Here is a 275,757-nt window from a genome sequence, read left to right on the forward strand (position 1 = left end):
GGTATTTTGATATTAGAACTTTTCTAAAAAATATTAAAAATAATACTTCTTTTTTATTATATACTAATTTCAAATTTTTCTAAATATTTAATATTTCTTTTATCTAATATTTCTTTTATCTAATATTTCTTTTATCTAATATTTCTTTTATCTAATATTTCTTTTATCTAATATTTCTATTTACTATAAAGCTTGAAATTATTCGAATTTAATAAAAGTAAATATAATATTCTTATTAGTTTATTAAAAGATATAGAATTATTTAAATCCAGTATTAGAAATTAAAATAAAAAATAAAAAATAAAACAAGAATATTAAAAATATAAATGTTTTTTACTAATAGTTTAATAGTATTTATAAAAAGAAGAGCTAATTTATTAGTTTCTAAAATAAAGACTAATAGTTTAATAGAATTTATAAAAGAAATAGCTAGTTAATTATATTTATTAATTTTTATTAAAATAGCTAATTCATTAGTTTCTATAAATAAAGCTTTAATTAGAAAAGCTTTAAAAATAAAAGAATTAGTTTTTAGAAATTTATTAGTATTAATATTTATTAAAATAGCTTTAAATATTATTAAAAAGTATTTAAATTTAGTATTCTCTTTAGTTTATAAATAGTATATCTTTTTTTAATTATAGTATAACTATTTTCTGAATTTCTTTAAATAGTATTATTTAAACTAATTAAAGTTCTTAATTATAAAGTAATTGAAATTCTTATAAAAAAAAGAACTGTCTAAACAGCTATAGCTGTTCCATTGCACGTTATGTGACCTCGCGTCGCAGGCATGACTCGACCGGTAGACTAGACCCCTTTAGGCTTAGCAGATTTAGGGATCGCATATTAATACCACGATACTGCAATCCCTACTTCTAAATAATAATAACAACTTCACTAACCATACGCAAATAGCACTTTCATACCTATATAACAGTACCATGCGTTACTAGTAAACCGACAAGAACTAAATATTCTAGCTTGTTTTATAACTAGTATAATTATATTTTATATATTTATATAGTTTAATATTTATAGACTTTCGAATTTTAGTATTTATAGTAATTTTAAATTAATTCTATTTCTTTATTTCTTTATTTATTCTATATATTTTAATTGTTTCTATTTATACTATATTAAACTCTTTCTAATATATATATAGTTTAAAATAAAGAAGCTTAAAAATAAAAAAGCTTTAAAATAAAGAAATTTATAGAATTCGAAATATTTATAAAAAGAAGAAATAAGAAAATATATTTAATAGGTTTTTAGACATCTAAAAATAAAGAATTATTATTTCTAGAATAGTTTATAATAAGAAATTTAAAAATAAAATATTATAATTTCAATTCCGGAAGAATTTAAAGATTTTAAAGTTTAAAAGAATTAATTTAAAAGCGAAATTAAAATTAAAATACCCTAAAGATATTTTAAAAAGCAGTATTCTAAAAAGTAATATTTCAGAAAATAGAATTCTAGAGAATAGAATAGTATTTAATAGGTTTCTAAAGATATAGAATTATTAATTTAATTAAGAATTATTCTAGTAATTTATAAAGAATATAAATTTTTTTTAAATAAAACTTATTCTAATAGTTTATAAAAGTATTTAATTTTATAAAAGAATAATTTTAATAATTTTAATAAATAAAGGCTAGAAGAATTTATTATTATAGATATTATAAAGTAATTAAATTAAAATTAAAATATATAAAATAGTTTCTATTAATTAAAAATAGCTTTATTCTAGACTATTAAATACTTTATAAATATTATTATTTCTTTTAGTAAAAGCTAATATCTTTATTTAAACTATTAAATACTTTTCTAGAATTAATAATAGTTTTTTTTAATTAGAAATAGACTATTTATTTTAGGCTACTAAATACTTTTCTAATTAATTAAATCTTTTTCTAATTTATAAGTACTAACTAATTAGTATTAGTTTACTAGTAATATATAATATTATTATATAAATATAGAAATACTAGTTATATTATATTAATAAAGTTATTATTATTTAGAAATAGAAATTATAATATTATAATATTAATATATAATTTCTAAATTTATTAAGCTTAATAGAAACTAGTTTACTAATCAAGTTATATCTATAATATAAGCTTATATAACTAGTTATATAATTAGGAAATTTATAGTATAACTATTCTAATAGTATTAAATAAGTTTTCTTTATTTAATATTAGTAAACTATAACTAATTATTATTTTATTTAGTTTTAAATTAATAAATTAAAACTAATTATTATCTTTTTTTATTTTAAGTTAATAAACTATTATTAATTCTTTTAATATTAGAAAAAAGAGCTAGTTCTTTTATTCTTATTAGTATTAAGGAAATATTATTTATTTTAGTTAAGAGCTAGATTTCGAAATTAATTAGATTATAGAAAATATTATTTTTCTTTTTTTATATTAATAGAAAACTAATTATTAAAAGAAAAATATTATTTATTCTAATTAAGAATTAAACTTTAAAATTAACTAGATTATAAATAATATTATATTTTTAGTTAAGTTCTTTAATTTTTTATAATTTAAGAAAATTATTAAATATTAAAAATAATATTTTATTTTTACTTTCTAAAAATAAATATAAGTTCTTTATTAGTAATATTATATTACTTTTATAGGCCGAGTTAAATAAGCTTAATATTATATAATAATAGAATCTTATATATTAGAAAATATTAAGCTATAAAATAAAATAAGAAAAATACTTTAATTTTTAGTATTATTCTATTTAAGTAATTCCGGCTTAACTTTATTTTATATCTATTTCTAATATTTTATTTTTAATAAATTATATTTTTATATTAGTTATTATAGCTATATTAATAACTAGATCAAATTATATAACTTATAGAATTATTATTATTTTACTATTTTATATATAATTTATATAATATTTTAATTATATTTTAAAAAATACTTAAATTATAATAATATTTAGCTTATTAAATATATTAATATTAGATTTCTTTAAAGTTCTTTAATTTCAAAAAAAGCATTTATATATTATAATTTCCGAGATTACTAAAATTTAATTTATTAATAAATATATTTTTATAAATTATTAAAATTATATATAAAATTATAATAAAAATAATAATAAAAAAAATACTAAAAAAATAAGATTTTTAATAAAAAGAAAATTTAGACTATTTTTCTATATATTAAAAATTATTTATATCTTATAAAATAATTCAAAATATAATTAAATATATTATTAGTTAAAAGAATTCTTTTTAATTAATATTTAGTTTTAAATAAATATATATAAATTTTAAAATATTATTAAGTTTATTAAATTAATATTTGAAATTTTAATAAAAAAAGCTTTAAAATTAAATATATAAAGAAGAAAAAAGTATAAATCTAATAATAAATATTTCTCTAGTTTATTAGTAAATAAACTAGTTTAAAAGTCTTTTAATTGTTTTTTAAAAAGAAATATATAATTACTACAGAAATATATATTATTTATAATTATTATTAAGAATTTCTAATTTATAAAAAATTAATTAAATAAAAATTAGAATAATTTAGAGTTTTTTCTTTTAAATTATAATATATATAGAATTATATATAATTAAAAGGCATATAATAAATCTCGAATATTATAGGTATTGTCGGTTCACTAGTAACGCATGGCACCATTATATAGGCGTGGAAGTGCTATTTGTGTATGGTTAGTGAAGTTGTTCTTGTTCAGAAGTAAGGATCGCAGTATCGTGATATTAATATGCGATCCCTAAATCTGCTAAGCCTAAAGGGGTCTAGTCTACTGGTCGAGTCACTAATAGGACGCGAGGTTATATGACTATGTCCCGTATCCTATATCCCATTGCCCATGTCCTATTGCCCATGTCCCGTGTCCCGTGTCCCGTGACTACACACGTGACTCCCAAAGAAACAGCTGTATTAATAGGTATTAATTAGAAAAATTAATAATTCTTTAATATAATAATTATATTACTATTTATATTATAAGCTTTAAATTTATAAATTACTAAATATATATATATATATATTACTAGAAGCTTCTATTTAGAAAAGGCTTTTCTAAACCTTATAAAAGAAATAAAACTTAATTCTATATTAAATTTAATATTATAATTTTATAATTTACTATTTTATTTTATTATTTTATTATTTATTAATAAATATCTCATATAATTAATAATAGCTATATAAATAAAAGACTTAAAATACTATAACTAAATTATTTTATTTCTTATTTTAATATAAAACTAAAGGCTTTAATAAATGTTCTTTTTTAATAAATACTTTATATTATAAATATAATATTTAAAACTTAAAAAGTAAAATAAAAGATTTCTTATAAAGATTATTTTAAAGCTAAAAAAGAGAAAACTAGAATATAAAAAACTATAAGAAATTATATATATCTTATAATATATTTCTTTAATAAAGTAATTATATTATATATATTTAGAAAGTAATAAAATATAAATAATTATAAAGTAATAATATTAATTAATAAAATTAAAAGCTAAATTATAATACTTTTTATATATAATATATTTTATATAATTATATAATATTAGCTCTTTTTAATCTAAAAAGTACTATTATAATAAAGCTATAAAAATAGCTTTAAGAAATAATATTATATTATATAATATAGTCTTATTTTTAAATAATTTTATAGAAATTAAAGATTAGGCTTTTAAGTTCGAAAATATTATTTTTACTTTTATTTATTTAAATATATATTTATTAAATTTAAAGTATATAATTATATAAATATTTAAATATAATAATAAAATTATTAAAAATAAAAGAATAAAAAAGGCTAAATAATTGAATTTCTTACTTTTAAAGCTTTTTTTATAATTATATATACTAAAGAAATTAAAGAATACTTTTTATATTTTAAAAGATATATAAAATATAAAATATAGCTATTAATAAATGCTTTTTTATAAAAGAAATAAGAATATTTTATATAATATTTAATTAATTAAATTTTAAAATATTATAATTTATATAATATAGCTTAAAAAATATAATAAAAGAAGTTTATTAATTAAAGAAAAAAATAACTAAAAAGAGAATTAAAGAAAACATAGCCAGAATTATAATTCGAGATTAAATTATATTTAATAAAGAGAAGAATTTAATTTAGAAGTCTAGTATTAAATAAAGAAAAAGAAAAAAGAAAAATCGAAAGAAACTAAAGGCTAAAACTTTCTTCTTTTATTCTAATTTATTTAATAAAGATTTTTAGGTAATATAAAAGAAAGAATACTTTAATTATATAAAAAAAATAAGAAAGAAAAAAAGAGAAAGAAGAAAGAAAAAAAGAATATTAACTTAAGGCCTTTAATAAAGAATATAATAACTATAATAAAGGCAAAATATTAAGAAAAAAAGCTTATAAAGAATTATATAAGCTTTTTATTTAAGAAAGAAAATAAAACTAATTACTTTAATTCGAAAAGCGAAAGTAAAAAATTAAATAAATTAAAAGAGACTATAATAATAATTTCTAGATATTAATAATACTAGTAGATCCCATATAAAAGTAATGTTTCCTGATTACTAATAATTCGCACGTAATTTGGCCCAGTTACTAATATAGTCCAGTTGCTTTTATAAACTACTAGTAGAAACTAGTAGAAGATATAAACAAGTAGTAGCAAATAAATACCAGGCTTAGATACTAATGCTATTAGGGATTTAAAGATGGGCGAGCATTCTACTATTCGATTAATTTACTTCTTAATCTAGAATTATTATTATTAAGCAATTCGCAATTTAGTAATATTAGGTTATGTGTAACGCAGCTGTGGCAGCCCAGCCGCGATTTCCAAAGCTCGGTATTAAAAAAAAATGGTGTTTTAAAGCCAGTTTCGCCTACCGCTGTAGGCCTTGCTCCTCTGATCACACAGATGCCGCCTCTTTACAGTTTAACCTGAGCCCGAGCTCTCGGCATTTTCACCACTTGACCTCTCACACCGGATGTCCTCTAGTAGCGCCTTATGTCGCAGGACCTCAGAGACGCAGCTAAAGCTTTTCTCTCGCCACCCGATTGGCCGCCCTTGGCTTACCCAGAGCTTAAGCTCGGGTATAAACTATTTAAGAAGCCTGGCGCTTATTAACTTTTTCCATTTTTATCGCATAATTACCCCTTTACCTTTACCTTGCCATATTCGCCTTCGCCGTCTACCTTCTTCCTCTTCCTTCTTTCAAATAGCTCTCCTCTTGTTCTTCAAAAAGCATTTGAACACTCTTAAGACAGAAGCTTCTTCAAAATCCTTGACTGTCGTGCAATCGACTTTGAAAGATCCGAAATACTCTGATTGCCAAGCAACTCAAGCACTGGGACTGTTGCCTCAATCTCGCTGGCTATCCAGTTTCTCATCTCCTATTCAAACAATGTTAGAGATGAAGATTGTAATCAATTAGCGACATCTTTACTTACTACTGCAACCAGCGAATCTAGGCCGTAATAGCTCAATGGTCTTGAAGCATCGATGTCATCCAGTGAATGCATTAACAAATTTGAAAATTTCATCTGCAATGCCTCTAAGACTTGTGCTTCGGCATCCACGAGGGACGTGGTAGTGCGCAACAATTCGCGGACTCTTAGCGATGCTGTCGATTCTTCTTTTTGCGCGTTTCCTGAGAATGCGCCCAGAGCTAGCCTTCTGGCATGTGATGACAGGGGAGTCTGGTGGCTCGCATGGTGAATATCTCCACCAGTGAACTTGCCAAGGCCAAATCCAGTGATGAGATTGCCGCTATGTTCAGACTGGAAGGCTTGCAATATTGTTTCCTCGATGATTGCCAAACATTCATCCGCACCGATATCGTCGTGTCCTTGCGCTTTTAGTTTGCTTTCGAGTATGTTTCGGTCAGCAACATAGCCTATCCCAACAACCAAGCCTAAGTCAACTGTGATTGCAGGTAAACCTAGATGATTGCGATATGCCGAGAATGCATCTTGAAAAGACGAGGCAGCGGCGTAAGCGGACTGGGAAGCATTCCCCATAATGCCTACGATGCTGGATATGAGAACGAAGAAGTCGAGATTTTTCGGGAGGAGATTGTGAAGGTTCCATGTACCCTGCACTTTGGGAAGTAACGAATCCGTCCAGTCGTCCAATCTCATGTTCTCGAATAGTGCGCTTTGCATGACCATACCGAGATGGAACATGCCTTTGATTGGAGGCAATTGCTGCGTTATTTCCTTGACAACGGTCTCTAGATGGTCAAAATCCCCGATATCGCATTTTATTACCTCCACAACAGCTCCAGAATTCTGCAGAAGCTTGATCAGGTCCAACGCTGCTGGTGTTGTGGCGCCACTGCGAGAAAGAAAGACCAGATTTCTTGCACCCCACTCAACAAGCCTTACCGCAAGTGCTCGGCCTATCCCACCCATTCCTCCAACTAAAACGTACGTTGCATTCACTTGAAGAACGATTCGTGGAGCTTTTCGAGGCATTACCTGTATTTGAAATTCAGCAAATACTAGCTAATCGGTTATCCACAGTGCTCACCTTGGATCGCTCGCCTGCCTTTGCCATGATAACAAGCTTACCGATATGCTCTCCTCTTTGCATTATGCGGAATGCTTTCTCTATGTCACTTATCCCATAAGTCGAGATTGGCTGCGGAGCCTTGAGAATCCCCGACCGAATCAAGTCCATATATCCGTGGAATGCTTCCTGGCTATACCGCGCACTGGTTATGGTCATATGACGAAAGTCTAGCCCCACGAATGTTACGTTGTTGAGAAACTGAGCTTGTTCAAGCCGAGAGTTGACAATGAAATCGCGTCGTCCCAGCTCGATGAACCGCCCGAACGGAGCTATGCATTCCCAAGTAACCCGTTGGAGCTCAGACGAGAGTGAGTTGAAGATGACATTGACTCCTTTTCCGTCCGTTGCACGCATAATGCCCTGTTTGAAGCTGCTATCTCGACTGTAAAAAATTTGCTCTTCGGGGATTCCAAATTGTGTCATCAAGAAAGTCTTCTTTTCTGACGTACCAACTGTAGCCAGGATTCGAGCACCGACATGCTGACACATCATGATTAATGCTTGACCAAGTGCCCCCGTTGAGGCGTGAATCAGAACAGTGTCCTCTTTGACCAGCCTCGCTGCTTGGAGGGAATGGTACGCTGTGCCATACGCGACGGGAATTGAAGCAGCGGTATCGAAATCCATATCGTCCGGGATCTTGCATGCAGCGAACTCAGGTAGGCGTACATACGTGGAAAATATTCCATCTCCAGTAGCCATTACTCTGTCACCTACCGCGAGATACTGGACATCTGATCCTACCTTGGAAACGACCCCACTGCACTCATAACCTAGCTCAGTAGACTCTATCTGTCCCATAGCCTAGCACACGCTCTGTATTAGTGGATGTCCAACACAAGTCGTAAATGACATAACTTACCGTCATGACATCCCGAAAGTTCAGTGCGTTCGCCTTTGCCTCGATTTCGATGTGATCATGTGGAAGCTCATCCGCTACACGTACATCATCATCAAAGTAAAAGGTATCGAGAAGGCCAAATTGGGCAATTTGCAGCTTCAAGGAGCGTCCCGTCTGGGGTATTGTGTCGATCTCTGGTGTTGAGTTGCCAATTCTGGCAGCAATGCGGGCCCCAGTCTTATCGTCTTCCATATGGCGAGGGATTAAGATGAAACCTTCACGTTCAACAAATTCTGACTCAACGTCGTCGTTCTCAAACCTGCTCTTGTACACTTTCGCTATGGCGTTAGCTGATGTTTCGAGATCCGATCTTGGATCAAGATCCAGGTGGACTAGGGGTCGACCAGTCTCAATTCTGAGTGTTCTAAGAAGACCAGAGACGAGACTCAAATCCGGGTTGGTGGGCAGATGGGAAGCTCCTCTTGTGACCCAGAGGATCCCTTTGCTTTGACTGAATAGTTCCTTCAAAGTCTTCAATCTGGGCTCTGTCATGTCCCTCAAGATCGAACTCTCCAGCTCTAGCAAGATATAGACTCGACCATCAGGCTGAAGATTGGAGAAGTTGGCAACTTCTCCAATCTCTCTCCCTAGCTTGTGATGTTCTGAGATGTGATGTTTGATCCTGTCCGAGTTGCTGATCGTGTTTGAGTCTGTACCCACGAGGACAATGTTTTCTGAGTCTTGAGCCTGAGGCAGAACAGAGACGGACGCATTGTTGCTAAGATGATCGATGGTTGTGGTAGCTCTGGATATCATTGTCGTGCCTTGGTGAGCGATAACGTCCGTTGTATCTGGTAGACTGAAATCGAGACCGCTGAATCCTGTGTCTCTGAGGATTTTGTCCCATCTTTCCTCCGATATGAGAGGAGAGTCTCTCCGATCTTCCTCCTCGCCGAACCACCCTAGTGATGTTAGTTTCCATTCACATCTAAATCAGTGAAGCTGGGTTCAGCGGCAGCTCTCAAAGAAACTTACATCCGTCAAAAATACCAAATATATTAGTGAAGCCGGCAATTTTAGGTATCAACTCAATCAGAAGTAGCGTACCACCCGGTTTCAGAAGTCTCCGAACATTAGCCATTGTGCGACTCATGTTTTTTGTTGCATGCAGCACATTAGCAGCAATTACAAGATCATAATATTCCGCCTCAAAGCCTTGAAGGTCAATATCCCTCTCTATATCCAGCTTCCTATAGCTGACGAGGTCACCCCATGCGGTTGTTTTTTGTTGAAGCTTCTCGAAGAATCCCGTTGTGATATCAGTGACATGATAGGAGAGGAAGCGAGGCGAAGTGCTGGAGTCCATGCCCCCAAGCGCTGTTAGTATTGGGAGAGTGGCTCCTCCAGTGCCAGCCCCAACTTCTAGGGCTCTCAGGTGTGGATTTTTGTGGGCGAGGAGGTCGACCAAAATTGTAGCTTGCTCATCTATTATGCCATTAGCTCCTTTCATTGTTTCACGGTCTCCCTATAGATGGCACTTCTATGAGAAATTATGGACAACTTACTGTCTCTGATTAGCATAAATTCTTGGAACTTGGCGCAAATTGAAGAGGAGGTGGTTTTCCCACTTACCATTGACGCGTCATTCGCGTGTTGTTGGCATAATACCGACCCAACTCATCATTTCTCATTGTCAGCGCCAGGGGGTCAACTGTTCCCTCAATAATACCCTGAAACTGCTCGCCGACGACGACGGCAAAATTTCCTTCGTCGCCAGAGTTGCGGGCCTTCTCCAATATTACTTCACGCTCGGCATCGGTCTTCGTGAGCCAGCTAGAGACATCGAAAGGGACTTGACCACTAGCCACATGTTTCACAACTCGTTGTAATGAGTGATACAGCTTGACGCCTTTGGATGATAATGTAGAAATGGCAGTTTCCGGGATGTGCTTCATTGTTGAATCGGCCATGTAATAGAATGCCTCGTCGATCAACGCTGCAAGCTGAGAATCTTCACTTGTTGGTTGAAAAGGACTACAATGTGCAGAAAATTGGGATGGAGACATTAGTGATACGTCAGGGCGGAGCTTAGTCCGATAGTAGGACTTTCTCAGTTTACCGATGCTTTGGTCTCCTGCCTGGCCATTCAAAGATGTCGACTCGAGCCCATGAACCTCTAAGGAAGGGAAGTCAGGGTCAGCCTCACTATCATAGACATCCAAAGAGAATTTTGGATTTCGTGCGCTGCCTTTATTGATCGTAGCAAGTACGGAGAATTGGTGCTGTGTCTGCGGCGACAAGTTACTCGAGACGAACACACTCGAGATGAACGTTGGTACTGCGACCGTCTTGAGTTCCATCCCAGCAATTGCGACGTGGAAGAAAGCGTCTAAAGTGGCGGGGTGAATGACAAAAGGACTATGATAGTTCGCTGGCATAACCTTTTCGATGTCCGGGTGGATGACCGTCCCCGTACTTCTTAAACAAGTCAGGTTCTCGCGAGCGTCGCCCACTCGTGCATTCGTCATGTTTGCGAAACTAGGACCATATTCAAGCCCAATCTTTGCACATTGGGCATATAACTCAGATCCCGGAATCATATGAGTGCACTGTAACTCTGCTTCAAACTTCTGGTGTGCATAAGCAGATCGTGTCATCTCCATTTGCCTCTTGCCATCGATATCATTGAGCAGCGTTGATTGCCGAATGGATATCTGTCCACGGCAATGCTCGATCCATTTGCCTGTGCCTGATGCCGAATACACGAAGAATTCGTGCCAGGTTCCAGAAGACGATCTAGAGCTCTCTGGAAATGGCTTCATGCATAACATTGTTTCGACTTGGCCAGATGGCTCGGGAATAACCAGGGCTTGGGAAACATTGATCTGCCGAAGGTCGTACCCATCTATAGATAGGTTCATCTCCAGAGCCCGTTGACGTGCAGCTTCAATAGCCATAGATATGTAGCCTGCTGCAGGGTAGATCACCTAGATATAGGTGTCAGTAACTGCTCGCAAAATATAATTTGTGAGACCTAGATATATTTTGGGGCGCAAGCCGACAGTTCTCAAGATCTAAGTCTACCTTCCGCACAAAACACGATACGCAAGTCATAGCACAAAACGAAATATGGAAAGCTAAGCTCACCAGAGACTGTACTCTATGATCTCGGAGCCAAGGCAGTTCTGCAAGTCTGATCCAGTTTCGCCATCGAGGCTCAAGGGCATTCGAAAACTTTACCGATGCCCCGAGTAGATCATGCCTCGGCCACTTTCTTAGTCGATAGTCCATATGTACTCGAGGCTCTGCCCAGTATCTCGTAGAATGGTTCCATGGATAGCTTGGCAATTTTACCAGTTGAGACGGATGTCCCTGGTGGGCAGCTTGATTCACCGCCTGGATATCGACAGCATATCCTCGGTCAAAGAGCCTGGACGCAAGTTTCAACACCGTATCCACGGCATCCTCCTCCCTATTCAAGGCGGAAATGTATGATATTTTTGCCAGTGCAGGCTGGGACTGTATGATTTCTCTCACAGGCCCAGCCAGCCCTCCATGCGGGCCAATCTCAATCAGCAAATCTATGGAACTGATGTTCTTGGCTTGGGTAGACGCCCGGCCTTTGGACTTGGTACACATTTCGAGGAGTGCGTCAGAGAATAGAACGGGCTTCGTCATATTCTCTACCCAATAGTTTGGCGTAATATCACCTGACTGAAGCTTTCGTCCAGTTACCGAAGAGTATTGCTCGTAACTTGGCTTCTGCGAGGGGTCTGAGCCTACACTTGCAGCTAACAATGCAACTTGATATTCTTCGGCGACGGCTTGCATCTTTGGTGAGTGGTAAGCGACATCGACTAAAAGCCTTCGAGCCCATATCCCCTTAGAGGCACACAAGTCGATGAGTTCATAGATCGTAAATTCATCTCCGGAAACCGTAAAGCTACGAGGGCTGTTGTGGCATGCGATATGAGCCTTTCCTGTTTGTAGCTGAGAAAGCAGTGCTACAACGTCAGATTTCGTAGACCGGACGGCGGCCATGGCTCCTTTGTGGAGGATGTTGTTTCGTTTCTTAGTACCAACGACCAAGCCACGATGGTACGCAGTAGTGACAGCTCCTTTGAGACTCAAGGCTCCTGCTGCGTATGCCGCAGCAATCTCACCACTAGAATGACCTATGATTGCCGTAGGGGTGATACTCCAGGAGCTCAAAAGATCCACCAAAGCAATCTGAATGATGGTGCAAAGGGGCTGACTCAGAACCGCTTCATTAACTCGACTCAACGACTTATCCTTCCGGAGCTCCCCGACCACCGACCACCCGGCACCAAGAGACTCGAGTACTCCGTTACAAAGATCCAGTGACTTGCGGAACGGTTCAGTATCCAGAAGAGATCTTGCCATTGCATACCATTGTGCTCCTTGCCCAGTAAAGACGAAGCCCACTCTTGGTGATTTCGTGGAATGCGTGAGACTTGCTTGTTGAAGAGATGAAATGATCTGGGATAGAGATGAAGCTATCATTGATGTTTTCCAGGGGAGCAACGAACGATGCCTGCTCAAAGTCTCCGCAAGATTTTCCATGAAGGGTCCATTTTCATTAACGACTTCTTTTGAGAGGTGATCATGCAACTCCTTGAGATATTGCTTGCCGGTGTTCTCGTCATAAGCTGAGATAACATAGAGACGACTCTTTGGAGCCCATGTAGCTCGTGTGGAAGCATAGCCACCGTCTTCTACATCAACACCACCCGTGAGGGATGTTACTGAAGTATCAGGTGTGCTAACTTTCCGCGAAGATCCCTCATCGGAGAGGGTGTCATCATATGTTTTTGATTCCGGTGTGGAGTCTCCTGGACCTGCCATGACAGTCTCCACTACGGTAAGTGCTCCACTGCAATCTCCATACTCCCGTGATTGCAGATAACCACGAACGTCTTCTACAATGACATGAGCATTCGTACCGCCATAGCCGAAGCTGCCGCGACGTATTAGCACTTTAGTTCTCATGAGTGGTGACTTTCTTGGAGTCGTTTCGAGAGCAATTTGTTCTGATAGTCATCTAGGCCAGCGGAATAAAGTGCTGAGACTGCTCAGAACACTTACTATTTGCGAGTAAGTATGAGATAGAATAGCCTTACCTGTTAATTGATGCCCTCAAAACCCCATTCTTGCGAATCCAAGGCAAGGACTTCGTGGGAATCTACATTGCTATTAACATTCAACTCACTATGTGTTTTGACTTCAAATACCTGCAGATTCCACTTATCCAATGGGATGCGTTTATTCGGAGTTTCAAACCCAGAGTTTGGAAGTATCTGTTCTCGCTCCAACATAAGAATGGTCTTGATCAGCCCGGTCACGCCACTAGCACCTTCCTGTTCGCGACAACCTCGGGGTTAGCCTACTGCTTTTTCGGAGGTTTTGGGGTTGCTTCAGACGTGTTGGGATTCATGCTCTCTCAACACATGCATGCTTAGAGATGCGTGCTACGAATGTCTTGTTTGAGGGTAGAATCCGTGGTTTGAGGGTAGGTTTTGCTAATGAGAATGTCAAACTTACAAGGTGACCGACATTCGACTTGACGGAGCCAACCTGGATAGGGTCACTTCGTGCTTTGCCGAAGGTTTCGAACAAGGCAGAAGCTTCGACAGGATCGCTAGCCTGTGTTCCAGTTCCGTGAGATTCTACATATGTTGTTTCCAGTGGATCCAGGCCAGCCTGCGCATATACTTTACGTGCTAATGACTCCTGGGCTTTGGCGCTCGGAAACGTTACGCCAAGTGTTCTACCATCTTGGTTGATCCCTGTATTCCTTATGACGGCCCTAATCACGTTCCCATGCTTCAAAGCATCATTGAGGGGCTTGAGAATTACACACCCAACACCCTCCCCACGGCCATAACCGTTCGCCCTCTGATCAAAGCTGTGGCACCTGCCATCGGGAGATAGAAACCCCGCTGAAGTAACAAAGGTTAGTAAGTGTTGTGACGGATCCATGATAGTAAACATGTTCATTAAACTCAACATCCATCAAATATATTACCCGCAGTGGTAATTCTGTGATTCGAAACAATCAATGCAGGGGCAAGAACGATAAAGCCAGAAGTGCTTACCAGAACTCAATGTGACAAAGCCATTTGGATCCAACATATAACTCACTCCCCCAACTATAGCAGAACTACATTCACCTGCTCTTAGCGACTGACAAGCAAGATGCAGTGCTACCAAGCTCGCGGAGCAAGCTGTATCCACCGTAAATGACGGCCCGGAGAGATCATAGAAATACGATAGCCTATTGGACAACATTGTGTGCCCGCCACCTGTCGTCCAACTATTCCGGGACCAAGTCAGTAATACGCTTATGATATACTGTGTTATCAGAAACGTGGCACCAGGGATGAATTAGGGGGGAAAACATTCCGCAACGATAAAAAAGAAGACAGTACATACTACATAGGGATGGCATCTGGATCTTCTGATGTGACGTTCCACCAATCCTTACCAAAAGTCCCAATGAATACACCGACGCTCTCACCAGCAATATCCTCGATACGAATTCCGGCTGTAGTAATTAGCGGTCACGTTAGGATCAATTAGGTTCGACCCACCATCTTCGAATGCTTCGTAGGAGCACTCAAGGAGAAGTCTCTGTTGTGGGTCCAGGGCCTGCGAGTCGAAGCTTATTACTATATTCGACTTGAAAGAAATAGATTGGACAAACTCACAGCTGCTTCGGCGACATTGAGGCCGAAGAAAGGTCCATCGAAATGTGCCAAGTCTTCCTTCAAGAAGAAGCCACCACGAATATTAGTCTTGATCTGTGAGCAATCTCTCTGCGTTGACGAGTTATATTCGACTTACGGAACCGTTCCTTCCGCCATCTGGATGATAGAAGGCTTCCGAATTAAATCTGTTACTGGGAAATGGTGACCATGCATCCTTGCCTACAGCGCACATTTCCCACAGCTTGTCAGGGTTTGTTGCTTCCCCAGGAAACCGCCCGGACAAGCCAATCACGGCAATAGGACCCATTTCGTCATTTAAGCATACCATATTGCTTATGGTTGTTGGTGATGTTTATGTTCAGTGGACAGAGAGAGTTTGCGTTCCCTTAAAAAGCTGATTATTAAGTAGATCAGATGATTGCAATGTTGTTGCTAGAATATCGAAAGCCGTGGGGTAAGAGAAACCCCTGAGAATATTATGGATACAGAAAAAACGATTACGGTGAGGCTACAGCCTTTACAAGGCTTTGATTTCACTCCTCGCTCCTTCATCTTTTTTTGGGAACACCTTCTATGGCAGAAGCCCCATGTCATTTTTAATGACTGCGCAAAAGGCTCGAAGTCTGACATCTCAGCTTTGAATTCAACCACATACGAAGCGAAGTTTACGGCGGCAAGAAAACTTGTCTGATAGGTTCTTCAGGTACAAACTATTTCGGACAACTTCGCAGAATGCACGAAGTCGCCAATAGCAAAGCTGGGTATGGACGACCTGCGAGACAAAGCTTCCTGGGCGGTAGGAGCATTTTCGGAAATGGTCTCCTCGTCCCATCTTAAAATAACAGCCTCCCAGGATCGGAACGTACTAGTACCAGTCAGAAGGAGGCGCCGAGCATATGCAGAAGCATCCCAGGGGGTCTCTTAGTCACTATACCTAATATAACTGCAGAAGGATGAGAGGATTTGGGCCCCAGCAATTCATACACGTGTCACCAATTCATTAGATAATGTAATGGATTGCGCCATGCGCCGCGTACACCGTTTTCCTTCGGTGCCTGGACATTTCGAGTCTGCTTCGCATCGAATGTCCCAGTCTCTATTCTTACAATCTAGGCCTAGAATAAAGATTAAGAGAGTATTCAAATGTACAGGGCATCTTGGAACAATTCAAGAGCTGGGGGGCCGAATCACGGATTGCAGTATGCGGAGCAATGGCAGGGTCTCTGACGAGCAGTCGCCTAGACTGCGTCTCTTGAACGTCCACACTGGGAAGGTGCATCTCGGGGAATCCCCAACCGAGATGCATGGCGAGGTAACATTTGAGGTGCATAAATCTATCGAAAACGTGCATCTTTCAGGCAATATTGTCAGAATTGCTTATCTCGATGACTTTTTGACCAATTGATGTATCAGGCACTGGTGCCGCCCCACCGAACTTGCTCTTATAGAGTTGTAAATAAAAAGCAGATACAATCTAAGAGGGCATTCGACCTTAGAAATTCGAAAAAGAAGTCTTTTTCGATGATAGTCGAGGATCTCCAAATTTAGCGCTAGATCTCTTTGGCATAGAAACTCGAAATCATGTCGAAACCAAAGGTATTGTGCCTCCATGGGCTTCATACATCTGGAGAGGTAACTATCCGACTTTTACGCCCCTGCCAAGCATCTCGTAGAGCTGACTGGTTGTCAGATCTTTAGAGCGCAATTGGGACAATTGGTTACTCGACTTGAGGAAGAGCGAAATCTAGAACTGTACTTTATAGATGGTCTGATAGAGACGGAGGGCCAAGAAGACATGAGGAGCATGTTCCCGGAACCTTATTACTCTTGGTGCTCAATGTCATCGGATAACAAACTGGTCAACTACGAGTCAGCAAAGGAGGCCTTGGACTTTGTCCAAGATATTATCATGGAGGATGGCCCATTTGATGGAATCATAGGGTTCTCCCAAGGCGCGGCTCTGGCACTTGCCCTTCTCCTCCGATATACAATCGAACATCCACTGGATCCGGCTTATGCGATCTGCAAATGGGCGATACTCTTTTCGTGCGTGGGAATCGACCGGGAAAAAACCCAATTGGGCGATGACGGCCAGCTAAGCATTCCGTCTCTACATGTTCTCGATCAATCGGATAGTTTCCTGGGTGCTAGTGGATCAAAAGTGGCCTGCGAGCCGGGCTCCGCAAAGTGGATCTTGCACGACCGTGGACATGCCATTCCTAGAGATAATGTAACTGTTAATAGAATCCTGGATGCAGTTCAAGACCTACAACACAGGGCTATGGTAATTTAGCTTGAGGGAATGGTGTCAGATTACTGGAGGACAAATTGTTGTATCCAAGGTCTTTGTCTCACTTTGAATCCAATCGCTTCTGATGTGCCCTTTCAGGGCTATGTGGATATTCTGACAAATACGAGAAGAACAGCACGAACGTAAGGCTACCGGTGTTATCAGATGCTGGAATTGTTACGTCCACTGGACGTCAAAAGTCCCCGTTCGCCACGAGAGGGCGAAAAACCATCCCGAGGGGAAATTCTGGCAGTCAGGCGGCGCACCTCTTCGCAGTTAGAACAGATGTGGGGCTACCCAGAAGTACATCGATCCCTTTCAGTTTTAGCGGACCTATTGGTCAGCAGTGCAGTGGGTGCCCCGCGGTGATCTAAAAGAAGACCGGAGGCAGCACGACTATTCCTGGGCGGCTAAACTAACAAATGAGGCTAGCAGTGTTACACCCTGTTAGTGACGAATGTAGAAGCTCCCCAGACCGCCCATCTTTCAGGATGTTGCCATCTCCTGTCTTTCCATCTGGTATCATTCTCTCTTTCTTTCTATGGTGCCAAGAATGGACGAGGCCGTTGTCTCATCAACGTTTCAGGATAATGGTTCATCTGACATCTCTCGGATGGACGAGAAGGCCGGATGCTTAGATGCAACGACATACACGGGAGTTAGCAAACCAGTGACTAAACTAGAGCCATGGTCAGGCCAAGCAGTGAAAGCACCGCGAAATGATATGATAGGGCATCTTTCTGCGCCACCGGTACATTTTACAGACGGCGATGAAGGGAACCCAAGGAACTGGACTGCTAAGAGAAAGGCGGCAATTGGGACGTTCGTCATTGCGGCAGGTTTTGTTGCGTAAGCACCCCCGTCTCCTTTTGCATCATAGTTTAGGCTTGCCTCTTCCATGTTCACTTTACCATCCATCGATTCATCCTTGAACTAACAGCTCAATAAGGACGCTTGGTAAGTGAAAAGTTCTTAAGAAAAGAAATTCTCGAATGTAGGAGGTTCTAGGAGTAAACTACTCAAGAAAAACCTCCTTTTCGTCAGATTCATACATGTCTTAGAGTATATGCCGCCTGGACCAAAGCCTCTACAGTTGAATTTCCAAACACGGTAAATTAATTCAGATATTGTCACGAACAGGGACTCCGATCTATATTGCAGCAGTTCCAAACATTGCAGTCGACTTCCGTATAGGCATCACTCTTGCAATCCTCCCCATCTCTCTCTACGCCTACGGCCTCGGCGTCGGTGCTCTGATCGCTTCTGCGGCGTCAGAGATATTTGGCCGTGTCATCGTCTATAAAGTCACTCTACCCCTCTCGCTCATGTTCACCATTGCCGGTGGGGCTGCTCACAATTACTCGACTTTGGCCGCTGCAAGATTTCTTGCTGGAACGCTGGCAGGACCATGTGTCTCATTAGGAGGTGGCGTGATGAATGATCTCTGGAACCTCAGCCTTGAAAAGACGGGCACGACGTTCGGACTCCTGTATGCACTCGGAGTTATGTATGCAACGCAGACAGGACCTATGATCAGTGGGAGTCTGCTCACATATCATTCTTGGCGGTGGACGTTTTGGTTATCAGCCATTTTGATGGGGACTCTATCCGTAGTGGCTTTCCTGATTCCTGAAACATATGCGCCTGAAATCTTGAGAAGTCGCGCGAAGAAGGAGAATTTACCAGTCATGAAACGAGGAGACTCATGGGGGGTATTTCTGGCATCAATCGGTAGGCCTCTACATATGATCATGGTTGAACCAGTAAGCACTGTCCCACTACTGTTCTTCAACCTGACTACCAAAATTAGAAAGCTGACTTGCCTCCGAGTTTGTACTACCAAATGGACTCGTACTTGCTGTCACCCAATCAGTTGTCTTTGCATAGTGAGTTCGCCGGCTACCGTTTCTCCTCACTTGGAAGTTGTAGACGCTGATATGATTCTCTCAAGCTACGTCATTTACGCAATCCTTTTCGAACAAGTATATCACTTTAGTCAATACCAAGCCGGATTGACCTTCGCACCATTACTCGTCGGAGGGCTCGTCGCCGTTCCAGTGATGGGACTTTTCGACCGATTAACATATCAGACAGCGAGAGCTGAAGCCATTCGATCTGGTACTGAGGTTCAACCCGAGAAGAGACTGTACCCCGCAATGTTGAGTGTGATACTCTTTCCAATCTCATTATTTGTGCGTCCCCTGAACTTCTCCTCTTCCCTAGCGAGGAAAGCCCGCTATATTTTGATTCGGGTTCTGGTTAGAATATACTTACACCATTGTAGTGGCTCGCATGGTCAGGTCGCTCCTCAGTCCACTGGATTGTTCCAGCGCTGTCAGGCATATTGTTCGGCTTAGCATACGTTCTCAATATAGTAGCCCACTTCTTCATCACCTGCCCGACAGATCTCACAGCTAACAGTAACCAGTTGTCTATCTCAATCTATAATAATGATGTCTACGCTGCTCATTACGGCGCATCAGTTCTTGCAGCCACAACCTTCTTGCGCTTCTCAATCTCATCATCGTTCCCTCTTTTCACGCCACAGATGGTCCACAGCATTGGTTTTGCGTGGGCAACGTCATTAATTGCATTTATCACTATAGCTATGATTCCCATTCCGTGGGTGTTTTTCCAGTGGGGGCCGGTGTTGAGGAGCAAAAGTCGGTATTTACAAAACCGAGCGCTGTGAGTTCCTATAACTTTCGAGACTTGTTGGAGATGGAGTCTCACTTGCGTAAATGGAATAGTTTGTGTTGTACAGATGAAGAAACATTTGAAAAATTGGACTATACTTAAGGGAGTTAGAAATAGTGCGTGCTTATTATAAACCTGGCTTGAAAGAACTCCTAGTTGAATGTTAGCTAGAGTCGCGTTTGAACCTCAGAGCAGAGATCCAAGATGGCCGCATCGGAAATCGAAGAAATACAAAGCGTCGGATATATACTCTTCCCACTTGTAATAAAAATTGCACCGAGCCTAAAGTATAGTAAAAGTCGAAATCAATGTTGGGTCTGGAAACGGGGAATGTGTAAAACGACCCCGGGTATTGATTGGGTGTCGATTGGGGCAGGGGTATTAACGACTTGTAATTAGCTATCTAAGCTCCCTAAAAATCTAAAGTTAGGTTTTTTTATATAAATATAAGCTAGTATATTATAACTACTATATTATAATCAAGTGCTTCCTAGCCTATAATAAAAAGATTCCTTTAAATAGTTTTTTAATTTAAGGGAATTTATATACTAATTAATTAGATTCTAGTTTTTAAACCCTATAGGGCCCTATAAATTAGGGGTTTATAAGACTCTCATATCCAGTTTTAAGGAATTATTTGCTAAATTTCTGGGCTTCATTCTTAAGCTTACCTTTAGGTTATAAAATATGAAATTTTTAACTTCTTTAATATAAAGAGCTATTACTAGTCCAAATTTATTTAGAAAAAGTTTATATTTAAATAGCCCTTAATTATTGCTGTAAGTAAATAAAACAAATATTAAATTAAATTAAAGAAAAAGCCGGAGTTTTGGTGTTCCTGTCCGAGCAGCTCTACTTTGGGTTAGTAGCTAGTCTAGCCCCCAACGGGCACCCCAATCGACACCCGGGGGGGGTGTCGTTTTACACATTCCCTGCAGATGGTGGATCCCGTGGCAGCAACAGACCGAGATCGTGGAGGAATTCATACAACTCTCACAGGGGAACTTGTTGCAAGCTTCTCTTACTTGGAAGAATTTCTACTTTGGGGTGTCTTATTAGTCACCCACAAGTAATCAAAACACGATTGGAAAGCCTCCGGAAGATTTCGAAGGAAGCAACAGCGTACTATTGCTCCCTTTTTGAGCGGATTCCAGAGGATTCTCGGGAGGTCGCGCAGCAGGGATTTACATGGGTGCTCGGGTCCGGAAGCCACTCAGCGTCTCGGAGCTAGAGCATGCCGTCGCAATTGGAGCAGGCCAGCGGTCTTGGGCAGATCTTGTAGAGTCCTTGGGATTCAATTTCGAAGTCCAGTTTGATCAAGCTTTTGAATACCTCCTCAGGGTGGAGCCTGATCGATCCGTTCGGTTCACACATTCAACGGTCAAAGAATTTTTAACGTCACCGCCTCAAAATCTTTCACCGCCGAACTCCAATATACTTTCCAGGTTCGCCATCCGAGAGAGTGATATTGATGCCGAACTTGCTAAGGCTTGCATCATTATTCTCAGCTTCCGCGACTTAAATAAAGTTTTAATTAATAAATAATAACTTCAGCTTTATATTAATATATTTATAAAATTCGGTTTAAAAGTTTAATATAAACTAAAAGCCTTTATTAAATACCATTGTTTTTAAAATTAGTTAATATATATTATTATAAGTAATTAAAAACTAATAATAAATATAGTAGTTTTAGTTTCTTATTTCCTAAAATATGAAATTATTAATAATTATTATTTAGTTTAATTAGTAATGGCAGGCTTAAAATTATTATTATTATAAATACAAATCTAAAGCGTGGAAAATAAAGTTAAACTATCTTTATTTTAATAATCTGAAGCTAAAAAAGAAAGATGTTCTTAAAGAAGTCTCGGAATTAAGTAAGTGCGGGATATATACAAGCTCATATATTATAACTTGCTAAGTAAAGTTAGTTTATATTACCCAAGTTAGTTTATATTACCCAAGTTAGTTTATATTACCCAAGTTAGTTCATATAACCTAACTTTACTCTCGACTTGAACTATATATATTTGGCTAACTATAGTTTAACTCCTATTAATACTATAAGACATAATAACTATAATATTACTCCCTTTCTTGAAAATAAGCTTATTCCCGAGGTTTAAAAATCCATTCATCCTCGAGCCGTGAAAGCCGTCACTAACTCGTAACGAGGGTAAGATGTGGCATCCAGGGTCCGCGAGTTCGGTTGCAGGTCTACCTTCACGCTCGCTAAATAGCGGCCGTCCTTTCCTCTCTCCTCCAGATTTGGTACTCCAAACCATTAACGAGAAGCGCATCTTGAAGAGCCTGAGCTTCCCGGACATGTATTCTCGATGTGAAGAGGTATCCGAGGCGGCAAAGGACACGTTCGAGTGGTGCCCGTCTAGGACGTCGCATCCGGCATTTGAGCTGGGGGATTTAAAGTATTTCGAGACTGGTTTGGAAAAGGGAACTGGTGTCTTCCACATCTTCGGGTAAACCGGGAGCCGGCAACACATAATCTTTCAAAAGGCCCGAGGCTGCAACTTCATCTGTCCACCGCACGCGACACCAGGCGTAGCGGAATGCTGTCTCATGGAGGCTCCCAACTTCACAGAGTTTTAGGAGAAGAGTTTTGCTGAAGAACCGTAGTGTGCCGTCAATCTTGGCAATATCCAACAACGAACTCTTCAAGATCTCTAGCTTGATAGCCTACGAGGCCGACCAACTCGTGAACCTGGGTTTCAAGGCTTGCCGGATCATGCGGGCTAGTGATTTAATAGAGGAACAGGAAAACGACCGTGGCGAATCGTATTCTCGCACTGCACCAATTAGTAAAAGTTGATTACAGGATTAATTTGGGATCTCTATTATTGGAGAAATGTAATCGAGGTGCAGCCGGGCGACCCGGCGAAAAGCAACTTCACCAAATTCAGTAAGCACCCCCAACTTCACAAACTTACCACTTGATCGCAAAGTGTTTTCTGATTAGAAAGTCAGCACTCTCCGACCTTTTCCAGAATCAATTTTCAAGAATTGGTTCGATTGGAGAGATAAGATGGAAAACGGTTCAGAAGTCAGCGATATTGAATATGGACCTGCGCCCAATCCTGGCGAGCAAAAACCTTCGACAACGATCATGCAACCACTACGATCGCAATTATCTGCGTTATGGGCATTTTTGGGTTTGGATCTTCCAACGGTTGTCATGATGCTCAAGTTAGCCCCAACTCTTTATCCTCACTCAAGAAGGCCGGTAACTGACCATGGTACAGAGGCGCACTGCCTCCAACTCTCGGAATGGCTATGTTAGTCACCCTTTTCTATTCTCTGCTTCTATGCTTACACCATGTTAGATATCAAGCGACTTCCGTAGCGGATACATTTCAAACACTTGGATACCTCGTCCCAATCATCGCGTCTCTCTGTATATGCATCATGCCCAGAGCCAGGTTCATCGAAATGATGCTTCTGAATACAGTATATTACACATCTTGCTTGAATGAAATTAAGACTGATCTTCTCGTACAGGCCAGCACAGCCCTTGCATATGCGTTCAGCCTCCTATGCGGTTATTGCGCTCTCCAAGCTCGATGGCACTCATTATCAGCGGGCGAAAATGCAGCTGTGAATGAGGAACTTGCAGCCGCTGCTAGCAGTGGAGCTATAGCGAACCTGAAGGAACTTCCATACAACTCTTCTGCTGCAGTGGTGTGTGCAATCTGGCTTATTTTCCATATGTGGTAAGTTCGAGCTTCGTGGGGTCTTAAGTGCTCATCTTCTACTTGCTTACTCGTGACTTGGGACAATAGGCTTTCCACCGCGATCCGAGCGAGACGTCGCCATCTATTCTTTCCCTCAGTCATGTTCTGTATCTACATCAACATTGCGATACCTTACACGTCATTTTTCCCCAGCTGGGGACTCATAACGACCTTCCTACATCGCGTTACACTCGCATTCCTGACTGGGTATTCATTGGCATTCTTGGTGGGTTTGCTTGTTGTTCCGGTCTCATGCAGACTCATAGCATTCAAAGAGATCACCGGATTTCTCGAGCTCACGAGGAAGACGCTGAAGCAACAGGCATCCCATATACACAAACTCAAATCTCTCGGCGTCCTAGACGATTACACATCAGTCTCAGGCTCAAACTCCGTTCTCACTTCTCTATCAACCGAGGTGTTTACACAAGATGTCTGGAGCACTAGCGATACGAAGAAAACTTTGGCCCAACTTGAAACTCTTCATAGCAAGCTTGGGCCAGATGTTTGCTATGCCCAGCGCGAAGTTGCCTTTGGTTGCATTACTGCAAGTGATATGGAAATATTGTGTGAAAGAATGCAGGAGTTGTTTATTTTGGTGACTGGCGTGGGGAATATTGTGACAATGCTACGAAGACTAGTACGATCTGAAGGGCAAGAAGCTGCTCAATCACGTGGAACTTCAAGGGAGAAAAAGGATGGAGAGGAAGAGAAGGAGATTGAAGACGCGATGAAGATTCTCGACACCACATTCAATGACTTCGTGGAAATAATTGACGGTGCTATCAATCATAGCTTGCTGCTGCTCGAATTAAACGAACCGTCGAGGAAGGAGCAACTGAATATCAGGAAGCAGTTCAGTGCAGACACTTCAAACATCGAGGCATATATCGGAGATTCCTCTCCAGGCAAGCCTCAATACTTCAATGCTCTTGAGCGGCGGGTGGCCTCCTTCCAGAATCGCAGAATGACCAGCTTAGAATCTTGGAAAACTACAACACCCCTCGACCAAACCCAAATGACTTTTAATTTTGCTACTCAGTTCCCAGCTCTGGCTTCTGCAGATGACAAGACACCGCCTACCAGAGCTCAGCAAGAGTTGTTGGCCCTTCTTTGGGTGAGTTGAAATCCTTCGCATGGAACATGTTTCATTAATGAGTTGTAGATAGAGAACATCTTCAACATAGGAACAACTTCCATACTGAAACTTGCAAAGTTTGCAGAGGACAAAAGAAGAAGCGGAGGGATGGACAAGAAAATATTCATTTATCCCACTCTTCAAGTTCTGAAGGAATGGCTTTTCGATTGTCTTTCGACCGACCGCGATGATCAAAATGTGGCTGGAGAGACCAGCTCCATTCGTTTCGCAGACTCGGACTTTCAACATCGGGATCCGGAACATCTACCCCCACGGAACTGGTATGAAAAGGTGGGTACTGCCCTCAGACACTGGTATTATTTCATTGGCTCCGATGATTCTTCTCTGGGCCTTTGGGCAGCCTGTGCTACTATGACCATTGCCATATTAGCCTTCCTGAAAAACACACACATTTTTTTCATCAACCAGCGGGTGGTATGGGCTTCTGTTTCCATCGCAATTAGCATGAGTCCTACCTCTGGATTCAGTGTTTTTGGCCTTTTTGGAAGAGTGATGGGAAGTGTTTTGGCTACGGTTTTTACAATTATCAATTACTACATGGTCAACGGCCATACGGGGTAAATTTCCTCTTCCATGGCTCGGAAAGGATCCAGCGCTAACGATCGGTGAAGGGGCATAATCGCGTTGTCTTGGTTTTTCATGAGTTTAGGTAAGATTAACAGGAGACTGCACCGTGACCAGCTGACGCTCAGTAGACACGTGGATCATTATCAAAGTACCGCGCCAGGCAGTAATTGGAATTCTGGGATTAGTTACTCATGTCATTATTCTCGGGTCAGTCTCAATTCCAACCTGCTTATAGAATGCAATATGATTTATTCTTCCAGGTATCTAACCCAATATCACAAGTTGGGTGTTGAATTGGCATCAGTTAGCGGGCAGGAATTCTACCCAGTCTATATACTTGCCCCCCAAAGTTTGTTTTCCCTATTCCGCAACCTAATTCGTTTATTTATGTAATCTAGGATTGCTTGCCGTTACTGCGGGCTGCTCCTCTGCATTCTTCTGGACACTTTTCCCAGGAACTGTAAGAGATCGCAGTGTGCTGCGAAAGGGCCTTGGAACCTCCCTCTATATTCTCGCAAACTATTACTCCTGCATAAAGGCAATATTCCAATTGAAACTCAAGGATTCGGATTCGGATTCAGCACAACTTTTCCTTAGGTCAAATGAACGCCTTACCAAAATTCGACGACATCTCTATATCAAGCAGATCACTATCGCCGAACGGCTCAATGAACACAGCAGTTTTCAAAACTGGGAGCCGAACCTAGGTGGGAGGTTCCCCCACAAAACATATAATAATATCTCCCATACGATCCAGAAGTAATTCCCATCCTCCCTTAATCCTCAAATTGCTGTCTGGTTATCCACTAACGACTCTAATCTTGCAGGCTCTCAGGGCATCTCGCCCTTCTCTCACTGACAATCCAAAACCTAATGTCTTCAATCGACACTCCAAGTGAGAGCAGCGTCTGGCACGACGATGTCGTCTCTCTCTGCAAAATGCTCGACATGACCGACCACTCCTTCGCCAATATCCTCTGCATTCTCTCCGCTGCTCTTGAGAGCGGACAGTCACTGCCTCCTAATACGACGGCACCACCGCCGTATCAACTGGATCATGCTCTTACTCAACTTGATCATGACATTTTCAATTTGAAGCATATCGTAAATCCCGAATATTGTGCGTTTGCTGCAAGTCAGATGTTGTCGGCGGTTACCAGAGAGGATCTTTCTAAACTAGTTAGGTATTGTCTTATGATGAGCTCTATGTTTTTTTCGGCAGACGCTGACAATGGCTGTTAGTGATGTTAGATTGATTGTTGGCGAAATCGACTTTTCAGCCGCAGTTGACTTCTGAAGGTTTTTCTGCAGTATAGGGCTGTGGGCAGATGCAGTACGGATGTAGATGAATAGTGTATCTCGGTCAGGTATGCTCTGATGCCGCATTTTATGGCGCGATATCCGTACTCCGTCCATATTTATATCGAAAGCAGTCAAGGACCCTCATGAGAGAATGGCAATTGCATGAGCAAAGCAGTGTTTAGCATGTAATTAGGCTTCAAATATGAGGGTAAATTTAATATAGATGAGGATTTCTAAAATACAAGAAAGAGCAGTTCAGGAGAGGGTTTATATGCCTCTGCAACTGAGTTAACTAAATGTGGAAGGGTCATGTGAATGACAACTGACAGAGAGCATTGATACCTAAGAGCACAATTCCTATTCTTAACAAGTGGTATCGATCTTGTTGGCTCGTTCCCCCCTACTTTCCCCAATTTGACATGAAATATCATTCATACGTTGCCTTTGTCTTTGGGTCATTTTCTCAATTGCTTTTGTGTGGTTGAGCACTCTCGACGAAGTTTCCAGATTACTGAAACAAGTGGCTGCACCCGTCAGAGGTTCTGGCCTTAGGTCTCAATGGTACCTCTCAGATGAACATTCGGGAAATTTCTCTGCCGTGGGACCGACTAACTTTTGCGACTGCGTTTGTCGAGTTGCGGATAAATTTTCCCGCTGGTGAGACACGAAGGCAATTGAGGGGACGTCTGTATGATTTATAGGTGTGTCGTTACGAGCCTGCAGACATAAGTCCGTGTTTTTAGGGCATTTCGCTAAGAAACGAGCCCCATAACTATTTTGGATGCTTTCATTTTATATTCAGAATTAAGTTTAAAAGCCTTCTAAGCTTAATCTACCCCTTTTCACTGTGTGCGCTTGAATTATACGAGGTTTTAATCTGTATTTGTAGTGAAGTGAAATGGGCGACTTTGGTTTTGTGAGTCTGAAAACATCGCTAAAACCACGGACTTATGTCAGCAGGCTCGTCAGCACTGGTGGCATGCCGGCCGAACCTTGCCCCTTTGATTTAAAATCTCACCACCGGACACCTCAGTCAACAAGACAGCATCCTTAACCTGCAAGTATCACTCTCGGTGTTGAATTATCTTCTCTATTCAATATTTCACAACCCTTTCTCTCAATATCTCTCACATGAGTAGAGTTTTCCCAACCACCTCCGTGTGACCAGGGACCTCTAGGAAAGCTCGACAGGATGGTTCACAAGACTGTAGGATGTGCCAGTTGCAAGAAGAGGAAGCTCAAGGTAAGGAGAGGGTCTTTTTTTGACATGAATTGCGCTGATCATTCTTATAGTGCGACCTATCACTCCCTGGTTGTCAGAGATGTCGACGGATTGGCAAAGACTGCCCGGGATACCCGAATAAATGGGACCTCGCATTTCGCAGTGAGAATGAAGCTATTTATGCCAAGGCACGTAAGAAACGAGAACTCGTGTCAAGATACACTAAACGGGAAATGGTCTCTGCCTCTTCTCGTTCCCCTTCGCCCCAAAATGTAAGTTTGCCTCAAACCCCTGCCTGCCCACGCTGACGACGTAAGGTCCTCTCAGACGATATTCAATTCCATGCAGTATGTCTATTCTTTCATGACTACATTGTTGATTCTTGCCCGGGGATCTGTGATGGGTGGCTAGATTACCTGCCAGATTTGTATGGACGGCATTCCGAAAATCCTAGTCTTCAAGATGCTGTTCTGGCGGCTGCCTATGCAAACATTGCACAAAGAACTGCGCGAAGAGACCTCGAACTGAAGGCGGCATCGCTCTACCATGCGTCTCTCGAAACGGTCAAGAATAATCTTTCTAGCCCTCAACTGGCCACGAGCGATATCAACATGACAGCGGTAATTCTGCTTGGCCTCTATGAGGTGAGTCTGCCCACTACTGCAACATCGGAGGCAAAAAGCTCACGGTTTAACCACCCTAGTGCATCAATAATACTACCTTCTTTGACTTTTCTTACCAACATATCAAAGGACTAAGCGTCTTGGCCGACTTGAGAGGATCATTGTTACTGCAAGGCAAAGGTCCAACTTTGCTGCAGATAGCTTGTTGCCAAGTGGTATGGGTTTCCTAAGAAATTGCTAAAGATTTTTGACTGACACCTCCAGAACAGACGGAACATCGAATTCGGGTTGCCTCCAAGTGCCGCAGAAAAGAGACTGAGCAAACTTCTCGATTCAGCATCGCTAGCGGGTCGAATGGTCATGAACATGTTCAACGTTAGCGTGTTCTCAGCCAATGCCTTCCGTGACATTCGGTCAGGCAATCCGGGCTGTATTTGGAACCTTTCAATTCTACAAAGCTTCAAAGAACTCGAGTATGCCCATCGCCAGTGGAACGAAGATGCGAAAATGTCTTTCCCTTATCGGATTATTCAATGTGCAGTTGGAGATAACCTCGATACAAATTTCACCCCAGAGGCAGAGCATCACATCTATCGAGGGTTTTGGTCAGAAGCCTTGTGGAATAAGTATCGTGCTGCTGTCATTACTTTCAATCAAGCACTTCTGGCCCGGCTTGATGCAGCGAAAGCTAGCCGTCCAGTCAAAAACTTCGAAACCCCTGACATCATGGAGTTGCGATACCAAGCAACACTCGCAATCCAAGTCATGGTTCGTGACATTTTCGCCAGCATCCCTTTCTCCCTGGGAGATGTGCCATCATACAATTATTACAATACAACATGTCCGTCCAAGAGTACAGCCTCAACGGGCCTGCCCAAGAGTGTAGGCGGATACTTCCTTGTATGGTCTCTCACAGTCATTCTCAGATGCTCGGTCGCGTCCGGAGAACAGCGAAATACGGCAAGAGCAGCTCTCGTCCGCATCGGAAGACAGTTCGGCATAAGCTATGCTGTCAAATCTGCTCAGAATTACATGGGAACAGCAGAGAATGCCTGCCCGGCCGATTCGAATACGGAACCCCTCCCGATGACTTCAATCCCGAGGTCTTAGCACAATACTTTTGACATTGATTTATGAAATGCCTGCACAGGGTCTTTCTCCTTGAGGAGACTTTTCGGGCAAAATGGCACACTTCGTTCGAAAACACATGAGTTTGCTGAAGTATACAGAGAATAATTTGGATCATCTCCGCGACTTTCCTGGAGCTGCAAGCCCATCAGTCCATCCATGTGCATTGCTTGAAGCTCGAAGGATGACGGAGCGCGCCTTTCAAGCGGGCGTGCCCTAGACCTATCGAAGCCATTTTGACCGTGCGAATGGGCATTGGGCCACCATCATCTTTAGAATAGTAATCATCATAATTGGTGGCGGGAATAAGATCTTCCTCGAAAGTGGAGAGAAGCACCCAGATAGGGTTAGCACGCCGAGGTGCATGTTGCCGCTCGAACCGGCCCACCTTGGTCGGAATGACTTCGAAATTTTAAATCAGACGGGCTTTCCTTTCAGCCGTCTTTGCTCGGTAACATGTATCGCTTTAGGTAATTTTGGACGTCCAAATTCTCTTACCTTATGACTCTGGACACGCAAGTTTCAGGATCGAGCACCTATTCCTGATTGTTAAGCCAAGAGAGCTTACAAACGTGGAATGGAGCCTTTCACCGCACATTGTCCACTGAACGTATATATATATCGAGAGGTCGAGGTAGTTGAGAGTTCAAGGCACTTCTACAGACCCAACCTAAAGCTATCCGAAAACAGCAAACTTTCAACTTCAAAAGTCCATGGCTTCTACTAGCAACACAACCACGGTGGACTTTCCCCCCGACTTCGCGGAAGACAAAATCACTTCGGATTCCAACAGCAGTCTTGGTGGCCAGGAGAAGCCTCAGGTAGAGCAAGCTATTGAGGATGGTCAAGTCGATGGAGGCAAGAGCGAGACGTTGACCGCTCTCCTGCAAGTGGTCGGGGCTTTCTTTCTCATGTTCAACTCTTGGTATGGGCCATTCATTTTCTGAATCTCGAAAACTGTATCTAACAGATACAGGGGGGTTGCAAATACTTTCGGGGCATATCAAACCTTTTATGAAGGAGATCTACTGAAAGGCCAGACCCCTTCCCAAATATCTTGGATTGGTTCGATTCAGGCGTTCCTTTTACTTACCGTTGGCGGCTTCATTACTGGACCAATATTCGATGCTGGCTACATTCGAGCGCTGGTTTTGTTCGGATCAGCAGCCGCTGTGTTTGGGATGATGATGACAAGTATTTGTACGGAGTACTGGCAAGTGATCTTAGCGCAGGGAGTGGTGACCGGAATTGGAATGGGTTGTATGATGTTACCAAGTGTCGCCGTCATGCCTCAGTACTTCAAAACCAGAAGAGCTTTTGCAACTGGGGTTGCAGCATCTGGAAGCAGTGTTGGTTAGTGCTCCGTTCTCTTCCAAGGTTCATGCTCTAACAAAAACATAGGTGGGATCATTTATCCAACAATCTTCCACGAACTTGAGCCAAAGATTGGCTTCGGTTGGGCCACGAGAGTCATTGCATTCATCATGCTAGCCACTCTGATGGTCCCAATTGCAGTTATGAAAGCAAAGGTGTTCCCGTCTCAACGAAGACCTTTGTTCGATTTCCAGGTCCTTCACAAACTCGACTACGACCTGTTCTGCTTCGGAACCTTTTTTGCATTCATGGGAATGTACATCCCCTTTTATTATGTGTCCAGCTTTAGCATTTCTCATGCCATCGTCAACGCCAATCTTGGATTCTACCTGCTTACGATTCTCAACGCTGCTTCGATTTTCGGCCGGATCATCCCCAACTTCTTTGCGGACAAAACTGGCGCACTCAACATCATGACACCATGGGTATTGTTTTGTGGGATAATTGCATACTCATGGACAAGCGCAACATCAGCCGGCCAGATAATTGTGCTCTGCATATTTTATGGATTCTTCTCGGGAACTCTCGTATCGATTATTGCTCCCGCCGTCGTTGTCATCTCACCCGATCTGAGCTTGGTTGGTACACATATGGGAATGAACTTTGGGTTTACCTCGTTGGGTCTCTTGATCGGAAACCCTGTGGCTGGAATCTTGCTTGATCAGCATGGCTACATTGGCCCTGCTATGTGGTGTGGGACGTGCAATGTGCTGGCTGGCATTTTCATTCTTGCTGCCCGTGTGAGCAAAACTGGACCTGTACTGATGGTGAAGGCATGATGGAAAATAAAAGGAACATTTATCTTCACAAAATTCCGTAAATAGAATAGCATAGTATAGCATACGAGATCAGGGCCGCTTCGCTAAAATTAAATCCTGGCGGCCCTACGCAAGCTCCGGGGCCAGTCTTTAATTTTGCCCTGATCTCGATTCGAGATTAAGAGAGTGACTTTAGCTTTAATATAGAGCTCTCTCTCTCTTTGCGGACTGCTATACCTCTAATTATATTTATAGAGCTCTTTTCCCCCTTTTATAAGCTCTCTTTCTTACTTGTAAAATCCTTCTTTTATTAAATATAGCTATATTATACTTGCAAGCTTATACTAATATAATATATAAGTATAAGGGAAATTAGTTTTTAAGAGTTTTTATTTAAATATTTAGCTTTTGGCTTTATATACCGGACCCGGTTCGCTTTCTTATTCCGCTTCCGGTATATATTATAAGTAAAGAACCGGCCAAAGTCTATAAGAGGCTTTTTTTAATTGCAAGAGAAGTAATATTACTCTTATAGGCTATTTACCGAGGCTATAAAGCTCTCTCGGATCTTCCGGCTCTCTTAGGGGCCCTCCCAAGCCTTATTTTTATCCGTAAAGCTCTTTCTTTCTACTTGCAGGCCCTCTAAAGCCTTACTGGCCGCTGCAAGCCCCTTATTACCTATACTCTTACCTATACCTCTCTCCCAAGCCTTACTCCTACCCGTAAAGCTCTCTCCTTCTTGCGAGCCTTCCCAAGCCTTACTTCTATCTATACCCTTATTTATAGGGCCCTTTCTTCCCTTCCAAGCCTCACTCCTACCTGTAGAGCTTTCCCTTCCCTCTTACGGGCCTTCCCAAGCCTTACTCCTACTCGCAAAGCTTCCCCTTTCCCCTTACAGGCCCTCCCAAGCCTCACTCGCCCTATAAGTCCCTTACTACCTATACTCTTACCCGTAACTCCCTCCCAAGCCTTACTTTTACCTGCAAAGCTCTCTTCCTCTTGCGGCCCCTCCCAAGCCTTATTCTTACTTATAAAGCTCTTTCCTTCTACTTGCGGGCCCTCCGAAGCCTTATTCGCCCTTGCAAGCCCCTTATTACTTATACTCTCGCCCGTAACTTCCTCCCAAACCTTATATCTTCCCGTAAAGCTTTTCCTTTTCTCTTACGGACCCTCCCAAGTATTACTTCCACCCGCAAAGTTCCTTCTTTTCTCTTGTAATCCTTCTAAGCCTTACTTCTATCCGTAAAGCTCTCTTTCTCTCGCAAGCCCTTCCAAGCCTTATTCTTATCCGGAAACCCTCTAGATCTTCTATAAGCCTGTAAAGCTCTCTTCCTTATCTATTAAGCCTTTCTAGCTCTTCTTCCGGTCTATATCCCCTTATAAGCTCTCTGCTAAGTTCTTTTTCCTTTATAAACCTTCTCTTTCTTTCTATAAACTGCTATAGCTCTTACTTATATCTATAAAGCCCTCTCTTTCCTTCTATAGGCCCTCTTTATTTAGCTCTTCTAAGCCTTACTTATATAAGTAGGGAATATATAAATAAAAAGTATATAAATAGGAAATATATAAGTAAGAAATATATAAGTAGAGAGTATATAAGTAAAGAATATATAAATAGGAAATATATAAATAAGAAATATATAAATAGAGAATATATAAGTAGAGAATATATAAGTAAGGAATATATAAGTAAGAAATATATAAATAGAAAATATATAAATAGGAAATATATAAATAGGAAATATATAAATAGGAAATATATAAATAAAAAATATATAAATAAAAAATATATAAATAGGAAATATATAAATAGGAAGTATATAAATAGAAATATATAAAAAGCTTTAGTATTTCTAGAATAAGTAATATATAAAAAAATAGATTTAAGTTTTAGTATTTCTTATATAATTAGAAATTTTAACTAGTAATTTAATTATATAATAATATTATATAAATGAATTTAGGGCCGCTTTACTAAAATTATTACTAGTAGCCCTATATAAGCTTCGGGGCTAGTAATAATTTTACCCTAAACTTGTCCCAAATAGATTTAAAATATAATAAAGACTTTTAGCTAAATATATAAATTAGGTATAGACTTTTTATAAATTCTTTATAAATAATATAAAAAGAAAAATAGCCTGTAAATATATAAAATTAGTTATAAGTAAGTTAAAAGCTAAATAAGATCTTATAATATTTTTAGGTATATTATATTACTTATATAGTTTATATTAGGAAATAAAAAAATATAAAGCCCTGCTTATAAGATTATTTATAAGGCTACTATATAGAACTAGCTATAAGAAAAGACCGGTAATTATAAATTTGTTCCTATTATCTTAAATAACTAGCCTTATAATTTATTAATAGTTATTATAAAGAATAAAGTAAGTAAAAACTACTTATAGAAAAATATAAAAAATAGTTACTAATTTATAAACTAGAGCTTAATCTATAGAATTATCTATAACTAGCTATTAAAGTTATTACCTAGTAATTATACCCGAATTAAGAACTTTCTAAAGCTATATATTAATATTTATAATCTATTATAAAGCCTTTCCTATAAATAGAGATTTTATAAGAATATTATAGGTATATTAATCTTAAATTATAGCTTAGAGAGAAATAAATCTAGTAAATAAATATTTTATAAGACCTCTAGAAATAATTTTATAATTTCAGAATCTGCCTTATTTATATTAGCTAAATCTATTATAAAATATATTTGTTTTTGGCTAGGAAATATATCTAGAATTATTTAGTTAAGTTTATAGACTATATTATTTAGAGTTAATAGAATTACTTATCTACTAAAGGCCCGGTAATTATATAGGGTCTATAAGAATTACTCTTATAGGTAAATATAATTAATTAGGTCTATAACTAACTAGATATATAAAATAAAAGACAGGAGTATAATTTGCTTATTTAAAGATAAGTTATATAATAGATTACTAATTTAGTTTATAAAATCCTATTTAAATAGATTATTATAGACTTATATATTAATTCGTAATAATAACTAATAGAACTATAGCTAGATCTATATTTATTTATAAGTAGGCCCGTATTATATTAGCCTATAAACTATATAGGACTACTAGTAAGATCTAGATAAAGTTTCTCTCGAGAATTACAAGTATTTCTCTAAAGAAAATATTATTTATAACTAATTATAAATTAATTATTAACTAGTATACTATCTTAAAATAATACTTATATTATATAGATACCTTATTCTAGATAATTAGGTCTATAGATTATAAGAGTACCCTAAGCTAGCTTATCTTAGTAATTATACTTATAAATAACTTATTAAGTTTAAGTAAAATCCGGAACTAGAAATAAGATATATATTTATTTAGGAAAAGAAAAGCTATAATATCTATTAATACTATATATAGAATAACCTTATTTTAGCTATAGTAATAGTAATAGAGGATCTTATAGAAGAATATCTTACTAGTTCTATCTGGGCCCTATAAATAGAAATAGGCTATTTATAAATTATTTATAATTATTACTAGAATTATTTAGAAATAAAAGTACTAGTCTATATTTAGCTAGGCTTATATTATAGTTACTAGTAATATTTTATAGATATAATTAACTTATAAATTAGCTATATAGTAACTTATAATCTAGTTAAAAATATTTTTAGGTAAAGTAATATCTATAAGTATTTACTAGAGATTTATAAAACTAAGGCTAAGTAAAAAGAAGCTATAATTATAATAAGAATTAACTAAGAATAATAAGAAATTAATTAATAAGTTATAGGTAAACTTATAGGCTAAGTTATTATAAAAATACTTTTTATACTAGTTCTAGATTACTTATATATCTGTAATTAGCTACTAGTAAATACTTATAAGAAAGAGTATTTATAAACTATAGCCGGTTATTAACCGGATAGCCTTATTAAAATATTAGAACTACTTTTAATTATTCTCTATTAAGCTACAAATAATATAAGTAATATAATATATAGGATAATAGATACCCTTAACTAAATAGAGCTTATTAAAGAATTATAGACTATATATAACTATTAATAAAAGCTATAAGTAGAATTACTTATCCGAAACCGGGCTATAATAGTAAATATAGCTAATATTATATTCTTACTTATAGGGCTTTTATATCCGGATCTTAATAATCTATATAAAATACTATAGGAACTTATAATAAAGATACTAGTAGTTATTTTTATATATTATATTATATTTAAAAAAGGCTATTAAAATTAAATAAGTATTTATAGTCCGATCTATAACTTACTTAGGTAAGAGATTAGCTATAAAATAAATTATATATTATCTAGGGAAATAAATTATAAGATATTAAACTAAAAAGAACTTCTAGTATATTAGGTATTTAAATAAATACTAGAAAGCCTTTATAGGGCTTATATATTAAACCTAGGGATATTAGATAATCTTATTATTTGTTTCCGAAATAGCTATAATTATATAATTCGTTTTTTTATAAATATATTTATAAATATACTTAATTATTTATATAAATATATAAATAGAATTTCTAGAAAAAATATAAATTATATAAAATAATCTAATAATTATTATAAATAATTTCCTAATCTAGAAAATCTAGTTTATAGATTATAAATATATAGCTATTATTCCGGTACTAGTATTCGGGATACTTATTTTTATAGGTAATTATTATAGCTATAAATACCTTAGGGAACCTCTTCTAATATATAAATAGAATTATAGGTATACTATAAATTATATATAGGGCTTTTAAATTATTATTAAGGCTATATAGCCTATAAAATATCTAGCTAGTAACTATAATTATAAGTTCGCCTATAAAGTCTTATAATAAGTTTAGGAGCTTGGTATAAACTACCTTATTAACTAAATCAGGAATTAAGAAAATAGTATCTTTTCTAAAAAAATAAGAATAAATATATATATAAGAGGCTATACTTCTAGTACTTAATTATATAAATATAGCCTATATATTATCCGAAAACGTAATTCTTAAAATCTATAAAAAGCTCTCTTATTTTTAGAATAAAGATCCGGTAAAAGAAATTTAGATAATTATTTATTTATTATTTATTTAAGAAATAATCTATAATCTTAGGCTAGTATAAATTAGTTATAAAAGTAATAAAAAAGCTTAGCTTACTAAAGTATTATATAATAGCTATTAAGTCTTAAAAAAGCTACTATATAAAATAATTACTATCTATAAAGCTAGACGGGAAAATAAAGTAATAATTAATATTATTTATATAAATATTTTTATAAATTAGAGTATCTATAAGTTCTATATAGACGTCTATACGGATATTCTACTAATATAAATAAAGCTAGTTAAGTAAGATAGTTTTATAAATAATATATATATTAATAATATATTATTAGAAAAAGTAGCTAGTATAAAAAAGTAAAGAGAAGGCTAAATAAATATAGAAATAATACTAGTAGAAGGCCTATTATTCAAGCTATATTTACTAGCAGGTCCCGGTATAGTCCTATAACTATAACTTATAGTACTAGTCCGGGTTATTATATAGGAAGAATAAGATATAATAAAATAATATATATATTATATAAGTAATATTAATTATATATATCTATAGATACTTATAGCCTGCCTTATAAACTATTAGTACTAGATTATAATAGCTTATATTTATATATTTATTCGGAATTAGAATAGTAACCTTATTACTAGTAAAGAGGTTTTTATAATAATAATTCATATCTAACTTAAGAATTAAGTATATTTACGAGTTAAATAAGACTCGGAAATCGGTTTACTAACTTATAAAATATTTATGGGCCGTCTTATAAACTATAATAAACGAGTTATAGTTTATAAATATATCTATAAGCTATAAAAGAATTATATAATCTAAGTAAGAGAAGTTAGTAGTCCGGATATTAGTTATAAAAAGCAAGTTATAGAAAAAGAACTATATAAAGGAAGGTTTAGTATATAGAGCAGGCTATAATAGGCCTTGGAAATAGAAGAGCTTATTATAGATCTAAAAGTACTAGATCCTATAGAAGAAATTAATCTGGATATTCTTCTTATAGCTAATTAATATAATAGTAAAAATATAATTATATATCCGGATATTAGTTCGGAAGGCCTAGTAAAGCAAGTTATTACCTATAAAGAGATAAGAGAGATATAGAAAAGGCTTACGGATTAAAGGAAGTATTATATTATCTTTTTTATAATAGGCTTTAAAGTAATTATTTATATAGCTAAAATAGAAAGCTCTATAAACTATATAATAACTTATAAGTAGACTAGTTATATATATAGGAGCTAGCCGAAAGCGGGAAAGGAAAGCAAGAGGCCATATAATAGATAGGTTAGTAAAAAGATCCTCTATAATATAAATTGGAACTATAATAGATAATTAATAAATATATTACTAATACTATAGGGCTGGCTCGTTTATAGAAATATTTATAACTAACTATTATTATTACCGGGAGATAGGAAAGGTATTTGAATTAAGTTCTTATAAGGTAAAATACTACTAGATATAATTAGTAATATTTCGGGCCTATTAACTAGTTAATTAAGCCAGAAAAGAGAGAGAATATAAACTTAATAGTAATAGCAAGTTTTATATAATCTAGTCCGCTTTATAATAAAGTCAGAAGCAGGCCGGTTCTACTTATAAGAAGTATAAAAGCGGGAAAGATCTATAGTAATAAAGAGAAGAAAAAGAGAAAAGTAATATAAGATTAGGATTTTTTTTTAGTGCTTTTTACGGGGCCCCTAGCTTAAGATTTCCCTCCAAGCTTTAAAAAATTATAATAAAAGCTACTTGTATTCTAGAGCTACTAAAATATAAAGAAAAGTACTTGAGCTTCTTCTCTCTAATCTCTAGCTAAGTACTAAGGATTTGAATATAATTATATTCCAATATACGATTTCCTAGAAAGAAAAGATTCTAGTATTTCTTATATAACCCGTTTTTTCTATAGAATCCTATAAGCTAACTATTTAGGGTAGCCTAAAAATAGGACAATATAGAAAAGACAAGTTTAGGGCCGCTTTACTAAAATTATTAATTAGCAGCCCTATATAAGCTCCGGGGCCAATTAATAATTTTACTCTAAACTTATTCCAAATGAATTTGGAATTAAAAGAGGTATATTATATAATAAAGGCCCTGGCCAAAGTTATATAACTTAGTTAGTAAAGGGTTTTAGCTAAATATATAAATTAGATATAAACTTTTTATAGACCCTTTATAAATAATATAAGAAGAAAAATAGCCTATAAGTATATAAAGTTACTTATAAATAAGTTAAAAGCTAAATAAGACCTTATAATATTTCTAAGTATATTATATTACTTATATAATTTATATTAGAGAATAAAAGAATATAAAGTCCTATTTATAAGGTTATCTATAAGGCTACTATATAGAACTAGCTATAAGAAAAGACCGGGAATTATAAATCTACTCTTATTACCTTAAATAACTAGTTCTATAACTTATTAATAGTTATTATAAAGAATAAAGTAAGTAAAAACTATTTATAAAAGAGTATAAAAGATAGTTACTAATCCGTTAATTAGAGCTTAATTTATAAAATCATCTGTAATTAGCTATTAAAGTTATTACCTAGTAGCTATATATAAATTAAGAACTTCCCAAAGCTATAAATTAATATCTGTAACCTGTTATAAAGCTCTTTCTATAAATAGAGATTCCGTAAGAGTATTATAAATATACTAATCTTGAGTTATAGCTTAGAGAAAAGCAGATCTGGTAAATAGATATTCTATAAGATTTCTAGAGATAATTCTATAATCTTAGGATCTGCCTTATTTATATTAGCCAAATCTATTATAAAATATATTTATTTCTAGCTAGAGAATATATCCAGAATTATTTAGTTAAGCTTATAGACTATATTATTTAGGATTAATAGAATTACCTATTTACTAAAGGCCTAGTAATTATATAAGGCTTATAAAAGTTATTCTTATAAATAGATATAATTAATTAGGTCTATAATTAACTAGGTATATAAAATAAAAGACAGGAATATAATCTGCCTATTTAAGGACGAATTATATAGCAAACTACTAATCTAGTCTATAAAATCCTATTTGGACGGGTTATTATAGACCCGTATATTAATCCGTAATAATAACTAATAGAGCTATAGCCAGATCTATATTTGCTATAGGTAGGCCTATATTATATTAGCCTATAAACCGTATAGAACTACTAGTAAGATCTAGGTAAAGTTCCTTCCGAGAATTACAGGTATTTCTTTAAAGAGAATATTATTTATAACTAATTATAAATTAACTATTAGTTAGTATATTACCTTAAAGTAGTACTTATACTATATAGATACCTTATTCTAGATAATTAGGTCTATAAAATATAAGAGAGCCTCGAACCGGCTAGTCTTAGTAATTATATTAATAAATAACTTATTAAGCTTAAATAGAATCCGGAACTAGAAGTAAAATATTTATTTATTTAAAAAAAAAAAAAGCTATAATATTCGTTAATATTATATATAGGACTACTTTACCTTAGCTATAATAATAGTAGTAGAGGGTCTTATAAAGAAATGTCTTACTAGTTCTACTAGAGCCTTATAAGTAGAAATAGGTAGTTTATAAATTATTTATAATTATTACTATAATTATCTAAAAGTAAAAGTACTAGTTTATATTTAGCTAGGCTTATATTATAATTACTAGTAATATTTTATAGGTATAATTAATTCATAAATTAGCTATATAGTAGCTTATAGTCTAATTAAAAGTATTTTCAGGCAAGGTAATATTTATAAGTATTTACTAGAGATTTATAAGGCTAAGACCAAATAAAAAGAGGCTATAATTATAGTAAGAATTAACTAAGGATAGCAGGAAATTAATTAATAGGTTATAGGCTAGCTTACGAGCTAAGTTATTATAGAAATACTTTTTATACTAGTTCCAGATTACTTATATATCTGTAATTAGCTACTAATAGATACTTATAAGAAAGAATATCTATAAACTATAGCTAGTTATTAATAAAATAGTCTTATTAAAATACTAGAACTATTCCTAATTATTCTTTACTAAGCTATAAGTAATATAGGTAGTATAATATATAGAATAATAGATGCCCTTAATTAAATAGAGCTTATTAAAGAACTATAGACTATATATAACCGTTAGTAAGAGCTATAAATAGAATTACTTATTCAAAACCGGACTATAATAGTAAATATAGCTAATACTATATTTTTACTTATAGGACTTCTATATCCGGATCTTAGTAACCTATATAAAATACTATAAGAATTTATAATAGAAGTACTAGTAGCTATTCTTATATATTATATTATATTTAAAGAAAGCTATTAAGATTAAATAAATATTTATAGCCCGGTCTATAATTTATTTAGATAAGAAATTATTTATAAAACAGACTATATATTATCTAGGGAAATAGATTACTAAATACTAGATTAGAGAGAACTCCTAATATATTAGGTACTTAAATAGGTACTAGAAAGCCTCTATAGGGCCTATATATTAAGTTTAAAGATATTAGGTAATCTTATTATCTATTTCTGAAACTTTAATAGTTATATAGTTTATTTTTTTATAGATATACTTATAAATATACTTAATTACTTATATAAAAGTATAAACCTTAATATTAATATAAGAATAGAACTTCTAGAAAAGGTACGGGTTATATAAAATAATTTAGTAATTATTATAGACGATTTCTTAGCCTAAAAAGCCTGGTTTATAGATTATAAATATATAACTATTATTCCGGTATTAGTATTCGGGATATCTATTCTTATAAATAATTATTATAGCTATAAATACTTTAGGGAACTTTTTCTAATATATAAATAGGGTTATAGATATCTTATAAACTATATATAAGGCTTTTGGATTATTTTCGAGACTATATAGTTCATAAGATATCTAACTAGTTATTATAATTATAAGTTTATTTATAGAATTCTATAATAGATCTAAAAGCTTAGTATAAATAACTTTATTAACTAAATCGGGAATTAAGAAAATAGCTTCTTTCCTAAGAAATAAGAATAGATATATATATAAGAAGCCATATTTCTGGTATTTAATAGTATATATATAGCTTATATATAGTTCGAAAAAGTAATTCTTTAGGTCTATAAATAGTTCTTTTACCTTTAATATAAAGATCTAATAAAGGAAATCCGGATAATTAATAACTTATTATTTATTTAAGAAATAATCTATAATTTTAGGCTAGTATAAGTTAGCTATAAAGGTAATAAAGAAGCTTAGTTTACTAAAGTATTATATAATAGCTATTAAGTTTTAAAAAAGCTATTATATAAAGTAATTACTATCTATAAAGCTTAATAGAAGAATAAAATAATAGCTAATATTACTTATATAAATATCCTTATAAATTAGAATATTTATAAGTCCTATATATATATTTATATAAATATTCTACTAGTATAAATAAAGCTAGTTAAGTAAGATAGTCTTATAGATAATATATATATTAATAATATATTACTAAAAGAGATAACTAGTATAAAAGAATAAGGAAAAAGCCGAAAAAATATAGAAGTAATACTAGTAAAAAACCTGCTATTTTAGCTATATTTACTAATAGATCCTATTATAGTCCTATAACTATAAACCGTAATACTAGCCCGGGTTACTATATAGGAAAAATAAGATATAGTAAAATAATATATATATATTATATATATAATATTAATTATATATATTTATAGATATTTATAGTCTGCCTTATAAATTATAAATACTAGATTATAGTAGCTTATATTTATATACTTATCCGGAATAAGGGCTATAACCTTATTATTTATTAGAAAATTCTTATAATAATAATTAGTATCTAATTTAAGAATTAAGTATATTTATAGGTTAAATAAGATCCAGAAATTGGTTTACTAGCTTATAAGATATTTATAAGCTATCTTATAGATTATAATAAACGGATTATAATTTATAAGTATATCTATAAGCTATAAAAGAACTATATAATCTAAGTAAGGAAAGTTAATAGCCTATATATTAGTTATAAAAAGTAGATTATAAAAGAAAAGTTATATAAAGAAGAGTTTAGTATATAAAGCAGGCTATAGTAGACCTTGGAAATAGAAGAGCTTATTATAGATCTAAAAGTACTAGATCCTATAGGAGAAGTTAATTCGGGTATTCTTTTTATAGCTAATTAATATAAAGGTAAAAGTATAATTATATATCCGGATATTTATCTAAAAAGTCTAATAAAGCGGATTATTACCTATAAAGAGGTAAGAGAAATATAAAGAAGGCTTATGAATTAGAGGAAGTATTATATTATTCTTTTTATAATAGGCCTTAAAGCAATTATCTATATAGCCAAAATAAAGGGCTCTATAAGCTATATAATAATCTATAAGCAAACTAGTTATATATATAGGAGCTAGCCAGAAGTAAGAAAGAAAGGCAGGAGGCCATATAATAAATAGGTTAATAGAAGGGTTTTTTATAATATAAACTAGGGCTATAACGGACGGTTAATGGATCTATTACTAGTACTATAGGGCTGGCTTATTTATAGAGACGTTTATAATTAACTATTATTATTACCGGGAAATAAAGAGAATATTCGGATCAAATTCTTATAAGGCAGGGTATTATTAGATATAATTAGTAGCTAACCGGGCCTATTAACTAGTTAGTTAAGCTAGGAAAAGGGGGAAAATACAGACTTAATAGTAATTATAGCTCTTATATACTTTAATTCATTCTATAATAAAGTTAGAAATAAGCCAATTTTACTTATAGGTAATATAAAAGCAGGGAGGGTCTATAATATAAATAAAAGAGAGAGTAATAAAGAGAAGAAAAAGAGAAGAATAAAATAAAACCAGGTTTTTTTTTAGTATTTCTTATATAACCTGTATTTTTAGGAAGCCCCAAAAGCTAGCTAAAACCTTAAGAATTTCCTTTCTCTTTTTCCGAGCTTTAAAAAATTATAATAAAAGCCCCTTATATTCCAGAACTACTAAAATAAAAAGAAAGGTACTTGAGCTTCTTTTTTTTTATCCTAAGCTAAGCCCTAAGGATTTGGATATAATTATATTCCGATATATAATTCCCTAAAAGAGAAAGATTCTAGTATTTCTTATATAACTTATATTTTTCAGGAAGCCCCGGAAGCCAACTACTTAAAAATAGTCCAAATATATAATAATATAAAGAAATAATAAGTTTAGGGCCGCTTTACTAAAATTATTACTAGCGGCCCTATATAAGCTCTGGGACTAGTAATAATTTTGCTCTAAACTTGTCCTAAATAAGATTGGAATATAATAAAGGCTAGTATAAACTCTTTATAGACTCTTTATAAATAATATAAGAAGAAAAATAGCCTATAAATAAATTAAAAGCTAAATAAGACCTTATAATATTTCTGGATATACTATATTACTTATATGATTTATATTAGGAAATAAAAGAATATAAAGCCCTACTTATAAGATTACTTATAAGGCCGCTATATAGAACTAGCTATAAGAAAAGACCGGTAATTATAAATCTACTTCTATTACTTTAAATAACTAGCCTTATAACTTATTAATAGTTATTATAAAAAATAAAACAAATAGAAACTACTTATAGGAAAATATAAAAGATAGTTACTAATATATAAACTAGAGCTTAATCTATAGAATCGTCTGTAACTAGCTATTAAAGTTACTACCTAGTAGCTATATTCGAATTAAGAATTTCCTAAAGCTATATATTAATATTTATAACCTATTATAAAGCCCTTTTTATAGATAAAGATTTCGTAAAAGTATTATAGGTATACTAATCTTGAGTTATAGTTTAGAGAGAAATAGACCTAGTAAATAGATATTTTATAAAACTTCTAGAAATAATTCTATAATTTCAGGATCTGCCTTATTTATATTAGCCGAATTTACTATAAAATATATCTATTTCTGGCCAGAAAATATATCCAGAATTATTTAATTAAGCTTATAGACTATATTATTTGGGATTAATAGGATTACTCGTTTACTAAAGGCCCGGTAATTATATAGGGCCTATAAAAATCGCTTTCGGGAATAGATATAATTAATTAGATCTATAACTAACTAGGTATATAAAATAAAAGGCAGGAGTATAATCTGCCTATTTAAGAATGAATTATATAATAGACTACTAATCTAGTTTATAAAATCCTATTTAGATAAGTTATTACAGACCTATATATTAATCTATAATAATAACTAATAGAGCTATAGCCAGATCTATATCTGCTATAAGCAGGCCTATATTATATTAGCCTATAAACTATATAAAACTACTAGTAAGATCTAGATAAAGTTCTTCCCGAAAATTATAGATACTTTTCTAAAAAGAATATTATCTATAACTAATTATAAATCGACTATTAGCTAGTATATTACCTCAAAGTAGTACTTGTACTATATAGGTATCTTATTCTAGATAATTAGGTCTATAGAATATAAGAGAGCCCCGAGCCGGCTTGTTTTAGTAATTATACTTATAGATAACTTATTAAGCTTAAATAGGATCCGGAACTAGAAATAAGATATATATCTATTCGGAAAAAAAAAGAGCTATAATATCTATTAATACTATATATAGGACTACTTTATTTTGGCTATAATAATAGTAGTAGAGAGTCTTATAAAAAAACGTTTTATTAGTATTACTAGGGCCTTATAAGTAGAAGTGGGCCATTTATAAATTATCTATAATTACTACTATAATTATCTAAAAGCAAGAGTACTAGTCTATATTTAGCTAGGCTTATATTATAATTACTAGTAATATTTTATAAATATAATTAATCTATAGATTAGCTATATAATAGCTTATAGTCTAGTTAAAAGTATTCTCAGATAGGGCAATATTTATAAGCATCTACTAGAAATCTATAAAGTTAAGACCAAATAAAAAGAGGCTATAATTATAGTAAGGATTAACTAAAAATAATAAGAAGTTAATTAATAGATTGCAGGTAAGCTTATAGGCCAAGTTATTATAGAAATACTTTTTATACCGGTCCTAGACTACTTATATATTTGTAACTAGTTACTAACGGATACCTATAAGAAAGAATATCTATAAACTATAGCCGGTTATTAACCGGATTACCTTATTAAAATACTAGAACTATTTCCGATTATTCTCTATTAAGTTATAGGTAATATAGGCAGTATAGTATATAGGATAACGGATACCCTTAACTAAATAGAGCTTATTAAAGGACTACGAACCGTATATAACTATTAGTAAGAGCTATAAATAGAACCGCTTGCCCGAAACTGGGCTATAATAGTAAATATAGCTAATACTATATTCTTGCTTATAGTACTTCTATATCCGGATCTTAGTAACCTATATAAAGTACTATAGGAACTTATAGTAGAGGTACTAGCGGCTATCCTTATATATTATATTATATTTAAAGAAAGCTATTAAGGTTAAATAGGTATTTATAGCCCGGTCTATAACTTATTCGGGTAAGAGGTCGGCTATAAAACAGACAATATATTATCCAGAGAGGTAGATTATAAGATATTAAACTAGGGAAAACTCCTAATATATTAGGTACTTAAATAGATACTAGAAAGCCTTTATAGGGCCTATATATTAAGCCTGGAAATACTAGGTAATCTTATTATTTATTCCCGAAATAGCTATAGTTATATAATCTATTTCTTTATAAATATACTTATAGATATACTTAATTACTTATATAAATATATAAACCTTAATATTAATATATAAATAGAACTTCTAGAGAAGATATAAATTATATAAAATAATCTAGTAATTATTACAGATAACTTCCTAGTCTAGAAAGCCTGGTTTATAGACTATAAATATATAGCTATTATTCCGGTACTAGTATTCGGAATACTTATTTTTATAGATAATTATTATAGCTATAAATGCCTTAGGAAACCTCTTCTAGTATATAAGCGGGATTATAGGTATATTATAGATTATATATAGGGCTTTCGGATTATTATTAAGGCCATATAGCCTATAAGATATCTGGCTAGTAACTATAGCCATAAGTTTATTTATAGAATCCTATAACGGGTCTAGGAGCTTAGTATAAACTATCTTATTAACTAAATTAAGAATTAAGAAAACGGTATCTCTTCTAAGAAATAAAAATAAATATATATATAGGAGGCTATATTTCTGGTACTTAATTATATAAATATAGTTCATATACTATCCGAAAATATAGTTCTTAAGGTCTATAAAAAGCTCTCTTATTTTTAGAATAAAGACCCGGTAAAAGAGATTCGGATAATTAATTATTTACTGCCTATTTAAGAGGTAATCTGTAATTTTAGGCTAGTATAGGTTAGCTATAAAAGTAATAAAGAAACTTAGCTTACTAAAGTATTATATAATAGTTATTAAGTCTTAAAAGAACTACTATATAAAGCAATTATTATTTATAAAGCTAGATAGGAAAATAAAATAATAGCTAATATTATTTATATAGATATTCTTATAGATTAGAATATTCGTAAGTCCTATATAGATATCTATACGGATATTTTACTAGTATAAGTAAAGCTAGTTAAATAAGGTAGTTTTATAAGTAATATATATATTAATAATATATTACTAGAAAAAGTAGCTAGTATAAAAGAATAGGGAAAAGGCTAGACAGATATAGAAATAGTACTAGTAAAAGGCCTACTACTCGAGTTATATCTACTAGTAGGTCCCGGTATAGTCCTATAACTATAACTTATAATACTAGCCCGGGTTATTATATAGGAAAAATAAGATATAATAAAATAATATATATATTATATATATAATATTAATTATATATATCTATAAATACTTATAGCCTGCCTTATAAACTATTAGTACCAGATTATAGTAGCTTGTATCTATATATTTATCCGGAATAAGAATAATAACCTTATTATTTATAAAAAGATTTTTATAATAATAATCTATATTTAATTCGAGAACTAAATATATTTATAGGTTAAATAAGATCCGGAAATTGGTTTACTAGTTTATAAGATACTTATAAGCTATTTTATAGACTATAATAAACGGGTTATAATCCGTAAGTATATTTATAAGCTATAAAAGAACTATATAATCTAAGTAAGAGAAATTAGTAGCCTATATATTAGTTATAAAAAGTAGATTATAAAAGAAAAGCTATATAAAAAAGGGTTTAGTATATATAATAGGCTAGAGCAGGCCCTAAAAATAGAAGAGCTTATTATAGATCTAAAAGTATTAGATCCTATAAAAGAAATTAATCCGGGTATTCTTTTTATAGCTAATTAATATAAAGGCAAAAATATAGTTATATATTCGGATATTTATCCGGAAGGCCTAATAGAATAAGTTATTACCTATAAAAAGATAAGAGAGATATAAAAGAGGCTTATAGATTAGAGGAAGTATTATATTACTCTTTTTATAATAGGCCTTAAAATAATTATCTATATAGCTAAAATAAGCTATATAGTAACCTATAAACAGACTGGTTATATATACGGGAGCTGGCCGGAAGTAAGAGAGAAAGGCAAGAAGCCATATAATAGGTAAGTTAGTAAGAGGATCCTCTATAATATAAACGGGGGCTATAACGGACAGTTAACGGATCTATTACTAGTACTATAGGACTGGCTCATTTATAGAAATATCCGTAATTAGCTATTATTATTACCGGGAGAAAGAGAGGATATTTGGATTAAGTTCTTATAAGATAGGATACTACTAGCTATAATTAGTAATATTTTGGGCCTATTAACTAGTTAATTAAGCCAGAAAAAGGAGAGAATACAAACTTAATAATAATAGTAAGTTTTATATAGCTTAGCCTATTCTATAATAAAGTCAGAAGCAGGCCGGTTTTACTTATAGGAAGTATAAAAGCAGAAAGAATCTATAGTAATAAAAAGAAAAAGAAAAGGAAAATAATATAAGGTTAGGATTTTTTTTTTGTATTTTATATAGAACTCCTAACTCAAGATTTTCTCCTTAAGCTTTAAAAAATTATAAAAAAAGCCCTTTATATTCCAGAACTACTAAAATAAAAAGAAAGGTACTTAAGTATCTCCTCTATAATCCCAAGCTTAGTTCTAAGGATTTGGATAAAATTACATTTTAATATATAATTTCCTAGAAAGAGAAGATTCTAGTATTCCTTATATAATCCGTTTTTTTTATAGAGCCCTATAAGCTAACTACTTAGGGTAGCCTAAATATAAGATAATATAGAGAAAACAAGTTTAGAGCCGCTTTACTAAAATTATTACTAGTAGCCCTATATAAGCTCCGGGGCTAATAATAATTTTGCCCTAAACTCGTCCCGAGTAGCTTTAAATAATATCTTTTTAGTAATAAACTTATTATAAACTTTTAATAAATTATATAAGAAAGAAAATAGGTTATAAATATATAAAATTATTTAAAAATAAGCTAAAACTATTCTCTTAATTTATATTTTAATAACTAAGATTTAAAATTAATATATATATATAATTATTATTAAATTTTAATAATATAAGTATTTTAAATAAGTTTTAAAAAATTAATTTAATATATATAAATTCTTTTATTAATAAGTATTTTATAAAAAAAGATTTTAATAAATATAATTTATTAATATTAAATAATATTTTTCTTTAATATAAAATATTTAAAGATATATTATTTAATTTATAAATTATTTAAATAAGAATTTTTATATTTTTATATTTTTATATTTTTATAAATTAATATAATTAATTTTATAAATTCTTAAACTTTAAATTTAATATAAGTTCTTTAAATTAATAAAATTATTAATTATATATTTTAATTATTTATATATATAAAAACTTATATTTATAAACTTTTATTTCTAATATAAACTATATAAAAAAAATTAATTAAAATTTATAAAAAGCTTTTTTAGCTTTTTCTTTTCTTTTAATTTATATTTTAATTAAATATATAATATTAATATAATTCTTTTAAATATTAAATTTAATAATATAAGTTCTTTAAATAAAAATAAATAAGTTTAAAAAACTAAAAAACTAATTTAAATATATATAAATAATAAAATAATAAGAGTTTATTAAGCTTTATATAATATTTTTACTTATTTTTAATTAGGAATTTTTTAATAAAAGCTATTTATTAATATTAAATAATATTTTCTTTATTTCTTTTTAAATATAAAAGTATATTTTAATAAATCTTTTAATATTTTAAGTTATTTATAAGTTTCTAAAATAAATTATTATAAAAAATTAATAATATTATTTAATATAAGTTTATTTTAAAAGAGGTCTTTAAATATAAAATAAAAATTTTATATATAAAGAATTTTAATTAATATTTATTTATATAAAAGATTTTTTAAAAATATTTAAAAATATATTTCTTATATTTCTTATATTTCTTATACTTCTTATATTTCTTATATTTCTTATATAATATATTATTTAATTAATTTATAATAAACTTTTTTTAATTAATTTAATAGAATAAATTCTTAAATATTAAACTTAATATAATTTCTTTAAAATATTAAAATTATTAATTATATAAATATTAATTATATATTTTAATTATTTATATCTATATATAAGAACTTATATTTATAAATTTTTATTTAATATATTAAACTTATTTTATTTTTATAAAGCTTCTTTAGCTTTTTTTTTCTCTTATATTCTTTTTATATAAAATATTCTCTTAATTTATATTTTAATTAAATATATATATTAATATAATTCTTTTAAATTTTAAGTTTAATTAAATTTATATATTATTAAAACATTTAATATAATAAAAATTATAATAAATCTAAATCTAAAATATTATTTTAAATTAAATACTTATTTTATATTATTATAAAATATTAAAAAAATACTTATATATTAAAAACTCTTATAAAATTAAATATTTTTTATAATTATAATTATATATAATATTAAATTATATAAAAGAATATTAAAACTCTTAATAATAATATAAGTTTAATAAAATTAATTTTTATAATATAAGTATTTTAAATAAAAACTAAAGAATATTAATTTAAAATTTTAATCTAAATATATATAAATTATTTAAAAAATAAAATAAATATTTATTAAGCTTTATATAAGATTTAAATTATATTTATATAATATTTTTCTTTAATTTCTTTTAAATATAAAAATATATTTTAATAAATCTTTTAATATTTTTTTTAAAAAAATAAAAGCTATTATATTATATAATAAGATTATTTAATATTTTAAGTTATTTATAAGTTTTGAAATTAAATTATTATTAAAAGTTAATATAAGTTTTCTCTAATATAAAATATTTAAAAAAAAATTTTAAATATAAAATAAAAATTTTATATATAAAGAATTTTAATTAAAAGAGCTTTTTAAAAACTTTATATTATTAGATATATTTAAAATCTTCTCTAAATTAAAATACTTAAAGATATATTTCTTAATTTAAAAGTTATTTTAATATTTTTATAAATTAATAAAATTTAATTTAATTTACTTTTAATAAAATAATTTTAATTATATATTTTAATTATTTAATATATTAAATTTAGTTTATTTTTATTTTTTATTTTTTATTTCTAATATAAATTATATATAAAAATTCTTTTTTAAGCCTTATTTATATTTATAAAGCTTTTTATTTTTTTAATAAATTATTATAGCTCTTATTTATATATATAAAATACTTTTTTTCTTTTTATAAATTCTTATAGTTTTATTTATATATATAAAGATTTTTTAATTTTTTATAAGCTTTTTAAGTTTTATTTATATTTATAAAATTATTTTATAAATTATTATAGCCTTTTTTTATAGGCTCTTTTAAGCCTTATTTATTTTTATAAGTTTCTTATTAATTATACTTTTATTTATAATTTCTTTATAACTTTTACTTATATTTATAAAGCTTTTCTTTTTCTTATTTATAATTTCTTCTAAATTATCTTATAAGCTTATAAAGCTCCCTCTTTTCTTATATAAACCCTTATAGCCTTATTCTTATTTATAAAGCTCTCTCTTATACCCGTAGAACTTCCCTTAAGCTTACTAGGTATTAGAATAGTAATATACGGTATACGAGAGTTTTAGTATTCCTTATATAACTTGGATTTTAAGGAATCTCGAGAGCTAGATAGAGCCCTGAGAATTCCCCTTATCCCACCTCTCCCGAGTTTTAAAAAATCATAATAAAAGCCCCTTGTATTCCAGAACTACTAAAATAGAGAGAAAGGTACTCGAGCTTCTTCTCTCTAATCCCTAGCTTTGCCCTAAGGATTTGGATGTAATCGTATTCCAATATGCGATTTCCTAGAAGGAGGTAATTCTGGTATTCCTTATATAACTAGTTTTTTTCTAGAAGTCCCGAGAGCTAACTACTTAAGGATAGTCCAAATATATAATAATATAAAGACGAGTTTAGGGCCGCTTTACTAAAATTATTACTAGCGGCCTTATATAAGCTCCGGGGCTAGTAATAATTTTGCCCTAAACTCGTCCCGAATGAGATTAGAATATAATTAAGGCTAGTACGGACTCTTTATAAACTTTTTATAAACGGTATAAGAAGAAAAATAGCCCGTAAGTAAATTAAAAGCTAAGTAAGACCTTATAATATTTCTGGGTATATTATATTACTTATATGATTTATATTAGAGAGTAAAAGAATATAAAGCCCTATTTATAAGGTTACCTATAAGGCTGCTATATAGAACTAGCTATAAGAAAAGACCGGCAATCGTAAATCTATTCCTATTACCTCAAATAACTGGCCTTATAACTTATTAATAGTTATTATAAAGAATAAAGTAAGTAGAAACTACTTATGGGAAAATATAAAAGATAATTACTAATCTATTAATTAGAGCTTAATTCGTAAAATCGTCTATAATTAGCTATTAAAGTTACTATCTAGTAGCCGTATATAAATCGAGAACCTCCCAAAGCTATAAATTAATATCTGTAACCCGTTATAAAGCCCTTTTTATAAACAGAGATTTCGTAAGAGTATTATGGGTATATTAATCTTGAGTTATAGCTTGGAAAGAGGTAGATCCGGTAAATAGATACTTTATAAAATCTCTAGAGATAATTCTATAATTTCAGGATCCACCTCATTTATATTAGCTAAATCTACTATAAAATATATTTATTCCTGGCCAGGAAATATATCCAGGATTATTTAGTTAAGCTTATAGACCGTATTATTTAGGATTAATAGGATTACCTGTCTACTAAAGGCCCGGTAGTTATATAGGGCCTATAAGAGTTATTTTTATAAGTAAATATAATTAATTAGATCCGTAACTAACTAGGTATATAAAATAAAAGATAGGAGTATAATTTACTTATTTAAGAATAGGTTATATAATAGATAACTAATCCAGTCTATAAAATCCTATTTGGACAGGTTATTATAGACCTATATATTAATTCGTAATAATAACTAATAGAGCTATAGCCAGATCTATATTTGCTATAAGTAGGCCCGTATTATATTGGCCTATAAATTATATAGAACTACTAGTAAGATCTAGGCAAAGTTCCTCTCGAGGATTGCAGGTATTTCTTTAAAGAGAATATTGTCTATAACCGACTATAAATTAATTATTAGCTAGTATATTACCTTAAAGTAGTACTTGTATTATATGGGTACCTTATTTCAGATAATTAGGTCTATAGATTATAAAAGAGCCCTAAACCGGCTTGTCTTAATAATTATACTTATAGATAACTTATTGAATTTGAATAGGATCTGGAACTAGGAATAAAATATATATCTATCCGAGAAAAGAAAAGCCGTAATACCCGTTAATACTATATATAGAACTACCTTACCTTAGCTATAGTAATAGTAATAGAGGGTTTTATAAAGAAACGTTTTATTAGTCCTATCCGGGTCTTATAAGTAGAAGTAAATAGTCTATAAATCGTCTATAATTACTATTATAATTATCTAAAAGCAAGAATACTAATTTATATTTAGCTAGACTTATATTATAGTTACTAGTAATATCTTATAGGTATAATTAACCTATAGATTAGCTATATAGTAACTTATAGTCTAGTTAAAGGTATTTTCAGGCAGGGTAATATCCGTAAGTATTTACTAGAGATCTATAAGGCTAAAATCAAGTAAAAAGAGGCTATAATTATAATAAGAATTAACTAAGGATAGTAGGAAATTAATTAACGGGTTATAGGCTAGCTTATAGGCCAAGTTATTATAGAAATACTTCTTATACCGGTCCTAGATTACTTATATATTTGTAATTAGCTACTAGCAAATACCTATAAGAAAGAGTATTTATAAACTATAGCCGGTTATTAATAAAATAGCCTTATTAAAGTACTAGAACTATTTCTAATTATTTTCTATTAAGCTATAGGTAATATAGGTAGTATAGTATATAGGATAATAGATGCCCTTAACTAAGTAAAGCTTATTAAAGAACTGCGGATTACATATAACTATTAGTAAAAGCTATAAATAGAACTGCTTACTCGAAACTAGGCTATAATAATAAATATAACTAATACTATATTTTTGCTTATAATACTTTTATATCCGGATCTTAGTAATCTATATAAAGTACTATAGGAACTCGTAATATAGGTACTAGTATCTGTTCTTATATATTATATTATACTTAAAGAAGACTATTAAGGTTAAATAGGTATTTGCGGCCCAATTTATAATTTGCTCGGGTAAGAGATTAGCTATAAAGCAGACTATATACTATCTAGAGAAGTGAATTATAAGATATTAAACCGGGAGGAACTCCTAATATATTAGATATTTAAATAGGTACTAGAAAGCCTCTATAGGGCCTATATACCGAGCCTGGAAATACTAGGTAATCTTATTATTTGTTCCCGAAATAATAATAGTTATATAGTCTATTTCCTTATAAATATATTTGTAAATATACTTAATTACTTATATAAATATATAAACCTCGATATTAATATATAAGCGGAACTTCTAAAAGAGATATGAATTATATAAAATAACCTAGTAGTTATTACGGATAATTTCCTAGTCTAGAAAGCCTGGTTTATAAACCGTAAATATATAACTATTATTCTGGTACTAGTATTTGGAATACCTATTCTTATAAATAATTATTATAGCTATAAATACTTTAGGAAACCTCTTCTAGTATATAAGTAGGGCTATAGGTATCTTATGAACTATATATAGGGCTTTTGGATTATTATTAAGGCCATATAGCCTATAAGATATCTAGCTAGTAATTATGGCTATAAGTTTACCTATAGAATCCCATAATAGGTCTAGAAGCTTAATATAAATAACCTTATTAACCAAATTAGAAATTAAGAAAATAATATCTCTCTTAAGAAATAAAAGCAGATATATATATAGAAGGCTATACTTCTAATACTCGATTATATAGATATAGCCCGTATATTATCCGAAAAGGTAGTTCTTAAGATCCGTAAGAAGCTCTCTTACTTTTAGGATAAAGATCTAATAAAGGAAATCCGGATAATTAATTACTTATTATTTATTTAAAAAGTAATCTATAATCTCAGGCTAGTATAAATTAGCTATAAAAGTAATAAAGAAGCTTGGCTTACTAAAGTATTATATAATAGCTATTAAGTCTTAAAAGAGCTACTATATAAAGTAATTACTACCTATAAAGCTTAATAAAAGAATAAAGTAATAGCTAATATTACTTATATAAATATTCTTACGGATTAGAGTATCTATAAGTCCTATATAGATATTTATACAAATATTTTACTAGTATAAGCAGAGCTAGTCAAATAAGGTAATCTTATAGGTAATATATATATTAATAATATATTACTAAAAGAGGCAGCTAGTATAAAAGAATAGGGAGAAGGCTAGACGGATATAGAAATAGTACTAGTAAAAGACCTGCTATTTGAGCTATATTTACTAACGGATCCTATTATGGTTCTATAACTATAAACCGTAGTACTAGCCCGGGTTACTATATAGAAAGAGTAAGATATAATAGAATAGTATATATACTATATATATAATATTAACTATATATATTTACAGATACTTATAGCCTGCCTTATAGACCGTAAGTACTAGATTATAGCGGCTTATATTCGTATACTTGTCTGGAATAAGGGCTATAACCTTATTACTTATTAAAAGGTTCTTATAATAATAATTAGTACCTGATTTGAGAATTAAGTATATTTATAGGTTAAATAAGATCCGGAAATTAGTTTACTAGCTTATAAGATACTTATAGGCTATTTTATAGACTATAATAAACGGATTATAATTCATAAGTATATTTATAAGCTATAAAAGAACTATATAATCTAAGTAAGGAAAGTTAGTAGCCTGTATATTAGTTATAAAAAGCGGATTATAAAAGAAAAGCTATATAAAAGAGGATTTGGTATATAAAGCGGATTATAGTAGGCCTTAGAAATAAAAGAGCTTGCTATAGATCTAAAAGTACTAGATCCTATAGGAGAAGTCGATTCATATATTCTTCTTATACTTAACTAATATAAAGGCAAAAATATAATTATATATCCGGATATTTATTCAGAAGGCCTAATAAAGCGGATTATTACCTATAAAGAGGTAAGAGAGGTATAGAGGAGACTTATAGATTAGAGGAAGTATTATATTACTCTTTTTATAATAGGCCTTAAAGTAATTATCTATATGGCCAAAATAGAGGGCTTTGCAAGCTATATAGTAACCCGTAAGCAGACTAGTTATATGTATAGGAGCTGGCCGGAAGCGGGAAAGAAAGGCAGGAGGCCGTATAGTAGGTGGGTTGGCAGGAGGATTCTCTATGGTATAAACTGGGGCTGTAATAGACGGTTAACGGATTCATTACTAGTGCTACGGGGCTGGCTCGTCCGCAGAGACGTCCGTAACCGACCGTTATTATTGCCGGGAGGTAGGGAGGGTATTTGGATTAAGTTCTTATAAGGCAGGATACTAATTGGTAGTTCGGGTATATCGCCGCTCCTAGAAACTGGTTAAAGGGATCAAGGATAAAGAAGAGGAATACGGACCGTATAGGCCATATAGATCTTATGGATAGCGCCTGTAGGCCTGCGAGGAAAGGCTAAAAGTGGCAAGTGTCTAGTATATAATGAGCAGGTCTTGGAATTATCCATTATTAAAAGGAAGTAAAAGAGAAAGTAATAAAGAGAAGAAGGAGAGGAGAGTAATGTAAGGCCAGGTTTCTTTTTAGTATACTTAGAGCTAGCGAGAGCCTTAAGAAATCTCCCCTAAGCTTTAAAAAATCGTAATAAAAGCCCCTCGTATTCTAGAACCACTCAAATATAGAGAAAGATACTTGAGCTTCTTCTCTCTAATCCCTAGCTGAGTACTAAGGATTTGGACGCAATCGCGTTCTGATGTGCGATTCCCTAGAACGGGGAGACTTTGGTGTTCGTCACGTGAAAGTTTTTTTCAAGGAGCCCCGAGAGCCAACCGCTTAGGGTGGTCCGAACGTAGGACAATATAGAAGAGGAAGTGAAAATATAGAGAAGATTCTGTAGCATTTAATTGGAGTTCATGTTCTGGCTACCTTGAAACCCCTATTTCCAGCCTCTCCAAGCTAATAAACATCAATTATATGTACTTTCAAGTATTGATTGAAGGCTAGTTAACTGCCGATGAGCTATGATTTGTTGAATTACGACCACAGGCACAATCAAAAGACCCCTGTTCAACAATCTTTGAAGGTCAATCACGTGATAAAACCACCACTGACGCAATTCGTCTCGGCCACCGTAGAACCGCAACATCTCCAGAAGAGAAAGCTCATCGATCCCATTGATAGAGGTCTTCAACCTCGCACACATCCACAATGCGGCTCCCACTCAATCTTCTCGCGCTTACCCTCTCAATCCTACCTTCCACCCTCGCTGTCTTCGCCGACGAGGCCTACAGCATCGACTACCAACACGAACTCCTCGGCCTCCCACAACCACACACAACATTTTTCCATCGACCGCGAAGCGATGAGAAGGCCACTCTTTTATACACTTTAAGTGACTTAGGCGTCCTAGGCGCTGTACACCCAGGCACTGGAAAGGTTGTTTGGAGGCAGATTCTTGATGGTGAAGGATATCTAAGAGCTGTGGAGGGAGAAGGGACACTGGTCTCAGGGACGGGAAAGAGTGTGCAAGCATGGGATGCGATGAGTGGGCGGGGAAAATGGGGGAATTATTTCACGGGACAGGTGAAGGATATCGAAGTCATGGAGACTGCGGCCGTTGGAGAGGGCGAAAAAGATATACTGGCGCTATTTGAAGAGGATAGGAAGGCGGTTCTGAGGAGGCTGAAGGGTGCGAATGGGGATGTAAAATGGGAGTATCGGGGCTCGACTGAGGATTTACCTCTCCAGGTTAGCACGAATGTGAAGGATGTCTTTGTAGTCTCGCTGCATGGCGCGAGAGGAGGGTACAATCTTAAAGTCTCGATCCTGGATCCGGTTACTGGGAAGAAGGTCAACGAGTATACGCTTACGGCAAAGGGGGATGTGCACGCTCCGGAGGATGTTCTCCTTGTTGGTGCTAACTCTGCGGCGCCGATTATCGCTTGGACAGACAAGACGATGAAGAACCTGAAGGTCAATATTCTGGGCAAATCCGGGAGCTTACAAAGCCTACCGTTGAAGGAGTCAGATGGGGAGATTGTGAAGGTCACCATTCATGCGCCGGAATTGGTACAATCGATGCCGCATTTCTTGGTTCATAGCCAGTCAGCGCTTTCCAACCGAGCAGACGTATATCACATCGACCTCGCAACCGGAAATATCAACAAAGAGTACGAGCTACCAAAGCTGCCTGGGAAAGGAGCAGTTTCAACCAGTTCTCAAGATGCCAATGTGTATTTCACGCGAACTACACAAGACGAAGTCATTATTGTCTCCTCTGCTTCCCATGGAATCCTTGGACGATGGCCCATCATGGTTGGCAAACATCACGGTTCTTTTGTTCATGGAGTTGCAGAAGTCGTTCAAAGAAGCACTGATAGTTATGCCGTCAGATCTGCTATCCTCATGAGCGAGGAAGATTGGGTCATGGTCCGCAATGGAGCCGAAGCTTGGACTCGTGTCGAAGGTCTTTCCGGAGCTGTTGCTGCTGAGTGGGCCGAGATCCCTGAGTCTGAAAGTCTGGCTAAGACGCTCGAGGCCGAAGCTCATAGCAACCCTCTATCCGCGTATATCCATCGTTGCAAGCGTCACATCAACGACTTGCACAATTTGCCTGGCTACCTGCAAGAACTTCCTTTCCGGATTATCAGCAGCATCCTTTCCACTGATGTTACTTCTCACAAACCTGATGTCTTGGTACGAGACAATTTCGGCTTTCACAAGCTGGCCATTGTAGCTACGCAACGTGGCCGGGTCTACGGTCTTGATTCAGGCAACCAAGGCGTTGTTGTCTGGTCTTTGAAGGCCTTCGACATCTCTGCTGGTAAGAAATGGGATGTGAAAGGAATTTGGGTTGATTCGTCGAATGGCATTGCAACAATCAGAGGAGCAGATGGAGAGTATATCTTGGTGCAAACTCTCACTGGGAAAGCTGATGAAAAGATGGACCCCGGCCACTGGCCCCCGGTCCAGAGTGCTGCTGTCGTTGACAGCCCTGCAGGTCCATGGATCCTTCCAATCGGTCTGGATGGCAACCCTGGCGACATCCCGGCAAAATGGACTCCTAAGGAGTACTTAGTTGTTCAAGGAAAGGGCGGCGAAGTGAAGGGACTGAAGTTTGACATCCAAGGTCCTCTTGCCGTTCCGATCACTGCATGGACTTTCCAACCTCCCGTTGGACAAAAAATCGTCAAAGTCATGTCGAGACCAGCACACGACCCTGTTGCTTCCATCGGACGCGTTCTTCCTAACCGCACTGTTATGTACAAGTACCTGAACCCTAACCTTGTTCTTGTCACAGCTGTTTCCGAAGCGGCTGCTATTGCGACCTTCTACCTACTGGACTCCGTCTCTGGGGACATGCTTCACTCGACGACTCACAGAGGAGTCGATACCACTCAACCAATCACCTCGGCTATAAGTGAGAATTGGTTCGTCTACTCTCTGTGGAGCGATATATTGCCTACAACCAGTGGCCTCCCAGCATCCAAAGGCTATCAACTTGTTGTCACGGAACTTTACGAATCCGATGTCCCCAACGACCGGGGACCACTGGGAGCAAGCTCGAACTCCTCGAGTCTCGAGCCATCTGACGTCGCCAATGCCGAACCAGCTTTGCCTCACGTTATCTCCCAGACTTTCCTCATTCCCGAATCAATCAGCCATATGTCCGTCACTCAAACACGCCAAGGCATCACGGTTCGCCAACTCCTTTGCACTCTTACATCTTCGAACTCAATCGTTGGCATACCACGAACCATTTTGAATCCAAGCAGACCAGTAGGACGTGATCCCACTCCAGCTGAGGCAGAGGAAGGACTCTTCCGCTACCAGCCAGTCATTGAATTTGACCCTAAGATGATCCTCACGCACAGGCGCGAGGTGATTGGCGTGAGGGATGTCATTACCACACCAGCTCTTTTGGAAAGTACAAGCTTGGTGTTTGCCTATGGTATTGATGTTTTTGGGACAAGGGTTGCACCCAGTGCGGCGTTCGATATCCTCGGGAAGAGTTTCAATAAAATGAGTTTGGTTGCTACGGTTACTGCATTGGGTATTGGCGTTGCGGTATTGGCGCCTATGGTAAGTGCTGAACCTTCCTTGTATTAAGTATCAATTGCTAATAATCGGATAGGTAAGGAAGAAACAGATTAATGGGAGGATGATGACTGCATAGATTTTTTATTGTATGAATAAATAAGATGAACAAAGTATTTACAGTTCAGAAGAATCTTGGTTCTGATTTCGTGACGAAATTGGGTCCTGTTTTCTAATAGTAAGGTTTGCAACAATCGCCGAACTGGGATCCTCGAAATCTCAAAGTCTTTGTTTGAGCCGCGCTCTTGACATCCTTACTCACAACCATTGCTCTCGATATTCGGAGCTCATTGCCCCTTTTTCTTATCAGCTTATCGATCTGTCTCTCACACGATCCAACCCTAATACCCCTCACCTCTACACAACAAACCAGAATCATATTCTTTCTAACAACCGTCTTTCCATTCCAACGTACACTCATCTCTCACCCATCTCCAACTCATCTCAAGCCCTCAAAATGTCTTCCCAACTAACAGCCATCCCCGCCCGCCACGGCATCGCAACACCCCTCCGAGCCGGCCAAACGATAAAAATCATCAACACGTACGGAACACAGGTAGTCGACACCTGGGCTTTCACTTTATCCTCTTTCCCACCATCCTCATCCACCCCTCCCTCTGAAATCGCCACACAAATGTCCATGCAACACACGCGCGCGTCTCTGAACCGTATCATTCCAAAAGTGGGGGATGGACTTTATGATAATAAGAGGAGGAAGTTGTTGGAAATAGTGGAGGATACGACGGAGGGGGTGCATGATACGCTGATTGCTGCTTGTGACGATGCGAGGTACAGGGAGCTTGGGGGTGGGGAGGGGCATAGGAATTGTGCAGATAATTTGGTTGAGGGGTTGGGTGCTTTGGGTTGGTTCTCTCCTCTCTTTTCTTTACTTCACTTGTTGTTGCTTGTTTGATATTTCTGGGGATTGATTTTCGTTTGATGGGGCTCTTGAGAGGAGGAACAAGCGGGAGGGATGGTAGGAAATTATGGGAGCTGACAGGAAACAGGTATCAAAGCTCCGCAATTCACGCCTTCGCCTCTTAATCTGTTCATGAATATCCCGGTTCATGATGACCATACTACTCTTTCATTCGAGGCACCTACTAGTAAAGAGGGGGAGTATATTTGTTTGAAGGCTGAGATGGACTTGATGATTGCATTTAGTGCTTGTCCACAGGTGAGCTCCTATTGCAAGTGTGTGAGGAGCTGAGATGACTGACTTTTGGATAGGATATTCTGAAGATTAATTTTGGGAAGCCCGTTGATGCTCATTTTCAAATTCTGTTAGGGGCGAATGAGTAGGTGTATACGAGAAGTGTTTACCAGACACATTTCACACAATCAAGCGTGTTGTTGACGGGGAGGGGAGAGAAAAAGTGATCATCTATATTTCTCATACCCAATCTCCTCCTCTATCCTCGCTTCCGTGTACTCCACAATCTCCCTATCATACAACTCCTCCGGCGTCTTACTCCCCTTCAACACTTCCCTCTCATGCACCACCGCCTCCTCCTTAGTCATACACACCAAATCACTCAGCCTCACCTTACTACTCTTCTGCCCCTCCACCCCAAGCTCAATAGTACTCCCCTCGGGTTTCCGCCACCTCACCAACGCCAACCTCGTGCTCACCCGACTAACTACACTCTTCCCTCTAAATACCTCCTCAACCACATACCCCACATCACTCGCACTAACCCCCAACTTTAATCCCTGCGCATCCTCACCCTCCGTCGTAGCCCTAGCTAATTTCTCCTCCGAGCCCTGTAACTGCGCAAGAATCCCATCATACATCTTCTCCCGCCCCTTCGCAGGCACATACTCATTCGGATACCCCGTGATCTGCAAAATAACATGGTTCGCGACGGCGTATCCGAACACGGCTGGCATGGTGCCGAGAACAGGTAAGATCCTGACTCGGAAATCGGGTAAGACGCCAAGATCTCCTACCGAGCCTTTGGCAAACTCTTCTTCGGGTAGTGGGAGTAGTTGGGCTTTTCCTGGTCCTGGTTTCTCGGTGGAGTAGACGACTGGAATTCCGGAGGAGATTCCCAAAGCCCGAAGACGCCTGCGAGTTGAGCGGGAGAGAGGGTCTTCAGTGCTGGCGGAGATGTCGCCGATGAAGATGCGTGTTGGGTCTGATTTGCAGCCCGCGCCCATAGAAGAGATGACGGGGAGATTAGCCTTATGGCAGTATTCTAGCAGGGCGACTTTACTGTCAATGTTATCTATGGCGTCAACTATGAAATCTGGTTTCCGGCTGTCCCAGGGAGCAAGCAGAGTATCGGCGGCTGCTGGGCTGAAGAGCTCGTTTTTGAGATCGAAATGTACCCACGGTGTGATTTGCTGTAACCTTTTCTTTAAGCAGGATACTTTCGGTGTTCCGACGTCCGCTAGAGTTGCTACTGCGTGTCGGTTGAGGGAGGAGAGTGTAACTTGGTCGAAGTCGATGAGGCGAATGTATGAGACTCCTGAACGGGCCAGAGCTGCTGTACAATGTGATCCCACGCCTCCACAGCCAACAACTATTATGAACGCAGAGCGTAGCTTCTGTAATCCGGCGTCTGTAAGGAAGACCCGATTCCGTGCTAATTGTTCGAGGATGAGTTCTGCAGCCTAGTTAGAGAACCTTTTCATCCGGCACTTGAAAATATGTGTATAAATCCTACCATCATCATAATCCCCCCTCTGCGCCCTCGCAGCAAGCGCCGCACTCCTCTCATCCTCTTTACTCAATCCAGAACTCGGTTTCGCCGCCCCAAAATCTGTAAGCTTCACTTCTCCTATCAGCCATGTATCCTTACGAGCCTGCGCGCACCTCCTCCTCCCCTCTTGCCCTCTTCCTTTCCACCTCTCCCACAGGCCAGGAAGCACCCTCTCCAACCACAGAATAAAAACAAAACAAAACCCACCTTATCACCCCCCGTATCCGGAATCCCACTCTTCAAATCCTTCACCCTCTCCTGGCGCCTGACAGCCTGGTACCCGAATATGGCGCCCGCGACCACGGCGCCACTCACGAGGGCCGTGGCTGCGAATTGGGCTTGGGAGGAGGTCGATACGCGGCCTAGCCAGGAAGACATGGTCTCTTTCTTCTCCTTCTCTTTTCCCTGCTCTCTTTCGACTTCTTCGGGATGGTATGCTTCCGGCCTCGAGCTCCGCGGGTCGAAATGGTGATTGCTAGTGTTGTAGGGGTCTGCGAATTCTTCTTCGTCTTCTGAATGGTAGTAACGATCGTCGTAATTGTAATTGTAATTGTAAAGTCCTGCACGCTGAGGGTTATATCGTCCATCCATCATGAAATAGCTGCATATTGTAGTTTCTGTTCATTGTTGTTCTGTTTGTCGACCCCGTCGGCTTCGGAGCTCGAAGCTGGAAACTCGCTGTCGGGAATTTTTTGAGCTGTCTCATCAGCCCCGGCTGTGATTGGCCCTCTGACATCACCGCCCCCACTCCGCACTTCTCTCTTCGCTCGCTCCCCCGCCCCCTTTTCATCTGATGACCTCGCATATATTCTCTAATATATATTCGACGTTCTTCCAACGTATAATCCAATTCTCGCCCTCCATCGTCAACTCCTAACATTCTCCCCTCAAAAACTACTAAGAATGGCCTCCACCCAACCTGCAGCTCACATAATATCCCTAGACCACCTAGTCCTAACCGTCTCCTCCATCCCTAACACGCAAAAATGGTCGGTGTATTTCTCGCATCTCTATCTGTTCTCAAAATAAAAGGTCTAGATCTAGCGAAACGTCTCTTAACTCCATCTCCGAAACTTCCTCTCCTACATGTCAATACTCTACTGATTTTGAAAATGAGAGGGTAGGTATAAGGCCAACCTAGGAATGAAACCCGAATCTTTCGTCTCCGCCGCTACACCCTCTGTAACGAGGCATTCTTTAATCTTCGGCTCACAGAAAATCAATTTACATCCGCTTGGCAAGGAATTCGAGCCCAGAGCCGCTTCCGCCCGCGCAGGGAGCGCAGATCTCTGCTTCCTGACCCAAGACGATGTGAAAGCCGTAAGGAACAAGTTGATAGAGAATGGAGTTGAGATGGTTAATCTAGGAAGTGAGAAGGCGGATGATGGCGTTGTGGAGAGGACGGGTGCGAGAGGGAAGATCAGGAGTGTGTATTGTCGGGATCCGGATGGGAACTTAATTGAGTGAGTTGTTCTTCTCCTACTCTATTTTTTTTGGGGGGGGGGGACTGGAAGGGAAGGGAGAGAAATGTTGATATCATGTGATTCGATAGGATTTCTAACTATGTATAACATCATACATGAAAATACATCCTAAAGCAAATACACAACGGGTATATACTCTCCCCCCATTCCTTTCCAATTCCCCGAAACGCCAAACGCCATGCTACCGAATCCCAACTCCGTTCCATGTCCAGTTCATGCATCATAACTCCACAACTCATCCATCCATTCATTCATTTTCCAAATCCTCCCTTTCCCAATTCCCGCTCCTGCTCCTCCCTCAAGTACTTCTCCTCCTCCTCCATCAGCCTCGCCTTATCACCCGTACGCGCCACATCACCGACTAAACACTTATCGTTCCTCTCCACCGGCCTTTTCAGCTGCTGCCCAATGATTTCCGGAGCCGTATCTGGGATAGAGGCGTCTTCGCCCCATATTATCCGGTATGCTTCCTCGTGCTCTTCTAGTTTTAAGTCCTCGCGGCTTAGGGGAGACAAGGGTGGTGAGGCGTCGTAGAGGTCCCCATTTAGAGAAGGTTGGCGGCCTGCTGAAGATGGGTATTTGAACTGATCAGCGGCTAGAGATTTAGGTTCTTCATCTTGTCTGGGAATAGAGACATTCATGCCATTCGGTGACAGCTCTGCTTTGAGTGCTCGACGAATTGGCGCAGCGTCAGTGTTCGCTTGAGAAAATGTCTTCCTCCTCTCGGCGTTGATAACATTCTTCAGTAACGGAGCTTCATTCCGTTTGTAAGCCCGATAGAACGACTGGTCGATCATAGCAGCGGCAGTAAGATCATCCATCTCGTGGAGATGTGAGAGAATTCGAAAGTTTATCTCTTCATTCGACATAGCCGCTGCTCTCTTCGTTCTTTTAACAGACTCCAACGGCGCTTCCAACTCCACCAGATCTTGCACCATATAATCATCGTGATCACCAGTCCGAGCTGAGTGTTTCGAGAGTGCCCATCCGTCCTTCCCAGAGACGTCACGGAAGGTTAATCCCCTGACGCTATTGTAAACGTCGTTGATTGCATTTCGGAACAATGGAGCGTGGTCGCAGACACCGCTATGAACTTGAGGAGCGCTTGGCATCAAGCTCAAGCAGGCGATTAATTGCTCCAGGCTCCGTTTCGGCGGTTTTGCTAGGTCATCGATAGCAGCATTCTTCATGATACTTGGCAGGACTCGCAATTCGTTGTAGACAAGCATCAGCCAGCCCAGGTTGGTTGCATCACATTGGTGAGACCCCCGTGGACAACGAGGCGAAGTTGTCAATTGGAGGGATCCGATGACACTCGTTCGACGCCCTATAACCTCCGCTGGTGTCTTCAAATATTCCGCAATAGCTGCGGTACAACAATCATATATCTGAGCCAACTTCGCTGCTCTGGTAGCGATAATCTTCTCCTTGACAGCTGGGGGCCAAGCTTCCTTGCTCCTGATTTCGTCCTCGTCCACTGCATTCAGGATAGCAGTCTTCGACATCCTGGTGAAGATCCTTCGAAGTCCAAATGCATAACTAATCACCAAAAATCCGTCATATTCATCGTCGTAGAGCTTGGCAATCCATTGCGGTAACCATTGGTACTCCACGTGCATCTCAAGCGGTTGCGTACACTGATATTTTAAGCATACTTCTGCGATGTTGACGAAAGTTTGGAAGGTGACTTCTCTAGGAACTCTGTCTTTATGCATATGAGCAGCGTGTAGGACAAACTTGAGTGATTCGTTCTTGTTGAGCTCGATCTGTGGCATTCGGTAGACTTTGACTTCCATTCCATCTTTGCAAACATGCCTTGTAGGGGGTGGTGGAAGCTGACTGATCATATCAAGGGGAGGATTATTTCCAGGTTGAGGAGAAAGAAACTGGGCGAACAGCGGCGAATGCTCAGCCAAGAGATGCGAAGAGACTCGAAATCTCAAGATTGGATGGTTCTCCGAACCCGCGTTTGCGAATTCCAGTATCGTGTCTCCGTTCTTGGCAATGACACATTCCCGAACAGCCATATTGGGTGCCTCATCACTTGCTCCTGCAGAGTTGATCAGCTGCTCAATTGCTTGTAGATCAATCTTCAGCCTTTCAAAGTCAGAAGAACGGATCTGGTATTGGTCCCAGAACATATGCTTTTCTGATTTCATCCGATGGACACTGGTATCTCTCATCTGAGCAATCAAGTTCTTCCGGCGAGCTTTGTCGGCCAAGAATGCCTCCACTTGTCGTTCTGATGCATTTGGTTCGTACTCCAAGTACTTGTCTAGCAACGAATTCCTGAGGTTTCTGAGCATCAGCTCTTGAGTTGCCTTGTATTCCTGAATCGCCGCAAGCCATTGATCATTGATTTGGAACGGCGGAGCCGTTTCAGTGCCGGGACCGCTGTGCGATGACCGCGTATCTAATGGTCCGATACTTGTATAATCGAGTGACTGCTGTCGACTGTTGCTTTCTGAATCCATCGTCTGCCGGCTTTCCGAGTAGGGACCAGATCCCCAATAGAATCGCGGAGCAAACAGGCCCTTACGAGACTTTGCCAGTAGACTTTTGCATTGCTGTAGAGATTCGTCCCTCAATTTCTTGTAGACCTCCCACGCCGCATCCACTTTCTTTGCATCTGATGCCGCTTTTCGTATGCGCCTGATGTTTTCCCGGAGGTGTTGGTACTCGATGTCATGGGTCGCAGCAATGAAACTGTCCGGAGATGGTAGGCCGTTGGATCTTGAAGTTTCGAGGTCGGGCATTGAGAGGGGGGAGTTTGGATTCAGCATCTTGTCTGAGTGAGAGGGCTTCAAAGCTGTCAGCAGGAGAACCGTGCTGGGGAAGGAACCGCATACCTCGTATACCTTGTCGGGCGAAAAGTGCTCCTCTCGTGGAACCGAGCTGCTGCTGATTGAGGTCTTCTTCCTGAAGATACTGTAGCGCCCCGGCTTGGGGCTGGCTGTTGAGCTCGACATCGAGCCCGCGTGCGAAGGCTGGCGCATCATAGACATCTCCTGCTCCTGTCACTCCGTTGGTCAGGTCTTGGAAAAAGTCGCACGAAGGAGCATCCGCATTCTTTCGATTGTGCAATGTTGTCTGTCAGGAATAAGGTAGGACAAGGCTCGTGTTGATGTCAAAGAGCTCCCAAGCGAAGGCGGGGGGCGAAGCAGTGGGGAGCACCGCCCCCACGGAACGGGCTGCCGTAGAAATCCGGGGCTTGAAACGGATTTATTTTCATCCCATGTCTCTCCAAAGGGCGCAACAAAAGAAATCGGCGTGACTCACGCTCTATGAGAAGAATATAAAAGAGATCCTTTACTTGAAGAACATTCACGATGCTTCGTTTTAGTCTCTTCAAGTCACGCACTGACCGAACACCGGGGATCTGCACAGCGTCATCCCGAGCTCCCTTCTCCTTCTGCCGGCAAGGCTGACCAAACCCGAACGAGGCCAGGCAACAGCATCAAATCACCCCAGCCACACAACGGGTCCACATTAACCACGAACTCGGTATGGCCTCGAGAATGGTGAGGCTAGATGGGAGGACTGGAGAGGGAGGAGGCCAATTGGTCAGAGTCGCAGTTGCTCTTGCTGCACTGACAGGCGCACCACTTCGAATTGACAATGTCCGTGGAAACCGAGAAGGAAAGCGTGGTGGTGGTGAGCTCAATACATGTGGTCTTCATTTCTGTGCTAACTTTCACCAGGCTTGAAAGCACAGCATGTTGCTTGCATCAGAACTCTGGCAGATGCCACTGCAGCAGAAGTCACTGGTTGCTCCGTTGGGAGCAAGTCCCTTGAATTCAAAGCCAAGCTATCCCCGAGAGACCTTGTCAATCGAAATATCAAAGTCAAGGCGGAGTCCGTATCAAGTATTCTCTTGATCTTCCAAGCGGTTCTACCGTTCCTGCTCTTCGCAGGTGATGGCAAAGGCGCGCCGATTACCCTTACTATCCAAGGTGGAACCAATGTCAGCTTCTCACTTTCGTTTGAGTACCTTGATCAAGTGCTTCTGCCCTCTCTTGAAAGATTTGGCATCAAGGTCGAAAGAAAACTCGAATTCCGTGGATGGTCTCATGGTCCGCGGCAGATTGGCTCAGCAAAATTTGGCATCACTCCTCTTAAACCAGGACATAGAATCAAGGAACCTTTGTGGCCGAAGGAGCGTGGAGAGATCACGAAGATTGATGTATCCATTGTCGTTCCGAAATATCTGCAAGATCCACTGAAAAAGGCGTTACTGTTCGAAATTGGACTCGTCTTTGAGGACGCAGAAGCAGAATTCGTTGTCGTTGACGACAGCAGACATCCGGCTCGGATGTACGCTCTGCTTGTGGCCCATACATCAATGGGCCTACGTTTTGGGCGAGACTGGTTGTATGACGAGAAGAGCAAGAACAAGACCGTGGATGACTTGAGCACTAAGATTGCTCAGAAGGTTGTGGATGAGCTCGATGTTGAGGTCAGGAAAGGGGGACTTGTTGATGAATATCTCCAAGATCAGTTGGTCGTCTTCCAGGCTTTGGCAGAGGGGGAATCGGTCATCCCTGGTTCATTTGAGGCCATCTCATCAGAGGGAGGGCACGTCGATCAAACAGATGAGCCGTTTGGAGATGGCAGCACTCACACCACAACTGCGAGGTGGGTCGCAAGTCAACTTCTGCCACAGGTCAAGTGGAAGGACAAAGGCCGCGTCTGCGAGGGCGCCGGTTTAGACAGCTTCAAGAACTGATGAGTTGACGCCACTTGGAGATGCTTTGGAGGCGGTTCACATGGAATGAACTTCCAGACGCATTTTAAATTTTCTGACAGATGTGAACTTCCAGATTCACTTGGCAATCAATTCTAAAAATTTACTTCTACATCATTCGGCCCCCCCCTAACTATGTCTCCCTAATTTCAGTCACCTTTGATTTTTTAACCTTCGTCTTTCACTTTCGACCTCCGTCTCCCTTCATCAGGGTAGCACGCTTCTTTGGTGAACGGACTCGTCCAGTGGTATGATACCTTCTGCCTGCGAAGATCCCCCACCCGTTACCGCTTCTCGTTCTTCCAACATGCGATTTTTCAAGATCCTCTTAGCCAGCTGCATCCTCTACAGATGCGCCACCGCAACACCTGCAGACTCGTCCTCTCGATCAGACGACGGAGCTCTCTCTTCCACTCCTCTGGCGTCACGGAGGGGTATGGGAGTCAAAGCAAAGACCTCCGAGTTCTTGAGCTTGATATCTCGGCAGCAGTGGAAGACTTGGACCCTCGAACCTGGGTTGTTGACGATACAGAGAAGGCTCCAAAAGCTTGGAAGGTCAGCAGCCTCCCCCAGTGTTTGCTAACCCGCTCATGGAATGGCCGCCTTGGATGGATCGTTAAGCTCTATCACGAGGAAACGCCACACCTCAACCTTCTTGTCAGAGTAGACATGAAAGTGCTCGTTACCCCCAAATTTGGTATGTATATTCTCACGTTCCTTCCGTCTGGCCCCGCATCTTCCAAGTGGTGGTATATTCAAGTACCTAACCTCTCACTATATAAGATATGTTCTAGATGTCAAGTAGTACTGACTCCGTACTGTTTAGGGGGGCTTATAATTTCAAGTCCGGAGCTTGTTTCGTATGAAGTGTGCAAGGACACGCGATGCCTCAAGCCCGTGGCAATCGCGATTGTCCCTACTAGCAGCAATGGTATACATCTTCGGAAGTCGTTGCATCAAAGTCTGGACAGCACCTTTCCAATCACTTTCCATGACCAGATACCGGGGAGCAATGCAACCGCTGCCGAGGTCAGACGCTGGATCAAGCTGTGGTTCCTCGAGCACGGAGTCTCGCCAAAAGTCACTAGCATGGCCCTGAAGAAGTCGATCAATCGGCTGGAATGGGATGGTGAATACTTGTGGAAACATAGCAAACACGAGATGCAAAGGTATTTGAAGGATTTGGGGTTCTCTGAGGCAACGACTACTTTACTTGGACGCGACATTGTTGAAGCTCGGACTCGTTTCGAGGTCTGGAGGCTCGTCGTGAGTTTCTTGAAGTCATCTGTGTCCGAGTCCATGATCTGACGTGTTTCTAGGTGAAGCTCCTCCTTTCAGTCGCACTTGTTCTTCTAGCTGTCTATGTTGGCTACCAACTTCTCTATCAGTAGGATTTAGACCTCACTGCATGATGTCCAGCCAAATGATCAGCAGCAAACATAAAATCCATACCAGTGTCTCGGACATAATCCTCGTGGCGTATACTGTTGAGTCTACCATTGGAACAGTCTGGACATTATTTCTCTTGTTGATACTTTAGCGTTCTTCGACTTTCTCTAATATCTATTTTTGTCCTTTCTACCAGATTCAATTCGTATAATGTTTGTGACTTTCCCTATCATTCCTTCACTCGCCCCGCCCTCCTCCCCAACCTCGACCACTCTCTCCCTCAACTAAACAAGTTTCGTCCCCGAATCACTACAAGCTACAAATCCCGTCACATTACTATCCTTCATCAACCACAAATACGCCTCGGCAACCTCCTCCGCTGTTTCTCGTCAGCATCACCCCCACCCCCAATGAAAACATCAAATCAACTTACGTCTCCCCACATGACCCGTAGGCACCCTCCCCTCGATCTCCTTGAACATATTCTTCTTCGCACCATCACCCATGCCCTTCCATAACTCCGTATCCACAGGGCCCGGACTTACGAGATTGACCCTAACGGGCTTCAAATCCACCGCCAAGTTCCTCACCATGCCATGTAAGCCCGCTGCATAGCTTGCTACGACACTCCATCCTGGGATCGGCTTTTCTGCTACGATGCCTGCTGTCAAGATAATGCTGCTCTCTGGTCCTTTATTTAGGTAACGACTCCCGATTTTGGCGACGAGGAGAGGGGCGATGAACCGTACCTGTCCGGCGCGAAGGATGTTTTCATAATTGGCGTCTTGGATGGGGATTGTGGCCAACCTATCGCCTGCAGTGAAGACTCTGAGTGACGGGGGGGTTAGCAAATACTCGATCCAGATTATTCCGGGAGAGCCGGGAACATTAGTCTTGGCGAGAAAATTCTTCAGAAATAGGAAAGGGGGTTTCTCCCCTAATACGTACATGTGGTCTACGGACCCGCACGCTTGGAAGAGGTTCTCAATGTCCTTTTCGAGGCTGGGCTTGGAGAGGTCGCAGACGTGACCGGAGACGTGGGTTTCGGCTGAAGGGTAAGCGGCCTTCAGGGATTTGACAGAGGAGGAGACGTGGCTCTGGTCGGATGAAGAGATCGTTACTCGGGCACCGGATTCGAGAGAGGCTTCCGCTACGGCATAACCGATTCCTGGCGATTTTGGTGGTCAATTTAGAAGGAGGGATTGGGGATGAATGGGGGAGGGAGGAAGGAAGTGGTACCTGATGTTCCTCCAATGATTAGGATGTGCTTCCCGGCTAGCTTGTTGTATTTCAGAGTTGGCATTTTGATGAATGTGTTAAGTATGAACTCGGATAGCAGCAAGATAATTTATAAACAGGAGGCAGAGCGGGTTTGGGGTATGGACCTGGACACCGTTATATATACATCCGTTCTCTAGCTCCGGAATCCCCGTGACGTCAAGCCACTCCACTTCACAACCATGAATATATGGGACCGAATGACAGCGGCATTTAGATTTCGCCCTTCGGACTTTACTCTTGGGAGCGAAGTGCGAGACCACATGGAGTTGCGTGCTGCTTGTTTGTTTATCTACGTGGACTTGACGCAGCGACACAGTTTGGAGCCGAGGAGCTCACTTTTGCATCTCGTAATCTCAGGTCGATAGCTGAGGAAATTTCGCCCTTGAATAGAAGATATTATTGAATCTGGCGAACTAATTCGGCCATAGGCCGTTCTGAGGCAATGTTTCTGCCCTATTCCTTCCAACCCCCGCCCCCCCTCTTTCGCAAAAATGAAAGGAAGTAGTTCCCTCAATGTGAGCAGTCACAGCCCCTTATTTGACGAGCCCCTCACATTCCGCCTCAGAATTTCATAAAATGAATCACAACCGTTGCCACAGAGTACATGATCCAATTTTTGCGATTTCACGACTCAAGTCTCAAGTAGTTGGTTATAGGGGTATGCGTACGTGGTGTCCTGGTGCACATATCGTCCTAACTAAGAGCTAATTTGCCTGTCCCAACAACAAACACATAACTCACGCATCTTGATCACGTGCTGCATTACGAGCACTATGGCTTTTAGAAATTCCGAGGTTAGAAGCTGCTGTCCAATCTACATATTAAGGCTGAGAACACCTGAAGAGCATCGAAGCATTTATATACGCCCAAGGTGTATATCTTCGAGTGAGCGGATATCCGAACTCGAATAGTTTGATGTTTAGATAAAAGTAACACCCCCCCCCTTTCCACAAAATAGTTAGAACAATTAACTTTTCCACATATCACTTTTTTAGCTTGAGAGAACTTTAAAGAGCCACCTATCCTGTATATCGAAATGTATCTTTAATTCTTTAGGGCCACCTTTTTCACAATTTTTTTTTTGAGTTGTCGCAAAGCGAACTTTCTTCGACTCGATACCTGGATTTACTTGTCTTGAAAAGGTAATATGATCGGTGATGTTGACCTTTGCTGCAGCACATCGACATCACGTAGAAGTTCCCTCTCCCGAAGGCATTTTACTTCGTCTGCGTCGACCTCGGCACCCGTCCACAGCTAGCACGATCCTCAACCTCATCCATACGATCGATCTCCGCCTCCGTACCGCTCTCCATACCTGGGATCCAGAGACAACTTCTTCAGTAAATAGAGAGCAGCGAGAGTGTCAGATCATTCTTGCCAGGAGCAGGGAGTCAAATGGTCCGAACATCTCTACAAGTACGTTTCCTCTCTTGCAGCCGCTGAAATATTGCTCCTACAACACCAAACTTACAACCCCCACAGCAGTCCAACTCGCAACCAAATACACCATATTCAGTTTCACCTCCTGCGTCTTGCTTATCGCATCATTATATTCCCCAACGCCAGGTAGCGGCACCTTTGCCTTCCCCTTCCAAAACGCGCCGACATGTTGCCTTGCCATTTCCAGCGCTGCTACATTCGCGCCCGCCACCAGCACCGCACCAATTATCCCGACCCTCGAAGAGAAAATTGGGTATAACGCCAGTGTCGTCGAACACAAGAACGAGAAGAGGGCCTCGAAGACCGTTAGTGGGCTTTTTTGGGAAGGGGGGAGAGGGAAAATACGCTCAAAGCACCACTAGCTTGGGTGGTACGGGTCTTGTGCAATTGTTGCTCTGCGATACTGGAGTATTTTGCTGCTTTCTTAGAAGTCTCTTCGTATTTTTGGAGGTTGCGGATGGAGATTGAGGAAAGGTAGAGGGTGTAGGCGCTGAATGATGCTTGAAGAGCATGCAAGATGGAGAGGAGTGCTGTTGCCATGTTTGGTGATGTGGTAAAGAGAGAACAGGGCGAAATGGATATCTCTGAGCAGTTGTATGGATTTGGAGGGGATTTGGTCATGGAGATGTGGAATTGGAGGTTGATGTTGATGCGAGTTTTGAACAATTGGCTATGACGTAGTTGTTGCGAGCCCGCCAAGGCGGGGTAGATGCCCCTGGCCAAACATCACTCAAACAATCGAATCATGACTTGGCCATACGAACACTTGAGTGAAGTATTTTAAGCTGTATAGAATATCAAGTCAACGACCTACTGTCTAGCAAATGTCAAGAGTGATCTCTGATTAGGATTAAAGCCAAAAAGAAAAAGCCAAAAGCATCGTCGTTTCGAGGGGCGGGCTTTCGCGAGTTACAGTACCCCTGACAGGGGACTCGGAGTCTCCTCAAGTTTCCCTCCCTTACCCTTTGATAAACTCGAGGTACTACTCACGGATCGAGCGTTAGACTCTGTATTTGCATTTAAATATTAAGAATCTTTTTCCTGTCTGAGCTTTCTCTACTCTTCGGCTTTCTGGTGAGTTTCGCACTTGCTTCTTCCAGCATATCTTGGCGCCGCCCATTCTAGCCATTGAGGCGCACCGCACCTGCAACCGCGCCATAACCATAGCCGCACTAGCCCACGACGACACTCCATCCCTCCCACTCTCATCCTATTAATAATGGACCGCCAACGCACCGTTCTCTCGAAAACATCAAAAACAACTCTCTCTATTATCGGGGTCATCATTTTCCTGGCCCTGTTTGGCTTTTTCGGCTCCCCTCTCCGAGATCCAAGCCCTGCTCGATCAACGTTTACCAACTCCAAAATGGGGATTATCCATATCGTGATGTTTGAGTTCAAGGAGGAGGCAACAGAGGCGGAGATTGCGGATGTAAGAATCCCTGTCCCCAAATATCCCACACTATCAATTCGGAGCGTCTGAGTGCTGCTGACCACTTTCAGACATGCAACCGTATGCTCGAGCTGAAAGATCAGTGCCTGCATCCAACATCTAAAACACCTTACGTCAAGTCGGGAATTGGAGGCAAGCAGAACAGCCCCGAAGGAAAGACTGTAACTTCCCCCCCTCTTCTCGATGCATAATATTTGATTAATAGGTGCGGTACAGGGAGGCATGACACATATTTTTGTCGTGGAATTCGCGAATGAAGAAGATAGGACGTATTATCTCGAGAAAGACCCTGTGCATTTGGGATTCGTGAAGAGTATTGGGGACGTGGTAAAGAACGCGCAGGTGGTGGATTTTACGCCTGGGGTTTTCTAGCCACGAGCCTCGAGGTCCTGGAGGGGCAAGCTGTGAAAAAGTGATGGCTTGGCAATCAATGGGTCAATAACAATCGCTCACTCTACTTGGAACTTGAGTAGCTTGGAGCAACCTCTGTCAGTGTGTTTTTGTTCTGAAGGGTTCTCCTAAAATTCTGACACTTTTAAAATGGGGTAATCTGTCAGAGGGGTTTTGTTCTTTTAACTTCTTTCGCTCTTCGTTCTTCATTCTCCCGTATCTGCCCTGACAAGTTTTTGTGTCTCTTCTCTGTCTTGAGTTTAGACATCACACTGAGTTGCCCTTTTCTGTTAATTCTTGAGCTTCTCCAAACCCTGCTCCTTACAGCCATTCCCACCTATCAGCGTATTGCACCTCACCGTAGCACCTCCCTCAAACCTCACCACAAACGAACTGTTATACCTGCTCGCCATCCCCACGCTCGGAAAATCCGTCGAAATCAACTGTGCACCACTTGCCATCGCCGCATCCCTCATTGCCGTACTATTCAACAACACAGTCTGGATCGGCTCATCGCTCCTCGTTCTCACAAAATATCCCTTCCTCACCAAATCCCGAATAATCGCCAAGTTATCACCTCGCGGGTCATTCCGCTTCAGGAAGGCAGCATCCGGTTCTCCAGGGATGGAGTTCGTGAAGATGACACGGTGTTCGAGGTTTTCGTGACCGTTTGCGCGGTACGGGTTGCGGATCAGGCCGGCGACGGGATCATTGTCCATCAAGAACATGACCTTGTTCTTTGCATCTTGGTGAGATAGCCAACCGTGCTTAAGAACGGATTGTTCCAGCGTAAGTCCCTTCTTGCGGACGTCGTCTGGGGTGATCATATCGCTTTCTTTGAAGACAGAACGGATTTCAGCATCAACTGTCTCGAGGTTCGTTGTGTCCCAGGCTTCGCCAAGTGCACCACCAAGAGCGATCAGGGATGCATCGGGGATTTTGAACTCTAGCATTATCGGGATGAGAGTATGACCTTTGTTTGCTTTGGACCATGCCTTGATTTGTTCGAGGCAGTTGATGAGCGTGTGGCAGTTTGCATTAATGTCGAAGTCGGCGACGTGGAGAACTTTGGTTCCCGGAAGTAGCCATTCTTTCTCCGTGGGATAAGGAAGGTTGGGTAACTTGCGACCCAAGGGCGTGGCGTACATCCCTCCTGTGGAATCGGCCCAAAGATCGATTTCAAGGCCGCGAACCGACTGGTACGTGAATTGGTCGGAGATTGAGGGGTGTGAGTAGTAGAGGTTCTGAGCTGTCGTCAATCCCACGGCCGATTCGAGAACTTTTCGCTCCGCGTAAGTTGTTTCGATGTGATAGCTGTTATGAGTGCCGATGACCTGGACTTGATTCATCCTGAGATCGTCATTGCGTCCCACTATGGGAGTGGCAAGGATGACGGATGCAAAGTCAGCATTATATCAGTCTGGGAACTTTGGCAATTTATGGCCTGGCTTACAACTGAGTGCAACGCAGCTCCACAAGCTTTCTTTGGGAAACATTGTCGATACAACTCTTTTCCTTAGTAAGCTCGATTCTACCACGCTTAAGAAGTGATTTGGAAGTCCTACCAAACGCAGTTTCGAAGAGCACATAAGGCATGATATATATACTCTCTTTCCTTGCTTAAGAGCACGTGTCCCTTCACCTTTACCGATTATTGAACGAGTGTCATGCCTTGGCAAGATCGATTATCACATGGCGTATAGTCGTCCCTAATTGGTGGCAGCGACGTTGCATATATTGACCTTTAGAGAACCAAGCTCTGCAGGTCTGACAAGCCTTAAAAATCTGCATCACGTTTCTGTACGACTTGCTATGACTGGAGTGGGAAAAGCGAAGGTGGGATGCCAATATTTGCCAAGGAATTCAAGCACTACTTATTCTACTTGAGCTTACGCCGAACGGCCGAATGAATTGTATTGTCGTTTAAGCAGCCAAGCCGGGAACTGTACGAATCGAGCTGATTGCCAAGTCAAGGCATTAGGTACATCTATGGTATTGTAATGTACGGTTAACCCGGGAGCTCTGAGATCTGTCCTAGTCTACTTCCCAGACCTTGTCTAAAGGACTACGAGCTTGTTTCGTTCCCAAGTCAGCTTCCACATCCCGTGCCACTGCAACCGCATCCCAGAACTCTTTGAAACTATGATCAAGATAGAAATCACTCCACAAAAACTCCTTTAAGAACATAGCCAGCTCAGCCGTCCCTACAATATCAGTAGCAAAACACAACTCCGCAAGGAGTTCAGAAAACCACTCCTGTTCTTCAGTCCCGATGCTACCCAGCCCACCCATCATAATGATCCAAAGCAACATTTCAGGGTATACTTCCTGTAAGGGTCGTAGACAATTTGTCTCCTCCGGACATGTCCTTATTCGCGTCGACATTGTTCGTACCCGTGACGATATTAATTTGGGTACGTAGGCCCATGGTGGCCCATTGCGCGTCAACATCGCAATATGCGCTAAACCTGCGTTGCCAAACAATTTGTAAATTACGGCATTATTTTGGTTTGGTGACTGCGGAAGTTGGTACTGGGCAAGGGCGATAAGTCGGTGCACGAGCGGATCAGGGTATCCGCGTAGCCATTCGAATGTTCCCCCTTCTGTGGTCCTCGGTTTCAGCGAGGGACCATTCCTCTCTTCCTTGGCGATCAGGTGCCGTAAGATACAGTAGATCTCTATTGTCTCATGGCTCAGCTCTTGCATGCCTGTGAGACTATACAACTGGGTTTCATATCGTTCGGCAAGCGGACTAATGGGTTCCAAGCTTTGAAGATCAAAGGAAGGAGGAATAACATGGTCTACGAGCTCGACGAAGCGTGGTTTTGATTCCATGGCAATAGAACAGAGAATGTCAACCCTGTGAACAGTTAGAATAACGAGTGGGCTCTTACTATTAGATTTGGGATAACTTGCCAAGAAGTAAAACTTCAATGTCAGTTGATGGCCGAGTAGCGCTTCCATGCCACCTCTGCTCTTCGCCAAAGCTTCTAGGCCAACAAGGTGCATCTTAAGACTAGCCACATCCCCGGACCGCAGCTAATAACGCATATTAACTGCTGCTGCCAATAATGTAGAGGAGGAAATAAAAATATAGACCGAAATAGATTTAACAAAAAGAGTACGCACTCCCAAGCTGGCTAAACAAGTGACGGCCATGATTGTTTCCTTCGTCGTAGTTTTATGAGTAGAATCTGTAATTCCCTGGTTAACCAAAGTGATCGCTTGTCCAAGATGATAAGCCAGAGCTGGGCTTGATTCCACACCCGACAGAGTGCATAGAGTCTTGGCTACGTTTGCGAGCGTTGCATGCAAAATTGCAGGATCTGATATCGCGAAGTTGAGGAAATCTAATTTTCGGAAGGCTGATTTAACGGGTGAGTATAGTCGATTGATATTAGTCAAAGTGGTGTGGTCTAGTCTGGGGGTTAGCAGAACATTCAGTGTGGGAAATGAGTAGAGTAGAGTAGAGTAGTGGGCCCTACTCATATTCTACTCAGGTAAATTTCTCACTACTCATACTCTACTCAATACTCAACTCAACTACTCTAGAATATTTTAGAGTAGTTGAGTAGTACGCATGTGACGTTATACGTAATGCGACACGTGATACGCTAGCCTAATTAGGTAAGGCTCCGGGGTGGCCCGAGTCTAGCGCCACTACACTGCCCAATCAAGTAGTGGCAAGGCTTGGTAAGCAAGGTAGAACCATAATATATTCTTAGGCTTCCTTAGCTATTAAGGGCAAACTCTTCTCTCAAGGTACTCTTATTATATCTAAATTATATAATAGACTTAATAAGAGTACTATTAAGATAATATCTTGCTTAAAAAGCTGGGGGTTATTTAAAGACGAATTAGAAGAAGTAAGGGGGGAAGGAAAAAAGAAGGAAAAGAAAGATTCCGAGAAGGGAAATCTGTTTTTTATAAAAAAAAAAATAGTATTTAAATAGCCTTATATAAGCTCTAGTTTAAATTATATACTGCTACTTAATGGGTACCTTATTTATTTATTAATAATTAAATAAATACCGATTTACTACATTCACGTGACTACTCTTGAGTTACTCTAGAGTAGTACTCTACTGTACTCTACTCAAGTACTATATTACGCTACTCAAACTCTACTCTACTCTACTCAAGACTACTCTAGAGTAGCTTGAGTAGCTTGAGTAGTTTTTGCCCACACTGAGAACATTGATGAGAGAGGTGCCAGGGCCTTGAGGCCAGCGTCCTTGGCTGTGGAATCCACTAGCAACAGCAACGCCGCTGTGTTGATGCTACCAAATAAGGGATCTGTTTTCTGCCCGAAACGTGATAACATCCAACTTACATTGAAAGATCAAATAGTGAGAATGCCCACGTTCATCCACCGGTAACACGTTAAAAGGTTCAAATTTATTGCTCAACGGCCCACGATTTGGGCTGGAGCTTCTCAGCGCAATATTGTCAAGTACTCTGGGAGCTGCTGAATTCGAAGCGTTTCTGGTTTTGCCAGCTTTGTTCTTGGGACGTAGCAGAGGAGGTGTGCGTTTTGAAGACGAGTTTTGCGAGGTCTTTCTCAGTCTTGCTTGGGTACGGATAAGGCGTAGAGCTTCCCCTTTCGGTCGAGACTTCCCAGTCTCAACGATGAATTGAAGGGCCTGGGGGATTCCCGATGTCAGCAAATCGAAAAGGGAAATCAATCATAATCTGCCTTGAAAATGGGGGCGAATATACCGAGCCAAGGTCTGCGGGAATAAACATGTCAGCTATTGGTCTCATCAGGGTTGATAATGTCTGAGGCCTACCAACGGGGTCATCTTCCTCGTTTAACAACGGAATTGATTTCTCCATAAGTGAAGTCGTTAAATGGCATTAGTCTTCAAGCAGCGTGAAGTCCGTTAATGAACTCAAAGGCGCCGCTTTGAAATCAGAGCGCAGCTAAACCTGCATTAGCTTCTGATGTTCTATCTACCCAATCATAAGGAGCTGAGAATGGTTGCACGTGGCCATCGTCTTTGGCCTTGGCGTACTCCACAACAACTTCAAAATTCCAAACAAAAACCTTTGTCATTTTTTAAGATGGTTGGATGAAAGGAATACAAAGGATTTCAAATGCTAAATATTTATTACACAATAACACTTTATAGGCAATAGAAGTGTTGAACTCTTGAAGTGTTGTGATTGGGGTAAGAAACCTGACGTCAAGGACGAGAGAGCATTGATATATTTATGGGCTGTCTTGCAAAAAAGGATTTGAAGTGGTCATGAATTGTTCATTTCAAGTCGCTGTCTAGGTGTAACACTTAATTTCTAGTAGGAGAGAAGAAGATTCTGTGGATAGCAACAGTTTGTAAGAGAGAAACGAGGAATAAAATGGGATCCGCAGATTTTCTTTCGGGTTCTTGAAAAGAAAGCACGAGATGGAGCCTCTCATGCAATGACAACGACTTTGGAGAGTCATGATTCACAAACCAAACCCCGAGCAACGATAACGGTTTGACTTTGAGGCGTGACGCAAGCTTCGATTTGTTGAAGAGCATAATCACAGCTCTTAGAGCTAACACAGCTTGCAAATAAACCTATCTCACTTCCCTCTTCTCCTCCCCTTCCCTCCCCCTCCCTCTCTTTCCTTCATCTGCACCGCTTTATATTAGAAATTCAACTTCTAAAATATCAAAACACCGAAGCAAGACAAAATTAGGGCCAAATGTCAGCATATTCTCAACGAGATTTCTAAACAGAAACAGAAAAATACCTCGTGATGTAGGATATCCCCCTCGCTCCAGCTCAGAAAATTAGGTTTGCTCCTCATGCTAGCCCATCTTATACTTTCGATATGGAAGCGCCAGATAGCGAGCGAGGAGAGACTGCCTTGCACCTGCAAAGCCAGACAAAACCACATTCGAGAGGGGGTGTGTTCCTAGGATACGAAGTTGTGGTTGCGCTATAATGTGAGTGCTTCGAGGGCCCTATGGATTCAACGCGAGAGAAAATGAATCGTTGATCTTCTTTCCTCTCCCTCTGAATTTCCGCAGACATTGGTGACAATAAATGTGTAGAGGAAAATTGAATCCACCCCAGTGAATGATGTAATTTGAAGAGAGGAGGGCGTGAGCATTCACTTGTGAATTCCAAAAGCACAAACCTTACATACTATCATATTCTACATCCCCAGAATCAAAAACCGACAGGCACCTCCTCCATCAACCACTCATCCATTCTCCCTGTCCAAGGCCACGTCGCATGAATCGTTCCATCCTCAGTCCGTGTGATATTCGCTTTCGTTCCTCCTATCGTGAAACTAGCCAAATGTGGCAAATTCGCAACCACGATATTCCCGCCTTCCTCTGTTGCTTCGGCTCCTTCCTTGGTGACTTGACGTAGGTATATCCTGCCCTCCTTGCCAAAATAGACATTTCCACAGCCGGGTCCACCGTTGAAACCAAGACCTAAACTGGAAGAAGGTGGAAGAGCAAGATGCGTTAGATTTTCAAATCCGGTTAGCATGTCCAGCACAGCCTAAACCGATTTTATTAGCGTCTGATCGTACCGTAGTTTGGTAAGGTTAAGAGAATATAATCTTACTTTTAGTCTTCCGGTATCACCCGTGTTCACACCCGTGTAGTCTATTTCTCTCCCCAAAGAGCCAAATAGCCCGAGGCTTTCTATCTGGGGCATAGACTTTATGACTTCTACAACGACTCGTCAGATCCACCTCCTCACCTGCTTGGGCTGGGAAGACAAATACATACCTGAGATGAGTGATGGAGTCCACCCACTATGCCCACCCGACATAGAAAACCGCTTCAGTTTAGGCGTCGATACCGCAGCTTGAATAAGCATCAATCCCCAGTCGCGGTTATCAGGCATATATCCATGATACCACATAAAACCACCACCATTCTTGAGCCTCTCCAGATTCGGACACATACCCACCAGATAATGGCTGGAAGGTCCAGGCTCAAGGTGCTTGATGGACGGCAGAGTCAGGTTTCGCGACTTGAATGCTTCCTCGAAGATGTGAGTGTCTTCTTTACGAATATCCCATTTAAGTGTTTCGAGGTTCATCATGGACTCCAGGACGTCCCCAAAAAGAGTCAAGAGCTGTTCTGGTGGTTTAGGCGGCTCGAGGATCTTCAGATACTGATCTGAATATTTCCCGTCATGCACATAGATGCCGACTTCCATCGTCTTGGCTTGGGTGAGTGCTCGCTGACACCGGTTTATCTCGCCAAGTCTCTCGAGAGCATTCGGCCAGCCGGGACGCGAGATTCCTGCGCGATTGTTGTCGATTTCAAGGTAGTCGAAAATATCAAGTGGTATTTCGAGCCCTTCTCCACCGTTTTTGGTTTCTATCCCTGTTTCGTTCGATTCTGGGTCAGGACCAGAGCATAAGAAGGCCTCTGCGTTTGGAAGCCTCTCGAGCTTGCGCTGATTGGCGAGAATCCATGGGTGTCTTGCATCGAGGATAAATTGAGGTACTGTGGATCGTCGAAATGGGTTCTCAATGAGGTCCTTCAAGGGTTGCTGGAAGCTGGCTAGCCAGGTCTGAACAGATGAGACGCCGAGGAGCGCCATCGTGGTGGGGATCAGTAAGATAAAAGCGCCGAGCTTCATTATTGAAAAAATATGAGGATGGGAAGAATCAGAAAAGGAAATATTTGGTGGTTATAGGTCAAATTTGTTGAAATCTGGCATTTGCTACTCTGCTGGTGCCTGCTGGTGCCTGTTCAACACGTATCGTTGGTTTGACATGTAAGACTGATCGATCAAAACCGGAGTTAGAGGGACGTGGCGGCTTGTTTCCAACCCATGCCTTGACACCAGGATAGAGCTCAGGTTTGGAATCAAAGGTCGGTCGTGTTGAGGAAGGTTGTATTAATTTGGGCGCTGGGGGCAGGGCGGGGCGGGTTAACAGGGAAGGATCCCTCCCCATGTGTCCGCATACCGTAAGCTTAGTAATCATAGTTCTTAAATAAAGGGGGAAGATGTAAAACAACTCCCCACTGCCAGAAACACACCTTGAGAGAACATGGTTTGCAATATAACCTCCGACTGGAACCTCTCTGAGATTAAACCTCAAGCGTTCCATATTACATCAAATGCGCAAATATACCACTGCAAAGGGGGCTATCAGGTATACAAGATGGTGTATTGTGGTGGTCAACGCGAACTTGACCTGATGCTCGTAGCAGGAGACTTCTCTGTCCACCTCTTGGAGAGAGCCATCGAGCCCATCTATGGTGACGGCGATGGAATGACAGGCTACATTATGAAGCGCGATACTCCTCTAGATATCAAGCTTGTTGATCCCAGCTAACGTAAAGCATTACGCAAGGCATGATCTCCGTTATTCAAGAACTACACGGCAAAGGCAGTGCGCACGGCGACATCAAGCCCGCAAACATGCTCATCTGCTCTGATGGCCAGATTCGACTTTGCGATTTCACGGAAGTGAGACCACGCGATGAAGTTTTCGGTGATGGAGAAGGGATGACGACCTTAATTATCTTTCTCAAATGCCAGAATATGGACTACGCCAGTGAGTGGGACCCAGCGCCAGTGGAAGAGGATGATCTGTTTGCGCTTGGGTTGGGCATTTGGCAGTTGCGGAAAGGGGATGTGCCGTTTGGTGATGTATATATGGATGATATTTAACTGCTTTGAGATGAGAAAAGCCGGCTTCAAGTTTCACGTTACGGTTGGCAATCGATTACATGAGCGCATCGACCTTCAATACTATCATTGAGGTTGAGTAGATGAATATAACGGCTAAGGCTCTTCACTCTATGCAAAGAAACTAGAACTTTCATGTTTCTCAAAGGTTAGACCAAGAATGAGGCAATGAAAAGTATCTTTCACAAATCTCTCGAAACTTCATCGAACTTAGGTCTGGAACTCCCATCTCACATCCTCATCACTCCTCACCACCTCCTCTTCAGCCACCTCCCCACCCTCCCTCTTCTCACTCTTAATCTTATTCTCCCTCCTCAAAGATACCCACAGCGTCCCCGTCACCAAAAGATTAGCAACCAAATACCCCAACGCAAACCCATGCCCCAAATGCCATCTTGGACTCGTCTTCGGCCTATAAAGTTGCGTTCCAAGTACTGCCCCAAGATTCCCAATCGTGATCGTCATCGCGGTAGCAGTAGCCCGCTTCGTCTGCCCACTCACATTCGCCGTCGCCCAACTGAGTACAATTGCACAACTGGGGTAAATCCCGGCAGCAGCGAAAATCGTGCTGAGATAACTTACGCCGGGCTTTTCGATGGGCACAGTGAGAAGGATGATGTACCCGATGATTGCGAGTGAGGAAGAGGCGAGGATGAATGGGGAGCAGCGATGGGTCTTCTCGGCCAGGATGGCGACGATTACGGTGAGGATTGTGGCCACGGCGTAGGGTGGGACGGTGAGTAGTTGGGCTTGGGCGGCTGTATATCCTAGTTCTGTGATGAGGGTGGGGAGGAAGAGGGAGAGTGTGTATAATGGCAAAGACATGGTATGGAAGCCGGGGCCGTAGAGCCAGCATTTGTAGTCCTTGAGCGCGGCGAGGACGTTGGTCCAGGCGAAGGGTTCGCTGTTATTAGCGTCGGTGCCTTTGAGGCGTGCGTGGATGAATGCTCGCTCCGGCTCGTTGAGGAATGGCGCGGTGGAAGGGTAGTTGTGGATGAAGAGATATGCTACGAGGGCGATGACTACAGTCAGTAGACCTTCCTAATGCATATGTCAGCTCTAGATATCAATTATCATCCTCGGAGGACTCACAAGAATGAAAATCCACCGCCAACCATTATAATTTGCAACCCCCTTCATGAACCCAATCCCATAAGCAAAAATTCCACCAAAAGCACCAGCCAGCGAAGCAGCAGAGAAGAAAAGCGCAACTCTGTAATGACTCTCCGTCCTCTTATACCACATCGAAAGGTGGAACACCACACCAGGAAATAGTCCACTCTCAGTGACGCCAAGGAAGAATCGTGCTGCGAGGAAACCGCCGAAGTTCTGCGAGACACCCATTAATGTGGCGACGATGCCCCAGAGGAGCATCAGCGTGGGAAGCCAGAGCTTGGGCGTCGTCCGCTTGAGCATAATGTTGCAGGGGATTTCGAAGAGGACCTTCGTTCATCAGCAAAACTATCTCATTTTTGGAGGGTGGAAAACTCACATATCCGATGAAATATATAGTTAATGCGAAGAGGTATTGGTTTCCCGTGATGTGTAGATCCTTTGTCAAGCCATCGAGTTTGGCATTGCCGACTTAAAGATGATCAGTGATTATTATTGAGGGAAGCGGGGAGGACATGCTGTTGCTTCGATCCAGAAATGAGAGCAAATAAAGCAGCGTCAACGGAGGAAAGAGTTTCAGATCCAGCATTCTCAACAAAGCTTTCTCATTGATGCCCGTCGGATTGGTCAGGGATTCATCTGATACCAGTGACGGGGCAGCACTTGCGTTTCCGTGATTCTCAAGCGCAACCTTCTCGTTTTCTGGCAAGGTCGACATCTTGCTCAAGGCTCAAAAGGTGCGGCACTGCCTTGAGTTGTTGAGATGTGATGCCGTCTGATGAAGGAGTTTTACATTTCAATCCCGCTATGATAACGGAAAACCCATTCAAAAACCAACTGACAATACGTCAAGATAAGAGACCCAGACTCTCACAACTTCAAGCCCGCAAATGACGACTTAAGAACCGGATGCTTCTATCCCTCTAGAATCCCTACCCATCCCCGCCCCACCCTATCGCATTCCTCCCACAATCTGGCATGCTGACTGCATCTCTGCCGGGTCGCGGCAGCCAGGGCGTATTTGGAAACTGATATGCAAGTTCAGGCAGGGGAAATGGCGGAGAGTGGTCGTTGTGTAGATAGCGGATGGTGAGACACCTAGACAAGATGTCGTGATCGTTGGATTTGAGTGTCGGGTCTCCACATTCGGCAGTTTGGAGCGCAGATCAGACTGCACGTGATGAGAACGACAAGAGCTTTGGCCTGTAAATATTTAGCCGTTTTGAGGGGAATACAGTGAGAGACATGGTCTACCGGGATGGGAATTGGAAAGCTGATTTGGTGATTTGGGAGAATACTGTAGCTGGAGAGTTGGGTTGAAATCGAGGTGGACCACCTCTGCGAACCACTTCGAACACCAAAATTGTCCTCTTTACTCATATTTAGAAGCTTCAAATTGTAGACTTGAAAATGTGTTGATTCATGATTATCTATCGCTCGGAGATGCTATCCCAGCACTCGTTTCAGAGGATCTGCTCCTCAGTGCTCACTGTTCTTTCTCGATGTTCTCAAGAAGACTGTCGATTGGGTATTGTGCCAAAGCCAGAAACACCTCTTTTCCCATGCAAGACCGTCCATGCAAGGATTACCATGATGCTGAAGTAATACACAGGGAAAGAAGGAGTAGTCCAGACTGTCGATCAGAGCCAAGTCGGCATCAATCGACAAAAGAGAAGGAAAGTGGGATCATGTAAATGTCGGTTGGGGTGGGTGTACACCGACAGAAATGGGGGAATTGGTGTTTTTACAAGTCGAGCTGTTGGTAAGTTCGCTCAGATGGTTGTGCCCTCTAACGCCAGGACCTTTGACTTATCGCCAAGGAATTTGGAGCGGTGGGCAACAATCTCAGACGCGATAATGTCAAAATCTCTAATCTTCCGCACTCGCAGGTCCATGAGAACTTGTCTTAATCCCTCGCAGAATTTCTCTCGCTGCTCTCCTGTGAATTCGTCGGGGGATCCAAGGGCAGTTAGAACTGCGTCATCTGCCACGCTACAAGTCAGCTTGACAGACCAGACGGAAAACCAAGAACGGGGAAAAGCTCGTGCCGGCTTTATATAACCCACGCACCGGGGAGCTTGGTGTCTCTGAAATGTTGAAAGTCGCACGTGGTATCGTTGCAAATACCCCCTGCTAATTCATAGCGGCAGAATTCTGCGTTAGGATCGATCTTGTGACTGTATGTCATGGATCTCAAACCTCCAGCAATGTCCTCTTTGAACTCGGGATGGAATCTGTACGCTCGAAATTGCTTTAAGGGGCTTTCGTAAGGAGTGAATAATTGAATCTTGTTTGAATCCTCCTTGGAGACATCCTAAAAGCTATTAGCAAACGCGGGGAAGTTAGGAGTATATAAAAAAGCCGTTTACTTCAAGAAGCGCTTGAGCAGTGCCATCGGCCAATGGCTGGATATAGTCAGTTGTGATTTCCCCATCCTCACTAATTGCCTGCGTCGAGTTAATTTCCGGTATAGATTCATCTGCGACTTCGTGGATAGATTCGGGTGGGGCAGGGCTGAATGGTGGTGACTCGGGAGCTTCAGTTGGGGCTGTCGCATCTGGCGGCTCGTAACCGTCGGACTCGCGGTCAGTAACTTCTGGAGCGGTACGGTTGAGCTCGGGCAAGTATTCCGGGCTTCGGTTGTCCTCCTCGATGGGTTCCGCAGGCACTTCCGGTGCTAATTGAGCTGGGTCGGGGGCGTACGAAACCTCCATGTCCATCACATGGCCGTCACGAGAATGGGAGTCTGCTTCCGCCCGTACTGCCTCCTGCAACGCCGCCTCGAGTGCTTGATCAGTTGGCTCGCTCTCGACAGAAGCCTCATTTGTCTCCATTGGTTCTAGTAAAGCGTTCTCAGCACGATCTTGATTGTCATCTGTATTTGTCGTAGGATTCGAGTCACCATTGAGGGCTGTTGCTTGTGTCGTGGCTTCGTTAGGTAGGCTGGCGGGGGTCTTGGATCGTGACGGAAGTCTCATTTGCGCGATCGGGGGCGAAGATGGTGGAACAGAGGGATCTATCGGGTAAGTTCGTGGCTTTGCGAGGTAGTGCTACACATAAGAAAAGGTGGGAAGTCGTGGAGTTGATCTTAAAGAACAGAAAACATACCATTGCTGCTCCGAGATTCTTGCTGGGTTAGAGTATTCAGTTTGTCCTTCTGCTCTTGAAGCTGGTCCTCTGCCTCTTGTCCGAGTCGTTCCATCTCCTCGGCAAGTCTTTGTTTGTCCTCCAAGCTCTTCTGAACAGCAGCTTCAATCTTTGCCATTTCAGCTCTCAACTGTTCCAACCTCGTTTGGTTCTGAAGAACCTCAGCTTCGACCAAGGGCAAGTCGGATGCTATCTTTTCACGACGTAGACGCTTTTGCTCGGCCTCGTTGCGCTTCAGCTCAGCAGCCTTTTCGATCTCGGCAGTTTGAGCATCCGCAAGCTTTTGCTGCTCCAGAGTGGCTTTGTTATCTGCAATGACGATTAAACTTTGCATTTTGATCGAAGCTGCAACTTTGCTTCCCAAATTGGGCTCTTCTGAAACATTGGCGTCTTTCGCCTCCGAGCCATTTGACTCAGAGGCTCGAGGGGTGAGAGTCCCACTCGGAGTCTTTCGAGCCCTCTTTCGTGCTTCCGCTTCGGCAATCTTCTTTTTCAACTCCTCTATCTCGCTCTCTTTTCGTATCAGAACGTCAGGTCTACCGAGGGAAGCTTTCGAAGACATCGAGGGAGTGTTGGTTGCGGAAGTATTTGGGGGTGTGAAAGGTTTACGGGTTGGAGGGTTCGTTGGCGGCATATTCTGAGCATTGGTAGATCGGGGATCGGACATCTTTCGGACGGAGTGCGCTGGTGAATCCTGGTCTGCTTGAGAATCGAGATCCATCGCAACATCCTCATCTTCGTCATCACTGAGATCGATTACCAAAGAGGGTCGTCCATCGTTGTGCGGGCTGTATCCGAATGGCCGCTTGAACGTGCTCATTGCGGGGAGAGGATCGTCGAAATCGGCAGCGACCGGACGCTTGCGTTGACTGCTTGGAAGGGGAGTAGGAAGAGCGACTTGCAGAGTTGGTTGTTGGCCAGGGCTTGCAGCAGCTGATGCTAGGAACAGACCCGGGATCATCAGAGGCTGTTGTTGCGTCTTGGGCTGCGGGTTTGGCTGCTGCGGTGCTACGGGTAGTTGTTCTGAAGGAATCGGTTGTGCAAAAGAGGTTTGCGGTTGAGCTTTCGCGATAGTTGGAGATTGTGGAGGTGAATTCGGCTTTTCAGATATAGACTCTGTAACCTTGGTTGCCTCTAGCTGGGGAGCTGGGACTAGTGCTACCAACGGGTTCATCTTGGCTGCCGCTTTCTGAGCGCGCTCTTCCCGTGACTTCCGAAGAGCGTCCATTTTAGTTTGTAAAGTCCGTTCTTTTTCCGTCATCATCGTTGACTTTACTGGAGCAGACGCTAGTACTGTATTGGTTGAAGGAGATAGCGATGCTTGCGGCATGCTTGTGCCTTTCGGCTGCTGCAAATTTGTGCCCAGCGATAATGACGAGGGACCATGTTGAGCATCGTTCAAACCAGCTGCCAGGCTACGTGTTCCGGTGCCATTGCGTTGTTCGTTGGAAGTTTGGGGGCCAGAGGCGAGGTAGATTCCATTCGGAGCTTTGGATGATGTCCGAGGCATCTTGAGATCATCAAAAAGTGCGTCCACAATATCCTCCTTGAACCCTTCATCGATGTATGTTTGATATCGGACATCGTAAGGCAAGAGATTGAGTATTGCTCCTTGAGCCTTCTTACGATACTCCGCGACTGATTTGCCATTTGCTGCACTAGCAAGCTGCCCGAGGGCTGGCTGACTGGGAGCCGGAGCTTGAATGCCACTATCCGCCTTCGGCGATGTGTGATATCCGTTTGCATAGGAATTATGTTGTGGCTGATTGGCTGTCCCATCCTGTGCCCATCCATACTGACTCTGTGGTGTCCCATTGATAGGATCTTGATTGTGGCTGGGTGCATATGCATTGCGTGCCTGAACTCCTCCTGGTTGCTCGTCATGGTCAGCTCCGCCAGGTGAAACGTACGGTGAGTAAGAGTCTGATTGTTGACGTCCCATCTGAGAGGTATTGTGACTGGGATAGTTGTAGTTTGCTGAAGTGTGTAAGTGAACGTGAAAGCAGTGGAAGTTTGAGCCGGAAATACCTTGGTAACCCGACTGTGGACTGTAGTCCTGAGCTCGGGAATACACAGCACGTTGTGCGGTATCCATGTAGCCAGTCCCATCATTTCCGCAGTAATGATTTGAGCCATAACCAATTGGGGGAGTATTGGTTGAAGCCCCAACATCTTCGAACTCTCCCTCGCTGAGGTCTGCTTGCTCAAAGGGCTTGGCTACCCCGGTGTTCTGGTGGTAGCTCTGCTGGTTCATGGCTTGGTGTTGGTAGTTTTGCGGGTTGGCTTGGGAGGCATTACCATAGCTGGCATATTGTGGGGGATTGTGTGGCGCCGTATACGAAGGCAGTGGGACAGAGTCCTGGTTCCAACCTTGGTATATTGGCAGAGGAGGAACTCCCGAGGCAACAGCTGCAGCGCTGAAGGTAGGTACAGCCCTATTGTATGAATAGGCTGCCATCGACGCGTCATAATTCGCAGCCATGTGCCCTGTGCGGCCATCGTCTCCTTGGATATATTGATTTGGGTATGTTGGGGGAAGGTAGGATGGGTTCGTCTGATCTCGAGCTCCATAGCTTGCGCCGTATGACGGCGTTGATGGATAGTCTGACATCGTCTTGTATGACGAGATTCATTCGTACGATGGACGATAGAGCTTGATGGTTAGTGACAGATATCTCGAGGTGCGGTCAACACTCGAGCGTCATTGTGCAACAAAAAGAAAGGGCTCTACAGAGGGTGAAAAGGGGCCGCAGAACGTCGAGTAAGAAACGCGATGGGAACAAAGACAACGCAGATCAGATTCTTCAACCGGAGGCTGATTGATGGTGGTCACTTGGACTTGGGAGGATTGTTGAAAAGTATGGGGAGCAAATGAAGCTGTCGCGCGCGGCTTGTTAAGGTTTGAAGACGATGCGCGCTAATTCAGAGCGGCGCCTTGCCTAAATCATCTTAGCGCATGAGCATGGGCCGCCACTTCCCTGCGCGTTGTTTACTTTCGGAGCTCACCCACTCACGACTCGTGCCCCCATCAACACACCAAAGGTCGACAGAGACAACGATAATCTTACAACCACCGCCTCTTTTTCATATGTGGTCGCGAATAATTGCGTCCCTCACATCGCTTTCTTGCTTTTGGCTTCTTTACGACTTTCCAACCTCGGTCTTTTACGCTCCCGACGATTGTATGGCTTGACGTTATTTTGCTTCTGTTTCGAACCGATACATGTTCATTTCGGTGGCTTGAACACCACGAAATGGCGTCACAAAAGCGCAATAATCCATTCTCAAGGACGGGCTCCCCATCACCAGTTCCAGGGAACACCAATGGCAGACCAAAGTCAACCATATTATCTTCGCCGTTGTCGGGCACCCAAAGCCCTCCTCACAATCGCAATCAGTCATTTTCTTCACTCGCGGGAGTTATGTCTCCTAATAATAATGCCACAGGGCGGTATCGCTCCAATTCAAAAACTGGCACACCTACTTCTAATACCTTTGCACCCTCATTTATCAAAGCCGAAGACATGCAGCGTGGCACAGAGGTGGTCAAAGGCATCGAGGGAGAAAACGACTTCTCGGGCAAGAGATACATTTGGCTGAAGGACCCGCAAACAGCGTTTGTGAAAGGCTGGATAGTTGAAGAGTTAGGCAATAACCAGATCTTGGTTCAGTGCGATGATGGCAGCGTAGGTCGGACACTGGGCTAGTGCGAGACATTGCTAACCCCATGTTAGCAACGAGAGGTCAGCGCGGACAGCGTTGACAAGGTAAATCCAGCCAAGTTCGACAAGGCTGATGATATGGCGGAACTCACGCACCTCAACGAAGCTTCGGTCGTCCACAATCTGCATATGAGATACCAGACAGACCTCATCTACACATACTCTGGGTTGTTCTTGGTCGCCATCAATCCATATTGCCCACTCCCAATCTACACAAACGAGTATATCAACATGTACAAAGGGCAAAGCCGGGAGGAAACGAAACCCCATATTTACGCCATGGCAGACGAGGCTTTCCGGAATTTGGTAGATGAAGGAGAGAACCAGAGCATTCTAGTAACTGGAGAATCTGGTGCCGGAAAGACCGAAAACACGAAGAAGGTCATCCAATATCTTGCGGCAGTTGCCCATTCGGACTCGCCAGTCAAGAACAAGACCCAGCACTCGAATCTTTCTCAACAAATCCTTCGAGCGAATCCGATATTGGAAGCTTTTGGTAATGCCCAGACGGTGAGAAATAACAACTCGTCGCGTTTTGGGAAATTTATCCGAATTGAGTTTACGAGGACTGGGACCATTGCTGGAGCCTTCATCGATTGGTATCTGCTCGAAAAGTCACGGGTGGTGCGGCTCAATTCCCACGAACGAAATTATCACGTATTCTATCAGCTATTGAAAGGGGCGGATCGTAAAATGAAACAAGATTTCCTGCTTGATGGCCTAGATGTTGAGGACTTTGCTTACACCAAAGATGGCCACGACACAATCGCAGGAGTCTCGGACCGAGACGAATGGAATTCATTGACTGAAGCTTTCGATATTGTTGGGTTCTCAGAGAAAGAGCAGGTCTCCATTCTTCGCACCATTGCTTCTGTGCTTCATCTTGGTAACATCAGCGTTGTAAAGGAGAGCAGAGCTGCCGATCAAGCACGGCTTGCTCCTGACGCCAGAACACAAGCGGAAAAGGTCTGCAAGCTGCTGGGAATGCCGGTTGAACCATTCCTCCAAGGGCTTCTGCATCCCCGAGTCAAAGCAGGCAGAGAATGGGTGGAAAAAGTCCAAACTCCAGAGCAGGTACGACTTTCGATCGACGCCTTAGCCAAAGGTATCTACGAGCGAAGCTTTGGCGACCTTGTCACTCGTGTCAACAAACAGCTTGACAGGACTGGTATGGGTCTAGATGATTCACATTTTATTGGAGTGCTTGATATTGCTGGATTCGAGATCTTCGAAGAGAACAGTTTCGAGCAACTGTGCATCAACTACACAAACGAGAAACTCCAGCAGTTCTTCAATCACCACATGTTCGTGCTAGAACAGGAGGAGTACGCTCGGGAACAGATTGAATGGAAATTCATCGATTTCGGCCACGATCTCCAACCCACGATTGATCTCATCGAGTTACCGAACCCAATCGGTATTTTCTCCTGTTTGGATGAAGACTGCGTCATGCCAAAGGCCACAGACAAGTCTTTCACAGAAAAATTGCACTCACTCTGGGACCGAAAAACTCCAAAATACCGCCCTTCACGACTTGGGCAGGGTTTCATGCTCACTCATTATGCAGCTGAAGTAGAGTATTCAACAGAAGGCTGGCTTGAGAAGAACAAGGATCCCTTGAATGACAATATCACAAAGCTCCTAGCAGCATCCACTGACAAGCATGTAGCGGCTCTTTTTGCTGACTGTGCTGATGGAGATGATGATGTGGGATCTACCAGAAGTCGAGTCAAGAAGGGTCTCTTTCGGACCGTGGCCCAGAGACACAAAGAACAACTGTCTAGCTTGATGGCCCAGTTGCACTCTACCCACCCTCACTTTGTCCGATGTATCATTCCCAACCACAAGAAGCGTCCGAAGCAGCTGAGTGCGCCACTTGTCCTCGACCAATTGCGATGCAATGGTGTTCTTGAGGGTATCCGGATTGCTCGCACTGGTTTCCCTAATCGCTTGCCATTCTCAGAGTTTAGACAGCGATACGAGGTGCTGTGTCGAAATATGCCGAAGGGTTACCTTGAGGGTCAAACAGCAGCCACTATCATGCTTGATAAATTGGGCCTAGACAAATCGCTTTTCCGAGTTGGTCTCACAAAAGTTTTCTTCCGAGCCGGCGTACTGGCAGAACTTGAAGAACAACGCGATGCTCTCATCCGGGAGATTATGTCGCGGTTCCAATCAATTGCAAGAGGCTTCACCCAGCGTCGTATTGCACACAAGAGACTTTACAGAGCAGAGGCAACTCGCATCATTCAGCGCAACTTCCAGGTCTACCTCGATCTTTGCCAGAACCCTTGGTGGAGACTTCTGGTCAAGATGAAGCCACTTCTTGGAGCCACTCGTACGTCCGGAGAGGTCAAGAAACGCGATGAGATGATCCAGAAGCTCAGCGAGAAGATGAAGCAAGAGGCTGCTGAACGACAACGACTTGATGAGGAGCGCCGTAATGCACACACCGAAATGCTCCGTATTCAACAAACATTGGAGAGCGAACGAGCTCTCGCTTTGGATAAGGAAGAGATTTTCAAGCGGCTTCAATATCGAGAAGCTGAACTCAGTGATAAGCTGGCAGGCGCTTTGGAAGATCAAGAAAAGCTCGAGGATCAACTTGATGACATCCTGGACGCAAAGAAGAAGGCGGAACAACAATCAGAGAAATGGCGTTCTCAGCTAGAGCAGGCTGGCCAGATCATTGCCAAATTGGAAAATGAGAAGAGAGACCTCGCTGAGAAGCTCGACGATCTGGACGCCCAATTAGCTGAACTCAGCCAGTCACAATCGCAACGCAGCGCTGAAGAATCACGACTATTCCAAGAAATCAATATGCTCCAAAGTCAGCTCAGCATGAAAGACCGCAAACTCCATGATCTTGAAAGAAAGATCCTCGAGGTTGACCAAGACGCTGTTGTCAAACTGGCAGGCACGACCAAGGAGCTGCAAGCTGTTCGAAGCCGAGAGCAAGATCTAGCAAAAGAGAACCGCAGAGTTCACCAACAAATAGCTGAATTATCTCAAACGTCTACAAAGTATGAGGATCTCGTTCGCCGAAAAGAAAGTGAGCTTGCGGTTCTTCGATCCGACAATCGAAAGTATGAGGAAGAACGCAAACGCTTCGACGACGAAAAGCGAACATTGGTCACTGATAAAGACAATGTGATTAATCGCCTTCGCGAAGTCCAAGCTGAAATGTTTGCCATGAAATCGCAGAAATCTCATCTTGAGAGGGAAGCTGCTGACGCCAAAAAGCTTTTGGAAGCACGTCTCACCGAGGATGCTCAAGCAGGCCAAAATCGGAAAATGTTGGAAGGACAGATCGCTGACCTCAAAGAGCAACTTTCTGAAGTTCAAAGGGATCTTAGCAAAGAGCGCCAGTCAAGAGACGATGTCCAGCTGCTCTCCGAGCACAAATTTCAGCAGCTCAACGAGAAATATCAGGAAGTAAACGAAGCCAAGATCATCATCGAAAAGGAGCTTTACGTACAGCAAGATACTCTCAGACGAGCCATGGAAGCCTGCGTCACTGCTGAGAAGGAGCGTAACGAGGCTCGCAATGAGATCAGGAGGTTGAGAGAGGCCAAGGCCGCCGCTGAAGAGGCTAGAATTCAAGCCGAGCTTTCGAATGACAAAGCCGCTCTGAAGCTTGCTCGGGAGAGAGAGGCTAGCTTGCGAAAAGACCTCAATGCCGAACAAAGCCGAGCAAAGTACTTTGAAGACGAATGTTCTCGCCTGAATCAGCAAGTCAAGGAGCTAGAGATGATGCTCGCCGAATCTGGGACATTCAGTTCGAAGAACGATCAGGAGAAAGAGCGTCTTGAACGAGAGCTCAACACCGCGAAGAGCAGGTTGATGGCGTCGGAGAATGATAACCGTGCCTTGTTGAATAAGATTCAGCAAAAGGGCCTTGAGCTAGCAAGATCTGGATCGAAAGTAAGCGAGGCTAGTCGAGGGCAAGTGTTGACATTGCAACGAGAAAGGGCCAAAGTTGAAGAACTGAATCAGAAGCTTCGAAAGCAGCTCGAAGATGCTCAAATCGCCTTGGCGTCTTCTGAGAAGCAGAAAGAGAAGCTTCAGCTCAACTTAGAAGATCTCAACCACCAAATGACACATGAGCATAAGACAAGTCGAAATGCCGAAAAAGCTTCTTCAAACTTTACAACCCAGCTCGCGGAGATTAATAGGAAATTGGAAGCTGAGCGTCAACTACACTCCCAAACTCAAACCAAAGCTCGACAGCTTCAGACCATGGTGGAGACTCGGGACAAAGACTTGCTCCAATTGGTCAAAAAGATCGACCCCTATATGGCTCCTCCAGTGCCTCAAATAGATGGGATCAACGACAGGAGCCCAACGAAATCTCCAAATCTCGTCCCTGGACTTGTTCAGAAGGTTGAAGAGCTGCTTCAAAATCTCAGGGTGCAAACTGCTGGACGGACGAATGCAGAGGCACAAGTAGCCGAATTGCGCAGAAGACTTGAAGAAGAGTTCGGGGATTCTCCTAGTCGTCCCAAGCTGGAGGAGATCAATCCCAACCAAGTTTCTTTCAATCAGTCTCCAAGTCATCTTCGCAACAAGCTCAATGCTCGGCCTCGCTCCAATGTTTCAACGCCGACCCGCCGCCACCCTAGCAATGGGACTGATGTTCAAGACTCTGGAAGATCTGATCGCACTGCCGATATCCTTAGCTTCAATAATCGCCAGGATCTGAAAGCTGATGTGGAGGAATTGCAAAATCAGCTGCAATTGACTCAGATGCAAAATCGCCATCTTCAGAGCCAACTTGAGCGGTCAACCCCTGCGCGAGAACTTTTCCCCGATGACAGCCCGTCTCTTCGTCGTGTGCAGAAGCTGGAACAAGCGAACAGTAGACTTCATGAGATGCTCGATGATTCCGCGAAGAAAGTGTCAGCTCTAGAGAGAAGTATCCAGACAGGTGATATTTCTCTTCGTGATATCCAAACGAAATCTCACGAAGAGCTTTTCGACCTTATCAACAACCAGGAGGACTCTCGACGATCTCTGTTGCATGCTTACAAAGATACTTCGTCTGAGTTGACCGACGTCAAGCAGCATTATGAAAGCTTGAAGCATGCACGTGCGACAATAGAAGTCGAGCTCAGAGATGCTAAATCGGATCTCGAGGAAGCAACTCTGCAACGAGACCAAGATGCCGCGAGCCGCAGTCAGCTTCTTGAAGAATTCGCTGATCTTCAAATCAGACTAGACACTGAGTCCTCTAAGCTTGCAGATGTTTCCTCTAGCTTGTCCTTGTACAAAAGTCGTGCAGATGAGTATTTCAGCAAGCTTGAGCAGGCAGAAATCGCCGTAATGAAAGCGTCAAGGGCTGAACAATTCGCCAAGACTCAGGCGAAAGAAGCCGAGGATACATGCGCAGAGATCATGTCAGAGCGGAAACAGATGGATTCCACAATCGAGGACCTTCAGCGACAAAACCAGAGCTATGAAGAGAAGCTCGAAGATCTCTCTGCTGATCTTGAAGCCGCGGTGCAAGCCAGGAAGCGATTGCAGCATGAGCTCGAGGATTACAGGAGTCAGAGGGCAATGGACATCGAAGACAAAGAAACCAGCATGGAGCAGACGCGGAAGAAATACCAGACCGAGTTCGCAACACTTACCCACGAACTGGACATTGCTCGAGAGGAGAAACTCTTCAAGCAAGACGAAAACACCAGACTTCGAGAGGAGCTTGAGGAGCTTCGATCAAAATGGGACGATGAAGTGCTCAACAGCTCCACTTGGTCGAAGGAGAAGGCTCGCCTGGAGTCTACTCTTTCTGATCTTTCCGAATCTCGCGATGAAGCTATCAAGGCTCATACCAATGCCCAAGACAAGATTGTGTCGTTGATGTCTCAACTTCAAGGCTTGCGAACATCAATGGATGATGTCGCTGCCGAGAGGGATACTCTTCAGCGGGAGAAGCGCAGTCTCGAAGCTCGTCTAGAGGAAGCCAAATCCGGGCTTGAAGAGCTCGCTCGTGGCGATAGCCCTTCATTGCGCAATGCCGCTGGCATGGATCGCGAGATCCTGGAGCTGAAGTCCAACCTAGCACAGCAAGAAGACATTGTCGCAGCCGCAGTCGGCAAGATGAAGCGCGCCGAAGCTCTAGCATCCGAAATGCAAAAAGACATCGTCGCCGAGCGGGAGCAGACCGCCCAACTCAGCAAAGAGAAAGCCGCGCTCGAGAAATCGCTCATGGAAGTGCAAGTCCGGCTCGTGGACCTCGAGACCAAGGGGTACTCTAGCGCTAGCCAAGACGTCCGTTTCCTCCACGGCCGCGTCCAAGAGGTACTGCCGACCCCGCCAATGCTTCCACCCCTTCCACCCTTCAACCCCATCAGCTTCATGACCAAAAACACAAATACTAACAAAGAATAGCTCGAATCCCAGCTCGAAGCGCAAGAAACGGAGCGCAATAAGTCGCAACGTTCGGTGCGCAACGTGGACCGCACGGTCAAAGATCTACAGTTGCAGATTGAGAGGCGAGAAAAAGCGAATACGCAGCTGCAAGAGGACATCGCGCGCGGGAGAGACAAGATCGAGAAGCTGCTTAAGACAATCGACGAGCTGCAGGTTTCTGAGTCTGAGGCTGGCCTTTCTGCTAGACGCGCCGAGAGAGCAGCAAAAGAAGAGGCGGCCAAGGCGTTGAGACTTGAGAGGGAAGTTGAGGGGCTGAAAAGTCTGGGAGGTAAGAAGGGCTTTGGCAGGAGCGAGAGTGTGTGGAGTTTGGCGAGTGGCATGGGGCATATTAGACATGATTCCAGTGCGAGTCGGATGAGCAGTGGCATGGGACCTGGGACCGGAGCAGAGGAAAATGGGATCGAGGTCCCGAAGCGGAAGAGCAGTATTACGAGGAAGGGGAGCATGAGTAAGGGGTTTTTGTGAGGCGAGTGAGCGAAGTGAGGGAGATTTGCGTGAGCGAAGTGGGCGGGCCTTGTTAATTCTGGGAGACTGGGAGGTAAATAGGGGTGGGGTGGGAAAAAAGAGGGCAATGAGTCGGTGCGGCGTTTTAGAAAGCGGGTGGGGTACATGCATGCAGTATTTTGTATTATTGACATTGTCGGATTGTTTATTGGTTTCCAGGGTGGTAGTGTGTCAATAGAGTTTCCTGAGTGTGTGCTGGTGCTTGTTGAATCTGTGAATCCGTGATTTTATGTCTGGAAGGCCAGAGTTCAGAACAGATCATACCGCTGATCAGATCCATCTCCTGGACCCAACATATACAGCAAAGTCCATACAGCCAGAGAAAACCGAACTCCTGCTTTCCCAGAGATTCAAAGGGTATCATGCAGCCTAACCTATGCCCAGAACCAACTTTCCCAGGTCGCCGGCCTATCCATGATCAACCAAACCTATCATGTTTCAACAAGGGCAACGGCGGCCCCTTAACGCTCTTCCTCCACTGGACCTCGATCTTCGATATCTTCTCCTTGGCGTGAAACAGCTTATGTTCCTGGATACTCATCTCCGGCACATCCTCTTCCCACTTCCGCAACACATCCTGGCGGTTACACACATCCTTCAGGGCCGCCTCACTCACAGTATACATCTTGCACGCCTTCTTTCTCAGCTTGTTGATCCTCTCCCTAGTCCTCAAACTCGCCGTTGGATCCTGGCCATTCATCCGCCGGTTTCGCTGCTCCTCTTTCCATCTGTGTTCTTCGTAGCGCACGTGTAGGTTACAATCTCCGCAAAGAACGCCGTAATCAACACATGATTTGGAGGACGGCAGATAGGGGAATGAAATGGCGGACATATAAAGGTGTGCTATTTGTTTTGGTGTTTCGGGCGGGATGTAGTTTGCTGTTGGGCTGATGTCTGACTCGTCGGAGGGGGAAATCAGGGGGTGGTGGTACGTCGTTGCGGTCCTGGAATTCCCGAATAATGCGAGGCGTTCCTTTTCGTTGGTTTGTTCGGGGGTCGATGTTATGGAGTACGCGAGGAGGAGGCTTGTCCGTGGGGATCGTGGTGCTGCGGACGGAATCGGGGAGTAGTGGCCTGGGAGCGTGGTGACGATGGGGAGGGAGGTGGGGGTGGAGCAGAGGGTGGAGTTCTTTTGGCAGCGCAGGGTTATAAGCGTCATTAGCTCGACTGGCTTGAGGAGTTCGTTGTTGCGCAGACAGAAGAGGCAGATTCGGCGGCCTTCGTAGAGGGAAAGGTAGGAGCCAAAGGTGGATCGGGGGTTATCGCTGGGTGGGAGTTAGTAAGTGCGAGAGGAGGGTGTGAGGGGTACTGACGAAGTTCTGCAGTAATAACATTCCATGGTGGTCAGCGCGTGGTGCAATCGCCGGAGGGGAATGTGGGGAGAGACGCCGGTGCTTAGACAAGCTCTCAGTGCTTGCGGCGCATGCTCGTATAGCTCCTGATATTGGTAGAGAGACTCAATGGCAAGTCTGGTGTACTGAGAGACCCGTCTCATGGCCGTTAAAGTCGCCAGATCTAGGTAGGACAGACATGCTTGGTAGAGCTCGATTGGTAGGGATTGAAGCTTACTACCGTGCCACTCGTTGGTCTGCCGTCCTATGTGAGGGTTGCTGAAGGGTTTGGTGCGGCCATTGTCCAGACGGCAGTGGGTCAATAGCACGAATCGGTCGATGAATGGCTCAAATATCGTCGTCTTCTCATCGTGCGAGCAGCAAGAGCAAGACATGCTGACTGCCAATAACTATTTTCCTCTTACGTCCTTGCGCTCAGCCGGTCTGCTGCGGTGAAGTGGCGTACCAAGGCTTGGATGTGCCTTGGAGGAGCTTGATCGTGGCCGAGTCGGGGCGCTTCAAGACGAGGCTGAGAGATGAATCGAGTCTGCGCAGAGCGGAGATCTAAATGTGCGGTGGCACCTAGTCTCATTAGCGCAAGCCCCCTTCGTAGAATCTGCGACCTTATGGTTAGTATGTCTGAATATAGGGCGGTCGTTGTTGTTCGATGAAGGTAGTTAAGTTAAAGAGTATCAATCTACCTTGTGCCCCGCTATTTTAGTGCAGTAAGGTTACTCGGCAGGGTTTGTCCGCTCGCACGTGATCGGCTGAACACCAAGGTAATTTCAACCTCACTCCATTATTTACTTCTCTCCTTGCCATCTTCACAAATCCATCTCACCTCATCCAAGCAAGTGCCGACATCTACAATCAACAAATTGCTATTCGAGATTACCATTTAGCAATGCACCGCTCGGTTAGAGCTCATATTTTCTCGCGATGCCATTCCTGGGCTCCCAACCACTGCAGCCTTCATCCTTTCGCGGCGTCTCACATTGCCAAATTAGAGACACGGAAAGTCTCTTATCGATCGCCGCTAGCTTTTTTCTTTACGCAATCCAACAAACAGAGTCGAATCTTGAAAAGTTCACTGGGGTGGTTTGAAAGCTCCTCTAGATGTGGCCGTTTTCGGAAGTGTCACGTGATCGTTCGCATTCTCCGACACGCACCTCAACAATATGATGAATGCATCAACGTCGACATGTTTTCGAACAATGCTCATCCACAAAATACGGTGTCAAACTCGAGAATTGCACAAGTGTTCATAAACTCGTTCTCGGCGATTTAGATGCAGCTACAGAGGTGCAGCGCTGAATCTAGAAGTCTGGAAATGCATGCGCTCAGTGGATGGTTCTTTGATGGAGCTTCTCAGAACGGTTCTAGTAACCTTCTTTACACCATGGACTCTTCACACATATAACAAAGGTCGTTCTCCTTTTCTTTGAGCATTGCCTCTATGCATGTTCATAACTCCATAATTTCGAGTTCTTTCTTTGCTTAACATCACCATTTCCTGCTTCAATTCAGCAGAGAAGCCTTGTATCAAGCACGACATCATGGATGACATCAATTACCCTCAAAGTTACGTTCCCCGACTAAACAACACTTCCATCCTCGACTTCGAGAACTCGCTCGTCAATATCATTTACACCACAGCACCAAATCAGGTTGTTGGAATCCTAAGAATAATTGGATATCTCATCATCACTGCCTTGGATGTTATTTTCACTTTGAAGGGGGTAGCTGTAGTGATTGCGATCCTTGCATACCTGTTTCTCTACGGACTCCCAGCCGTTTTCGCAAGGATTTGGAACAAGTTCGGCACACAGTACTTTGAAGGCAGATTTAATGTACCGGAATTGCCACCAGTTACACCCGATTCGGCACCACTCGATGTACCAATTAGGCCAACTTCTGCGCCCGCCACTGCCACCGAGTTTGTATTCCCAGATCCAGAAACTCCTCCCAGGAGGTCTTCGTGGCCTTTCAGAATATTGTCTTTGCCAATCTCTCCCAGCCGTTGGACATTCAAATTTTCTCCGTTCTTTCCTTCCGCGCCTCCGTCCACAGCAATAGCAACGCCAACAAGTACCGAGCGGTCAGGCAGACAGCCAACGTTTAAGACTCCACCTCAATCTCCCAAGCTCATCGTTGACGTAAATTCTACAGAGAACTCCTTCTCGAGTTCGAGTCATGGAAGGAAAACTCCTCCATCTGCCCAGACAGCTCCTACAAGAACCTCTCCTCGCAGAGCAGCTGCAGCGAATAAAATTCCTCCAAGTATCGATACAGCTTCTGCGAAGACGTCGCCGCTGAAGAAGACTTCTTCAAAGACTTCCGTCCCCGAAGCAGTTCCTGCCAAACAGTCTCCTCCAAAGACACCTCAAGCGAGCCCACCTCTATCTAGCGCATCGTTCTCTAGCGGGCGTTCCATCGAAATCTTCGCCGTTGCAGACAACACATCTGTATCCACCGTGTCATCAGCCGGAGACCTCACCGTTCCATACAGCAATGAGACCGTCATTTCATACGGTGCTGAGACCGTCGTACCGTACAATATTGAGAATGAAGAAGACCATGTCAATTGGTTTTTGAAATTCAACGAACTTGTTGCTTCGACGACCCGGAACTGGCTCCTAGCATTTGGTAAACGTTCGGTTTCGGCGATTTGGAATCACCCAGGCAAGGTAATCCTCATCGTGCTAGCGATTGCCTCCGTTTATAGTTTTATCGACGCGGTTCCCAACATAGCGAACAGCGGCTCAGTGGCTTCGATTTTCGATGGCTTACGGCCCAGCAATGTCTTGCAACCAGTCAAAGATTACGGTAGTTGCATTTTGAGCTATCTACGGTCTCTCACTGCTATGATTTTGAGTTACCCACTGTCTCTGATTAGCATCGTACTTAGGATCATTTTCAACCTCTTCGCGTCTCTCGCTGCTGTCCTCTTGGGCACTCCACATTACCTGGGGACTGTTATTTCCAGCGTTTTCGGGTCTTTCGCTATTGTAATCTTGGGTTTTACACGATCTCTGGCTACAGTTATTTTCAACCCCTCCGAGACTTTCGCTACTGCCATCTTGGGATATCCACGATCGCTGGCTGCAATTATTTCCAACTTTCTCGGTTCTTTGGCAACCTGGGCCAATGCGATATTCTTCGGTCTTCTGATTCCCCTTATTACTCTTTTGTCATCATGGATTGTGGCAGTTCCAGCATTTCTTGCCGTCGCCGGCATCGCAGTCTTCCATCAAACCCTGTGGACAACCGGGTGTGGAGGGTTGTTAGTCACGTTGGCAGCAGTTTCTGCCTTCGGCTCCTTCAAGTTGTTGCCGTTGTTCATTTTAGCCCTCGCCGTTTCAGCTCTTACTTATTGGGGAAGCACTGTCTGCCTCAATTCGGCAGCAGTAACTGCACTTTCTCTAGTCGCTATTGCACTAGGGTCTTGGGCAACACAATCATGCATCAATTTCACGAAGAAAATATGTCCACATATTGCGGGATTGCCATTCTCTATCCTCACCTGGCAGCCATTCTTCTGGGGGTCACTTCTCTGGATCGGACAATATTTCAATAATATCACCTTCCCAACTTGCCTTAAGTCTTTAAGTTTCTACAGACTACTACAGATCAGAGGGTGGGGCTCAAATACCTGGTTTTGCGTCTTCATGTTGCTCGCTGTCTTTAAGGGCCTGAAGATTTTCGTTCACGTCGTATCATACTATTTGTGGACGCGTCCGGTTCCTGCGCCAATAAATCCAACTATCACCCCCGAAGATGTTACAGTTATTGTCCCGACAGTGTGCTGTTTCGAGCAGGAATTCGTCGACTGCATTGATTCCATCCTCATCAACCAGCCAGCGAGAATCATCATCTCAGTGGTTGGACACGAGAAAAAAATACAAGCTATTCGAGTCTGCGAAAAAATCGACGCTCGAATCGAAGTCGTTTCCACCCCAGAGGCAAACAAGCGTACTCAGCTTCTCAAGGCTGTGCAGGGCGTCCGAACTCCCATCACAGTATACGCCGATGACCACGTCTTTTGGCCTCCAACTTTCCTCCGAAGTGCCCTCGCCCCCTTCGAAGACCCCATCGTCGGCCTGGCCGGGACCTCCAAGCGCGTCTGGCGGAACCGCAACCTCCCCTTCTGGGACAATTTCTTCAACTACATCGCCTGCATCTACCTGGAGCGGCACAATTTCGAGTGCACCGCAACCTACAACATCGACGGCGGGGTCTTCGTGGTCTCTGGCCGGACCGTACTACTTCGCACCTCAGCCCTGCATTCCCTCGAATACCGCACTGAGTTCCAGGATGAGTACTTCGTCGGCATTGGGCCCATGAAAGTCGACGACGATAACTTCAACACCCGCTTCATGGTCCGCCACGGCTACAGAACAGTCTTCCATAACGACCCCAGCGCCACAATAGAAACGACACTCGTCCACGGCACAGGCCAAATTACGAAATTTCGCGATCAACTCCTACGCTGGTCACGCACAACCTGGCGTTCAAATCTCAAATCCCTGCTCACAGACCGCGCATGCTATCAACGCACACCATGGACCACATACGCGATGTTCATTTCCTCGTTTGTCAACTTCGCCCTCTTCTACGACTTGGGGTTGTATTGGAGTTTGAAGTGGTCAGGTGCCGGTCATATGTGTGCGTTTTGCATGGTGTTGGCACTGAGTAAGTTGATTAAGCCGCTGCCGCATTTGGCGAGGGAGTGGCAGGATTGGAAATGGGTTCCTATGGGAATTCTATTTGCGTATGCGCATAGTTTCATTAAGTTGTATTCGTTGTGGACGATTCGGGATGTGGCGTGGAGTGGGAGGAGTGGGATCAAGGCAACGGCTTAGGGGGGGATTCACAGGGCGGGGTTGCACAGTATTGAGGTGCTTCGTAGAGTTGGTCGCCTGTGCATGTGCATGTGCTAGTTATGGTAATCTTAATTTATTAAGAAGAGCCCTGAGTTGGACTCATTTGAGTGAGAAGTGATGCGGTTCCCCTTTTTCATTCGCTTAAGTGTGACACGGTTGTCCTGAAGGAAGGTGAGCCGATTCACTTTCGTCTCAAGTCGATCAAGCGATAAGTCGAGTGGAAGGATTATTGCAGAGCCTTGGCCGTCGAGTTGTGATGTGCAATAAACACGTAATATACTGCCAGTGTTAAAGGATGGAGAGAAGTCTATTGAGGTGCACATAAAAATTGGGCCTCGCTTATTAAGCTGCGGCCCAAGGCGAGCCTGACATGATTCTTGTCTTAACTCTCCTTCGCAATCATTCCGGCCGATCTCTTCGGCTTTATACCAACACGGCCCTTGAAACTCATGCCCAGACGTATTCACTGTCGCCACGCAAGTGGTTTGAAGTCACGTGCTAGGTTACTGCAGCTTCCCGCTCACGTACAGCTCTGCCTTCTTTCTCCTTCCTTTTCTCTCCACCATTCCTCGACTTCTTTTCCAGATTAGACTCTCGCCCGCCACCTCTCCCTAGAACCGCCATATTCAACTATTTGCAAACTAAGTCGCTCGACATGGCTCCAGATCCATCCGCCTGCAAGAAGTGGCTCCAAGGAACGTGCAAACAAGGAGAGCAGTGTCGATATTCTCATGATAGCAAGCCAGCTTCATCCAAGAGTTTGTCACTACTTCTTCTTTCGTCCCTCAACTGCTTCTTCATAACTGGGGAGGATGCAACCAGGCTTGGCAACGATACCTGAGGCATCGATACGGTATCGATACTGGATGGTATTACTCAGGTATTACTAATATCGATACGTATCGATACCGAATCGATTCTTACACCGCTTTCTACCCCGCACCCTTTAATTTTTACTCTCTTTGCTTCTCTCATCTCACATTACGATTCCATTTAGATTACACTCTCAAAATATCTTCTCTATCTAAACTAGACTCTTCCTTTTTAGCTTCCGCTTCAGCAGAATCAATTTCGACTTCCCAGAATCATACAAAATGGAGATCTCTTACTTGGGAGTACTATCATTCTCCCACTGAGGAGAACCAAGCTTATCTTTATTACGCTTATTATACTAATTCAGAAAAATCGCCATATAGTACTTCTATTACTCAGAATATGAAGAAGCACTTAAAAGGCTATTACCAGATTATTATTGAGAAGGTTTTGAGCAAGAACCAAGTAGCAGTTAATTTATAATTAAAGCAATATTACTAATAAGCTACTGGAATGAGCGAGAGAGAGAAGCTTAATACCGAGATCCTGGAAGCCTATCTCAATAGCTTAATTATTACTAAAGCTTTGATTTTTCTTATTATTATACGGAATTTGTCTTATACTCTCGTTAAATAGCCAGAGTTCCATATCTTTTACTAATTACTAAACCGAGCTATTATAGGCAAAATTACGACTTCTTATTCAGGAATTACTAGCTTAATTAAAGAAGCTTAGAGAAAATATTAGGATACTATATAATAAGTACTTTAGGCTATACTTTCACTTATCTATATCTTTTTTAATATCTGGACTTCTCTAAATTAATAGCTTTTACTTATAATTTATAGCCACTTTACTATATATAATAAAAAGTAATAAAAGGCCCTTCTCGCTTTAAAAAAGGTTTCTGGCCATAGCTTAGAGGCTTAAATAATAGTTTTTTGGCTAATTCTTCAAAATTACGGTATTATTAATAAGTTTAGAGCTATTATAAGTAATAATACTTCTATAAATAATATTCTTTATTATATGATTTAAAAGAAGCTAAAGGATATACTTGGCTTAAATTAGAAAACAAATTACTAGTATATTTACTATCTAGGCCATATTATTAATCTAATTATATAAGCCTTCTTATTTATGAATTAAGTTAGCTTAAAGAAGCTTAATTTACATAATAAGTAAGAGCAAGCTAAAGCCTTTAATATAATAGAGGCAATAAGGGCCTAATTCAGGCTAATAGGTTCTTTTAGCCAAGTATATAATATTATAATTTATATTTATAAATTAGCTAAAAGAATAAAGAAGTTCTATATATTTATAAGAAGGCTAATTCTAATAAATAATTATATAAGATAAAATAGCTAGTATAAGATACTTCTTATATTACTTAACTTATAGCCTATAATAGAAAGGTATTATTAAGACTATAAGAAGAAGCTTAAGGAGAATATCTTGATTTCTAAAGATTAGAAAAAGCTTTATATAATTAAGAAGTTCTTTACTTCTTTTATATGAGCTATTCTTGCTACTAAGGGCTCGACTTCTCTTAATTCTATTCTTTTTATAATAGATATTTTAATTAAATATCTCTAAGAAAAGAATATAAGTTTTCTTTTTCTATTATATAACTATACTAATTCTAATAGACCAAATATTAGAAAAATAGAGATCTAGAGAAAAAAGACTTTCTTTACTAAATTAAGGTAATATATAAGGTTCTAGATAATTATTATATAAAGACTAATATGTCTCTAGTTTATACTACTATATTAATTTTAAATTCTCGTAATTATATAAGATATATTAAGATATACTAGCTAAAGAAATAGTCCAAACCAGTTCTAATTAAGATTAAAAAGCTCTAGGAGAAATATAGGAAAAGGGCTATAATTATATTTATTTCTCTAGCTTTTTTATATAATAGCTCGTCTTATAAGATATTAGAACTAGATACTTTTAATTAAATTTCTATATCTCTTTAGGTAATAGCTTGGCCTATAAGTCAAGACGAGTTTAAGAACTATAACTCACTAGTATTATATAATTCTAGTAAATAGGGGGCCCTTACTTAGTAATATTAGGATATATAGAGGTAATACTAGCTAAGGCTCTCTCTTATAGCTATTAATATTCTCTCTATTCTATTAATAAGTAATAAACCAGAGAAAGTATTTTCAGGGAATTAATATATAATAGGCTAGGATAGAGCAAAAATAGAGGTAAAGATTATTAAGATATAAGAATACTTAAAGTATTAAAAAAAGAATAGAATTCTAAATATTTTCCTTAAAACTAGCTAAAGAAAAATCAAAAAAGGGCAAATATTAAGAGCTTAATATAGTTTATTAGATATTATATAAAAGCCAGATAATTATATAATATAAAGAAAGTAGTCCTATCTATTTATTTATAATAGAAGAAATACTTTAGCCAGGGTAATATCCAGGCTTTAAAACCCGGCCACTTTATATAATTTAAAGAGGTTTGAGTTATTCTCTACTATTACTCTCTCCTCTATTATTATTAATATCTCGTATACTATAATAGGTTATATAACTATAATAAATATAGTTACTATATACTTCATACTACTTTTCTCTAGAAACCCTTAAGTATTTCTTAAAAATGCCTTAATTATTTGAGCAAGTAGTATAAGAAGTACAGATATTAACTTGGCTACTATATTACTTAGTATAGATTATATAAAGTATAAAGAAGTAACTTATACTTATTAAGTTAAGATTATATTAATAATCTCAGGAAGAAGCGGGATATTAAAGATATTAGAAGTATAGGGACCCTTAATTATAATATCTGAGGGGGCAGGATTAGTAATATTAAAGGTATTTCGCTATTAAGGGCTACTAGTAATAATAGATAGCTCTAGTTTATTACCTCTTATATAAAGGAAGTAATATATGTTATTATAGCTATTAAGATAAGTCCAGATTACTAGATCTTGCTAAGCTTGAGCTGCCATCTTGACTAGTATATATGTATATATATGTATGTGTGTGTGTATATGTATATGTGGGTATATGAGTAGGTAGAATGGAGAGTATATGGAAAGTATGTGTAAATGAGAGAGGATTAGGAGCTGAGAGCTTATTTTAAAAGTATCTGGATTATCGAAAATTAAAAATGGGAGTATAAATAACTCAGATTAAGCTATATTATATTATATGAAGCTATGATTCACGTAGTTATTTGGTATAGTTCAGACGATGGCACCAAAATTAGCTAGGGCCTTAGAAATAGGGCAAAGTATTACTAAGAATCGATACGGTATTAATAGTATTAATATCTTATGATTCTGGCATTAATATGTATTAATACCGGAAATTAGGTATTTTAACTAATATCTTTTACAGCCCCTGCGGCACCCACCGCTTCACCATCTATTATGAGAACTCCTGAAGAGGTGAAAGCGAGGAAACAGTATTTCAAGTATCGCAATATGATGAAAAATTCGGGAGCATTGCTAAACACATTCGATCTTTCCGCCATTCAGAAACCAACAAGTCTTGTGAATATCAAGGACCTCAGTTTTATTGCATCTTACAACTGGAGCATTGCCGATGATCCGGTGATCTTTGTGCCAGGTATATCGTCATTTCAGTGCTACAGAAGTTTGATGGGTTACTAACACCAAATTCAGGATGTCCAGCAAGATGGAACCCTCCAAGTCTTCCGTATCAAGTAGCGAAGGACAATGGCCAAGTCTTCATTGACCAAAACAGCCACCGCAGCCCTTCAGCATCCTTCGATCCCTTCTTCAAAGCACTACTCACGATGGACCCAAACTTCAACATGAAACCCATCGGATTGACAACAGATCGAAACAGTCTCCGAAAGCTACTGCAGTTTGTTTCAGGCAAGGTTACAAAGGGCTGGCGAATCGATGTCGATATCATCGAGGAGACCATGTTCTTCACACGCTGGGAGGAAAACCAAGTCACAATTATCACCGGAGCGAGGGATTCTGGGTATGGCCATGGGTTTGAAAAAGCTTTCTTGAGCTTTGATGCAGATCTACAAGGGAGCTCCGGTCATCACCGTATTGTGAGATATAACTTGGGTGGGATCGAATGCCTGGTGAGATTTGAGGTTGATGCTTATATTGACGATGGGCTTAGCAGTGATAAGCAAGACAGGGCTGTAGACGAGCTTGGCCAAGGGCTCTCAGGTCTCCATGTCCAGAACTCGACGGACGCTACCGAAGTCAGAGTGATCCAGAGAGGCGGTCTAGTAAATAACGACACGATCGCCGAATTAAAGTCACGTTCTATGGCTACGCATCTGAAGATGCAAGAATACATACCGCAGCTTTGGATCTCACAGACCCGCCACCTGTTTGTCGGCCGGCATAAAGAAGGACTGGTGGAAATGGAACCCAAAAGAGTAGATATGACGGAGCTCTTCCCGGATTGGGAGAACAGGAACCAGCAGAATTTGAGGACTTTGGTGGGACTTATTTCGGAGATTAAAAAGGTTGTGAAAAGGGCGAAGGGAGGGAAGTGTGTGTTGGTGTTGAAGATGGAGGAGAAACCTAGGGCCCTAAGAGTGTATCAGAGGAACGGACAGGCTCTTTTTCTTCCTAAGGGGACGAGGGGAAAATGCTGGGGAAATGGAAATTAGAAGCAAGGAGGGCGAGAAAGAGTGGACTGATAATTTTCAACTAGCGAAGTCGAATCCATCGCTTTTCGCCTCTGGTGACAAGGCTTTTCATCGTCATTCTCACTTCTTTCTGCCGCACTGTGCACACTTTCCAAATGCTGCAGCAACGTTCGAGAGAACGAAAAGGTTATCAAGACTCAACCTGATACGCGGGAGGATTCGCTGATGTTTATTTACTTGCCCCTTTCGTTTCTCGCTTAATTGGGACTACGCCATACTTCTAACATACACTTATAGGGCGATTGGTAGGAATTTACAGATGTTGAGTTATCTCATAATTCTTCTAGTAGACGCTTTTTACGATGTCGCATCTTTGGATGCAGACGCATATTTCTATCACACGGAACTATGAGCTCACCAGCCGGTTTATATAATGGTTTCGGAGTCTTAGAAATCATTCAACCTCACATCCATTTCCAGTCGTCAGGACGCTCAACAGAAGTGCATGAAATATAGAATTTACTCCGCACCGGTGCGATCGAAAATCCACAGCGTTCGTGTGCTTTATGGCAACTTGGAGAACGCTTGTACCTGATCAAGCCTTTCCCTTCACCGAACCTTTGTGCCTGCTTTGTACTGTAGGCACAGTACGCCTGTGCCCCTGGATTCAAGCTAAGATTTCGGCTAAATTTTCGAGATTAATCACGCATAGTATTGCGGTGGGTCTTGCTCGGATTGCTAACGGTTGATCAGCCGCTGTGTTTCAAGTTGACCTCTCAAGCAACTTACCAATGAATCCTCGCTGAACCAGAACGCCTCTGAAGCTCTCTGATATTGCAAGAATTGTTCTCTGATTTCTTCCACCGGTGGGGGAGAGGAATCAGTCTTGCCTGGAGGGGTATGTATAACCTGAAAAGGGACTTCAAAGTCGAAGGCTTCTTGTCGGGCGCCCGCGACTTTGACTCGAACGATGAGGGTGTAGAAGCGGGCAACCAATGAGCTGCAGAAGGTAGGTAGGAGGCGTCCGTTGACCTCGATGGGGATGGCCCAGTTAGAAATCCATTTGCCACCTGGCTCACTTGTCATCGGCTTTCGGGTGTTGCCGCCATCTAAGACCCCTTCAATCGAACGGGAGAGACTGGCTAGGGAAGCCTGGGTGGCAGTGGCTTGACTTTCTGGGTTGAACCTGTATCCCCATGAAGCATCTCGAACGTGTTGAGTCTCCAGCTTTATGATGCCGTCGCGAAGCCTCATATCACCGAAAGATTCCAACAAACTCTGACTTGGTAGCCTTGGGAAGGACTTCACGGAGTAGAATGTCTTGACTCTTACCAAGGAAAAAACCGTAAAGCTTAATCCTTGGAGGCCCTTTGGGACATCGTTTGAACTTGGACTTGCCGACTCAAACTCTAGTCTTAAAAGAGCCGTCGTGTGGCTATGGGTAGAGCGGGTGTCGTAAGCAAGAGCCGATGGCTCTTGTAGCGAGACCTTCATTGTTCCTAGCGGGGTCCCCAGCAGAGATCGTCGTAGCACTTTTGTTTCTTGCTCCTTGAACTCCATGGGGAAATCGTCTGTTTCTGTCGGGGGCAGTTCCTCGGTGTGTGGCGCGACGGTTACTGGTAGAAATGTCTCCTGTGACCCTTTCGCCCCGGTGTCATTTATAGTGAAGTTTGCGGTGGCTCGTAGGTAGTAGGTAATGTTGGGCTGTGCGAACAGTTTGCCCGTAGCTTCGTCGAAAAATTCATCTCCTAAAAGCAGGGACGGAGGCAGGTGTAAGCATTGTTCTGGTGAGTCGGGATTGGTGCACGGGATCGCTCGGGAGATGATAAAGTGAAAGGGTGCTTCAAGGACAACCGACCCGAGCGGCGGGTCCCTTTGAGATAGATTGCTTGGAAGCATGTCATGGGCTTGACTGAGAAACTTCAATTTTGACCGGTTAGATACGAACTCGTGAATCGCGAGGCGAGGAAAGTGGATTGAAAGGGGTGGAGGTGGTCATGGGAGTAGATGAATCACTTACCATGCGCTCAGCCTTGATGAGTCTTGGGAGGCGGACTCCTGACTCAGGTATCCAGTTCCGTGAGACGCCTAAGCAAGCTTTAGAGGTGTTCATGGTTTTCTCGTCATTGTGTGTATCCCACCTTCAAAGTATATTGCAATCTCATCGATGTGCAGGTCTTCTGTGCTTGACAACTCGAGGTGACCATGCAGCTCGTCTTCGGGGTTCCAGACTGTGGCTGAGGTCGGGGTATCGGGGTTTTTCATTCTGTGGTCAAGGATGACACGCAGACGCGGAGGAGGAGCTTGGCCTGGATCCATGATAGAAAAGTTAAATTTAAAGTGACCTAAGGTAGGGACGGCGACGCAGGGTTCAGGTTCGTCGTTAAAGATGAGCTCACTTCGAGATTGACAGGAAGTCCCCAACCCGACGGCTTTACTCATAAGATGTTGTTCCTCTCGCTCGTCTGCCAGGGTAGAAATATTTATATGCAGGTTGGGAACAGCGAGGCCCAGCTGTTCTAATGGCAATTCCTAAGTATGCCATCTTTGTGGTCATTTTCTGAGAGGTCAACTCGGCTGCTCGTTAAGCACCGGGGCCTCGCTCACGCCCCCTTTTTATTGTCGACCAATGGCATCATCCGAGTGACATACTAACGTTACAGGGGCGTTGGCGCGTACAATGACATCTGTCCTGCAGGGCCAAACTCCTATCTCGTTCATTATTCCCTTCATGCAGATGACCTTGAAGGTGATCCTGGATCATTTTCTTTTCGTGTTTGATTATTTCGGCGTCGTTCAGCCTTGCTCGCTTGCCCTGCACGTACCCACCAGCCACGCTCGCCCAGATGCTCTTCAATGCGCTTCTCAAGTTGCAGGTTCATTCTCCTGTGTGGCTTAACTGTTGGATGTGACTTGTTTTTCTTAAGTCCACAGACCAAGGGAATCCCAAAAAAAATTGTATTTTCTCAGTACGCCACAGGACCCAGAAGCAGGCTCAGCAGAGTCCGTCGTAAACTAATACTAACCATCATGTCGTCTTCTTCTTTGACAGCACAAAATCGGCCCATCGGATCACCTCGACGCACCTCGACCACCAAAACTCCAGCTGACTTCCAGGCCAAACAAGATGATTCCTCCCCGTTCGCTGATCAATGTACCAAGTGCTGACATTCGATGTATACACTAACCCCTTCATCCTGCGCTCTACAAACCTGTTGAAAGCATCCTCTGCATCTTTTTTCACTTCAATTGTAGACGAATGCGGCTTCTTGGACGTCCCTTCTGAGCTAAGCAAAGGCTCAAGCAGGCGCAGAATGTACGTTACAGAGTTCTCGATGCCGAGGAGGGTTGAATGTCCTGACGGCAGCGTATTCGGACCTGTAAGCAGAAAGAGGTTCGGGAACCCGGACACCATTACGCTTTTGCCCCGTTAGCTAGTCTTCCTCTCTCGACTTTGTGTGCGGATGAACGTAGAGTCCTCAAGGTACGTACCCCATATACGCCCTCGCGCCATCAGATCCGCGCTCCCATAGATCCCGGAGATTGAGTCCGTCCAGGCCGGTGATGGCCATTGGGGTGAGAAGCTGCGCTGTCTTGAATCCGTTGGCTAGAATGATGAGATCTGCAGGATACACGATGCCGTTTTCGCCTGCAATTTGGTTCGTGCCGACGACTGTTAGGTTCTGGGATTTGATCAACTTCGCCTTGGGATTATCAAGTGAGAGATAACCGTGGTCTAGTATGGCACGCTTGGCGCCGAATGCGTAAGAGGGGACGAGGATGGAATGGTATTGACTCGGGGCGGTCTTTTCCATGTAGGAGACAAGTGACGCCTCCAGCATCGATCTGACGTGGCGACCTAGGGTACTGTCTTTGAAAGCGACAAAGGCGAGATCAAGCTTCATAGCCAGCCACCAGCGATAGAGTCGATTGGTGAAGGGGATGTTTCTCAAAACCCTGCAAAATTAGGTAAGACAAGATCACTTCTGAGCGAGGGGAGTGGCATTAGATGAAAATACTTGCCATTTCTGTGCCTTACGAATAGGTTGATTATCCTTAGGGGCAATCCATTGTGCGCTTCGTACGACTTGGACCAGGCTCCTGAGACCGGTGTTCTTGAGTAGCCACGGGACTAACTGGTTTGCTGAAGCACCGTTCCCAACGACGACAACATCCTTTCCTCCAAAGTCGACCTCATGGTCCCAATGAGAGCTGTGGAATATTCTTCCTCCAAATTCTTGGATATTGGCTATGCTTTTGGGGCCCTTTGGGATGTCCAGGAACCCAGCAGCAGTAAACAAAACGCGAGAATGCCGCACAAACGTGTCGTTGGTGGTGCGATCAAGAAATTCTACCCTCCAGAGGTCCTGATCCTCTAGCCACCGAGCTGAAACGCATTCTTGGTTCAGATGAATTCGGGACTGGATAGTGTGAGCTACGCGTTTGATGTAGGCGAGAATCTCGGGTTGGCTTGTGTATGTCATTGACCATTCGGGGTTCGGGGCGAAGGAATAGGAGTATAACTTTTATGCCCGATGGCCGTTAGTAATTATTAGGTGTAGTGATATTTGCGTGATGGGGAAATTGGCTTTAAGAAAGATTCTTACCTGGGAAGGGATATCGCAGCTGAGATTTGGGTATGTGTTCTCAGACCAGGTGCCGCCAATCTCGTTTCCTTTGTCAAAGATCTCGAAGGCTGCATTTTTAATTTTGACTGCAGTTGGATGCCTGCACAAAGGCCTTTGTAATCAGTCAGTTTGTGGATAATTATCGAAGAGGGTGGACTCGTGAACTCTCGATTCTTGACATACCTGACAAGCCAGCTCCAATGATAATTACGTCTGAGTGAGCTTCCGAGGAATTCATCATGGGTTGAAAACCTTCAAGTTGAACGAATGTGACACGCTAACATTATTTCTTCGATTGGTCGCCTTGAAATATATCGAGTGGTGGCATTCTCTCCTCTGCTGACACCATCTTTCCAAAGCTCCCTGGTGACATTCCCTTCCCCAGTGACATCCCCTTATCTGGTGACAACCTCTCTTCGTGACATCATTTTCAGCTCCTCGAACTCGAGAATATTATTTAGATAAGCAATGTCTAGGAACAATAGGAGGAGCTGCAAGTTAAAATCATGGTCTCTTATGCTATGTCTCCTTATCACTCGGGGCAAACACTTTTCTCTGGAAATCCAAAATATCCGTGCAGTGAATGAACTCGCACAGTGATAATTATACTATCACTGGCAAGGACACTAACCCTTTATGTATTCCAAGACGCTAAACAGCAACTCGTTTTCAACCTCGCAGCCACAAGCTCCATCGCCTTTTACAAAACCATTCCAGAGGCGGATGCCAATCTCGATCATATCGATCCCTCTCTTGTTATGTTCGCGTATCAGCTCATATGCCACAGAGCATAGAGTTGTCCCCTTATCGGACTGGCTAGAGGTCAGGAGAAAGGACTCAGCAGGGCAAAGTGGATTGTCGACTAGTGGTGTTAAGGACGAGTCGTGTGGAAAGGGCGGAGGAGGCCCGGGGGGGCTCTCAGGCATAAAAGAGGAATCGAAGGAGGAGTTCGTTTGAAGAGGCCCGAACATCATGTCGAACTCGTCCGCGGGGAGTTGTAGAAATGAATCTACGAGCATTTCATCTGAGGTATTATGCAAGCTTGCCACTTCGTTTGGCACCGTGGCCGCCGACTTTCGACACATCAGCAAGCAGACTACACTACAATATATCGTTCTCCAGGCTTACCAGGCCTTCTTGCGTTGTTCCTGAGGAGCTTTGCATACGACTGCCGCTATCGACAGCCTCGGGGGCTCCACCGTCAGCGGAGAGATGAGCGTCCACCAATGTCTGCTCCAGGCCCGCAAGGGCTAACAGCTCCCGGAGCTTTCTGTTCTCCTCCTCAAGCCGCAAGATGGTGTCCTGGGGAACGACTTCGGGTATGCACGGCTGGAGTCCATGTTCCTTGCATTCTTCGACCTTGCGCTCCAGCTCCGCGATGTACTCGCGTCTGCGTGCCCGCGAACGTCGCTGATTGTTGCGCACTCGGACCAAGTTAGAAGTCTGTGAATTGAGTCCGATCAGCATAGTTTAGTGGGTGCGAGTGCGAATGTGAGTAGTGGAATGAAAGGCTGACCTCTCCTTTGGGTTTTGGCGGCATGGCTGTTCGACTGTGGTTGTTGATTGAGTGGCTTCGGATTGAAGTGTGGCGAAAATCATTGTTTCACTCAGTAACCTTATTTTTACAGAGACCGGCGGCACCCGCCCAAGCCCCACAGCGCCACCTAAACTTGTTCAATTGCAAGGACAAAACAAAATAGTTTTGTGTAAATTTATTTACTCGTTTATCCAGCCTTCAATATAATTTGATTGAAGTCTAGTTCTTTTTAAACAATAAAACCCAAATGGAAGTGATTGTAAAAAAGCAAGTCCCTTCTCCACTTTTACGAAATCTGACCCCGCATTACATTCAAGGCGCTGAAGCGAGCCCCTATCTGAGGGTAGGCTGAGTCTAGAATAAAGTCTAGAACAGCATTTCTAAGCACCGCTTGACCACAGCAGCAGCAACAACAACAACAAAATGCGAGAAAAGAAAGCGATGTTCATGGCCATTGGCCCAATTACTCTGGCATGCTCAGTTTCTAGTATTTTTGACTCATCCCCCAAGCTATGCTGTGGCTCTGTGAACGGTGACATATCAACGCTCCCCACTCTGCAAATGACAGATCGGCGTTCGCCCCAGATCAAGGAACGGTGACATACCACTGCCCTTTATTACCACTGCCCTTTATTACCACTGCCCTTTATTACCACTGCCCTTTATTACCACTGCCCTTTATTACCACTGCCCTTTATTACCACTGCCGAGTCTTCTCTCGAGGAAGCCGAGGTCTATCATCTCGGTCTGTTGCCATTCGTATGCGGACAGTGACAATGAGCACAGCATGCGATTCTCTCCAGGATGTTGAGAATCCATCACTCGCTGTCCCTGGGCCGCCCGACAGTGGATACGGCTGGGTATGCGTTGCAGCATGCTTTGCCATCAACTGCTTTACATGGGGAGTGCTTGCCGTAAGAACGTTTATATCCATATCTAGCACAACAACATAGTCCTTCTCAGCAGCGGCCGCACCCATGGACTTTGCCTTCATCGGAGGACTAAACTTTTCCGTGGCGATGCTGGCCTCTCCAGCCGTGACGGTCCTGGTCCGCCGTAACCCCTACGTCATCCAGTTGCCCATGCTCATCGGCGTATGTCTACAAACAACTAGATTTATCACAGCGTCGTTTGCAACACGTATTTGGCATCTTTACCTTACCCAAGGCGTCCTAGTTGGCCTAGGAGTTGGTTTCACCTACATTCCCAGCATCGCCGTGCTGTCTCAGTGGTTCCGCCGACGCTGCAGCCTATCAAACGGCATCAGTGCTGCGGGATCTGGCATCGGGGGCCTCTTATTCTCCTTTATGGTGCGCTCAGCTATTAGCAACACCTCTATAGCCTGGTCGCTTCGCATCACTGGGCTCATCAGTGGATTTATGAATATCCTAGCAACAGTTGCCATCCGGAGTCGCAATCATATCATTCAACCAAAACAACATCCGTTTGACATGGATCTCCTTTGCCGTTACTACGTCCTGTTAGTCCTTATCTGGTCTTTTGTGAGCATATTAGGCTATATAACTCTGCTTTTTTCCATGTCCAGCTTTGCAAGTTCTATAGGTCTGGATGAATCTCAAGCTGCCAATACCACAGCGTTTTTAAATCTGGGCACTGCACTTGGAAGGCCTTTTATCGGGGTAGTCAGTGATTGTTTTGGTCGAATACAGACTGCGGGATTCATAACTCTTCTATGCGCACTATCAGTCTTTGCAATTTGGATCCCGGCGACCTCTTACGGAGTTACCATTCTCTTGTGATTGTCGATGGCGCAATCCTCGGTGTCTTTTGGGTTGTATGTTATCTCCTAACTCGAAAACTGACACTTTAGACTGACCTCACATGGAGGCAATCGGACCAATATGCACAGAAGTGGTTGGGCTTGGAGAACTGCCATCAATGCTATCGCTAGCCTGGTTAGTGATCGTGTTACCAACCACCTGTAAGCCTGTCACTATTCCGTATTTAACAAGTATTACTACATTATTGAACTAATTTCGTAGTCCCTGAAGTAATAGCACTCAAACTTAGACGTCCCGGATCCGGACATGAGTTCCTTTACTCCCAGATCTTTGCCGGGTTGACATACCTCGCAGCCAGCATAATTATGCTGGAGCTGTGGCGAGTCCACCGACGACCAACTGTTGTCGATGAACATGACTTAGGTCACAGAGCACCGGAAATAGACGGCGGCGAGTAGTATTTCCTAATGCTTCTGCTCTCGCGTAATGTCTGGGTTTCTTGTCTCAAGGGTGTCTTGCTTACTTCAAATTTCAATTACAACCTTTCGAATATTCGAGACCAGTACCTGATGTGATCTTAGAAAAGCGTGGTATTAATAGACTTAAGAGTTACGTGATGATGAATACATGAAAAGGATTCGAATGTTACTAGCATCATTGAGAGGTAAATATTCGAAGCCTTCCAAGCGAAATAGCCCGTTGAGCAAGCGAGGGAGTTCGCTGAGTCCGAGGGGGATTAATAACATGGTCAAAGTATTGAGAAGCTCAGAAAGTCGACAAGTTCATTAGCGACAGGTTTCAATCAAATCTTCCTTTATCGTTTCGAAGATCGTATTCCCCTTCGTCTTTAAGGAAGGATCGAGCCTTTAAGGCCACGATGCTTGCTCCTCGTACCGATGAGCGACTTTTGATTCTCTCCCTGAAGAACAGACGCAGCCCTTTCGAGTATTGTCTCGTAAATTTAGAAGTGGGCTTAATAGATCAGTTGCCCGTCCACAGTTTGTGAATTTTAAAGGTGAAATTTCGTGGCAATGGTAATGATGGCCTAGGCGGAGAGAATGACGTTCCAAATTATCGGCGGGTACTTGAAGTCGATGGCTTGTGCTAATCGTCCGTAGGTTTCCGGTTTACTGGACCTTCCCGGCAATGGTCTAGCAGCTTCAAGACAGAAGGATATCCTTCAACACTCAAAGGGTTGGTGATCTCAGTGAAGAGCGTTTTCATTCAGTTGTAAGTTTAGGTTAGTCGTCAAAACCGCAAAACAAAAACCAAGGAGGCTAGCCAAAACTGTGCTTATGTTGTGAATTGCCATCTCATCCATCGAGGCTCTCAAATTGGCCCCAGCAAATTTACCATCTTTTTTGGCAATTGATACAGTAAGCGGGACGCAAGAGAATCCATGGTCGCGAGGCCAAAAGATCTTGGTTCTTTCAACTTGGGCAAAGTGAGGCATCTTCAGCAGAAAATCTCGATTTCGATACCCCTCGTACTTTTGGAAAATAGGGACGTTTGATTGGTCCATGTTCCATGCTCTGAGATCGTAAACGGGGGAATGATTACCCGATGATCCTGACGTGTTTCACATGGATGATTCGTGGACGAATGAAGGAAGCAGGATCCGAAACGTCACACCATAATCTGACAACAGCAGCTGATGATAAGATCCTTGACCCCAAAATAATTGAACGCTCCATCACAGCGCTCTTTATATTTCTCCGCACAAAATATCTCCACTAACGAGAAATTGAGCAAAATGGCATCTCAAGAAGAAGCAAAACAGTTTCTGTTAAAGGTACCTGTTACTTATCAGTCTCCAGTTGAGGGAATTAACTTACAAAAAATAGGCATGGGATGCAATGTGGGTGCCGGGCTTGGCGACTCTGTCTGAACTGTATGCCGAAGATGCGGTGATATCGGGATTTTCACCGCCAAAACAACAGACTTGGAGTGGCATTGACAACATAAGAGCTGTATGCAAACCGAAAGGGTATCCTTACACTTTGACCGTAGAAATGCTAACCATTAGTGTTGTTGAAGCACTTCAAAGAGATCCAGCCCATCGTTGGATCCACGGCTTTCAAGATCACGAATCTTGGTACTAACTGCCCCGTTCCTGCCTTAGAGATATAAGCTGACAGATTGTAGATATTGTAAATGATGGGAGTGCCTTTTATGCAACTTGGGAAGATGTATTTGAATTGAAGATTCCTGGCCAGGAAGGTTTGATGGATCAGCGTGGGATCATTCATTGTGTACGGAAGGATGGAAAGGTTGGTGTTTGGACGATGTATGAGGATCCCACGCCGTTTGTTGAGATGGCTATTAAAAGGCAGTTTGGGCCGCCACCGGCTTAAAACAGATCTAGTATTAGTGTTCGTCTGTTAGACTAAGATTGTGTGCAGATGGCTGATTAATTGATTCATGTTCAAAAAGCATCGAAATTGCTCAGTCGAGCAGCTTAAAGTACGTCGTAGTGCATATTCTCCTCCTCAATTTATACACCGATACAGCCAATAAATGCTGTACTGAAGATCTTTACCCTTTGCCACCTCAAAGCTAGCTTTTTATTCCTCATTCCTAGGAGCTTGCACTCACAAACGCTACGAGAACAGCTAGGCAAGTAGCAGTCAACCCCAGTATCTCAAATGCAGTTTTGGGGCTATAGTATGCCAACCAGCCAAAAACAATAATCATAGTTAGATGAAGACTCTTTTAAGAATCATGAGCGCCATCTTCTTCAGAAATCTGCTTAGGATCTGGGGATAGTGCTCAAGATCTTTACCGAAACCAGTGGAATTTTTGGGAGGAGCGGTTGGAGTCGAAGTACCGGCGTAAAGTTCTTTAGATTTGGGACGAATCGATAGAACACTGATGCCAGCTCTTGCTCTAAGACGCGCAGATAGTTGAGGGCATGTTCTGGCTCCCAGAGGAGGTGGATAGCCAAATTCTCCACATCCGTAATTATTTCCAAGTCCGACCAGAATTGTCGTAATTCGTCTGAACCATCTGGTTCTGAAAGGTGAGGGTACAGGGCATCCTTCTTGAAGTTGAACGAGGTAGTGCCTTCTGCATCTTGTGAAGTGAACACTTTTCCATGCGTAGCGGCGATCTCGAAGATCTCTTTGCAAGCAAAACTTGCAGGCGGAATTTTGCTGCGAGGTCTGAAACCGCACAAGGTAGTGATGGATTTACGAGGATAACAAGCATGCCGCGTTTCATGTACTTTTCTGCAAATCTCCCTGCTCGCATTCCTCCCAATAGTCGATGACTCCTTTCAATTTGGCCTTCTGTAAGTGGACAATTCGACCTGGAAGCACACACTCCAAGATCGTGAACCGAACTTCTTTCGGCAACCCATTGCAGTGTGGGAATGCAGTGGGAGCTCGACTCTCTAAACTCGATGCCGACAATGTGAAGATCTATTCAAAGAGAATGAAAGTGGAATCAAATGCCATTCAAGAGAAACTGAACGTGGAAAAGCCCTATATGGCAATAGAATACTAGGCGCCGCCTAGCGCGAAGTCATACGACAGCCCTGTGGGAAAAAAGGAGGGTCTTCGAACGAACGCTAACTCGTGACCAGGGCTGAAATGTACTTCGGACTATTTCGTAGAGTCTTGTATGAGTGCCTTACACATCACTTACTAGCTTCTAGGTGTGTTTTTTGTTCGTCTGGTATTGCTTTTGATGGGTGCGGCCTTACATGCTACACAAAAAGGAGTGGGACTTTCTGACTGCAGAATGCCCAGCATCATCAGAAGTAATTCCGACCAAATCCTACTACTCCTAACTGCCAGCGCATTCGTTACATTTCCCCTATCGGCCAAGTCTTCCCTGTCGTACTATTCCCACCTGGAAGCGTAAATCTCGTAATCGTATTCCGTAATCCGACTTTCATAGTCCCTTTTGCACGCTTCCAAGCCTCCGTGCAACGTACAGTAAGGACGACTGATGCATCAAAGCTCGGCATGTCCCAAAATAGCCACATTCAAGATTCAGAGACTTGATCTCCTCGAGCTTTATCTTGTCCACTGTAGCTTCCGCAGCGTAGGCATGGAGTATTGGGCACGACGGATCTGGTCGAGAAGTCAATGTATAACCCACGCTCGTCCCAAGGATATGGCTCGAATTTCTCATAAGCAATAAGCTGCAGGTGTGTCACGGCCTGGACAAGCTGTGGAAGTGGAAATGTATGTGTTTTGGTATGAATATGTATGAATGATGGTGCCCTAATGGCGGTGAAGAAGCTATATATATGCCTGTGCGCAGCACGTGACAAGGTGCCTCTTCGAAGTCAATCGGCTTGTCCATAATGGTTAGGCTTGTCTGGTCATATTCGTCCTCCCGATAGTGTTTATGCGCAAGTGTAATGGCTTCCACATTGTCAAAACACATATTACCAAAACCTCTCAAGAATTCGCCCACCCATTTCTCCAACGATGCATCCGTCTCGGGATCTAAGAGAATGGCCAACTTTCTTCACCTTGCTCGCGGTATAGTATCGAGAATACGAAAGGTGTTCAGGAACAATGCCTCCGGCTCTGAAATGGACTCATACGTGTTTGTTCTTATACTGAGAATTTATCATAGCAGAGGTACAACATGCTAATGTCGAAGTCTGCCTAGACTTGGGGGGTCGAGCCAAGGAATGAGAATACTCTCTGATAGAATCTTGAGGCCACGCCAAATGCTTCCCGGCAGACGTATAGTATTTCTGGGGATTGACAATCCGAAAGTATCCAAGTAAATGCCCGTACTTGTACGTATCATCATCCATGTGATACGCGCCAAGGGCCTGTCCTAGAAACGCCCTTTGTTGCCAGCAGTATCTAAGTAGGTTGTTTGGAAGGTTCAGGGCCTGCCAATCCTCCTCGCAGTCTGGACGAGAGGACCACCGCATATTATTCTCCTCTTCCCACTCCTCAACAGTCTTCTTGAGCTTCCTTTGGTGTATATCAATCACCCTCGGGCTGGGTAGTGCACGCTCCCAGATCATCAATCGGATGTCCACCAGCAAATTACGAAAGACTGTAATCAGTGTAATGGCGCGATCGGGTTATGCTATTGCTGACTCCATCGGCAGCAATAGCATAATCGCCGAGATGCTGGGGAGTCATTCTATCGACTCGCAGATATTAAGAAGTCCCAGTCAAGGATCTTCCTGGGCTGGCTGTAAGGGTATGCTAGCTCTTCAAGTTGAGTCGAAGCATTGATACACGGGTGGAGCTATGCGGGGAAAGTTCGACGTTAGGGGTGGTAAACCAATGGAACATGTATCTCGTGTACAATGCTGGCAATAGAGCTATTTGGATCCGTGTTGCACGATGCAGCGGGCTCAAGTCTTATCTTGGTAAAGGGGAGGTTGGGATGTTGAATCATCTTGCACGAAGCCTTGCATAGGGAGCGGTGCAACATGATGCAAAGGTGACTGTACCTTAGGCAGGCTTCCCAATGGGTATTGCGAAAAGAAACCCCTTCTCCAATACATGCCACTCTTGGAACAATTTTCAAACCTTATATTCTAGTTACAGTTGGGTGGCAACTGTTGATTGGAGTCGTATTGCTGGTGAATACTGCACCTGACGGCGATGATACTTCCGAAACATCAATAGATTCTCCAGCATATCTAAGTAAAAAGTCCGAAGTCCTCGTCAGAATCACTAATATCATTCCAGTTACTCGTTCCAGTCTTTATCTCTCTCTCTCTCTCTCTCTCTTTCCATCTCATAAGCTTTGTGCTCCTTGACGAGCTCATCTACCTTCATCTTCGCAGCACGTCTCGCCCTCGCGAGCTCCCCTGCGTACTCCCTATCAAGGACCACTTTCGTCTCTATCTTGGGGATATTCCAGGAAGTTTTGCCTCTGCTAACGTCTTCTGCCAGTATCCTCTCAAGATCCTCCAAATTCACCTCTGATTCCGTGCTGTTCAAGGGAACTTCTTCAGCGACTTCCTCCCACCATGCTGTCGGGTTGAAAAACTTGTAACTCCTGATGGTCTCTGCGAAATTTATAGGATCCGTAATGGAGAGGCATGTTGCATCCTGGCCTTCCTTTTCATAATGCTTCACCACCAAATACAGATTCTCCAGACCACCTATCGTGCTAGCGAGCGCCGCAATGAACTTCTCTAATGGCATGTTCGCATCATCGTTATCTCCCGTCAAAAGTAGTGCGATTTTTTTCACCTTCAATAGGTTATCCATATCCAGCATGTTAAATGCGCTGTCACCAAGGTCGTAAGTAACAGAAACCAAACTGCCATCAGCATAATAAACCGAAAAGTTATCATGCCGTAGATATAACGTATCGAGCTCGAAACAAAACCACGTGGTAGGTATCGATCCAAGAGGTGAGAAAACCTTGTGGTAGGACTTCGAAACAACTTGAAATGCCTCCCGACAGACGCGAAGGATTTCCGGCGGCGGGCAATCGGAAATCAGTCCCACTAGGTGGGCTTCCTTATACGCATCTTCGTCAAAGATATTGGCATTGAGCGAGTCGGCCAGTGCAGCCCTCTCTCTTCCTCGCCACCTAGAGCTCTCTCGCAGATCCAGGAAAACATGGTTATCCTCTTCCTCCGCGTCTTCTCCCATCATTCCCCCCTTTGGCGGTGGCCAAGTATTTCCAGTCTCAGTCTCCCACTCCCCAATTGTCTTATTCAAATTCCTCTGCCTTAAATTGACGATCCTAGGTCGCAAAGTTCGTTCCCATATCATTAATCGCATCTCTTTCGGAAGATTCGGAAAGACTGTAAAGGTATCGAATTTGGACCCCGCCATCATCGCAGCAGGCAGGACGTCAGAGAATCCTGATTGTAGAGGCCGGCAAGATGGTCAGTCAATATGGCAGTGCTGAGGACTCGCGGTCGTGGGTTCATCAGATGTCTGGCTGGAAGGTGAGGCAGGTGTACGAGTGGAGATGAAGGGTCCTTGGTGGAGCTCGATTATCGTATTGAGAGGTATGATCGAAAAGGGTCTAGGTATCGAATGGCAATAATCTATTGTTTGAATTTGTGGAATGAGCGGGCACAGCTATAGTGGTGGGCGATTTCGGGTCGAGAGGATTGGGGATGTTTATGGAGGAAAGTTATGTGATGTTGACGCGTGTTGAATCGGAACCTCAGATACCGAGCACGTGACGCTAATAAAAAGATATCTTAAAGCAACATTGATTGCTCGTGATCCTTTCTATCTGGTCTCCTCCTTGTTGCCTCGAACAATTTATCGGGTAAGACCTGGCGATACCGACATTGGTAGCTCTCGAACAGCTCCATCGCCCACCAAAAGTCCCGAGTAACCTCGAGGAATCTCCTTTGAAGGTCCACCAAATCATAACTACCCAACTCGTGTTTCCAAAACTCTAATTAAATCACCATATTGATCGCGAATCTCCCGGATCCTCTCACAGCTGCCCCTGAAGCTCTCTATCTCATCCATATACAGCTTCGAGACGACTGTCTTGAATGAGATGTTTGGGATCTTCGGGGAAGAGACACCAACTTTAAAGATCTCATCCAGCTTATCCTTCAACAACTGTATATCTACCTCGGCTATATCGTGGCGGAAGTTAACTTGATCTAGCAGTTTTCTCTCGGTGCCTGCCCCGTGGTGCCTGTCGAAAGGTCTCCTATGTATACAAGCTCATACCGTAGTTGACGGGGCCTGTAATAAGGAGGTTCCTTTGATGATCTTGTGTATCCACACAATATTAATGTTCTCTCGCTCAACCTATTCCCCAAACACATCAATATGTTACGAATCGACTCGAAATTCCAGATAAAGATAAAATTCAAGATCACACAAGCGGAATTACCAGTCTAAGGAACTGCCTATCACTCTTGTTTCCCTAGCTGCATCTTGACAACTTCCCTTCGTGGTCTGAGATCTCTTCATAACTGGTTCTGCTATAACCACTTTGTGTTCGATCTTGGGGATCGACCAGTCCTGGCAGTCAGCTGGGCCTAAGCCTTCACCAGCCTGACTGCAATCCCATACGTGTTGAATCACGTCCCCTTTGATTTTTGCCCAAGAAGTGTCAAGTTCAATACGCCAATGAACCTCTGTGTCTGCGTCCCACTCTGCAGGCTCCCACTTTTCGTACCCTAGTGTTGATCTACTTATGTCAATTGTTTCGGCGAAGAGGAGGTTTGTCATGCAGCCATCGATATTCCCTTAATGCTCCAGAACTGGGGACAAGTTCTGCACGCCACCACAGCTTTTCAGCAAGGATTCCAGCCATATCTTCTTGTCGTCCTCCTGGAATGTTGCGGGCTTTCTATGTCAATTGTGTGGCCCAGCATTGCGCCAGAGCTCAAACTCTCCGTGTTCCCCCACAAGCGGCCTTCCCCACTTGGGATCGGCTGACAGGACGAATGCTTAAAAATAGATGTCTTATTTGAAATAGGGTAATTGGACGGAGTGACGGGGGTAATTTGAGCGGAACCCCTAGTATACTTGTGACGATCGTGACGAAAGGTGAGAAGTGCCCGAGAAGCCGTCTTGACAAATGACATACTGTTTCGAGATTGGGAATAGCGGAGCTTACAGGATGCAGAGAAACAGAGTTGAGAGAGAACGACAAATTCTCACTTGTGCCCTGCGCATCAGCGTCATTCGTTCACCCGTTCTTCTTAGGACCGCTTGATCCATGGGTCCGGTTCTGAGCGTCGTGGTTAAAGATTGTGGGACTTTGTCCATATTTTCTCATGCTGGGAACTTGAGATGAAAATTGTGATGATGTTGGTGTGGAAAGACTTTTGTCGAGGTAAATGTGCATAACCAATGGTGCTAAATTGAACTAATTGGACTTAGCTTGCAACTTCTGGACTAGGTCACTAGGCATGATCCTGCTTTGTGAAGGGCATAGTCTGCAGGATAGAAATCCTTTGAAAGGATCCGAAATAAAACGAGGTGACATAAATTGCCGGAGATCTCTCAAGAACCAGCTAGATCTAGACGTGGAAGCACAAGCGTCCATTGTCAATTGTAGTGGAGTTGCATGTGATTCACCGTGAAGGCCCCTAAATTCAACGAGGTAAGCTTGAGGAACTTGATCGCATACTCCGCTAGCTTGCTGCTTTATGGCAAGACTATACGAGGGCATTAACAGCCACATATTTTTCTAGGGAGTGAAAGGGGTCATTTGAAGAGGATGGGGAACAGATCCAAATCCTTCTGTCGCTTCGATCAAAGCGAGAATACTACTTCATTCTAATGTCCGACACCAATTGGTTACAAGAAGGGACAACCGTTTTTGTTCGTCACCAGGTAACCAGCGACTTTGCGGCCGCTTCTGCAGATCGACCATTTGATCTCCAATCATCTCACAGCGCCCCTGCCTTGGCGCATGAAATAGTATGTTTCAAGATTCCTGAAGGCGTGGCCCTCGTATTCCTGTAGAATCTTGGCACGCAAAGGCTCTTATGAGCGGAGATCTTGTGCTCACTGAAAGTTAATGAAACGGATGCTACGTCAAAAAAACCGGAATACGAGTGCTAAGCCTCAGACCCCGCATCCTTCTCACGATTCGTATGTCCTTACGACAGCTGATAAGAATGAAGCAGTTCTCTTAACATATGAAACATAAATCTCTCTTGATTGAATCAAGAATGATATTTGGACGAGGAAAATTCATAGAACAAAAGGAAACACCTCACATACTCATCATGACCCGTCCAATACAACTTCGGAACGCGATCATCACGACGAGAGTCCTTGCGGCAATCCTTTCAACCATTTCAATCGCTTTCTCCATAACAGTTCTCACTTACATCATTGGCTGGTCCGGCAGCAACTACACGGGCTTGAGTGTTCTCCCTACTGTGGCAGTCTGGTCTCCTCTTCCCTTTTTGCCAAAACCAAAACTTCTCCTTCGAAATTTTCTAACCAATATTCTCTCTCACAGCTTGGCATCTCAATCTTTTGGAATGTTGTTGCTCTTGTTAACATCAACATCACTGCTCACACGTTTCACGCCATAATTGACCTCGTCGTATTCTCCATCATCCTTGCGCTGGGCCTCGTCGGCTTCCTCCATGATGAATATAACTATCTCAGGAACGGATACCATTTGTCGGTGAACTCAATTTGGTTGAGCCAGGAGTTGGCTGCCGGTGGTTGCATGGTTGCTACTGTGTTCGTTTCTCCATATCTTCCCTTCTCCCAACATGAAGTTGACAATGTTTTAGCGTTTTGCAGCTTATCCTCGTACTCCTGAATCTCCTCTCGGCCAGGATATCAAAGAGGATTCAGGAGCAAGAGCTTGTTGTACCACTACCGCCTCCTCCTTATGCCGAACCTATCATCACGAAACTGCCGACTGCCGAACTGCGAAAGGAGAAAGAGGAATGGTTTGAGGATTGTGACGGAAAGAGTTTGACATCAACTTCTACACTGGCGGATAGTGAAAAGAGCCTCGGAACTACCGAAGCTTAGATAGGCAGGGCTAACAAGAATTCGAAAGGGAGAGCGGATTTGAAGCCGAGATTAGGATCAGAAAAGTTTCAGAAGTGCAAGGCATATGAGAGTATCTACGGATATAAAGACAGTCGGCGCTTTTAAAATTAAAGGTGATGTTTACCAACAAACCTGAAGTTGTCTGATTCAGCAAATAATTAAAGAAAAATTCCTTTTCCTTTTCCTCGTTTCAATTCGGACTTGACAAGTTCTCCGCCTTGGAACCAGTATACTTCAACTGGGCAAAGAATATCACCGTAGCCAGTTCCGTGGGGGATAAATGACTCTACTTCGTATACTGCGTCCTTATAATCAGGTTTTCACATCCAGTTCGTTGCAACAAACAGGCTGATTTGAAGATGAACCCGTATTCAGTCCAGCCGAAGAAGTAGCAGAAGCACACTCAGCTCACCTCTTCGGTGCCCCCGATCGTACCCAAAACCCTTACCCCTCGCGCTCTGGACCTCGACCTCAGGAAAGAAACGGTCGCGTCTCCTCATCCCCTCCTCCGTCTGCACCTCGACCCCAAAATACCGGTCCAACATATAATCTTGAGTCTGTGCCACAGGCTCGAGCGACCAGGGTGGATCCATACCCGAGGAATCAAAATGGACGGACGCAGACGAGGAAGATGCTTTGATAAAATGTGTATTGGTACTCCTGATATTAGTATTATACAAATTTCAAATGTAAAATCCTTGACTTCGGCACCACTGCTTCGTCTAAACTTTATTTTCATAAACAAAATACTTAGCCTTTAGTTAAGAAAATGGCCTTTCACAGAATTGAGAGTGATTATGGATCAACTGGTTAGGTGCCCCGTCAATGCTTTGTAGTCTTTGTGCAATCTGCTAGAGAAGAATACCATTATTCAATTTTTTTGAAGCACGACTATCCATTTCAAATAAGTACCTTCACTTCCCTCTCGAAATTGAGTAGCGTAATGCATATTCCATTACAAGTGTCTCCTCCTATGACCTGCACTTGTTTTCGCAGTTGATGATGGGCTGACAGCACCTGCGGATTGTGTTTCGGTTCCAACGCAGCAGATTTCGTTGTGACTCCCGAATACACCGGTGGGCCGGGAACAACGTATGAAGACAAAGCCGCGTGGATTTTAATCTTGATCCCAGGATCCGCTGCGCTATATGCACCGGGAAACTTGACTAAAGATGGACTTGCTGCGCCGCCTCTGGTGACAGTAATTTGATCTAGACAAAACTGTTAGAATGGGGCTATGTACGAAGTAGTTCAAGGAGTACACGATGTACAGCAAGTCATGTAGAATTGAGTGCCGTTCGCTTTCCTAGCCGTATATAACGCAAGGGCTTCCGCACGGAGAAGATAGTCTTCTGCTGCAATATCGGATGGGATCTTCACGTTCGTCTTGCCACAACAGGTGTTCAAGTCCTTCGTGCCCCAATTATCATCGTCTCCAACCCTGCCGCCCGTTTTCTGCAAAAGCCATAGGTTAGCCCCATAATTGTCTAAAGTGGCTCGTTCGCATACAAATGACCATGCGTCTTGGAATATCTTGGACCGTCCAGCTGGGCCGTCTGGAGTGGCGGCGTCGGCAACCTTGGACAGATAAACAGTCACAGGGTAGAAGTGAGCACCACCAATGGCTTCGTTTTTGCATGAGTGATCACCAAATTGCTGATGATTTCGCCTGTAACTATGTCCCCAGCAGCCACAGAGCACTTCCCACTCACACCAGGACGCCCGTTGCATCGGAAAGCAGTGCTGCCTACATCGGTTACCGTTGTATTTGACATCGGAACGCAGGCGCAGGTTGTCCCGTATAGCCAGAGTTAGTAAATGAAACAGAGGTTTGGAAACAAGTCACATATCTGATCCACTCCAGCGACCCAAAGTTGTTGGAATAGTGCATGGCCAACAACACGACGAGTTCCAAATACAACAAAACAGATAGAAGTGAAGATCTCACAGCAGCAACTTTAATCAAAGAGAGAACAGGAAATAATTTCGTAGGTAGTGCTCACCAGGAGGCATGTTCATGGCAGATGGCTAATATATAGATGAAATCCTTCGTCCAGCCACATATTGGAGACTACTGCCGAGTCTCCACATTCTAGAAGTTGTTAATAGAGGTGCGATTCTAACTCATGGGCGCAAATGTTGGTGTAAGGAGACATGTTTGATTTGGGTAAGTTCAAGAGAGGTCATGCGGCTGCTGAAAACTGCCAATCAAAATATTTGTCAGGCCAGGGAAATATCCTTGCTGAGATAAATATTCCTCTCAAAACGCGGGGGACCAATGGGTAAAATGCTGGGTATTTGATCTGAGGCAGGGTTTCGTATGCTGAGCCGAACGGGCAAAACCTGAGTAGATCCTGAGAAGCGCCCGGGAATCTGGAGTAGACTCGATTTAGTATCCCCACAATAAGGCTGATGCTGTTTTTGCCCTTTGTGTAGCACTACCAAATCCTTAGTAGGTTCATCAAAGAAGCCCGTTCTACGCTCCTCGCGGGATTTCTCATTAGTCGTTCTCGATACTTGGTAGGATGGCATTATTCATTAAATCACGTTATATTGCAATCCTATCAGAATGTCGTCATATTATCTTCAAACATGTTGTGTCGAAGTTGCTTATCCTGAGAAATACTAGCAAGTTAGAAGCTAGTCGTGACTTGTAAGCGAGCCCCTGAATATTTCGCTTATTCTCACTATATAATATCAGATGACTTTTTTCTTTCGCTAGTTCTGTTTAGTCGCTAGACCCAGTGTGTCAAATGAGTAGACTAGTGTAGAGTAGTGGGTCCTACTCATACTCTACTCAGCCAAGGTGTGTCCTACTTATACTCTACTCAATACTCAATGAGTATATACTTAAGTAACTTAAGTAGTTTGAGTATTCTTTTGACACACTGGCTAGACCTGATCAGCTACCGCTCTTTCTTAGGCTAAAGGTGAGTATACCTGATCAGAACCTGACCACAGACTGAGCATACAGAGGGGTCCTCTTCTGGTCCCCTTCTCTAGTTTCTATATTATCTATATATAAAACTTGCTAATACCTGTTGTTTGGAACACAGTCACCTTTCCTAACCTATTTTAATGCCGTGATGGTATCAGTTCCTATCAAATTTACAAGGCTCCTGGCTAGAGCCGATTTTGGACCCTATTGAGATTTCAGGCTATAGAGGTCGCGTGCAAAAAATCAGGTGAAAAGTACTTCACCAATATAATTGTCCGAGGAAGTGATCAATACTTGAACTGTGTGGTGCATCATAAATGGAAGAAAGTGGCGCCATCCGCAGGATTCTCTACCTCCCGTGCTCATTGATCTGGGAACGTTCGTTGCTGCTCTAGTCGTCAATATTATCCATATGACACCCAAGAACGAAATAAGCTGGACAGCCAATGGCAGACCTTAAAGCATGGTCCAGGTTAGAGGTGAAATGTAACCTTTCAATCCTCATGCCTTCCCAAATGATTTTGATGTGATCTCCATCCAGTCAATGTTTTCGTCTGCCTCTCAACAATGCTCCCTCCACGTGACTCCGCAATGTGATGCGAAAGATGATTCAGGACATTGCTCAAGTTGGCTCTGACAGTAATCAAACTCTGCTCATGTTTGCTCATTCTGGGCTCAAGCGGGCAGCTACCCACGTCGGAAGACAATAAACCGGAACCAGCGAAAGAGATAATAATCCAGAGCCTAGCGGTATGAGTTGTCAATGAAACCATCTATTGAGATATACGTTTCTGCATGCACTGCATCCATAATACCCAGTTACGCCACCTTGAGTGGGGCCGCAATAATGGAGCTCCAAGCTGGAAGATCCGAGTCAAAGCCCTGACCCAATTCACCTTTAAAAAACTCCCCCAACCCCCTTTGAATACGTGCTATCGCTCTTTGGAATATCTGCCTCGATCTCCGCTAGTAACGTTCCAGCTCTTGGGCTATACATAGCAATATGACCAGTATTGAACAATAGCCCAAACAAATACCACTTCCTAAGCTGGCAGCGTTAAGTTAACGTCAAGCTAGAAGGGGGCTGGTCATGGCAAGCACAGGTGTATCGAAAACGAAACCACTCAGAAAACAACGGCCCAAACCTCAACTTCCTGCGGCATTTCTTTTGGTATCGATCGAGATACAAGCAAATTTGATCGATACCGCAGAGACTGGGTGTATAATAAGTCACGTGGGCAAAACTAGCGATCTTTGATATGTACTGCAGCCGCTTTGTCAATTTATAACATATCTCAACTTTAATGAGTTTACCACAAAGATATCATTGGCCACTCGAAGTTTCGTTGACTCCATATTATCCCAAAGACCCGAAAATTTCATAATATTAACACTATTCTCTCCTACATCTTGTTGACCTGTACAAGAATCTTTATATGTTCACCCTTATTCATTGCCAGTTCTCCTAATCCCTTCTCCTGTGTATCCTCAAGTAGGATTCGACCAGTAATCCACGACCGTAATAGATCGTGATTGAGTCTTCCATCATCGAGCGCTCTAATTACGGCAGGGAAAATATGATCATCGTATCCAAGAGCTCCCTTAAGTGTCAACCGACGCAAAGGTATCTGAGTCGCGTCAAACCCATCAATCTGAATCTAGGTTAGTCACGGAGTTCGTTGGATACGATCTGGCCAGTGCGTTTCACTTACATTCTCATGATATATTCCATATGCCCAGTATACACCTCCGACTCTTAAACATGATAGCCCTTGTGCAAAAGTAGAAGGCGTAGCAGCAGCATCAAAAACAACGTCAGGACCGACTCTGTATTATAAATTAGCAAATTGCAGTTTGGTTGGGAATATTTACTGCGTACTTCTCAAACAAATCCTTTGCTTTTTGCACTAGATTTATATCCGTACTGCTGTAGACATTGTTGATTCCGTACTCGCGCGCCTTCTCGTTACGCATGGCGTTTCGACCTACAACCATGATGCGGCTAGGTTCGACACCCATAGCAACCAAGCAAGCGGTAGTTCCGAGTCCTATAGTCCCGGTTCCTATGACAAGTGCTCGATGCGTTGCTGCTTGAAATCCCGAACCTTCGATAGCATTCCAAGCCACCGCCAGTGGTTCAATCAAAGCACCAATATCGAAGGGGATTGAATCTGGTAGCTCAAAACACATAGATGCTTTGACTGTAGCTAGATCCGTAAGACCGCCGTTAGATTGATATCCGTATAATTTCAAACGCTCGCAGCTTGAATGGCATCCTCGAACACACATACGGCAAGAATCATCCCCATCAGCAGGAAGGATTACTGCACGTGTACCAGGCTTAATTGTTTTGACCGAAGGATGTACCTCTCGAACGATACCAGTAAATTCATGGCCGACGACTGTAGGACATCCTGGAAGGCTGAGAATCTAGCTTCTGTGATTAATAGTAGAATTGAGCTGAACACTTATAGAAGTATCTTACTGGACCATGCTCCCATTCTCCAAGATCCGAGCCACATATACCACACCACGCCGGGGCTATTCTTACTTGTCCATACTCCAGAGGAGGTAATTCCAAGTGATCTAGCCGTATGTCCCGATTTCCATGCCAGCGCACGGCTCTGACAGAGGGCATTTTCAGTAGCCGATTTTTTGTGATGCTTAGGTGCTTTAGGAGTGTATTCTTCAAAAGACATCCGTTTCTCTTGTTGTAAAGAGCGCGCTAAAAGTAAGAGTTAAATAGGAGCCCAGCCTATACCAAGGCCTCTTTTAGGGAGTCACATTGTGAATTTTTTGATATATATCTCACTCAGCTGACTTTCAGCCTAATGTGACACCGGTGGTGGGATGGACGGTTAGTATAGTATTGGTGGTCAGATTTGTCATCTGCGGTATGTGCTGCGCTGCTTATCTTACTTTTTGATGCACACCGAAACCCTTGTAAAGGGCAGTTACACCGACGGAAACTCGACGCTACGGACCCCATCATACCGGACGATTGGATGAATTCTGCAAGTAAAACGATATTGCTACGTTATGTGTGCCTACACACTCGTCACACATACTACAGTTGCTCGATGTGGCCTGTTTTAGCCACTTGAAACTGGTATCTGGCTGGCAAGTGAAACGTCAGGCATCCCTTAGTATTAATCACAATATCGAAGTCGACTTTCTATCGCTATACCACGTCGCACATGTACAGGGTATTGCGGAGGAGGAAAACATCAAGGCTGGCTTTGCAGCAGTGGGCCTATTACCGTTCAATCACGATCGTGTGCTCATGGTATCATCACTCACCGTACTCACCCAGTGCTTATTCAGTGCTTACCTAGGCTTACCTAGCTTATCTACACTTACCCAGCTGACTTGGGAGACTACTACTCACCCGTGTACTCACCCAATGCTCACCGGGGTCTTCACCCACCAGCTCTCCGGGCTACTCACCTACCCATGTTTCAGAGTAAGAAAACGCGGACATTTTAAAATGAAGAACAGGCAAGGCGACACGAAGGCAGAGAGCGAAAAATGAAATAGATTTCCGCTTTGAAAATACGGAAGAATATATTGCCCGGTCGACGAGCCAAAATACGTAGAATGAAACGCTCAAAAATCCAAGGTCTAAACGTCGCCTTTCTGAGGTGTTTCGATCTGGTTCGATAAGGATATGTGCAAATGGAAGTACCCCAAAGGTAGGGTGACCGCCGGCCGACCGGTAATCAGAGGAAGTGCGAGCTAAGCAGGCCAGATCCAGGAGGAAGGTTCTTGAGATCCGGCAAAGCATTCCAAGTATTGATAATCTAGCTGCTGAGATGGTGGGGAATCGCGGTGGGTATCCATGTTTCCATATTGGGATATTTCCGAGGCAGCCTGAGTCGTTGCACTGTTGAATGCATTGGAAGCTTTTTGTAGCGTTTTGCTGCTCTCCAACGCAGAGTAAAGGTGAAATTAATGCTACTCATTGTTGATTCATGGTCCAAATTAGTGGAAGCCTCTGAAAACAGGATTTCCACTCCTCCACATAAATCGTAGGCTCTGGAGGCGTGCCATGCATCCGTTTACTCGAATACTTCAACTTCTGTTTCGAGGCTGTGCGTAGTTTCCAGTCTCCAAGCCTGGTCTCTGGTTTGTCCTGCCAACGCCGCCGCTTAGGACGTAATGATGATTGTCGATGGTGAAATCTGTGACATCGAATCCACGCCTTTCCAATCCTACGACCTCTGACCATACTCGTCGAACGGCTCGATTGGTAAGCCTCAGAGGAAGTAAGATCTTACCTGAAGATTCAATGCTTGGGCAAATTGGAAATCGCTTGAGTTGCTCGACCGGACGAATAGGTTCGCCAATTATCAGAAATGCCGACCCTTGCGTCATACGCAGGCTGATACACCAAAACCTTCCACGGTTTACCTTGCGGCCGAATGGCGGATAACTGCCAGCTCATCGCCGTCGTTGCAGGGTAGACTCCCAGCCTCACCTGGCCGTAGAAGACCTCCACTGAAATCCAGTTCAGGCAAGTCGTTGTGGTGAAGAACAACGAATCTGGCAATCGAGGGAAAGTAACTTTTCTTAAAGCCCTCCTTAGCTCTGCACAATGTCACCTGAAGCCAGTTGTGATTGGCCAAAAACAAGGACTCCGCCTAAGGAGAAAAATAAAATATTCTAAGTAATTTTTCCCTCTTCTAGATATTACTTCAATTCTGTCCTCAATCTCTTTTGAGTAAATTATCTCGATTAATAAGACACACATTGTTTTGCGAAAATATAACTTTGTTATAAATACTCTAATTTAAGAGTAATATAGAATAGAGCTTTAAAAGTCACGCTACTAACTAATATATAATATCTGAGTGAGAATTACCCATCTAGAACGCGTGCGAGCATTTTGGGTAGTAAAGGGTTATTTGAATTGCAAACGAAGGAGAGCTTCCTTTGTCGCGTTAGAAGGCGCTAGTCTAGTGTAAATTTAAGTTCACGTGACTGCTATTCTTCTATATCTGACAATTAGTAAAGAACTTAACTTACTAATATACCTCCAGTTACTAGCATTTGACTGAATTAATATCTTCTATTATAAATCAGACGCTCATGTTTCCCTCATCAGTCACCGCCACACCGATACCCTAGTACTACACACCCCCTCACATCTTATTCCACTCCCGTCCCCTCAAATTACATCACTCATCAACTCCGCCATAGGCCCCCACCTTCCATCACCCTCTAGCATTCCAACCTCCCACTGCAAATTCTCCCTCGCCCTCTCCTCGCACCGCTCAAAAAACACATCCGAAAAGTACAACCTCGTCGTATCTAAAAACTTCTTCAATGCCGCTTTCCTCACACATACATACTGGTCATCAGCAAACTGACTATACTCTCTCCGAATCTGCCTCATATAAGTCTCGTATTCCTTCCTCTCCCTCCCTAGAACCTCCAAATCGAAGTCCAAGAATAGCTTCAGATCCCCATCATGCTCGTCCCCAGGCGGAACTTTGTGCGAGATCGTGGCAGTGATGTATTGCTTCACGGTAGAAATGAGAGGGGCTGGGAGGCGTACTTCCTCAGCGAAGACGGCGAAGTGGACTTTGGATTGCTCCTCGTTCCACCCGGATGGTGAGTGGGGAAGGTGTTCCCAGTCGTGGAAGATGATTGCGAGGCCGACGGCAGTGGGGTTGACCATCTGGGGGAGGCAGGAAGAGAAGTGTTGGAGCATGGAGTAGATGTGAGTAGATGTGTGGTAGTATCTATGCCGCTCTGAGTAGGTTGAAAGGAGAAGGTTGGTCCATTTTTGGATCGCTGACGAGGAGGGGTTGAACGGTTGCAGGAGGGTTGCGAAGGTGGCCGTGATATAAGTGTCTGGAGAGATGAGGGGTGATTCCATGATGATGGTGCTATTATTGTATGAACAGTAGTTGGGAATGACTTGAGGTAACGTCTAGAGAAGGTTTTTGTGGAGGTGGGAGTCTGAGGTGGGCGACTCCCGTCCGCAGGTGCACAGCCACCACCAGCTGAATAGGGACAACCTTCCTCCGTCTTTGCTTATTTTGGGAGATCAAAGGCGTCGGCAGCCAGCAATGGAGTAACAAAAAGATATGAAGGTGAATTTTTACAAGAAATCGTCTTGTTCACAGCCTGTCGATTGAGTCAAACGATTTGGCGGTCACGTGGGTCCCCCTATCCCTCCACCTGCACATTCAGAGGACAAAGTCATGTATTTTATATAGTTTCAACCCACTGAACCGCCAGACACTTTAAATGCAACTAACTCACGGCTTCCGAAACTCTCCCTTCTTCACCCTCCCGCAAAGCTCTTTCAACCTCTCCCCAACCCATTCAAAATCCTTGACCTCGAGGTAAATCTGCCCACTAAGCCTAACCCACATCATCCCCGCATGAAACGCAATCTGCAAATAGGTATCGAACTCCTTAACACCCCTATCATTAATCCAACTCCCGATCTGGCCTGCTTCACAGATGTCAAAGATCTTTGTCTCGTTCTGTTCTTCCACTCCAGCTTTCTTAAACTTGAGCGGCAACGCAACATTAGCAAAGCAGCATTGGTTCATTGTACGAGTTTCGGTGGCCATAACTTCCGTCCCCAGAATTCCTGCAGCGCGCTGGCCGCCAACTCGAGCAATTTCATAGCAATACTTGCGAATCGCTTCCTCCCCGCCACAAATGCGTTTTCGAAATTCGAGGGCAGCGGGGATGCAAGCGTAAGGCGTGTAATCTATCGTTGCCACAAACTCAAAGAGATGTACAAACGGGGATTTCCCACCTGGAAGAGGTTCAGGTTCGGAGTTTGGGTATTGGTACCCGTGAGATGTCGGGAGAGAAGTGCGGATCAGGTGTTGATTTCGGAACGGGACATAGAAAACTGTGCAGCCGCGAGGCGTGAAGAGCCATCCGAGGCGTATTAGTAATAGCATCAGTCTTCCAAGCAAAAATTCCTACTCACTTGTGGCAATTACTCACAAAGAAATCCGGCTCAACAGTTCCCAAATACTTCAAATCAATACATCCCACCCCATGCGCGCCATCAATCAAGCTCAATACCCCGAGTTCCTTACAAACACCCACCAATTCCTCCCACGGCATCCTAGCCCCGGGGAACGTAAGCACTGTATCGAACATCGCCAACCTAACCCGCTTCCCCTGGCTTTGCACCCGCTCAATCGTCTCCCTAAACAACCACACGATCCCCTCATCCTCAATGGGGTACTGAAGTTCGATCTTCACACCCTCAATATTAACCACCTCTTGAATAGAAGCAATCGTTTTCTCACACGCATCATAGATCGTCGAAAAGAACACTATCACGTCTCCCGCTTCCCATGTCAGATTCCGCAGCACGGTATTGACGCCCGTTGTTGCGTTTGGGATGAGTACGACCTCGTTGACATCGATGCCGAGGAGGGGAGCGATGGCTGAGCGGGAGGCGTCGATGAGGACCGGGATGTCGCGCACGATGAAGGTATCTGGGCGGGCGGCGGCGAGGGTTTGGAGGTGGGCTTGGTGCTGGAGGACGGCCTGGGGAGAGCAACCGAATGAACCGTGATTTAAGGGCGTGTATGTGGGGGAGAAGGAGAAGTGAGCTTGCCGCATAGGGCGGCCGAAGGGTGTTTTGATTGTCATTGTGAGGGGTGGGGATTTAAAATAGGGTGGTGATGCAGGGAGGAGGTGAGGTGAGGTTTGAGAAGGATGTTCCTTATCTCTATCGTGGATAGCGGGTTGGCGTGGCCAATAGTGGGGTAGATCACTTTGAGCATAAGAGAGGGATGAGGTTTATGGTCGAAGAGAAATTAGACTAGTACACGAATTAAGCAACAGGTTGTTATAAGCCACGAAATATCACACGAAGGCAGCTCAAAATAGGGGAAGAGCCTTGAGCCAAATCATGTAAATGCTCTAAAGATGTTGCGGATACAACCACGTAAATAAGCCTCAACAGACGTAAGTAAATGGTCGATATTTAGACGAAGAGGATTTAAGGGCTAGGTTTATGAGAATGAAATCATTTTCAGGTTACAGCCGAGTCTAAGCGCCTGGGTATCCAATCCATCACCTCCTATCCAGGTTCAAATGCCCATTCCCTAACTCCTATTCTACTCCACGCTTATGACCTCAATCAAAATGCAGATATACTCGAAATCTAAGATGCAACTATATCGATCCTTCATATACCTCATCGGCGCCTGTTCACCAGATTCGTAATGAATGACAAACTCCTCCAGCCGTCGCGCAGAACCACAAATTCACAGCAAAGCTGCTGCACTGTCCCGTATCTACGAGTCGTTTTCTTTCGAGTACGACTTGATGATATTGAGAGGAGCGGGGACTGCGGGGACTTCGGTAACGGTAAGTTCAACGGGCTGTTTTTGGATCTCTCTCCCCTCGCTCGGCAATTCATATCGCTGTGTTGACCGGGAGGCAGCTGGCGTCAATGGGCTCATCGGGAAATCGAGGCCCTCCTACACATCATATCAGCATTTGAGATATCGAAATTTGGGACATGTTGTGGCACTTACACTACTATACTTCACGGGAATCTTCTTCACATACCCCAACCCCTTCGAAGAATCCGCCCAAGCCAGAACAATCGCCTCTTCACCCGGGAAACTCATAAACTCCATCGCGAACCAATCCGACTTCGTCGTAAGCTCCTTGCTTGTTGCAATCCTTTTGACTTCCAACGGATTGGAATTTAGATTTGAGATGATGTATAGATATCCTTTGTCGTTTACCATCGCGAGTTCTCGTCCAGTGGGTGAGAACGCCGCATACTGGATTCGGCTTCCCAACTTGCCTTGGTGTGTGGAGGCTTCGGTTCTGATTTCGGTTCGGTGTCCATCGTGAGGCTGTATTAGGACTGGAATCCCGGATTGCGTCCAGGTCGTGACACAAATCAGGTCCTCTTCATTCCCCATGCCCGATCTGAAGATTGCTGAAGAAGTTCCGTTGTCTTCCGACTCGTGGAGTGGAACGCGGTATCTGCACGGTGCGAGTTCTTGGAAATCAATGAATGGAAATCGCCATGAGTAGATTTGTATTGTACCACGAGTTCGGGTGCTTGCGAGGAGGACGAGACCGTCGTGGGAAAAGGAGACGGTGTCGACTGCGGGGCAGTTTTTGCAGTCCTTGTGGAAGCGACTGTGGAGACGGTCCTCTCGGGGCTCTTCTGAGTTTGTGGTCTTGAAGAAACGGACGATGGAGTTGTCGAATCCTACTACGACTTGGTTTTCTTTGGGGCAGATGGTCATGCTGATGCACCACGGCGACGAGGGCATGCGGTACTCGATGGCAGGTACCGTGGTTTGAATGAGATTTACAATGCGAAGCTAGAGCAAGGAAATCAGCGATTTGACGTTAGAAAGGCGGGTATGCTTACCGTGAGCTTTTGGTCCCTGGTTCCAATGATATAAGCCAAATGCACCCTGGTAACTGCCGCAAGCACACAATTGCTCTCTGTAGAAATTGCGCGACCTAGAAGTGGCGACGAATTGCCGATATCCCATATATTGATGGCGGCTTGGGTCCAAAAGAGAGCGTACGTCGAATTCTGGGAAATATAGACATTTATGCTTTTCCCACTTTTCCCTCGACTAGACACCTTCGAACTGGATGCTAAACTCTTCAATGAGAATTCCTCGAGTCTCTGAGACTCCAGCGTTGTTGAAGAAAGCGAACTTGAATCTCTTGTTGCGGGTTTTGGAACTTCTCTCCTCGATCCAGTTAGTTTGGACCTCCATCTTGACTTGCCTTTCTCTGGTGGAGCAACCAATGGAACAGTGCGACTTTTCATCAATGCTTCGGGCTCAAATGAGACGTTCGAGATGGACTGCAGTCGGGACTGACTTCCCCGAGAAAAATTGGGCGAAATAGGGGTCTCCACGGCGCCAGACGAGGGCCATCGAGGAACCTCACTTGTTTTTAGCGGGTCGGTGCAGCCTAAACCATCGCTAGACGTAAGATCCTCGGATGGAGCATGTTCCGCATAAGGTGTGTCGGACTTGAGACGGGATTTTGGAGAATGCGGTGTCTGTGGAGAAACGAGAGATTGAGGGAGGAGATTTGCCCTGTCAGAAGATATCGAACCAGGGAATACCGACCGGTTGGCAGTGGGTGAGTAGGGATGTTCGGGGTCCTGGATCCGCGAGCCCTCTCCGCTGAGGATATTGCCATATCCGACGTGAAATGGCATGCCTGTATCCATCCGTGGAGGAGAGAGCTGGAATTGCGTTGGCAAATGCCGCTCCACGTTGATAGTATCCGCGTTAGATTCGAGGGGTTTAAGGTGTTCCCATGCATGTCTGGCGAGCGACACTTCACGAGCTATGGTCGCTGCTCCACCGCAATGAATACATTTGGCATGAGGTGGAAGTGGAACTACTTTGGTCCCTTCTCGGTCCGCCTGAGGCAAAAGTATGTTAGCATGTTATTCTCAGGTCCTTCCAATTCGAGTTCCAAAGCCATTTTGAAGCATGCATGATATTCTCACCGGGAAATTCATATTTTCTGCGGCCTTCAATTGTGTTTCTCCTACAATATGCCCTTTCTGACAGTTGAGAACCCATAGTCTAGGACGTGCTGACCGAAATTGACCACTTGGATCATCGAGGAGGGCGATATTTCTTGTGACTTCGGAGATGCTGCGACTCAGTTCGTGATCACTCACACGGTTCAGCACTTGTCGATCACTGAGCTTCGTACACAAAAGATCAATCGCATCAATTTCAAACTCATCGCAGTCGGATGAGCTCCGCCGCCCAAGATTCAATGTGTCTGGAAGAATAATTCGAAAGGTGTCACTGAACGTGGCCACCAGGTCGAATTTGGATAAATGACCCGGCATCCGCAAGTTTTCCAAAGCGTGCAAAACTGCATTCCGCGTTCTGGCCGAGGAAGACTGAAGACGTACATCGCGAGTCTCCCTCTTCATCACATACTGAACAGACGCTCCTACCACAAATTGGGATATGTCTCGTAAGGCAAGGAATTGGACCAGCCAGTTTGCAGGGGGTCCATCTTGTGGTACAAGGGCAGCCACATATTGAGACGAAAGGCATTCGGCCAGAGGATACTAGATTGAAAAATCCTAAAATTAGCATTCGGTCTCATGCAACCGCGTAGTTTTGGGATATATTTACCAGTTCTGATGCCAAGTTTGGGAGTTCCACCCTCAACCTCGGCGGGAGTGCAAGCCCATTCGGCTCCGTCCGCAGAGAGTCGGTGATCTCTCTGCAGACCAGGAGGAGAAAAGATTCCTGACCTGGATAGCTATCAAATATCTGTTCCAATTGCCTGTGGATGCGTGCAAATCGATCTCTGCGTTCTTTTGCGCGTGATGACGGGACTTTAGGGTGAAGCGTGAGGAAACGCAGCGCATTTAGCAGCAACTCCGCTAAATATTTCTCCCTCAGCAGCCGAGTTTCCCACAGGCTCTCTCTTCCTTCAACTACCACTTGAAGCACAAACTCAACCGCTCGCAACGTCACCTCCCAGCTCGCGAGGAACCCCAGATACCATCCCACCTGCAAGTTCTCCGAGGGCAGTGTCAGGCGCTGCACGTTGAGTATCGTGTTCAATTGGGCAAGCAGCGTGATGACCAGGTTCTGGTACGTCTCCTTGTCGCCCTCCGCGTATATCTTTTCAAGCGAGAACTGGCCTAGGAGCTCGAGGATGATGTTGTCGATGTCGCTACGGAGAGATAGGAGCCTGAAGGCAGTAGTGAGTCGTGAAAAGAGTGACGACGATGCTGGAGTCGCCATCGCAAACCAGCGACCCAGGCCCGCTTCTGCGTGCAGCTGTGCCGCATGAGATGGTCGGGGCTGGGTTGTGCCTTGGATTTCGACGTCAAGTTTAGGTTACATCACCCATGGTTGAGATAGTCGGAGGCCTGCGACGATATATTCGTTTCTGACGTTGGTGAGGGTCGAGGGTACGGAAGCGCTGCTCTGGCGAGGACGAGGACGAGGACGAGCTCTCCATCTCGTTCAGCGCATGGGTGGTCTGCCAGGCCGTCGCAAGGATGTATGGCATTGGCAGACTGAGGCCAGCCACGACTCCAGGTCCCACCTGTTTAACCTTAATAGCAACCCTGTGCGTCGGGAGTGCTGGTTGTGCTACAGTACAAGTTCTGCAAGTTCTGGCTTGGGAAGGTTGCCCAGCCTCACGTGCCTACACTCCGTACTTATCGTGCCAGTGCCAGCAAGTTTTGTCGGACTTGAAGACTGCTTGGCGTTCAGCTGGTGGCCCCTTACCAGATCGCTGCTCGATCACTCGTCAATGGGTGAGAGGTGGACCTGGGAGCGCCTGGGTGCCTGGATGGCTGGCCACTTTTGATTCGTGCAACCCCAATGGCGCTCCTTCAGCGGGAGCTAGCCTCTGCCCTGCAGACCGATTGGTGTGGTCCTTCTTCTCAATTTCAACCATCTCTCCGTTCGTATATCGGGTTCGATTGGACACACTGCTTCCCAGGAGGCTTGGCCTGCTCTCTGCTTCGACCGGTACTCAGCGTTGCGTGGAATTTCCTTTGGCTGGTTTGTACCACGCTAATGCACCGGCCATGTATCTGCCAAGGGTAAGACAGGGTGGATGCCCGACTATTTCTGGTGCAGATCGATTTGACAACATACGCGGTAAGGTTACGGGCTTCGATTCTGCCGGCCACCACCCAGACGGCAAGCTGCCGATCCTTCAAATGATACTTTTTGCATGATGGCTGTGTCCCCTTCTTTTAGAGCCGGCGAGATAAGAGAGCAGAGCCCCACCACTTTCTTTCGTACCTGGTCCAAATCGGTGTTGTTAGAAGTTTCGTTCACACCTCTGATGAAAGCTTCGTCGCCGAGATGGATCACGAAAAACCAGAGGTGGTCATGCCACAAATATACGAGTACAGCGAGAATACGCGGTCAACACTGAGTCCGGATTTCGAATTCGCCCTTGAGCCGCCTATTGAACCTCCAAATGTGGAGGAGCGTCGCGAGCGTCGAGGGGAGAGTTTGTGGTGAGCTACCTTTCGATCAACTCTCTGAAGTGTCACTCACAGGTTAATAGGAGAGTGTTAAACGAGAGGCACATTAGTGTATGTTCTGAATCAAGTCTTACGTTGGTAGTACTGAAAGCTGACATGCTTTTCGATTGCAGATGATTGCATTTTCTGGGTATGTTCCTACTGCGCGTTTCTCAGAACAATTGTTGACGGAAAACGACTACAGAACAATCGGCAATGGTAGGCATCATTTCTCCCGTCTTCGGTCTGACCGAAATCTAATTGCAAATTTCAAGGCCTGTTTCTCGGATCTGGTACCTCCCTGGCGGTGGCCGGGCCCGGTGGAGCTGTCCTGTGCTACATAATCATGGGAACTGTAATCTCGTCTGTCATATCGTGCCTTGGCGAAATGACGTCCCTGATGCCAGTCAACGCACCTGTGATGGAATTCCCCAGAAGATTCCTAGACCGAGGTGTTGGATTTGCAGTTGGTTGGATGTATTGGTAAGCTTCAAGACATCTACTAAAGAGGAGTTTTGGTATCCAGGCTGAACGACGAAAGGTTCGCATACGCCATTCTCGCCGCAGATGAACTTGTGGCGGTCTCGAACACGATCAAATTTAGGTACGATGATGGTAAAACGTTCTTGAATTGGAAAATCGGCGAGGACGTGGATACTGGCGTGTGGATATCAGTGTTCCTAATCCTAGCAATAGCCATCAACATGTTTCCAGTCAAGGTAAGTCGGGAGAAAATCCTTCGAGAATTGTTGTTTACTAACATCAATATCAGGTCTTCGGAGAGCTCGAATATATTTTCGGATGCATCAAGATTACATTTATTTCGATGCTCATTGTGTTGATGTTGATTATCGACGTAATGAAGCGTGAGTCTTAAAAGCTAGCCCACATTTCCGCGTTTTTAAAAAGTTGACGAATCCAGCACGACCAAATGCTTATTACACCCAGTCACTTGGCTCTAAATGCAAGTCCTACTCCATTCATGTTTTCCCAATCGGCTCCCTAGCTAACCCTCGGCCGCAGATTGGAACGACCCGTATTCATTCTTCAACCCCGTGTATAGTGTCACGGATGAAAACGGCAATCTCCAACGAACGATTGCGGGCACAGCAGGGATTTTTCTTGGGGTGTGGTACGTTACTGACTGGACTGACAAAGAGAGGACTGCGCTAAGATCACACTGCCAGGACAACCATTATCCATGTCATATTCTCATATGTAGGAATGGATATCATTGCCGCGACTGCCGCAGAAAGTAAAAAGCTAGCCGACGCGGAAAGTATGAAGATGGGAGCTCGAAAAATTAGTCTGCGAATCATCACTCTATACACGTTCGGCATGTTGCTGGGGTCCTTTGTGGTTCCTAGAGACCATCCATTCCTCAACGGCGGCGGGCAATCCGTGGGCTCACACTCAATATACATCATCGCAGCAGTGGAAGCCGGACTCCCCTCAGCAGCGCACTTCTTCAATGCGATTTTTGTGTTCTCGTCTTTCACCTGCGCGATCAATTCGACATACGTTGCCTCACGAGTATTGTATACCTTGGCATTGCAGGATCAGACCGGACCCGAGTTTATCACCAGGAGGTTGCGCCAATGCAGATCAGGTGTCCCCATTAGAGCAGTGGGGGCAACTGGGTTAGTCTTGTTGGTTTCTTTCTTGGGCCGTACTGGAACTCCCGGGCAGGTGAGTGGATTCCCGCCTTTGTCCAATCTTTCGCTAATTCCAAATTCAGAGATTGAGTGAACTCGCATCCAACTGCACAGTATCATGCCTCATCCTGTACGTCGTTATCTGCGCGACATATCTGAAGTTCTTCCAAACGTAAGAGTCCTGTTCACCCCGTCTCAGCCAGGGAATTTGCTGACGTTCTTTATGTACACAGACTGGCAGACGTCAAGCTCTACGGCAACGCCTCTGAAGCCCAAGCTGCGATGTACGATCGCGACAACCCCCGCTACCCCTACAAGTCGCACGGGCAATGGCTCAAAGCGTGCTACGGACTGGTAGCTTGCACACTACTCGTACTCTTCAATGGCGTAGGTCCCTTCCTAGAGCATCCTTTCGACACAAGAAGATTCGTAGCTTCATATATCGGCGTAAGTGTTTCCCGTCTGACTCCATGTCCCTGTCCCCATTCGCTTGCGAAGCATGAGGTATCCTGGTAAGCTGACGCGCAATCCAGGTTCCCGCCTTCATATTCCTCATCCTAGGCTATAAGATCCGCAAGCATGGCTTCAGGGTTCAGGACTGGGGACCAGAGAGATCAAATGATCTCCGCAATACTATCCAAACGAACTCAGATGTCAGAGTTGGACGTCTCGAACTCCCTGATGATGGGTTCTTTACAAAAGAGAATGCGAGGACGTTTGTGAAGTGGGTATGGGTGTGGCTGAAGTGAATGCCTTTCCCAATCTCCTCCTTCGAACATCTTTCTCGAGATAAGGGATGAGTTTTTGGATGGGGCTAGGCGCAATGGAATCGGATTGGTCGGACCGTAGACCAATTTGGAGCGTGAAATCAATTAACGTTTCTGCATCTCCTTCAAACATGCTTCTGATTGAATGGCCAAGATCTTGCACCTGCAAGTCAAACTCGTTTTCAGCCGCCAAGAGCTGCAGCACACCGCTTCCCTCCTCTGCCAGCATACCCCTCCACAAGCAAACATGCCTGCACTGCTGCAGCTTCCCCTGTTTGCCCTGCGCGGAATTTTCCCACCAACCCAATCCATGTACCCTGCCAAAGACTAGACCAGTAGAGGGGAGCAGCGAACGAAATAATAATAGCATATTTATTTACCGCCGTCCACTGAAATAAGGTTTTGGGCCCAACATGGGATGAGGGGAAGGATCAGGCAGCAGATTTTTCTGTAACGTGCAGGGAATAGGACCGACTTCTGGGCTTGGCTGGTGCGAATGAGGAAGATAGGCCTGCGGGGAGTCCCAGGATGAGTTTATCCTGCGAATCAGGAAGCATCGGGAAGATAGGATTCTATTTTAGAGAATAGGAAGCTTTGGGAAGATTGAATTAGAGGTCGAATTTGGGGGTCAGTATTGAGATGGAATGTTGAAGGTGCGAAGTATTTGTGGTTGAGGCTTTGGGTTGAATGCGGTGCCCCGAGTCCATCGAGGTGTCTCGGAATGGCGCCCGGGGGGGTTAAAGGGGGTTTATTCGCTAATTTTCAGAGGTTTGAGGCCCCGTCCCGCACTGGTGAACTTGAAGATATCACATCCCAATCACCAACATAACGTGAACTACAGTATAATGTGTCTTAAGGTATTTACTTCGTGGCATTCAAGTATAGACAAGCTCCTGACGTGTAGTCAGGCACTGAAAATCACACTTCGGCGTTAGCAAACTCCGTAAATGCGGACACATTGGTGTCGGCCTATTCACGCCCGTTCGTCAATACGAGCGGTTTACCAATCGGGCGCTACGATTGGTCAATCGGCCTTCCGATTAATTAATCGTAGCTCCCATTGATCAATAGGAAATGGAATACGATTCGCAAGCCACAGTAGGTCCCGATTGATCAATAAGGGGGCCGATTAATTAATCGGGTAATATTGGGGTTTCGGGGCTAAGGAGGCTGAAACCCTTTAGTTCTCAGTATATAATAGGGATAAAGACACTTCTCCAGAGCTTCTAGATATATATAGGACCTCTGCTCCCTTTTTACTACCTAGATACAGTTTATAGTATATAGTTTATAGTATAAGTACCTACTTTTCAAGTACAATTACTGATTCTATATATCTCTCAATTAATTACCTTATTTCCAAAATATCTCTTTCAATCCTTCATTTATCTCTAGCCCTATATATACCTCGTTAATATATCTATAGCCGAGTAGAGTAATATTTTAATATTACTATACTAGGAGTATATTCCTCTAGTACTCAGTTTTTGCCCTCTCCTATTACTAAAGACCCTACTAATAATTAGTCTATTAAAGACGAAGCTATATAGGATCAAAGGCTTACTAAGGGCAGTAGTAGGAAAATTCTTACTACTAGGAAGCATATAAATATCAGATAGTAGTTATAAAATCCTGATACTTTATTCCCTAGTAAAATAAAAGCAAAGAAGTACTACTAGGCTAATATTAAATACAAATCCCAATTATACGAGCTTTAGGATAATTAGGTATATTATAAGAAATACTATAATACCTATTATAATGAGATTATTCTAGTCCGGTATATTCTTTACTATAATAATACCTTTGAGGTTTTAACTACTATTTATAAGAAATTAATATATATAAGTAAGTATTTCTTGAATTTACTAATTTTTATACTAATAACCTATATAATAGCCTTTAATACTATATTTGAGTATATAAGACGTATTTAGTATAGCCTATCCCGTAATAACTATATTTAGATAAGTGCCTACTATACTTACTATAATAAGAAAAAGGCTTAGAAAAATCCTAAGGGAATTATACTTATCTAATCTTATTATCCTGGTAAGTATATAGTTCTGGATTTAATAGATTTTCGTATAAGTATCCCTTAAATTATATAATTTATTCCTATATTTCTATATTTCCTATATTTCCTATATTTCTTATATTTCCTATATTTCCTATATTTCCTATATTTCCTATATTTCCTATATTTCCTATATTTCCTATATTTCTTATATTTCCTATATTTCCTATATTTCCTATATTTCCTATATTTCCTATATTTTATATATTTTTAAGCTTTTCCTATAATTTTTGCAATTCCTGTAATTTTCGTAAATTCCGAACCTTTTTATTTATATTTTATTAATACTATAGTATTACTATTACTAATACTATTATAGTATAATCGGAACGGAGAATATATATAGATCTAGTAATTAAAATGCCACTTTTCCAAATTCATATAGATCTATAGACTTAAGGCTAAAACTATAAATAAAGCTATAGACGAGCTTATTAAATAGCTAAATAATAATAAATATATTTCTATTTTAGCCTATAATAATAGAAGTGAGTTTAAGGGAAAAGTAATTAAGATTTATAAGAAAAGAAAAATAAAAATTATTTATAAATAAGCTTATTACCCTTAATCTCAGGGCTCTATTAAAGTAGCTAATCAAATCTTCAAAAAACGACTACGGGCCATATAAGCAGATACTAGTATTTAATTATAAATATAGTTACTTCCTTTAATTATATAGGTAATTAATACTATAGCTATACTAGCTCTTCCTAAAGGAAATATACTATATAAGGTCTGGTTTGAACAAAAGCCACCTACTGATTTCCTAGACTATAAGAAGAGTACTCGCTATATATATACGGCCCTAGGGGCCATAGGGTCTATAGAAAGTACTACTGAGAGTAGCGCTTCTAAAGAGAATAAAGAGAATAGAGAGAATAGAGAGAATAGAGAGAATAGAGAGAATAGAGAGAATAGAGAGAATAGAGAGAATAGAGAGGATAGAGAGAATAGAGAGAATAGAGAGGATAGAGAGAATAGAGAGGATAGAGAGAATAGAGAGAATGGAGAGGATAGCTTTTGCATTAATAAGGAAATAAAACAGGAGGAAATAGCTAAGGAAATGATTTTATCTGAGCTAACTAGAAGGGTTACAGAGTATATAAGAAAACAGAAGGAGAATATGGTAAAGAGAGTAAATTCCAAAGCTCTTAAATATAATATTCAAGAGATTATAACCCTCCAGATCCCAAAGCAATACAGATTCGGTATGGAAATGGCTAGAATTCCAGTAAGAGTTCTGGAAAAGACTCCAAAGGTATATAATTTATAAGCCTTACTTTTAATAAAAGCTAATTAAAATAGGGCTACCGCTTAGCTACTAAGTATAGCGAGCTTACTACTCTCTAGCCATATAGTACCCTTAATAAAATCATCTCCCAATTAACTTATCCTGATTTACCTACTACTAGTATAATTCACAAGAGAGATAAAATCACCCTTCCTAAAGCGGTAGCAAAGGAGAATAATCGCGGTTCAATTGCATTAGTTTAGAAGGCTAGAAGAGTATCTGAGAGAGTAAAGAAGAGAATAGCTAAGGAGCAAGCACGTGAGAATAGAGCTAGAGAAGGAGGAGAATCAGGTAATCAAGTGGAGGGGAGGGTACCAAAAAGGGCTAGGGTAGCTATAGGAGCGCCTAGACGTAGTAGGAGGCATATATAGTACAGCTTTTGCTATTCCCGAGACCTCAATATTACCCGATTAATCAATCGGCCATTCGATTAATCAATCGGGACCCACTGTGGCTTGCGAATCGTATTCCATTTCCTATTGATCAATGGGAGCTACGATTGATTAATCGGAAGGCCGATTGACCAATCGTAGCGCCCGATTGGTAAACCGCTCGTATTGACGAACGGGCGTGAACAGGCCAATCCAATTTGGCCAACGCATTTGTAGGCCCGTTTTCCTCCTTCTCTCCCCCCTTTCTTTCGCAGTGACAATATTGTTTCTATCAGACAAGAACAAGCACTAACCAAATTAACCGATCCGCTTAATGACATTCGTTTTGCGTACAGTAAAGCCATCAATACTGTAATTATCCGAAATGGAAATGCCCAATACCTCGACAGCACCGCCACTCGGTGCAGCTCTCTTCTTTTGCCCGCTATGCGACAACCTTTCACTAAAAGTGTGCCACTCTCTATCTCCCTGTTATGTTCAACTTCTCGAAACAGATTAGTTATCTATTCCTCGCTGGTTGATTTGATTTTTTGGTATCCTTCGACTAAAGCCAGTCAAACAGGGCCACAGTACAAATGTCACACGGCCTATTGCAGTAAATCCAAGGACCGCACACGACTTCAGTCTTATCGAGCTTGCAATGCAGCTAAGATCAAATAAAATTATTGTGCCCCATACCAGCAGTGCTTTCGCAAGGGTGTCAGATGCGTGTATGATTTGCAACGGTCACGTCGAGGACAGACCAGACCTGGCGGTTAAGGAGAAGAAGAAACGGCTAATGCTATTCTTGTTCCTGCTACCACTGTTTCACAAATGTCAAAATCGATGCCGTCTGACTTGGTTGCAGAAGGGCTGCGATTTGGCGTAGAGAGTAATTACTGCTCAAAAGAATTTGATCAGGTCCAGGCACTCACTCGGCTCTGTTGCCTTACCAGATTGGCCCCTATTGTAATACTCTATAATTAAAGACGGAGCAGTAGATATGGGCTTTAATTGAATGTACAGTGAAAGCTCACTTTTAACGGCAACGACGACAGCAATGACACCAACGGCAGATGAAGAAGGCTCCATATCACCTTTACAAAGCACTTGGAGCAACAGCATCACTATCGACTTCGACTTTCAATTGGATAACTACAACTATAACAGTGTAAAAGGGCTACAAAAGCGAATATTCTTGCCCGCTCCACCGAACATCACGATGATTCATTCGTCTTCATCCCTCTCAATATCATCACCGTCAATGCCAGCATCAACAAATACACCACAACCATATCAGATACGTTCATTTCAGGTCATTTCACCAAGAACAAAGTCTAAACTTCCAAACGTCAAATCTTCGTCACAACGATAGTTGACATGACCCACGTCTATCGAAGCAGAGGTAACAGGGACTCCGTCAGGCAGGCTGTGCCAGCCACGTTTGTGGAAAAGGTGGTATCGTACAATTTGCGCATAGTCAGGTTGGCACGGCCGAGCAAGACAGCGGCGTTGTTGGTAAGGACGTCGATGTGGCCATATGTCTCACTGAGGTAAGTTGTAGCGGCTGCAATCGAGTCGTCGGATTGGAGGTCCAACTGAACAATGTCTGCTGAAAGTCCATTGGATTTGAGCTGGTCAGCGGCTTTGCTCCCATTTTAGATATTGCGAGACCTTATGGTAACGTGGTAATTATAGTCTCGAGCCAGTATCGCGGCGGTTGCGAGACCGATGCCTTGGTTCGCGCCGTTGATGAAGGCGATAGTTTCGTCGAGGACAGCCATTTTCTAAATATCGGATGTCGAGTTGGAGCTGAAGGCTTTTGAGTGGTGCAAGATTCAAACTGGTGGAAGAAAGAAGATAGAGACGATGATGACCCTATTTGTAAAGTTTGAAGTTGTGTCGAGCTTCATATAGCAGCAGGATACTGATCGAATTTGGCCGATTCGAATCATTTTAGACAGCCAGTTTCGACCGCTCTACTTCTAATTAATTCTAATTTAAACTAATTTGTTCCCTACTGATCAATCGACACCCATCTCAGCAAATGTCGGCTAATAAGTTATGCTTAAAAATTCGGCCGATGTTGTTTCTGTCGCCAATTCCCTAACCGCACATCCTAACCCTGAACGAGGATGCGACACTTTCCAAAATGGCGCCCCTCAAACATGATTAGAACGGAAATTAAAGTCAACCACAAATTGCTGTGTCCTTCATTAGCATTTAGAGCGCGAAAAGTACAGACAAACTGCTTGAAAGTGTGACAGATTTTGCAAAGCAGTTCAAGGTCAGCCTCGACGCCCGAATACTTGCAGAAACTTGTCACTGTTGCACTTCACTAAAATATTATCTTGGTGTGATTGCTTCAGAAATTCGCATAGTAGCGTGGTCTGCAGAAGCTGAGCCTTAAAGGAAGTTTCACTGATGTTTCTGCAGGTACTCGACAATCCTTCGGCGGTGGTCACGAGCTTTCGAAAGGCATCATTGTGCACAGCCTCCGTTTCCCTCTCACAATGTATTTCTTGCCACGAAGGAGAGTTCTCTGCTCGATTTAAATGAGTAGACTAATCGAAGGATGACAGAAATAAGTCTTCAGGGCTCGGAAGTCAATTCATCTACAGGTGACAAAACCCGGGCAGAAAAGGGGTTTTGTAGGCTTTACATTAACCGGACTAGATAACCACCCACTAAGAGCGAGGGATGAATTGAGTTTCATGTGGGTCTTGAATTGTGAGTGCGATAGGTACTGCACTACCATTTCCCTGTGACATCTGTTCGGCATTGGTTGAGAGCAATCACGTGCTAGGAAAGGGGGCAATGGAACTTCACTTAAGCAGTCTTCCCGCACTTAGGAGAAAATTGTCGTCCTACTTTCTAGAAAATAACAAATGTGCTCATTAACTCCTCCTGTGATATTCAAAAAAAATTTAATCTGTTGATCATGCCATAACGGTTGGGGTGTTAAGACTCGGAGACTTCTTCGGAGACTTCCCACTGTAAAGTTGACTAGTAATTGCCTCGCATTACCCCACACCATTCTTCTCTTCACTACCTTTTCAAATCTTCCTAATTGTTTTCCTTCAATTCTCCTTTTCATTCCTCCAGCACAAGCAAAGCAGAGAACCCGTCCTCTCGTTATGGCTGAACTCACCCCCGCCCGCACTCCGAAAACACTCACTGACTTGAATCGTGACTGGTTTGAGTAAGAGCAGCATCTGATGAAAGATGAAAGATAAACCGTCATACTGACAGATTTTTTAGTACTGCAGTAGCAGCTGGCGCATTCGAAATTCCCTGGATCAAGGACTTGACCAAGCTCATCTCCTCCAGCCTTCGAAATAATTTCGAATGGCTCGGTGTTCCTCAGCATGATGGCGGAATCAAGCTATTAGACTATGCTTGCGGGAACGGTGTCGTTTCAATGGTAAAGTTTCCAGCCTTCCGTAGTGTGCTACTACCTCTGGGGATTCCTCGCTTCATTTTCTAAAGCCCCTCTTTCAAATCGACCTCTAGCTTCGAGACATTAACTTATCAATAATCAGGCACTCTCCCCATCCATCACGGAAGCAATTGGAATCGACCTGTCGCCGAACATGGTAACAGCCTACAACACGCTCTCCCAATCCCAACAACTCTCCTCAAAGCTGTCAGCCATCCAGGGAGACCTTCTCTCCCCCTCCACCCCCCAAGACCCAAATTTCTTCAACTTTGACATTATAGTAATGTCAATGGCACTACATCACGTCTTCGACACGCAACTCATGATCAACAAGCTACACAAAAGGTTGAGGGATGGTGGGGTATTGGTTATTATTGATTGGTTGACGATGGAGTTGGGCGGAAGTGGGCATGGATACAGACATCCGAATGATGATAGTGAGGGCAGAAATGGAGAAGGGGAAAAGGTAACACCTGCTGCTCATACAGTTGCGCATTGGGGATTTAGTGAGGAGGAGATGAAGTCGCTGTTTGAGAACGTGGGGATGGTGGATGTGGGTTTCATGGAAGGAATTGAGAAGTCGAAGGTTCCGGCTGAGATGAATTATGAGCAACAGATGTTTATTGCTAAAGCGAGGAAGGTGACGAGCCACTAGATACCTGATGGGCATCTTTGAGGAGCTATGATGCTGGCGAAATGTTCATTGTTTGAAGTGAGTTTAGAACAAACTCGAGTTCAGTTACGCAATTTGAGATATAAGTACGTATTGCCATTTACCACTTGCATCGTAGCAAGGAGAAGACGAACAGTTGGGAGAACTTAGAGACAAGGTTAGCTATATGTTACGTGACTGGATGAAAGAAGCACACTATTGAAGTTAAGATGTTTCTTTGCTCCTTAACCTATATAAACAGGGCTTTCCCCACCATTGACTAGTACTGAATTAAGCTATCTACCACTTAGTTTCAATACACATGAAAAAGGACATGTGAAATTGATATACCATGTTAAAGTTGAAATAGGATTTGCTAATAATCTATCATGCTATAATTTTGCGCGGCAAGGCACCACCACACACTTTCAAAGTATATGCTCACTTATAGACCACGAGATATAGTGAGGACCTCTCGAAAACTCCTCGGATCCTTTATTACGACGTAATTCCTCCGAAGACTTTCAGTTGCCATCCGTTTGAGGGTCGAGAAGATGGAAGTGAATGGTGTCAAGTAAATGCTCATTCCATCCCTTACATGACAGTGAGAATTAGAATGCAAAAGCTTGAAGCATCTAGTGGGAACGTACTCATTTTTGATCCATTCAAGATCAACGGCCGCAATCTCTAATCGTTCCTTCCAAAAGGAAATATCTGAAAGTTTCCTTCTTTATTTTTGTCCCTGAGTTGGTATCCCAGATGGAGAGCGACTGCTCTGATAGTCCCGAACCTATTCCCGTACTCGAGGTCCATTTCTTTTAACGATTTCTGGGCATCTTCTCTTTTTTTTTTTGAACACGCCGATATGGATTTTGGGGTTTGTAAACGATCCGTTGACCAATATTTTCTGTTTGCTTTCTCGGGGAAATCTCTCAGGCCGATGACCAGGTCCGGAATCTCTCTCTCAAAACTTCTCTCGATCTCTTCAATTATTGGAAGGAAGTGCTTCCTTAGGTTGTCGGAGACTTTCAACAACTCCCCTGGTCGAGTAACTTGCCAGTAAACGAACGGAGTTCCATCTGGCCGGTTGGACAGCCCGAGCTTTCGAAGGTCTAAGATGAAAGGCGAGAGAATTGAAGCAGTTTTAGACAACACCTTACAGAACTCAAAATGTTCACTGACATAGTTGCAAACCAGTCTGATCCACGACCGCGATCTAGGTTCCGAGGATCTCGGGCGGTACTTAGCTCGGCACTCATTGACTGCAACAGCACCACCCGTAAAAAAGATCAAAGGTAACTCCTATCGGGAGGGTGGGATAACAATCTCTTATCGGCCATTGGGGCAGGTTGATTCGCTGGTTATGCTTTCGGATAGGCTGGGAAAGAAGAACTCGATTGCAGTTCTAAGAGGGGGGTCTAGGTCTATATATAAGGTCTGATACCCTGGTCAAACAGGGTCAAAATCAGGTGATTTGGCAACTGACAGCATTTTTGAGCGAGAAACTCTTATTATTATAGTGACGGGGAGCCAATAACACCAATCACCATCGGTCAGCTATATTTCTGATATCACAACGCACATGCTCGTTCTGTACATTTGATCACGATTCTATACTTTCAACGGAAAGACAGGACCAGCGCAAGCGAGGAGCCGTAACCGTGTTGCCAGCACTGCTCATGCACCCATTCTTCAACTGTACAGACACAAATCCATCCCAAATATTCAATACTCCTCAAGCCCTTCATTCGAACTTGTTAAGCTTACAGGGCCTAGCAAGCCAGCCGTATGTGAAGGAATTAATGGATAATTCGCGCGGCCGAGGCAATGTGGGAGGAGAGACCAGGGGACTCTCCATACTTATTAAAGAACAGTATTTAGTACTTCAATCGTGTTTAGCGAATACATAATAATATGCCAGTATCATGATTCCCAGTTCAACGTATCATTGTTGCTAAGATTCGCGGAATCGAGTCTTTATGCCCGGCTCAAGAAAGCTGGGGTCCTAGAGAAGCATATGCAGCCTTGATTTCTCCCAAATCTACCTTGACAGTCCTGAACCTGTTCCCATACTCCGACTTTATTTGACGAAACGCAATTTGTGCATCATCCAAGGTAGGAACTGTGCATATTTCGAGACTGGGCGGCGTTCGAGTGGAACATCTATCCAGTGAAGTTCATAAGCGAGTTTTCCCTTAACGTATTTCCGGTCCATTGTTCGGTCATCCCCACTCTCCATCTAGTATTCATCTGCGTGATACAGGAACCAACTGACTTCTCAAGTAACCATCGCATACTACCAATTGCGTAGTGTTGGATAATCGCCATTGAATAGCGGGACGATTGCGTTTGTGAAGAACGTAAAAGCGCCCCTAATTCGTCATGAAGTTCGACTGTTTGATATAGTAGTCCCGCACAAAATCTATGCAATACTCCAGGCACTCCCGCGGAATACTATAGAAAATTCGTTTGCTTGCGCAAGGCCGAAATGGGACCCCAAATTTGGCGGCATACTTTCTCCAGCATTCGTTGATGGCAATAACACCCCCTGAACACCGGTAAAAGGCCAGACCAATACTAAAATAAGGGTGGTAACCCCCCTTCAGCCATTGAGGCGTATGGAGCTCTCGATACCACGAGATTTGAAGACTCAATCGTGAGGCTGAGGAGAATGCCAATAGTCGGGAGCTGGGACATCTGGGGCTCCATAAAATCGGTTGACAATTACGGATCGATAGCATCGTAAAACCTCGTGGTAAAGTATGTCGAAACGTGTTTTTGGAAACACGTCCACGGCGTTGTCTGTTCAAGCTTCAATTAGCTAAGCCCATGCCCGAAAAGGCGGGGTACTCACGGACAGATGCCTCTCCCTGTTCTTTAGTACTTGTGTCCCGTCGCAAAGAGTCAGTCTCTTCGTAACCCGACCCTTGACCACGAACGCAGCTCAAATGGTGAGAGTGGTAAGTCATGCCAATGTTGACGAGGAAGAAGAAGTTGGAGGTTGAAGGTCGTAAAATTGCCCGCAGGAGCTGCTTTACAGTGTCTCAGCCCTGTCAAGTCACAGTTGCCACAGCATGAACCTCACTAAAAGGCGGCCCATTCAGGTGTTATTAAAAATTAATATCGTTAATCGCACGCTCTTCACACCTGCAGGAACTCATTCCAATACCCCCAATCTAGCGGATCAGTTCCAAACTCACTCGGCATCGTGAAATTCGTGAACGCAGAGTTCGGGTCCCACCCCCCTGGCAAATGCCCCTCGCCACCCAGCCCAAGCATTGTTGACCCAGGGAAGCCATCCGAGCCAAGTGCAGGTACCGTGTTGAGGTCAGCCGTCTCTCGTTTCCGTGTTGCCATTAAAGAGTATATGTAAGGAGGGGTGATTTCTTCAATGCGTGCCCCTTGTCGTTGAAGAAGTTCTCGTTGCCTGGTTTCCCATGCTGAGAGAGTTAAATCTCCTAGAGCGACGTAAAATGTGTTTGTCGTATCCTGGGTGAGATCGGGATGGTCTTCGTAGACTGTGCCAACGACCTTCCAGGCTGTGGCGACGAGATCTCCCGTTGCTCGACGGCGAAGCTCACTTAGCACATAGATGACAGCGTCGATCTGCGATTTGGCGGTCATGGAAGAGAGTAGCTGCTGCGAGAACTGTGTTTTCGTACATTCGATATCGAGCTCAAGAAGCCTGACGCCGTTCTCAAAGACAAAGTCGCTCTCTGCTTGCGATATGTGTGCTCCTCCATCCGGCTGATTCCGTGGGTGATGTGAGATGAATTTCATTCTGCAGAGCGCGAGCTGTGAGATAGAGAGTGATATAAAATGGAGTGGGATTCGAGGATCACAGTGTTGAAGGTATTTCTCGACATATATCGTCTCCAGTTCTTTAATAGCCTGGTCTTTGACCTCCAATGGCTGAGTGGAACCAAACAAGCCCCTCTGCTCCTTGTGTTTGAAGAAGAGTTTGGAGGCAAGAGCCGAAGTTCGGAACCATTGCCCCACTTCATGTTTCAACAAGCAGTAGAGCATTTCTGTAGTGCCTGTGTGAACTGTTGGCGCCTCTGCCATGTTTGGATGCAACTCAGAGTCGTTAACGTTCAACGGCAGTCGAACGTCGCTGCTTGATTCAGGAGAGGGAAAGCACATGCTCAACTGATGCCTAGCACGAGCATCAAGCCCTCTGATTTGCCACCATAACCGGATACGCATTTCCGTTTCAAAAAATGAATGTTTTGCTGGCGGTTTTTCCCTATCCAGGCCCATTTTTTGAGCAATGCGTACTGCGAGAGCAGTTAGTGTGGCTGTTGAGTCTGAGTCGGGATCGGATAACTGTGTTGCGGTCAGTCTGCGAACACTCCTTGCCTCCTTCGCGGGATCGATGCCTACCAGAAATAAAACAAACGCTTGCAACACCTCAACATCCCTCGTCGACAACAGCTCCGCCGCAATGAGGGACTGCATTGCGCTTTTTCGATACTGCTCAAATAGCGTATCTCTGTCTTGATCAAAAAGCTTGAGACAATCCGAAGGCGACAACGAGCCAATAGCCAGGGTATAAACAGCAAACATAATAGCCTGGGTGGGTTTCGAAATGCTCGGGATATTCCAACTGACTTCAAAAATCCGCTGTTGAAAGGTCGGCACGTGCAGAATCTTGGCTAGGGGATTCACGTTCTCGACGAAAATTTGCCAGAGGCGGAAGATGTGTCGTGGTTCGGGGTGGCGCTGTTCCTGGGAGACTTGCGTGAGAAGAAATTCTTCGATTCCTAAAGGCACTTTCGGGGCTCCATTGATCAAAGCTTGCCCTTCCTCAAGTTTCGGGAGTCGTTGCATGGGTGGATTTCTCAACTTGGAGCGGTTAGTCATTCCTCCTCGGCATGAAGTTAGAGGCATACCTCATTGCTCAGTGACGCCCAGGGGCTCCTTGATTCAACATCAACCGAATCAGAATGAATTGAGTGATCTGTTCCATATCCAGATTTCCCACTCGAGTGAGGGACTGTGTCTGGTGTTTTGCTGGAATGATGGCTTGGCGACGCTTTTGCGTGGTCTTCCTGAACAGACTTCGGAGTCAAGACAGTGGTACTTGGCTTGAAGTCGATATTATGGCTTCTCAGCAACTCTTCGTACTGTCTAAGCTTGGCTATTAACTCTTCGTCCGCCTGCCTCTTTCTGTGTCGTTGTGGCGGGGGTGGTGCCTGGTAGATACAGTCGGCATGTGACTTGGTGCAATTCGAGCACTTCGGATCCTGCTTGTCGCATTTTATCTTTCGCCTCGCGCACAATAGGCATGAGTGCTTATGGGAAGGCGTAGCTGGAGGTGGGGAAGCCATTATTGATGGGGTGGTTGTGTGGTTGATGATCAGAAATCTTGTGATGTCGGAGCAAACGAAACGAGTTCCGAAGCAGCCGAATGCGATGCACGTGATCATGGACTCCCCCTCAAATGTTGAGCAATTATTCCGGCTCTTTTAGGCCTGTTCTCATCGAAGTATAACATAAAAGAGAAGCAGGTAGAGTTTTATAACCGGTCTACCGAAGAGAAGGGGCAGGAGTAGCCAAGTGCAGCCTCAACCCAAAACAATCTCCCTCCACCTCTTCCTCCCAACCGCATTCTCAAAACTCTGCTTAAACACCTTCCCCAGCGCCACCCTAAACCAAACCCTCTCTTTCATCTCCACAAGCAACACATAATACAACTCCCACTCTGAACTGTCCCTCTCCTTCGGCACATAGTACGTCCAAACATCACACTCCTCTCTCGTGAAAGCTTTGGCATCACTGATCGCTAAAAAGTCCCTTCTTGAACCATCAACCTTGTTTCCCATTTTCTCTTGTTTGGAGACCCAGTCAGAGGAGAGCAGGATCGAGCCGCACCAGTCACCAACTGCGTCGGAGATGTCGAATTTGGTGAGGCCAGGCAGGGGCGGGGAGGAGGAGGGAGAGTTGGGGTTGGAAGGGGATTTCGAAAGCCGGAGCGAAGCCCACCATGTCCAGAATTGAAGGAGCGGTTGGTCGGGGAAATCTTTATCTGGGGTCGAGGTGTAGGGTTCAATGTAAACTCTGAACGGATTATCGGGCAGGCATTGCTGGAAGCCACTTCTAATCCTTCTCGCGATATCAGAGGATATCTTCCTTCCGTATTCATCGAGGAAGGTTGGTGGCTCGTCGATGTCTGCGTTGACGTCGCGGTAGATATCGACATCGCGGCCTCGTGGCCTATCGGAAGAGGCAGAACGAGCTCGACCCCGCCCGACGTCCTCTACAATGCGGTGTCTTTGCTCGCGAATCCGTTCTCGATGCCGCGGATATTCGTCGTAATAATTTCCCCTCGCTTTCCCTTCCCGCTCACCGAGCTTGGCTTCCTTATCCGCGATCTCCTGCTCCTTCGCCCATTTGATAAAGTCATCCTCGTTCGGATTCCCCAGATTCATCAACGCTTGTTCCTGTAATTTCGTGAACTCCGGCTCGGGGATGACGTCTTTGTATCCTTTCCATCGCTCTTCTACAGAGGCACAAGCTTTAATTTCTTGGCTCTCGCCATCCCAGATGGGACGTAAGTTGCCGCGTCCGTCACGGATGTACCAAGCTATCCAGGTGTGTTCGGTGAGCCATTCGTGGACATTTGCGAGCACGCCTTCGAGCTGGTAAGTACGGTAAGACATCGAGCCGCCTTTCCAGCCGCACCAGCTCCAGGTGGGGAAGATGAAGTCGCCGAAGTCTTCGTCCGGTCCCGGGACTCGGCGGGAGACGGCACTGAGAGGCTCCCAGAGGAGGGCGAGATCGAAGTGCGAGCTCGGGAGGCCGAAGATGAAGGGTGCGCCCATGACATCGCTGATGAGGTTGGAGACGCCGTTAAAGGCTGCGAGAATATCTTTTGCTTGAGTGAGTTGCCGCTCGGAGTACCGGGACATACAGTTCATGTATACTCTGATGGGACGCCGTCTCAGCTCATGGAGGATCTGAGGGAGGGCTTTGGCAAGATCTAGGGACCAGCCTGCTCCGTGGGATTCGGAGACGAGATCTTCGGACATGGTTGCTGAGTGACATTGGAAGAAGACTCGACCTTCTGTGAAAATTAGACAGCGTTTGGAGAGCAATCTTTCTTGGAAAGTCCAAGCTCGTGTATTCCAGACAGATGAATTGATGCCAGTCTCAGCGAGTTGAGATACCATGAGTCGTACTCCAGGAGCACACTCTTCGATGTGTTGGATAGTTGAGTGTCCTGAAGAGTCTAGTGCTTTCAACCCAAGCCACGCATCACTTCCATCGGCAGCACAGATCGTCAAGTGGGCATTGCCATAGATGATATTCATTTTCCGAGCGTTGAGGTTCCAGGAACGTTTGCTGTTTTGAACAATACACAAAGAATCAACCCACAGATAGCGTAGACCCAGGCGGCGAACGAGGCTCATCGCGTCTCGAATGACTTTGGGTATTTCATCAAGGAATGTCTCCAGACTTCCTTGCTGTTGATGTATCCGGATGTTCGAAATGTCAGTTGTGTAGTTCTTCTTCAACCCCCAGACATAGCTCAATGCCACGTAAGGTTCATAGAGATCCCGATCGTAATCTGCTGTCAGTAAGCTTTTTCCTTTTTCCTTTTTACACAGGACATACCTTGCTCCTTGCTTTCTTCAATAGAGACCTCGGAGGGGCTGGACCCATACCGGTCACGATTTATTCGTACAATCTCAACATCATCTCGCGTGGTCCGTAAATCTGAGTCTTTCTTCTTTGGAGATTTTCCAGGTTTTAAAGGGAGTGATTTGAGGCACATGTCTAGTGTATCTATTACACCGAAATACGACTGCGTAGCCATCTCAAGAAACTCATCGTTGTTGTAACCGATGCAGGCTGGACCGTGATGGTTGGAACATTGATCCAGCCAGCTCTTCATCAAAACCTGATTGTTGCCATTCGTTCTCAGCTCTCTTCCGAGGAAGAAAGCTTCTCGTTCCCAGGATCCTTGAGAGTCGGAGTTGATGTCGAACAGCCTTTGAGGCGCCACAAAAACGAGGTAAGAATCAGGGACATTCTTGTTATTCCAATGAAGATGAAGCCGTCTCGTCCGGGCTTTTCGGGCGGAAATAGGATCATTGTCGCGGCCATCAATCTCCCAGTTGACGAAACAGATGGACTCCCTTTCCCGTAAGCTTGCAAGGACATCGCCTAGTGGCAGTGCCAGGGCTTCTTGACACTCGGTAGATTTGCATATGGACTTGACTGCCAAGATGCACAATGGACATCCATTGCAACTTCGTTGCTCGATGTCGCTGAAAGTTCCAAGTTGAAAAAGCCTGTTTCCGGTTTTCAGGGAGAAGTCTGCTCGCCGGCCTGGGCCAAAACTCCCTTTGGGGGGCCTGAATGTTCCGTCATATATGACGAACTTGTCCACGCTCAGGTCCAGTTCTTGACATCTTGAGCAAAGTTTCTAGGCAGGTTGATTGGCTTGAGGAAACTTTTGCAAGAGTGGGGGGCATACCTTCTCACGGGCCGTGCCGTCGGTCTCCGCATTGGGTTGTTCCGGATTCGTTCCATCTGGCGGTTTTATGCCGTTGGTCGACATATCCAAAAGCTGCTGGATGAGACGCAATTGAGAGGGGTGATGAAGAGGGTTACGGAATGCGCCCGACGTTATCCTCACCCCTGTAGGCCAGCACACGCCTCCGCTTAGTCGTGATACACACCCGCCAAAGTTGTTAGCGAATTCAGCCTGAAAATCAAACCCCCGATTAATTTCTTCAATAGCCAGCACACTTAGGTTCCCTTAAAAAACAACATTAATTAATGCACAGTCTATAGGAGTACCCTCTATAAAATTGTAAAATTTGAATTGCCATTGTTATGGAAGTTAATATAGAAAACGTTGATTTTCGGTCCAGATCTCGGTGTATCACGACTAACCGGAGGCGCGTGGCCAGCTAGCCAGCTAGCCAGCTTTTGCAGCGCTTACGTCCTAGGCGATCTTAGCCCATTTGGGCCAACGATTGCAGACTGACAGTGAATAAACGGTCGTGAGAGTGGCAGTTTCTGCAACTGTACGGCCTCATATGGGCTCACGTTCCCGTCCTTCAAGAATTGTGTTTTCCCAAGGAGAAGCCCTTAAGGGTTGTCTCAGTAACAGAGCTCACGAACCGCTCGCGGCTTGGGCGAGTGGGTTCCCCTCGCCCACTAAAACCTGGGGTTCCGCGCCCCATAATTCCCGCTGGTCTCACATTTACCCCGCCTGGCCCCGCCTGACCCACCCCTCTCCCCATTCCCCTCTTTCTGCTCACTCTTCTTCCTCTCTCTCTTCTCCATTCTCCCTTCTCTTCTTCTCTTCTTCCATCGACAAACTCCTTTCTGTCAGAACATCTCCACTCCACTCAAACCAAAAACACCAAAAAAATGCCAGGCATAATCCCAACCTACTACCTCGCCCTCTCGGCCGGGAACCTCGCTCTCCTCACCTTCGCATGGGGCAAACTGGCTGCTCCCGCCGCCCCAGCACTCAGAAGACAGAGAGGGCGGTTCGTGAGTTCAGTGCAGAGGATGTCGAGGTTGACGATGGCGAAGGGCCCGTTTCCACAAGGCGGGCATGCTGCTGCGTAGAACTACTGTATGTATGTATCCACCTCGTCATGAACATCCACGGGGGCCGTGCTGACAACATCAGCGAGGGCACCGTGAGCTAGTCGACGGTGACTGAATCTGGGACCGGTACGGCGTTGTTTGAGGGTTGGAATTGAAGGAACTTGGGGCACGTGGATTGTCTTGTGCTAGACACGTAAACGTTAGGCTCATTTGGCGTTCTTGCATTTGCGGCGCCGGGTGGTGGGGTGATTCGTGATGTTTGGGGAGTCTCGTTTGGGGTTTGGGATGCATTGTTTAGATGATAAGACGACACGAAAGAGAGATCAGCATAAGATTGATAGAAAATAAACAGATTTTCTTGTGTAATTTCTATTCATAACTCTTCAGGGTCATTCATCTTCAGAAAGAGCAGGCTGGAGGAGGAGGGGTTGATCACGTGCTACATTTCCCTTTGTTTCATCTCATCTTCCAATCTCGATCCCTCTTCTCTGAACTTCTTAAACTTCCAATCCTACCTGATGTTTCATTCCCCCGAAGCTTTATGGAAGCCAAAAAAAATAATACATATATGAAAGAGTTGCCCCAATGCCGGGGCAATCAAGACGATCGCGCCCCTCACGCAAGTCCGATCCGCACTCACAGATCACCTCAGGTCGCTCCTTATCCAGAAAATGGCCGTCACCATGCAGGCATCCAAATCGCCACTAATAACCCACATCTGGACCCTTGAAGGTCTGCAATTTGGAGATAAATTGAAGGTCTTGACGAATTCACGTCAGGAATCGCGTGCTACAGCAAGCAGTACAGGCTGTCGGCGTCGGGGTGAGTCAGGCCCACAAATGCAGAGTGGATCCATCCAGATCGCCGTTTGCCGTGTCAAATTTTCAACCTCCTCTTCTCTTCTCTTAAGCTTCACACTGTCTGTATCTCATCGCGCCTCATTTTTTTCATTCTGTATCTTGCAAGCTGCATTGATATTTATTTTCAGCTGAAATATCAATATTTATTGGACCGATAGGGAGAGGCTGAGAAGGAATCATGTCCTCCCAAGCAAAATCAGCATCGCCATCAATTGCAAGCGACGAAGACGTCGAGCTCCAAGCATGTTTGACGGAGGATGAATCTGCCCTCTTGCTCTCGGGTCCAGCCGTCGAGGAAGCTTCAATCAAGTCAGGGCCGTCATGGACACCCTCATCTCTCGGGCCAGGATTTATATGGATTCAAGCAGGCTCGTCTCCCACAACCCAGACCACCATCTCCTTCTCATAACTAACGACCCACCAGCAATCTTCTGCAACGTCTTTCTCTCTGGCTTCGATGGGACGATCACAGCTTCTACCTACGCAGTAATCGGTTCAGACTTCAACGCCGCCAACACCGTCTCCTGGATCACGACCTCGTACCTCATCACCACCACCGCGTTCCAGCCCCTCTATGGCCGCTTCTCAGACGTCCTGGGCCGGCGAGTATGTTTCTTCACTGCTACTATCGCGTTCTCCCTTGGATGTCTAGGCTGTGGCCTCGCCCCCAATATTATCTTCCTCAACCTGATGCGGGGCCTCACCGGCCTCGGTGGGGGAGGACTGGTCACAATGGCCACGATCATCAACTCTGATATCATCCCACTACAGAATCGAGGCATGTATCAAGCTTCTCAGAATGGTCTTTTGGGGTTCGGGGCAATTTGTGGTGCGAGTTTGGGAGGAGTCATTGCTGACTCGGTGGGTTGGAGGTGGTGTTTCTTGTGTCAGGTTCCCGTCTCAATGGCGGGTCTCATCGTGGGACATTTTGTTATCAAGAATCCGGCTCCGTCTATGACCGCTGTTAGGACCGGGGAGTCTGGGCAGATGTCGCTTTGGAGACGGATTGATTTCTCTGGGGCCATACTATTGGTGCTGGGTCTGTCTTCTCAGTTGACAGCGCTGAGTCTTGGTGGTAATCAGTACCCGTGGTCTGACACCAGAGTCATTGTCAGCTTTGCCATCAGTGTTGTCATTCTTATCGTCTTCGTCTGGGTGGAGTTGAAAACGGAGGCTTTACCAGTCTTGCCGATGTCGATGCTGAGAGGAAGAGTTGTTATCAGTAACACGGTCAGCAATGTATTGTGTGGAATGTCTGCTTTCGCAGTGAGTTTCCACTTTAAGAACAAGAACCAGACAACACTAACAATGGAACAGTTCCTTTTCACAATTCCACTCTTCTTCCAAGTCGTACTCTCGGAGTCAGCCTCGAAGGCTGGTATCAGACTCATCATTCCCTCGCTCGGAACTCCCGTTGGTGGACTCATAGCAGGCTTCACCATGAGTCGCTGGGGAATGCTCAATCACCTCGTGCGCCTCGGCTGTCTCCTAATGGTAATCGGGAATGGAGTGATGGCAACACTCAACTATCACGACTCGAGCTGGAAATACATCGTCTACCTCTTCCCTGCAAACCTCGGCCAAGGAATTGTCTTCCCAAGCATGCTCTTCACCAACATCGCAGCATTCCAACAATCTCGTAAGTACCAAGCACTCTTGGCATGCTAGAGGGAAAGGTAAAAAGCTTACCAACCATCTTGCAGAACAAGCAGTCTCAACCTCAACGGTCTACCTTTTCCGCTCCATGGGTAGCGTCTGGGGCGTCGCAGCCGCATCAACGATAATTCAGAACGTCCTCTCGTCCAGACTGCCCGGGGCATTGTCCGGAATACCAGATAAATTGAAAGTGATACTCTTCCCTTGCCCCTTCTAGTCTTTCTCTTCCCATTGCCCCATTCTTATCAAATGGAAATTCAGAATTAAGTAAAGAAAGAGATGGCTGACTTAGGAAAATCGCTCAAAAGATCATCACCTCAATCCGCCACTCCATCACCGCGCTCAGCTCCCTCGATCCGGAGGTCCAAGAAATCGCTCATCGCGTGCACTTCGAGGCCTTACAGCTTGTGTTTCTAGCCTCCACTGCATGGGCGCTCATCGCGCTGGTTGCGGCATTTTTCGCAAGAGGGCAGAGGTTGGATCGTCGCTGATTAAAATGGATTTGATTTGGTGATGTGACCTGGTGGTTTTGGTGAGGCCCCTGGGAGATGAGGGGTCGTGGAGGCTGTGCACCTGGGCAGCGGGGCCGGTCAAGGAAGTCTGGCTGGCCCTTTAAGCAACCCCTGGCTTCGGCTTGGAGCGGTTCTGAGCTGGGACTGGGTCTTGTCTAAGGCTGAGGAGACGACTGGATGCAGTTGCTGAGTTCGGCACTGAGGTGATGGCGCGAACTCCCTCGCTGATGAGCCACGAGCACGTTTACCCTAGTGCCTCTTTGCCTCCTTAACCTTATTCATGACCAAACCTTCAATTTGAGCCTAGCAAGTTTCAGCGAATGAGAGCATGAAAAGTCAACACGTTGTACTTGCCCCGCTCCCTCTCATGCGGTACCTATAGCTAAAAGTATACGGGATTATTCCTCCTCCTGATAAGGATAAGCAGTCCTTGTGCCAGTAATCAAGTAATCAAGCAAGAGAGCGCGGCACAGGTGGCGACATCGCCAAGCGTTCGCCACTCCGTCCACAGCTTGTTGTCACATGCACATCCTCCCCCTCACCACTCAGCATCCACCTCTACACTAGCCCCGATCCTCACCCCTCCACCACCAACTAATACTCATTCTATCCCCCCCCCAGTCCAAAGCGCCATCACGAGATTAGTAACGCCACCCCAAAACCTCGTTTATATCCCCAACATAGGAAACCTCAGGTGCTTTAGAGAGTCTCTATTCGCTATCGACCCTTGATGGGGCCCGTGCAGGCGTGGTGTTATCAATATCGTGATCGCGCTTTGGACTGGGGGGGGGATAGTAGCACAGAGGCTTTCTTGAGATAAGGTTTTGGCTGGCCAATAGGCCGCTTGCGCGCGATGCGTTTGCCTTTGCCCGCTATCGTTTCGCCCGCTGACGTTAGCTCAACGTTTGGGAGGGAGTCGTGCACCCATGTACCGATGCATCTGGACGCCTTCATTGGCGGAGAAGGGAGAAAGGGGTGTTTGGCAGAGGAAGGCCCTGGCAGGGTGGGCACGGGCAGTGGCTGGGGGGTCTTTGGTAGTGACGCACCGTGCGTCGGTGGATCCGATCTGCGGGGTCAAAGGCAGGCAGGTCGTGGGTCGTGGTATTGGGAGCTGGGGAACTCTCGTTCTTGGCGGAGAAGACCCAAGTATATAAGCTTGGTCTCTCTGGTCTGGAACTTGGCCCCTTTAGTTTACATACTTTTTAAGATCTCGTTTCCCCCCCTCTTAGAAACCTCAAAGTGTTTTTTTTCTTCCAATTTTCCGAAGAACAAAAGAATAGAGAAGAGGAGAGAAAGGATAGAAAAGATGACATCCAGGACCCCAGCAATCACAATCGTGGAGCCCTCCATTCATGATGGCGACGACTTGAGTACGTTCCGTTCCGCTCCTTGCTTTTGGGACCCTCTGGGAGATCGAGGGAACAATGAATGAATGCAGGAACAGAAAAGCTGACTGGTGACTTTCAGGCCGCATCCCAACGAACGGTTCCGGCTCCCTCTCTGCAATCGACGAGGACCGCGAGCATAAGCAGGACTGGACCGTCACGACCGACGAGAAGGATTCCTGGGCCAACAAGGAGCGACGCAGGAGTTCGGTGTGGGGAAAGTTGGAGTTGGTTCCGTATGTGTCTGAATCTCTCGTTCTCGCTGTTTTTCTCGCTCCATGTATTGATTGCCGCGATGTTGAGTGAGTGGGGCAACGCTGATGCTGGGATGATATGTATAGGTCCGCAACATCCCCGAAAAAGAAGAACTTCATGACCGCTGGTGGTCAACCGAGACGAGGCAGTATCCTGAGTATGTGGGAGGGGGGAAAGGATAAGGATGGACGGGATATCCTGGCGCATGATGATCATAGCGATGAGGAAGAGGAGAGTGTTGGGTACGTTCTGCCTTTTTTACTTTATTGTACTTTCTGACAGTTTTGGGGAAAACGGGGGGAAATATCATAGACAGGGCTAACGACAGAGACAGGTCTCCAATGAGTAATGAAGAGGAACAGGGGAAGGCGAGCCTGGAGAGGGAACGCAGGGGCAGCATCTTGAGCATTTGGAGGAAGGGGAAGGATGAGCATGGCAATCATGCTATTGTTCATGACGATGAGGAATACTCGCAGGCGGATCGTCTTCCGAGTCGGACCAGCTCGGATAGTGCAAGTCGACCTAAACAGCGGGAGGAGTTGCCGACCAGTAGTTTCTTTGTTTGATGGGATGTTTTGTTGTATTGTCGTTTTTGAATTGATGGGATGGGTTATTGCGGGTTCCGGGGTTCTGATACCAATTTGAAAGGAGAAGGAAAGAAGGGCTGTACGATCTAGGTAGCAAAACCAACGTTGATGCCTGCACTTGACTTCTGTTCTTCGCTGCCGATCTGTTAAATTTGAAGAAGCCTGACCATGAATTAATAACTATCCGCATTACTGACTCTAAGACGCTCTGGAAGCCAAGAGCAGAGTTCAACGTCCTCAACGATGATGAACATTGGTATCCTGTGGGATTGTGTCCAATGCTCAATAAAGTGTAGAACCGTCGTTCCGAGTCAGACCTTCTAGCGTTCGCCTACCGACTCGACTCCAGAACCAAGGAACATAATCATCAAGTTTGACGGAACATGGCTCCTAGTAAAAGAGTGCAAGCAGGCCACCAGGGCTTCAAGGCTTCAGAGTCCCAATTCTCGAACGTAGGTGATCACGTGATCAACCCCGCACTTCTATGGGATTTCTCTCCGCTTAGAAGTGGGGGGCGTAGCTATTTAAGGAAAGATATAAAGATTTTGGTGATTGAGAAAGATGGATCTAGATAGTTGAGGGTTCGACAACAATGGGGAAGTGGAGCAACGAGATGGGCACTTGCCGTTCTCCTTAACCTCGGCTAGCAGACTCGAATGATCTGGGCACTGTCATGGTGGGAATCGTGAAAACACAGGAGAAGAATGGAAATCTGAAGTGTAGTCATGCAGAAATTTGTCAGGGGTGTTTGAAAGGAAATTTTGACCCTAAAATTAAAGAAGAAAGTGCGTGAAGTGATGTGAAGTGTGTGCGACCCCAGGCGAAAAGTTGGATTCGCCCCTGAAACTCGAATCAGGCGAGACTCCGCCCAGAAACATCCGATCTCACTGCAATCTCTGCACACAAGCATTGGACCCCATCGCAAATTCCCACAGTTGGCTTTGAAAAGCCACTTAACATATACAATCAACGATGATGTCAACCCACGTATAACGTCTAATCCGGGCAATTTTACTAGCAAGAATGGATCTGAATCATCTGATGTCAGGCGGAATCCCCGTTTCCATGCCAAACATGGAGCAGCACACCCACAACCACGTCGACGTCTTCATCTGCGGCAGCGGCTCCGCCGGACTCTGTGCCGCGACCTGGCTCGCACGCTACGGCCTCACCTGCAAGATCGTGGACTGGCGACCGGGTCCACTGGAAGTTGGGCAAGCCGACGGCGTACAGTGTCGCACAGTGGAAGTCTTCGACAGCTTCGGGATTGCGGAGGAGCTTTTACGAGAAGCGTACCACGTTCTTGAAGTTACCTTCTGGTCGGATGATGGCGAGGGAGGTATTGTGAGGAGTAGTAGGGCGCCAGATAGAGAAGAGGGTGTTTCTCACATGCCGCACGTGATTCTGAATCAGGCGAGGATCAATGGGTTGTTACTTGGGGCGATGAATAAGTTTAATGGGCAGGTTGTGGATTACGATTATGCTGTTAAGAGTGTTGAGGTGGATAGCAAGGCAGCGAGTGATCCGGATGCGTATTGTGTTACTGTCACTACTGCAAAGCATGGGAATGAGGAGGTATTCAAGGCCAAATATGTGTTGGTAAATTACCACACCCGCTTTTCCAAAGTATGTTCTAATAGTTGGCAGGGATGTGATGGTGCCCATAGCGCTGTACGGAAATCACTTGGGTTCAAAATGATCGGAGATAGTACCGATTCAGTCTGGGGAGTTATGGACGTCTACCCAAGAACCAACTTCCCAGACATCAGACGAAAAGCCGCATTACAATCTCAAGCCGGGAGTCTCCTCATAATTCCCCGTGAGGGAGGATCTCTCGTCCGGTTATATATCGAGCTCCCATCCGGAACGACTGCCAAAGACGTCAAGCTCGAAGACCTGCAAGCCTCAGCCCGCAAGATCTTCCATCCCTATGAGACGGAAATCGCAGAAACCTACTGGTGGTCCGCCTACTCGATCGGCCAACGCCTTGCCGACCACTTCTCAAAAGACAATCGCGTCTTCCTCACCGGCGACGCATGCCATACTCACTCCCCGAAAGCAGGACAGGGTATGAACGTGTCTTTACAAGACGGGTACAATATCGGATGGAAGCTGGCATCCATCCTCAAAGGCCAAGCAAAACCAGATCTCTTGAAGACTTACAATCTTGAACGAGAGAAAGTCGCAGCTGATCTCATTGAATTTGATCGCGGCTTTGCGAAAGCTTTTGCGTCGAAGTCTGTCAAAGATGGTGTGAATGAGAAGAAGTTTAGTGAGTTGTTTGTTCAAGCTGGACGGTATACGGCGGGTTTGACGTCTAGATATGGCGATTCGTTGATTACGAGGGCGGAATGGAGTACGCAGAGTCTCGCTTCGAATTTGACTGTCGGGATGAGGTTCCCAAGTACGCAAGTTGTGAGGCATTGTGATGCCAAAGCGATGCAGCTGGTCAAGGCGCTGCCTGCGGATGGTCGGTGGAGAATCGTTGTTTTTGCGGGAGATATTCGGGATGGTCTTGCTGCTGAGAGACTAAACAAGGTACGTCCAATTATTACCTGCGTTTGCGTGACTGACAATATTCCCAGCTTGCGATTTACCTCTCATCCGTGAAAAGTCCCGTCAGCAAATACACCCCGGCAGGAGCCGATGTCGACAGCTTCATCGAAGCCATTTTAGTTATATCCGGCAAACGAATACAGATAGAGCAAGACCAAATACCTAATTATTTCTGGCCAGTGACTGGCAAATATCGGATGAGAGATATCCACAAAACGTTTATTGATGATGAGAGCTACAACAATGGTCACGGGAAAGCGTATGAATTTTATGGAGTAGACCCGAAAGCCGGCGCACTTGCCATTGTGCGCCCGGATCAATGTGAGTCAATGTCCTCAAACGAATGATTGAATACGGAACTGATAATTGTGAAGATGTTTCACTTGTTACAGGAATCGATGAACTTGAGTTGATCGGACAGTTCTTCGACTGGTTTGCGGTGGGGAGGCCAAGGTCGGATCAGTTTGATCTGGAGGATATCGTGAAAATGGGATGAAAAATTTAGATGGTCTGATGAAGGAGAGTTTTTGAGACAAGCTCAAAACAGCCGTGAAGTGTGAGCTGGTGTATGTGGAAGGCATTTTCAACCCATCTTGTTGGTGGAAACGTAAATATTTCTTAAAAAGTGCCAGCTATCCGCCCATTGCTAAAGTTTTGAATTTAGTGAATTCACTAAACATAAACCACATCTTCGACCCCCGTCCTTTGACTTGAGACTTGCCTTAAGAATTTGGTCCGCCAGAAGGCTCTTCCGAGCTCTCGGGACGGACGTACGACCAGAGGCACGTTGCTATCACGGCTCGGGCAAACAATTCGCACTATTCGTGGCCAGACGCTTTTGAACTCTCAAGAGGCCTCAAGCAATTGATTTTTACTCTTCAGATAATGCATTCTGAGCCTTTGTTTGTGAAGAAATACTTCTCCCATCATCCCAGCCTACCTTGAGTCTAAGATACTTCCCAAAGAAACCATCCACCGACTTATATCCCATCAGATACCCATCCTTGACATGCTCACCCTCCAAATCAGCTCTAGCAGCCATAAACCCATGCCTCCGACCCCACTCCCACTCCCTTCGCATCCCACTTCCAAGTTAAAGAGAAACGACCTTCCCGCCCCAGCACAGCGTGAAAAATTCCTCATTCATCGACTCCGTAATTCTCACTGACCTCAGCAACAAACCCAGAGATTTCCGCAACCGCCACTAGAGGAGAAGCCGTAGCCTCGAAGACACTGCTTGATTTTTCGCTGGCCCGTCAATTGGGTCAGGCTGGCAGAGTGTGTGATTCATAATCCACATGACCCGCAGGTTGGTGATATGGCAGTATTGGAGAGTCTGAATCCAGAGGTGAGGACTTTGGCTTTGCTGCAGACAACGAGGGAGTCCACGTACCTCAGGTGGGGGAAGGCGAATCTGGAGCGGGAGATAAAAGAGATCACTATTTACACCCAAATTCCATCCAGCCCGGAAAGTTCACACATTTCTCGTTACGAGGTAGTTAAAATTTTTTGCAGTGACGTTAGTTCATTGCAATCTACTCGTTAGCGAACGCCCCCTGAATTTGCCGAGTTTTCAGGGGTCGTTCTCGCTAATCGCGAGGCATAGCGGGTGCAGGATAGACTCATCACTACTTGCTCCCTACTTTATCGTTCTTGCAATTAAACTGATGCTCCTAGAAGACATCACTTATATGTGATAAAAGCCCCTTAAATATCTCCTTGGCTGTGTATCAAAGTAAAGAGGGTGGAAGCATCGACTTGGACGCCTGTACGCAGATCATATGTCGCCGTGCTGTTGCCATAGAGGCTTTTACACTTAAAAGTTTAAGAGCAAGGTTTGCACGTGTATTCGCTATAGCAACACCCGTCTCCGACATATAGTTGCACGTACAGGCGTCCAAGCCGATGCTTCCACCCTCTTTACTACCAAACTTTGTACAATTTCCACCGTGTAAACTGCCCACACATGTCTTGAACTATTTAAGGCAACTAACGAAGCATGGTACTGCTCACGTATCACGAGCACAAATCAATTTAAAATTTCTCTCAAATTCCTTTCCTTTGTGTTCGATTTCGTGTAACGTGTTACGTGTATGTTAGAAACTGCAAAGCAAGCGAGATCTAAGTCAAACTCATTTCCTCCCCACATCTTATCAGACGCCACATTTCCCCAATGAGTCGCCAGAATGTCCGTTTTGTGCGGAGAACGTCACGGTAAGAAAATAGGGCATTTTAATCTGGGATAAAAGTTGTCGAGTCGAAAATCTTCTGGTCAACTAATAATAAGATTCTTGAGCGGTTTGAACTGGGGATATTTTGATCAATTGCTGCATATGGCCTCGGGGTTTATTAGGAATTTAGGCTCATAATCAAGTTTTCAAACAATTGGAAATCAACTGAGTGGCATTTTAAGGATAAGAAGGTGTCGATCAACACCGTTACGCCAGATGTCGGCGACTATTGTATTCGTGTCTCTCATTCTGCGACACAACGAAGGGGCTCACTCCGGAAGTCCAGATCTGAATCTCCCATCGATACACTTTTATCTATTTTCCGTGAGTTGTCTTAGAAAAGGAACACGCGGGGTTCTTCCTTTTATATTCAATGAATAAAAAGATGGTCCCGCCAAGCCGACGCTTGAAAGGCTCCCTCTCTTCTCGACAACGTTCATTTTGCAGAATCATTGAGCCGTACTACAGCTTTCTCACCCACATTCAATAAGTTGTACTCAACCCGGCCCCTGTCAGTATGTTGTAGTCGAAATTTCTCGATGCGCTATTTCTGCGTCTCTGCAAGTACTTGATGCAGACGCCGCAAGTACAAATTCTCTTCAAGACGTTGTGTGTACCCTCCAAATCGTTCTCTCAAGGCTCCAAAGGTAGAATTAACACCCCAATAGGACCCTCCTCAATCCGGGTACTTAACCACAATATCAACCCGCCACCAAGTCAAACTCTATTTCGTGGAAGAACACTTACAACAATGCGAAGGTGTTCTACGCCAAACCTCTGGTTTACACCCCACCTGGATCTGCACACGAGTCGGTGATCACTGCCTCCAACCAGAACAATATTCGAGTCCTTGGCGGCGTGACTGGTACTCTCGCTAAATCTCGAACATTGGCTCCGCCCTTCCAAGCAGTTGACAGCAGCGGTGGAGATATTCCAAATGCCATCGAGATCGCCGGGACCCCAATCATCGTAAGTGCTCCGATGGCCAACTTTGGAGTTAATCCAACAAGCGGAGTCATCTATGTCATGAATGTCGATAATCTTGGTAGATTTAAGAACGGTCCATTCATAAAGATACCCCAAGGTTTATATCGTTGCTAATTTGATGCAAGACCTGGTAACACGGATGCTGGTAAGTGGCTTCCAAGCAGGGGCTTTCAGCCTTGCTAACTTTCGGATAGTAATCCAGACGATCAGCCAGACCAACTCTTTGTCCAGCGGGATCTGAAGTTATCCCTTGGAAGGCGGATACATATAGTGAGGACTCATACAATTTCTCTATGCACACTCACCAATCAATACTTCTCAAGTATCAATCCCAGCGGCGATTCCTTATACGCATACAAATTCACCGGAGGGAAATTCACCTTGGCTGGCAAGTCGGAATTTACCTTGGCCGGAAAGAGCGTCCCAACCATTAGGAGTGCCAATGGCCAAGTACCGGAGTTGTCTGGCTTGCTGATGTTGATCATGGGTTGGTTGCGTACAAGGCTGTGCCAGTTGGGGGTACTTTGCAGCCCATGACCGTTCCTGTCGCTGGAGGGTTGACAAAAGATCGCCGCCCAGCATTTGGCAATGGGAGAGTTTATGCCACGGGAGGAGCAACTTTGTTTGCTCTTGCGTAAAAAGGTGATTTCAAGAGACAACTGGTGGTAGGCAGAGCTTGATCACCTTCCAAGCTTTCTACCTTATTCACAGATAGTAGTTTTAATACCCCAGTAATTTCGGTAATTGAGAGAGGTTTTGGATAGGAATATGGTAAGACTTCTTTCCGAGAACTCGCTCGTCGCTGCCTTGATTTTGTGTCATTTGCGAGTGTTTCTGACTGCTCATATCTTTCTCCTTCGATTGGACATTTTCGAATGAGGGGACGAGTTTTCCTCCTTTGTCGTGATTGAGAACAATTGAGCAAGAGTTGAACTTCGCAACTGCTCCATGGGAGAAGAAGTGTAGAATCTACTCCCATAATAAATTGAAAGTTCTTGGAACAAGGCTCTTTTTTGGGACGTATTGGCGAAGAATCTGATATCCCCTCCGATTTATCGTGAGTACGAGCCCCGGAGGATGTTTCCTGAAAAAGTATATTCCTTAGAGCTAGTAATACACGCCGCCAGCCTCGCAATAGAACTTGAACACTGTCAGTGTGCTTCTGAGAGCTGAACCTGCGATTCTGGGACAGAGGTCGATCCCTCTGCGTGCATTGCTTCCCCAGTTTTCCGCCTGCCAAATGCATGATCGCTCCTATTGGCGCTCCCCATAGAGAATTCCGTCGTCCTGACTCTCGGTTGTTGATCACTCTTGTCTGTATAATCCACCGATCCCCTGTTTGTAGCAGAACCCATAGTGTTAGTAAGAAAACTAAGTGGGTACGACGAGTTGCTGTTCTGACTCCGACTGCCGTGAGCGAGCTCCTTGTTCTTGACGAAATCAATCAAGCGATTCAATACTGAGAATTCGATCTTCAGCTTGATACTGTATATGGCAGGTTTGTACGTCGTCTGGATCTCAAAATGACCAGAGTACTCAGTGCCGAGGAGTGTAGCATCGAGGATCAGAACCAAAATATTGACCAAGATGAGATGGGAAAGAAGCTTGCGAAGTGGATTCCGGTTGCGCCCTCCAATTGGGCCTAGCAATCGCACGGTTTCGTAGATATAAAGGCCCGAGATGATAGACTCTTGGACGAAGAACATCCCAACCTGAATCTTGTCGAATATCGAGAAAGCGTTGACGACCGAAATGGGTGCATTTGGACGGTTTGTAAGGAACGCCAGGATCATGTCGGGAATTTGAAGAACAATGGCGTTGAATATGATCATGTTGCGAACCCCGCGAATCCTGCTCTCGCTCCGAGCTACCAGGTGGAGACGGGAGTACAAGACCAATGACTGGCCCGTCACCATAGCGACCCAACCGATGGAAATGAGAACGAGAGGGGCCCACCAAACGGAGGTGACATCAAAGAATTTGAGAATAAATCCGACTGTGTGCGGCGCAATACCCCAAGTCGCCGCGATGAAGCTCCAGAAGTATAGACCCCGTCGCCGTTTGAAGGTTGCAAAGATAATGGCGTTGAGTTCGATGACGTTGTAAAGTGCTATGGTCGAGAATGCCACCATGGTCATCAAGATTGGGAGGCCGGCGCTCACAGCGCCAATGATGCCATTATTCTGTACTTGGGACATGGTGGAGGAATGGGTCTAGTGACTTGTGTGAAGACTCCGAAAGCGAGAACTTGGTCCTTTGTACATTCTTAGCATGGAGTCCAGCGGCCTCGAATTAACATACACAAGATGTACGGACTTTGCCACAGCGCTTGCCGCCACAAGAATGGGAAAATATAGGGGACGCTGGCTCCACGAAACCCGAGGGAGCGGAATGACATGACTGTCAGGGAAGACCGGAAAGGGGAACCGATGCGTGATTCCATAGAAATCGACGTCGTCCCGACGGTGGCTTGGAGAAAACCACAGACCAGCAATTGAGGCCCTTGGGCGGGGTACGGGTAGGCTTCCGCTGCCGATGAGGAGATGGGGTGCAGACTGCAGGAAAACGGTCAATCAATCAAACAGTTCGCCTGCCCCTCGTCTTCGCATGTCTTGTTATCACGGCCGATTTGTGGTTGCACAGTGCCAGGGGCTGCAGGAGGCGCCAGCCGTTAAACACCGTGCACCGAACCCAATCTACCAATGAACTCAATCTGCCAAACGAACTTGAACAAGGGCAGGCCCTCAGGAAAAGCCCCAGGGGACTACTCAGCAGACCATCCAGGCATGTGCCAAAATAATTGGTTTGATCACGTTTGGCAATGAGTAGGGAAATTGACTTACGTCAGGAACAGCCTTGAAAGGGTTGCGTAAACAGGTATGCCGTTGGTTTCAACCTGGGGTTACTCCGTGCAACCTCCACACTGCTGCAGGCATTCGACGGGCGCCAATCTCATTTTGCACGGTTTGCACCGGCTTGCTTGGCTCCGCGCTGACCCCAGTAACCCAAACTCGACCGCTTTATCCCCGTCCTTTGAGGAACGGACTTGCCCTCATCCATAAGTCGCCCTTCTCCTCTTCGGGGTCAACGTTTCTCGTCAGAATACCTTCACGACGCTGGGCCACACTTCACTGCACATTGTATTCTGTCAAGTGATTGATCGGGATTCAGGTGTCAGAGGAGTCCCACTGAACCCCAAGTTAGTGGCAATTTCCGGGAGTGGGGCAGCTGATGGCTCGCGATGCAGGGGTGCAGGTACGGTTGTGTCACGGCTCAACGTAATAATGATCTGGTACAATACTAGTTGGGGGAAGTAATAGTCGGGTTAGCCTCAGGGCCAAAGAGGCCCTTCCCTTTACTCCGTAGTCGGACAAAGCGACTTCAGTTCAGTTGACTTATTAAGTCGACTTGCGCAACACTCACTCACAACACTAATATATGTGCACGCCGTTGAAAAAGAGTGGAGAGTTTTGGATGGCCAGCGCAGCGGACTAGAGAGCGCAGGTGGCATGGATTTCTTCAGGAGTTTGTGAGCTGTGCGAACATAACGTAAGGGCAGGGTGGCCCCCGGAGTGAACGCTCACGCCCGACTTTTGATGTTTCTGAAGGCAGACGAGATTCCAGAGGGGGCACCTGAGTGGTGTGTTGCCCTATTCGGTTAACGCAAGTCGACTTAACAAGTCTACTGAACTGAGTTGTCTCATTTGGGCAATTTTCTATTTTAGAAACCTCTATTAAGAAGTAGCTTATAAGACTTCTAACAATACATTTTATTCGCAATACGTTGGTTAGTAATTCCGTGACTTAAACCTAGAAATTCAAGCGCGTGGTTATCAAGTTATAATTATTACAAAACAGAGGAGCGGGTACGTCGCGATCCAAGCTTGGGTGTTTCTCGCTAAAAAATTCGCCATTGAATCCTACGGTTACACAAAGTTGCGGGACAACCCACTTTCCCGACTAAAAGGGAAGGTCCCTTGGTGCAACGTCAGGTTCGACTGTTACAGTACGCAGCGTAGATCTTTCCCTCGAAACGCGCAGAAATATGCGTGATCTAGGTGCAAAACGCAGCTACCTTTTGCTCCTCCCGACCTTTCGCAACGTCGATTTGATTTGCTTATGTTTTAATTGATATCAAACCGGAATGATTGGGGGAGGCGCTCATATGGCCACAGTCACGTGCCTAAAGTCATGTGATCGCGCAGGCAAAAGAAAAGAAAGGATGCCAGCGATTTCTAACTAAGCTGGCGTAACTGGAAATATTTTATATTGATCACTCTGCCAACTATGCCCTCTGCTTCCTTACTTAGAAGTACCTCGGCGTGAACTGCTTCTTTTTGATTCTCGCTCACTACATTCCCTTCAGCTCAATCCACCAACTAATTCCTGACAAGAATTGCGTCCCAGAACGTTGCATCCACCGAAGCTGCTGCTATTTAATTGACTATCTCCTTAGACAAACATCATTGCCCCTGTTCCCCAGTTTTTCGTCGGCATATCCTGCTCCATTCAGCGCAAGCAAGTCACCTACCACAACATAGAGTTCCGTGTACGTGGTCGGCCAGGGAAAAGTATTGGGTCGTGGGCCCGAAACGCTTTGTGATGGTGATGTCTCCCGTGGCTGTGAGTTCTAGTTTGATGACGCATCTTAGGTGGCCCGTAGAATACGTGGAACCAGCGCTCATGACGATGCATATGGGTGAAGCGGTACGCTCTCTTCGAGTATAGACGACTTTCTCAGCACACGACTCGGCCCGGGACTTGACATGTTGTTGCTGTGGATTTTCCGCATCGCTATTATCCTCCTCTAGATCCGGGGTATGTCTCCCTGAAGAAAGGCTGAAGCAAGAATCATGTTCTGAGTCATCGTGGTGGCCATGTCCCGCTTTCGTCTTCTCCTTCGGTAACTCATCCAATCTCTCTTTGAAACTTCTCTTCTCTACCATCCGAAGCGCGGTATATTCTGCTTCTTCGACATACCCCGGGTACTCGTCGCTATCACTTTGTGATACGTATATATACACGCTCGATCCTGAGCTGGGGCTTCGTTTTTGACACCCACAACGACATCGGTGGTGATGGTCCATATATCGCCTTTGGTGACAGTCTGAGGAATTATGGCCATGGTCTCTACTCCTTCGCTTCGTCCTTCCACATCTGTGTGTGCTCCACGCCCTCCTGCAACATTCTCCCACAACTGGAGGTCATGTACTGTACATTAGACTTTGTATGATTGTATTGATTATCTCCCTTCTGGTTAGTCGCGTCCTTCGTGGTATTGTCTTTTCCCTCTTCGGAAGGTGGCGACATCTCGTTTGAATGGAAGTATCCTTTCTTCGCAGCTCAAATTGAAGATGAATGGCAAAATTGGTGCATCTACCGCGGGATTTGAGCATCTTCTCGGAGTAGATGAGAGCCAAGATTGGTGGAGTGATAGGGCAGAAATATCTTGACACCATCTCTTGATTTGAGGGTTCTTAAGGAGCTCGCTCCGGTTCTCGATCACAGTTGGTGATCTGATAAAAGCCACCGATTTGTCAAGTTCTGCTGTGTAACCTGCACGAGTTCAGAGCTTCATGTCAAAATGAGTTGGTCAAGCAAGCCAAAATGCATGTTTCGGGATATCGAAAAGGAAGGCTTTCAGCCACACGAAGGTGGCGAAACGACTTTACCAAAGTCAGACCACTCCAAGCTGATTGACAGCAGTCGTTGCGACGGCTTGTGCGGTACTGTGGGGAAGTTAGTCGTGACTGAGACTTGGAATCATGATATCGCATCGACAGCTGAGAGCCGATGAAAGGGGCGAGGAATGATGAGAGGCTAAGGAAGTTTATGGACACGGTCCGGGGAATGTGAATTAAATTAAAGAATAGAATGAAAGGCATCATTTGAAGGATTTAATTTCCTTGAATGTGGGAGAAGAAAGGAAACCACGAGTTTGGGAAGAGAGGAACGACAAGGAGAATATCGTGTGCATGAGGAAGGTGTGCTTCCCTCGATCAGTACTCAAATATCCACCGGCGAGAGTGGTAACCGCGGAGTGATCGGCAATACAAGTGCCATTCTCAAGAGCGCTAAACGCCGACATGTATTGTCAAGAACGTTAAGAAGTGATCATCAATTCCAGACCGGGAATTATGGTGTAAGGAGTTGATAGGAAAGGATAGGAAATGTTTCCTGAAGGTAGGCACAATCAGGCGCCGATGCTAATTTGAGGGATACACTTGAATTGATTCAAACTGCATGCTGGACCTCAACGGTATAAAATGGAACAACACGTATATTCAATTTTTGTATGCAGAGACAGGAAAGAAATACCCAGAAGAAAGAAACGAGACCTTTAATTCGAAGAACAGAATGAAACTCACAAAAAATGCCCTACCCAACCCTCATCTCGAGACCAGCTCTTTCCCCTCTGCAAAGACCTAAACACTCAATCCAACCCAACAGATCCCTTTTCGCGCCCTGAAAATTAAGAAATCCCACCCACCCCATCAAATGCGATGTCTCACTCTAAAAACTGGCAATCCCACAGTCTCGATCCTCTCCGCCGTCATCTGACACCACCTCAACTCCAAACTCATATTCGCGCCCCTCATCTCATGCAACTCGATAAAAGTGCCCCAAGCAGAATCGAGCGGAAACAAACAAGACACTTTCCCCATGACCCTCCTCTCTCTCGTGAAAAAGTACTCTAAGCATTGACAAGCAATCCGGCTCCACTTGAAGCCCTCCCGGATCGCGCCTTTCAGGATAAGGAGAGCGGACTCGTCATGCGGATTCAAGTCAGCGGCGAGTTGTCGGACAAGGGAGAAGAGCTCGATGCGTACCCCGGCGTAGAGCGTGAATGCGGCTGCCACGGTATCGTCACGGAACTTGATGTACTCGGAATGAAGACCCTCCCAGGCTGCGGCTTCGGTGGTGTATATCGAGTCCGAGTATTTCTCAAAGAGGTCAGTTTTCCACTCATTCAGCTGTGCGACGATTCTGTTGAGCCTTCGTAGTTGGCGCCGATTCCAGTTTGGTGTTCTGTTTGGCGTTTTGTCGTAGAGCTCCATTTGGCCGGGGATCTGGACCGCGATATCGAGGAGGGTGTCTCGAGGGCGGTTGAAGGGGTCGGAGTCTCGCCAGGGGAAATTGATCCATTCTGGCCGGCTGAGGAATGACCCCCGTCTTTCGAGAAAGCTAAAGGGCACCTGGGCCGTTCGATAGCCGAAGAAGTTGACTCGAGAATCACGTGATGCGAGAGCGTTTGGTCCCGCATCTTCGATCAATGCCCCAACACCGTTCAAATGCAGAGCATAGCCAGACCATGACTTGTTGACTAGTAATTCTGACATTGAGCACGCCAATACAGTAGCTGATAACAGTGCGTTCTTCTTGACATCCCTATTAGCAATGTAATCGTCGAATCCCTCCCTCAGCTTACGCAACGCCATGGTTTGCGTTTGCATTGCGGCAATTGATAATCTCATATCGCTTTTCTCCATGCTGATGAGATTCAGAGATGAAGCTAGAAGTGCATCCTTCAGCATCTCGGCCCCCGGACACATGGCCTGAAATGATACTGTTGTAGACCATTCATAACAACATAACTCAACACGCGTGTACTCATCTCCAGAACGATCACGAGGAACTTTGGAGGTTGTGGTGCTGCGGGACAAGGGCGAACCTGCCCTTGAGGATACCGAAGGGTCACCGCTGGAGGACAGAGATGCGGACTCCGTGCCAGGTGCTGGGGTTGGTGAAGTTCGATAATGGTATGCGGCGATAAAAGCTCCGGTATATGCAGGCCCCAACTCGATCCTGAAAGGCAGGGCTAATGACCATCTTGAATCACTATTTTCTCTCTCGTGTCGTATCGAAATTTGGCGGCCTGGTCTCTCATAAGAGATTGACTGAGGGGTTGGAGAAGCGGGGTGTGACTTGTCTGTTGAGCTTCCTGAAAAGCTCTCCTCCTTGACGGATTGTGACTTGTCTGCTGAGCTTCCTGAAGAACCCTCATCCTTGACGGGTTGTGACTTGTCTGCTGAGCTGCCTGAAGAACTCCACTCCTTCACGGTATCCGTGCTTTCCGCTTGATTATCGGACAACTCGCGCTCCCTTTGCCGTCGACGGAAAGCTCGAACATTCTCTCTGATTTGCAGCCGTCGAGCAGCAGCGCGCTGTGCCTCGGTTCCAGGTAGTCGTGGGCGGCCTTGTGGCATTTTCAGGGGGCACACAACGGGGCAGAAAACACAGTAATGACATCGCGTGGCGCTGATAATATAAAGAAAAGGGAATGAATAATATTCGGAATGGAAAAGGAAAAAAAAGACAATACTTAGCCTTCTGGACCATGGAATCGACGAGACGTGCATGCTTGATCGTGGCTGAGATATCGTAGCAGTAGTGGTCCTCGGTGAAGTTGTGAGAATAATGACGGTGCTGTGGTGTTCGTCTGTGATGAGTGATCACGTCGGTCTCGGTCAATAATCTGCAGGCACTTTGACTGGACGAGAGCATGCCGAGCCGCCCCGGTCGCCGCAAGAGCTGTCCCGAAACATCCCACAGGGCTGGCTGGGACATTACCACGCAGGCTGGGGCTTGCAGCACGTCGCCGGAAGCGACGGTATCTGGTTAGACATGATTGGAACAGATATTGAGTCAGCCGTTGAGCCGAGGCACCTTCAAAGACTACTTTGGGATATCGGGCGTAAAAATAAGGTGACGTGCGCCTCTCAGAAATCCTGTGGTGGCAAAGCAGCTGCCATTGCATCCTTTGCTAGCTGCAGATGCGGCCGCAGCCGTTGCAGCATGATGCAAGTTTCAGACTCCCGCACTCCGGCAGTGATGCTGTATCGAAATACAGCCATTCCCCCCAAATTCTCGATGGCAACTTTAGTTCGTGTTAGGAACTCGGCATGGGGATTTCGAGTTGGGCACTAACGAGGTATGCGCACTCTGAATCGGGCTGATCTGCGGATCCACGAGAGCGGCCCTTGAGATCTCACACTATGAGTTTAATTAGTTCCCGGCCCATGTTGTCGTCAGATATCTTGCATAGATATACTGCGAGAATACACTTTACGATTCAGGGCCGGTGCAAACATTGCTATCGTCCTTCAATCAGTCTCGAGATTCTAGTCCTCCACCACGTCCCGGGAATTGCCGTGTCAAGCCTTCAATTCTTCCAGTCGTTGCTTGATGGAGTCATTCATCGGACAAAAGGCCAGAGCCTCAAATGTCACAGTCGCCTTGTCGAATCGACCAGAATTAGCCAGCGCAGAGCCTAAGCCGGCTTTAGTTGCTGCCTTGTCGTTCTCACACTATGTGTAGTGGAAAGTGCTGCGTATTACTCAAAGTGGTTCCAACAGTCCCCGGCTATTTCAATTGCGCACTTGGGCCACCCAACCTTCTAATCAGCAAGTGAATCTTTCCAGACCAATTTCGCCTGTGCTTTCTCGATCATCCTTTCCCCAAGATTGTCCTCCTGTGTTTGGATTGTTGGTATGTAAAACCCAAGCGTAAAGGCGAGTAGATCTCCACCACGCGCAGTGATACAATCTCCTAAGTACAATAACTCATCTGCTTGATCTATTGTTGCCGTTACTTGTTCGAGTATGTATCGTACATCCAGCGTGGAACGGCTCGCGGTAATAATTCCGTTTCCTGCTCGGGCGTTGCATTTCCATCGATACGAAGCTAAAGGATAGCACTCCACTAACGCAGCGATTGTTCTGTGTAATCGGAATCATTTTGCTGGGTATAGGTAATCTTAAGGACACATTTCTCAATATCCCGTCCCTTATCATATAAAATCGACGGGACATTGTGCTGGGAGTGAGAGAGAAAGTGAGGAACATCTGACTCGATTGTTATCAACGCGTTTTGTGTATGAAATATTGCAGGCTTTCTCCAGAGAGACTTTTGTTGACCGTGAATAGGCTCGTTGCGTATACAGGACGAAGCTCTAGCCAGTCTTCCTCACGCTCGTGGACCGTGACGAGGTTCAAGTCGAAGAGTAGATATTCGTAGATCCTGTGACGGATCTCGGGAGGGATACTATTGAAGGATGGCGCCATGCTCGTGGGAAATATTTGGTACAGTCAGAGACCAATGGAGACTGTGCGAGTAATAGACGTTATTGGGTGGTGATAGCTTGTAAAGGACGCTGGCCACACCTTGTAAAGAACGATCAAAGCTATGCAGTGGTGGGTGGTGGGCAAAGCAACATACGCAGATGCACTGCAAAACAGTCGAGGTGGATGCTTTAGGACCGTGAAAGCAGCGAAGGACGGTATGGAACGGTGGCATTGAAGAACGGCAGAGACTGTCGAGAGCAGCGCAGACGAGAAAGAGACTAATGGACAATCATTGTAGAAGCGCTGAGATACCGGACCCGAAGAACCGATGACCTTCCTCAAGAACACCAAAATCCGGGCTGTGCGATAGACGCTGCTCGCGGGGCGGGTCTTCAAGAAAGTGATGTGGTTGTCGTGAAGAGATGGAAGAGGTTGAAGAAACGCGACAGGGAAGGAAGACGCGCCCTGCGAGGCGAATTTCCGACTGTGCACGTGACCGTGTCTTTTCCTCCCTTTCACGACCTTTAAAACGAATTGCAAAACGCGACCCACAACTCCAAAAGATGAAGACACAAAAACAGACGATTCAAGATACTAAAGAAATCCTTTCGGACAAAGAAGCTCAGCCTTCGTTTGGTTTACTTGTGGCAGAGCATATCTCCTCACACGCTACCCAAGTTACTACCTCGGTAGAAGTTAGGGCCGGTCACGTATCACCTACTTTTGAATCAAGCGTATGCTCAGAAACTTACTTGCGTAAGCTTACGACTAATGATCTCTGATTGAAGGGAAATAGCTTGTTTGGATATGTAAGACCCACAGGAACGCAAGGCAGTGGACGCGATGTGCACGAGCCCCACAACCAGTCCCGCTCAACAACCTCTTGCTGCTCAGCTGGCCGAAGATCCAAGGTTGCAAGAATATTGGTTTAGAACGGAAGTATGTGATGCCATGGAAAAGGAAAAGGCAAAAGTTAACAATAGGAGCTATGTTACAATGGAGCTAAAGTAGCGGATTAATTGGCCAATGAACGTTCAAAATTTCCTTTCTGAGGAGGCGCGACATGTGACCCTCACCAAGGCAGGACTCAAATTCACATTCACTTACGGCTTTCACAAATAAGGAGGTTGGTTTTTTGCTGATCAATCACAGTGCTCATTGATCAAGGAGGTGGTTGGATTGTTCGAAAACGGAAGCCAAATATTCGAAGTTTTAAGGTACGCTAAATTGTCTCTATCGCTGCTTCTTACTCCCCTTGCCACTCCCACCCTTCCCCTTATTCTGTGCTGCCTTCCCAGCTGCAGTCCCCGCCGACCCACCGGCCATCATAACCCTCACTTTGCTAACCGGCACCGTATTCGTGACCTCCTCTGCCTTCCACCCTCTCAGCAACTCCACTTCCCTAGGCCACATCCTCTCCGAATCCGTTGACGTCTCATCCACCTTTCCCTTTGCCCCGGTATCAGTAACCCACCTCCCCAAAATTTCTTTAACCGCCTTCCCTTTCTTCTGTGCTCCTGGTTGTAGTTTCGCCTTATATTTAAACTTCGCCATCGCAGCCCAAGGTGCGCAAACAGGAATCGCCTCAAGAATCTCGTCTCCCTTCAACGGCATGCCGACCAAGGCCTCAAAACTAGTCATCTTCTCCTCCTCTCCCTCCTCTAAAATATCTTGTCCCTCCTCTAACATCAATCTACGGATCTCCTCAAGCTCAGCAGTCTCCTCCTGCGTTCGTTGATGTTGGGCGCGCCGACGCTCTTTCTGAAATGCAAGTTCTGCTTCTCGTGCAGCTTTTGCTTCGGCTTCGGCTCTGGCTTTTTCGAGCCCGGCGGCAGCGCCAATTAGTTGTTGGGCTGCAAGACGGTCTTCTTCATCTTGGTCTTTGTATTTAGTGGCAATTTTCTTGGCTTTGCCTTTCCTGCCTCGTTTGGCTGGCGCGGGACCTTTTCTAGGCACGCCTTGCTCGCTGGGTGTTTGGATGCCCGATGATCTTGGTATCTCATCATCGGATTCAGGTTCGCTCTCGTTTTCTTGGGCTTTTGGTTCTGGTTGCAGCACGGGAGCGCCTTCTACTTGGAGCTGGATAATCTGCTCCGTCGAGAGCTCTTCTTCGCGGTCCGAATTAACTGATTCCACCTGCGGCTCCGTTTGAAGTGGGTTTGCAGAGGCTTCCTCCTCCTCGGCATCAGACTCGTCGTTGTCATCAGGCATGCTGCGTTGATCCTCATCCAGCTCAGGAGCCTCCCGCTCCTCACTTGCGACTGATTGAGGGGTAGATTGTCCAACGGAGGGGCCAACTGCTGAGCCGTCATCCTGAATTCTATGCTTGACATGTCTAACCTTGCTTTCCTCGCTGATCTGGAACACAACACCAAATCCTAGCAGCAAAACAGCAGGTGGCAAGAAATTTTTCTTTCCTCGAACCATGAAGCTACCAGTCGGCAAAAATTCTCCTGTCGGTGCAGATTTTGATACTTGGTCAGCGTTTACCCACCAAGCAGACATTCCAGCTTTCGAGTCCCAGGCGCTTGAACAAGTTACAGCGAGAGACCCTGCCTGTGATAATGTCGAAGGAGGAATCGGGGAATCTGGCGACTTTGGCTTATTTCGGATGATTACGCTGGCAGCCCCGTGTATATCGGCGTGAACATAAACGTCTCCTTTCTTCAAATATTTTTTGTAGAGCATCTCATTCTGCTGGGCATCTTTGCCAGCCAAGACCAGGTAGCCGTCAGACGAAATGAACCAAGAAAATTTCTCGAACCACATCTGTTTGCGGACGGGTCGTAGAACTGCCTTCTCTTGCTTTAGTCCTTTCTTGAGATCATGAGCAATTTTGGCTTCTTGGCTCTTCAAGGCTTTTGTTGATGACTGTAGAGTCTTGTGTTCCTTGTCTGCAGCAGAACGTTTTTGGTTATAGTACTCGCCTGCGTTGGCCCAAGGAGATATGCCAAGATTGATGTCTATCGTCAATCTCTTGTCCGGTGTCTTTTGCTTTGATTCTTTCTTGGACCCTTCGTCTTCACTATCCCCAACATCACTGTCGGTCTCGTAGTCCGAGTCATCGTCGTCCCCAAATTCTTCTTCGTCCAGTAAAAGGGTTATTGTGTTCTCCTCAAGCTTGAGAGGTAATTTAATAATGGAGGCAACCGGGTTATTTCGTCTCTGCTCCATCTCGACGAGCTTTCCAATCTCAACCCAATCCATAGCCTGCGCGATTAGCCCATTCACAGCATCCATGGCTTCCTGGACTCTTTCTACATTGGCCTCTAAAGCTGCAGCCTTTCGTTCATTCATTGTTTGGACTTCCTGCAATCCACCAAGCCGTTTGGCTTGATCTTGTCGCGCAGCTTCGATTTTCCGCTTTGCTGTGAGCTCCCGTTCCTGGAGACGTGACTCCAACTTTTGGCCTTCAATCGAAGAGAAGAATTCATCAACTGTCTTGTTGAATCCATTGAATTCCAAAAACACTGAGTCGGGATCGCTCTCGAACTGGCGGGGTTGGAAAGGGTGAAAATCATCGTAAACCAGGAATTTTCGAGAGTCCCCAGTCTTCAAAACCTCGTCGTAGCCATCTCTTTTCTTCGCAACAATGTATCCTTTCGCCACCTCGGAGCTTGTAATTTCCTGGATAACCCTTTGAGCCTCTTGTAACGATCGCATTAGGTGGTCTAACAGAGCGTCATTCTGTAAGACGTCGGCCGGTTTCAGTGAAGAATCGAAATTTATAACCTGCATCGAGTGGTCGACCAACATTGGTGGAAACTCCGTGATGGAAACCGCCAGGGCTTTCCTCAATGCATCGGCAGCCTTCTTCTTGGGTTTTTTCCCAGCAACCAGGCCATCCTCGCCTCTATCCACCGCCTTCTGCAGCGCATTCTGTAAACGCTCCTTCGTCAAAGGTGGTATGCCTCCATAGTTTTGTCTGTTCTCCAACGAGTATATCAGGCCAACCCGTTGCTCCTCTTCCCCCTTTTCTTCCGTGACAATCCGCAGCAACGCTAAAATCTTCAAACCTTTATCTGTCAAGATTATATTCCCGGCCGCATAGAACTCCAAAAATAGTCTGTATTGCCCATCACTAAATTGAAATTCGATGATCCGGTCTGTGCCAACCTGCGAGACTGAGGTGACTCGTCGTGTCTTGAGACATTTCCGCAGCCTTGCGACGAAGACTGACGGTGCAGCGGCGGTCGCTCGAGAGAATTGTGTGAGGTGACATCGAAATCCAGAGTCAATGACTATCTGCTGTTTGTTTTCAGGCCTCGCGAACTTGATGAGGAAGATTTTCGATGAAAGGTCGTAGATGTTCGAGACTCGAAGAGTCACGAGCGCATTCGACAGCTCGTGGGCGATGACCTGGCGCCTGTTAATTGCCAACTAAAGATTTATAGGGAAGAGGAAGCTTACCCTAACGTCGAGAGAGGAGAATCTTTGCTTCATGTTGTGTTGTTGAAGCACAAAGTTCTTTCAAGGTGGGATGTAGTGGGGCAAGCAGGGATGATGTCTTCGCAACATTTTCGGGTGCATGATTTTCTGAGTCAACCTCTCTTCTCCTCATCAACCTCACTCTAAAACACAGTGCATCGTTATCCTACAGCACGGAACCGATTTACTCGCAACTGACGTCTGGATGCAGCTGGCATTGTATTGGAGATAATTCTTTCCACCACTCAGGACTTTTGGGCGTGATCGAACTCCCCGCAGCAGACCTACACATCCTTTCTCCCAGCATCCACCCTCGAAAGCCATGTACCAAGTGTCAAAGATCCTGGTGATCTAGAAGCCATTTCTTCCGTATCTTTCAGCAGGCTGTAGAGAAGCCAAGAAACGCGGGGAGGACGTGCTCTTCCCGTCCCCATTACTGCCCCACTTGATCTTGAAGGGGCTCTCCTTTCAGCTTGCCATCAACGCTGCCGCTCTTCATCACGTTTCCAATCAGCCTATTATGTTCTGATCAGCGCATCTCCGTGGCTTGCTCTGAGGCTAACGACCCCGCAACATCCTGGCAGTGGCTCTCAAGCCTCTGGTTTCATTGGACCACTCCTCAGGGCTGAGGTGCCGAGCTATCCAACTTCTCCAAGTGGCATTTGTGGGAAAGCTCAGCTAGAGTTGAAGCAGTTTGCTCTAGTTGCCAGAAGTGCTGCTGATTGATGCTGTTCCGCGCGTTCCTCCTTCCTAGTGGAACCACCGAAGTACTTCAGCTCAGCTGACAGGGAAAACTAGGTGGGTTCCAATTTCCAAGAAGCTATATATATGCAAGCTCTCTTCCCTCCCTCTCTTCGCTCACATACCTGCTTCCATCAAACTCAAGTAGCATCTCAATCTCAGATTACCTGCTCTACAATCAACATGTCTTCTCCCAAGCACTTCAACACCGAGGCAGGCTCTCCACCTTACAGGAACCTCTTCCACAACGTAACCGTCGTCCCTCCCAACACATCGCTCGCCTATATTTCTACCCAATGGGCAGCGGACCCCACCACTGGTGAGCTCGCTGCAGGCTGTGAGGGAGACATCGGCAAGCAATCTAAGATCATCTGGACCAACATCGTGGCCATTCTCCAAGAACTCGGCGTCACAATGAAGGACGTTGTTCACAGGACTGTCAATTTCATGTGAGTTGGGAAATGGGAAGCATGCGTATCATACTAACACTCTATATAGAGAGTTCGATGATGAGAAAGGGAAGGCAGTGGTGGAGGCCTCTATGGAGGCGATGCCTGATGCGTGGAAGGCGGACGCTCTTTCCAGTTCGTTGAGGTTCAATGGTGTTAGCCATTTCCATCGCCCTGGGATTGTGTATGCAGTGGACCTTGTGGTTGCTGTGCCCAATTCCAAGTGAAGTTGCGCGCTGGATTCATGTCACGCCATTAGTGCTTTTGAGGAATCGAGAGTATTGTCCGATATTTTCGTGGGCTAAATTGTCCGTGAACACAAACATTATACGGTCCTACATATATGATTCAATATCCCATTATTTCCCAGTTCAACGATTTATTTTTCTTGCCTCGGAGTGATCTCAATGCGGACCGCAAAGTTGTTGGCGCGTGGATCGAGTTGCCAAAACTGGTCATTGATTTTTCCACTCTAATCGACCATTTGATTGTGGTTAGCAACGTCAAGGGCCGTCAACCCCTTCAAAATCCACAGTTTCCCAAGAAATCAAAATGCAACTCCGCAACCTCCACCACCGAATCCGGTCTCCCCGTCTCAAAATCCCCACCCTTCACCTCCTCAACCCTCGCCTCCGGTTTCTGGCCCAAAAGTCAGCTCTCATCCTTCTCCTCACTCCCTATCTATTAACTTACAATCTCCCTCACATTTTCCACATAGGGCCAAAGCACATCATCCCTCGCACACATCGCCATCGTCTCACACCGCACCCTCCCAAAGAATCCCCACATATCCTGCTCAAACACACAGCTATAAATCTGAGTCCTCCCTTTCCACGCCCGGGTATGATCAATGACCTCACCCTGCTTGAATTCCAGATCATCTCAGACGCCATGGCTCGCTAAATAGTCCCATGTTTTCTGGAGGTGGGCGCCGGAAGCGATGGGCTCGTTCAATGGGATGTTGATTAGTGTGTTGAGGGCGATTTGCTCGGAACGGGTCATGATGGCGGTTCCGACTAGGCAGAGAGTTAGGACGGTGGTGGGGTAGAGGGCTGCAAGCTCGGTGGCCAGGCTGGCGCCGGAATGGTGGCCTAGGAGGTGGAACTTGGTGAGGTTGAGGGAGTTGAAGAGCTGCATGAAGACATCTACGTAGTAGGCTGTATTTGGGGGTTGAGTTTCTGGGTCGTATGAGCTGCCGAATCTAGATTGAGGTTAGGAGCAATGGGAAAAGGTGACGGAAGGAAGGACCCAGGCATATCTGGTGCAAAACAATCGTGACCTCGAGCAGCGTGGAGCTTCATTATGGTTTCAAAGTGTCTAGAACTATTGGCGGACATGTGGAGGAAAACGCATGGTGCCTTTTTTGGTGACTGGGTTGTGAGGAGGAACCGGTAGTGCAGTTGGCCGTCTGGCGCATTGAAGTAGGCTTTCTTTATGGAAGACATGACTGGGTAAAAAATGTTGAGGTGAGTGAGCTTATTTTGCCCTTTATATTTCCTGGCTTTACATTTCATGTTCTTTGGTTTGGAATGCGGTCCTTATCTTGTGCTCAACTTGTGTGGGGCAACAATAGTTCTGTCCAACCTCCTCGCCATATATTATCACCATAACTTCCTTCCCGGATCTAAATCAACCTCTCCTGCTCATCCAAACCGCTAGTGAGCAGACCCATTTATAATAAGATCTTCAAAAGAAGAAGTCGATCCAAACTTTTCTCATGATCTGCATACAAACGCCGGCAAATTCAAGTCAGGGGCGGAAGGGCAACTAGTTGCCGAAAACACCATCACCCCACTCCTGTACCTTTTCACTATCTTATCTCAGATGAGGGGCACAATTGCAGTCCAGTCTCAACAAGATGTAGGGAATTAGTTTGAATGATGGCTTTGCCCATCATATGCGTGTGATGATTGGTCCGCGCTCTGGGTACAATCCGCCAAAATTGGACATGCGGATAGACATCCGAAGTGGATGACTTGCAGTCTTTTCCCTTTTCTTAAGCAAACAATCTATGAGATATACAACATCAAATCCTTTCTCAAAGTGAAATAAGATTGTTATGTACACAGTTATGGAATCGATAGTAGATAACCTCGATGTTGGGCACGTCCTTGTATCGAAGGGCTTTCTATCGCCGTCCGCTGCCATCGCATTAGTTGCTGGCATTCTTATTTACATACTCTATGTAAGGTCTCAAATTCCCATCTTGAAGCAAAACTCACAAGACATAAGAAACAAGCAACCCAAACCGACCACCCCTCTGTCCCCCACCTCCCCAGCGCCCCCAACCCCATCCCCTTCATCGGTAACCTCCTCCCCCTCGGCGGCCGCACCCACCGTAACGACAGCACCGTCTATTCCTCCTGGTCCCGCGACCTCAACACCGACCTCTTTCAACTGCGTCTCGGAAACCAACGAACCATCGTCGCCTCCAGCTTCTCCACAATCAAAGACCTCTGGATCGGGCACTCAAACTCCCTCATCGACCGCCCCTTTCAACATGGCTTCGCCGACAAACTCCAGCTTGATATCTCTGGTGCCGCGATGACGGAAGAGATTAGGAGGTGTAGGAAGGCGGCGATGAGAGCGTTGGGGAAGCCGAGCTGGGCGGGGTATTATCCATTGCTTGAGCCGAGCAGTGTGGATTTGGTCGGGAATGTGTTTAGGAAGGGTGAGAATGGGGGAAGGGAGTTGGAGATCTACCCGTATTTGAGGCAGGTGATATTTGATTTAGCGTTGTCGTTAACATATGGAGCAAGGCAGAAGGATGCGGATGATCAGTTTGTGTTGACGTTGATTAAGAATATCAATATTATTTCGTGAGTATCCTCCATGTTCAGTTTGTATGTGGGAAAAAATTGCTGATAGGTAACAGGAAAGTCCGGTCCTCGACGCAGAGGTTCAGGGATTACGTCCCGATTTTGAGATTCCTCATCCCTGATGTAGTCAGTGGGAACGTGGTTGTGACAGCTGAGAAAATTCGGCAACAACACTTGGATGTCCTCTACGCTTCACTGAAGAAGAGAATAGCAGAAGGAGAAGAAGTGAACTGCGTCATCACCGGACTGGTGAAGGACAAGCTTTCAGAAGAGGAACAACACGGTACATGCAAAGCACTTCTCCAAGCAGCCCCTGACTCGACAGCTTCTTCCGTATACATTGGGGTCGCATGGCTTTGCAGTCCTGCTGGAAAGGAGTACCAAGAAGATCTATACCATGCTATTCTCGAGGCATATGACGGAAATAGAGGCAAAGCATGGGAGATGGCGTTCAGGGAAGAAAAAGTCCCTCTTATTGTCTCATTCTACAAGGAAACGCTTAGATTCTGGACTGCAACACCATTCGCAACACCACGTACCACTGTCAACGATATCCAATACAGAGGCACCACTATCCCGAAAGGAATAACAATGATAATGAATGCCCAAGAAGCAAATCACGACAAGAGCTGGTACGGAGATGATGCGGAGACTTTCAACCCGAAACGATTCATTGGCAATGACACATCACTGCCACATCTTACTTTTGGCGCTGGGAGTCGTATCTGTCCAGCAGCTGCATTGAGCAATCGAATTATCTAGTAAGTTCTGCCCAACTGAAAGCGTGAAATGGAGAATGGTTGACGTTTATAAGTGCACTCATCTTGAGGCTTATCCTTGCGTTCGAAATGGAAGAGGCCACTGAACCTGGTGCTAGGAAACCGAATGTTGATATGTTGGGCTTCTCCGATGTCCATAATAGCCTTGTGGCTCGACCGAGAAAGTTTGACTGCCATTACACAGCACGCGACGCCGAATGGCTTGAGAGTATCATGAGCAAGTGAAAGATAGAGATTGGTCGAGAGTATCGAAAATAGGGCAGTGGTAAATGTAAACTCAGTTTTGTTATGAATGCAGATGATGAAGCAAGAAGGATTGGCAGGAGTAACGTTTTGGCTCGGAGAAGAAAGGAGCGAACAAACAGTTGAAAGAGCGAAAAGAGAATTTAGAAGATGAGCTAGCAATGTAAAACAACTGCAACAAATCCCAAGTTCAAGATTCGATTTCAATTTCATGGCCAACCTCAATATACCAGAACTTTTGGAACAACGGTTAATGTACAGCAACAACCTTACCAACTTCAGATCAGTTTTTGCTAATCTAATGATGTTGAGCATAGAAGTTTTGTGCTGGTATCGTTATTTAACCATCGATTTTGTTCTGGTTCGGAGGTCGACGAAGAGAACATGGGTGAATGAACGAGGTGGAGGTGAGATGGTTTTGCCGGCACGCACAACTTCGCGCCTTGAGAAATCTCTCCAAGACAACATCAACATCACAATGACGACTCTTGTCCGCATCCTCCACCACAATCAAAGCCCATGATATGTGTTGTAATGTAATTAAAATGATGACCTATATCCTGTCGGCGATAGCCGTGCGTGCCCAAGGCTGTTTAATGGGTTCTACGACTCCCAAGCGGCAGAGACGCGGACGACTGAACGCGACTTGGACAAGCCCACTGTACCAATCGCAATAGCTGTACAGGTCTGAATACACATCAAACGTGCAGAAGAATCTCCGCATGCAAGGTCGGCATAAAATACGTTGGACGAAAGCAAAGGTCCGTTCTGTTGCTTTTTGATATTTCTGTACGGACCAGATACTGACGCTTTTGTTTCTTCCAGTAGAAGATATCAACTTCCATAGCCGCAGAGAGATCAACATCAACTGCAAGTTGTCGTGGCCATAATACAAAAAAATTTCCGGCATTAGCAACCCCGCGTCGTTTCCAGCGAGTCCAAGTATGTCCAAGTTGATTGCGAGTGAGGGCAGGCAGAGGTATTCGGAGGCAGTTCACCAAACATATTTGTGAGCTGATAGTGTATCACTCCGCTCCTCAAGGGTGAGGACGGGGGAACCGTGGGCAGCCGGACTTACGTTTGGATATACATCCATTTCGAGTTGTTCATGGTTTCTCGCTTGCCGTTTCAAGAAGTCACACCTCTTGTTTGCCGAACATACAATTTTCGTACTGCCGCATACTACGGGGATGGCATAATCATATACTTACCTTTGTCGAGATCTTTCTTGCGAGGCTGGCTGCATCTCAGCAAGCTTCGGAGTGCTTATTCAAACGTCGGAGTTGAATCAAGATTTGCCGGAAGGACATCCGATTCCTGGCCTTGGCATCGATTTTGATCTAGATATCCCACCCTTTCCACCATCGCTCCACGGTTCCGCCGCAATGGTCAAAGTTATCCGACCCTGCCGATCTCTGCATGGAGATCCGTCCCGTCTGGAGCTAGACCCCACTTCTGCGATTACGTGCTATTCTCGCGTTATCAACAAAGTCATTTTTATTTCTATGTATAGATTTTTTGTCTCTTTGAACATTTCCCTTTTCATTCTTTGCCTTCTTCACTCTCTCTTATTCTGATATTCGTGTAATTGTTATCCTTTCCACCTGCAGCCATGAGTTCATTAACTCCCGCTCCTCGCGGAGGCTCCTCCGCCCTCTTCACCCCTCTCACCATAGCAAACGGCAAAACAACACTCAACCACCGCATAATAATGGCCCCCATGACACGCAACCGCGGCATCCCCCTCCCCCCATCAGACCCCTCAACACCGACGCGAATCTGGATCCCCGACTCCCTAATAGCAACTTACTACTCCCAACGCACCACCCCCGGCGGTCTCCAAATAACCGAAAGCGCCCTCGTCTCTCCCTCCGCGGGTGCCATGCCCGGCGTCCCCGGTCTCTGGCTCCCAGAACAAATTGAAGGCTGGAAATTGGTGACTTCCGCCGTTCACAAAAAAGGAGGAACAATCTACGCACAGCTCTGCCACCACGGCCGTGTCGCCCTGCCGCAATTCACGGGCCTGCCTGCCGTCTCTGCTTCCGCTACCCCTTGGTCCACCGATGAGAAATATCCGTATCCGCCACCGGGCGAGAGTTCGCGTGTTATGTTGAAAGAGATCCCGCCGCTTGAACTTTCCGAAGAGGGACTAAAGAACACGATTGCGGATTTCCTTACGGCGGCGAAGAATGCAATGGAAGCGGGCTTCGATGGCGTGGAACTGCATGCGGGAAATGGATACCTCCTCGAACAATTCTTAGCTTCCGGTGTGAATAAAAGGACGGATAAGTACGGCGGAAGTGCAGAAAATAGATGTAGATTTGTGGTTGAAGTTGTAGAGGAGGTGGGGAAGGCGATTGGGATTGAGAATGTGGCTGTTAGGATGAGTCCGTGGGGTGTGTATAATGATATCCAAGACGATGATCGGTTTGAGACGTGGGGTACGTTGTGTAGGGCGCTTGGGAAGCTGGGGGGGTTGAGTTATGTGCATTTTGTGGAGGCGAGAGAAGACGAAAAGCCGCTTTGGGAGAAGAGTTGGGGAGAAGGGAGGGAACTTGGGTTTGAGTGGGCGAGGGAAGGGCTGGGGAGTGTTCCGGTTTTTAGTGCTGGGGTTTGGGACGCGGACAGTGTGTGGGGAGCGGTGGAGACTGGGAAAGTGGATGCGTGTGTGTTCGCTAGGTGGTTTGTTAGCAATCTGGATTTGGTTGAGAGGTAAGTCATTCTTTGGATTTGTTGGAAGGAGACTGACATGACACTTTAGATTGAAACTTGGAAAGGAACTTACAATGTATAATCGAGCGAAATTTTATGGTCCTACAAGTAAGAGGGAGGTGGGATACACGGATTACCTTACGTGGGGAGAGAGTGCGGGGAAGTAGAATAAGTTACTTAGCTTCCCAAAAGACTCAATCTGATAGCGAACTCGAGAACCAACTTTGCCATACATTCAACAATCTTTTGTAGACTTTCAATAATCGAATCAATGCTCAGGACTGCCTGCCATGCCATATGCCCCAGCTAGCCTCCTTGTGCCGTCCTCGCCCGTTACCCTTGCTCGGGAAGACTGAGGAGGCGGCTGAGCTTGAGTGGACGTATAGGCGCGTGTGAAAGCAAGATGCTATTCTGGCACAGAATATCTGAATGGAAGGAATACCGGGGAAGCGCGACGGATGCGTATGGTGGCTCGGTGGCGCCTAAGTTCGGACGGGTACCAAACTAGCAATTGTGTTCGGAATCGGATCATAGGAGGGGGAGTTTGAACTATCATATGGTTGTTGTGTGGTGGACAGAGCGGAGCCAATCCAGGAGCGCAATGTATATGCAGAGAGGGACTGTGTATTCACCACTCCGGGATGCGCACTGCTGTTGCATATCCGAGGGTCCACTGGCTTATGGGATTCTGGGTTGATCTATCGAGGAGATCGCATGGTCGATATCGGATGAAATTCGAGAGAGTAGATTTTCGACAGGTTGTCCTGATCCAAGCTGCTAGACGGCAATTGCAGAAGTCAGGACATCCGTGAGCTTACTCGTCACTGTGAGGCTTCAAGTCGATTGCGGCCCTCTCACTCGCTGCGTGACGTGGCTTTGTTGCAGATCGAGAGAGTTGTCTGGATGGTTCTCGTCTGGACTAGGCCTTTGATGACACGAAAACTCGTGATGTCGAATGGAGACTCGCCGCTAGCGGCCGAATCGCCCTGGTCGCGGAAGCTATCCGCTGCTGGGAGAGCTGTTGCCATGGGAGACGGCCAATCTTTGCAGCTGACGCTGGACCTCGGTGATGTCTCCGTCGGTGGAACATGAAATTGAACATCTGATATCACCTTCAAGACAGTTGAATCTCCCAAGGACGTCAACTCTGAGACTGGGATTTATCTTCGTTATGGTTGTCTGTAGACTTCGAGCCCGGCATAAATGCATGTGAAGAGGCGGCACACAGTTGCGCATTGCCCAATGACTTTATTCCACGACAAGATTTATGCAGGACTTACATGGCACATCACCTGCCGGGATGAGACCAGCTGAGCCCAGCCCCGTCGCAATCAATTCGATGCTGAGACTCTGAGAGCTCCCCTCACACCTGTTGCTATGATGATCTCGGGTTGCATTGCAGGATTGCGAGCTGCAGCTGGAGCTCTGCCCGCCTGAATCGGGAGCTCTCGATTCGACGCGCCCCCCCGCAGAACACCAATTGCCAGCCCCTTCGTCGGGCAAATTTGTGATTGAACACACAATGAACAAGCATCATGCAATAGTGATCCCTGATTCGTCCTGAGTGAGGGGGTTTGCTTTGGGCTGCACAGGCCGGCGCTCATCTCGAAGTGAGACATCCTCGCCAACGACGCTAAGCCCACTAGCGCTGTAAACAAACGAGTCAACAAGGCTTGGGCGAATATATTGGGCCCTGCTTCGAAAGCCTTCTCCCTTCTTTTCCATTCCTCCACACAATTTCAAAACTTCTTCAACCACATACCTCCACCCCCAGTCCAGCCTTGCATCTGCATCGCAACACACCTCTCACCACCCTCTCTCTTCCTTCTTCTCCCCCAGGAAAGACGAGTCAAGAAGCGTTCGCGCTCTCTTCCTCACCTTCTTTCACCCCAAAGAAGCAAGAGACCCCTTCTTGTCTTCCTTTCGGCACGTCGAAAGGCATTCGAGAAGAAGGCCTCCTGCACTGAGAAGTCGTCAACCTGGACTTTGACGCGCGAGTTCCGATCCCGTTCAGCATCTTCCCGTCGTCGTACCGGAGCGACGCCGCCGAAACAACCACCCAGACTCACGTCGAGGGAGAGATCAACCTACCACAAGCACAGCAGCGCGTCGGACGGGAGGATAAATACTCCTCTTTCTCTGCCACTCTTCCTTCTCAACGCGACCAATTCCGCCAGGAAGAAGTTCATATCCAACGCGAAGAGGATCGTCACCACCGTCCGAGCCGCACAGAAGACGTCTACATCCGTGAAGAGCGCAGGTCAGTACAGCATTCGCAGCATAGCAATTCCTTCCTCAGGTTTCAAATTAAACTATTGGCACGGTTACATGACGCGTCCAAGCGCCAATCGTTCTGATCCGACTTTGCAACGCTTTCCTTCTTTCGTTTGTTGACACAGTAACGCACACCGACTATTATTTTCTTCCATCATCTAACTTCTCTTCTCTATAGGCCCGACTACAAGCACACCTCAGCACACATCGACGTCGAGCTCCCACACCACCGAAGACACTACGACTCTGACATCCGTATCGAAGTTCCTCATCACCGTCGTCGCCACTACGAGACTGAGATTGACGTGACCGAGCGTGAATACCGATCTCGCTTCCAGCCAACCTATCGTGAGGAGACTCGAGTCGAAACTACTGTCGACCCTCGCTCCGAATACCCAAGCCGTTCTCAATACTCCTCTCAGGAAGAGACTAGAGTCGAGACTACCGTCGACCCTCCTCGCTTTGAACTCCCAAGACACTCCCAATACTCTTCTCAGGAAGAGACTCGCGTAGAAACAACAGTCGACGCTCCTCGCTTCAAGCAAGACAAGATGGGTTACTACGATGAAGATGGTAAGTCAATCTCGTGAATTAATCCGCAGCACACTCCTAAACCTACTTCAGGTCACTACCACTCATTCCGCCATGGTCTCCACCAAGCGGCTGATCGTGTCTTTGGACGCCCTCATCATCATCACCACCATCATGATAGGGAAGAGATTGACATTACCATAGGTGGACGGCCTGAGTCTGCTACTAAGCACACTTTTGTCGAATCACCCGCTCCCCCCAATACTGTCACTATCCCATGCCACCACATCCGCGTCGGCGATCTCTTGATCCTCCAAGGTCGTCCTTGCCAAGTCATTCGCATCACAACCTCAGCTGCTACCGGCCAACACCGATACTTGGGAGTTGATCTCTTCACCAAGCAATTGCACGAAGAGTCTTCGTTCATCTCCAACCCAAGCCCAAGTGTTGTCGTCCAGACCATGCTGGGTCCTGTCTTCAAGCAATATCGTGTCCTCGACCTCCAGGATGGCACTGGTAAGTCAACCTGACCTCGTCCCAATCAATCCCCTGCTTACCATTTCCTTAGTTGTTGCTATGACCGAGACTGGTGATGTCAAGCAAGCCATTCCCGTCATCGATCAGTCTAAGCTCTGGTCCCGTCTCTCCGAAGCCTTCGAGAGTGGTCGTGGTAGTGTTCGTGTCCTCGTCCTCAGTGACCATGGACGTGAGCTCGCCGTCGAGATGAAAGTCCTCCATGGCTCTCGCCTGTAAATTTTCCTCCGTCCTTGTCTTTACATAGCGTGGAGTCTCATCTACTACCAAGTGGTGATTTGGCAAGGGAACATACTTCAGATGGATCGCAACGGAATGGAAATCAAATTGTTTATGGGTGGAAATGGAGTTGCATAATGAGTGCTTGGATGCTGGATCTTTGGGGGTGCATTTGATGAATCGAGATCTACTTCTTGGCTGGCGGATCCTGCTTTCCTTGGGAGGCGGTCGATTAGCTGGCTTTGAGGAGGAGAGAAAGGTTCTTCCGATGTTTCTCAGATATGAAGGCTTTTTGTATGTGTAGATAAGAACGATAGATTCAGAATGGAAATGAATGAATACCAAGGCCAATACCATTTGCTTCCAAGTTGTTTGACTTGTATTATTAATGTGCTGTGTTGTGTTTTACGGCTGCTTCGTCGTCCACCTCAGATGGCGAGCTTGTGCCGAATGGGAAGGTCTCACCCCTGACCAGATCCCCCACTTTACGATAAGATCCCCCAAGGTCCCCCCCAAGGCCCTTCACCCCCTCATCTTCCGCGCTTCTCCATCTTGATCTTCTACACGAACACCATCTTCCATCTCCTCATCAATCAACTAAATCTGCTAGCATGGGAGGAACACAATCCAAAGAACCTATCGCTGGCGAGAAGCTGTTGATTGAGCGTCTTCGAGCTCTCGAGGTCAAAGACGATAACGAATACGTCCACGTTGATGAAAAGGCGGTTGTTGGAACAACGAAGAAATTCAAAGCACCATGGGCTGCAGTGTCTGTCAGTGATATCGAGCATTGGGAACATGAGCTCTTCCAAGATCCAAAGAACAGGTACCCATCCCTCCTTCCTACTTCTCCGCATCCCTCTAATCTCAACAGACTTGCACTCTCTGCATTGAGCTCCGCGGACCCCAAGACAGTCCTCACCTCTCGCTCTACGCAAATCGATGATCAGCAAGTATTCAACGTCAAGATTCCCTTCGAAGGAGCTCCCATAACGAACCAACGATCATCAGGACGATGCTGGCTTTTTGCATCAACCAACGTCTTCCGCGTTGCGTTGATGAAGCGACACTCTCTCGATAAATTCGAACTATCACAGGCATACCTCTTCTTCTACGATAAATTAGAGAAGGCCAACTTCTTCCTTGAGCAGATCCTCGATACCGTGAATGAGCCCCTCGATACTCGACTTGTGCAGACGCTGTTGGGATCACCTGTATCGGATGGCGGACAATGGGATATGGTTTATAATTTGGTCAACAAATACGGTCTTGTGCCGCAGGTCCTGTACCCTGATAGCTTTAACGCTCAGAACTCCGGTGCTATCAATTCGATAATCACAACCAAGCTCCGAGAAGATGCTCTTCAACTCCGAGCCATGGCTACATCTGGCACCAAGGCAGGAATGGAGATCGCAGCAGCAAAGGAGAAGATGATGCGAGAGATCCACCTTATTTTGACCCTCACCTTGGGTCCACCACCAGCACCTTCCACCGAATTTACCTGGAACTACATCGATAAGAATGGTTTCACCAAAATACTGAAGACCACACCTCTCGATTTCGCCGCAGAACTCTCAACCCCGAAATCAATACGCATCACCAACTCCACCGTCCACGACATGTTCTCCCTCGTCAACGATCCCCGCAATGAATACAACACTCTCCTCACCGTCTCTCGCCTCGGGAACATCGTCGGTGGTCGCGGAATCACCTACGTCAACGTAACAATGGACGTTCTGAAAGAAGCCTGCATCAAAATGCTCAAAGAAGGCCTCCCAATCTTCTTCGGGTCAGATGTTGGAAAGTATTCGAACAGCCAATCTGGAATCATGGACCCATCTCTCATCGATTACGAGCTGGGCTTTAACGTCAGACTCGGGATGTCCAAATCACAGAGACTCATGACTGGAGAGAGCGCCATGACGCATGCGATGGTGTTGACGGCTGTGCATGTCGTTGATGGGCAGCCTGTGAGATGGAGAGTGCAGAACTCTTGGGGCACGACGGCGGGGACGGAGGGATGGTTCGTCATGAGTGATAAGTGGATGGACGAGTTTGTCTACCAGGCTGTGGTGGAGCCAAGATTCGTTAGCAAGGAGATCAGAGATATCCTAGATATGAAGCCGAAGGTGCTACCGCTTTGGGATCCAATGGGTGCGCTGGCTTAGGTATTTCTCCTTTTCTGGTGAATTTATGATTACGAGGGCGGTCATAATGATTGTGCTTTTCCTTTCTTTTGCTTGCAGCGTTGCATTGAGTTTATACCTAGAATCCTCCTCTATCAGCCTACCAGTTCGGCTTCCACTACTTTCCTGTTGCTAGAAGAGGGTGAATGTGCTGGGCATGAACATTTCACCTCTTTCTCAGGATATGAAGGTTCAATGCTGAATGGGTAGCCTTCGCTGAAAGCAACCGACTGGGGGAGGTAAAGGCTGCCATACAGCGTCGCGTACTCGACCATGCCGACTTACTTTCCACAACTCCTCCATGACTTCTCATTCTTTTCTTCTTGCTTTCCCGGGCCACTGGTCTCTAGGAGATATTGGAACATGGTTTCCCGTGTCGCGTGTATTGCCAGAGAGTTGTTGCTGTCAAATTCGCCTTATTTCATCCCGTTCTTCTGGGAAGAGGCGAAGTTTCGTCGAGAGTGCAAAACAGATCGACGGATGGGAGAAGTGTCTTTTCTATCCCACGGCGGCATTCGCATGGTTCGATCCAGTTGTCTTCTGGAATGGAGCTCTCAACTAGACGGACGGCAACAATCTCCCGTACGCGACTAACGCCCTTTACTTATCTTTCACCTTCATGTATTACATCAAGTGGAACTACTTGCATAGATGGGAGAAGTTTAATTACCTGCTTGAAACGGGCTTTGATGTTGGTGTGGCGATTAGTTGCATATTATTCAGACTTTTGCGTTTGCGTTTGCGTTTGGGGCGACGAGTGTCAATTTGAATTGGTGGGGCAATAGTGTTAGTATGGCGGATGTGGATTATGTGAGCTATAACCAAAATGTGAGTTTGCTGGCTATCCCGGCAAGTGGATATTTTGGACTTGCACTGGAAGACTTTCCAATGAAATTTTAGTTTGACATTTCGTGGAAAGTCTGGGAAATGGGACGGGAAGGGGGGTTGAAACGCCAGGTTAGGAAGCCTTTCTCAGGCGGACAAATTATTTGCATTTACTCCGGTGTTTCTGTTTTAATTATGAAGTTACGAAGTCAAGTCATCAACAGCATTAGTTCATACTTTGGTTGGAGAAAAGGAGGGGACCTCGCTTATTCACAGCCGACACTTCAAAACTTCAACCACTCCCTACGGAGGACGCGGCCAAAAGTCTTGCAACTGGCAGGGGTGGGCGCCAAGCCTAAGGACGCTGGTATAGCAACGGTGCTTAGGGCCTCAGTAGCCTTAAGGAACATCGCTGTTAGTAATGTTTACAGGGCTTGAGTGCTATTGTTCAAGCATGACAAGCCTGTAAGACCCTGTAATTATAGCGGCCCCTGGTTGCTGTGCAACGCCCTTGCCATTTAAGCGAGTGTGGCGTCAAACCCTAGCAGTTGCAAGACTTTTGGCCGCGTCCTCCGTATAGATCAACTCTATTCTAGCAAAGTAGAAATAAATTTCCAATAGGAAAGCATTAATATCCAAGAACTGGGTAACGTACGTATAAGATTAATATTCAATTTTCTTGAAGTTTTGTAAACAAGAAACTTGGGTGCAGGGTTTCCAAACTTCTGCGGGTTTCGGGTGCTTCGATTACATTTCAGACACCCTCAAACAAGATATTATTATACTCTAACAGTCATAGAAAAGTCGGCACAATACGATGCATATAAGAAATACCCGGAAGTAGCTATGTTGAGAAACCCGCCTCGCTTAAAAAGGAGGTAAATGTTGTTTTCTTTAAAGGCTCAAGAGAACATAATTATCATAGTAAATTTTCGAACTTGTAAAAGATAAATATTATTAGAGCTACAAAATGATTGCATGCTGAACAGTACATGTCTATACCATGGTATAGAGTTTCGGGGGTGTTACACATTCTGGATTCTTGAGTGATCTCTAACGGCGCCTGCGTTCATGCCCATCGCGATCGCGATCGCGATGGCGCTCTGGCTCCCTATCACGCCTGGAGGAACTGAGCCCGGCGTTGACAACGGAGGAACTGAACCCGGCGTTTACAACGGAGGGGGTAACGTCTTTTAGTGGTCCATCATCATAGGCAGGGCTGTCTGCGTACACTGGACGATCATAATAAGGGTCTCGGGTTTCGTATGGTCCGGCTGTACAGACACAGAAAACGTTAGGAAATTATCTTATGCAAAAGAGACAGAATAGGTGGATAGCGATTGTACTTACCACGCCCGTAGTAAGGATTCATTGGCTGTGTTGAGTATTGATCTGAATACTGAGCGTTGCTTCTTGGAGCTGAGGATTGGGTCATAGGCACGCGCGCTGGGCTTCTTGGCTCCATGAGCATATCTGCTGCCCGGACGTAATACCCGCTCTCAGTTATAGCGTATCCTTGGGCCTGGCCTCCCAACGCTGGCAGTAAAGAGCTCTGATGTACGCTATCATTATCCTCATGTGCTGCATATATACCAAAGGTGTTTGCCGATGTCGGGCCGTAGTATTGCCGAGACTGGTATGTTGTAGAAGCTCGATACTCCACTGTTGGGTTATTAGACATTTGGACGGTATCATCGGAGTTCCACGGAGGCTCACGGTTGCTAGGTTGCCCTCTTGAGGCAGCCGCACGACGCTCAGCTTCCCATCTTTCAGTATCTGCTCTGAGATCTGCGATCATTGACTGTTACAAGGCATTATTAGCATATTGCTAACAACTTGAGGACATTTCCTTACCGTAGTCAAGTTCCGGTAAGCTGTGATGAAGTATCCCTGCTGACTCTCTCCCGTTTGTGGATTCTGAAACGTAATATTAGCAGGATTACGAAGTTCGCGAGTTGTTGCAGATATACTTCATAGATTCCGGGTCGTGCTAGTGCATCATTTCCAAGGTAGCGGCATATATCCGCAGTGATAATTTCGCGGTCAATGCGGTCTCCGGGAACAAAGTACTCATTAGTCCTTGCTGACGCCATTGGGGAGCGGCTATCTCTATCTCTTTCTCTATCTCGTGGGTTTCCTGTGGAAATGTTCTCTCGATCTCGTCCACTCTCTATTGTCGTGTTGGAGAACATCGACGTTGGGCGATGAGTGTCAGTCGACGGCTCGCTGCTTCGAGAAGCCCTCTCGTCGTCCGTGGCAGGTCTTGTTTCTGGGATATCAGTACTTCCCCTCCTTTGCTCAGTGGCAGCTGTCCCAGAAATAGGAAAAAGAACCTCCGAATGTTGCAGCGATGTGGTATCTTTAGCTTTTCCTTTCCCCGTAGGCTCGTCGATAATGCCAGCCGGGGAATCTAGTTGAAGCGTTCGATCCTTCGAACGTTCTGATTGAATATTGCCCGATTCTGAAAGCTCTATACGATAACCAAGCTGGCGCTCAATTTGTTCAAATACAGGTTTTGCCGGGATGACATATGCAAGTCCCGTGGAAACATCCCCAGCAACTATGTGGCCACAAAGTCTGCCGGAGTCCTTTTCAGCAATCCAGGACCCCGAATCTCCATAAGCTGCATTTAAGCCCAATCAGTTCCAGTACTCTTTTGAAAAATAAAATTCACCTACATAGATATCCACTCAAAGCCACGGTCTTAACCTCCTCGAAGGTATCGCTATGCACCATTTTTAAGAACGTCGAAGAACCGCTCATGACCCCAACGGTCGCATGTTTCGAACCAATACAGGTAGCTACCGCAATATCTGTCTCTATCGTTGAGAATTGCCGGGTTGGAATGATGGACTGCATAGATCTTTTTTGTTTAAGGTTTATAGCATTCGAAATGGTCAATTCTTTTGCGGTTATCTCTATCAGGGCCCAATCGAGATCCGGTCGAGTTTCTAGTGACGATTTAAGTAAAATCCCGAGCTTGGTAAGTTCTGAGCCCTTTTCCAGAACAAATTGGGTTTCATTGAAGGGTCGAAGAGAGGAAGTCGATTCGGTTGGGTTGATAGTCTGTCCCACTTCTACAATGCGTTTGCGAGCGGAGGGAAACGAGAAAGGAAACCGACTACGAGTCGCTGCAAATTGTTGTCTCAGCTGCTAACATTTCACATACGCTTGAAGTGACTTCCCCCCCCCCCCCCAAAAAAGGTAGACACTTACAAGACTTGGACGAATAGTCAGCGCTGCTACCTTTACCGAAAATATTGTCCGGAGTTGGGCCATCAAATTCGAATTCAAAGTCGTCATCATCCTCTGACACCTCCGACTGATTAGGCATACTACCTCGGTCCTGTTCTTGAAAGGCATGCGCAACCGTCATACCAACCGTGGTCCTTACATCATCTTCTGTGATCAAGTCCAAGAATCCACCGATGGTTGCCCTTCGGAATTGAGACACGTCCATTGTGGTCGTGCCTATAGGAATGTAAATCCAGGTTCCACTAGTTATTTTGGTAATTGACTTTTGGATGTAAACAGCAACGCCGGAAGGAAACGAGCGTGACGCATCAATCTCTAGACCAAAAGCGATAAACTCGGCCGGCGCGGACCTTGGATATCGAGGATGTTTCGAGGAGCCGGCCAGGAGAACGCCTTCATATTTATCAAGAATTCCGTTGCTCCGAATAACTTCTATCACTTTTTGACGGGCCGATTTGTTGCTGCTGATAATAACAAGAGTAGGGCAGCAGGCTGTTTCCTCTCGGCCAACCATAAATATAGCAAAGTACACATTGCAAGCTTCCCTTTCTTTCAAATGCTCATTGTGGGTGTTGAGAAGCAGGCGCACCTCTAGTTTCAATGTAACCAGCTTCTCCCGTCCCGGATCCTTGACTTCCCAAAAATTTTGCTCTCCAACTTTGCAGCAATGTTTTCCGACAGAATCTTGGGAATCGGGCCACCTCGGAACAGGAGCAGGCGCTTTGATAGGCTTCAGCCTTGCCAGGAATGAGGATTCTTTTGTCGGGGCCTCAGAGAAGGACCCGGAATCTCTAGTTCGCTGGAGCATGGTGGAATGACGAATCATGGAGGACGAAGATATACAGGCCCATCTTGTGGACCTGGAGCGAAGAGAGATGAAAGAGTCAGCCCGGATGTCCTTTATTTAGGTCGCGGAAACGATGCAGGTCGTGCGTGAACTCAAGGGTGCCTTCGGTTGTTGGGCAAGTAAAGCGGCCTGGACAATGCCCCTTGATGCCCAACGCGGCTTACCATAGCCTCAACACAGCCTGCCTCTCTTGCGACCACGACACGTGCGGGGCGACGAGGCTTCAACTTAAGTAATCTTGCTCTCTGATCAATCTATTAACTCCCGACTTGTATCTGCTTAGAAATTCTCCGGCCTCAAAATGTCTACCACAAAACCCGATGTTCTACAAAACGAGCTAAGGCTACCAATACAAATCCCAACAAGCCGTTTAGAATTTGCACGGAGTTTATGGGAGCTTCAAGATGGTCGCAGTCTTACAACAGAGAACTTCCAACCGCCCAAATTTGAAGGATACTTTGGGTTTTACCAAGACCAATGTATAAACTGGCTATGTGACGATTTTTCCCAAGACAAAACACACAGACAACTCGTCGAAAAGGCACGCGAGGTCGCAAGGCTGGATGCTCAACAAGCTCTCCTTCCTTTACTTTCCCAGGATGATATGGAACGCTCTTGGATGTTTTTGGCAGTCCGAGTCCTAACAATGATTGATGTTGGTGGTCTTCGTAATAGTGTCAAACTAGGCCAAGTGTCTCGAAGTTGGACCAATGGAGCTTTGAGAGACTTTGTCAAGTCAACGTTTCCACGTACCAAAGAGCTCTCCGATCATGTGAAGCTTGAGAGGTTGTTTACCGCCAGAAATATTGAGCGAGTAGCGGATATTCAAGTGATTTGGACCAGCAACCTTGCAGACCATCTGCAACTGGAAGACGACGATACCAAAGTCAGGTTATTTTCTCATACCTCTTTCTTAGAACTGCACCGAGAGTGGTAAGTGCAATATCCCAAGCTTCCAGACACACAAACTTCAAGAACGCCGGACCTCGAAACTGCCCCACTTCCCAACCCCCAAACTTTTATTACAAGATGCAATGAGATAACTCTCACTAACCTTGGAGGCAGTGATTTATTCCCATCAGGATTCGTCGATGAGACACTTCGAACGCTTTCCCTCCTCCTCCCATCGAACGACAAGAAAACCGTTATTTGGTTTCGGAGAGAGCAAAGGAGAAATCTGAACGATGAATTCGTCGACGGAACAGCAATCGGTTGTCGGCCCTTGTCGATGAAAGAACGGCAGATTGACAACTTTGAGTTCTGGCACGATAGACTCGTCATGCTCAAGCAAGCCTTCGACGAAGCGGACCCAAAGACTGTGCGCCAGTAAGTAAATAATCAACTGATAAAGTACTGCTACAAACATGGAAAGAGCTAACTTCGAGCTCTTTAAGATGGTGGTCAGTGTTGAACTAGCTAGCTTGGCTAGCATCCTTTCCTTCCACTCCAGGTTCAACCACTAATTCAGTTCGTCCGATTATTGGGTATTACTTACGTACGAACACACCAATCGTTTATTAGTATCGCCATTCGATTACGTTCCTTAAACGTGCGTTCAGGAATCAGATTGGTAAATCGTTCCCACCACCAAGTAAGTGCGGGGTAAATCACATGGTGGGGTGGAAATCAGGAATATAGCTAGGGAACCCATTCCCTCTGTTTTTTATGGAATCACTCTCCTGTATCTAGTCAAAACTAGTCATTCTACAGATTGTCAATCTCCAATATATCGATTTTCCACCGATAAATCGATCCCAGTTCAATAGTCAGATCGCAGGAAGCCGGTTCAATGGTTCAATTTTTGGATTGCTATCGCACTGGTCATCGGCTTGACGATTTTCTTCGGACTGGTTCAAAGTATCGAGGGAGGAATACAAGTGTACAAAGCGTACCATCCTTCGCCAAGTTGATACTTATTCGGCTGACTGGTTTGAACGTATCGATTTATCACTTCACGGCCTGGGTTATGCTGCTGGGGCCCATTACTTGTCGCAATGAACGTGCCAAAATTGAAACGCGTTTAAAATAAGTAAGTGAAGGACTCCAAGCTTCTCGTCACTTGACTGAGACTTTGGATTGGCGATTGGTCCTTCTCAGGCTGCCTATCAATGAAACTCTCTACATACCGTACTCTCGCAACCAACTTCTTTCAACTCGACGGGGCTTCCAGAACCACGTCGATTCTGTTCTCTGTACCACACTCTTCCCACCCCCACCGCCTTCACCACAAAACTCCACTCACCTGCAACTCGACCCTTCCCCCAGAAACATCCAAGCTCCTTCAAAACCGAGTAACTTCTCCCCATACCGTCCCCAACTATCTGTTTCCTAGCACCTTAAAGCCATATCTCGGTCCTTCCCTATCCTTACTTCCAATTTTAACCTCTTCCTCTCCCATAGTGCTTAAAATTGATAAATTAAGATCAAAACATTCTTTGTTATTTTGAATTCCAGTTGATGGACGGAGTACGCTGGACAAGCTCTTCTCAGTACACCTCACTTGAGCATAACAACCTTCTATCCAGCTACCCAAAGTGGCCGACACTTGTGAACCCAAGGCAAGAAATACAAACCTCGGCGAGGGAACTCTCACACGAGACTCACGTCCTCCCTTCACAAAAGGTAACAACATGTGTTGGCCATGAAACGTCTAAACCTCCTTTACTTCTGTACAAGTATTCTATTACCGTTCTACTTCGGTCCCCTGTAGTTCGAATCCTCTACCCTGCCGCCCATCACCATGTAATTCCCCCACATATCTTCCCTGGCTGTCCAGCTCCTCAGATCTCAATCCATACCTCCCATCCCCTCCCCCTTGTGCCTGCACACCCCTCCCATCAATCTCTACCCCCTTTTCTCCCGCATTCATGTCCAAATTTTCCCTACCCACAACACCTCCCTTCCCATCCCCTCCAAGTTCAGCCCTCCCACCACCTTTCCCCACCCCCACTCCCGTAGGAGGAGGAACAAAGGTAGCTTGTGGATCGACTCTCAGTTTCGAAGACAGATTCCCTCCTCTATGCCTCGTCCTCTCCATCCTCCCTATGCACACCACACAAATCGCGCCCAAAGCGCCCAAAAAGAGCAATCCTCCCAACACACCACCAACAATCGCACCGGTCTTGACTTTCTTCTTTCCCCCTCCTGCCTCTGCCCCACTACCACCACCCGAAGGCGAGGAAGCTTGGGGCGGCGAAGAGGTCAAAGTTTGCACGCCCACCCCGGGCTCTGTAAAAAGGTATGTCGAAGAACCAACGGTGACGGTATAGACGACATTATTCGTGACGACTGTTATTCCGGGTACATTTGCAGTCGTTTGTGTGGCTTTAACATTCGCATTCGTATTCGACGGGTAGCCAGCAGATGTGCAGTAATCTTTGTATATCGATATCGCGTCTGGGATCTACTAGTATCCGCTCATCAGTAAATGTGTTTTATGATTTTTCTATTGTGATTGTGTTTATGATTGAGATTGAGGTTGAGACTGACGTTGATAAGGAAGAGGGATGGGATGGGATGGGAAGAGCTTACTTGGGCGGTACCTGCACATAGTTCGGATACGTAGACGCTGATCGCTGAGCTCGCTTTTGAGGCTACGGCGGAGGTGCAGTAGCAGCCGTTGTAGACTGTTGGTTGTTGGTATTCTATTCCTTGATCAGCCTTCTATCTCCTTCCTCCACCGCGAAACGAAAGAAAGGGAAAGTGGGCCTTACGGTAACAACCCAACGCAGCAGGCAACCCCAAACCCCCAGCAATCCCATCCTGGTCCCAGAACAGACTTTCCTGGATGCAGGCGCCGGCTACTTGGTACCCTGCCGCGGCCGTGATGCTCACTGTCGCCAGATCGCCCGGTGAGGCGGTCGTTGCTGCTGCTGCGGGGGCTCTGGGCGTGATGATATTTGCTTGGACGCCATTGAGTCCAATTAAGCTTGAAAGTAACAGTCTTGGAAGTAAAAGCTCGAGGGACTTGGAAGGGGGCATGATGTCGCTTGATTGATCATGGATTCATAGATGATCTTTTGGGATGGGAGAAGGAAGAAGAGGGAAACAAAAACTGCGGACGCTCTGACGACGATGTCTCAACATCGGACAGAGGGCTTTCGAAGGTCTCGAGAGCCTCGTGCCCAAGTGCAAGCCATTTCTCTAGCCCGAGTTTGGAAACCCATCCCACCATCTCGAAAAGTCTGACGTATCACAGAGCAGAGATGAAGCGAGCGGGCGTTGTTGTCAATAAAAGAGTTGGACCCCTGTTGATTTTAGGGAGTTGATTGGTGGGTTTGGGGATGGGTGTCGTGAGGCTGAATGTTGCACGACTGATTTGGGGATGTGGGGCTCCCTTTTATCGGATTCGGGCCAATTAGAAGGGGTGAGACATTTTGAAGCAATGAAGAAATAAAAATAGATTTTGAAATGAGTGCGTAATTTGAGGGCAAATAAATTGAGAATTAGGAGGGTAAACAAACCAAAAGGTCCAACTGTTGTAAGTCAGGAGCTGTAGGTTCCATCCCTAGGTTGGGCCCAAGAGAAATAATAGAAAGCCACGTCATCAAAGTTCTCTTATATAGACGCTTCTACTTTGTGGTAGGGGAGAGAAAGAAGCTCAGTTGATATTGACCAAAGGCCTACTTGATAGAGTGCAAAGGAGGTGTGGGGAGTCTTCAGGCCATAAGAGAACCACTTGTTTGAGAGCTGTAAGTGGAATGGCTAAAGCTTCAGATTTGCCCGAAAACTTGCCAGCCTTCCGAGTTTTTTTGCTCAATTTTACCCAGTCTTTAGACTAAAAGGAGAGGGTGCGGCAGTTGTGGAACTCTCATCGCCAAGCAAAATTAAGAAAGGCTGAGGACCTTGACTTCGTTCGATGTCAAGCCGCGCTTGGCGAAAGAAGGAAGGAGGACACAGAGACGCAAAGAAGATTCCCGAGAGAGTGAATTCAGCTTGAAGTGCCGGCATCGTAAGACTGCCTTTCGAGATGTCTCCTTAGTCCTGAAGATCTCTAGTGCAACCTGATGCATCATTCCACTCCAGAGTGACCACTCGTTAGCCATGGCAGCACACCCTCATTGTTGACTCGGTGATATCCAAAAGCTAGATAAACAAACACGGTGATAATCAAAATTCGTCGATTTGATATCTTCGGTCTAGATTTGTCCTCCCCACTTGGGCCGCCGTCTCTTCGAAAGGGGTGATCCTTGCACACACTGTGGGGATTGGGAGAAAACGCATCACGGTCGCTGCCCGAATATGAATAACGCCCAGGTTCCGCGGCACAAGTTCGAAAGGGGATGCCCGTCGGTGAAGGAAGCCTCAAACTCATGGAGCCTGGGTCCCGCTGTCACACTCCCCAGGCAAGTCCTTGAAGCGCCTGTTAGGAACGAGATTATATGCAACACGTTGCCTAGAAAACAAGCAAGAAAGGCTAAAGTGATGTCATTGAGTCTTTTGATGAATACTTAACGATGATCTTGTAAGGGACTTATCACCTCGACCAGCTTTTGAACATTTGATGCTGTTGGTAGATTGTGAGGTCACGAGACTCGCATGTGACTCCGTGACCGAGTACTCTTTCACTGCCCTTTCCCGCAGGATCTCACCGAGTATTCAGAGAGGCTGCCAAGCGTTGCCAAACGGCAGATGGCTTCTGCTGCAATGCACCGAACTTCTCTGGTGGGGCGTTACAAAGAAAATTCCCGTGGGCAATGCCGCTCCCTCCCTCGGACTCAAGTAGCGCCAATGTGAGAGCGCCGATTGCCCCTCCTTATTGTTCAGGCTGGCCTGCAGTATCGTTAGCGGAATGCGGCTTTCTGCAACGGGTGCCCAGGCCTGGTGGAGCTAGTGGATCTTGCAGGCTTGCATCGCATACCCGCATGAGGAAGGTTTGGAGCCATTGGGCAATGGATGGGCAGCCTGATATTGATATTCGAGAAGGGAAGAGTAGGGAAGAGGAGAGAACAGAAGAGGGCACCGGCGACAGAACAATGGTAAGAGGAAACATCAGACATCGGCAGACATGACGGGTGTCTGCAGCGGCAGTGGGGATATACCAGTCATTGCAAGGGGTGGAATGGAGAGCAAAAAGGAGGGATGACGCATGAGGCGAGAGAGTGAAGGATCTCCCAGCAAATCGAAGCAGCACTCACGAGAAGCTGCCGTCACCGAACAGGACCCTGATAATTCACTTTCGCTGTGGAGCCGCATTCTATTCTGGCACTTCACTACGTAAGGACTTGCTTGCCCTTGCCCTGAAATCCTCCTTCAACTTGCGCTGGCCGCGGTTCTCCTGATACTGTGGTAACCACTTTGGCTTGGGTATCACGGACCTCACTCCTCCCTCCGGACCCCCTTTTTGCATCCCACGACCTCGCCGCACTGCCCTCTCCCTCACCCCCTCCCCCTCTCCCTTTCCTCCTCGCACCGGCCCGCTCAAACACCCAGCCCACAGACTCGGGGACCAAAACCTCCACCAGTCTCGTCGCTGTGTCTGCACACCCTCTGCTTCACATCATCCGCAGCCGCAGACTGCAGCAGCAGCAGCGGGGTCGTACCTCCAGGCAGAAACGCCACGAGAACTTCCAAGGTCCAACACCCAACATACAACATCCAACATCCGCAGAATTCCCCGCTGCAGCTATCTGCACGTTTCCGCCATTGGCAGCCCTACGATCCACACACCCGCATTGCATTCGGCGAGACAGTGCGTACATTTCAATCCCTCCTCCCTCTTCTAGCGGCTTCGTCGCCATCGAGATTGTTTGCTGAGCAACGGCGGCCTACTCGTACAGAGCTCGCTAGCAAATTCAGTGACATCGCGTTGCACTACACCCTCGCGTGCGACAGCTTACAGTACTCGTACTCGATCGCCCTCGCCGACTACTCCAAGGTCGAGTCACTGCCTCATTTGTTTCCTGCAAATTTTCTCGAGCTGAAGGGGACTTTCTGCGAACACAGCTACTGGCACGATGGCCGATAGATACGGAAACAGATACGCTCCTCGAACTCGATCCCCTCCTCCATCCTTCTCTGCGAGAGCCTCTCTTCCTATCGACATCAGTGGCTACCACATGTCGTCACCACACCACCATGTCGTCCCCACCGGCCATCGCGAAGTGATTCCCACTCGCAGCTCGAGCGTTGCCAACAACGGGGCATTGGTGACGACATACAAGGTCACAGCAGATGGTATTCCCACGCGGGGCAGCAGTGTGCGGGAAGGAAGCAGATCGCGAAGATTTACTGTCGACAACCATAACAGACCACCCATCATCATCACTGAGAGTTCACCGAGGGAGAGAGCGGTGATTCACAGCGGCGGAGGCATGAGACCTGGCAGCCCTTTGTCGAACCCCTATCGCTCGAGCGAGGAAGATTACGTTGCTACACCGGCGTCTTCAAGACATGGCCGCCAGCACACGAAGCGGCATAGTACGTCGATGGATAATGGCGATATTAGAGGCTCTGGATTACGGGTTGCGCCAGTTCGAGAACCAAACTATGCCAACATAAGATCGCGACCAATATACCCCAACCAACTGGTCAGACATGCGGACAATGTGGCCGAGGATTTTGGTGAGAATGGATATGGATACACGAATCCACAAGAAGTGGTGCGCTATGATTTGCAAAGGACTGCTCCTCCACCTGTTGTGCAGACACGGCCGCGCAGAGATAGTTATGAAGGGAGGACAAGCAGACCAACCAGTATTACGGGTTACAACGACATTGTCCCTCGGTCCTACGATGGCAGAGAACGAGGCCCTCCTCCTTCGACTAGGGGCTTTGATAGGATCCCTGGATCTGGAAGAGGATGGGAGCCGCCTCAGATTAGGATGCCAGTTCCTCCTTCTCCATCTTCAATGTCCCCTATGGACCCGATCCCCAGACCTGCTCCTTTCGAACCTGTTGAGCCAGCGAGACGGATCAGCTCGCGGAATAGCTCGCGCGCTAGGCCAACATCGCTTTATCACGATCGCGAGCCAAGACGGGGACCAAGAGAAGACTATTATGAGGCCAGAGACGATGACCGAGATTGGAGGGAGAGAACACATCATAATGGTCGGCATGAGGATGGTGTTGAGCAGAGGGGGTATGGTCTTCGAGCTGAACGGCCGGAAAGAGTTGAGCGATCTGACCGGCATGACAGACGCGAGAGAGGCTCTGATGAGGATCGTTCAGATTACAAGGAGCACAAGGAGCACAAGGATCACAAGGGTAGGAGTGAGAGACGTGAGAGAGGCTCTGATGAAGAACGATCAGATTACAGGGAGCATAAAGAACATAAAGGCAGACGTGAGAGAGGCTCTGATGAGGATCGATCGGATTACAAGGAGCATAAAGAACACAAGGGCAGACGTGAGAGAGGCTCTGATGAGGATCGGTCAGATTACAAGGATCACAAAGACCACAAGGGTCGAGATTTAGCAGCTACTGGTCTCAGTCTTGCTGCTACTGCCGCAGGGCTCAAGGCCGTCAAGAACGCAACTCGGGACGGCCGAGATGATCGCGATGATCGAGACGAACGACGAAGCGATTATGATGATGAGCCTCGAAGACGTCGCGACCGGGATGATAGGGACTCTGTTGATTTAAGTGGCAGAGATCCTAAGGAGAGGCGGCGCAGGGACGATGACCATCCACCAAGGGTTTCACCCCCGCCAAGAGACAGACCAGACCCGAGAGACATCCCTCCTCCACCCAGCCCTCCGCCCTCCGACAAAGATGTCAAAGTTGGCAGCCCAACACAAGCTGCATTCCTTGATCTTAGCGGCCGGGACCCAAGAGAACGCAAGTCATCCAAAGATGATGATGAGCGTCGAGAACGTCGCAGGCGGCGGTCTGAAGCCCCAGAAACTGGCTCTGTAGATTCTGATTCCGACAGTTCAGTATCACCGAATGATACCACACATCCTGCTCGAGCCGAATCTCGACTGAAACGAAAGTCTGGTGTAGCAGCAGGAGCTTTCAACCCCAAGGACACAATGGGTCTCATGGCTCTGAAAGAGGCACTCAACAAGAAAGATTCTGCGCCCAAGGATGCGCCTCAAGAGCCTGTCAAAGCCCCTCGCGAGTCGCTGACAAAGGATCCTCGAGATGTTGTAGACATCCGAAGAGAACTCGATGAGCGACGACCACGTGATCCACTTCAGCCGAATGACAATCGCCAACTTCGCGTCGTCTCCCCGCCGAGAGAGAAGGCTGAAGAGAAGCCGGTAAAGGGTATCCTGCGGCAACCTCGTGAAAAGTTCCCCGAAGACCCAGCACCGATCCGCGAAGGTGTGGCCCCTCTCAAGGATGCCAAGAAAGATGGCATTCCTCCTGACGCTCGATGGACAAAGATCAGTCGAAAGCTCGTGAACCCGGAAGCATTGGAGGCAGGCAAAGAGAGATTTGAGGCACGAGAGGACTTCGTGATTGTGCTGAGAGTCTTATCCAGAGACGAGGTTCAGGGCTACGCGGAAGTCACACAGCGGATTAGAGGTTTGTTTTACCTACTGTGTTAAAGTATCAATTGCTAACCAGTGTAGCTGCCCGTGAAGCAATAGAAGAACAGGAAGCCAATGAACGCCGTCGACTCCGCCGCGAAAAACACGAACGCCACAAACGCGAACGCAACGGTGACGTCGAGCGCGAACCCCGCGAACGCGGTGAACGCAGTGAACGTGACAGAGCCGAGAGATCTGAGCGCCGTCGTCACCACCGCAGCGAGCGCGACAGAGGCTCACACTCCGAGTCTGACTCGAGCGATGAGCAGGACTATGTTGAAGATAAACCGAAAATGCTGGAGGCGCCGAAGAAGAAGGGGGGCTTTGAGGAGCCGGTTATGAGTGGCGGACTTGGAGATGTAAGGGGATTTGGAGAGGAAGAGAAGAGGGATCCGCTGGGTCTCACGAATATGAGTAATTTGAGGGAAAATCCCAATGTACCGGGACAGTATATCGGGTATGTGAGGAATCCTCCGACGCCTGCGGCGTTGGTGGGTGGGAAGAAGTAATGGAAATGGATTGGCAATGAAGCGAGGGGCCATGATGGAATGGTTGATGAAAAGATGAGATGAGAGATATGAGAGATGAGATTAAGATGAAAAGTAGATTCTGACTTGAAGGGCATTTTCCTTGGTGTTGGGATATTGTATTTCTGGGTGTCGAGGGATAGGCATGGATACAGGTGATTTCGGCGAGCTTCAAGTTCCTTACTAAGTGTACGATGGGTGGCATATTGCATTTTGATTCTGGTTCTATTTGAAAGGTGCTGGTCTGAGGCGGACGGATCTAGGAAAAGAAAAGAAATAATATATCTCTTGATTTACTTTGCTTTTGGTCGTGTTCTCGAGCAATAAGTGGATGTTGAGTGACCGTAGTTCGATCCTTGTTTTACCTGCCAACTTGTCTTCTGTCCCAATCTCCCCAAATGGTTCTGAACATCGCCATTACTTGTTCGCTTCCTTTTGAGAAAGATTCCCATGATCGAACACTCAGACGGAATGAAACAATGACTAGTCCTTCGCTCCTTCGTTCCTCGCGAGTCCGTGCCTTCCTTCTTCTTCTTCTTCTTCTTCTTCTTCTTCTTAATTTCATGCTTTACCCTTTCTCAAAGCGTCGTGGCCGAAGATGGCGAGTTGAGGCTGTGGGGAGATGTCTCTTCTTGAAGGTGGCCCGCACTCGATGCATCCTTTTGTTGAGGAAGCCAGTAGAAATGCTCTTGATGTGTCAGCAGGTCGACAAGGTCAAATACAGTGGCTGGGTGAAGTACTCACCTATTCGCAACAGTTGGAGACACTTTCGTCCTAATGCGACAGTGACTGAAGGTTGGGGGATGCTCTTGAATCTATGGGTCATTGAGAAGGAAGTTGTAATGCGTTTCCGGCTTGATGTTGCTGGGCTTCCAGAAAAGGAAGGAAGAGGTGTGTTAGCGCTCCTCGATCGACTTGCAGAGCATTCTTTTGCGTTTCCGTTCTACTCTTTCCCTGCTTTCATGCAATGGCTAGTGATGCCATTGAAGCCTTAGTAACATTCAGTATCTGCAAACAAGGAGCATTTTCCTCCCCAAGGCATTGTCTCTGATGAAAGACGTTGAGCATGCCGGGGCTTCCTAGGACATCCATCTTGGTATGTCCCCTTCGTTGCCGCTGCTCCATCTCGGAAATGATGCCTCTCAGACCAGGAGTCATCATCTCATGACCATAGACATCATCTCGTATGATGCAATGCACGGAATCTCGCCAGTCGTCTGGCTCCATCAGAGCATTCTCGGGCCTGGTAATCTTACTTTCACCACACAACTCACTTAGGCCGGAAACGCTAATCTCTGGAGACAGAATGGGTATCATCTTGTACCCGGCAGTTTTCGCCATACTGGCTTCGTGGTCCACTATTTCCAGCAATCGCTTATAGCTGTTGACGATGATGGGCAGCAATGTGCCCAATAACATTGTGTTCTGAAATGCTTCAATTGCGGGCTTCACTGAGGTTGCTGAACAGTGGCCACACTTCTCACATCTAAGGACGACCTGAGCTGTGCTTGCAGCAGCTCGAACGGCTATCAACGCAGCACCAACTTCGGGTGGGAGTTCCTGCAGAGACGACATGGCCAAGTACATTGTGGCAAGGCAGCTGCAGGATGTCGCAGTGGCGGGAAGCGGAGCACTATTCCCTTCGATACCATTGCGCGGCCTGATGGATCCTGGCATGCCAGGCGGTTGTAAATAGAACTCTGCTCCAAAGGCAAGTGGACTGTGGAGATCTCCAGCACCAGGATTCCACAGACCAAGATCGTTCTCGGTCGTCCGGCCCAATGAGCTATTGCCTCCATCGTTTGAGGCTGTAGACCGTTGCCCAGCCTCAAACAATAGGCTCGCATCTTCAATATAAGGATCGATTGGAAAATTCTCGTTAATATGTTGCAAAGGCTGACCATCTTGCGGAGCTGAATGGAGGAGTTCCGCGCCACCGTTCAGCGTCGTCTTGTCGCATCGCCTTTTCCTCGGACGACCCATACGCTTCTGCTCGGAGTAATGACATCCGATGTCCTCGTAATTACATCGAGAACATCCTTCTGGCTCCTTCGAACAAGACTTTTTCAGTGCTCCTAGCTTGAAGTCAGCATTTTGCGCGTGGTGCTTCGACGCGGGGTCGTACTGCACCCATCGCAGGCCCGGTGTTTTGAAACAGCCTTATTCGGTGGATCAGTGGGAGGCATTGTAACTTATAAATCAGTTGGCGCGTGTTGCCTTCTTTCTAGGTCTATAACGGTAGTCCCATGGATGCTACTGAAGTGAGGCTACTGAAGAAGGGAAAGAGAAGTTGGAGCCTGGCGAAATATTCCTTGCAGGGACCCTTCCCGACATGGACCAGTAGAATTCAGGGAGAGCAACGCCAACTTTCAGATACCTGCTCTTCAGTGCCAGGGCATATCCGCTAAATTGTAGGGCATCAGTCGCTAATTTCTAGTACAATGACTTCAATTTAATTCCAGACGATCAGTTACATGATTATATGAGATCGAGCAACTCTTATTTAAAGCAGCACTCTCTCTTTCTTTCCTAAAGGCATGAAACATTGTCCCACAGCTGTTACAATCCGTAAATCCTTGTCCCACGCGCCATGAAGACATCTGCAGTCATACTATGCCCCGCAGTCTCGAACACAGCACCCTTCGCAATGACTTCGAAGCCGAAGTCCTTTCCCACACCCGCATTCTCAAATATCTCTTTTATTTCCAGTTCTCCAAACCCTCTCTTCTTCCTTCTCTTGGTAGCAGCACCGCCGCCACTGCCATGTCCATACTTCTTCCAAAACCCGAGATCATGTTGATGACCGTCTCCATCTCCACCAGTCGTCTCATCCACAACAAAGTCAAGGATCAACAGCACACCACCCGTCCTCAAGCGCTCAGCAAGCCTGGTTGCACCCGACACTGTTTCGTTGATTTGATGGAACCCGAGCCCGACAACAGCAAGGTCGAAGCCCCAGAATTCCTCCGCCTTGAAGGCTGTTGGAGACGGATCGGCTGGGTCGAGAAGATTTCCCACGAACGCGGACATCTGTGGTATGATTGAGCCTGACCAGGTGTTGTATTCGTGCACCATGTGAGGGGAGACGTCCATGCCCACCGCTTGGGTGATGTAGGGTGCTAGTGCCTGATGCCTCTCAGTCAGTTCTATAGATACGGGCTGAAGAAACCGAGTACATACACGAGATATCATCCCTCCCCCACACCCATAATCCAACAACCTCACCCTCTTCTCCTTGACTTCCCCTTCCTCGGTCCCATCTTTCGCTTTATCATCGCGGAAGTCAACGCCGATCCAGTCAAGGCGAGCGCGGATCTCCTCTACGAGCAGCTCCGTGGTCTTCTCATTCTTGTTGGAATGGGCTGAAGCCATGGTACTATGGTAGACATTCAGTGAGCGGGGAATAAAGAGAGTGTGCAGATATAAGGAGTAACGCGACTTACTCGGCATGCGCCTCGTCCCCAATTTTACCACCGCATTGTCCACACATTTTTATTTTTCAAAACAGAGTTCGCTTTGAGTTTCTGTTGCGTTTTTAGTGAAGTTGGTTGTCTTGTACTCTAAGTATGTGCTGTTCGGAAAGTCCATTATCCTGGAACTCACGTCGCTTCTATACCTCTTCGGATTTTCCAAATCCAGCACACCTTTACATACATTGCGGCGACTTTTTGACACTCAAAGCCCCGGTTCCATGTTATACTTACGGCAAGGAATCATAGGTCCAACAGTCGTTGTGCCAAGCCTCCGCCCTTCTCCCGCGAATGGTTCCGCGAAACTCTCCGCAAATGTCTCCGCACCTGTGTCGGCTGAAGTTTCCACCAATATTCGCCGGCCATGGCTTTTGTAATAACCACAACATTCGGAACTTTTAATGTTCTGTCCAATAAATTAATGTGAGGTGATTAATCTAAGACGAAGTGTAGCTAGTTTTAGCCTTCGCTATGTAATGGCAAGCTGGGTGACGTAATGAGCACAAATTTTAACAGTGTGGGAAAAAAACCTGAAAATCTGAGTACGGTTTTGAGGGCTTTTTCTATATCACTTGTCGGTATGGAATAAGGAGGGTCGTCGTTGCTTCCCTGAAGCTTTGGGATGAACTGATTGAAGGAGAGTGGGAGGTTGTTCTTGAGTAGATGGGCTTCTACAAACTATATAAGGGAATTCAGATTTAAAGAGGAAAGCTATGCGCGGCTAGAGCAAGACCTCTCCTTGGAACTTGCTATCATGTAACTAAAATTGAGGTATTAATCGCTCGGTTCTGAAGTAGTCTACTGACATGCTAATATAGGATTTCTATACTGATCGCCGAGCAGCTTAAAAATGTATTGTGATGGCGCTGTTTTCATGAATAAGTAAAGAATACGAAAAGAGTTAATGTTTACACTTAGCAATACCTGGTTGATCTAAAAACATTATGTCTCTTTACAGGGTGAGACCACCCAATTCTATTCTTTGCGGCAGGGTGCGTGAATAACCCTAACTCAACCAGTTCAACCTAAAAGAAGCCACTGAACCCGCTGGATCTAATAGCCGGTTAACTAGGACATTTTTATTAAGGTGTGCCTGATGCTCCAGGAGGTACGAGGTTGTGACCAGATGAGAGGCGTGCAAATACAACAGGACTAGTTAGTTGACTCCCAAAGCATGACTAACCCCGTTGAGTTCTGAAGCTTGCTAACTATTTCACTGTTAAATAGAGTAAACAAACCGAGGTTTCCTGGCAATATCACGGCTGGATCTCTTACTACCTGCGCGTGGGCCCTATTGCTATAGTACGTGACCGGAGAGAGCGACGTTGTGTTTGGACAGTTCGCCATCCCCGGAATCGACACGATGGTGGACCCATGCTTGAATATTGTTCCCGTGTGAATAAAGGTCTCCGGCAGACGGCAAGATGGTTGATGGAATCCGCTCAAAAGCAGTTTATCGATATGGGCGAAGGAGATTCACTGGGTCTCCAAGATATCGTCCAGAGCTGCACGAATTGGCAGCCTGGGACCAGGCTGGTGAATAAGCCAGCCGGCTTATCAGCTAGCTTATAAGCTAGTTTATTAAGCTATTCAGTTGGGCTTTAATTTTTATATCAGTCAGTCAGCTAAAAATCTACTAGCTTAAAAGCGGCTGATCAGCTAAGTCATACTAATTTTGCGATTTTGGAGTCATTTAAATATATAATAATTGGAGTTTTTGGGAGGGTTAGTAGGGTAATTAGGTAATTATAGCCTTAATTACTAGGCCTTCTAGCCTTGAAAATCTCCTTAGCTTACATACTTGGTATTTAATTCCTTAATCAATATTAAAATAGATACCGTATCCACTCCTACTAGTCGAGCCTCTCGTAATCTCTCAATTAGACCTTCTGAATCGTTATTAAATCTTCCGAATACCTTTAGCCAGATAATAGGCAGTATATCTAGGGAGTAAAAGAAGGATATATAAGATGAGTATAATTAGCTAGTACTAACTTATAATTAAAACTATAACCCTTACAAGCCTCTCCCCAAAGATTAATGCCCTAATTACTTTTCATATATTCTAGAAGAGCCTTTATATAATAATTATATAGTTATAATTATACGGCTTCTAAAAAAATATATTATTACAGGTATTATCAAGCGGAAGAGAATAGTATAAGTTTAGTAGCTTGGTTATACTCTTACTAATATAAGCAAAAAAGATAAGTCTATTATATAGGTATATAAGCTTTATATATCTTTTTATTATTATATAGTAATTATATACTTATTAGTTTTTTAGGCTACTATAATCCCGAATTTTCTAGAAGCCGAGAATAGTATTATAATAGTAATTCCCTTAAAAATACCGAAAATTATTTCCCTATCTACTACTTTCTCGATTACTAAGGAAATATATAGAGGATATAATATAGAAATAATAGCCTATAAGCTTCAGGGCCGGTTAATAGAGGCTATAAATATATAATTCCGTTCCGTTAGTAGGAATTTATAAATATATTTATTAAATAGATTATAATAGATAATATTAAGTCTTATAAAATAGCTTCTTTCTAACTAAAATATATCTTTAAAATTACTAATATATAAGCTATAAATATACTACTATTCTCCTATAATATAATAGAGTTCTGAATTAATAAGATATTTTATTATTTTAAGCCAGAAATTAAAAAAAAAGATTAAGATAGTAAAATTATAAATATATTATACTTTTAATAGCTAGGGCTTAAAATATAAGAAAATTAGTATTTTAGGTATTATTATATATATAGTAAACTATAAAGAAGAGAATATAACATACCTAATTAGGTTACTAGAGCTCTCTAATTATAGGAAATATAGTATTAGTAAATCTAGATTTTTATATAGTAGTATTAATAATTTATAAAAGTAGTATAGTATAATTCGGGTATTCCCGAGTATTTCTAGCTAATAAAAGAACTTTAGCCAGATTTTAATTTCCTTCTGAGATTATATAACTAACCTGTTCTATTAGATTAAGATATAGTAATCTTATTATTATTTTAATATTTTAGTATTAATAAAAATAATTTAGGCTTATTTTATACTTAATAATACCTAAAATAATAATATAATATTATAGGAGCTTAGCTAATAAATAGATTTTAATTCAATTTAGAAAAGACTATACTATATAAAATATATCTTTAATCTTATTATAAAAGTCTATTTATTTGAGTAAGATGAGTTAAGCTAGAAAGAAAACTTTAAGAAAGCAGATATAGAAGAGTATTAAAAGCTTTAGAAATAGTAGAAAGAGCTTAGAAAGCTATATAACTTGGTAGTATATATTATAAATTCAGGAAAGCGGATAGATATAATATATATAGAGTCATATATAACTTAAGGGCATATAATAAACCTCGGATATTGCGGGTATTAATTAGGGAAATTAGTAGCCATTTAATATCCCAACTAACTACTATTTATATTATATATATTAGGTTTATAAATTACTAATTATATATATATTATTAGGGCCTCCTATTTAGAGGGAACTTCCCTGAACCTTATAGAAGAAATAGAGATTAGTTCTATACTGAATTTAATATAGTAGTTTTATAACTTATTAATTTATTCTATTATCTTATTACCTACTAATAAATACCTTATAAGCTAATCTCTCTATTCTCAAAGGAGGTAGTTTAATAAATAATTATATCTCGAAATTTACAAAATATATAATTCCTTACTAAAGCTATTTTTATAGAGGAAGTTAATTAGATTAATCCCAATACGGGTAATAGTAAAGGCTCGTCTAATACTTTTAATAGGGTTCCTTAGGAGCTTTCGAGAACTAGTAATAATAACGGAAATAATTCCGGTAATAATTAAAATACCGAGATTAATATCTAAGTTACTACTACTTAAGCTATAGAATAGGGCTTATATACTAAAGTCGAAATACTCTAATAAAAGCAAGAATTAGTAAATATAATTAACTAGTATATCCTATAGTTAAAGTAATATAAGAGTACCTTTAGGGATACCTTATGGTTTATTATATCTTATAGAAACTTTATTTATAAGTCTATTTCCTTTTTCTTAGTAATTCTTACTAGAGAACTTCCTAAAATAGGATTAGAACTTACTTCCTTTCCTAATATAATAAGCTTTAAAAGTAATCTCGATACTATCTATTAGAAGCTATTATATAATATCCTAAAGATATATTTAGACTAAGAAAAGCTTTTTAAGGTCCAGATACCTGACTTATATTATAGAAAGTCTCTTAAGAAATAGAGAATATTTATATCTTTCTAGGAGGCAGTTTTTAGGACCTAACCTTAGACTTATAATAGATACTTTTCTAGAATTAATTCTATTATAAGTACCTTTAGGAACGAATCTTATAATATTTAGAAAACTATAATAAAATAAAGCCTATTATTATATAAGGTTTATTAGAAGTAATTTAAGGCTTACTTAGCTAATATATTCCAAGTATCTTAAATCCGTTAATAAGATACCTTTAAGAAACTCCGAAATCTTTATTAGAAGAATAATAAAATAGTTATCAAGTTATATACTCGAATAATTAGTCTTAAAGTTAACTAGAACTCATATCCTAAATAGAACCGGATCCGGACTCTTAATACTACTTTATTTAATTATAAAACTCATTAGATACTTATATTTTTTTTTTTTAGAAAATAAAGTAATATTTATTTCTAAATAGCTTAAAAAAGCCCAGAAAGTAGAATATACTACTTATTCTAAATTAAGAAAAATAAAGATAAATAAGTCTAGTAAGAGTAACTCTATTTCTAAGAATTCTAACTTAGTAAATTCTGATTTATAAGGCTATTAAAAAAGGAAAAATAAGTTCCGAAAATTATATAAGAAATCCTTAGGTAGTATTTTGGCCCCTTTAAGGCCTTAATAAAGTACTAGTTTTATTTTAGATATAGTTTATTAAACTTATAAATAGAAAAGATATTTCTCAGGAAATATAAAGTATTTCAAGTATACTAAATAGGCTCGGTAGAACCCTAATAAGGCCAAAACTATAAAAGAGTTAAGGCATTTATAGAAGTAGATTAATACTACTATTATAGAGAAATACTCTAGAGGAGACTCTCCTAAAAAATAGGGAAAAAGAAAGGCCAAATCTTAAATATTAATAATTTTAGCTATAATAAAAAAGATATATTACTTTATATAACTATTTAAGTAAGATTAATATAGCCAGAAATAGGTACCTTAGAGGTATATAGTAAATTCGGTAATATTAGATTAGACTATAACTTCCTTAATAATAATTAGACTTAAAGCCAGGGCTTTATTACCTTAACTAAATATAACTAAGAATTTATAACCTTTTATAAGAACTAATTTAAGATCTATTAAGCCTATAATTTTGAGGTATTTATTACAAATAATTATAATAAGATATATTCTTTTAAGCTCCGGTTTTATAAATATAAGAATATTAGCTCTTATAGCCTTATCTTTAATATAGAATTTTATAAAGTAACTCTTATATAATATATAGACTATATTAAGAAATAATAAATATATATACCTATATAGCCTAATAATATTAAGATCCTAATACTAAAAGAATTTAGTAAGGAGCTTAACTAGTATCCTAAACTAGTACCTCAAGTCTTATTTTTAACTAAAGATAAATATAACTATTCTAGATAATAGATTTTATATATTTATAATAGTTACTAGATCTTTATTTTATTATATAATTCTAGTAATACTAAATAGGAGTTTTTAATATAGTAAATTAATACCTTCTAGAAAGGAGCCTTAGAAGTATCTATCTATTTCCGGAATAATAAATATAAAGATTTCTCAGAGGTTTTTAACTCTAATAAAGCTTCGGAACTTCCTAATCTTAGTAATATTAAATACTCTATTAATATAGATAGTATGGTCCCATATAGACCTTTATATAATCTATTAGAAATCTAACTAGAAGTATTATATCTATATTTATAAGATATATTTTATAAATATTAGATAAGGCCTAGTAAAAGCCTAGTAAGAGTATTTATTCTTTTTATTCCCAAAAAGAATAGAGGACTATACCTTTATATTAATTATTATAGACTTAATTAAGTTATAATTAAGAATTAGTATCTGCTTCCTCTTATTAATAAGACCCTTAACTGGCTCTAAGGAACTAAAATCTTTATAAAGCTAAATCTTAAGAATATATATTATTAGATAAGAATTTATAAAGAATATAAGTAAAAAACGGCTTTTAGGACCTATTATAGCTATTTTAAATATCTTATAATATCTTTTGAACTAGCTAATATACTAGCTATATTTCAAGTATATATTAATACTATATTTATAAGATTCCTGAATTATTTTATAATTATTTATTTGAATAATATCCTTATTTACTCCCGAAATAAAGATAAATACTATAATTATATTTACTAGGTACTTACTAGGCTATATAAAAATAACCTGTTTTATAAACTTAGTAAATACAAGTTTAATATTAAGGAAATCGAATTTTTAAACTTCCTTATTAGAATAAAAGATATTTATATAGATCCTAAATAGGTCTATAATATTATTAAATAGCCAGAACCAGAATTATTCTATAATATTTAAGTATTTCTTGGATTTACTAATTTCTATTATAAGTTTATTTACTATTATTCTCAGGTAATTATAGGCTTAATAAATCTCTTAAAAGAAATAGAAAAGAACCGGAAATCCGGTTCCTTTATATAAATAAATAAAGCGGCTAAAAGCTTTAAGACTTTGAAAAAAGCTTTTATTATAATACCTATTCTAGTCTATTTTGACTTTTCTAAGAAGATTTATATTAAAACTAATATATTAAAATTCGTAATTACTAGTACTATTTTATAATAAATTAATTCTAGTAATAGCTCAAAAAAATACTAGTATCTAGTAATATTCTAGTTCCGGAAACTCTCTAAAGCTAAATATAATTATAGTATCTATAATAGGAAGCTATTTATAATTATTAAAGCCTTTAAGTATTAGTACTATTACCTTAAAAAGTCTAGGTTTATAATTAAGGTTATTATAGACTATAATAACCTCTAATACTTTATAGAAATAAAGTATCTAGAGAACTATTAAATATATTAGATAATATACTTTATAATATATAATTTTAATATTATTTATTATAAAGGCGCCTCAAATCCAGTAAATGAATCTAGTAAAAGGCCTAATTATAAAGAAGGTCCTATTAATATAACTTGGCTTCTGATTTTTTAGAATAAGCTAAAGAAAGCTTTTATAATTATAATTTAGAGGTCTTTATAAATGTCTAAAAAGTTCCTTCTTTAGAATAAGTATTATTTAATACTTATTATATTTATAATAACTAAGGAGAAATATTTATTATAAGATAAATAAATAAATTATCTTATAGATTCCTTAACTATAGAATTAGTTAAAAAGTAAAATATAGAGAGATATCTTAAAGGCTCTGCTACTATAGCTAAGGTAATAGGAATATTTATAACTATATTACTTAATAGAACTAAAGACTTTTTAGTCTTTCGAGTTTTTAAATTAGATAGTTATAAATACCTAATTCCCTATATATAGATATATATAGCTACTAAAAGAGCTATAATACTAGCCCCTTTATCTGAATTTCTTCTAGATATTATCTAGGTAACTTAAAAAAATAATTCTTAATATTAGAATATTATAAAATAAAGGCTTAATAAGAAAAATACTAAGAAAAAAGAAATCTGGAAAAATAATTCGAGTTTATTTAGGTATTATTTAAGAATTATTATATTTAATAATTCCGCTTTATATTAAGAAATTATAAAGCTTTATTATAATAACTTAATAGCCAGATACTATAAAATAAAGAAGACTTTTAAGCTTCTTAGAAGATTCTAATATTAGGAGAATATAGAAAAAGATATTTATAATTATTATTAAAAATATAATATTTACTAGAGAATTAAAATAAAGAGGTATTTATTATATAGTTTACTTAGTAGTTTACTATAGCCTGAAAGGCTCTAGGGTAAAATCTTTATAGATTTTATTATAGGTTTATTACTATATAAAAACCCGATAAAAGGTCCCGATTTTAATATAATTCTTATAATTATTAACTAGTATTCTAAAATAGTAAGATATATTATATATTATAAGACTATTAACTTTCCGGAACTTATTAAGATTATATAAGAATATATTTTCTTAATCTTTAATTTCCCTAATAGAATTATTTCTAATTAAGAAATAGTATTTACTAGCTAGTTCTAGTCTGCTTTTTATTTCTATTTAATATATAAATATAGCTTACTATTCTTAGATAAATAGTTAGATAAAAAGGCAGAACTAGATCCTGAAATACTATCTAAGATATTATTATAATATCTAAAAGAATAACTAGTTTAAGAAGTTATCTTTTATAGAATTTATATATAATAACTTAAAATATTAGGTTTTATAAGATATATCTTTCTATATATATTATAGATATTATTCTTAACTTTTATAGAATCCTGAAAACAGGATTATAGAAGAGGTACTAGCTATATATAGGAGGCTAGAAACCTTTAAAATAAAATAGAGAAAGCTTAAAGATTTATAATACTATATATAAAATAACCGGGAAACCTATTATAATAGGTACTAGTTAACTAAATACTATTCTAAAAAAGCCTAGATAATATTATTAATAAAGAATATTAAACTTAAAATAAGAAAGCTTAAGCTAAAATTTATAAATCTATTTAGGATTCTTAAATATATTAGTAATTTAGTATATAAATTAGAATTACTAAGTATATATAATTATTTATATCTAACTTTCTATATTTCTCTTTTTAAAGAATATATAATAAAAAAGAATTAGAAACTATATTTATATTTTTTTAGAGAACTTCTAGAATTAGTAAATAATAATAAAAAATAAGAATAGAAAATAGAAGCTATTATTAATTATTAATAAAATAGTAAAAGTAAGAAGTAATAGTATTTAATTAAATAGAAAGCCTAATCTAAAGATTATAATATCTAGTTATTTACTTTCCCTAATTTTGAAAATTCTAAAAAACTTCTAAAATTATATAACTAAAACTATAGCTTGAAATCCGAAATTATCTTTTAATAATTTTTTAAGATTAAAAAGAATTCTAAACTACTAAAAAGAAAGCTATTTAAAAGAAAGAAAGAACTTAAATAGCTAAGAAAAGACCCGGAATAGTAATAGAAATACTCTTTTCCTGGGTTTTTTTATTTATAAAGATTTTCTAGGATTTTATTAAGGCTTATAAGAATTATATTTAAATTATTAGAAAAAAGGTTTAGAATTAAGAAAGATTTATTATAGGTAAACTAGCTATAGATATCTCAAATAAATAAACTCTAATTCCTATAAATTCCTAATTCCTAAAATAAGAATATTAAATACTAGTCCTATTTAGGACTTAGTAAAGAATTAGCTAATACTTTCTGGAATTTACTTATTTTTTAATAGGATATAGTTATACTATAATAATATTAGTATTAAGGATATTAAAAGAAGTAGATAAGGAACTTATAATAGCTATATATATTTTATAAAAGGTCCGAATTTCTAAAGTCAGGTTCTAAATAGCTATAAGTATTATATTATTAGTATTTAAAATACTAGTAATAAACTATTTAGTAATTTTGGTAATAATTTCGGTAATAAGATTAATATTTTAAAAATAGACTTTATAATATTTCTTTAAGGAATTAGTAAGTACCTAAATATATTAGAAAGAACTTATCTTTAAAATACTAATTTAAATAGTATTATTCTTTATTTTATTAAAACGGGAAAAAGAATTCCAAAACTTATTAGTATTCTTCTAGTTTTTAAAAACCTAATTAATAGTATTATCTATATTAGTATAATACTATTTAGGATATTTTTTAAGAAATTTCTTAAAAGTTATAATAGTATCTTTCTAGAACTAGTAAGCCTCTAATAAGTAATAAGAAATCTGAAATTATATTAGCTTTAATAGATATTAAAGCTAAAAAACTTACTAATATATAAGATTTAGAACTCTTATTATAATAGTTATAATTCTTCTTATTAGATATTATAATATATAAGATAAAGGAATTAATAAATAAATATTTAAAGTATTTCAAATATCTACTAGTAATAGAAAAGGAGGCTATAAGGTTACCTTTATACTTATAATTATATTAGTAAATAATAAAGCCAGAAGAAGATATTATAGAATTAATTAAAAATAATTAAAAAAGACTTAGAAAAAAGTAAAAAAAGAAGCTAAAAAGTAATAATAGAAAAAGTTATTATATATATAGTTATTAGAAAGAAAGAAAGTATATAGTAATATAAAGAGGTTCTTTTATAGAAATAGAGAATTACCTGAATTAATTACTAGTTTTCGTACTAGTTCTAATTAGAATTTAGTATAACTAATTAATATATATTTCCAGAAACCCGTAAATAATCTCTAAGACTTCAGAAATATTTATATAGGTTTCTTATATAAATATTTATTAAATTCTTTCTATATAGTTATTTAGATTATTCTAATATAAGATCTAATAAATAATATTAATTTTATAGAATAATACTTTAATACTTTAAATTAAGCTAATTAGAATACTCAGATCCCAAATGAAATTGCAATTACCGGCTAGCCCTTATATATAGGGTATAATTACCCTTCTTTCTCGCTTATTTAGCCCTAATCTAATTAGATGATTTTTATATCTATTATTTAGATTATATTAGTAAAACTACTTCCCAAAATACTAGAAGTTTATATTAATTAAATAATTAATTAAATAAATATTTACCAGGATAAATTAATAGATCTTAGAAATAAGATCCTAGAAAGGAGGTATAGTTATAATATATATAGGATTATATATAACTTAAGGGCATATAATAAATCTCGGATATTATAGGTATTAATTAGGGAGATCGGCGGCCCTTTAATATCCCAACTAATTACTATTTATATTATATATATTAGGCTTATAAATTACTAATTATATATATATTATTGGGGCCTTTTATTTAGAGGGGGCTTCCCTGAACCTTATAGGAGAGATAGAGATTAGTTCTATACTAAATTTAATATAGTAGTTTTATAACTTGCTAATTTATTCTATTATTTTATTACCTACTAATAAATACCTTATAATAGATATTTTTACTAAGTTATAAATTAATACTAATACCGGAATTACTTTAAGTAAATAATAGAAACTTGTTTTAAATAAGGAAATATATTAGAATTTAATATATCTAATAATTAGGAGAGCCCTTAAACTTAAAAAGGCCCTAAATATCTATATTAATAATTTGAGAGATTCTAATAATTCTAATAATTAAGAGATCTATTTAGAAAACTATATTACTATAGCTAAATAGAGAGCTTTTAAGATTATTAGAGATTAGCTTAAACCTCTTTTCTAATTAACTAAGGACTTGAAAGGCAATTATAATCTAAAAGATAAAGTATAAAAGGCTTTATATAGTACTTTATAAAAGGTACTTCCTGTTTTTAAGTTTCTTTTTAGTTATTTTAAAAAGCTTGAAAAAAAGGCAAAAGCTAAAGATTTTAATAAATATTCTAGTATTTAAAACTTAATTACTTTAGCTTGAAATACTATAATATAAGAAGACAGATTACTTTCTTATATAAATAGCTTTAATAGTCTTATATTCTCGGTTTAGGTTTACTTAATTTAATTAATACTAGATATTACTAGGAAAAGTATATACTTTTAATTTAGTAAAAACAAAAATATATAAGCTTTAGAAGAAAGAGTAAGGAATAATAGTATTTCAGGTTAAATAAATTAGTTTCTAGAGCCTGAAAAAATAATGTCTTATCTAGAGAATATACTAAATCAGATAGTACCTTCTAATTTATTATATTCTAAGAGGCCTACCCGTATAAAAGACAAGTTTTTCCTATATTTAGTTAAACTTCCTACTAATCTTTTAGGAGTTATAAAATACTGGAAAGTATAGGAGTCTAAATAGCCTTATCTTACTAAAATAGCATATAATTTTCTCAGTATTCTAGCTATAAGCTCTGAATACGAGCAAGTATTTTCGTTATATACGAAACTAACTACTTCTGAGAGTTCTAGACTATTAGAAAAGAGCTTATAGTATTATAAATACTTAAAAACTGGCAGAAAAGGGAGATAATTATAATAGAAACGTTTGGGGATACTATTATTTTAAAGCTAGTTTAAATATAATTTTCTGAGATTTATATCTTTAACTAATTAGTAGCTAATTAGCCGAATCAGCTAAGTAAGTCAGCTGACCCACTTTATATAAGCTAATCAGCTATCAAAAAACCTTAGCTGATGGCTGACTGACTGGCTTATTGACCTGCCTGCCTGGGACGGATTTCGATACCACCATTCTTCACCAAAATATTGATACGACCCCAGAGGTCCAATTCAGCCCTGGCCAGCCTCCTTCGCGATGCCATGGAATGCCCAATCCGTTTAGGGTGGGATGTTCCATCGTAATGGAATCATTTCCCCGATCCAACGGGCTGCTGGGGCTCGACCTTAAGACCAATACGCATATTATGAGGAAAGAATCGGCAAATGACCTCCATGAGAACCTTGGAAAAATTGTGATCAAGCTCGCTGCATTCCCAGATACTTCTCTATGCTCGATTGTTGAAAGTCTGGATGTGAAAGGTTTAATATTGCGATAATCTATACAGTATTTTATGCACTTATTACAAAATAGTAAAAACGGCTCTAGTAAATATTCACGCTCATCTTGGTCTATGGAAAGCCCTCGCGTAGAGGATAATGTTGAGCTAACTCTTTACCATTCAAAACTGTTGCCAAAAGTTATAAGCAATAAAGAAATAAAAATAGAATTTGAAATAAGTGTGTAGTTTGAGGGCAAGTAAATTAAGAATTAGAAGGGTATACTGAGGCTATTAGCGGGCTAGCGAACAAAACCGAGAAGCAAAATGTGATTTTCTGATTTTTGATTTTCGCGCCCGCACTCCCCTTATAATGGGCACACGTGACGACGCATAAGCGAACGTCAGGTGTCGTGAATCTGGTTTCCTATTTTGGGTAATACTTGCATTGGAATTGCATGAATCGCGCGGAATCATATTTCCTAATTAAATAAAGGGCTTCGTATACTTGGCTAAGTACTAGGGAATATATAGGGAAACGCTCATAGCTTTGAAAAGGGGCATTAATTAGTCTTTTATTAAAATTAAATCTTGGAAATTAATTATACTTGCAAGTATTACTTTGTAATATATTTACCTTCATTACTTATATATTACATTACTATTACAGGCTTTATATTTTAATTAATTTAATCTTTAAAAAGTAATTTATTACGAGTTAATTAAGCCATTAATAGTATATTAAAAAAATCAAGGCTAATTAATTATAATTAACTATAGTTAATTATAGTTAATTATGATTTGATTCAGTAAATTTTGACTTGATTTGATTTGATTATAATTATAATTAATTATAATTAACTATAATCATTACGTGATACTAAGAAAACTTGAATTTCTTAAGTAACTTAAAAGATTATTAAATAACTAATAGCTATATTAATAAGGTATAAACAAAGCTTATAGAATATATATAAGAGTATAAAGCTAGTCTAAATCGGGCATAAAAAACTGGATATCTTTCTTAGAAACCTCTTCTTTATCTTTTTTATCCTTATTTATCCTTATTTATCCTTATTTATTCTTATTTATTCTTATTTATCCTTTTTTATTTCTCCTTATTTTAAGGGATATTAAAGTTAATTAAAGATTATTGAGACATTTTCGAATATATCGAGTAAAAATAAGTAAGTTTATAGTCGAAAGCTTCTTAATTAGAGCTATAATTATTGAGATATTTATATATAAAGTAAAGAGAGAAAAAATCAACCTGAGGAAAATCGCTTATTTATATATAAATCCTCTAGAATCTAGAAGATTATTTGATAAGCGTCTAATTAGATACAACCCTCTAGTTTTAAAGCGTCTATTTATGAGAGAGCCTATTTTTAGCTAATTTATTTATAATAATAAGATTTATAAGGTAGCAAAGAATTACTAGAAAATCGAGGAGGTTTTAGCGCCTTCGGCTCGCGCCGCTTCGCTTACCAAGCAGTGCGATACCCGATTTAGTAAGGAGCGCCTTAAGCGATACCGGATACGGACTAGCCTAAGCCTAATTTTAGCCTTATCTCGCTTTCGAACCTCCGAGCGCACGTGTATACTCACGTGACTAAATAATTAACTATAATTAACTATAGTTAATTATAATTAATTATAATTTGATTAAGTAGATTTTAACTTGATTTGATTTGATTCAGAGGCTATAATTAAATCAAACTAAATCATTTAATATACTAGCTATTAATAAATAATATTACTAATAGCTAAAGTATTAATTAGAAAAAGTGCCTTTATTATTATTAGAGCCATCTAGTTAAATACCTAAAAAAAAATACCTAATTAGATACTTTTAATATTGCCTAATTAAGAAAAAGAAATAAAATCCAGATATTACTAAAACTAGCTAGGAAAATAACTTTAATAAAGAAGCTAATAGTAGCTTATTATTAAATTATTAAATTAAAAGCAAAGATATAATAAAGAAAGAATTTAAAGAAACTAAAAGCTTAGATTATTATTTTAAAAATATTCGAATATTTAATATAAATTTTATTATATCCTTAGTAATATCCTTAGTAATATTCTTAGTAATATCTTTAGTAATATCCTTAGTAATATCCTTAGTTTATAAGGCTTTAAAAACCCGAGAATTAATAATTTATAAGAAAAAGAATATTAAGAAAGCTTAGAACTTTTTTTATTAAATAAAGCTAAAATAATATAAAGATAATAAAATAACCCGGTCTATAAATATAATAAAAATTATATATTATGCCTTTATATAAAGAAGACTAGTAATTTAATTAACTAAATAGAATTCTCTAAAGAGAAAAGAAAGAGAAAAACAGAAAAAAGCAAAACTATATTTTCTAAAGTATTTAAGCTCTCTAAATAATATATAATTACTTTATTAACTTAAGAAGGCATATTATATAATAAAGGCTTCTAGTTAAATATATAAATCGGATTTTAATCTATTATATTACTTCTTTCTTTATTTATAAATACCGGTTCTATAAATATATAAGCAAAATTTCTTTTTACTAAATAATTTCTTCTCAAGCTTCTAATACTATTATTTCCTCAAATATAGAATATAATTCCTATATAAAGTATATATAACTCTTTTATTTTATAAATAGCTTTTTTAAAAGCTTCTAACTATATTTTATATATTTCTTATTAAGAATTTATTTAATTTTATACTTGTTTTTATTATTTATAAGTTATAGTTATAGCTATAAGTTGTTTTAGAACTAACTTAATAGCGGGTTTATTATAGCTAGTTAAAGAAGCTTATTATAAAATATATTATATATTTCTAGAAAAGTATTAAGCTAAAAACTATAACTTTTTATTACTTTAACTATTATGTATTTAATATATTTTATATTAAGCTTCTTAATTAGCCTATTTATTTAGATATTCTAGAAATTAAACCAGACTTTATTTCTAACCTTAAATTCCGGGGCCTAATTTCTTTTCTGGTTTATTACTTCTTTTTAGAATTACTAGGCTATTACTATTATAGCTTATATATACTCTTATATATTATAGAGCCTATATATAATATTATTTATTACCTAAATAAATAATAGTTCTTTGTTTTCTTTATTAACTTTATTCTAAAGCTATATTATTTTAATATAATATTTATAAAATAGAAAAAATAGACTAACCTTTATAAATAAAGCATTCCGGTTATTAATTATTAGTTTAGTATATAATAAGAAAGTTATTTAATTTATTTAGTTATAGTTTATAAAAGTACAAAAAAAAGTTTTAATTATTTAATTTATTCTTTCTATAAACTTATCTATTTCAGAATAATATATTATAAATAGTTAATAAATAATACTTAATAACTTATATATTCTAATTTATAATACTTCTATAAACTGCCTTTTCCGGTCGGAAACTATTATTCTTAAAAGCCTATACTAGTAATAATAAGTTCTTATAAACTATTTTATTATTATTTCTACTATAATATCTATTATAGCCTCAAGTATTATTTCTTTTTCTAGGCAGTTTATAATAACTATTATATTAGTATATTCTTTATTTAATAGAAGCTTTACTATAAAATTAATTAAGATCTTTTACTAGATTTAATTTAGAATAAAAAAAGGCTTTAGAAACCCCTAATAGTAATTCCTTTATATTTTATTTCTTTTATAAATATTATAGTTTTATATAAACTAATATATCTATTTTAATATATTTAGCTAAAAGAATTATTATATAAAAAGAATATTTATAATATCCCGTTCTAAATAGCTATATTAAATCGAGTTATAAGTTTATTAAATTAGCTTTATATAAAGCTTTCCTAAATCGGGAATTTATTATTATTTCTGGAAAAGAAATTATTCTAACTAGAATAATAAATATTTCCTTATTAATACTTTAATTTTTAAATTAATTAGAAATATTTATTTTTCTTCTTATATTATTTTAATTATAGCCTAATATAACTTATTTTTTATTTAGATATTATACTAAAGCTTTTATAATATTTATTAGATATTATTTCTTATTTACTATTTTATTTACTTATTATTATTATAGCTTTTATTCTATTCTTAGCTTCTTGAACCCGTTTTAGAAAAATCTTCTTATTTTAAAAGAAATATTATTTCGTTTTTCCTACTTTTTTAATAATTCCCGTCTATAAGTTAGGCCTCTATATTCCGCTAGTTTTCCGGCTAAGTACTTCTTTCTTAATTTCGATTTTTCAGGCCGGATTTAAGAAATTAGGTAATCTTTTTCTTAGTCTGTTTTCTTACCTATACTAGTACTATAAAAATCGAGTTTTTAAGGAAGTTACTAAGGGTTTCTGGCTTTAATAATTATAATATTCTAGATTACTAATAATTATCTCTTTTTCTACTAGAGAAATTCTATTTTTGCTTTAAGAATATATTTGCTTATTTATTATTTTTTCCTAAAATATATAAGATCTTGAAATTATATTATAAAAGAATTAAGAACTAGTTTATTTATTATTTAATAAGTTTCTATATTATTATAAAGTATTTTAGGTTTTTATAATTCGTTTAAATCTCAAACTAGTAAATATTTCTTAGTTTTATATTCTATCTTTTTTAAATAATAAATAATAATAAATATTTCCTTATTATAAATCTTATAACTATATTTTATAGAATTTTTTTTTTCGAGAAAAATATAAAATTATAAAATTTTATCTTTATTAACTTATATAAAATACTATTTTTATTTTATTTAAAGAAATCTATTTCGAGAATTATCTTTTAATTATAATTAAACTATACTAGTATTAGAACTAAAATAAATATATTTTTAAGCTTTTAGAAAATAGCTTTAGTTCTATTTATTTACGAGAATACTTAGTTCTTATATATAAAATTAGATAATAATTAAATAATTTCTAAGAATTCCCGAATAAAATATTAATAGAAATTAGTAAATTCTAAGAAACTTTATATACTTTTTACTAACTTTAGGACTTCCTAACTTAGAATAGCTTTAACTTTTACTAGATTTATATAAATACTCTTTTTGGCCTCTATAATAAACCCTAAATATTTTATTAATTTAATTTCCAATTTGTATTTATTAATATCTAGTTATAAACTTATTTCTTAAAGTTATTAAAGAACTTTTTATATATATTTATAGTATTCTTTCTTTAATTCTAATAAATAAACCAAAATATTATCTATATAAGTAAATAGAACTTATTTAAAAATTTACTAAAAATTTAATTAATATATTTCTAAAATATATTTAGGGTATATATTAGGCTAAAGGAAATTACTAATTAATTATAAAGTTTATATCTTATATAAAAGGCCGTTTTCTATTTATTTCCTTTAATAATACAAATCTTATAAAAAGCTACTATAATATTAAGCTTTATAAACTATTTCGCTTTTCTAATATTTTAAAGAATTCTATAAATTAATAAAAGCAAATACTAGTTTTTCTTTATAAGCTTATTTGGGCCCCGGTAATCTATTTAAAACTATAATTTCTTATTAGGTTTTTATATAAAAAGAATAAAAGTAATAATAGAAGAATAGCTTATTTAAATAAATTCTTTATCTAGTAATTCTATAAATATCTTCTATAATACTAGAAGTTCATTTCGAGATATATTATATAATAGGTCCTATAATATAATAAATTCTTTTCTATTAACTTCTTTTAATTTAATTAATAGTTAATTCCTTAGCCTTAAATAAATAGTAATTTCTTTATTTTAATTAGGTAAAATATCTTTTAGAAACTCTTATACTATTTCGGGAGTTTTATATAAGAATTAGTTCTCTTTTTCCGGATTAGAGCTATTTAAATATCTATTAGACTAGTTAAGAAAACTTTTATATTCTTTTTTTTGTTCTTTTTTACTTAATAAAAAAATAAAGCTATTAAGACCTATATATAGTTTATTATTTATAAACTAAGAATTAGTAACTTATTTATTCTATTCTATACTAAGATCTTTAATAATAAAACAAATATTTCTAATTTCTAATTATAAATTTATATATCTTATAAATAAAGCTATTATATATTTAAAATTATATTTAATTAGAGATTTTAGAAATTATATAAAAAAATATAAGATTTATAATAGTTATTAATATTTATATTAAATATTATTACTTCTCTAATTACATCTAGTACTATTTTATTAAAAGCCTTTATTTATTTAGAAATAATTAGTATATACTAGAAGTTATATTAATTAATAAAGCAAGAATTAATTATTTTATATAATATATATTTAGTATTAATAAAACACTTTTTATTACCTATTACTAATATAAAAAAGAGAGCCTAACTATATTCTTTTAAAATTGCTTTTAAGCTTATTAATCTGATTTTATTTTTATATATTTCTAATAGCAACTTTTATTAGAAGCTAGTTTTTTCCCGAATTAAATAAACTCAAGTTTTCTTTATTTTTATTTTTATTCTTATTCGAAATATTAATATTCTTTTCTCGAATTACTTTTGCTTTCTTTAGAGATATTTTTAATATTTTTATACTTTTTACTTTTACTTTTAGCTATTTCTTTTCCTTCTCTTTTCTTTACTTATTAGCTTGAGAAAAGAAGCTCGAATATAGCTTTATTCAATAGTTATATATAAAATAGTTATTTTAATTATATTAAAGGTAAAGTCTTTTTCTTTTTTACTAATTAATTTCGTTCCGAAAGGCCTTATTAGAAATGCTTTTTAACTATTATCTTATATTATTTATAATAGGCTTTTATTTTATTAGCTAGATAAATAAAGTGGCTCTAAATAGAAAAGAGCTTTTAGGCTTTCTATTTAACTAGTTCGGATAATAGGCTTTTATACTTTTAATTTTAGCTAGCTAGTTATTAATTATTTATAACTAGAAATAGTATTTCTTATATAATTCTTTCTTTTTTATTTCTATTATTTCTTCTATAATCTTAATTATAATAGTAGCTTTAAGATATTCTTTTTTAATTTTAATTTATTATTCTTATTTCTTTATTTTTAGAATTAAGTAATTAAAATTATTTAAAAATTCATATAAAGAAATTAATTTTTACTAAATTCGATTTAATTTCTCTAGAGTCTTCTATTATTTTTACGGGTTATAAAAGGCCAGGTTTATCTATTTAAATAGTTCTTTAATTATAAACTTCTTTTTCTTTTAAATATATTTTAGCTATAGATATATCTAGCTTATTACTTCTCTAAATAATATTCAAACCTATACTAAACTTTCTCTTTCTCTTTACTAATTGCCTCTTTATTAATTTCTAGATTTACTTATAAGAGTTCTTTAAACTAGAGATATAGAGCCAAATTATTCTTATTGAACTTATTAAGGTTCGAGAGGCAGGCTTTTAATTGCCTTATAAAAGGGAATTAAGAAAATATATAAAATAAAGAAAATATTTATATTTATAAAAGATTCGGAATTATTATATAATTATTAATTAAATTAATCTATATAACTAGATTTATTATCGAGTTTACTTATTATATTACTAGTTCTAATAGTTATTAGAACTATATTATAAAGGCTTTTTATAGCTATTAGAAGGCTTTATTTATTATCTTGGCTTTATATAGCTATTTATTTATCTAACTAATTAGTAGAAGTCTCGCTTTTAAATCTTTATATAATAAAGAGATCCGGTAGTTTTTTTTAAGCCGGATTTAGAAAAACCTAAATAATTCCTGGTATTAACTAGTTAAGTTAATACTCTGGCTTCTATATATAGTTTCGAGTATTTCCTATTATTAGTTTTTATATATTTCAAAGTTTTACTAAGATATTAGCTTTATAAATAGTTTTAAATAAAGTTTATTTCTAGTTTTATTTACTTTAAGCTTTATCTTTTATATATAAATTCAGGTATTTCTTATTTCTAGCTTTATATATATATAATCTTTAGTTAATAAAGATAAAAGAAAGAGAATTCTAATATTATAGATTAGGCCTTTATATAAAGAAAACTAGTAGTTTAATTAACTAAATAGAATTCTTTAAAAAGAAAAAAAAAGAAAAATAGAAAGAAGCAGAACTATATTCCCTAAAATATTCGAGTTTCTTAAATAATATATAATTACTTTATTAATCTAAAAAAATATATTATATAATAAAAACTTTAGCCTTTATTATATAACTTAGTAAAGACTTTTAGTCAACTATATAAATCGGGTCTCGATTCGTTATAATAGCCAGAAATAAATAAAAAATAGAAGAAATAATAATAAATATTAATATTATAAATTAAAAGATTTTTATTAAGTTTATAAAGAAATTTATTTTAAATTTAAAGAATTATAATAATAATAATAATAATAGTAACTAAGTTAAAGTATTTAAAGCTTTATATTTTACTTAAATAACTTATTAAATAACCTGAAATATACGAGTTTACTATAATAATAAAATAATTTATTTAATAATTTAAGCTAAAAAATATAAGAGAAAATTAATTATTAAAGAAATACTTTATATATAAAAAGAAAAATCTTATAATTATAAGAATTAAGAATAACTTATATTTATTTATTTAATAAAAACATATTAATAAGCTAATAAAATAATAAAAGAAAGATTTTTTTTTAAAAAAAAGAGAATTCTTTTATTATAAGATTTATATTGTGATGTGTGCAGGGTCGCACGTGACTTAAGGGCATGTGACGAACCTCGGATGTCGCGGGTATTAATCAGGGAGATCGGCGGCCCTTCGATATCCCAACCAACCACTATTTATATCATATGCATTAGGCTTATAAATCACTAATTATATATATGCCATCAGGGCCTCCTATTTAGAGGGGGCTTCCCTGGACCTCACAGGAGGGACAGAGATTAGTTCTGTACTGAATTTAATACTGTGGTTTTACAATACACTAATTCATTCTATTGTCTTATTGCCTACCAATAAACACCTCACATGTATAATAATAAAATCTAATATAATACTTGTATTAAAATTTATAAAACTAGATATAATTTGCTTTATTTACTAAAAAAGAAATTATTATATTATTACTTATTTAAATTAAAAGAAATTAACTTATTATAATTATAATAAGTCTAGTTATAAAATATATAAATATTTAAAATTAAAGAAATCAAGAAATAAATATACTTTATAATAATTATATTTATATATATTATAAAAAGTAAAGCTTTAAAAATAATAATAATAATAATAATTAAAGTTATTATTAAAAAAAGATATAAGATTAAAGTATTAATTAATTCGAATATAAAAGCTAATTATATAAAGAAAAAGCCAGTTTTAAATATAAGTATTTTATTAATATTAAAAGTAATTCCCTTAATTTTATTAAATATAAGAAAAATTATATTTTTAAAATTATTATTAAAAATATATTAAAAGATTAATAAAAGACTAATATATACTTTATATTATAATAAATAATTAAATAATTATTACTATTATTATAAATAAAATAAGTTTATTTTCTAAGAAATACTAGAATCTTTTTTATTTGTTTTATATAAGCTATAAATATATTATTCGACTATTATATAATAAAGTATTATATAAATTTCAAACTATAATTTCAATTATTATATAACTTTATATATATTCTATTAAAAAAATACTTGAAATTATTTAAAAGTATATTAATACTAGCTTAAAATCTTTTATTATTATTTTATTAATTTAGCTAAAACTTTAATTATATTTATTTTAAAAAAAGAAAGCGGTTTATATTTATAAATTAATTATTAGAATCTAAATAAAATCATTATTAAGAATTAAATACTATTATTATTTATTAATAAAATAATAAATAAACTTTATAAGGCTAAAATATATATAAAATTAAATTTAAAAGATATTTATTACTAATTATGAATCCGAAAAAGTAATAAATAAAAGACGGTATTTTAAATATATTATAAATACTTTAAATATTATATTATATTTTTTAAGCTTTCTAATATTTTAATAATATTTCAAATATATATTAATTATATAATTTATTTAAATAATATTCTAATTTATTTTAAAAAATTTAGAATAATATATAATAATAATCTAATATATATTTGAATAATTATAATAATATTAGCTTTTTATAAACTTAATAATAAATTAAATTAAATATAAAGAAAATAAAGTTTTATAATTTATAATTAGTTCAAATAATATAAAAATAAAAGCTAGCCGAATTATAGTTATTAGAAAATAGCTAGCTTTTAAAAAATATTAGAGAAATTTAAATATTTCTAAACTTTATTAATTTCTATTAAAAGTTTATTTATAAATATTTTAAAGTAATAAAAGAATTAATAGATTTACTAAAAATTAATAAAAAACTATAATATTACTTTAGTTAAATAATAAAAGCAATTAAAGATTTTATAAAACTAAAAATTATATTTATAATAATATTAATACTTTATTATTTTAATTTAGTTTAAATAATTTATATAAAAACAAATATCTTTAAATTTATAATTATAAATGTAATTATTTTAGCTTTTTAGTAAAAATATAAAAGCTTATTAATATTTTATAATTAAAACCAAATATAAAATATATAATTTTAAGTTCTTAGCTATTATTTTAATATTTTATATTTAGTAATATTATTTAATATATATTTAATATTTTATTATTATTAAAACAAATTATAATAACTTAAAATATTATATAATTAAAGGAAAATTAAATAATTAATAAATAAGATAAGTAAAGAAGCTAGTTACTTTTAATTTTATTATAAAATATTATATAAATTATAATAATTCTATTAATAAATTATTAAAAAAGCTAGATTATATAATAAATATAAATAAAAATACTTTATTATTTATACTTTATAATAAGCTATAAAATATAAAATAAAAGTCTTATAAATAGTAATATTAGTATAATTATTTCTTTGGAAATTATATATATATAATTATAAGATTCGGGAAATGAAATATAAATAATAAATATAAGTAATAGAATATAAAATATAAAATATAGTTATATAACCTTATATCCTATAAATAACTCGACTAGTAGACTAGACTCTATTAGGCTTAGTAGATTTAGGAATTATATATTAATACTATAATACTATAATTCTTATTTTTAGGTATTAATTATTTTACTAATTTAATATATTAAATATTTTATATATATTATTATTAATATAGCTATTTTTTTGAAAGTTATATATATAGTTACGGGATATAGAATACGGGATATAAATAATAGAATATAAGTAATAGAATATAGAATACGGGATATAATTATATAATTTTATATCTTATTAGTAACTTGACTAGTAGACTAGACTCTTTTAGGTTTAGTAGATTTAGGAATTATATATTAATATTATAATATTATAATCTCTACTTCTAAATAATAACTTTACTAATTATATATAAATAGTATTTTTATACTTATATAATAGTACTATATATTACTAGCAAACTAATATTAATTAGTTTATATATATAGATTAGAGAATAGAATCTTTTAAGCTAAAGAAATATCCGGTAGCCTATAGTAAAATTAAACTAGTCTATATTAAAGAGGGAAATTACTTATTAACTTTATAAAGCATCTAGTAGCCTAAGGAAGAAAATATCTAGCTCTTATTAAGAACTAATAATTACTCTATTAAAGAGAAGAATTACTTATTAATTCTATAAAGTATCCAATAGCTTAAGGAAAAAGACTCTAGTTTTTACTAATTAAAAAGCAGTTAGCTATTTAATTATTTATCTATTTAACTATTTACTATTTTTTAAAACTAACTTCTTTTGGCCCTAAAACTATTTTCTTGGAACCTATTCTTTCTACTTATATAATACCTATATTTATAGAATACTTTTCCCGGAATATATATCCTATATATATCCTTAAAGCTCTTTAACTACTACCTTGATTTTATTATTAAATTAAGTCTTTTAAGCTTTAGATTTTCCCGGAATTATAATATTTTATTTCCTAAATTTCTTATTATAGATAAAATATTTAAGAGTAAAATATTTACTTTAATACCCTAAATATCTCTAGATATCTGGGGTATCTAATATCTTAATTAGATATCTGAACCAGATATCTGGTATCTGAACTAGATATCTGGTATCTAAACTAGATATCTGGATACTTTTACTACCGAATTCTTCCTATAAACTTACTATAAATTACCTTACCTTTAAACCTCTCTTACTATAAAACACATATCTATTAAAAAGGGCTTGGCTCTAGGAATTTAGTATAGTAGAACTATGGAATAAATATATATAAATAAAGAAATAAAGAGGTAGTATTAACCTAATTACCTATAGTAATAAGGAAGTCCTAAACTACCTTAATACTAGACTATTCTAGTATAAAATAGAGAAGTTAACTAATAATAATCTCTGGAAATTATTTAAGGAGGATTTTAGTAATTTCGACCTTAAAGTACTTAATTATCTAGATTAATATATACTATATAAATTATAAGCTACTTTATAATATAGTAGTATTTATATTAAATAAAATAATAAGGGACTTGCTATTATATAGTTCTTAGTTAATACTATTTAGGAAAAAGAATAATATACCTAAACTATAACTAATATTATTATTACTAGACTAGACCTTAATATAGGCCTTATTACCTTATTATATATATCTCTTAATAATAGTATTATAAGAAATTAATAAACTAAACTAATTATTATTTATATTTCTTTATTACCTATAATTATTCCTATTAGTATTAGACTATAGAAAGCTAGTAATAATAGATTTCTATTATTTCTTTATCTTTACTATTTCTAAATAGCCCTTTAACTAGCCTTTTTATTATAAAACTAATTAGAGAAGTAATAAAGATATATATTAAAATATAGAAATATAATAGAACTAATAATAGTTTTAATTAAAAACTTACTATTTTCCTGAATATTTACTAATATATAAAGCTTCTAGAAAAGATATTAGTAAGAGCTTTTTCGACTATATTAAAGGAACTAGTATAAGATTATTTCTATAATAACTAGCTTTCTTAATATATATATAAAGAAGCCTATATAAATATTTATAATTTCTTTAAAAACCCCGGTTATTATTATTGAAATTTAGATAAATGAAATACTATTACCTTAGTAACTATAATAGTAAAAAACCCTAAAAAGATAATATTTGAACTTATTTAAATACTAATTAATAACCTATATAAATTATAATATAGCCTTATTCCTGCTTTATAAATTACTAAATTTCTATATAATAAGATTATTATTTTCTATTAAGGCTTACTAGTATATTAATATATAGTCTCGGATTTTTTAATAATCTCAGCTAGCTTATTAATAAGCTCTAATTATTTATTATTACTTATAAAAAGAAATAATAGATTAATACTTAGATTCTCTTTACTAATTAATAATACTATTCTTAAAATCTTCTAAACTATTATCTGTCTAGAAATTATTAATATAGACTAAGCCATAACTTCGAAACCTGTAATAATTATTTCAAGTTCTATAATTATAATAATTATATTCCAAAATCGTATTTATATATAAGAGATTCGAATACTATTTATAGAAATATATACCGGAGAAATAAGAGACTAAAAAGGCTTAATTTAAGAATAGAAATATTTACTAATTTAAAACTCGAAATACCTGTAACTTTAATAAATATTTTAGTAATACTTATATATAGTATATTACCGAATTTAAAGAAAAAGAGGATAATAAGAATAGGAAAGACAAACTAGTAAGTAATACTTTTAAAGCCTTATTAGTAAAAATAGATAAAAGAAAGAAATATTACTCTAATTCCTATTTTATTTCTATTAAAAGCTTTCTAGCCACTCCTATAGCCCCTACTTCTGCTATTTCTATAACTAATATTCTTATAAATAATCTTATATTTCTTTCTCTTATATACTAGATAATAGGTAAAAACTATATCTTAAAGCTTATTAAATAAATAGAAAATATCCCCATATTTGTAATTAATAGTATATTAAGATATAATATTTATTATTTTTACGGAATTATAATTAATACCGGAGCCTCTAGATTCTTAATTACTAGTTCTAACTAATTTCAAGCTTTATAGTAGACTAATAATAGTATTTAACTTAATAAAACTACTAAAAATTAAGTTAATATCTAGTTTAATATCGGATTTATATTCTCTATTAGATCTATAATAGTAAGAATACTAATTAGATAAGTATAATTTTATATTATACTTATAAAGATTCTATTTCTATTTAGCTTAGCTAATATAGATAAGCTAGAGGTCTATTTTAATAATTTTAATAATTATCTTATTATTTCTAATAAATACTTTATACCTATAGTATAATGTTTTAAATATTCTTTTTTGCTTTAGAATACTACTCTATAAAGCTTTATTTCCGAATTCTTTATTTATAATTCCTGCTTTCTTATAAAGATTAAATTATAATATTTATATTACTATTTTAGTTATTTATTTATTAGTAAGCTCTGAAATATATTAGAATAAGCAGGCTATAATATTAATATAAAAGCCCTTAAGTATTTTATAAAGTACTATAAATAATATTAGAAATTCGGATAATTACCGGAATAATTCAAGTTTAATCTAAGAGATAATATTAGCTTTAATTACTCTATTATTATTAATATTTTCTATATTTCCAGTAAGCCTATATTTTATATTATTAATAAAGGTACTCGATATTAAGCTAGCTAATAGCTTTAAAATATTAGTATATTATATACTTGAAATACCCTAAAATAATATTAGATTAATATCTATTTAGATCTTTCTAATTAGATTATAGTAAATACTAGAAAGTAGTTTATTAGTAAGAAATTTACTTAATTTATAAATATTATAAGAACTAAAATTAAAATTATTCTTATAAAAGCTTATAATTTTATCTGAATTATAAAATACTATTATAGTACGATTTAATATATTTACTTTATTATTATAGTTAAAATTAATAGAATTAATGAAAATATCGTATTTTAAATAGCTTTTAAGGCTATTAATAATTCCGTAAAACCTAATAATATTATTCTAATTCTTTTAGTTTATAGTACTTTACCTTAAATAATTAAATATAATACCTTATTACTAATTATATTATAGTAATTAGTAATACTTAAAAAAGTAATAGTAGAAATTCAGAAGCTTTAAACTAGATACTAGATTATAAATGCCTTAAATACCCGAAATAGTTCTAGTATTACTAATATTTATAAACTTTTCTTAAATTCGGATATTCTTATATAATATAAAGGAAATACCAGTTAATCTAATAATTAGAATAGGCTATATAAGCTAATAGTCATTAATAGAGAGAACTATATACTAATTCTATTATATAGTAATATTATATTTTATTTAACTTTTATAAAGCCCTTTTATATAGGGAATATTAAGGTTATTACTAATAGCCCCGAACCTAAACCTGTTTCCGAACTTTATAGTAAAGCTAAAGGTAATACAGGTATAATTTCTTTTACTATTCCTGCTATTTTACTAAAGTATAATAGAGAATACCTTTATAAAAACCCGGATATTATAATATTTCTATAGAATAATAACTTATATAAAAACTTTTATTAAATTAAAGTTACTAGCTTTCTAGAAAAAAGTATATTTAAGATTATTTCTAGATTTTAGATATTAAAAAAGATATATATCTTTAATTTCCGGTTTATTAATAAGATTAAAAATAAAAATATAAAAAAAGAGTTTAAGAAATCGAGTTTAGTTATTTAAGCTTATAATAATAAGAAGAAATATATAATATTATAATAATAAATATTATAAAATTATATTTATATAATATCCTATAAGCTTATATTTAATTATAATTTTTATATTAATTTACTTTATAAGCTTATTAGATAATTAAATCTAAATAATAATTCAATTTTAAAAATTATAAAACTATTATATAATATACCGGAAACTAGAAACTGTTAATTTAAAACTTATTATTTCTATTATATTAATAAGCTTTTTATAGAATAATTAACTTATAATTCTTGCCTTTTCTATAATAAATAATTCTTTAAAATTATTAGTTTTTAAATTAATAATACTTTATTTATTAAAACTAGTAATTTTATAAAAATAAAGTAATTAAAGCTCTAAAAAATTAAGTTCTTAGCTATAAAATATAAATATTTTACTTTTAATTATAATTTCAAGATTAATAAAAGTATTATTTATATAAATACTATTAAAATTACCTTTATATAGAAATACTAATATAAAAACCTCTAAATTATTTATATAAAAATATTACTATTATAAGTAATAAAAGTATTATTTATTAAAATCTCTCTATTAAGAACTAATATATTATTTAATATACTAGAGAAGTATATATTATATTAGTCTATTAACCAGAAGCTTTATATAATCTATTAATTACTATTTAAACTATTAAATTCTCGAAAACTAATATAAAAGTACTTACTAAATATATTTAATAGTAAATTGAGAATATTACTAGAGAACTAAGATTTATAAAACTAGTAAAAAAGTCTTTATATTTAATTATTTTTACGAATATTTTATTTATAAATAATAGAGATTTCTTTTTTTAAATTAGATATATTCTAGTTCTAGTAAACGGAACTGGATATACTAATATTATCTACTAATTCTCTATTAAATATAAGAGAATTACTAGAAGTATTCTAGTTTCGGAACTTTATAGTATAGCTTATAGCTTTAATATAAGTATTTTAGTTAAATTTATAATTAATAGAATACTAGAAATAGAACTATTATTAGTAATTTATATAAATTCAAAGTTATTATATAAATGCTTTATTAAATTAGATATTATTTAAAAGAAATATCTAATAATTAATATAATATATCTTTATTAAATATATAAATAATAAGAGATTATAAAAGTTAAATAGATTAAAAAAGAATTAAATTCTACTAATTCTATAATGGAATCGAAGCTATTAAATACTCTTAAATATCTAATTAATATAAATTTAATATAATTAGATATAGAGAAATAGATTAAATATAAATAAAGTAAAAAATAGATATATAAAATAAGAGAATATTATAAAAAGAAAAATTATATATAAAAGGCTATAGCTTTTAATATATAAAGTATTTGGAAAATCTAATACTAGACCGAATTAAGGAATTAGTATATAATTAGAAGAAAATATTATTTTTCGCGTTTTTTAAAAAGATTCTAGTATTAGTATAGCTATTTTTTCGAGAGTTATATATATAGTTATAGAATTCGAGATATAAAATATAAGTAATAAAATATAAAATATAAGATATAGTTATATAATCTTATATTTTATAAGTAACTTAACTAGTAAACTAGATTTTATTAGACTTAGTAGATTTAGAAATTATATATTAATACTATAATATTATTATTAGTATAGCTATTTCTCTGAGAATTACATATATAGTTATAAGATACGGGATACGGGATATAGGTAATAAGATATAAGTAATAAAATATAGAATATAGAATATAGTTATATAATTTCGTATCCTATTAATAACTTAACTAGTAGCTAGTTTCTATTAGACTTAGTAAATTTAAGAATTATATATTAATACTATAATACTATAATTCTTATTTCTAAATAATAATAACTTTACTAACTTATATATCGAGTATTCTATATATATTATATATTATATTATATATTTCTAGTAAACTAATACTAATTAGTTTATATATACAAATCAGATAATAAGAAGAATTAAGTTATATTTACTTAAGATTCGGTTTCTTAAAGGCAAAGCCATTATTCTATATTAAAGAGGAAATAACTATTAACTACTTTTGCCTATAATTCGGTTCTATAGAAAGAAAAAGATATTTAATCTTACTAAAGCCTAACTAAGCTAAATTAAAAGAAAGAAATAATAGTTGCCTTTATTTATAATTCGGTTTTATAGGAAAAAAAGATACTAATTCTTACTAATTACTAAATAATTAGCTACTTTACTATCTAACTATTCTATAAAACTGCCTTCTTTATAAAAAATCACTCTTCTTATAATTACCTGAATACCTAGAACTCTTGAGCTTTAGAACTATTAAGTTCTCTCGGAATCTCGATATTTTACTTCTTAAATTTCACTTCCTAAATTTCTTATTATAAACGAAATTTTTATCTCAAATATAATAACTTTTATTTACCTATCTTATAAACTACTCTTCTTTTTATAAATCTATTTTTTTTATAAATTATTATATCTCAAACTAGATATAAGCTTATAAAATATATAATAGTAGAACCTATTATAGTAAATAATTCCTTTATTAGATCTGTCTAATCCAATTACTTTATATTTATAGAAACTAATAATTTCAAGGAAATAGTAATAAAATAGAGATATAGAATTAATCTAGATACTACTATAGTATATAAGATATCTGAGTTTTTGAATATTAAACTATTTTAATATATTCTTTATAAAATAGTTAATAATAATCTTTAGAAGCTATTAGATATAATTTCAAGAAACTTTAATAAGTTTGAACTCCCGGAAATATTACACCTATATAAAGTTCTTTAGTATAGTAGTATATATATATAATAGAATACTAGTACTTTTATTATTATAACTATCCTGTTTTTTATTATTAAAAAAGATATATAATATATCTAGACAAATAAGAATCTATTAATAGCTAGACTAGGCTTTATTAAGGAACTAATCTTATTAGGCTTTATTACTCTTATTAAAAACAAGTATCTAGAACCTATTATTTTTAATATTTCTATATTACTATTACTTTCTTTACTTCTATATTCTATATCTCTACCAGATTTATATACTAATATAGAAGCTTTAGAAATAAATAGTATACTTTTACTAGCTCTACTACTCTTACTAGCTCTATTACTACTATTATAATTATATTCGAATATCTCTTAATTACTTTTAATTACAAGACTTATTAGAGAAATTACTAAAATTTATATTAAAGAGTAAAAGTATAATAGATCTAATAGTAATTTCAATTATAAATTTACTATTTTTCTTAATATTTACTAATATATAAAGCTTCTATAAGAGGTATTAATATGAGCTTTTTCTACTATACTAAAAGAATTAGTTTAAGATTATTTTTATAATAACTAGCTTTCTTAATATATATATAAAAAGGCTTATATTAATATTTATAGCTTCTTTAAAGGCCCTGAATTCAAATATCGAAATTTAAATATATAAAATACTATTATATTAGCTTTTATAATAGCTAAATTTCCGGAAAAGACAATATTTGAAACTATTTAACTACTAATTAATAAATTATATTAATTATAATACGGTTTTATATCTAATTTATAAAATACCGAATTCCTCTATAATAAAATTATTACCTCTTATTAAGGCTTCCGGATATATAGATATATAATCTCAGATTCTTCTATAAATCTCGGCTAGCTTATTAATAAACTCTAGTTATCTATTACTATATATAAGAGCAAATAATAAGCTAATTCCGAAATCTTCTTTACTAATTAATAATATTACTCTTAAAACTCTTTAAGCTATTATTTCTCCGGAAATTATTAATATAAATCCAGCTATAACTTCGGAACTTGTAGTAATTATTTCAAGTCCTATAATTATAATAATTATATCCCGAAATTATATTTTATATATAAGAAGCTCGAATACCGCTTATAGAAATATATATTAAAGAAATAAAAGGCTAAAAAGACTCGATTTAGAAATAAAAATATTTATTAGTTTAGATTCCGAAATACCTGTAACTTTAATAAATGTTTTAGTAATACTTATATATAGTATATTACTGAAACTAAAGGTAAAGAAGATAATAAGGGTAGTGAAAATAAACTAATAAATAATACTTTTAAAGCTTTATTAGTAGAAACGGATAAAGAAGAGAAATACTACTTAGATTTCTACTTTACTTTAGTTAAGAGCTTTTTAGCTACTTTATTACTTCTACTTTACTAATAACTATAGCTAATATTCTTATAAATAACCTTATTTCTCTTTCTCTTATATATTAGATAATAGGTAAAAACTATATATTAGAACCTATTAAACCCTTAATAAAAAACACTTAGACTTTTATAATTAATAGTATATTAAGATATAATACTTACTACTTTTATAGAGTTATAATTAATACCGGAGTCTCTAGATACTTAATTACTAGTTCTAACTAATTTCAAGCTTTTTAGTAAATTAATAATAGTATTAAACTTAATAAAACTACTAAAAGTTAAATTAATATCTAGTTTAGTATTAAATCTATATTTTCTATTAAATCTATATTTTCTATTAAATTTATATTTTCTATTAAATCTATAATAGTAAATATACTAATTAGGCAAGTATAATTCTATATTATATTTTTAAAAACTTTATTTCTATTTAGTTTAGCTAATATAAATAAGTTAGAAATCTATTTTAATAATTTTATTAATAATTTTATTATTTTTATTAGATATTATATATTTATAATATAATGTTTTTAATATTTTTTTTTGCTTTAAAATATTATATTATAAAGCTTTATTTCAGAATTATTTACTTATAATCTCTACTTTTTTTATAAAAGTCGAATTATAATATCTATACTATTATTTTAGTTATCTATTTATTAGTAGACTTTAAAATATATTAGAATAAGCAGGCTATAATATTAATATAAAAGCCTTTAAATATTTTATAAAATACTATAAGTAATACTAGAAATATAGTTAATTATTTAGATAATTTAAATTTAATCTGAAAAATAATATTAGCTTTAATTATTCTATTATTATTAATATTTTCTATATTTCCGGTAAGCCTATACTTTATATTATTAATAAAGGCACTCGATATTAAGCCGGCTAATAGCTCTAGAATATTAGTATAATATATATCTGGGATATATTTAAATAGTACTAGATTAATAACTATTTAAGCTCTCCTAATTAGATTATAGTAAATACCGGAAAGCAGTTTACTAGTAAGAAGTTTACTTAACTTGCAAATACTATAGGAACTAAAGTTAAGATTATAACTCTATTAGAATTATAAAATATTACTATAGCCTAATCTAATATATCTATTTTATTATTATAGCTAAAGTTAATAGAATTAATAAGAATATTATACTTTAAATAGCTTTTAAGGCCATTAATAACTTTATAGAATCTGGTAGTATTATTCTAATTCTTTTAGCCTATAGTATTTTACCTTAAATAACTAAATATAATACCCTATTACTTATTATATTATAGTAATTAGTAGTATTTAAAAAGGTAATAGTCGAAATTTAGAGGCTTCGAACTAGATATTAAATTACAAATACTTTAAATACCTGAAATAGTTCTAGTATTACTAATATCTATAAACTATTCCTGAATTCAGATATTCTTATTTAGTATAAAGGAAATACTAGTTAATCTAGTAGTTGAAATAAACTATATAAGCTAGTAGCTATTAATAAAAAGAACTATATACTAGCTCTATTATATAATAATACTACCTTCTATTTAATCTCTATAAAGCCCTTTTATATAGGGAATATTAAGGTTATTACTAATAATCCCGAACCTAAACCTGTTTTTGAATTTAATAATAAGGTTAAAAGTAATATAGGTATAATTTCTCTTACTATTTCTGCTATTTCACTAAAGTATAATAGAAAATACTTTTATAAGACTCCGGATATTATAGTATTTCTATAGGATAATAAACTATATAAGAATTCCTATTAAGTTAAGGTTACTAGCCTTCTAGAAAAAAGTATATTTGAGGTTACTTTTAGATCTCAGGTACTAAAAGAAGTATATATTTTTAACTCCTGATTTATTAATAAGATTAAGAATAAAAGTACGGAAAAAGAGCTTAAAAAGTCGAGACTAGTTATTTAAGCCTATAATAATAGTAAGAAATATGTAATATTAATATAATTATTTACTATTTAATATATTAGCTAGAGAATTATTCTTAGTATTACTACTATAATAATAGATATTATAGAATTATATTTATATAATATCTTATAAGCTTATATCTAATTAATAATCTTATTTAATTATAATTTCTATATTAACTCACTCTATAAACTTACTAGAAAGCTAAATCTAAAGAATAATTCTATTCTAAAGATTATAAAACTATTATATAGTATACCGGAAGCTAGAAACTACTAGTTTAAGACTTACTATTTCTACTATATTAATAAGCTTTCTATAGAATAGTTAACTTATAACTTTTGCCTTCTCTATAATAAGTAATTCTTTGAAATTATTAGCCTTTAAACTAATAATACCTTATTTATTAGAACTAATAATTTTATAAAAATAGAATAACTAAAGCTTTATAAAACTAAATTCTTGGCTAAAGAGTATAAATTTCTTACTTTTAACTATAATCTCAAGTTTAATAAAGGTATTATTTATATAGATACTACTAGAATTACTCTTATATAGAAATACTAATATAAAAATCTTTAAACTATTTCTATAAAAAATATTACTACTATAAGTAATAGAAGTACTATTTATTAAAATCTCTCTATTAAGAACTAATATATTACCTAATATACTAGAGAAGTATATATTATATTAGCCTATTAACTAGAAGCTTTATATAACCTATTAATTACTATTTAAGCTATTAAACTTTCGGAAACTAATATAAAGGTACTTAATAAGCGCATTTAATAATAAATTAAGAATATTACTAGAGAACTAAAATTCGTAAAGCTAGTAAAAGAGTTCTTATATTTAATTATTTTTATAAATACTTTATTTATAAATAATAGAGATTTCTTTTTTTAAATTAGATATATTCTAGTTCTAGTAAATAGAACTAGATATACTAATATTATTTACTAGTTCTCTACTAAATATAAAAGAGTTACTAGAAGTATTCTAGCTTCAGAACTCTATAGTATAGCTTATAGTTTTAATATAAGTATTTTAGTTAAATCTATAATTAATAAAGTACTAGAAATAGAACTATTACTAGTTATTTATACGGATTCGAAGTTATTATATAAATGCCTTATTAAATTGGGTATTACTTAAGAGAAATGCCTAATAATTAATATAATATATTTCTACTAAATATATAAATAATAAGAGATTACAGAAATTAAGTAAATTAAAAGAGAATCGAATTCTGCTAACTCTATAATAAAATCAAAGCTATTAAATGCCCTCACGTGCCTTATTAATACGAATATAATATAATTAGATATAGAGGAATAGATTAAATGCAAATAGAGTAGGGAATAGATATATAGGATGAGAGGATATTATAAGAAAGGAAGTTATATATAAAAGGCCACGGCCTTTAGTATATAACTAAAACCTTAAAAGCAATATAGGTATATAAAGTATTTGGGAGATCTGGTACTAGGCCGGATTAGGGAATTTGTATATAATTAGAAAAGAGTACTATTTTCTGTTTTTTGTATTTTTTAGAGAGTTTCTAGTATTAGTATAGCTATTTCTTTAGGAGTTATATATATAGTTACAGGATATAGGATACGGGATATAAGTAATAAGATATAGTTATATAACCTTGCATTTTATTAGTAACTCGACTGGTAGCTAGTCTCTATTAGGTTTAGCAAATTTAGGGATTATATATTAATACTATAATACTATAATTCTTACTTCTAAATAATAATAACTTTACTAACTTATATATCGAGTATTTTATATATATTATATATTATATTATATATTTCTAGTAAACCGATAATTATAATTCTTACTTTTAAATAATAATAACTTTACTAATTTTATATAACTAGTATTTCTATATTTATATAATACTATTATATATTACTAATAGTAATTAATTAGTAAAGTTTATTTATTTATTAAAAGACAAAGCTAGTAAAGATTTCTTTAATAAAAGAAAAAAAACTAGTAAAAGAATAATAATAATAATAATAATAATAATAATAATAATAATAATAATAATAATAATAATAATAATAATAATAATAATAATAATAATAATAATATAAATATTATTATAATAAAGAATATAAAGAAATAAATAATAAATCCAAATTATATATTATTTTTATAAGATATCTCGAATCTTAGCTAATTTAATTCTTATTAATAATTATATATTTCTTAAGCCTTTTTTTATTACAAATTTAGGAAATTGAAATATAAAAATAATAAAAGTTTATTAAAAGCCGAAATAGCTTAAGCGGCTAGTTTTTTTAAAGATTAATTTAAATTATAAATAGCTAAATAAAAATAAAAATTAAATCTATAATATATTTAAATTATATCTTTTATTTAAATTATTCTAAAAGAAATACGGGCTTTAAAAACAAGCTAATAAGTTATATTAATATAATTAATAATTTGTATTTTATATTATTTTATTAACTTTCTTAAAACTAATAATTTATTTTAGATAAGACTTTAAATATTATAGAAAATTAAGTTATAAAATATAATTTCTTTATAAGAGTTTTTAATAAGATATATAATAATTAGTTAATTAGATTTAATATATAAGACGCTTATTTCGAGAGTAATATTACTAATAATAGACTAATTCGGGCCTTTATATATATAAGTATTTAATATAACTCTAGTATTTTAAAAGAAATTTCTCGAGAAATAATAAAGTAACTTCTTGCTATAAATCCAGAGATTATTATTCTTAAGTAATAATTTAAAGAATTATATATTCGGATTAAATAAAAGTATAAGTTTATTAATTAAGTACTTAAAGAAATTAGAGAGGTATATAAGAAACTCGGCTAGTAGCTTAAGGCTATAATAAAGAGCCTTAAAAACAAGCCCGAGGCCAAATATAAAAAGAATTACTTTTTCTATATTTATAATAAGATAATAAAGAAGTAATTAAATAAGTCACTAAATAAGACTATAATTGAGAAAGAAGCCGAGCCTATTATCGAGTATTAGCTCGAAAAACGGATATAATTATAGTTAGTTCTTTGTAATCTCTCTAAAGACTTGAGTTTTCAAGCTATTATTACTTGAAAAATCTATGCCATTAATCTTTAGATTACGCTCGCCTCGCGAAAAGAGCTTATGACTCGCTAGTAGCAATCGACCCCAGCTTGTAAGAATTCTTTCAAGGAAGAATCTCTCGCTCTTATTCTTGCTCTCACTCTTGCTCTCGATCCCTTCCTACTAGCTAGTAAGTTTCCCCTCATTTGCGAAAAGACTTAGTATATATTCTATATTAGTAACGAGGCGCTCTCGTATAATGTGATATGTGTAGTGTCGCACGTGACTTAAGGGCATGTGACGAACCTCGGATGTCGCGGGTGTCGATCAGGGAGATCGAAGGCCCTTCGACGTCACAACCAACCACTGTTTACATCATAAGCATTAGGCTTATAAATCACTAATTGTATGTACGTCATCGGGGCCTCCTATTTAGAGGGGGCTTCCCTGGACCTCAGAGGAGGGACAGAGATTAGTTCTGTACTGAATTTAACACTGTGGTTTCACAACACACTGATTCATTCTATTGTCTTATTGCCTACCAACAAACACCTCACATATAAGCAGCAAATGCATAGATTTTGCCGGGTTTCGCATATGTGAGGCTATATTAAGAATATTCACTTATGCGGGATACTAGCAAAGTAGCAGATTATTTGCCACTACCCTATCTGTAAGGCTAAGGGATTATCGCTTAACGGCGTATAGCACTGTGGTGGGGATTTTATCCCCTGGTCACGTGGTTCTGTCATGTGACCTCCGGACATCCGTACAGTCCGCAGTCCGCTTATATTACCCCTCTCTCCTTCTTAGTTCTTAGAAATAAACCAACCTTCACTCTCTAATTTCACCTCTCACTCGTTCGCTGTGATCCCACGCTGTGGAAGCCCATTCTACTATCTATATTACTACTTGTTTTATATCCCCATTACAGCACTTCAAGAATCACGTGGCGATAGTCTATAAGGTCGACCTCCGGCCCCCACCCAAAGTTTTCCCTTATTGATTCTTTTATCTTGCGACTTCCCTTTAGAGTATATACTATTGGAAGTTATCAAGATTTTAATCTAGCTAAAGTTATATGCCCTGAAACGAAATGAAAGGGTTTAACTTTCCCGCCGCCGCGAGGCCCGGTGGGCGCCTTGGTAGACGGATTACGCTGTGCACAGCAAGCCTTTGCCAAGCCTTCCCAAAAGGGTTTAGTTTTTGGCACGTATTCACGTGAGCACATATTACTTTCCCTTTTTCTGAGCGCCGTAGCTCAGAGCCCCGGCGTGCGAAGTGGACGTTACGAGTTTGTGGCATTTGGTTGGCTGGAAATTAGATAAGCACGTGATATGGAGATTATTTGGCATTTTCACTTGTTTATGTCGTAATATAGCATAAAACGCAAATTGTATGTTAAAAGTTAACTTTGTAGTAAACACCCACCAGACAGTGAGTACTCACTTAATAATGAATATTCACCACAGAATAAATAGACACCCCCTAGTAAGGACTCACTGAACACTAAACACTCACCATAGAATAAACGGTCATTACTCACTAAGCGTTCACCAAAAAGTAAATAGTCACCAAACAGTGTACATTCACAATTATCTTAATCTTTTTAGGCTTTCCTTCCATTTCTAGCACATCAAAGCCGATTTAGTTCGTCCCCAATTCGTTTCAAGCGCAGCGAGTACAGTAAATTGAGTATAGGAGAAGTCGATGTTTTCCTTCAGCTAAAGGAAGATGAGCCAAATCATCATCACGTGCACCAGTGTCCATCAGCCATTCTAATCCGTATACCATGGGTGGACCACGCGGCCTCTGCCACCTCCAGGGATTGAAGCGCGATGAGTGGACAAAGATAATACACTCCCTCTGGAAATGCCGTCTTGGACTCCCCAACTGTTGCGACATGAGTCTTGACAAATCATAGCTCTGCTACAATTATAACTCACGGTAAACTCCGAGGCCACCGCACTCTGCATGGATGTGGCTTAGGGCTATAAGTGTGGGGATTGGTGGCCATAGCAAAGATAGAGCTGCTGATTGATGGATATGGGACCTTTACTTTTTTTTTTTAAGAACTGCAAGGCGGTGTCAAAGCTGGAAACCCTAGCCGTCGCAAAAGCAATATCTGTCTGGTGATCTAAGCCTCATGGTGTGCCAAGTGCTCAGCCGCACGTGTGGAGGAAGCGAGATGGCAAATAGGATTGTCGAATGAGACACCTATTCGATGAAGTACGGATACTCAAGGGTGTGGAGGCGGCGCGACTACTTGTCACCAACGAGATAAAACACGTGCTCGAGAACACGCACACCACTTGGGGAATGTATAAAGTGTTGCACTCTCGCATGTCGAACAGACTCTGACGTGTCGAAACGGGTCTGCGCAGAGAGCATCTCACCTGAAAAACCACGATATTTTCAAGTAATCCCAAATCCCTCTCCATCCGCGAAACCTTCCAGAGAAAGAAGCAAAAGTTTTATGCGTTATGGCCTCCGACTCCATCCCTAACCCTACCCGTAGACTCATAATTTGCTGCGACGGTATGTATGCCAAGGTCCCTCCGCCAAACCAACTACCTATCAGTGTAATACTAAAATGCAAATTGCCTACATGCAGGCACGTCACAGGACGCCTTCAAGGTTGTTGAAAGCCGTTCCAAACTCCGGACGAATATATCGACGTTGGCGAGGGCAATTAAGACGAAGACGGATGGTGGGATCGAACAGATTGTATTCTATCAGGCGGGCGTGGGGACGATTCGGACAGAGCAATTTGGTGGTGGTATGTTTGGGAGAGACAATCCCTTTTAAGTTTGGAAGCTAATGCATTGATTCAAATAAGGTGTATTCGGGTGGGGACTTCTGCGGCATGTGAGGGAGGCGTATGGGTTTTTGGCACATAATTATCGGCCTGGTGATGAGATATTCTTTTTTGGGTTCTCGAGGGGGTGGGTTTGTGCCTATGCCCGTCTTTCTTCCTGATTTTTCAAATCTTCTAACGTATGAGATTTCCCAAGGGGCTACACGGCGCGGAGTATCTGTGAGCTTGTCTGCCGCCTCGGTATTCTCACTGAACTAGGCATGGACGAATTCCCTACAATCATTGGGGACTTCTATAAGAAGAAGAAACGCGAGAACAAGGATCCGAAGGAGTATGAAGAATGGAAGAAAGAGGTCGAAAAGGGACGGGATCAATTTATTGAGGACAAGTACCTACACAAGGAAAAGGTTAATGTTGTGGCAATTGGATGCTTTGATACGGTAGGATTCGAGGAAGTTGTGGGAAATCACGTGTGGGGGGAGGATTATACGTTTCATAATATGGCGCTTCCTCGTGGTGAGTGCTTTCTTGTTGGTCTGCTGAAGAAGCACAGTATCTTCATTTTCTTTCAAAAGAGATGGACTAGGACTTTGCTAAAATAAACACCCCACGCGTGTAGGAATCAAACACGCCTTCCACGCCCTCTCCCTCGACGAAAAACGCGGTCCCTTCAAGCCGACCCTCTGGTTCCTATATGATCTGGAGGGGGAAGCCGCCCAGCCAAATCTCAACCAAGTCTGGTTCGCCGGCGACCACAGCGACATTGGCGGAGGGTATTTGAGGCACGACCTCGCAGACATCACTCTCTTGTGGATGGTGGACCAGTGCGCCGAAGCAAAAATCCTGGAGTTCGATGAAGATTACATTAAGAAGGTATGCGTATGCGATAAGCCCAACCCCTTTAAGGTCCCTTCAGTGGGAGAGAACTCCGGCAACAAAAGGTGGGCATATGGATACCGACACGATAGCTACGAATTCGCCAGCCTAAGATATATTCGCAACCTTTGGCGGTGGGCCCCCATCGTCGGCCGCACCCCCCGGACGCCAATGGAGTACAAAGCGTTATCGAAAGTCCGGCCCGGTTTCTGGCCGGAGACGGCGGAGTTTATTCATGAAACAGTCGTGCTGAGATCCGAGGAAGAAGAAATGCGGTATAAGAGTTCGGGGTTAAAGGGCTGGGGGAAGCCGGTTGAGAAGAACAAGGTGACTGAGAACGGGGAGAATGCAGGAAGGAAGGTGGTGAGCAAAGAGGTGAGGAGGTTGAAGGAGGGGGCGGATGGTGTAGCGAAGCAAGAGAAAGTGGTATTAGAGATGCGTATGATGGAATTAGGGAAGCTCGAGAAGGAATTAAGAAAGTGGAAAGACTATCCTGATATTCAAAATATTCCCGCGGAAGAGCATGGGGTCGCTGTATGTGTATGATTCTCAGGTTGAGGGGTTGATCCACTGTGCCAGGAAATAGCGACAGCAGGTAATTAATAGCTTACATCTAATGCTTTCATAATATTTATCATCTAATCCCGTCAGCCATTCTTGCACACGAATTGAGTCAGGGATGTTTTGATCTGTGTTCTTCGACTTGACTGACTGGCGTTTCCATGAGTCCGGGCATGGCTCAAGGACTCTAGATTGTTACATTATAAGCCGTAAAAAATTAGGGCGGTGAGCTTCGAGAAGGTGTTTTTGTTTTTTGTTGTTGCACATCGCAAAATCGTAGGAGGCCCTCACTGTGACTTTGCCCTTCTAATCAACATCTTTCACTAACACATTTCAAAGTTTTGTTGCATATTAGCTAATATATTAAATAATAAATAATTATATTAATACTATATATTTCTTACTATTATTATAAGCTTAGATAACTAGTCTCAACTTCTTAAACTCTTTTTCCGTATTCTTATTCTTAATCTCTTTAATAAACCGGGAGTTAAAAATAAATACCTCTTTTAGTATTTAAGATCTGGAAATAATTTCAAATATATTCTTTTCTAAAAGGCTAGTAACTTTAATTTAATAAAAGTTCTTATATAAGTTATTATCTTATAGAAATATTATAATATCTGAGATCTTATAAAAGTATTCTCTATTATACTTTAGTAAAATGGCAGGAATAATAAGAGAAATTATACTTGTATTATCTTTAGCTTTATTATATAGTTCGGGAACAGGTTTAGGTTTAAAGCTATTAGTAATAACCTTAATATCTCTTATATAAAAGGGTTTTATAGAGGTTAAATAGAAAGTAGTATTATTATATAATAGAGCTAGTATATAATTCTTTCTATTAATAGCTACTAGCTTATGTAATCTATTCTAACTATTAGATTAATTAATATTTTCTTTATATTATATAAAAATATCCGAATTTAAGAGAAGTTTATAGATATTAGTAATACTAGAACTATTTCGAGTATTTAGAATATTTATAATCTAGTATCTAGCTTAAAGCTTCTGAATTTCTATTATTACTTTCTTAAATACTACTAATTAGTAATAAAGTATTATATTCAGTTATTTAAAGTAAAGTATTATAAACCAAAAGAGTTAGAATAATATTATTAGATTCTATAAAATTATTAATAGCCTTAAAAGCTATTTGAAATATAATATTCTTATTAATTCTATTAATTTCAATTATAATAATAAGATAAATATATTAAATTAGGTTATAATAGTATTTTATAATTCTAATAAAATTATAAGCTTTTATAGGAATAATTTTAATCTTAATTTCTATAGTATTTATAAGTTAAATAAATTTCTTATTAGTAAACTACTTTCTAATATTTACTATAATCTAATTAAAAGAGTTTAAATAAATATTGATCTAATATTACTTTAGAGTATTTTATATATATAATATACTAATATTTTAAAGATATTAGCCGGCTTAATATTAAATACTTTTATTAATAATATAAAATATAGGCTTACTAGAAATATAGAAAATATTAATAATAATAAAATAATTAAAACTAATATTATTTCTTAGATTAAACTTGAATTATTCTAGTAATTATCCGAATTTCTAGTATTATTTATAGTATTTTATAAAGTATTTAAGGGCTTCTATATTAATATTATAGCTTATTTATTCTAATATATTTCGGAGTTTACTAATAAATAAATAACTAAAATAATAATATAGATATTATAATTTAATCTTTATAAAAAGGCAGGAGTTATAAATAAAGGATTTGGAAATAAAGCTTTATAGTATAGTATTTTAAAGCAAGAAAGAATATTCAAAATATTATATTATAAATATAAAGCATTTAATAGAAGTAATAAAATAATTAATAAAATTATTGAAATAGATTTCTAGTTTATTTATATTAGCTAAGCTAAATAGAAATAAAGTCTTTATAAATATAATATGAAATAATTATTTATTTAATTAGTATTTTTATTATTATAGATCTAATAGAAAATATAGATCTAATACTAAATTAGATATTACCTTAACTTTTAATAGTTTTATTAAGTTTAATATTATTATTAGTTTATTATAAAGCTTGAAATTAGTTAAAACTAATAATTAAGAATCTGAAAGCTCTAGTATTAATTATAATTTTATAAAAGTAATAAATATTATATTTCAATATATTATTAATTACAAATATGGGGATATTTTCTATTTATTTAATAAGCTTTAAAATATAGTTTTTACTTATTATTTAATATATAAGGAAAAGATATAATAACAGGAATAAAGTAATAGAATAAGGCTTAAAGATTAATAATTTCCTATATCTTGAGAATTTAAAGCTAAGGAAGACAGGAGTGAGGTATAGTAGTAAATAAGTAAGTATAGCCAAGATTACTAAAACGCCGAGCTTTAGAAGCAAGCTTGGTTTGAATTATAGCTTAGAACCTTAGCTAAAACTAATTATATAATACTAGCTATTATAAAAGGGAAATAAGATTATTTATAAAGATATTAGTTATAGGAATAATAGAAGCGGGAGTAATAAAAGTAGCTAAAAAGCTCTTAATAGAAAAAAAAAATCTAAATAATATTTTTTTCCTTTATTTATTTCTACTAATAAAGCTTAAAAAGTATTATTTTCTAGTTCGTTTTTATTACTTTTATTATTCTTTTTTCCTTTAATTTTAGTAATATATTATATATAATATAATATAGCAGGCTATACTTTCTAAAAATCATATTATTTTAGCGGTTTTAAGATTTAAGTTATATAATAAAGGCTATAGCCTTTTATATATAACTTGCAGAAATTATATAAAAAAGCTAGTTTTTCTATAGTTCTAGAGAATAATTCCTTTTAAGTATTTAATTAATTAAGCTTTTATATACTATATACTATTTATACTTTACTATTTATATTTTTAATTCATTATTTTACTATTAAGTTATATTTTATATTCTAGTATACTTTATATAGGTTTTTATCTTATTATAATTTCTTTCTTATATATTTTATAATAAGTAATATAGGGAAGATTAAAACTTTATAATTAAGGTAATACTTTTATAAAGTTCTAAGAAATATCTGTAAGGCGAATTATTAGTTTAGTAAATTAGAAAAGAAAAAAGGCTATTATAATATCTTAAGCCTAAGGCCAAAATATTAAGGATATATAAGTATTAATCTTAGTATCTTATATATTATAGACCTATAAAGGAAGTCTATAAATGAGGCACTTATAGGAGAACTATTTATTAAGAAAACTAAGTTAAGAAGGAAAAAAAGTCTCGAGCTAAGGTCCCTTAAGTATTTATAGTTCTTTGCTTATAGCTCGGCCTAATAGGGCTTAGTATCCTAAATTTCCCAGAGTATAGCTTCCTTTAGCTTCGTTACATGCGACTGTTATATAACCCCAGATACTAAGCTCAGATACCAGATGCCAGACTTAGATACCAGGCTAGGTAAAGCGTGAAATCGTAATATTACCTCTCCCCCCTTGGAAAAAGCTTGTCCTCAAGTAAATAGGTATTATAAAATTATTATTCAAATTATTATAGTTCTCTGTTCTATTCTTTCAGGCTTATATCCAGTCGACTAGCTTCTTTAGTAGGCCTGGCTATTATTAATTAGCCAAGTAGTAGTCTTATAGCTTATAAGGAAAGTATTTCAGATTAGAAGCCGGATACTAGTTAAGATCTTTATTATACTCTACTTAACTAATCCTATATAGAAGCTTTCCCTGCTCTGCTTTTAATACTAGAATATCCTATATTTTGTATTCTCGGTCTATTATTACTTGAATTAGTAAAGGTAGTTTGTTTTTCTGGCCAGGTAGTAGATTGTTGGTAGCCTTATATAGATAGTCTGGAGAAAATATATTATGAATTTTAATACTTTTAGATAGTTCAATTTTATAGAAGTTACTAACTTAATATAAAATCGGATAAAACCCGGCCATTTAATAGTCTAGCTTATAACTAGGGTATTATATTTTCTATTTCTTTATTAATATATATACCTTATCTCCTACTTTGAAATCTATAAGGCAATATTTAATATTAGTATATTTCTCTATTCTTCTTTATATCTATTTTATATTCTCCTTACCTTTCTTTATAGTATTCTCTATCTATCTAGTAATCTATTAAGCCTTTATCTTACTTAGCTTGTCTTGGGATATAGTTATTAGAATTAACTAGTTAAAAGAGGTTTATAAAAGCCTACTATTAAAAAGTTTATATAGAGATATACTAATAGAGCTATATAAAAGAATAAGTTAAATATAATTAATTATTAGTAAATACTTATTCTAGTTATCTTAGTAATATATAATATATAGGTATAATTATTAATTAATATATTAGTTTATAATTTCTGTCTATTTATTAGTTTATAGGTAATATACTATTAATAGCTTTAGCTTTATATCCAGAATTCTATTAAATTCCTTCCAGAATACTAATATAAATTACGAACTATAATTAGAAATAATAAAGGCTAAAGGGCTATAGTAATAGTAAATAGTTCGGAGATATATCTTTACTATATTCTTTATTATAATTATCTTATAATAAGATATAGAAATAGCTTATTTATTTAATTAGTTAATTATAATATATATAGTATTATAGCCGGATTTCCAGCCAGGTATTAACTTGAAATCCATTATAATATATTATTATAAGTAATCCGGAACTAGTAAAAAGTAAAATAAACCAGAGATCTTATTTCTTGGAATATTTGCCTATTTATATAGTTAATAGTTACGGATATATTAAGTAATATTATATTATATATTCTTCTAGTAATATTATAGCTATAATAGCTTATATATCTTATTTTTACTAGAATATACTATAGAGACTTAGTTATAAGCCTTATGAATTAAATTTATATATAACTATTTCTCTAGTATTATAAGTTATTTATAATAAAATAATAACTTATTCTTTATAATAAAGTCGGTATTATTCCGTTTAGCTTACTTATAAAGGGCTTATAAAAAAAGGGCTTTATAATTATTCTATAGGATCCGTTTAACTAAATTATTTATTTTATTAAGATTATTATTATTGTTTTAAAAAGAGGAAAAAGAATTAACTTTAATACTAAGATCCTAGAATACCTTTAAGTTAACTTGGTCTTGAGAAAAAAAGGCCTTAATATAGTATTTCTCTTTTACTTTATCTTACTAAATAATCTTATTATCTTAGTATATTAGAGTATTAGCCTTTATATTCTATTTACCAGATCTATATTAGATAATAAAGTAGTATTTAGCTAAGGCTTTAGTTTATCTAGCTTATTTACTTATAAGCTTCTTTATTATTATAAAGTACTTTAATAAGTAGTAGTCTATATAAATTTATATTTAATAGGCAGTTCCTTAAAGTTCCGGATACTATTAATCTAAGACTATATAATAGTAAGTATTTCTTTATTATATATCTTATAGTTATATTTTATAAGTATTATTATCTTTAAGAAAAATATTACGGGATATTACTTATTATTATATTATTAGAAAAGAATACTAGTAATAATACTATCTGAAATATTAGTCTCGATTATTAATTATTACTCTAGGTTATAGTAATAGAATAGAGCTAATAATATAAGATAGGCTTTAAGCTTCTCAAAAGCATTCTAATAAACCTTATTAAATAAGAAAAAAACATTTATATATATAAGATTTAATAGAGGCTTAGTAATCTTATTATAATTATAAATAAATCTCCTATAGAAATTATAGAACCCCAGAAAGACTTATATTTCTCTTATAGTCCGAAAAGCTTCCTAATTCTTTATAATAGTAACCTTCTCAGAATTAACTTTAATACTATTTATAAAGATAATAAAGCCAAAATATTTCATATATATAATATAAAATTTGTATTTCTTAATATCTACTTATAAGTCTATATTCTAGAACTATTAAAAAACCTTCTTTATATAAAGTTTATACTCTAACTTATTATTAGAATAAATAAAGATATTATTCAGATAAGCTATATAAAAGTTATTTAGGTAATTAAATAGGATATTATTTATATAATACTAGTAGATAGCTAGCCTATTAGTTAATTCAAAAAATAAAACCTTATATTTATATATCCTATAATATATATAGAATATTATTAATTCCTCTAATTCGGGATCTATATAGATTCGGTAGAAAGCCTAATAAATATTAAGCTTTATAAAGATTTCTGTTTTACTAATTCTAGCCAAGATCTTATTAATAAGAGAAAAAGGGTAATAGTTCTTATAAGTAATCTAGTTAAACTTCCGGTAGTTAATATAGAACTATAGGCTCCTATAAGGCTTTCTTATAAAAAGAATAGGGATTATAAATAGTAATTAACTAGAAGTAATAAAACTCTTATTAAGATTCTCTAGAAAATATTTCTTTATAGCCTCTAATTTAGCTATTATTATCTTATATAAAGGGCTATATCCCAGATATCTCTTTATTTCCTTTTCTAATTATATTCTATAATTATATAACTAATAGAAAAATAAAATATTAGAGACTTCTTTAGAGAAAATACTATTAAACTTAATATATTATTCGGGAATAATAGGATTTTTAATATTAGCTCTCGGAAAGGGCTTTTTTTATTATTTAAAGAAGCTATTAATCTTATAGAGGCTTATAGTAAAGGCTTTATTCTCGGATTATTAGAGGTTATAATATATACCTATAGAACTAATACTAGTAATCTCAATAGTAAAAGCTTTTACTAGCTTTCTTTTTATATATAGTCTCTTCTAATATAGGGTATTTATAGAATAAATAATACTAGCTAAAAAGTTTTCTATTTAGTAATAACTATCTTAAATATTTTATTTATAAAAGTATTTAATCTTTAGCTTCCAAGAAATAGAAATAACTAGTACTAGTTTAGGCTCTTTATCCGGATCTAATTCGGAATTAGTAAAGTTATACTCGGAAATAGTATTATTAGTAGAGCTAGTATATAAAGAGAAGTTAGTAGTAAAGTTATTCTCTATATTATAGTTCTTAATAAAAGCTTGTTTTTTAATAACTTATTATTAGTTCTCCTTATTAAATATATAGTTTCTAACTTTAATATTTGCTTAATAGTCGAAATAAGAGATATATTTTAAAGCAGGAAATAGAGCCTCTCGAGATATAAGGATCTCTTATATAACCGAGAGTAATAGAGGAAGAAGTTCGGACTATATTAAATATTAGTTTCGGATATTAAGAAATAAGTTAAAGTATTTCAGCTATTTATAGCCGAGAATAAGGTTATAGAATCCAAGCTTAAAAATTAATAAGAGAATATTATACTATTATTTCTAGTTAATAGTAAAGTATATTCTTAAGAAATAGGTAATACAGGTTTCTAGCTTGCTATTATATTTCTTAATACTAATAGGTTTAGATAAGTACTAGAACTTGAGATTAAAGAAGGTAATAATATCTATAGTAAGAAAAGTATTAATAAATATAAAACTATTTACTCCGGAATTAGTAAAAAAGGAGATATTAACTAAATATCTATTATAAGATAAGCTATAGGATATAGTCAAGTATAATTCTCTTATTAACTAGTCCAGATTAATCTCTATAAGATTAACTTCAAGTTTACCTAAGAAAAAGTCTTTTTCTAGACATTCTTATTTCCCGGTATATTATTTGTATTAGCCTCTATAAGCTTATTATTCTCCTCTAGTTCCTTAATATTAGTAATATACTTTAATACTAGATAGTTACAAGCTATATAACTAGTTTAAAAATAATTAAAGCAAGTTAAGATTAAAGTAGAAATGCTTTCTTTCTTAATAGCTAGCTTACTAATAGTCGGAAATATTCGAGTTAGTATAAAGATATAAGAAGTTATTATATAGAGCTCGGGAGTAATAAATATAGAAGTATTAGAAGTAATAAAGATTAAAAGAATAGTAATAGCTTAAGCCTTAATATACTTTCTAAAGCTCTTATAAGTCTATAATACTTTTTTCTCGGAATTAATTAATAAAACTATATAATATAGGTTATAAAGTATATAGATAAAATAATACTAGCTTATATATTATTCTTAAAGAAAGAGTATTAGCTTATTATATAGCTTATTAAGATAGTTCTATAAATAAATCTAAGCTTTATTTACTAAATAAATAAATTTAATCTTAAACTTATAAAAGATCTAAACCTTATTTATTTATAACTTCTTATATTTATATTTAGCTTTATATATATAATAAGAATTAATAAAGTATTTACCGAAATAGTTAATTATCTTTATAGCTATCTTAAAAGAATTAGTAATATTAGGCTTATATTAAGTATATAAATAGTATTAGATATTACTTTTTATATAATTAAAGATATAGTATATATAGATATTCTCATTTATATAATAGTCTATATTAACTTTGAATTTACTAATAATCTGGACTTATTAATAGTTATAAATTAGGTTTTTGCTATTACTAAACTTCGAGAAATCCGGAATCTTTATAAAGCAGAACTTACTATATTTAGGAACTTCTCTAGCCGAATATATTTATTTAATAAGAGGAACTAGGAAGTTAGGTACTATATTATAGTATTTAGATTAGGAGCAGATATTACTCGAAGTATAATCTCTATTAATAAAATATCCTCGGGAAAGCTTTTTTATATTAAATAAATAAGCTAGACTAGTAGCCAAGCTATTTAGAGTTATATAGTTAGTTTGGGCATTTATTTAGATCTTGATTTAGGCTTATTATAATATAAGTATATTAGAATAAATATTAGATAGAATAGATAATTCTTTTAGAATAGAAGGTTCTATTCTAGAGGTATTATTAGTACCGGAAATAAGAGATAGGGTTATAGAATATAAGTAAAGACCTTTAGAAAGGCTATTAGTATAAGAGGCTATATTAAAGGTATTAGGTATATATAATTTATATATAGGGAATTATTTTAGAAGAAATATTCTAGAGCCTTTTTAGGTAGAAAAAGTAAGCTTAGTTTAATATTACAGACCTATAAAGGGAGCCTATAGATAAGGTACTTATAAGAGAATTATTTATTAAGAAAACTAAGCTAAGGAGAAAAGAAAGTCTTAAGTTAAGGTTCCTTAAATATTTATAGTTCTTCGCTTATAGCTTGGCCTAATAAGGCTTAATATCCTAAATTTCCCAAAGTATAGCTTTCCTTAGCTTCATTACGTGCGACTATTATATAATTCCAGATATTAAGCTCAGATACCAGATATTAGATTCAGATACCAGGCTAAATAAAGTATGAAATTGTAATATTATATTAATTTCCGATATATTTAGTAACTTGAATATAGGTTAGCTATAAGATATAATTACTAGTATAATATATAGGAATTATAGAAATAGAAGCTAATTATAAAAGAAAAAGAAATAAAAAAATAAAATAAGAAATATTATACTAAAATAATATAAATTAGATCTTAGTTAGAAATAGACTCTAATACTCGGAAATAAAGTTATATTATTAATTTAAATATTATTTTTAGTTATAATAAAAAAGCTTATTTCTGAATCCGGAAAAGATATCTAAAAAAGAAAATACTTTTAATTTTAAATAAAATAATAAATAGAAATTAGAAATAAAAATTAAAAAAAAATCGGAAATAAGAAATTATATAAATAAACTAGAGAAACTTCTAGAAAAAGAAAAAATACTAAATAAAGAAAGAAAAAAGAATTTAGAAAAGTCAGAAAAATTAATAAAATTATATTTATTATATTTATTATATTTATTATTACTTTTAATAATACTATTAAATATATCTAGTTTAATAAAAATAAAAATAAATACTATAGGTATTAAGCTAATAGAATAAAAAAGAAAGTATAAATAATAGAAATAAAACTAGAAAAGCTATTATCTTATTATTATTAATACTAAAACTTAAATCTTAGTTATATCTATTATTATTAACTAATTTCTCTCTAATTCCGGTTTCTAAACCAAAAAATATATTTAAATAAAAAGTTAGCCTTTTAAGAATCTTATTAGTAAAAGTCTCAGATATAGAAACTTTATAATTAATTATAGAAGAAATTATTAAGATTAATATAACTAAGAATAAATATATACTAATACCAGATTTAAAACTACTATTTATAAAAGCTTTTAAAATATTATAATTTCAAGAAAATAATATTTCTATATTCTTAGAATAATATATAAATATATATAAGAACTATTATATTTCTAATAATACTAAAAAAGAAAGAATTATCTATTATATCTCTTCTATTTATAAGAATTAGATTAAGGCTATATCGGAATACTATACTAATAATCTAGGAAATTATTAGGAAACTAAGTTCTTTAAAGCCTTACTAAAAAAATTCCGAGAATATAACTAGGAAATACTTAAAATTAGCTATAACTTTCTTAATTAGATTATTATATAAGCCCAGAATAAAGAAATTTCTTCTAAGTCTTATATTAATATATTTAATAAAATATTAAAGAAATTACTAAAAAAAAGAAATATATAAAATTACTTAGTACTAAAAATTTATAAGGGAATTATTTATTCTAGTAAGAAATTATATTCTTAAAAATATAAACTTTAAATCTATAGATATTTTTACTTATAAATATAGTAAGATATATAAAAAGGTAATAATATTTTATTAATATAAAGAAAAAAAATACTATTTTAATATTACTAATAACTCAGATATATCTAAACTTAAATAAAAATACTTAAATATAATAGTTTATAATATAATTCCTAAACTAGAAAATAATTATTTTTTACTAGTCTCTTCTATTATATTTCATAAAGCTACTATAAATATAAGTAAGAAAAGAATCTAGCCTATAGCTAATTATATAAAACTTACTAAAAGTAATAAACCTAAAAGAAATAATATTAACTAGCTAATAAAAAGTCTAGAAAAACTATTTATTATTATTATAACTTAAGAAAACCTATAAAAATAACTTAATATAGCTACTATTATAATTTAGGAGAATATCTATAGTCTATTTATATAATCTAGTTAATTATAATAAATATAATAGTATTAATAGCCTAGTAAATATAATCGGGTCTTTAGAAAAATATACTAGAATTTATAGTAAAAGTTATAGGAAATACTATAATAGCTATAGTAATTAAGCTAGATTAGATAAAGAATTTAGATAACTATATTCTAAAGAAAATTAGTCTCAAGTATAATTAGAGAATATTATTTAAGTTAATATAGCCTATAATATAAACCTAGAATTAAGAAAACGAATTTACTATAAATACTATAATAAGAATAAAAATAATAATATTAATCCAGAATATATCTATATCTCTTAATTCTATT

At 40.2% G+C, this 275,757-nt stretch overlaps 67 protein-coding genes across 67 annotated transcripts; 34 read left to right on the forward strand and 33 right to left on the reverse strand.

The window, feature by feature from the left end:
• Positions 1-5,895: 5,895 nt before the first annotated feature.
• K444DRAFT_592521 (uncharacterized protein) lies at positions 5,896-15,494 on the reverse strand (the record flags this gene model as incomplete). The annotated part of the gene is given in 15 exon segments (XM_024878243.1): positions 5,896-6,417; positions 6,475-7,530; positions 7,547-8,401; positions 8,460-9,400; positions 9,474-9,923; positions 10,078-11,425; positions 11,586-13,416; positions 13,580-13,641; positions 13,691-13,816; positions 14,001-14,398; positions 14,555-14,772; positions 14,892-15,003; positions 15,050-15,107; positions 15,167-15,253; positions 15,303-15,494. 15 exon segments carry the CDS (start codon positions 15,492-15,494, stop codon positions 6,283-6,285), a joined length of 7,869 nt encoding a protein of 2,622 aa, XP_024734639.1. The 3' UTR covers positions 5,896-6,282.
• A 2,510-nt stretch (positions 15,495-18,004) lies between these two features.
• Positions 18,005-20,395, forward strand: K444DRAFT_23508 (MFS general substrate transporter). Its single transcript, XM_024871265.1, has 6 exons — positions 18,005-18,305; positions 18,406-18,413; positions 18,597-19,219; positions 19,287-19,342; positions 19,408-19,648; positions 19,741-20,395. Exons 1-6 carry the CDS (start codon positions 18,010-18,012, stop codon positions 20,146-20,148), a joined length of 1,632 nt encoding a protein of 543 aa, XP_024734640.1. The 5' UTR covers positions 18,005-18,009; the 3' UTR covers positions 20,149-20,395.
• Positions 20,396-27,958: 7,563 nt separating this feature from the next.
• Positions 27,959-30,251, forward strand: K444DRAFT_23538 (uncharacterized protein). The gene is made up of 5 exons (XM_024871268.1): positions 27,959-28,173; positions 28,224-28,424; positions 28,470-28,796; positions 28,856-28,990; positions 29,040-30,251. The coding sequence occupies exons 1-5, from the start codon at positions 28,123-28,125 to the stop codon at positions 29,883-29,885; spliced, it is 1,560 nt and encodes a 519-aa protein (XP_024734641.1). The 5' UTR covers positions 27,959-28,122; the 3' UTR covers positions 29,886-30,251.
• Positions 30,252-30,616: 365 nt separating this feature from the next.
• Positions 30,617-32,056, forward strand: K444DRAFT_533300 (MFS general substrate transporter; the record flags this gene model as incomplete). The annotated part of the gene is made up of 3 exons (XM_024875141.1): positions 30,617-30,828; positions 30,880-31,256; positions 31,305-32,056. The coding sequence occupies 3 exons, from the start codon at positions 30,617-30,619 to the stop codon at positions 32,054-32,056; spliced, it is 1,341 nt and encodes a 446-aa protein (XP_024734642.1).
• Positions 32,057-57,954: 25,898 nt separating this feature from the next.
• On the forward strand, positions 57,955-61,085 carry K444DRAFT_592534 (DUF1620-domain-containing protein). Its single transcript, XM_024878244.1, has 2 exons — positions 57,955-60,863; positions 60,916-61,085. Exons 1-2 carry the CDS (start codon positions 57,990-57,992, stop codon positions 60,955-60,957), a joined length of 2,916 nt encoding a protein of 971 aa, XP_024734643.1. The 5' UTR covers positions 57,955-57,989; the 3' UTR covers positions 60,958-61,085.
• Positions 61,018-62,219, forward strand: K444DRAFT_23585 (Aminomethyltransferase). Its single transcript, XM_024871275.1, has 3 exons — positions 61,018-61,741; positions 61,886-62,055; positions 62,109-62,219. The coding sequence occupies exons 1-3, from the start codon at positions 61,336-61,338 to the stop codon at positions 62,178-62,180; spliced, it is 648 nt and encodes a 215-aa protein (XP_024734644.1). The 5' UTR covers positions 61,018-61,335; the 3' UTR covers positions 62,181-62,219.
• A 39-nt stretch (positions 62,220-62,258) lies between these two features.
• K444DRAFT_664892 (ubiquitin-protein ligase-like protein molybdopterin-converting factor) lies at positions 62,259-64,174 on the reverse strand (the record flags this gene model as incomplete). Its single annotated transcript, XM_024887019.1, has 3 exons — positions 62,259-63,487; positions 63,548-63,643; positions 63,697-64,174. 3 exons carry the CDS (start codon positions 64,172-64,174, stop codon positions 62,259-62,261), a joined length of 1,803 nt encoding a protein of 600 aa, XP_024734645.1.
• Positions 64,175-64,486: 312 nt separating this feature from the next.
• Positions 64,487-65,050, forward strand: K444DRAFT_533338 (Glyoxalase/Bleomycin resistance protein/Dihydroxybiphenyl dioxygenase; the record flags this gene model as incomplete). Its single annotated transcript, XM_024875145.1, has 2 exons — positions 64,487-64,572; positions 64,708-65,050. 2 exons carry the CDS (start codon positions 64,487-64,489, stop codon positions 65,048-65,050), a joined length of 429 nt encoding a protein of 142 aa, XP_024734646.1.
• Positions 64,980-68,338, reverse strand: K444DRAFT_614697 (uncharacterized protein). Its single transcript, XM_024880576.1, has 3 exons — positions 67,917-68,338; positions 65,137-67,868; positions 64,980-65,047 (listed from the first exon to the last, which is right to left on the reverse strand). Exons 1-2 carry the CDS (start codon positions 68,070-68,072, stop codon positions 65,319-65,321), a joined length of 2,706 nt encoding a protein of 901 aa, XP_024734647.1. The 5' UTR covers positions 68,073-68,338; the 3' UTR covers positions 64,980-65,047; positions 65,137-65,318.
• On the forward strand, positions 68,327-70,214 carry K444DRAFT_564597 (EPT/RTPC-like protein). The gene is made up of 2 exons (XM_024877071.1): positions 68,327-68,721; positions 68,769-70,214. The coding sequence occupies exons 1-2, from the start codon at positions 68,574-68,576 to the stop codon at positions 69,791-69,793; spliced, it is 1,173 nt and encodes a 390-aa protein (XP_024734648.1). The 5' UTR covers positions 68,327-68,573; the 3' UTR covers positions 69,794-70,214.
• A 147-nt stretch (positions 70,215-70,361) lies between these two features.
• K444DRAFT_614699 (uncharacterized protein) lies at positions 70,362-71,411 on the forward strand. The gene is made up of 3 exons (XM_024880577.1): positions 70,362-70,508; positions 70,638-71,077; positions 71,131-71,411. The coding sequence occupies exons 1-3, from the start codon at positions 70,481-70,483 to the stop codon at positions 71,200-71,202; spliced, it is 540 nt and encodes a 179-aa protein (XP_024734649.1). The 5' UTR covers positions 70,362-70,480; the 3' UTR covers positions 71,203-71,411.
• On the reverse strand, positions 71,282-72,506 carry K444DRAFT_614700 (NAD(P)-binding protein; the record flags this gene model as incomplete). Its single annotated transcript, XM_024880579.1, has 4 exons — positions 71,282-71,579; positions 71,634-72,028; positions 72,149-72,368; positions 72,440-72,506. The coding sequence occupies 4 exons, from the start codon at positions 72,501-72,503 to the stop codon at positions 71,485-71,487; spliced, it is 774 nt and encodes a 257-aa protein (XP_024734650.1). The 3' UTR covers positions 71,282-71,484.
• A 1,030-nt stretch (positions 72,507-73,536) lies between these two features.
• On the reverse strand, positions 73,537-74,667 carry K444DRAFT_614704 (uncharacterized protein). The gene is made up of 2 exons (XM_024880580.1): positions 74,267-74,667; positions 73,537-74,216 (listed from the first exon to the last, which is right to left on the reverse strand). The coding sequence occupies exons 1-2, from the start codon at positions 74,459-74,461 to the stop codon at positions 73,935-73,937; spliced, it is 477 nt and encodes a 158-aa protein (XP_024734651.1). The 5' UTR covers positions 74,462-74,667; the 3' UTR covers positions 73,537-73,934.
• A 620-nt stretch (positions 74,668-75,287) lies between these two features.
• On the forward strand, positions 75,288-75,746 carry K444DRAFT_533274 (stress responsive A/B barrel domain protein; the record flags this gene model as incomplete). Its single annotated transcript, XM_024875138.1, has 3 exons — positions 75,288-75,353; positions 75,425-75,535; positions 75,591-75,746. The coding sequence occupies 3 exons, from the start codon at positions 75,288-75,290 to the stop codon at positions 75,744-75,746; spliced, it is 333 nt and encodes a 110-aa protein (XP_024734652.1).
• A 308-nt stretch (positions 75,747-76,054) lies between these two features.
• K444DRAFT_631494 (uncharacterized protein) lies at positions 76,055-77,260 on the reverse strand (the record flags this gene model as incomplete). Its single annotated transcript, XM_024883367.1, has 2 exons — positions 76,055-77,136; positions 77,218-77,260. The coding sequence occupies 2 exons, from the start codon at positions 77,258-77,260 to the stop codon at positions 76,055-76,057; spliced, it is 1,125 nt and encodes a 374-aa protein (XP_024734653.1).
• A 538-nt stretch (positions 77,261-77,798) lies between these two features.
• Positions 77,799-78,773, reverse strand: K444DRAFT_664898 (uncharacterized protein; the record flags this gene model as incomplete). Its single annotated transcript, XM_024887020.1, has 1 exon — positions 77,799-78,773. The coding sequence occupies one exon, from the start codon at positions 78,771-78,773 to the stop codon at positions 77,799-77,801; it is 975 nt and encodes a 324-aa protein (XP_024734654.1).
• Positions 78,774-81,748: 2,975 nt separating this feature from the next.
• K444DRAFT_564605 (uncharacterized protein) lies at positions 81,749-83,640 on the reverse strand. The gene is made up of 3 exons (XM_024877072.1): positions 82,502-83,640; positions 82,335-82,441; positions 81,749-82,268 (listed from the first exon to the last, which is right to left on the reverse strand). The coding sequence occupies exons 1-3, from the start codon at positions 83,364-83,366 to the stop codon at positions 81,927-81,929; spliced, it is 1,314 nt and encodes a 437-aa protein (XP_024734655.1). The 5' UTR covers positions 83,367-83,640; the 3' UTR covers positions 81,749-81,926.
• Positions 83,641-84,089: 449 nt separating this feature from the next.
• Positions 84,090-84,407, forward strand: K444DRAFT_631497 (uncharacterized protein; the record flags this gene model as incomplete). Its single annotated transcript, XM_024883368.1, has 1 exon — positions 84,090-84,407. The coding sequence occupies one exon, from the start codon at positions 84,090-84,092 to the stop codon at positions 84,405-84,407; it is 318 nt and encodes a 105-aa protein (XP_024734656.1).
• Positions 84,408-84,428: 21 nt separating this feature from the next.
• On the reverse strand, positions 84,429-86,641 carry K444DRAFT_653740 (MFS nicotinic acid transporter-like protein). Its single transcript, XM_024885891.1, has 4 exons — positions 86,058-86,641; positions 85,918-86,009; positions 85,518-85,868; positions 84,429-85,466 (listed from the first exon to the last, which is right to left on the reverse strand). The coding sequence occupies exons 1-4, from the start codon at positions 86,254-86,256 to the stop codon at positions 84,636-84,638; spliced, it is 1,473 nt and encodes a 490-aa protein (XP_024734657.1). The 5' UTR covers positions 86,257-86,641; the 3' UTR covers positions 84,429-84,635.
• Positions 86,642-87,310: 669 nt separating this feature from the next.
• Positions 87,311-91,547, reverse strand: K444DRAFT_664901 (uncharacterized protein; the record flags this gene model as incomplete). The annotated part of the gene is made up of 5 exons (XM_024887021.1): positions 90,714-91,547; positions 88,647-90,662; positions 87,908-88,554; positions 87,609-87,852; positions 87,311-87,522 (listed from the first exon to the last, which is right to left on the reverse strand). Exons 1-5 carry the CDS (start codon positions 91,294-91,296, stop codon positions 87,311-87,313), a joined length of 3,702 nt encoding a protein of 1,233 aa, XP_024734658.1. The 5' UTR covers positions 91,297-91,547.
• A 3,302-nt stretch (positions 91,548-94,849) lies between these two features.
• K444DRAFT_614710 (uncharacterized protein) lies at positions 94,850-95,019 on the forward strand (the record flags this gene model as incomplete). Its single annotated transcript, XM_024880581.1, has 1 exon — positions 94,850-95,019. A coding segment is annotated over exon 1 (155 nt), but the record flags the coding sequence as incomplete, so codon positions are not given.
• Positions 95,020-97,909: 2,890 nt separating this feature from the next.
• Positions 97,910-99,379, forward strand: K444DRAFT_614711 (uncharacterized protein). Its single transcript, XM_024880582.1, has 2 exons — positions 97,910-98,707; positions 98,798-99,379. The coding sequence occupies exons 1-2, from the start codon at positions 97,964-97,966 to the stop codon at positions 99,302-99,304; spliced, it is 1,251 nt and encodes a 416-aa protein (XP_024734660.1). The 5' UTR covers positions 97,910-97,963; the 3' UTR covers positions 99,305-99,379.
• A 51-nt stretch (positions 99,380-99,430) lies between these two features.
• K444DRAFT_664903 (uncharacterized protein) lies at positions 99,431-101,341 on the reverse strand. The gene is made up of 2 exons (XM_024887022.1): positions 100,657-101,341; positions 99,431-100,608 (listed from the first exon to the last, which is right to left on the reverse strand). Exons 1-2 carry the CDS (start codon positions 101,067-101,069, stop codon positions 99,762-99,764), a joined length of 1,260 nt encoding a protein of 419 aa, XP_024734661.1. The 5' UTR covers positions 101,070-101,341; the 3' UTR covers positions 99,431-99,761.
• Positions 101,342-104,260: 2,919 nt separating this feature from the next.
• On the forward strand, positions 104,261-105,656 carry K444DRAFT_614713 (glycosyltransferase family 2 protein). The gene has a single exon (XM_024880583.1). The coding sequence runs from the start codon at positions 104,343-104,345 to the stop codon at positions 105,534-105,536; it is 1,194 nt and encodes a 397-aa protein (XP_024734662.1). The 5' UTR covers positions 104,261-104,342; the 3' UTR covers positions 105,537-105,656.
• Positions 105,657-109,833: 4,177 nt separating this feature from the next.
• Positions 109,834-111,011, forward strand: K444DRAFT_533406 (uncharacterized protein; the record flags this gene model as incomplete). Its single annotated transcript, XM_024875148.1, has 2 exons — positions 109,834-109,991; positions 110,045-111,011. 2 exons carry the CDS (start codon positions 109,834-109,836, stop codon positions 111,009-111,011), a joined length of 1,125 nt encoding a protein of 374 aa, XP_024734663.1.
• Positions 111,012-111,728: 717 nt separating this feature from the next.
• K444DRAFT_533112 (uncharacterized protein) lies at positions 111,729-113,309 on the reverse strand (the record flags this gene model as incomplete). Its single annotated transcript, XM_024875128.1, has 4 exons — positions 111,729-112,099; positions 112,163-112,910; positions 113,011-113,078; positions 113,132-113,309. 4 exons carry the CDS (start codon positions 113,307-113,309, stop codon positions 111,729-111,731), a joined length of 1,365 nt encoding a protein of 454 aa, XP_024734664.1.
• Positions 113,310-113,821: 512 nt separating this feature from the next.
• On the reverse strand, positions 113,822-115,856 carry K444DRAFT_592559 (FAD/NAD(P)-binding domain-containing protein; the record flags this gene model as incomplete). The annotated part of the gene is made up of 5 exons (XM_024878245.1): positions 113,822-114,409; positions 114,483-114,947; positions 115,014-115,513; positions 115,598-115,730; positions 115,798-115,856. The coding sequence occupies 5 exons, from the start codon at positions 115,854-115,856 to the stop codon at positions 114,019-114,021; spliced, it is 1,548 nt and encodes a 515-aa protein (XP_024734665.1). The 3' UTR covers positions 113,822-114,018.
• An 80-nt stretch (positions 115,857-115,936) lies between these two features.
• Positions 115,937-117,201, reverse strand: K444DRAFT_23808 (uncharacterized protein). The gene is made up of 3 exons (XM_024871284.1): positions 117,135-117,201; positions 116,747-117,061; positions 115,937-116,691 (listed from the first exon to the last, which is right to left on the reverse strand). The coding sequence occupies exons 1-3, from the start codon at positions 117,156-117,158 to the stop codon at positions 116,245-116,247; spliced, it is 786 nt and encodes a 261-aa protein (XP_024734666.1). The 5' UTR covers positions 117,159-117,201; the 3' UTR covers positions 115,937-116,244.
• A 730-nt stretch (positions 117,202-117,931) lies between these two features.
• K444DRAFT_653743 (MFS general substrate transporter) lies at positions 117,932-119,398 on the forward strand (the record flags this gene model as incomplete). The annotated part of the gene is made up of 5 exons (XM_024885892.1): positions 117,932-118,069; positions 118,109-118,718; positions 118,752-118,911; positions 119,026-119,030; positions 119,159-119,398. The coding sequence occupies 5 exons, from the start codon at positions 117,932-117,934 to the stop codon at positions 119,353-119,355; spliced, it is 1,110 nt and encodes a 369-aa protein (XP_024734667.1). The 3' UTR covers positions 119,356-119,398.
• Positions 119,399-124,434: 5,036 nt separating this feature from the next.
• Positions 124,435-125,969, reverse strand: K444DRAFT_614717 (uncharacterized protein). Its single transcript, XM_024880584.1, has one exon. It carries the CDS (start codon positions 125,677-125,679, stop codon positions 124,573-124,575), a length of 1,107 nt encoding a protein of 368 aa, XP_024734668.1. The 5' UTR covers positions 125,680-125,969; the 3' UTR covers positions 124,435-124,572.
• A 2,140-nt stretch (positions 125,970-128,109) lies between these two features.
• On the forward strand, positions 128,110-129,494 carry K444DRAFT_664909 (uncharacterized protein; the record flags this gene model as incomplete). The annotated part of the gene is made up of 3 exons (XM_024887023.1): positions 128,110-128,250; positions 128,504-129,030; positions 129,084-129,494. The coding sequence occupies 3 exons, from the start codon at positions 128,110-128,112 to the stop codon at positions 129,328-129,330; spliced, it is 915 nt and encodes a 304-aa protein (XP_024734669.1). The 3' UTR covers positions 129,331-129,494.
• A 757-nt stretch (positions 129,495-130,251) lies between these two features.
• K444DRAFT_631511 (lytic polysaccharide monooxygenase) lies at positions 130,252-131,126 on the reverse strand (the record flags this gene model as incomplete). The annotated part of the gene is made up of 4 exons (XM_024883369.1): positions 130,252-130,562; positions 130,623-130,806; positions 130,861-130,929; positions 131,064-131,126. 4 exons carry the CDS (start codon positions 131,124-131,126, stop codon positions 130,252-130,254), a joined length of 627 nt encoding a protein of 208 aa, XP_024734670.1.
• A 2,566-nt stretch (positions 131,127-133,692) lies between these two features.
• On the reverse strand, positions 133,693-134,927 carry K444DRAFT_592562 (GroES-like protein; the record flags this gene model as incomplete). The annotated part of the gene is made up of 4 exons (XM_024878246.1): positions 133,693-133,941; positions 134,002-134,116; positions 134,169-134,711; positions 134,758-134,927. The coding sequence occupies 4 exons, from the start codon at positions 134,925-134,927 to the stop codon at positions 133,693-133,695; spliced, it is 1,077 nt and encodes a 358-aa protein (XP_024734671.1).
• A 384-nt stretch (positions 134,928-135,311) lies between these two features.
• K444DRAFT_533156 (uncharacterized protein) lies at positions 135,312-135,821 on the forward strand (the record flags this gene model as incomplete). The annotated part of the gene is made up of 1 exon (XM_024875130.1): positions 135,312-135,821. A coding segment is annotated over one exon (510 nt), but the record flags the coding sequence as incomplete, so codon positions are not given.
• Positions 135,822-137,119: 1,298 nt separating this feature from the next.
• Positions 137,120-138,212, reverse strand: K444DRAFT_664911 (uncharacterized protein). Its single transcript, XM_024887024.1, has one exon. The coding sequence runs from the start codon at positions 138,168-138,170 to the stop codon at positions 137,457-137,459; it is 714 nt and encodes a 237-aa protein (XP_024734673.1). The 5' UTR covers positions 138,171-138,212; the 3' UTR covers positions 137,120-137,456.
• Positions 138,213-138,555: 343 nt separating this feature from the next.
• On the reverse strand, positions 138,556-139,924 carry K444DRAFT_592563 (PLP-dependent transferase; the record flags this gene model as incomplete). Its single annotated transcript, XM_024878247.1, has 2 exons — positions 138,556-139,222; positions 139,248-139,924. 2 exons carry the CDS (start codon positions 139,922-139,924, stop codon positions 138,556-138,558), a joined length of 1,344 nt encoding a protein of 447 aa, XP_024734674.1.
• A 650-nt stretch (positions 139,925-140,574) lies between these two features.
• K444DRAFT_631515 (uncharacterized protein) lies at positions 140,575-144,057 on the reverse strand (the record flags this gene model as incomplete). The annotated part of the gene is made up of 5 exons (XM_024883370.1): positions 140,575-140,760; positions 140,818-141,627; positions 141,678-142,700; positions 142,788-143,369; positions 143,437-144,057. The coding sequence occupies 5 exons, from the start codon at positions 144,055-144,057 to the stop codon at positions 140,575-140,577; spliced, it is 3,222 nt and encodes a 1,073-aa protein (XP_024734675.1).
• On the forward strand, positions 143,997-145,074 carry K444DRAFT_23938 (uncharacterized protein). The gene has a single exon (XM_024871291.1). The coding sequence runs from the start codon at positions 144,318-144,320 to the stop codon at positions 145,005-145,007; it is 690 nt and encodes a 229-aa protein (XP_024734676.1). The 5' UTR covers positions 143,997-144,317; the 3' UTR covers positions 145,008-145,074.
• Positions 145,075-145,137: 63 nt separating this feature from the next.
• K444DRAFT_533334 (amino acid transporter-like protein) lies at positions 145,138-147,705 on the forward strand (the record flags this gene model as incomplete). The annotated part of the gene is made up of 10 exons (XM_024875143.1): positions 145,138-145,288; positions 145,479-145,520; positions 145,577-145,784; positions 145,843-146,020; positions 146,074-146,167; positions 146,325-146,433; positions 146,489-146,990; positions 147,040-147,128; positions 147,190-147,403; positions 147,490-147,705. The coding sequence occupies 10 exons, from the start codon at positions 145,138-145,140 to the stop codon at positions 147,703-147,705; spliced, it is 1,803 nt and encodes a 600-aa protein (XP_024734677.1).
• Positions 147,706-154,599: 6,894 nt separating this feature from the next.
• K444DRAFT_631517 (S-adenosyl-L-methionine-dependent methyltransferase) lies at positions 154,600-155,556 on the forward strand (the record flags this gene model as incomplete). Its single annotated transcript, XM_024883371.1, has 3 exons — positions 154,600-154,664; positions 154,724-154,886; positions 155,005-155,556. 3 exons carry the CDS (start codon positions 154,600-154,602, stop codon positions 155,554-155,556), a joined length of 780 nt encoding a protein of 259 aa, XP_024734678.1.
• Positions 155,557-158,520: 2,964 nt separating this feature from the next.
• On the reverse strand, positions 158,521-161,160 carry K444DRAFT_24030 (uncharacterized protein). Its single transcript, XM_024871295.1, has 3 exons — positions 160,446-161,160; positions 159,937-160,398; positions 158,521-159,879 (listed from the first exon to the last, which is right to left on the reverse strand). The coding sequence occupies exons 1-3, from the start codon at positions 160,980-160,982 to the stop codon at positions 158,695-158,697; spliced, it is 2,184 nt and encodes a 727-aa protein (XP_024734679.1). The 5' UTR covers positions 160,983-161,160; the 3' UTR covers positions 158,521-158,694.
• Positions 160,959-164,144, reverse strand: K444DRAFT_664916 (HET-domain-containing protein). Its single transcript, XM_024887025.1, has 3 exons — positions 164,036-164,144; positions 163,171-163,984; positions 160,959-163,123 (listed from the first exon to the last, which is right to left on the reverse strand). The coding sequence occupies exons 1-3, from the start codon at positions 164,117-164,119 to the stop codon at positions 161,121-161,123; spliced, it is 2,901 nt and encodes a 966-aa protein (XP_024734680.1). The 5' UTR covers positions 164,120-164,144; the 3' UTR covers positions 160,959-161,120.
• A 2,196-nt stretch (positions 164,145-166,340) lies between these two features.
• K444DRAFT_592574 (MFS general substrate transporter) lies at positions 166,341-168,133 on the forward strand (the record flags this gene model as incomplete). The annotated part of the gene is made up of 4 exons (XM_024878248.1): positions 166,341-167,252; positions 167,304-167,625; positions 167,690-167,832; positions 167,951-168,133. The coding sequence occupies 4 exons, from the start codon at positions 166,341-166,343 to the stop codon at positions 168,131-168,133; spliced, it is 1,560 nt and encodes a 519-aa protein (XP_024734681.1).
• A 662-nt stretch (positions 168,134-168,795) lies between these two features.
• K444DRAFT_24235 (uncharacterized protein) lies at positions 168,796-169,696 on the forward strand. The gene has a single exon (XM_024871302.1). It carries the CDS (start codon positions 169,008-169,010, stop codon positions 169,584-169,586), a length of 579 nt encoding a protein of 192 aa, XP_024734682.1. The 5' UTR covers positions 168,796-169,007; the 3' UTR covers positions 169,587-169,696.
• On the forward strand, positions 169,686-170,404 carry K444DRAFT_614727 (uncharacterized protein). Its single transcript, XM_024880585.1, has 2 exons — positions 169,686-170,036; positions 170,129-170,404. The coding sequence occupies exons 1-2, from the start codon at positions 169,873-169,875 to the stop codon at positions 170,358-170,360; spliced, it is 396 nt and encodes a 131-aa protein (XP_024734683.1). The 5' UTR covers positions 169,686-169,872; the 3' UTR covers positions 170,361-170,404.
• A 1,051-nt stretch (positions 170,405-171,455) lies between these two features.
• K444DRAFT_533272 (uncharacterized protein) lies at positions 171,456-173,433 on the forward strand (the record flags this gene model as incomplete). The annotated part of the gene is made up of 4 exons (XM_024875137.1): positions 171,456-171,980; positions 172,029-172,919; positions 172,967-173,258; positions 173,312-173,433. The coding sequence occupies 4 exons, from the start codon at positions 171,456-171,458 to the stop codon at positions 173,431-173,433; spliced, it is 1,830 nt and encodes a 609-aa protein (XP_024734684.1).
• A 4,152-nt stretch (positions 173,434-177,585) lies between these two features.
• K444DRAFT_491184 (uncharacterized protein) lies at positions 177,586-178,287 on the reverse strand (the record flags this gene model as incomplete). Its single annotated transcript, XM_024873206.1, has 1 exon — positions 177,586-178,287. A coding segment is annotated over one exon (702 nt), but the record flags the coding sequence as incomplete, so codon positions are not given.
• Positions 178,288-180,678: 2,391 nt separating this feature from the next.
• On the reverse strand, positions 180,679-181,280 carry K444DRAFT_631524 (uncharacterized protein; the record flags this gene model as incomplete). Its single annotated transcript, XM_024883372.1, has 2 exons — positions 180,679-181,094; positions 181,136-181,280. The coding sequence occupies 2 exons, from the start codon at positions 181,278-181,280 to the stop codon at positions 180,679-180,681; spliced, it is 561 nt and encodes a 186-aa protein (XP_024734686.1).
• A 1,369-nt stretch (positions 181,281-182,649) lies between these two features.
• K444DRAFT_631525 (uncharacterized protein) lies at positions 182,650-184,362 on the reverse strand (the record flags this gene model as incomplete). The annotated part of the gene is made up of 1 exon (XM_024883373.1): positions 182,650-184,362. One exon carries the CDS (start codon positions 184,360-184,362, stop codon positions 182,650-182,652), a length of 1,713 nt encoding a protein of 570 aa, XP_024734687.1.
• K444DRAFT_24347 (uncharacterized protein) lies at positions 184,320-185,114 on the reverse strand. Its single transcript, XM_024871306.1, has 2 exons — positions 185,085-185,114; positions 184,320-185,033 (listed from the first exon to the last, which is right to left on the reverse strand). Exon 2 carries the CDS (start codon positions 184,911-184,913, stop codon positions 184,479-184,481), a length of 435 nt encoding a protein of 144 aa, XP_024734688.1. The 5' UTR covers positions 184,914-185,033; positions 185,085-185,114; the 3' UTR covers positions 184,320-184,478.
• Positions 185,115-187,452: 2,338 nt separating this feature from the next.
• Positions 187,453-190,687, reverse strand: K444DRAFT_592585 (uncharacterized protein; the record flags this gene model as incomplete). Its single annotated transcript, XM_024878249.1, has 2 exons — positions 190,630-190,687; positions 187,453-190,578 (listed from the first exon to the last, which is right to left on the reverse strand). Exons 1-2 carry the CDS (start codon positions 190,660-190,662, stop codon positions 187,453-187,455), a joined length of 3,159 nt encoding a protein of 1,052 aa, XP_024734689.1. The 5' UTR covers positions 190,663-190,687.
• An 884-nt stretch (positions 190,688-191,571) lies between these two features.
• K444DRAFT_631527 (uncharacterized protein) lies at positions 191,572-192,064 on the forward strand (the record flags this gene model as incomplete). Its single annotated transcript, XM_024883374.1, has 2 exons — positions 191,572-191,837; positions 191,887-192,064. The coding sequence occupies 2 exons, from the start codon at positions 191,572-191,574 to the stop codon at positions 192,062-192,064; spliced, it is 444 nt and encodes a 147-aa protein (XP_024734690.1).
• Positions 192,065-192,359: 295 nt separating this feature from the next.
• Positions 192,360-193,282, reverse strand: K444DRAFT_631528 (alpha/beta-hydrolase; the record flags this gene model as incomplete). The annotated part of the gene is made up of 4 exons (XM_024883375.1): positions 192,360-192,476; positions 192,531-192,629; positions 192,726-193,038; positions 193,173-193,282. 4 exons carry the CDS (start codon positions 193,280-193,282, stop codon positions 192,360-192,362), a joined length of 639 nt encoding a protein of 212 aa, XP_024734691.1.
• A 698-nt stretch (positions 193,283-193,980) lies between these two features.
• K444DRAFT_691145 (cytochrome P450) lies at positions 193,981-195,418 on the forward strand (the record flags this gene model as incomplete). The annotated part of the gene is made up of 3 exons (XM_024887784.1): positions 193,981-194,022; positions 194,070-194,656; positions 194,713-195,418. Coding segments are annotated over 3 exons (1,335 nt in total), but the record flags the coding sequence as incomplete, so codon positions are not given.
• A 1,749-nt stretch (positions 195,419-197,167) lies between these two features.
• K444DRAFT_24409 (FMN-linked oxidoreductase) lies at positions 197,168-198,925 on the forward strand. Its single transcript, XM_024871309.1, has 2 exons — positions 197,168-198,390; positions 198,440-198,925. The coding sequence occupies exons 1-2, from the start codon at positions 197,291-197,293 to the stop codon at positions 198,555-198,557; spliced, it is 1,218 nt and encodes a 405-aa protein (XP_024734693.1). The 5' UTR covers positions 197,168-197,290; the 3' UTR covers positions 198,558-198,925.
• A 106-nt stretch (positions 198,926-199,031) lies between these two features.
• On the forward strand, positions 199,032-200,906 carry K444DRAFT_664925 (uncharacterized protein; the record flags this gene model as incomplete). The annotated part of the gene is made up of 4 exons (XM_024887026.1): positions 199,032-199,198; positions 199,230-199,467; positions 200,062-200,650; positions 200,843-200,906. Coding segments are annotated over 4 exons (1,056 nt in total), but the record flags the coding sequence as incomplete, so codon positions are not given.
• Positions 200,907-201,147: 241 nt separating this feature from the next.
• K444DRAFT_614738 (woronin body major protein) lies at positions 201,148-202,199 on the forward strand. Its single transcript, XM_024880586.1, has 3 exons — positions 201,148-201,237; positions 201,289-201,711; positions 201,764-202,199. Exons 1-3 carry the CDS (start codon positions 201,216-201,218, stop codon positions 201,946-201,948), a joined length of 630 nt encoding a protein of 209 aa, XP_024734695.1. The 5' UTR covers positions 201,148-201,215; the 3' UTR covers positions 201,949-202,199.
• A 360-nt stretch (positions 202,200-202,559) lies between these two features.
• On the forward strand, positions 202,560-204,116 carry K444DRAFT_533190 (putative cysteine proteinase 1, mitochondrial; the record flags this gene model as incomplete). Its single annotated transcript, XM_024875131.1, has 2 exons — positions 202,560-202,774; positions 202,823-204,116. The coding sequence occupies 2 exons, from the start codon at positions 202,560-202,562 to the stop codon at positions 204,114-204,116; spliced, it is 1,509 nt and encodes a 502-aa protein (XP_024734696.1).
• A 778-nt stretch (positions 204,117-204,894) lies between these two features.
• On the forward strand, positions 204,895-205,521 carry K444DRAFT_24498 (uncharacterized protein). The gene has a single exon (XM_024871310.1). The coding sequence runs from the start codon at positions 205,062-205,064 to the stop codon at positions 205,395-205,397; it is 336 nt and encodes a 111-aa protein (XP_024734697.1). The 5' UTR covers positions 204,895-205,061; the 3' UTR covers positions 205,398-205,521.
• A 1,830-nt stretch (positions 205,522-207,351) lies between these two features.
• On the reverse strand, positions 207,352-209,175 carry K444DRAFT_24532 (uncharacterized protein). Its single transcript, XM_024871311.1, has 3 exons — positions 208,176-209,175; positions 207,634-208,090; positions 207,352-207,582 (listed from the first exon to the last, which is right to left on the reverse strand). The coding sequence occupies exons 1-3, from the start codon at positions 209,038-209,040 to the stop codon at positions 207,552-207,554; spliced, it is 1,353 nt and encodes a 450-aa protein (XP_024734698.1). The 5' UTR covers positions 209,041-209,175; the 3' UTR covers positions 207,352-207,551.
• Positions 209,176-209,707: 532 nt separating this feature from the next.
• Positions 209,708-211,457, forward strand: K444DRAFT_592591 (uncharacterized protein; the record flags this gene model as incomplete). The annotated part of the gene is made up of 5 exons (XM_024878250.1): positions 209,708-209,994; positions 210,127-210,387; positions 210,456-210,465; positions 210,828-211,090; positions 211,141-211,457. 4 exons carry the CDS (start codon positions 209,708-209,710, stop codon positions 210,969-210,971), a joined length of 702 nt encoding a protein of 233 aa, XP_024734699.1. The 3' UTR covers positions 210,972-211,090; positions 211,141-211,457.
• A 103-nt stretch (positions 211,458-211,560) lies between these two features.
• K444DRAFT_664929 (uncharacterized protein) lies at positions 211,561-213,042 on the reverse strand (the record flags this gene model as incomplete). The annotated part of the gene is made up of 3 exons (XM_024887027.1): positions 211,561-212,464; positions 212,593-212,705; positions 212,775-213,042. 3 exons carry the CDS (start codon positions 213,040-213,042, stop codon positions 211,745-211,747), a joined length of 1,101 nt encoding a protein of 366 aa, XP_024734700.1. The 3' UTR covers positions 211,561-211,744.
• Positions 213,043-214,516: 1,474 nt separating this feature from the next.
• On the reverse strand, positions 214,517-215,106 carry K444DRAFT_614743 (uncharacterized protein). Its single transcript, XM_024880587.1, has one exon. It carries the CDS (start codon positions 215,051-215,053, stop codon positions 214,817-214,819), a length of 237 nt encoding a protein of 78 aa, XP_024734701.1. The 5' UTR covers positions 215,054-215,106; the 3' UTR covers positions 214,517-214,816.
• Positions 215,107-216,017: 911 nt separating this feature from the next.
• K444DRAFT_631536 (uncharacterized protein) lies at positions 216,018-219,046 on the forward strand (the record flags this gene model as incomplete). The annotated part of the gene is made up of 2 exons (XM_024883376.1): positions 216,018-218,532; positions 218,580-219,046. 2 exons carry the CDS (start codon positions 216,018-216,020, stop codon positions 219,044-219,046), a joined length of 2,982 nt encoding a protein of 993 aa, XP_024734702.1.
• A 923-nt stretch (positions 219,047-219,969) lies between these two features.
• Positions 219,970-221,250, reverse strand: K444DRAFT_592593 (uncharacterized protein; the record flags this gene model as incomplete). Its single annotated transcript, XM_024878251.1, has 2 exons — positions 219,970-221,139; positions 221,190-221,250. 2 exons carry the CDS (start codon positions 221,248-221,250, stop codon positions 220,025-220,027), a joined length of 1,176 nt encoding a protein of 391 aa, XP_024734703.1. The 3' UTR covers positions 219,970-220,024.
• Positions 221,251-221,523: 273 nt separating this feature from the next.
• Positions 221,524-222,436, reverse strand: K444DRAFT_653758 (uncharacterized protein; the record flags this gene model as incomplete). Its single annotated transcript, XM_024885893.1, has 2 exons — positions 221,524-222,190; positions 222,245-222,436. The coding sequence occupies 2 exons, from the start codon at positions 222,434-222,436 to the stop codon at positions 221,624-221,626; spliced, it is 759 nt and encodes a 252-aa protein (XP_024734704.1). The 3' UTR covers positions 221,524-221,623.
• A 40,222-nt stretch (positions 222,437-262,658) lies between these two features.
• Positions 262,659-264,415, forward strand: K444DRAFT_664933 (uncharacterized protein; the record flags this gene model as incomplete). The annotated part of the gene is made up of 5 exons (XM_024887028.1): positions 262,659-262,713; positions 262,790-262,954; positions 263,015-263,120; positions 263,190-263,509; positions 263,613-264,415. The coding sequence occupies 5 exons, from the start codon at positions 262,659-262,661 to the stop codon at positions 264,413-264,415; spliced, it is 1,449 nt and encodes a 482-aa protein (XP_024734705.1).
• Between the last annotated feature and the right edge of the window lie 11,342 nt (positions 264,416-275,757).

The sequence above is a fragment of the Hyaloscypha bicolor genome (assembly GCF_002865645.1).
Source record: "Hyaloscypha bicolor E unplaced genomic scaffold K444scaffold_113, whole genome shotgun sequence".
In the NCBI taxonomy this organism is placed as follows: Eukaryota; Fungi; Ascomycota; class Leotiomycetes; order Helotiales; family Hyaloscyphaceae; genus Hyaloscypha; species Hyaloscypha bicolor.

Bases quoted from the DNA above. Each gene is read 5' to 3' on its own strand.
- K444DRAFT_23508 (XM_024871265.1), top strand. From the start codon at position 18,010: ATGGACGAGGCCGTTGTCTCATCAACGTTTCAGGATAATGGTTCATCT. The intron at 19,220-19,286 runs GTAAGCACTGTC...CTTGCCTCCGAG, and splicing joins ATATGATCATGGTTGAACCA to TTTGTACTACCAAATGGACT. The intron at 19,343-19,407 runs GTGAGTTCGCCG...GATTCTCTCAAG, and splicing joins CAATCAGTTGTCTTTGCATA to CTACGTCATTTACGCAATCC.
- K444DRAFT_23538 (XM_024871268.1), top strand. From the start codon at position 28,123: ATGGTTCACAAGACTGTAGGATGTGCCAGTTGCAAGAAGAGGAAGCTC. The intron at 28,174-28,223 runs GTAAGGAGAGGG...TCATTCTTATAG, and splicing joins GCAAGAAGAGGAAGCTCAAG to TGCGACCTATCACTCCCTGG. The intron at 28,797-28,855 runs GTGAGTCTGCCC...TAACCACCCTAG, and splicing joins TTCTGCTTGGCCTCTATGAG to TGCATCAATAATACTACCTT.
- K444DRAFT_592534 (XM_024878244.1), top strand. From the start codon at position 57,990: ATGCGGCTCCCACTCAATCTTCTCGCGCTTACCCTCTCAATCCTACCT. The intron at 60,864-60,915 runs GTAAGTGCTGAA...ATAATCGGATAG, and splicing joins TTGCGGTATTGGCGCCTATG to GTAAGGAAGAAACAGATTAA.
- K444DRAFT_23585 (XM_024871275.1), top strand. From the start codon at position 61,336: ATGTCTTCCCAACTAACAGCCATCCCCGCCCGCCACGGCATCGCAACA. The intron at 61,742-61,885 runs GTTGGTTCTCTC...GACAGGAAACAG, and splicing joins TGAGGGGTTGGGTGCTTTGG to GTATCAAAGCTCCGCAATTC. The intron at 62,056-62,108 runs GTGAGCTCCTAT...ACTTTTGGATAG, and splicing joins CATTTAGTGCTTGTCCACAG to GATATTCTGAAGATTAATTT.
- K444DRAFT_614697 (XM_024880576.1), bottom strand. From the start codon at position 68,072: ATGTCTATGATGCGCCAGCCTTCGCACGCGGGCTCGATGTCGAGCTCA. The intron at 67,869-67,916 runs GTATGCGGTTCC...ACAGCTTTGAAG, and splicing joins CGCCCGACAAGGTATACGAG to CCCTCTCACTCAGACAAGAT.
- K444DRAFT_564597 (XM_024877071.1), top strand. From the start codon at position 68,574: ATGGCCTCGAGAATGGTGAGGCTAGATGGGAGGACTGGAGAGGGAGGA. The intron at 68,722-68,768 runs GTGAGCTCAATA...AACTTTCACCAG, and splicing joins AGAAGGAAAGCGTGGTGGTG to GCTTGAAAGCACAGCATGTT.
- K444DRAFT_614699 (XM_024880577.1), top strand. From the start codon at position 70,481: ATGAAAGTGCTCGTTACCCCCAAATTTG. The intron at 70,509-70,637 runs GTATGTATATTC...CGTACTGTTTAG, and splicing joins GCTCGTTACCCCCAAATTTG to GGGGGCTTATAATTTCAAGT. The intron at 71,078-71,130 runs GTGAGTTTCTTG...ACGTGTTTCTAG, and splicing joins TCGAGGTCTGGAGGCTCGTC to GTGAAGCTCCTCCTTTCAGT.
- K444DRAFT_614704 (XM_024880580.1), bottom strand. From the start codon at position 74,461: ATGGCAACAGCACTCCTCTCCATCTTGCATGCTCTTCAAGCATCATTC. The intron at 74,217-74,266 runs GTATTTTCCCTC...ACGGTCTTCGAG, and splicing joins AAGCTAGTGGTGCTTTGAGC to GCCCTCTTCTCGTTCTTGTG.
- K444DRAFT_564605 (XM_024877072.1), bottom strand. From the start codon at position 83,366: ATGAAGCTCGGCGCTTTTATCTTACTGATCCCCACCACGATGGCGCTC. The intron at 82,442-82,501 runs GTATGTATTTGT...GAGTCGTTGTAG, and splicing joins GACTCCATCACTCATCTCAG to AAGTCATAAAGTCTATGCCC. The intron at 82,269-82,334 runs GTAAGATTATAT...AAATCGGTTTAG, and splicing joins GTGATACCGGAAGACTAAAA to GCTGTGCTGGACATGCTAAC.
- K444DRAFT_653740 (XM_024885891.1), bottom strand. From the start codon at position 86,256: ATGTCGACCTTGCCAGAAAACGAGAAGGTTGCGCTTGAGAATCACGGA. The intron at 86,010-86,057 runs GCATGTCCTCCC...ATCATCTTTAAG, and splicing joins ATTTCTGGATCGAAGCAACA to TCGGCAATGCCAAACTCGAT. The intron at 85,467-85,517 runs GTGAGTCCTCCG...CATATGCATTAG, and splicing joins GGCGGTGGATTTTCATTCTT to GAAGGTCTACTGACTGTAGT.
- K444DRAFT_614711 (XM_024880582.1), top strand. From the start codon at position 97,964: ATGGACATCGAAGACAAAGAAACCAGCATGGAGCAGACGCGGAAGAAA. The intron at 98,708-98,797 runs GTACTGCCGACC...AACAAAGAATAG, and splicing joins TCCACGGCCGCGTCCAAGAG to CTCGAATCCCAGCTCGAAGC.
- K444DRAFT_664903 (XM_024887022.1), bottom strand. From the start codon at position 101,069: ATGTCTTGCTCTTGCTGCTCGCACGATGAGAAGACGACGATATTTGAG. The intron at 100,609-100,656 runs GTCAGTACCCCT...ACTCCCACCCAG, and splicing joins TGTTATTACTGCAGAACTTC to CGATAACCCCCGATCCACCT.
- K444DRAFT_614713 (XM_024880583.1), top strand. From the start codon at position 104,343: ATGTTGCTCGCTGTCTTTAAGGGCCTGAAGATTTTCGTTCACGTCGTA.
- K444DRAFT_23808 (XM_024871284.1), bottom strand. From the start codon at position 117,158: ATGCCGCCAAAACCCAAAGGAGAG. The intron at 117,062-117,134 runs GTCAGCCTTTCA...CTCAATTCACAG, and splicing joins CGCCAAAACCCAAAGGAGAG to ACTTCTAACTTGGTCCGAGT. The intron at 116,692-116,746 runs GTAAGCCTGGAG...ATGTGTCGAAAG, and splicing joins GAACAACGCAAGAAGGCCTG to TCGGCGGCCACGGTGCCAAA.
- K444DRAFT_614717 (XM_024880584.1), bottom strand. From the start codon at position 125,679: ATGATGGCGGGGTCCAAATTCGATACCTTTACAGTCTTTCCGAATCTT.
- K444DRAFT_664911 (XM_024887024.1), bottom strand. From the start codon at position 138,170: ATGGAATCACCCCTCATCTCTCCAGACACTTATATCACGGCCACCTTC.
- K444DRAFT_23938 (XM_024871291.1), top strand. From the start codon at position 144,318: ATGTATGGCATTGGCAGACTGAGGCCAGCCACGACTCCAGGTCCCACC.
- K444DRAFT_24030 (XM_024871295.1), bottom strand. From the start codon at position 160,982: ATGATCACGTGCATCGCATTCGGCTGCTTCGGAACTCGTTTCGTTTGC. The intron at 160,399-160,445 runs GTATGCCTCTAA...AACCGCTCCAAG, and splicing joins GGGCGTCACTGAGCAATGAG to TTGAGAAATCCACCCATGCA. The intron at 159,880-159,936 runs GTAGGCATCGAT...ACCGCAACACAG, and splicing joins AAGCGTTTGTTTTATTTCTG to TTATCCGATCCCGACTCAGA.
- K444DRAFT_664916 (XM_024887025.1), bottom strand. From the start codon at position 164,119: ATGTCGACCAACGGCATAAAACCGCCAGATGGAACGAATCCGGAACAA. The intron at 163,985-164,035 runs GTATGCCCCCCA...CAACCTGCCTAG, and splicing joins ACGGCACGGCCCGTGAGAAG to AAACTTTGCTCAAGATGTCA. The intron at 163,124-163,170 runs GTATGTCCTGTG...TACTGACAGCAG, and splicing joins TGAAGAAAGCAAGGAGCAAG to ATTACGATCGGGATCTCTAT.
- K444DRAFT_24235 (XM_024871302.1), top strand. From the start codon at position 169,008: ATGCGTTTGCCTTTGCCCGCTATCGTTTCGCCCGCTGACGTTAGCTCA.
- K444DRAFT_614727 (XM_024880585.1), top strand. From the start codon at position 169,873: ATGTATAGGTCCGCAACATCCCCGAAAAAGAAGAACTTCATGACCGCT. The intron at 170,037-170,128 runs GTACGTTCTGCC...CGACAGAGACAG, and splicing joins GAGGAAGAGGAGAGTGTTGG to GTCTCCAATGAGTAATGAAG.
- K444DRAFT_24347 (XM_024871306.1), bottom strand. From the start codon at position 184,913: ATGCAATGGCAGCTGCTTTGCCACCACAGGATTTCTGAGAGGCGCACG.
- K444DRAFT_24409 (XM_024871309.1), top strand. From the start codon at position 197,291: ATGAGTTCATTAACTCCCGCTCCTCGCGGAGGCTCCTCCGCCCTCTTC. The intron at 198,391-198,439 runs GTAAGTCATTCT...ATGACACTTTAG, and splicing joins AATCTGGATTTGGTTGAGAG to ATTGAAACTTGGAAAGGAAC.
- K444DRAFT_614738 (XM_024880586.1), top strand. From the start codon at position 201,216: ATGGGTTACTACGATGAAGATG. The intron at 201,238-201,288 runs GTAAGTCAATCT...AACCTACTTCAG, and splicing joins GGGTTACTACGATGAAGATG to GTCACTACCACTCATTCCGC. The intron at 201,712-201,763 runs GTAAGTCAACCT...CCATTTCCTTAG, and splicing joins CGACCTCCAGGATGGCACTG to TTGTTGCTATGACCGAGACT.
- K444DRAFT_24498 (XM_024871310.1), top strand. From the start codon at position 205,062: ATGGGACGGGAAGGGGGGTTGAAACGCCAGGTTAGGAAGCCTTTCTCA.
- K444DRAFT_24532 (XM_024871311.1), bottom strand. From the start codon at position 209,040: ATGATTCGTCATTCCACCATGCTCCAGCGAACTAGAGATTCCGGGTCC. The intron at 208,091-208,175 runs GTAAGTGTCTAC...AACAATTTGCAG, and splicing joins TGACTATTCGTCCAAGTCTT to CGACTCGTAGTCGGTTTCCT. The intron at 207,583-207,633 runs GTGAATTTTATT...GCTTAAATGCAG, and splicing joins TTGAGTGGATATCTATGTAG to CTTATGGAGATTCGGGGTCC.
- K444DRAFT_614743 (XM_024880587.1), bottom strand. From the start codon at position 215,053: ATGTTTCCTCTTACCATTGTTCTGTCGCCGGTGCCCTCTTCTGTTCTC.